Source organism: Harpegnathos saltator, unplaced genomic scaffold (genome assembly GCF_003227715.2).
Source record: "Harpegnathos saltator strain DR-91 unplaced genomic scaffold, Hsal_v8.6 scaffold425, whole genome shotgun sequence".
NCBI classification, from domain to species: domain Eukaryota; kingdom Metazoa; phylum Arthropoda; class Insecta; order Hymenoptera; family Formicidae; genus Harpegnathos; species Harpegnathos saltator.
In genome coordinates this window covers 391,192-671,845 of record NW_020230234.1, presented here as the reverse complement: position 1 = coordinate 671,845, position 280,654 = coordinate 391,192, and the positions used below count along the sequence as shown (strand labels likewise).

The 280,654-nt window shown below is 38.0% G+C and overlaps 32 protein-coding genes and 2 long non-coding RNA genes across 65 annotated transcripts in view; 19 read left to right on the top strand and 15 right to left on the bottom strand.

Moving 5' to 3' along the window:
* Positions 1 to 4,239, top strand: part of LOC112589188 (uncharacterized) — an 8,997-nt gene extending 4,758 nt beyond the window's left edge. The window contains exons 2-3 of the long non-coding RNA XR_003113351.1: positions 658 to 1,006; positions 1,953 to 4,239. This is a non-coding gene — a long non-coding RNA (uncharacterized LOC112589188). The remainder of the gene's footprint in view (positions 1 to 657; positions 1,007 to 1,952) is intronic.
* Positions 4,240 to 5,864: 1,625 nt separating this feature from the next.
* LOC105184258 (G kinase-anchoring protein 1) lies at positions 5,865 to 8,410 on the bottom strand. 2 transcript variants are annotated; one of them, XM_011142951.3, is made up of 6 exons: positions 7,893 to 8,410; positions 7,668 to 7,733; positions 7,069 to 7,279; positions 6,695 to 6,952; positions 6,467 to 6,621; positions 5,865 to 6,381 (listed from the first exon to the last, which is right to left on the bottom strand). In XM_011142951.3, the coding sequence occupies exons 1-6, from the start codon at positions 8,106 to 8,108 to the stop codon at positions 6,349 to 6,351; spliced, it is 939 nt and encodes a 312-aa protein (XP_011141253.2). In that variant the 5' UTR covers positions 8,109 to 8,410; the 3' UTR covers positions 5,865 to 6,348. The 2 variants fall into 2 exon arrangements, with proteins under 2 accessions (XP_011141253.2, XP_011141252.2); XM_011142950.3 differs by having other exon boundaries at positions 5,866 to 6,381; positions 7,069 to 7,333.
* A 1,047-nt stretch (positions 8,411 to 9,457) lies between these two features.
* Positions 9,458 to 23,077, top strand: LOC105184259 (mucin-17). 3 transcript variants are annotated; one of them, XM_025301514.1, is made up of 5 exons: positions 9,459 to 10,517; positions 10,934 to 11,184; positions 11,273 to 11,349; positions 11,445 to 19,225; positions 19,361 to 23,077. In XM_025301514.1, the coding sequence occupies exons 2-5, from the start codon at positions 11,009 to 11,011 to the stop codon at positions 21,020 to 21,022; spliced, it is 9,696 nt and encodes a 3,231-aa protein (XP_025157299.1). In that variant the 5' UTR covers positions 9,459 to 10,517; positions 10,934 to 11,008; the 3' UTR covers positions 21,023 to 23,077. The 3 variants fall into 3 exon arrangements, with proteins under 3 accessions (XP_019697477.1, XP_025157299.1, XP_025157300.1); XM_025301515.1 differs by having other exon boundaries at positions 9,460 to 10,517; positions 11,040 to 11,184; XM_019841918.2 differs by having other exon boundaries at positions 9,458 to 11,184; positions 19,364 to 23,077.
* A 598-nt stretch (positions 23,078 to 23,675) lies between these two features.
* On the bottom strand, positions 23,676 to 27,844 carry Pi3K59F (phosphatidylinositol 3-kinase 59F). 2 transcript variants are annotated; one of them, XM_011142954.3, is made up of 10 exons: positions 27,605 to 27,844; positions 27,083 to 27,277; positions 26,584 to 27,013; positions 26,407 to 26,502; positions 25,699 to 26,274; positions 25,158 to 25,627; positions 24,878 to 25,066; positions 24,623 to 24,798; positions 24,480 to 24,554; positions 23,676 to 24,390 (listed from the first exon to the last, which is right to left on the bottom strand). In XM_011142954.3, the coding sequence occupies exons 1-10, from the start codon at positions 27,673 to 27,675 to the stop codon at positions 23,990 to 23,992; spliced, it is 2,679 nt and encodes an 892-aa protein (XP_011141256.1). In that variant the 5' UTR covers positions 27,676 to 27,844; the 3' UTR covers positions 23,676 to 23,989. The 2 variants fall into 2 exon arrangements, with proteins under 2 accessions (XP_011141256.1, XP_025157281.1); XM_025301496.1 differs by lacking the exon at positions 27,605 to 27,844 and adding an exon at positions 27,404 to 27,596.
* A 235-nt stretch (positions 27,845 to 28,079) lies between these two features.
* CCT3 (chaperonin containing TCP1 subunit 3) lies at positions 28,080 to 30,423 on the top strand. The gene is made up of 4 exons (XM_011142956.3): positions 28,080 to 28,320; positions 28,427 to 28,488; positions 28,741 to 29,878; positions 29,959 to 30,423. Exons 1-4 carry the CDS (start codon positions 28,284 to 28,286, stop codon positions 30,372 to 30,374), a joined length of 1,653 nt encoding a protein of 550 aa, XP_011141258.1. The 5' UTR covers positions 28,080 to 28,283; the 3' UTR covers positions 30,375 to 30,423.
* Positions 30,424 to 30,554: 131 nt separating this feature from the next.
* Positions 30,555 to 33,204, bottom strand: Cog8 (conserved oligomeric Golgi complex subunit 8). The gene is made up of 10 exons (XM_011142955.3): positions 33,078 to 33,204; positions 32,879 to 32,950; positions 32,672 to 32,796; positions 32,316 to 32,591; positions 32,033 to 32,246; positions 31,806 to 31,963; positions 31,459 to 31,734; positions 31,198 to 31,386; positions 30,962 to 31,117; positions 30,555 to 30,898 (listed from the first exon to the last, which is right to left on the bottom strand). Exons 1-10 carry the CDS (start codon positions 33,130 to 33,132, stop codon positions 30,695 to 30,697), a joined length of 1,725 nt encoding a protein of 574 aa, XP_011141257.1. The 5' UTR covers positions 33,133 to 33,204; the 3' UTR covers positions 30,555 to 30,694.
* A 6,393-nt stretch (positions 33,205 to 39,597) lies between these two features.
* Positions 39,598 to 42,900, top strand: LOC105184264 (uncharacterized). Of its 3 annotated transcripts, none has more exons than XR_003113352.1 (5): positions 39,598 to 39,770; positions 40,209 to 40,268; positions 40,376 to 40,715; positions 40,838 to 42,341; positions 42,485 to 42,900. It is a non-coding gene; the product is annotated as an uncharacterized LOC105184264 (long non-coding RNA). The 3 variants fall into 3 exon arrangements; XR_003113353.1 differs by having other exon boundaries at positions 40,358 to 40,715; XR_849838.2 differs by having other exon boundaries at positions 40,209 to 40,715.
* A 2,720-nt stretch (positions 42,901 to 45,620) lies between these two features.
* On the top strand, positions 45,621 to 50,802 carry Gat-1B (GABA neurotransmitter transporter-1B). Of its 3 annotated transcripts, XM_025301457.1 has the most exons (15): positions 45,621 to 45,982; positions 46,885 to 47,057; positions 47,121 to 47,339; positions 47,521 to 47,740; positions 47,845 to 47,946; positions 48,078 to 48,252; positions 48,353 to 48,485; positions 48,548 to 48,682; positions 49,181 to 49,284; positions 49,379 to 49,503; positions 49,608 to 49,720; positions 49,801 to 49,932; positions 50,001 to 50,204; positions 50,300 to 50,467; positions 50,536 to 50,721. In XM_025301457.1, the coding sequence occupies exons 2-15, from the start codon at positions 47,025 to 47,027 to the stop codon at positions 50,635 to 50,637; spliced, it is 1,965 nt and encodes a 654-aa protein (XP_025157242.1). In that variant the 5' UTR covers positions 45,621 to 45,982; positions 46,885 to 47,024; the 3' UTR covers positions 50,638 to 50,721. The 3 variants fall into 3 exon arrangements, with proteins under 3 accessions (XP_025157242.1, XP_011141262.1, XP_011141263.1); XM_011142960.3 differs by having other exon boundaries at positions 46,885 to 47,339; positions 50,536 to 50,802; XM_011142961.3 differs by having other exon boundaries at positions 45,621 to 45,893; positions 46,885 to 47,339.
* A 59-nt stretch (positions 50,803 to 50,861) lies between these two features.
* On the bottom strand, positions 50,862 to 52,522 carry LOC105184265 (male-enhanced antigen 1). Of its 3 annotated transcripts, none has more exons than XM_011142957.3 (4): positions 52,349 to 52,522; positions 51,890 to 52,089; positions 51,699 to 51,773; positions 50,862 to 51,568 (listed from the first exon to the last, which is right to left on the bottom strand). In XM_011142957.3, the coding sequence occupies exons 2-4, from the start codon at positions 52,064 to 52,066 to the stop codon at positions 51,353 to 51,355; spliced, it is 468 nt and encodes a 155-aa protein (XP_011141259.1). In that variant the 5' UTR covers positions 52,067 to 52,089; positions 52,349 to 52,522; the 3' UTR covers positions 50,862 to 51,352. The 3 variants fall into 3 exon arrangements, with proteins under 3 accessions (XP_011141259.1, XP_011141260.1, XP_019697497.1); XM_011142958.3 differs by having other exon boundaries at positions 52,337 to 52,484; XM_019841938.2 differs by having other exon boundaries at positions 52,263 to 52,471.
* A 960-nt stretch (positions 52,523 to 53,482) lies between these two features.
* On the top strand, positions 53,483 to 57,107 carry LOC105184267 (pancreatic lipase-related protein 2). Its single transcript, XM_011142962.3, has 7 exons — positions 53,483 to 53,829; positions 53,992 to 54,094; positions 55,293 to 55,441; positions 55,816 to 56,061; positions 56,142 to 56,348; positions 56,548 to 56,704; positions 56,783 to 57,107. The coding sequence occupies exons 1-7, from the start codon at positions 53,778 to 53,780 to the stop codon at positions 56,838 to 56,840; spliced, it is 972 nt and encodes a 323-aa protein (XP_011141264.1). The 5' UTR covers positions 53,483 to 53,777; the 3' UTR covers positions 56,841 to 57,107.
* Positions 57,108 to 57,415: 308 nt separating this feature from the next.
* Positions 57,416 to 60,880, top strand: LOC105184268 (uncharacterized). Its single transcript, XM_011142963.3, has 10 exons — positions 57,416 to 57,663; positions 57,745 to 57,929; positions 58,108 to 58,416; positions 58,499 to 58,629; positions 58,858 to 59,019; positions 59,089 to 59,303; positions 59,398 to 59,612; positions 59,719 to 59,987; positions 60,269 to 60,478; positions 60,548 to 60,880. The coding sequence occupies exons 1-10, from the start codon at positions 57,522 to 57,524 to the stop codon at positions 60,573 to 60,575; spliced, it is 1,866 nt and encodes a 621-aa protein (XP_011141265.2). The 5' UTR covers positions 57,416 to 57,521; the 3' UTR covers positions 60,576 to 60,880.
* Positions 60,881 to 60,989: 109 nt separating this feature from the next.
* Positions 60,990 to 65,094, top strand: LOC105184270 (uncharacterized). Of its 2 annotated transcripts, none has more exons than XM_025301458.1 (10): positions 60,990 to 61,240; positions 61,412 to 61,584; positions 61,690 to 61,998; positions 62,084 to 62,211; positions 63,196 to 63,357; positions 63,465 to 63,676; positions 63,776 to 63,990; positions 64,091 to 64,362; positions 64,584 to 64,729; positions 64,854 to 65,094. In XM_025301458.1, the coding sequence occupies exons 1-10, from the start codon at positions 61,075 to 61,077 to the stop codon at positions 65,090 to 65,092; spliced, it is 2,022 nt and encodes a 673-aa protein (XP_025157243.1). In that variant the 5' UTR covers positions 60,990 to 61,074; the 3' UTR covers positions 65,093 to 65,094. The 2 variants fall into 2 exon arrangements, with proteins under 2 accessions (XP_025157243.1, XP_011141267.1); XM_011142965.3 differs by having other exon boundaries at positions 60,994 to 61,240; positions 64,584 to 64,790; positions 64,854 to 65,084.
* Positions 65,095 to 65,100: 6 nt separating this feature from the next.
* LOC105184269 (uncharacterized) lies at positions 65,101 to 69,785 on the top strand. Its single transcript, XM_011142964.3, has 9 exons — positions 65,101 to 65,798; positions 65,862 to 66,028; positions 66,268 to 66,579; positions 67,090 to 67,217; positions 67,311 to 67,472; positions 67,555 to 67,763; positions 67,848 to 68,062; positions 68,143 to 68,411; positions 68,667 to 69,785. The coding sequence occupies exons 1-9, from the start codon at positions 65,468 to 65,470 to the stop codon at positions 69,058 to 69,060; spliced, it is 2,187 nt and encodes a 728-aa protein (XP_011141266.1). The 5' UTR covers positions 65,101 to 65,467; the 3' UTR covers positions 69,061 to 69,785.
* A 2,114-nt stretch (positions 69,786 to 71,899) lies between these two features.
* MetRS (methionyl-tRNA synthetase 1) lies at positions 71,900 to 75,984 on the bottom strand. Its single transcript, XM_011142966.3, has 14 exons — positions 75,779 to 75,984; positions 75,409 to 75,560; positions 75,233 to 75,337; positions 75,004 to 75,150; positions 74,800 to 74,922; positions 74,593 to 74,708; positions 74,405 to 74,521; positions 74,290 to 74,328; positions 74,051 to 74,215; positions 73,703 to 73,979; positions 73,236 to 73,617; positions 72,687 to 72,900; positions 72,365 to 72,601; positions 71,900 to 72,263 (listed from the first exon to the last, which is right to left on the bottom strand). Exons 1-14 carry the CDS (start codon positions 75,879 to 75,881, stop codon positions 71,945 to 71,947), a joined length of 2,496 nt encoding a protein of 831 aa, XP_011141268.1. The 5' UTR covers positions 75,882 to 75,984; the 3' UTR covers positions 71,900 to 71,944.
* Positions 75,985 to 76,771: 787 nt separating this feature from the next.
* On the bottom strand, positions 76,772 to 78,542 carry LOC105184272 (hypothetical protein). The gene is made up of 5 exons (XM_011142968.3): positions 78,280 to 78,542; positions 78,019 to 78,208; positions 77,397 to 77,874; positions 77,237 to 77,332; positions 76,772 to 77,091 (listed from the first exon to the last, which is right to left on the bottom strand). The coding sequence occupies exons 2-5, from the start codon at positions 78,095 to 78,097 to the stop codon at positions 76,794 to 76,796; spliced, it is 951 nt and encodes a 316-aa protein (XP_011141270.1). The 5' UTR covers positions 78,098 to 78,208; positions 78,280 to 78,542; the 3' UTR covers positions 76,772 to 76,793.
* Positions 78,543 to 79,176: 634 nt separating this feature from the next.
* rb (adaptor related protein complex 3 subunit ruby) lies at positions 79,177 to 83,977 on the top strand. 2 transcript variants are annotated; one of them, XM_011142970.3, is made up of 10 exons: positions 79,177 to 79,480; positions 79,688 to 79,763; positions 79,832 to 80,413; positions 80,511 to 80,807; positions 80,923 to 81,190; positions 81,508 to 82,221; positions 82,285 to 82,572; positions 82,664 to 82,935; positions 83,027 to 83,391; positions 83,531 to 83,977. In XM_011142970.3, exons 1-10 carry the CDS (start codon positions 79,350 to 79,352, stop codon positions 83,679 to 83,681), a joined length of 3,144 nt encoding a protein of 1,047 aa, XP_011141272.1. In that variant the 5' UTR covers positions 79,177 to 79,349; the 3' UTR covers positions 83,682 to 83,977. The 2 variants fall into 2 exon arrangements, with proteins under 2 accessions (XP_011141272.1, XP_025157278.1); XM_025301493.1 differs by lacking the exon at positions 79,177 to 79,480 and having other exon boundaries at positions 79,688 to 79,771.
* Positions 83,978 to 84,188: 211 nt separating this feature from the next.
* On the bottom strand, positions 84,189 to 85,680 carry LOC105184275 (soluble lamin-associated protein of 75 kDa). The gene is made up of 4 exons (XM_011142972.3): positions 85,354 to 85,680; positions 84,736 to 85,091; positions 84,471 to 84,647; positions 84,189 to 84,396 (listed from the first exon to the last, which is right to left on the bottom strand). The coding sequence occupies exons 1-4, from the start codon at positions 85,365 to 85,367 to the stop codon at positions 84,272 to 84,274; spliced, it is 672 nt and encodes a 223-aa protein (XP_011141274.1). The 5' UTR covers positions 85,368 to 85,680; the 3' UTR covers positions 84,189 to 84,271.
* Positions 85,681 to 88,592: 2,912 nt separating this feature from the next.
* Tpcn1 (two pore segment channel 1) lies at positions 88,593 to 94,426 on the top strand. 3 transcript variants are annotated; one of them, XM_019841919.2, is made up of 12 exons: positions 88,593 to 89,134; positions 89,246 to 89,411; positions 89,717 to 89,934; positions 90,287 to 90,451; positions 90,535 to 90,660; positions 91,160 to 91,467; positions 91,547 to 91,827; positions 92,064 to 92,282; positions 92,358 to 92,477; positions 92,694 to 93,033; positions 93,181 to 93,482; positions 93,554 to 94,426. In XM_019841919.2, the coding sequence occupies exons 3-12, from the start codon at positions 89,728 to 89,730 to the stop codon at positions 93,898 to 93,900; spliced, it is 2,415 nt and encodes an 804-aa protein (XP_019697478.1). In that variant the 5' UTR covers positions 88,593 to 89,134; positions 89,246 to 89,411; positions 89,717 to 89,727; the 3' UTR covers positions 93,901 to 94,426. The 3 variants fall into 3 exon arrangements, with proteins under 3 accessions (XP_019697478.1, XP_019697479.1, XP_011141279.1); XM_019841920.2 differs by having other exon boundaries at positions 89,246 to 89,414; XM_011142977.3 differs by lacking the exon at positions 89,246 to 89,411 and having other exon boundaries at positions 88,594 to 89,134.
* A 367-nt stretch (positions 94,427 to 94,793) lies between these two features.
* On the bottom strand, positions 94,794 to 100,057 carry gny (ALG6 alpha-1,3-glucosyltransferase garnysstan). Of its 5 annotated transcripts, XM_025301511.1 has the most exons (6): positions 99,606 to 100,030; positions 96,851 to 96,931; positions 96,365 to 96,766; positions 95,627 to 96,283; positions 95,001 to 95,326; positions 94,794 to 94,863 (listed from the first exon to the last, which is right to left on the bottom strand). In XM_025301511.1, the coding sequence occupies exons 3-5, from the start codon at positions 96,524 to 96,526 to the stop codon at positions 95,063 to 95,065; spliced, it is 1,083 nt and encodes a 360-aa protein (XP_025157296.1). In that variant the 5' UTR covers positions 96,527 to 96,766; positions 96,851 to 96,931; positions 99,606 to 100,030; the 3' UTR covers positions 94,794 to 94,863; positions 95,001 to 95,062. The 5 variants fall into 5 exon arrangements, with proteins under 5 accessions (XP_025157296.1, XP_019697483.1, XP_019697481.1 ...); XM_019841924.2 differs by having other exon boundaries at positions 95,627 to 96,766; positions 96,843 to 96,931; XM_019841922.2 differs by having other exon boundaries at positions 95,627 to 96,766.
* Positions 100,058 to 108,974: 8,917 nt separating this feature from the next.
* On the top strand, positions 108,975 to 111,888 carry Cndp2 (Cytosolic non-specific dipeptidase 2). Of its 2 annotated transcripts, none has more exons than XM_011143952.3 (6): positions 108,975 to 109,210; positions 109,697 to 109,819; positions 109,992 to 110,442; positions 110,517 to 110,945; positions 111,091 to 111,564; positions 111,719 to 111,888. In XM_011143952.3, the coding sequence occupies exons 2-6, from the start codon at positions 109,779 to 109,781 to the stop codon at positions 111,761 to 111,763; spliced, it is 1,440 nt and encodes a 479-aa protein (XP_011142254.1). In that variant the 5' UTR covers positions 108,975 to 109,210; positions 109,697 to 109,778; the 3' UTR covers positions 111,764 to 111,888. The 2 variants fall into 2 exon arrangements, with proteins under 2 accessions (XP_011142254.1, XP_025157247.1); XM_025301462.1 differs by lacking the exon at positions 108,975 to 109,210 and adding an exon at positions 109,307 to 109,543.
* A 245-nt stretch (positions 111,889 to 112,133) lies between these two features.
* On the bottom strand, positions 112,134 to 114,314 carry Fuca (alpha-L-fucosidase). The gene is made up of 6 exons (XM_011143939.2): positions 113,846 to 114,314; positions 113,507 to 113,758; positions 113,079 to 113,441; positions 112,724 to 112,942; positions 112,360 to 112,583; positions 112,134 to 112,285 (listed from the first exon to the last, which is right to left on the bottom strand). Exons 1-6 carry the CDS (start codon positions 114,105 to 114,107, stop codon positions 112,196 to 112,198), a joined length of 1,410 nt encoding a protein of 469 aa, XP_011142241.1. The 5' UTR covers positions 114,108 to 114,314; the 3' UTR covers positions 112,134 to 112,195.
* A 168-nt stretch (positions 114,315 to 114,482) lies between these two features.
* Positions 114,483 to 116,110, top strand: Uch (Ubiquitin carboxyl-terminal hydrolase). The gene is made up of 7 exons (XM_011143925.3): positions 114,483 to 114,678; positions 114,750 to 114,761; positions 114,942 to 115,070; positions 115,151 to 115,290; positions 115,396 to 115,537; positions 115,628 to 115,703; positions 115,781 to 116,110. The coding sequence occupies exons 1-7, from the start codon at positions 114,646 to 114,648 to the stop codon at positions 115,924 to 115,926; spliced, it is 678 nt and encodes a 225-aa protein (XP_011142227.1). The 5' UTR covers positions 114,483 to 114,645; the 3' UTR covers positions 115,927 to 116,110.
* Positions 116,111 to 123,987: 7,877 nt separating this feature from the next.
* Positions 123,988 to 144,950, top strand: LOC105184816 (proton-coupled amino acid transporter 2). Of its 4 annotated transcripts, none has more exons than XM_011143869.3 (11): positions 123,988 to 124,179; positions 134,441 to 134,523; positions 135,759 to 135,878; positions 138,252 to 138,402; positions 139,579 to 139,706; positions 140,324 to 140,408; positions 140,971 to 141,243; positions 141,928 to 142,106; positions 142,340 to 142,372; positions 142,814 to 142,986; positions 143,102 to 143,343. In XM_011143869.3, the coding sequence occupies exons 2-11, from the start codon at positions 134,441 to 134,443 to the stop codon at positions 143,341 to 143,343; spliced, it is 1,467 nt and encodes a 488-aa protein (XP_011142171.1). In that variant the 5' UTR covers positions 123,988 to 124,179. The 4 variants fall into 4 exon arrangements, with proteins under 4 accessions (XP_011142171.1, XP_011142215.2, XP_019697664.1 ...); XM_011143913.3 differs by lacking the exon at positions 123,988 to 124,179 and adding an exon at positions 127,719 to 128,855 and having other exon boundaries at positions 143,102 to 144,950; XM_019842111.2 differs by lacking the exon at positions 123,988 to 124,179 and adding an exon at positions 132,735 to 132,757.
* A 6,700-nt stretch (positions 144,951 to 151,650) lies between these two features.
* Positions 151,651 to 160,342, top strand: LOC105184810 (4-coumarate--CoA ligase 1). The gene is made up of 8 exons (XM_025301470.1): positions 151,651 to 151,972; positions 152,201 to 152,332; positions 152,893 to 153,100; positions 155,654 to 156,141; positions 156,322 to 156,499; positions 156,602 to 156,820; positions 159,275 to 159,504; positions 159,592 to 160,342. The coding sequence occupies exons 1-8, from the start codon at positions 151,961 to 151,963 to the stop codon at positions 159,751 to 159,753; spliced, it is 1,629 nt and encodes a 542-aa protein (XP_025157255.1). The 5' UTR covers positions 151,651 to 151,960; the 3' UTR covers positions 159,754 to 160,342.
* A 210-nt stretch (positions 160,343 to 160,552) lies between these two features.
* Positions 160,553 to 169,798, top strand: LOC105184869 (luciferin 4-monooxygenase). The gene is made up of 8 exons (XM_019842127.2): positions 160,553 to 160,718; positions 161,034 to 161,162; positions 161,284 to 161,491; positions 161,816 to 162,297; positions 167,764 to 167,941; positions 168,167 to 168,388; positions 168,843 to 169,072; positions 169,336 to 169,798. Exons 1-8 carry the CDS (start codon positions 160,674 to 160,676, stop codon positions 169,519 to 169,521), a joined length of 1,680 nt encoding a protein of 559 aa, XP_019697686.2. The 5' UTR covers positions 160,553 to 160,673; the 3' UTR covers positions 169,522 to 169,798.
* Positions 169,799 to 172,250: 2,452 nt separating this feature from the next.
* LOC105180504 (4-coumarate--CoA ligase 1) lies at positions 172,251 to 182,345 on the top strand. Of its 4 annotated transcripts, none has more exons than XM_025301473.1 (9): positions 172,251 to 172,444; positions 174,883 to 174,907; positions 175,062 to 175,184; positions 176,754 to 176,961; positions 179,397 to 179,872; positions 180,423 to 180,600; positions 180,781 to 181,002; positions 181,177 to 181,406; positions 182,064 to 182,345. In XM_025301473.1, exons 2-9 carry the CDS (start codon positions 174,887 to 174,889, stop codon positions 182,223 to 182,225), a joined length of 1,620 nt encoding a protein of 539 aa, XP_025157258.1. In that variant the 5' UTR covers positions 172,251 to 172,444; positions 174,883 to 174,886; the 3' UTR covers positions 182,226 to 182,345. The 4 variants fall into 4 exon arrangements, with proteins under 4 accessions (XP_025157258.1, XP_025157257.1, XP_025157256.1 ...); XM_025301472.1 differs by having other exon boundaries at positions 174,767 to 174,907; XM_025301471.1 differs by having other exon boundaries at positions 172,251 to 172,446; positions 174,756 to 174,907.
* Positions 182,346 to 189,014: 6,669 nt separating this feature from the next.
* On the top strand, positions 189,015 to 204,367 carry LOC112589189 (4-coumarate--CoA ligase 1-like). 3 transcript variants are annotated; one of them, XM_025301469.1, is made up of 9 exons: positions 189,164 to 189,224; positions 194,578 to 194,718; positions 194,875 to 194,997; positions 197,160 to 197,367; positions 200,551 to 201,026; positions 201,577 to 201,754; positions 201,935 to 202,156; positions 202,331 to 202,560; positions 203,219 to 204,367. In XM_025301469.1, the coding sequence occupies exons 2-9, from the start codon at positions 194,698 to 194,700 to the stop codon at positions 203,378 to 203,380; spliced, it is 1,620 nt and encodes a 539-aa protein (XP_025157254.1). In that variant the 5' UTR covers positions 189,164 to 189,224; positions 194,578 to 194,697; the 3' UTR covers positions 203,381 to 204,367. The 3 variants fall into 3 exon arrangements, with proteins under 3 accessions (XP_025157252.1, XP_025157254.1, XP_025157253.1); XM_025301468.1 differs by lacking the exon at positions 189,164 to 189,224 and adding an exon at positions 193,363 to 193,504; XM_025301467.1 differs by lacking the exon at positions 194,578 to 194,718 and having other exon boundaries at positions 189,015 to 189,224.
* A 1,476-nt stretch (positions 204,368 to 205,843) lies between these two features.
* On the bottom strand, positions 205,844 to 206,245 carry LOC112588066 (zinc carboxypeptidase-like). Its single transcript, XM_025301478.1, has one exon. The coding sequence runs from the start codon at positions 206,128 to 206,130 to the stop codon at positions 205,870 to 205,872; it is 261 nt and encodes an 86-aa protein (XP_025157263.1). The 5' UTR covers positions 206,131 to 206,245; the 3' UTR covers positions 205,844 to 205,869.
* A 265-nt stretch (positions 206,246 to 206,510) lies between these two features.
* LOC105187944 (uncharacterized) lies at positions 206,511 to 209,310 on the bottom strand. 3 transcript variants are annotated; one of them, XM_025301477.1, is made up of 3 exons: positions 208,819 to 209,310; positions 208,196 to 208,386; positions 206,511 to 206,708 (listed from the first exon to the last, which is right to left on the bottom strand). In XM_025301477.1, exons 2-3 carry the CDS (start codon positions 208,341 to 208,343, stop codon positions 206,632 to 206,634), a joined length of 225 nt encoding a protein of 74 aa, XP_025157262.1. In that variant the 5' UTR covers positions 208,344 to 208,386; positions 208,819 to 209,310; the 3' UTR covers positions 206,511 to 206,631. The 3 variants fall into 3 exon arrangements, with proteins under 3 accessions (XP_025157262.1, XP_025157261.1, XP_025157260.1); XM_025301476.1 differs by lacking the exon at positions 206,511 to 206,708 and adding an exon at positions 207,472 to 207,698; XM_025301475.1 differs by lacking the exons at positions 206,511 to 206,708; positions 208,819 to 209,310 and adding an exon at positions 207,472 to 208,051 and having other exon boundaries at positions 208,196 to 208,521.
* Positions 209,311 to 212,127: 2,817 nt separating this feature from the next.
* LOC105185702 (4-coumarate--CoA ligase 1) lies at positions 212,128 to 227,430 on the top strand. 2 transcript variants are annotated; one of them, XM_025301499.1, is made up of 9 exons: positions 212,128 to 212,315; positions 218,706 to 218,846; positions 219,003 to 219,125; positions 220,769 to 220,976; positions 223,045 to 223,520; positions 225,143 to 225,320; positions 225,501 to 225,722; positions 225,897 to 226,126; positions 226,785 to 227,430. In XM_025301499.1, the coding sequence occupies exons 2-9, from the start codon at positions 218,826 to 218,828 to the stop codon at positions 226,944 to 226,946; spliced, it is 1,620 nt and encodes a 539-aa protein (XP_025157284.1). In that variant the 5' UTR covers positions 212,128 to 212,315; positions 218,706 to 218,825; the 3' UTR covers positions 226,947 to 227,430. The 2 variants fall into 2 exon arrangements, with proteins under 2 accessions (XP_025157284.1, XP_025157283.1); XM_025301498.1 differs by lacking the exon at positions 212,128 to 212,315 and adding an exon at positions 215,876 to 216,269.
* Positions 227,205 to 234,823, bottom strand: LOC105184358 (zinc carboxypeptidase). Its single transcript, XM_011143084.3, has 7 exons — positions 234,769 to 234,823; positions 234,204 to 234,351; positions 231,395 to 231,916; positions 230,880 to 230,973; positions 229,580 to 229,776; positions 229,102 to 229,186; positions 227,205 to 228,376 (listed from the first exon to the last, which is right to left on the bottom strand). Exons 2-7 carry the CDS (start codon positions 234,342 to 234,344, stop codon positions 228,183 to 228,185), a joined length of 1,233 nt encoding a protein of 410 aa, XP_011141386.1. The 5' UTR covers positions 234,345 to 234,351; positions 234,769 to 234,823; the 3' UTR covers positions 227,205 to 228,182.
* Positions 234,824 to 241,732: 6,909 nt separating this feature from the next.
* Positions 241,733 to 246,847, bottom strand: LOC105184359 (zinc carboxypeptidase). The gene is made up of 7 exons (XM_011143085.2): positions 246,748 to 246,847; positions 245,935 to 246,082; positions 245,134 to 245,655; positions 244,615 to 244,708; positions 243,270 to 243,466; positions 242,767 to 242,851; positions 241,733 to 242,302 (listed from the first exon to the last, which is right to left on the bottom strand). Exons 2-7 carry the CDS (start codon positions 246,073 to 246,075, stop codon positions 242,103 to 242,105), a joined length of 1,239 nt encoding a protein of 412 aa, XP_011141387.1. The 5' UTR covers positions 246,076 to 246,082; positions 246,748 to 246,847; the 3' UTR covers positions 241,733 to 242,102.
* Positions 246,848 to 247,385: 538 nt separating this feature from the next.
* LOC105184355 (zinc carboxypeptidase) lies at positions 247,386 to 253,883 on the bottom strand. 2 transcript variants are annotated; one of them, XM_011143080.3, is made up of 7 exons: positions 253,846 to 253,883; positions 251,255 to 251,408; positions 250,403 to 250,921; positions 249,139 to 249,226; positions 248,692 to 248,900; positions 248,084 to 248,168; positions 247,386 to 247,922 (listed from the first exon to the last, which is right to left on the bottom strand). In XM_011143080.3, the coding sequence occupies exons 1-7, from the start codon at positions 253,863 to 253,865 to the stop codon at positions 247,720 to 247,722; spliced, it is 1,278 nt and encodes a 425-aa protein (XP_011141382.1). In that variant the 5' UTR covers positions 253,866 to 253,883; the 3' UTR covers positions 247,386 to 247,719. The 2 variants fall into 2 exon arrangements, with proteins under 2 accessions (XP_011141382.1, XP_011141383.1); XM_011143081.3 differs by lacking the exon at positions 253,846 to 253,883 and adding an exon at positions 251,930 to 252,096 and having other exon boundaries at positions 247,387 to 247,922.
* Positions 253,884 to 263,075: 9,192 nt separating this feature from the next.
* The window catches only part of Pdk (pyruvate dehydrogenase kinase), a 23,341-nt gene continuing 5,762 nt past the window's right edge, over positions 263,076 to 280,654 (bottom strand). The window contains exons 2-7 of the mRNA XM_011143079.3: positions 264,805 to 265,012; positions 264,556 to 264,740; positions 264,306 to 264,467; positions 263,847 to 264,025; positions 263,405 to 263,629; positions 263,076 to 263,299 (exon numbers count right to left, since the gene is read on the bottom strand). Of these exons, the coding sequence (XP_011141381.1) occupies positions 263,111 to 263,299; positions 263,405 to 263,629; positions 263,847 to 264,025; positions 264,306 to 264,467; positions 264,556 to 264,740; positions 264,805 to 265,012 (1,148 nt within the window). The 3' untranslated portion in view covers positions 263,076 to 263,110. The remainder of the gene's footprint in view (positions 263,300 to 263,404; positions 263,630 to 263,846; positions 264,026 to 264,305; positions 264,468 to 264,555; positions 264,741 to 264,804; positions 265,013 to 280,654) is intronic.

Below are 280,654 nucleotides of genomic sequence, written 5' to 3'. Positions count from 1 at the left end.
ATTTGTATATTTATAAGTTTATATATAAGTTTTATAAATTTGTATATTTCTAAATTTCCAAATTTGTATATTTACATGTTTTTAAATTTTTATATTTGCATTTTATTAAAACTTTTATTTCCATTTTTATTTCGTTATATTTTTATTTCGAAAATTGTAAATTTTCAAGTTTGTGAATTAAAAATTTTTTTTAATTTTCTGTTTTGTAGATTTTCAAATTTACATGTTTTCAAATTTCTATATCTGCAAATTTTGAAAGTTTCCAAATTTGTATATTTGCAAATTTGAAAATTTTCGAATCTGTATGCGTCACGTTATCACACGTCATGTGTATTATTAAAGTATGTATATATTTATTTATTTACACGCGTGCGTTGCACATAGACATACACACATACATACATCCGATCTATATATGTATATACAGCAACATTTCCTGACTATGCTGCAAATATACGAAAACCCCAACTTTGACAACCGCTGTATTTCGGAAACTGTTCATTACCGAATTTTGGACTCACTGACATTTTTCTAATCTACATATCAAGAACTATCATATAGCAAATTTTGAAAAAATTTAGCCGAAAACCATTTCTCATAAAGATTCTACAGGGTTCTTTATTCATTGGTTTACACGAGAGCTCTCTTGTTTCTCAGATAACCCCGAGACGCCTGCAGCGTGCCTGCATCTCCTCCGCAACGCTTTTCAACGTGCAAGAAAGGTCCTCTCGCGAAATGCAGCAATGACGACGACGACGACGACGACGACGACGACGACAACGATGACGACGATCTCGCGTTTGTACGGAAGCCTCGGATCAATTACATAATGGCGCGATTGAAACGGATGCTCTCCAACCGCGAACGACCCCTTCCGTCCCCACGGACTTCTCTCATCCTACTACCCTCCGGCGGGGGTGAGGCGGCAACCCCCACGTGCGCACACGGCCCCTTTTCGTAAAATGACTATAGAACAAAGGGTTGAGCCTCTTCTCTGCGGGCCGCAGTAATTATTATGCTCTTTGACGATCCCTCGCTCTGTCTGTCAACGCTAACGCCGTGGAATCGATACTTCTAAAACTTTAATCGTTCCACGTGCGCGTACACACATACATTCACGCATACGGGCAAGTCGACGCTGGCGGGCGGTGGCGGGCAAGGGTGCGAACGACACGACGATCGCGCGACCTCGACGTGTAAAAATACTGTGCGATCTCGAATTCTCGCGCGGTAATCAAAGTCGCGAGTACGATTTCGCGCAGCGAGATCACGCGACTCTCCTCGTCCCTCCCCTTTCTCTTTTCGGGCTTTTTCACAGTTATAACGAGGCGGAATCGTAGAGAGAGAGAGAGAGAGAGAGAGAGAGAGAGAGAGAACGGGGGGGGAGGAGGGATTGAGAGAGAGTGGAAGACGAAAGAGTGACGAAACTTCGCGTCGAATGCGCCGTGTCGCACCGAATTGCGTACGACGTGAAATAACGCTGGCGAACGGCATTCGAAATACCGGCGAACGGTATTCGAGTACTTATTTTAAAGTAACTTCGGATCGGGCGCGATGAGAAGAAGCGAGAAGAAATCACGATATACCCTGTAATGCCGTGTCAGCACTGACATCGTTCCCGAAATCATCATAATTGAAAGTAATTGTAATAATATCGTACATTTTTTATCAGGGCGGGGAGAGAATCTGTCTTCTCTCTCTCTCTCTCTCTCTCTGTCTCTCTAGAGCTGCGCGCGATGAAATTTGGTGTCAACACGCGCGGCGCTCGGAAGGCCACGCAGCTTATGATAATGATGGATCGAGCGAGATGATATCGCGGAATATATCTTACGGGACAATTTGCCGAACAGCGCGCTGAATATGGATGGGCGACTGATCGTCTGATACATTGTAGCTGAATCTACTTGATCTTGGCGATGTAATCTGACTCGTGACATATTACGCATTCAAAGGTATACAACAAGATACGGTGACGCGGCTTCTAATCGCCCGACGATTCGGGACAATTGCTGAAGACGCATTCACCGCGCCGCCGGTTGTATCGAGCGACGTCTCGCATCTGCAAAATCGGCGGGCGAAAAGGAGACGAAAAAGAAGAAGAAGAAGAAGAAGAAGAAGAAGAAGAAGAAGAACGAGAAGAAGAAGAAGAAGAAGAAGAAAACAGAAGTGGAAGAAGCGGAACGTGTTCCGTCGTTGAGCCGCGCGAAAAAATTCAAGAGAATAACCTGCCGCGGACGGAGCGCGCGACTCGCGCGAACACCGCCGGGACGAGAACTTATTCTCAAAGCCGCGAGAATCCGCATTTTCGGGAGGAGAGAGAAGCGAAAATAAGACATTCGCGCGTTTATTATTATCGCGAGAGCCTGCCTCGCGGCTTTGTAGCCGAGGATCTCCGCCATTGATCGCGTGTCTGTGTGTTTAGCATAACGACGCGAATTCGCGTCGCTTTTGCAAAACAAATGTGGAGTCTGACATCTTAGCGTTGTCACGGGTACACACTCAGACTCACGGACAATGAGCGAGAGGTATCCCCCCGGTATATCCTCCTCCGCTCGATTGTATCGGATTATACGAAGCCAAGCGGATGGACGGGAGGAGCGAGTGACGTTTCATTTGACGATTCATCCTTCCGGATATCGTCCCGATCCATCGAATCGCGGAGGAATCGTCGCGACCGAGAAGTCGTTCTCCTCGCGATCTCATTATCCCGACGACGGCGGAGACGCTTCGTCCTTGCTTGCCTGCGCTTCCTTCCTTCCTTCCTTCCTTCCTTCTTCCCTTCCTCCCTCCCTCCCTCCCTCCCTCCCTCCCTTCCCACTTATATCCATCTTCCCTCTCGGGCGTCGGCGAGGACGCTCAACGAGGCTCGCGACTCGCCGAAATACTTTCCTCGTTAGTCTTAATTTCGCACGCCCGGCGCGATACAGGGAACAGGCGAGACGCACTTCGCGCGACGAGGCACATCCTCTCTCGCCAGGAGAGCGTTAATGACACCGCGGGTACACGGGATGAATAACACCGTGACAACGGGGCTCGTCCCGTCCCGTCCCGTCCCGTCGCGTGGCGCGAGCTCCTTAATTTTCCTGCCTAATGTTCGAATTAATTTTCCGTTCGCTTTTCACTCAGTTCCATCGCGACTGGCTGCTCCTCCTCCTCCCTCCTCACCCCCTGCCCTCCGCCGAGAGACGACGCGCTCGTATAGATACGCGTATCCAATAAATAGTGTCCTCGCTCGATTGTGTATTCTCCATCTTTTTTGTTTCTCTTTCTTTCATCCTTTTTTATTCTATTTTAACATTGACTCGTCACGTGGCCGCGAGTAAAACCGCGCGGTGTAGCTCCTCGTTAAATAAAAGAGCTGGAGCTTTTACGAGCGGTCGCTCGGGGGATTCCCTACCTTTCACCGGCGTTTTCTTCCGGTAATTATCCCCGTGACTGGCGACAGTCCAGATTCGAAAAAAGCGGTCCGTCCGAAAATTTCCCGGACAAATCCTTCGGCTATCGTCTCGGCGAGCAATAACCCTGCAAAAAAGACAGAACACAAGCTTGTCAGATTTTGTTCTTCTTAATTCCAGGCAGACTCGACGCTGAGAAGACGAGAATGCCGCTGATCGGACGATACCGTTGTGGTTTTACTCTGTAAGAATCGACGATTCGTTAAAAGGGCAAGGCTCTCGAAGGGATATTTCGGACGGAGCCGCGCGAAGGAACCAATACGGATAAATTCGACGACGCCGGATAAATTCGAAGCCGAAAGCGGCGCCGCGTCGCGTCGCGTCGTCGTCCGTAAAAGAAAACGCAGCCGCGACTGAAAACCGCGACTTTTCAAACGTGTTTTTGAAAAGGGAATATCGTGTTTCATCATATAGATATATATATATATATATATATATACATACACATATGCATATACACATGTACGTATCTAGCGAGTAATGCCTCGGTACTCTCGGCCCGAGCGAAATCTCAGCCCGCAGGAATGACAATAGACTGTCAGATAATGAATCCCCACTGTCACCCCCTGTACCGCCGCGCGTCCTAAAACCCTCAATCTACCGTGTTCCCTTTCGACGTCTCCCCCCCCTCTCGCACACTCTCTCACCTACCTTCCTACCCGCCTACGCTCGTACGCCCTCCTGCCGCAGCGATGGACTCGAGAAAGTCGCGTTTCATCCCGAAAAACAACGTCCTATGGCCGCAGGAGTCAAAGCGCGCCGCGGGATTACTCCCTCCTCCCGTCGAGGCGATCGCGGGGCGATAATCGTGGAAGGAAATGGATCTTTCGATGTAATCGTCACCGTGGATCTTCCAAAATGCGTCCAACGATCTTGTCGAGATCGTCGGGCGACCGATGGATCGCGCTGGTAATTGCAAAATTCCGGACTCTCGCGAATGTGAATGAAAGAAAAGTAACATGTCCGAAAGGGAGAAGAATGTGAAAGCGACACGATGATGTAATTTTCGGGAACGCGACGCGTCGGGACAGCCGAAAATGAAGCGGCAGTTATATCTGTCGCTAAACGCGCCCCTTGTACTTTCCACCCTACGCTCTCGTGGCAAACAGGACTATGACCGAGTAGGCGAGGCGTCCACTTAGCGCTAATGCCCCTTTTATTGGTCAAGATCTCAGTCAGAAGATGAGTAGATGCCTGCCTGGGTCGTACGGCACACGTCAATCTCCGGACGAAATTAAACCGTCGTATTAAGCGCCGCTCGTCCCGACGCGACGCAGCCGTCGCGACTTTCGCGATTGACACCGTTAAACGGCGCGAGTAAAACCCGACGATCCGTTGCTTCTGAATTAAGTTCACACGAATTCGCGACACTCGCCGAGCCGTGATACAGGTGCTTTTGCGTTTGAAAAAGCGAGGGACCCGAATTAAATATCACGCGGTTTACACTTCATGAATCGTTCACCATCGCGCGGGCGTTTTCATTTCTTTTTTTAATATGAGATCCGTGTGTGTTTCTCGCGTTGTTCGTTCAGGGCTAAGACACAATAGCTCTTTTTGCTTTTCCTGTACGTAGCATAATTTTTTGTATCCAAAGCCACCGCGAGATACGCGAAATCCTCTTTTTTTCACGCGCACGCAACGGGGGAACGAACGGAGCAAAGCCGTGTAAAAAAGAGAAAAAGGCAAGGAAGAATCGGAACGTGAGGTGTAACGTATCGAACTGCATGTTGAAGTCGCCGGGAGCGGGCTGTGGAAAAAAAATTCACGTGGAATAACTCGAGGCAGAAAAAGCGGACAAAAAAATTTCCATAAAAATGCGCACCCGCACGTATAATCCGGATGAAGCTTAGTATCGCGCGAATGGGCGTAGGTAGGTGGTGTCCAATGGGAATCGTTGAAAGGACTGAAAATTGGCAGATAGAGATGATGATGATCGTAGAGCGGGAATAAAATCAACTGAATTCGGTAATCACGGTATTAACTACAAATCGCATCACGCTCGTTAATAAAAATTGCATTTCCGTATGCGTTATCGTTTTTCGTGCGAGCCTTTCGTCTGAATTGAACTGTATCGAAATGAAAATATATCTCGATGATATTTAAACAGAAAAAAATACACACACACATACCGTGTGTGTGTATACGGATTAGAAAATTAATCATCGCGGTTGGACATGTAATCAGACGGACACGATCGGATAAAGAGATGCGGCAGTGATGAATTCTGCAGAATTAACTAATTAATTTTTTTTCATTAATTGGATTACGTGAGACCTGTTGATTAAATCACATAATTACGTATTAATGTCATGAACAGTAAACATGAAAGGAGCAAATAAGCGATCAATAATCAACGGAATTGTGCAGAATATGTTTATTACAAAATATTTTAAATTATATATATATATATATAATTCTTTAAGTATACATATTTTTTGTTTACGAATGTATGTTGGTACGTAATTCGGAAGATGGTACGATGCATATTGTGAAATCCGCCCTTTTTGGAAGAACTTTTCGTAAATATCATTTCGGAAGTTTTTGTTTCACAACGTAGTTAATATTCCGCTAAGTTCCCAACAAAATCATCCAACTTATTAAAAAAAAGGTAAACCAAGAAAGATAAAATACATTGTGTTCGTTTTCAAAACTGCATTTGTAAAATTAAAAAAAAAATGGAAAATTATATACATGCTAATGCACATAATTGATAAAAACTGGTACCACGACCAGTATTTCTTAAACCTACACTTAACAAGCAAGTACAAAATATGTTATAAGAGATCGAAATTTCGTTTCACAATCGAGATATTCGTTCTTCTCAGACTGCTGTTTCTTCAGTGTTATTAAGATTAATAGATCACAATAGTACAGTCCTTCGCGAATAAGCGAATTAGGCATTTTCACTGGCCGGCCTTTTTTTATTCTGAAAGACGCAATATACGATTAATGTAAAATCATTCAATATATTTAAGAGAAATTATTCCAACAAAACTCGGAATTACTCTTACAGTTTGTTTAGATGTCTTCACGTCTGCACTACAGGTACGTGTTTTAGATCTTTCTTGTTCTAACTGAGCATGCAACGAAGCTACTTCGGATGTTAGTTCATCACGGATTTCTTGCAATTTTGCAACCTCAGCCAATACCGATGCTTTATCCTTCACTAAAATGTGATTGTAAATAGTAAATTTATACATATATTTGCGTTATGAGCGTTTGTCCCTCGTGATACTTACTTTCGCCATGTGATAAAATCTGATAAAGCTTTTTATTCCTCTCTTTGACTTGTGTTAACTCTTCCTTTAGCGTATGCACCTCTGTTCTCAATTGGCTGATTATCTCGTCTCGTTTCTCAATCTCTACTCTTAATTGCACGGACGTTATGTCGTCATCAATTTTATTTAATCTTGCTTTCAACATATCCTTCTCTTTGCCCTTTGTTATCTCTTCTTTTGTTTCCTTCTCCACCCTGTCAAAGAACTCTGCATCTACTTCTGCAAAAGTCAAAATACTTATCAATAGAATAATAGACCTTTTTTTACTATGAACATATACTCAGGAAAAAGCTTATTAAATGCTTCCATATGTTTCAAATTTATTTAAACTATACCTTTTGATTTATTATCTACAGGATCAGTTGTTAATACTACTACTGGTGTTGTGTTTGTTCCTGTGCTATGAGGTGCTTTATGTTTTGACAGGATGCTATTAAATTCTTCTAGGGACATAGTTGCCTTCTTTGACTTTTTACCAGACTTCTTATTCTGTTCCTGTTCTTTCTCCGTCTTTGCCGCACTGACTAATTCCTCTTCGTAAGCCAACTTTGACAGCAAAATAGCTTGATGTAATTCTTGCTCAAATGTTTCCTCGATAGCCTTAGGGGAATCACGGACGCATTAGCGTTTTATGTGATAACACAAAAGACATAGACATTGGGTACTGAACATTCTATATATACTGAAACAAAACCTTAAATTTAACATCTATCTTCATAGATCTTTAAAATGTTACTTGACACACAGAATATGTTTATCATCTTATAATAAACTTTGTAGTACACCCACAAGTATTCGGAATAATGTTTCTTAAAAGGGCATAAAACATTTCATTAATTGAAACATTCGAAATATTCACAATTAAATTGACAAAAATAGTTTACAGGAAAACTTTACATAATCCCAAACAATATTCAATTTATCAGATTTTTACCATTGTATCCTTTTGTTTCCACTGTTCCCACTGCTGATCGTCACTATTTGTTTTCTTCTTCTTTCCCTGAAAGAACAGAAAAATAAAGATACACAATTACATCGTATCAACAATGTGGACAAGAAAAATTTGAAACGTCCTGGTTTCCCGCCGCAACATTCGTATCCGACTCGTGACGTTCCGCCGGCTGATCGAAAACAAAAAATACAGTAATGGACGCCGTACCTTGTTCTGTTTCTTCTTGTTTGCATGTTGCTGCTGCTGCTGCTGTTGCTGCTGCGGCTGTTGCTGCTGCTGCTGCTGCTGCTGCTGCTTCGACTTGTCATTTTTGCTCTTTGCGTTCGTCTTACTCGCGGTCGCGCTCTTCTGTGTCTTCTTCGGCTTGTAATCGTCGTCCTCGATACTAAGGACGGCGAATCGCGATGGCACAGCGGTCGCCATTTTTCCGTCTGACGGTACAGAGAGAGCACGTTGACACTAATATAACGACGACGACGACGACCGATACTTCCGGTCTGATTGCAAGTCACGAATGATCCGAAAAAAAAAAAATCAGCAGCGGCGTGTCGAATGTAGCCAATCGCGTCGAATTTCACGATAATGACGAGCTTGTCGATGTCGAAGTCGGCGTCGGAGTGCGTAACAGCGCATGCGACCGGAAAACAGAGCGCACGCCAAAAAAAAATTGAACGACGCCGTTCGACGACGACAACGGCGTACACACCGGAAGTAAGCAGCGCATGAGCTCAGCGCCGCGTCGCGGCGGCCAGTGTCTACTTCACGGCTCGCCTGGCGACACAGACGTGCCAACTGCAGCGCGATGATGCGATTTCGCGCCATTGCAACGAGAAAATTAACGACACGTCGTTATCACCGCGCGAGATAAAAGAAATATATGGAAGCCGGCTTCCGTAACGAAAAAAGCGTCACATGCAGAAACGCAATGGGAGATGAAGGAAATCGTGGACGAAAATCATAGGTCTTTCTATCGAGAGAAAAGGCGGTCAAGTTTTATGACGCCACCGATTATCGACACGAATATCGATACTCACGGAAAGTGGATGACCTCGTTGAATGTGTATTGTTGAGAGATCACAGGAAGATCCATTTGGTCATCCAAGGATCCATAATGTATAGAATCATAATTTACATCATAAATTTGCTGGTTTTAACGATCTCACAGGTGAGGTAGTTTTTGCGTAAAATTTAAAATGTCGCGGGCACGAAAATATGGCGCGAAGGTTAACAAACGCACTTACCTCTCTGTCCCTGATCTCACGAGAACCGACGTGCTTCTCGTCGACACTATCATTTCTTTCTCTGTTCCCCTACTTTCCAAAAATTCCATTCTACTTCAAGACCCGCGCGTGCCTCGATTTCGAACGAGCACGGGGATACAACGCACGCGCGACTTATTGCCTTGCGACCGAACCGTTGTCTGGTCTGACTTGTACTTTCTTAATTGCTAAAAAAAGCTACATTAAAAATTGAATATACGCGAATATTTAGATTTCGAGCGCAAGCACACAAGAGACGGCGAGGAGAGATTGTAAAAGTGCGCGGAAAGTGCAAGTGAAATGAACGGAGAGCCGCGGCGAGCCAATCGTTGCAGCGGACGTCGGCCAATGAAAATCTCTGTACGAATCGACGCGCTTACCTGGCGATTAATCCGCATATTTTCCATATTTCTCGCTCGTTCAAACGAGAGACTTCCCGGACGCTTCGAATTATTCCGGCGAGAGAGTCCGGTCGCATCGCGATGTAAAAAGTCGGATGAGTGAGGCGAGCGCGCGCGCGCGCGCCGCATACAGTCGCGTCCGTTGGCAGTCCTGCCGCCGGAATATGGCAACACGAAGTACCGAGACAGAGAGGTCTACACATCCATCCATCCATCCATACACTGTGCGGTGCCCCGTTGCACGTCGGGTAACCGAACATGTACGTATGTGCTATACGAGCGACGTAGCGTGTTTCTCAAAGTGTGTCGCGGTGTTTGGCCCAACTCGGCTCGGCTTGGCTCAGCGTGCCTCAACTTGTCTCGGCTCGATTCACGGGTTTGTGTTTCTGCTTGGCGATAGTACGCGCGCGAAATCGCGCAGTGGTCGAGGCGTTCTTGGCGGCCTCCTGGTGGTGCGCTCTAAGGCGGGCTAGAAACGAAGCGAGTAGCCGCGAAAGAGAGCGAGAGAGTGAGTGATAGTGTGAAAGTGAGAGAGACGGACAAAGCGAGTGATAAGGACAGGCGTAGCGAAGGGAGAGAGAGAGAGAGAGAAAGAGAGACATAAGAGGGAAGGAAAGAGAGGGATAGAGATAGGCAGAGAGAGAGAGAGAGAGAGGGACAGAGCGCGCGCGCGCGCGCGCGTTCATGCTCGCGCTCGCGCTTTCCATCTTTCACGTTCCTGGGACGCTCGCTGGTTCCTTACGCGCCATATATATATACGTGTGCACATGTATTCGTACGTATATACGCACACCGTATCGTCGCACGAGACTCCATCAGCCGGGTCCATCCGGAGCGGATCTGAGAAGGTGCACGTTGGAGGTGCATTGAAAGTTGCACGAAAACTGCGAAAACGGTTCTCTATGCGATCCTACGTGAGCTAAAATGCCCGACGTAACTGGTATCAACGACGTCAGCATCGAAGCAGTTAGATCTCGCAGCCAATTGTGTACCTGCTGTCTCGTGAATACATTTTGGAGCTACTCCCGCCGCCAATTACGTCGTTGAAATTACCACCGCTCTTTAAACTACTAATTTTCTCATGGTTGTTGTGACAGAGTATGCTCGGGATTCCGGAGGGAGACTCGCTTGAGAGCCAGTTGCGACGACGTGTTTCACAGACACTGAGAAAGGTTCTGATAAATGTGCAATAACACTCTTGATGGTGACATGTATCTAGGGATTGTGCGCTGACTGATGATTCATATGGATGTAGCTTATAGAGATACGCTTGTATAATATATTTGACAATTTTAGTAGCACAAGAGTAATAAGTTACCGAAGCAAAGGGAACCGTTAGTAATAATAGCAGGATTCATATATGCTATCGTGCCATCTAGTGTTGCGATTCTACATTTGTTTACATACACATATCTGTATGTAATTGTGAAGATAACCCTTCTACATACGAATTATGTGAAATATCTTAAATCTTTGCCAAGACCACATAGTGTAACTTCTAAAAATATTCTTTGTTATATAGCCGTATCTCCAATATTGTATCAGGAAATAATCTTTATTGATACTGCTGATATTTCTCTAAGAGTAGACTTAAGAGAAATCCCTTGATATCCACCAATGTTGATTTTATAAAAAAATTGGATCGAATCCGAACTTTGCCAAGATGTGTGAGCAAACAGAAATCAACTACTTAGATGGAGATGTAGTCTGGGTTAAACTGGGAGCGTGTTGGTGGCCTGGACAAGTTACTGGATTTCATAATTTGCCAGAAGACATACAGGCCGAATTGCAGAAAAAACCGTTGATTGCTGCTGTAAAGTTTTTTCAAGAAGATACCTAGTAAGTTAAGAAATGTCAACTCTATTACGTAAGATTTCTAAGTATTTATACTCAATTATTTATAATGATAATTTCAATAATCTTTCAGCGAATATGTGAAAAATTACCAGCAGATCTACAAATACAATTGCACACTCAAAGATGATTTTATCAGAAAAGGTTTAGGTAAGTAATTTTTTTAAATACTTAACCCCACAAAGAAAGATATTTCCTTAACGAGGCTTAAGGTGGATTAATTTTTGTTTTATGTTACCCAATAGATAAATATAGGAGTAAGAGTAAGGACGGCGCTAGTTACATGGACAAATTTCCGGGCGATGTAGAGATGGCGGAAAAATTAACGGGCGGAGACCCCGATATATTGAATCAGGAGAAATTCTGCCCAGAGGAGAAACCAGACATCTCCGGTTTGTTCGGCGAGAAGAAGATCCCGAAGAAGAAACGCGATCGCGACGACATGAATAGGCGAAGTGAAGGCTCGGATATTATGAAGAAGATCACACATCCGCGCTTCTTACGAGGAGAGAGCGATCACGAAGTTCGCATTCGCCAGCAACCCAGCAATTTACCGTCGACTCCGACTAGTACAGGTTCTCCGCAATATCCTTGTCACGTTTGTGGCTTTACTTCTTCGCGTGTTAACGTTATCATCTGTCACTTGAAGATTCACCGATCTGGCGGCTCACCATCACCGCGATCGAAGGTTAAAACGTATTCTCAATCGCACAGTAGAATATCCGACACGAGTACACCGAAACGCAAGTATGTCAGGAAGGACAAGAGTCAGTCGAGTAAGAAGAACGACAACGAAGTTGAACCACGCAAACGAAAGCACGTCAAGCAGAACGAAAAGGCCAGTAAGAAAAAGAAGACTGATCCGGAATTGCGCGAGAAGTTATTGGCCGATTGGGACGATGAATCAGACGAAGAATTAACTGTTAGTGTAAATAACTCTCTGAACAGCAGTTTAACCAGCAGCAGTTCGCCCACAAAGGATCAGTCGAGCATCCACATTAGTCCAGAATTTAACGAGGAGAGCGACACTACAACGGACAATAACGAAATTATAGCGGAGACTGAGAAATTACTTAAGGAAACTGAAGAATTATCGTCGATGCACATGACACGGGAGCCATTCGACAAACTGCACGCCTCAACGAGTCTGCGATTGAGTAGTTTCGACAAGAAATTCGATTCTGAGAAGGACCTCAAGATTGGTACGGCGTCCAACGAAGTGGTCAACAAGTCTCCAAAAAAGGATACTTTGACTTCCGACAGTGACAATAAAAATTTATCCGGTAAAGATGACAAAAAGTCAAGACTATCGTGCTTCGATTTTGACGAAGACGACTTGAACGAACCGTCTCTGCCCGTACGAAAAATTCCCCGAGTGTTTGGCGAAAAAAGTTTATCCTTGAAGAAGGAGATTATCAAGGAGTTCGAAATGAGTCAAGCTCTGAAAAATGAAGTAAAAAAGAAAGACGTTGAAAAGGTACCCAGTCTCCGTGGCAACATGGAATTAAATAATGACGAAATAATAGCAATAATACAAGGTAGCCAGCCTCTACCGGAGAAAAAAGAAACCAAAGCAATTGAAAAACCCGACGAAGATGTACAGGATAAAACGGAGGTCAAGCAAGCAGAAGATAAAATAGAGAAGAAGGTTCCACCGTTGGATGAGAACGATCAGCGAAAGCCCAATGTTAGCACTATCGAATTTCGAATCGAGGCGAAAGTTACAGAAATACATGACGTTGAAACAGAAAACGATCAGAACGATCATTCTCCGAGTACTAAGAAGAATATTGAAAAGCTAACTAAGTCTACCGTGTCTGAAGTATCAGATAAGGTCGACGAAGCTCCTGAGAAGAAAGACGATACATCTATGGATGCGACTACAGCTAACGACGACTTGTCCTTTCAGCCGGAAAAGACCGATTCGGAAAACGTGATCGCGGAACCTACTGAGGATGTATCCATAAAGGAGGCTGACGATACCCTATCGGAACGTTTTACCACGGAAACTGAGGATGAGACCGTGTCCGAATCCGCGGAGACTATACCTGAGCAGAGCGAAAATTCGGATATCGACATGGATCGAGATCAAAGTGCCGACGACAGCCTTTCGGGAAGCCGTATAGATCAGACGATAATCAAACGGGGAAGGGGACGACCTCGCAAGAACGCGAAGTCAACTAATAGAGGCGGCAGCGTAGACAAAAGTCCAAAGGTGAGGGACGGTAGAAGCAACAAGCGATTCCGCACCAGTGAGAAGATCGAGATCGAGCGAAAGACTTCTGACTCTGACACAGATCGCTCATACAGCGGCAGAAAGCGTAAGCCGAACAAGAAATACTTGGAGTCCAACATTTACGTTCAAGATCCCGACTATAAAGCAATCAAAACCGACGAGAGTCAGTCGGAAAGCGACGACAAGGTTTCCGAGAGAATCACGAGCAAATCCAGAAGAGGCAGGCGTTTCAGAGGCGTCGAGAGCAGGACTACCGAGCTCGTCACCCAAATGAATAAACAAGAAATAGAGATAGCTGATCAAACGCCAACCATAACCGAAAATAGCATTAATCTCTTGTCGATCGACACGAAACCTGAGACACTTGAGAGCAACGTTTCTAAGGAGAGCCCGCTCGCTGAAAAATCCGAGGAAAAATCTGAAGAGATAAAACGCGATGAACCTGAAGAGTCGCTTGAGAAACCTGCAGTCGATGAAATCTCCACTCTATCGAACGAAGCAGCCATTGTACAAGTTGACACGGACGTACCATTGGAAGATGTAGAAATGTCAATGATGATGAAAGCTACGAGCGAAACGCCTAAAGTAGAACTCGACGTAGATAAAACTGTCGACGAGCCATCGAATGTACCGAAGGAGGGAAATTTGGTTGAAGAGAAGAAAAGTACTGAGGAGAACGTTAAAGATGAAGATAAATCACCAGTCGTACAGACAGTCGAAAATAAGTTGGAAACGCAGCAGGATTCCCCGAAAACCAGCGTGGACATGTTGCCACCAAAAAAATCTCAGATCAAAAAGTTTGAGTTATCACAAATCGATTTTTTCGACACAGACATGGTACCGAGTAACAAAACTGTGCAGCCTGAACCGAAGACCGAGCCTGAACCGAAAATTGAACCTGAACCGAAAATCGAGCCTGAACCGAAAATCGAGCTTGAACAGAAAATCGAGTCTGAACCGATGATCGAGACTGAACCTATAATCGAGATCGAACCTGCATCTAAAAATGAACCTGAGTCCAAGATCGAGTCCGATTCAAAGATGGAACCGGAGCCTCAGAGTCAAGTTCGCGAGACTCAGCCTCAGCCTGAGTTGAAAAATGATATTGGAAAGATCAACAAAGAAGACGAGATGGAAATAAAATTAACGATGGGCAAGATAACCGACGAGATCGTGAAGTCTTTGGACATCGAGCATGAAGAGCAAGTCCTCGCGAAGACTTCCGAAGTCGAGTCGCCGGAGAAATCGAAGAAACCCAAGAAATCGAATGAGAAAGAGGAGAAAGCACAAGTGGAAGAAGCACCGCAAAAGACGGAGGATATTGTTGCGCCGGAGCTAAACACGCCGGAAAAGTTGCTCTCGGCAGAGAAGTCGAACAACACGGAGGACACACTGAAGAGCGCTATGAAAGCCACGATCGAGCCGCCACTGACACCCAAGAGGTCTTCCATACAAACGAGATATAAAGGAAAATTCACTCCGGAAACGGGCGTCAAGGGAAAGAAGGATAAGGATTTCGTGGACGAAGGCACGAAACCGGCAAATACATTTCAAGAAGCTTTCCTGAAGACTCTGCACATGGACAAGAAGAAGATCGAAGAACTTGAAGTGCCTAAGGCGAAGAAAGGGAAGAAGACCACCAAGAAGAAAGCCGAGGAAATCGATGTGAATGTCGCCATGACAATCATATCAAGCCCAAAAGCCAATGAGCCGAACAAAGACGCACGAGTCCTCGAGAATTTTCAAGCCGATGCGAACGTGATGTCCGACATATCGGTCGTGAGTAACTTCGAGAACGTCGAAATGGTCGTCGAGGAGAAGTTGGAAGTCGACAACAAGATCAGGGAGAACATATTCGGAGCTGGTGATCAGCTCGGAACCTCGACTAGCGAGTTCCTTATCGTGACCAAGCCACCTCTCCAATCGGCCGTTTCCGAAGGCCAGGCCCCGAAGAATATCCCGAACGTGAAGAAAGAAGAGATCCTGAAAGTGCCTGTGCCTACATCTTCGTTATCGCCGTCCGACATCAGTGTGCCGGTGAAGAAACGCGAGATGCCGCGTATAATAGAAAATGTAACCTTGACCGAACCCATGCAAATATTGAAGACGAAGCTGCTGGACAAACTACCGCAGAAAGGAATGAAGCACAAACTTGACTCGGACGTGTCAAAGAAGGGAGACTCGAAGAGCAGCCCTAAAGCCAAGATCATGAAGATAGAAACTCTCCCTTCGAACAGCAAGGCGAAGGGCAGTGTAAAGTCGAGCTCGAGTCCGCACATATCCCTGACGAAAAAGCTTCAGGTCTTGAAGACGGAGGAGACTGACGCGCTGTTGGAAGCTCAGAAAGAAAAGCAGAACGTGTCAGCGGCGCAGGACAAATACGTGCAACAGAGCTCGCAGAGTCTCGCCGACATAGAACTGGACATTAACTCGATGCCGTTCGTCCTCAGCGATGACGTCCTCACGCCAGAGAGCATCGAGCAAATGCCCGTTGTTATATCCTCTATTATCCCGGCGTCTAGCTCGATACCAGCTACCCTGTCTTTCACCCCGACCACGCAAATCGTGTCGCCCACCGCGCAGACTGCGCAATTCAAGATCGCGAACGAGACCGTGAGCGAGGCCGTGTCGTCCTCGACGAAGAAGAAGAGCGGCGTGCCGGCGATACTGAAGAACAAGAAAGCGAGGCCGACCATCACGAGCGTCAAGACCCTGGTGCCGCCGCTCACCGGTGGCGTGAAGGGCTTGAAGTTTCAGACCGCTCAGCCTGCGAGCAATACAACGCCACCGCTCTTGACGCAGAAGGGCGCCACCCCGGGGAAGTACGTGGTGGTGCAAACGGCGGGAGGACAACAACTGCGCTACAGTGTTCAGGGTAAGGCCGGCACTCCGCAGAAGATCGCTATTCCGACCGGCAAACAGACTGCCGGCAACGCTCAAGTGGTTCAACAAGGCAGCAAGGTTGTCATACTGACGTCCGCGCAGTCTTGCCAGGCCAAGATGGTGCCGTTGAACATCTCCAAGACCCTGAGCGGCAAAGTGCAGAGAATCGTGACGAGCAAAGGCCAAGTGTTGTGCCCGATCAGCCCGCAGGGTGGTATAATCACCTCCAAGACGATCCTCGCACCGAAGGCCGATGTAACTGGCTCGCCCACGACGTCCAAACTAGCCGGCGCTGGTCACAAGATCATCAACACACAGGGCATCATCACGTCCAAGGCCGTGCTCACTCCGATCACCGGCAAGACTACATTACTCGGCACATTGGCGCAGGGGATCCTCACGAAGAACATCTACACCCCGATCAGCGGTTCGCCCTTAAGCGGGAAGACCCTGATCGGCCCGAAAGTCGTTACCAAGGGCGCGACTCTCTTGTCTCCGCAGAACTTGAGCGGCACGAAAGCGATTCTGACTCCGGTGACTCAAACCATCGCCGGTAAGACTATCCTGAACACGCAAGCCATCATGAGCAGCAAAGGTACCGTCCTCACGCCGATAACCGGGCAGCAGGTGAAGGCTATCGCCGCCAAGAGTCCGACCAAGGCCAACAAGGCCCTGCAGTATCAGCAGGTGCAGCACAAGATGCAGTTGCAGCCGTTACTGCAGAAGTCGCCCAAGGTGCCGATATCGTCTGTGTCTTCGCAAGTGAGGGCGTCGGCGACGGTGAAATCGCCGGGCAGCAGCACCTTGGTGCTGCAGAACACGGTCGCTGCTGCCGCAGCCACGCAGAAGATGAGCCATGGCAAGAAGATAAAACAGACGATGGTGCAGCCGGCTGCTACCATCCAGAGCATCGCCTCGCCGAGTGGCGCGCAGCAGACGGTAGCTGTGATGACGCAGCAGGTGCAGCCGAAAACTGGGAAGACTGCCGCGAACATGCAGAAAGTCATCATCCCGCGAAACACCAGTCGCCAGTCGAAGGCGCAGCAGAAGATCGTGATGCAGAAGATGCAGGAGCCGGTCGTGTCCACGGTGCAGGGTCTCCACGGGAAGCAAGTGATCGCCGCGACTTCGGCACCGATGCCGATCACCGCCAAGACTGTCGTCCAGTCGAAGCAAGCGACTCCCACGAAAGCATCAAGCAAGTCCCATTCCTCGAGCAAGTCGCAGAAGAATCTACTGAACGTCGCCATGAACTCGATAGGTACCGCTACGACGAACACGAGTATCATCACGACCTTGACTCTACCGTCGCTCGAGTCGATCGACACGGAGAAGAAGGTGAAGACGGAGCCGCCGCAGCACGTCGACGCTGGTCAGAAGGAGCCAGGCAAGCTCGAGAAACTGCAAACCGAGAAAAACGTCGATGCGACCGACAAAACGGAGGAGCCGAAAGTCGCCGCGCAACCGCAGATCATGGCTTTGCCGACGGAAAGCAGCGACGGCACACAAACCTACGTCTTGGTGACGATCGACGAGCAAGGGCAGATACAGCCTTTGGATAACAATACTTTAATGTCGTTGGAAGGAACCACGCAGAACCAAGACGGCACGAGGACTCTGTACATAGACCCTAGCTCGTTGGGAGAGACTGGCACCTTGGACAACATCGTTCTCCAATTCGACAACGGTATCTTGCCGAACATTCAAACCAACGCGACGACGGAACCTAGTCAGACGATCATATCGGAGAGCTTCCCGGCGTCGGAGGTGATTCAGACGTCCAACCAAGACATCCTCGCAGCTGCACTCGCCAACACCGACTTCCAGCAGGAGATCAGTCTACCGGAGAACCAAACGGGCAGCGTCATGACCACCGGTCTCACTCAGGCGAGCCTCATCAATCAAACTATTCTGCAATCGACGATTATACCACCTACGCAGCCGATATCCTCGCCGTCGGTGCTCGAGACCTCGTTGACGTTGAACCAGCCGATCATGACTCCTCTCGAAGTACCGAGCAACTTGCCCATCCAGTCGGACTCGACCCCCACGTCGTCGACGGTGGTCTCCACGATACCGTCCTCCCTTGAGTTACCGATCACCATCACGAACCCCAACATCTCTTATATATCAGCGAATGAGGCGCAGATACAGATCCCCGGCAACTCGATGCCGGATATCGGAGAGATCATGGAGAGCCCGGTGGGTGGTAGTGCGGAGATAGACCGCACGGAGGATATCTCTGTGAGCACCCAGTATCTGGTGATCCCCAATCTGGAGGACAACATCGCGGTAGCGGCGGCCGCAGAGACGCGGAACACCGAAATCGCGTTACCGTCCGCCTCGTACTCGGTCACGATGCCGAACAGCATCGTCTTGGAGAGCTCACAGGTGCAGACAACCCCGTCGATGCCGATCATCGACGACACATATACAACCGACAACAGCCAGTTCGCCGGCACATCGATCGTCGCCGACCAGACATTCGTGGACGTGCCGGTCTCGGAGATGTTGGTCTCGAAAGCACCGGTCTCCGTGGAGAGCGCGCAGTCGCAGGACATCACGGTAACATCGGAGATGATCGTCTCTTCGCACCAGGTGCCGGCGTCTTCCCCGCAGAAGTCGATTGTATCGACCAACGAGTCCAAGAGCTTAGACACTGAGCAGACGATGACGGTGCAGGAAGTCTACTCGTCGCACGAAGTTCCCATCACGTCCGAGGAACTGATTCTGCAGCAGCCGGTCAAAGAGGTCGGCGCTTCTTCCTCGAGCGCGATGGAAGTGACACAGGAGGCGGAAGCGGCGGATAAAGAGAGCGACCCATCGATGACGACCGGTTGCTCGCCGATGATAGACGAGACCCTAGTGACATCCGAGTCTACTTCCAGGGTGGAACCTATGGAACAGGTAAGTCCTTGAGGTGGTCCACTCAAGTGAACGTCAATGAAGAAGAGCACTGCCAACTCGCACGAGATGGACCAGTCAAAGCACTGCTAACGTTTTAACCAGATTTGACGTAGATAAAGTTGATTTAACGATTAGCAGGTAGTGGCTACATCGAACGAGGTGGAGACGACTCCGCAAGTTCTACCAGCCGAGTCGCTGAATCCGTCCAACGACACAGCGATGGAGGTGGACGAAGAAGCGGTGCAGTCGGGGGGAGAGCTTTACGCCGGTAGTAGCACAACCACGCGTCCGGCGGACTGTCAGAGGGACGAACCATCGTCGCAGGAGGAGACGTCGTCCGCGCGTCGTCTACACGAGAACGTGAAGCTGCACTTCGAGGAGGAGACGGGTACGGAGGCTGTTAGTCAAGAAACGCCGACGCAGTCGCAGTACGAGCAGTTCAGCTCGGCGTCGGTAACCAGCGACTCCGCGGATCTACCTAGTCAGTCGGCCGCCAAGAGCTCTGAAAGCACGGCCGAGGCCACTCAATCGAGCATCATCACGTATGAGCCGATGGAAACAGATGAGGAGGAAGCCGTCGTGGCGGAGCCGCCGACTCAATCATTCGAACACTCGAAAGTCAACGAAGCGTCGCAGTCGTACGAGACGTCGGCGGAGGCGAATGTGAACGCACCGACGCAATCGTTCAACGAGATCATGCAGAGCCAGGAGGATCGTCCGAGCGCCGACGAGACGGTCGACGACCAGAGCTTTCCCACGCAGAGCTACGAAGTCGACAAGGGTGAGAACGCGCCGGAAAACTTGGAGACTGACGCAGAAATCAGTCAGGAGGGCAACGTGCCGTCGCAGTCGAACGACATCGGCGTCGACGGTATCGGCACGTCGTCCGTGTCGACGAACAATTCTGGACTGAACGAGGACGAGACCGCGAGCTCGTCCTATGTGCCGGAGACTCCTGAGAACCAGGAGAGAGACCAGGAGGATCAGGAGAGCGCGATTAGCACTTCGTCGTATGAGATACCACCGTGCGAAGAGCTCAACATCGCCTCGTCCAGCGTGATACCGGACACATCAGTCAGTGCAGAACACAGTAACATACATGACAACGGCGTGCCGGAGATACCCACCTCGTCGTACAATCTGAATCCAGATATCACGTCGACTCACGTGGATTCCGGACCGACGTCCAGTTATGAGGATCAGGTGATAGTCGAGCAGAACGTATCTACGTCATATGAGCCAATTTCGATGCCTGGTTTGGACGAGACCTGTTCACAGAACTTCGTCACCGAGAGCACCGATCACAGGAACGAGCCGTCCAGCTATTACGCCCATCACCAGGAAGTGACGGCGAGTTACTACGAGTCCGTCGACCAAGACGCGAACTCCCGGCTGGAGGGAAGCGACCCGCACGAGGAGGTGACGCCTGGCTACTACGAGGGCAATCCGCAGGAGGTGAGCCAGAGCTACTTCGCACCGGCCGAAGAGACGCCGAACTACACCAGTCACAGCATCTCGCCCAGTTATTACGATCCCAGACCCGAGAGTGAGGCGAGCCAAAGTTACTACTCCACGGACGAGCTGGACAAGACGGAGCAGTCATCCTCGCCGAATATCGAGGCGTCGCAGAGCTTCTATCAGGAGAGATCGGGCGAGCTGAGACTGAGACAGCAAGGCGAGGCCACTCCGACCTATTCGGAGGGCTACCCGGTGGATTACACGTTGGAGAATTCACCGATCGAGAGGCATGACCTCGTGGAGAGCTCAGTGCCGGCCACCAGGTCTATGGAAAGGTAATATATTGTGAGGGTCGATGGCGTCGAGGAGAGAAGAGTCCTATAAGACATGGCCGCCACCGCGGCTACCATCGACAGCATACAAACTCCTCCACGCTCTACCCTTTGCCCCCCCCCCCTCCCCCAAGTCTATTTTCAACTGTAAATATTACGTTAAGATATACACAGTTAAGCGCTTAGATTTTAAGACGAAATCTAGACCTCTTTCAGGCTCCGACGCACAAGACAAACGCACTCCTTAGCGCGCGCGTGTGTCTGTGTACGTTGAAATAAAGGGAAAAGGAAGTAAAGTAACGGGTGTAATTGTGCGGATGTTGTGTAATTTGCTATTAGAATCTACGTACGTAAGAGTTATATATTAGGATTACATACACAACACACACACATACATATACAAACACACACAATATACACACACACGCATATTGTGGTTTTATTTGCATTATTCGTTACGATTTTTATTTCATCGAAACGTTTGACATAACGAAGATACAGGAGGAGTGTCCATACAATCGCTAGAATAAAAGCAGCGAGCTATTTATACAAATGAATAATACATTACTATTCCTTTTTTTTTTCTTTTTTTGGAAATATAAAGATTTGTATCATGCGGCCAATTTTTGGTTTCCGCCAATATCGCTGTATGTCCACGAGATGAGGTAGCGTGGGTAAAATTACAGAGGACGATCGCTCTCCCCTGAGAAAATCCTTTTTCTTCTTGCAATAGAATGATAGTCGAAACAATGCTCGATGATAAAGGAAGATACAAAAGACAAAGAGAATCGTCCGATACATCGGACATCCCTGGATTTTACTGCTACTTCACGGTGTCAAATCATAGTGAGTTGTTTGTTTACGAGTTGTAAGAGATGAGAGTTCATGTGATTGTATAAAGCAAAGAGCACAATATTTCTGATAATATGCCAATAATAGTGTGCGCTCTACAAATCAATGGAAACCTGAGGAATGGAAAGTTTTTCTTTATCTCTCTCTTTCTCTATCTTTCTGTCTCCTCTCTTTCTCTCTCTCTCTCTCTCTCTCTCTCTCTCTCTCTCTCTCTCGGGCTATATTGTTTGAAGACTTAACTTTCGCATATAAGTTGCGTCGTGCCCTCGATTTGCTCAATGTGGAAGTGTTTCTTTTTTTTCAATGGTTGTGCGAATCGCGATGAGATAAGGTGCGTGCTGTGCGAGGCTTTGAGCGAAACGAGGATCGTGCTATATTTAGACTTACAGTTTAGTTCATAGACGAAATAATATACATGAAAAATAAAAAATTGCCTATTATTTCACTTATATATATATCGTGTATCTTGCATGTGAGAAGAGGGTGATTGTGCGAAAAGACGGTGTAAAAGAATGAGCAAAGGGTTCTGTTTGAAAATCTGTCGTGTCTGAGATAATATGCCTAAAATTAGTGCGGGATTTACTGTAATTTGTACAAGGGAACGGTTTCTTATGCCGAACACGTGGTGCACGCTTTTAACGAGAAGATCAAGTAGCATGATGCGCGAGGAATTTTAATTGCCTGGGACGAATTAAGAACCGATCCAAGATTTTTGTTGTGTGCAATCCTCTCAAGCAAGGCAGATTTACCAAAATGTCATAAGAAAAATTATATTATATTCTTTATAGTCTCATGTTATATATATATAGATATATAATCAAGAATAAATCTATGTTTTTATTTCTCGTGGCGTTTTAATTACGATCACGTATGTATATATACATATTGCGTTGATAAAGATCAGGGGAAAATGAAGATGTGAATATAATCACGTTGTCGCGCTAAATAACAAGAAATCGATATATTATCGTGGAGCATCGAGAAGAATCTGAAAACTTTTTCAACAACCGACTGAATTGTTAGGATTCTTTAATTATCCACAAATTTTAATATAATTTGTTAGAATGGTAGGTAAATGTATTTTCCATTGTAAAGAATTATATTAAAGTTCGTATACTTCTCTACGGATAACACGACGAAAACTATTATTACGTTTTCTATTAAAGAAAAAAAAAGGGAAATAAACTTTATGATATAGTCATAGGAAGCATATGTATTTGTTCTGTTTGACTTTATTGAATTTACCTGGCATAGAACGATACTAAAAAGAGTGAAGTATCACTCATCTGCGTTTCATGTATCAATGGTATCAATAACAATTTGATATTTTTAACACTAACAGTACTACCTATTTACATTTATTTCTATTGTGTGCACTACATACACGATTGTAATTAAGAATAAAATAAATATATAAATATTTATATAACAGATTACATGTACAATGAATACATATACACACACACACACACATATATATGTATGTGTATATATATATATATATATATATATATTTTGTGTGTGCAGTTCTTTTGCCAATAATATATCCCGTTATAACAGAAACTGTACTATTCTTTACATAACAATGAAATAAAAAGAAAAATAGTATTTTCACGATTAGGCATGCTTGTTGAATTTTGATAAAAATGAACTGTTTGTAAAACTTCTTGGTAAATAAATTATGTATGGTTGCAACACAGCTATTGCATGTACATATACATATATGTCAGTATAGTACTAGTCACGATTATTGATATATTCATATCAAATCAACATCAGACTTGGCTATGAAAGAGTACCACGCAAAGTTATATAATTATTATCAAAGGTTTATTAGCTAAAATACAATAAGTTATATTACATTCGTGAAATACGCCATGTGGTCATTTTCTTTATATATATACATATATATACATATACGTCCAACATATATATATATATGTGTGTGTGTGTGTATCTAACACACACATATATATATGTGTGTGTGTGTGTGTGTGGGTGTGTATATATATATATATGTATGTATATATAAAACTATATGTACACATAATATAACAATAATTCTGGCATTTAGAATGGAACACAGTTTGCGTGATTTCGCTATACCTTTCGGCATTCACCTTTACTTCCGCCAATACTGCGCGAATTTGTGGAGCTGCTCTACCAGCGCCGCCATGACTGCGGTGACTGACAAGTCTAAGAGATTGTGCACATAATGTACGGCCTCCTCATCGCTCAGGTCTAATCGCAACTTATCCTGTACTTTCTTCACGGCCTTATCCGGCTCCAAAGCGATGTCAGGCACGCTCGCATCCACCATCAGTGAGAATAGATTCAGTATTAGATTCGCGTGCCTGCGCAGATGGAGGAATGCCGTGTAACACTGTTTCCGGAACTCATGGTAATGCTCGGAACCGACACCGCCCATGGCCTCGACCATCTCTTTGCTGAGCTTCATCGGAGGCGGCAGAGGTTTCGGATCTCTGCCCAAGATATATCCGAAGTCGATGTGGAAAAGTTTCCCTGCGAAGCAAGACAGAAGATAATTAGCAACTCGCTCAACATACACTTGTATTTGTACATTTATTCGTGCAGCTTCTTGGACCGTTTACCTGACGCTGTAAGCAGCAGATTGTCCAAGTGACGATCGCCGACTCCCAGTACATACGTGATTATGCAATAGCCAGCTACAATTTGGTATCAACCATTAGTATCGCGATCGCAATATTCGATAGATCACATCACACGTGCTTACCGCAACTGCGAACGTAAGTATCCATGACTTCTGGCACTACGCCGTAAGGTCCAGTCTCGGAGGGATGATGTTTTCGGAAGAAACTCAATATCGAGCCTTCGCTAGCCAACACCTCCGCGACCGTCGTGGATTCGATGAATTGTAAGAAACCGTGTCTGGTACTTGTCGCGAGTACCCTGGTGTAATTATCGAGCTATGAAACGATGATCTGAACGCGATATTGGAGCGTCACGCTATATGCGTAGAGTTCCTCACCTATATGGCGTCAGTTTCAAGTCTAAATTTTCTCTCCTTAATAATTTATCCATGAGCGCAATCGTTTGTAGAATCAACTGGTCTTGCCGCAGATCGTCTCCGTGTTTAAAGATAGCGATGTACTCGCTGTTATCTGTCGTTAAAAATGTGAGTTTCGACGGCATGAGCGCGGACTTGAATAGGCTTGCCCTGCAAAAATCGATCGAACAGAGTCAAGTGTTTGTATTACTCAAGTATCGGACAGAATATACAGCGAGGAATGATTCGCGCGGGCACATACTTTTCCGGGATAATCCCTTTGATACAAATCTCCGGGTCCAAGGGGAACGGGATCGGCTCGAAATTCGAGAAGTTGATCTTGAACGCCGGATCCGGGTCCGCCAACAACGCCCGCAGCCTGTCAGTCTTCTTCTTGCGATTGCCGCTCTCTCGCGCCACTGCCTTCACTAGGGATACCAATTGGTCGATAAACACCTTCTGCCGCAGCAAGAACGCCCTTCTCTTTTGCCAGACAACGTTCCCTTGCGCCAACATCATGGAAAACATCTTCATTACGATGACGTACATCTCCCGGACTCGCATGTCTTGCTTGGCGCTGATCGCGGGATCAGTCTGATCCTCGCACTCGATGGAGAGATACCAATAGAAATAGTTAGCCAGCATGGAATTCTGGCAGGCACGCGTGATCAGGAACGACGCCAGGTCCATGAGCGGTTCCTGGCTCGCCGACAGCTGGCTGGATTCACTGGACTGCAAATCGAACGCATAGTCGCGTGAGAAAGCGATAATACGCATGGACAAGTGTCATAGGTTGAACTCACAGTCGTGATCGGCGTAGACGTTGAATCGCAGCTTCTTACGTCTCTGTCCAGTTTCTCGTTCTTCTCTGGTCGCTCGCTTCTCTCCACCTTGTCCTCCTTCTCTTTCACCATCGCTTGGTAAGCTGCCTTGATGCTCTCAAAGTCCTCGTACTTCAACGCCTGCACCAGCTGCAACAGGTACAGCATTAGATCGTCGTCAGGGGCTTGATTGAGCCTGCTGATCGCGTATCTCCTGATGTCCGGATGAGTGAACGCGGGTCCTAGCAGCTCCAGCGCGTCCTCCGGATCCGGTGGCGCCCATAGTACCAACATGTCCAAGGCCTGGCGCACCTCACCAGCGAGTCTCCAGTTAACGCATTTGACGAATTTCGTTAACGCTTTCTTCTGGCTAGACAAATAGAACCTGTACTTCCAAATCAAATCTTGTTCCTCGGTGGAAAGCGCAGTTGTCGGCGGATAGCTCAATATAGTGTTGAGTGCGTCTCGCACGGTCGAAGTGGGCTTCAATTCGCGAGTGTTACCGCCGCTACGTAAGCTACGGGCCAGTTTATGGTGTTTCGCCTCCACGAGATTTTCCTAAAAGAACAATCAACAACGTCTCTCTTCCTGCGACATACGTAATTCTCGGTCGGCTTAACGTCGGTAGTCTAAAATGCAGATATCAGTAGTCTAAATGTAGATGCTCTTTTTCTGAAAGCTCATATTTACTTGTAGAATTTCGTAGTCGGGAAGCGTCACTACGTCCGACTGTAGCCTATGCTGAAACACCTCATCGCCGTCTTTCTCGTAGTACACGACCGAGTACTGCAACAAGGTAACGTTAAATGCGCCGAATTATCCTCTTGTTCTATGTATGTAAAAGACCGCCATTTCAATGCTTCGTACCGGTACACCATCCATCGTTACTTCCGGGAATTCTACCATCAAGTACAAATAGTCCGACGCCCTCTTCTCCTTCTCGTTAATCAACTCGATCTCTCTGAACGTTAATCTGTCCAGCCAGTCGACTTTGTTCATCTGCCCGTTTCTGTGTTTCTTGGCAAGTTTCGCGAGCCTCTGCATCTGCTCCTTCCCATGATCCCTCGCTTTTCCTGGTGTGCTGGTCAGAACACTGCCGTCTGCCTCTATTCCAGGCCACACTCTCAAATCCAGCATGCCTTGTCGAAATACCCCATGCTTGCCGAACAGCGGTATGGTCGTACCACCTACTGGAAGCTGTCTGCCAGGCCCGGCACAGTCGTACAATGTTATACACAGCTGTGCGTCACGTGGCAGATCCGCATATGAGATTGGCAGAGTGACCCACTGGTTCCAGCTACGAGCGTCATAGGAACTTAATAGAAAGTAAATGAAGCCTTAATGGATGATTAGAGGCGCAACATACTTCCAACGGGAAGTGAAATGCTTGTAAGCTGTGTGCACAGGCAGAGCCAATGGCCTGCCACCGGTCCACACTTGCAAAGACGCAGCCAAGTCCCCGCGGATCCCTCCGGCTCCATACAGGCCCGAGTACTTGAGTAAAGGATCTACTAGTAGCTTGTCGTACTCTGGTCTCTGTCTTTTGCCCTCCAAAGTGCCTCTGCAATAAAAGAATGAAGCAATGACTCATACAGGATGGGAGAGTAAAGAGCGAGGAGCCACAGAGTACGTCACATCTGAAGACTCCGAATTGCGAGTGCAATCTCTATTGGTGATAAAACCGTACTAGAGATAAAGAGCAGATGGTCCGACACACACACTCCATCGCATTAATTAAGACTGATCCGATTATACTCAGGCTGGTGTGAATTAACGTGCGTGTCCGTGCGTATCACACACGGAGAGGCGATATCGAAGTGCTCTTATTGTGCGGGTAACCTGACGTCGGCCGAAACAGTGACGCAAGAATGCGCGTAATAAATCTTACATCTTAATCTGTATCCTGGCATCTAAAGAAGAACTGTACACGTAGAAAAACTTGTCACTTGTGCTCTCCATTGCGGTGGTGCCGATCAGTTAAGGGTGGTATACGTATACCTTCGCATCCCCTGTCACCGTCATAACGCTACATTACTTAACAATATTGTAATTCTCGCGTTGGTTACAAACGATTCAACCGTGCACATCAGGGTGCATCGGAGGAGTTGTTTGAAACGTGATATGTGCACGAGCGCGCCATCTGTAGGCTCCTTTCGGTGGCTTCAACCGCAGCTGTCGGCAGCACCACCAACCGACGAAAATTCTAGAATGGTCGTTCTCAATGTATTTCTCGCAAGTTGGCACAGGAACTTTTGGTCTGTTCTTTATAGCTGCATTGTTGAACTGGTGCAATAAGCTAAAGTGAGACAAATATAGCTTTTCTCACTCTAGCTTATTGCACCAGTTCAGCAATGCAGCTACAAAGAACAGACCGTTTGTCTCTCGAAGGATAAATGGAGGTGGGACCCGAAGTGTAACCTACACTGCAATGGAGTGTCCCATCACTGGTCTCTAACGACTTCTCCTCGCCCCTCGTGGAAGAATCGCGGACGTACGTGCTCGTGCTCGTGCTTCTACTGATCGGCATTAGTGTTGATAATAAACGAAGAAAGAAATTGATAAACACGATGTTCGCCCCGGGCGCGGCACCTATTGTTGTCTTGAGTGAGTTGAAGGCAATCGCTGACTGTCGTTTATTATTATTTGCTAGTACACGCGACGCGAAACTGATCATCTTTAACCACAATGTCGAACGTTCTGATTATTGCAGGTCAAAATACAAAACGAGATACCGGTAGAAAGGTGCAGAAGGAGAACATCCAAGCAGGAAAGGTAAGCGGCCCGTCGCGTTGTTGAGCGCCCAACTATCGCCTTATAAGGCGATTTCTCGTGATTCGCCGGCATGTCGCGTACGATTATCAGAATGGACTTCGTAATCATTCTGTCATTCATTATCCTCTCATACGCGAGTATACATTGCTTGATTCGGTAAGAACGGATTTTCTCGCGTATGCTGTGTCAAATTAATTATCATGGCAACTTGGCTCTAGCAAAATTTCTCTCTATTTTCATTGTTGTATCAAGGCGATCGCTGACGTCATCAGGACATGTTTGGGACCACAAGCCATGCTAAAGATGCTGATGGATCCGATGGGTGGCATCGTGATGACAAACGACGGGAACGCGATCCTACGCGAGATCACCGTGCAACATCCTGCTGGCAAGTCCATGATAGAGATCGCTAGGACTCAGGATGAGGAAGTAGGCGATGGTACTACATCTGTTATTGTCTTGGCGGGAGAAATCTTGGCCACTGCTGAACCGTTTTTGGAGCAGAACATGCATCCTACAGTCATCATAAGAGCTTATCGTCAGGCTTTGGAAGACATGGTCACAATTCTCAATGAGCAAGTCAGCATCGATCTGGACTGCAATGACAAAGATAAATTGGTGCAGGTGATAAACTCCTGTATAGGTACTAAATTCATCAGACGCTGGTCAGAATTAGCATGTCAGATCGCCTTGGATGCTGTCTATACAGTGATGATGGAGGAGAATGGCAGACGAGAGATTGACATCAAACGTTACGCCAAGGTAGAGAAGATACCAGGTGGTACAGTGGAGGATAGTATCGTTTTGAAAGGTGTAATGATCAACAAGGATGTGACACATCCAAAGATGAAACGTTATATCAAAGAACCCAGAATAGTCTTGCTGGACTGTCCATTGGAGTATAAGAAAGGCGAGTCACAGACGAACATAGAGATAATGAAAGACACTGATTTCACAAAAATTCTGGAATTGGAGGAACAACATGTGAAGAAGATCTGTGAGGACGTGATCTCGGTGAAACCAGACGTCGTTATCACAGAGAAGGGTATATCCGATCTTGCGCAACATTATCTCGTCAAGGCCGGTATTTCGGCGATACGCAGATTACGGAAGAGCGACATCAACAGGATTGCTCGCGCCTGCGGCGCTACTGTCGTGAATCGCACCGAGGAGCTGAGGGAGGAGGACGTCGGCACTAGGGCTGGTCTCTTCGAAATCAAGAAGCTCGGCGACGATTACTTCTGCTTTATTACGGAGTGCAAGGACCCAAAAGCTTGCACCATCATTCTGAGAGGAGCCAGCAAAGATATTCTGAACGAGACCGAGAGGAATTTGCAGGATGCGCTGCATGTCGCTAGGAATCTGCTCATAGATCCAAAACTAGTGCCAGGTAAGACTATTTGGTTTGGTATCGGAGATCGCTGACTCGTGTATCGCATTGCCTTACATTTCTCCTTTTTATGTTCATAGGTGGTGGAGCAGTGGAGATGGCGGTGTCACGGCTTCTGTCGGAGAAGGCTGCTGGTCTCGCTGGAGTGGAGCAGTGGCCGTACAAGGCGATCGCTCAGGCCTTAGAGATCATTCCCAGGACGTTGGCGCAGAATTGCGGCGCCAATACCATCAGAACGTTGACAGCGTTGCGCGCGAAGCATGCGACCGAGGGAACTACCTGGGGTATTGACGGAGAAACCGGTAAATTGGTCGACATGAAGGAACGCGGTATTTGGGAGCCACTGTCGGTGAAGCTGCAAACGTACAAGACGGCGATCGAGACTGCTATTTTGTTGCTGAGAATCGACGACATTGTCTCTGGCAGCAAGAAAAAGAAGAATGACAACGAGACCGCGCAGCCGAGCTCAGTCACGGAGGAGTCTATGAAAGAATAAAAGTATTTTCGATATCAGTTGCAGCCTAAAAAATCGCTTTGCGCCTCGATCTTTAAGATTTTATTTCTTTGCAAAACTCGCGTTTCCATCTGTCGAAGGGAATTTTCATCTTCTCCTCTATATTGTATTTTTCACAATATAACACTGCATTTTTCACAATAAAACTAAGTTTCTGCGAAATTTGTGAAAAGCAATTTCTTCTCCTTATTAACATAGTCTACAGTACAATATCAATGAGCCGTGAATGATCGTGTCCTGAAATTTACAACCGGATATTTCATCGGTTTGTATTGTCGCTGGAATTTTGCGAATTTTGTTCATCATGTTTCGGTATTGTCGCGTGTGGCGACAGTTGCTCGTTCCTTCGACTCTTCCGAAGAGACTATTGATGGTACAGATGCTGTGGTGAGAGAAGGAGCCGGTTGTACGTTGGGCGTCACCAGTTTGGAGACCAGGAAATCCTTGATGGGTAACAATACAGCCACGGGTTCCAATATGGCTTGCTTGTTTAAGTATGTGATCTCCTGTAAATCATCTCACGTTACCGGATTTGTTCTTTTACGTATTGCTACTTTACGATCACGTACCTCTTTCTGGAGCATACCGACGGATATTCCTAAGTGCGTCGCGATCTGAGTGGGCGGGAAGATCGCGTGTATGCAGTACTGTATATAGGGAATCAACTGTTCGCTCAAACATTCCGTGAACTTCACCATGTTCTCCCGTTCCGCAATCGCAAAAGCCTGCAACCGTGCACATTCGTAAACTACATGGAATTCATTCGCGCGTGCATTAAGCGAGCTACATGATTACGAAGTCTCACTTGCTGCTCTTGCTTGTAGAATAGCAGCATAGCTCTGGCTACGTTGTGCAGGGACTCTTGCAGTAGTTTCGTGCACAAGGTGGAGAGTGCCACTGGCGCGCAGAGTCGCAGTTCGTTGAATGCTGATACTATTCCGTTGCAATACTCGGCCAAAGGGTAGAACTCCACCAGCTGCTCGGGCGGATTTTCCTGTGAGACAATGTGAGCACAATCATAAACCTATATAAAAATTTATGAGAAGCGAGCAGTTCTTACACATACAGAGTTAATGGAAATCTCGGTCTTGATGTCGAACCGCTGCGTCTTGTTGATTAACGTGAACGTCTCCATGTCCTTCTCGAATTTCCTGGTCGTCCTACGAACGTTCTGCTCGAATTTCTCGCCGATAACTCGCACGAATATATCGGACATTCGGCCAGTGAAATCGACACCCACTCGACCGAACGACAATCCGAAGTATGTGCATTGGCCGAGAATGGAATCTATAGACGCCACACCCGGTAGATCTTGCTCCAATGTGGCGAGAAATTGCGATATCTAAAATGAGAAGCATCATGATCATATTTCCTGTATCTCCAATATTACGTTTCCCCATCTTGAACTTATACCTTCTCCTCTAGCCAATGGTAAAATATCGCAGATTCATTTAGCGTCAAATCGTGGCCAGGAACGATTTCATCGTCATTGAACATGGCTTTGTACTGAGTGATGATGTTGAACAGATGTATCCTGGATAGCTCTATCGTTTTGGCGATATGAAGGTTGGCTGCAAAAGCGACATTGATGAGATTCTTTTGATCATGTTTCACAGTGCAGTTCAACAAGAAGTTCTTACGATCTTCCTTCGGTATCGCGTTTAGCAAGCCTTGAAGCCAACTGTCTCGCGCTTGCAGAAACTTAATACGAAGCTCCGGCTCCGTGAACGCGTCCATAGAACGTAGCAATCCCACGAGCTGAAGACACCTCGGAAGCGGTAGATCGCCTCTCAAAGACCCGACCACTTGTCCTACCATTCCCGACCAGCTGCTTTCAATCTCTGCCACTATAGACTAGAAACAACGACACGATAAAATTAACAGTACAAAGAAATATTAAAAAGAATCTCGCCAAGGTCATACCGAGATAATAGGGATGTCTCCGTGTTTCATGCCTAACTGACGTGCATACTGAGATAATTCCAATGCCTCGTTGTATTGATTGCTCCTTAAGCATGACTCCATCAATTGTGGCATCTCTAGGATCTCGAGTAGCTCCGCATTGCGTGTTAGAGTCAAACTATTTAATCTTCTGTGCGCATTAATGTCTTTTGAGGTGTCGCAAAATGATTGACATTTTTCCACAAATTCGGGTATCTTTTGCACAAGCTTATCGAGTCGACTTTCAGTCTCATTAAACTAGAAATGGAGCAATATAATGTGTTAGTGAAAGCATCATGAAGGTTCCCAAATTCTTTAAGTTTCTTTCTTGAGATTACATGATTTAATATTTCCCGTGAGCTTTCTGCTGTCTGGATGAAGGTTTTGTAGTTAGCAAAAACCAACTCCTGCGTAGTATGCAATACTGCATTCTTTTCATCCGATAAATGACCAGGTTCTTTGCCTGCAAAATTGTTATATGATAATGTATACTTTGTACATATATAATACAAAAATTATATTGATATATGGGAAACTTTACTTACTTAGTTGATCTATATCAAAGCCACCAAGCTTTGAGAGATATTGGTAGAAATCAGGATTTTCTTTCCACGATTCTGATAGAAAGGTTTCATGAAATATAATAAATGACATTAAGTTTTAAGTAATATGTATTAATAATCAAGGGAAAATTATAATTTATTTAAATTTATATTAGAGAAGTAGACATTTATTTTATCTTACCTGGAATACCTTTCGGAAACACTAGATTTATAACATTTTCTGTTTCAATATCCATGTTTTCACTTTTTTAGCAAATTATATAATATCAATCAACTTATAGTATAGATTATTATCATCCTGTGCTGATAAGTGTCAAAAGTAACAAAAATTCCTTCAGTATGCTAGATAATTAATCCAGGAAATTAATAGAGGAATTAATAGAGGAAAAGAGATAGAAAATATAGACCATTTAATTATTTTGTATCATAACTTTCATCCATTAAGATTATAAAATAATTACTTTACTTTACAGTTAAAAGTTACACATAAGACTATTTGAAAGACACTTGGATAGGTTAAATATTCCGATACATGATTCGTTCTTTAAAAATGACACTGCTTTTGATCCTTCAAAGCAAACAAAAACATTAATGTATGACATTCGCTGAGTAATGAATAAACAGCTTAAGGGTAAGAGCACAGGCTTTTGCATAACACGTAATACATAACGCATAAGAGAATAAACCAATTAATTTTCTTCATTTCCCTCCTCAGGATAGAAATGAAGAACTCTGATTGGTTGATTCTCTTATGTGTTTTATATTATGCGTTATGCAGAAGTCTGTGCTCTGGCCCTAAAGTTCCCTTTTTAAAATAAAAATGTCATATTTCTGACAAAAATAAACTTTCAATGTATAAACTACTGAAAGATGAGGTAATAAATTGTTATCTAGGTGAGATAATAAGTCGTTATTTCTCATTTAACTTGATATATCATAATAATAAAAAAAGAGTATCATTATGCATTTATTATGATCAAAATGTAGAAATTTCAAGTTTTAAGGTACTTCTAGAAGTACTTTGTTATCGTTATTTGTGTCAGAACTATAGCCTGTTAAATTTGGAATATGTAAAAAGTGAGGCTGACATTCTGTTGAATTATATTACTTAAACCAGAGCGAACCTAAGAAAACCTAAGAGCGGCTACTAGGCCGGTTACGCCGGGACGCTTTTTCCGACGCGCCTCCTGAGAAAATGTGTACGCACTACGCCCGACAATGACTACGTTTACACAGCCCAATTTACGCCAAAGTTATAACATCGATGTTATAACTACTGACGTTAGATGCCGTGTAAACACTCCTTTACGACGAAGTTATTACATTGATGTAGTAACTCATCATAAATACATTTAATGTTTATTGATATTTTCATTCTTAGTAGTTCATCACATTTTACATCTTAATCGCATTTTATTAACCCATTAACCCCCCCTAAACGAAATGTTACGTTCAATCCGAAAGCATCGGTTTTTCAACGAGTCCGCTCGCAGTCTGTCTCTACGATTCTTAGAACTCACCGCCCGTGTAAATACCTCGTCGATTCCTGGAACTCGTGTTTACCCAGACGACCGTAGCGAATCATATTTAGTTCCCCAAATTTTTATTTACTCTCTACGCTATCCAAAAAGCTGTATCCCAGCAAACACAATATATTACATGTAATGTGTATGTTAATTGTAATTTCCTACTCAACAATATAACACATGTGTTATATAACAGTTTTATTGATGAATAGGAAATTACAACTAACATGCACGTTACATATAATATTGTGTTTGTTGGGATTAATCTAGATTTTAGGAAAATTAGTCATACTGCCTTAAAATTAAATAGCATCATTTCTTTCAATTAACATAAATATTTCCATGACGTATATATTGATCTATCATTTTTCTCTATTAATTATTAATTTCAACATTTCGGACTTCATAATTCTGTAACATTGGACTGATTTAGTATCTACGGATCATCGTTATTTCCAATTTAGATTAGCTTCTTATTGCACACAATTTATTAATTTATACTTGGTAACCCATCATTCTCGTATCGATCAATCTAGACATATCGGCTTCAAATTTTCTATAACGCGTAGGCGCACGTTGTTGCAATTTGTGAGGATTTTAGTTATTTTGGACCTAGATTAAAACCTTATCACTCATATTTCGTTAATTAATATATCGTAACCTGTCATTTCCGTACCTGTCACTTTTCAATATTTCGTGGCCTCTAACTCCGAAACGCGTACTCGCAGCTCGATGCGGTTTACGAGGATCATAGTTATTTTGGGCATAGATTAAAACCTTATCATCCATATTTCGATAATTAATATTTCGTGACAGGTCATTTCCGAGCCTGTCATTTTTCCATCTTTCGTGGCCTCTAATTCCGAAACGCGTAATCGTATTTCGACACATCAGTTGGCTCGGATCATCTTTATTTTGAACCTATAGATTAATATCTTATCGCAAATAATTTTGCAGCTTATATCCGGTGACTTGTCTTTTTTCGCATCGGATGATCTTGATCTATCAGCTTCAATTTCTCGATAACGCGTAGGCGTACGTCGTTGCAATTTAGTTATTTTGGATCTAGATTAAAATCTTTTTACTCAAATTTTGTTAATTAATATTTGATGACTCGTAATTTCTGGGCCTGTCACTTTTCAAATTTTCGAACTGAATTCTAACTTTAAAACGATCACAACTCGATACGATTTGTTCGGATCATATCCTTATTTCGAATCTAGATCAACGTCTTATCATAAATAATTATCACAAATAATTAACTCATAGTCGATGACCCTTCATTTTCGCATTGATTTCGGAAAAAAATGAAAAAAATTTAATAAAAATATGAAAAAATTGAATATAAAAATTATAAAAATGGCCACCCCTATTAGCGTCATTTTGTGTCCTTGCTAGAAGTTTTCCGCGCGAAATATTTCTTCCCGAATTGCAGGCAGTGCGTTGCGTGAAAGATGAGAAGGCGAAGAGGCAAAACGAGAGAGATTTTGGCTTAGTGATAAGATCTGCTGCTGACTCGCCTCGTGTCTCCTCCTGCCGCCATACGCTTGTCGGTAGTGCGACAAAGACAGAGAGCAATTGATCGTCTGTGCTTGTCTAACTTACTATCTCTTGTAAGGGAAAGTAAAGTGAACAAGAACCGTGCACGCTTTGCCGTTACAAGTTTGCCACTTTTGTTCGCCTCCGTGGCGGCTCCGATAAGGTTCCTGTAACTACAGATATTTATTTCTCGTGGGGACTGCGTACGCGTTGTCTCTGTTTTTCTTTTACCTCTATACTACTGGAAAATAGCCTTACAGAATTTCATTTATCTATACCGTGAGAGTGGCGTTGGAGCAGTACCCTATTTTGCCCAGAGCCATTTATTGAATTGAATTGAATTGAATTGCTTTGTCGTTACCGTCAGGATGGATGTAGTATACACACATTTTCTCAGGGGGCGCGTCAGAAAAAACGTCCCGGCGTAATCGGCCCGGTGGTTGCTCTCAGGTTTTTCTGCTTAAACAATAAAGAGGTGGCTGACCCACTATTGAGCTATATCCATGGACCTAAAGAATCTATGGACAGAGCGCAAAGCATATGGGCAAGAGTACAGGCTTTTGCATAACATATAATACATAACACATAAGAGAATAAACCAATTAGTTTTCTTGATTTCCCTCCTCAGGACAGAAATGAAGAACTCTAATTTAATAATGATTGGTTGATTCTCTTATGCGTTGTGTATTATGCGTTGTATATAATATATAATATTCATTGTTAATCTCTTCTCTGCTTCGCATTTATTTTCGAGCTTTTTGCATTATGTTTCAAATCAGCATGTTAATCTTTGATTTGTGAAAGGAATTGTTCAATTAACAATTGAAACTTAGAGAATGTAATGAAAGGCCATATATCATTGATAATTGATATGAGCAATTTCAATCGGTTCAATCGAAGAGCGTTCCATTGTGTAGGTTACAATTGGTTATATAGATAATATTTATAATCATAACATCGTGAAAGATGCCGATGATTCAAAAACACTAAGATTTAGTTTCATAATTAATTTTAACCGGAGTTTAAGACTTATTGAGACAAACTTGCATAGTCGTATTGTTCATATGCATAACTGAAGTAGAACTAATAATTATATAAAAGTGAAGATGATGTCAAAATTAAGTCAAAATAATTTTGACGTTATCTTGATGATTACTTGTTCTAGAGAAGGAAACAGATTAATTAAATGTAAAATATGTCTAATATAAAAGGCACGCTTGTATGGATTATGATTGGTTGATTTTCTTGCGCATATCAATGAAGCGATTATGTAATTTCGTTTAGATAGGCTTTTAAAAAGTTGTCTTATTCAACCAGACAAAAAATACGTATATTTCGTTAATTTTTTTGCGGAAGCGAAAAAGATCACATGATTAAAAGATTACGGGTTTTGACAGTTTGCTTAATGATGTTTAAAGAATATATATACATTTTTCTACAAGTATGTAAGGTTAAAAATATATAAAATATTGCAGTAAAAGCAAAGAGGTTGCAAATAGACGATTCCAAGGAATTTCTAAATGTGTGTGATTTAATTTTTCACAATTATTTTAAGTAGCTTTTTATTTTCTATAAGTATAGCTATCGTCTGAACTACAATCGGAACACAAATAATAAAATGGTAGCATTTAGAACAAAAATCGTCTATTTCTGGCCTCTCGGTAAAGTTTAATAAAAAATAATAATTATTAATGAATTTGGTTAATTGTAATTAAAATGGTAAAGAGAAGTCTATTTTATAATGCTGCCAAGTTGCAAGTCGATTGGTCAAATAGTTATTGAGATATCGTGCGCACCGTGGAACCTCCTTGCTTTCACTGCAATATTTTTCATATTTTTAATCTTATATGTAGAAATTTATATACATTCTTTACAAACATCACATTAAACAAACCCTCAAAACAAAAATCCTGTAATCTTAAAGAAACAGGATATTAATCTAAAAAATAGAAACGATCAGAAATAACCGCTCGGTACTTCCAATATTAACGAATTATATTCCGGTTAAAATAATATAAATCGTATAATATATTCCGATTAATATAATATAAGTCGTATAATATATTCCGGTTAATATAATATAAGTCGTGAAACTGGACCTAAGTAAGACTTACGTTTAAGCGAATGTTCTCTTGAAACTGAAAACATTAATAATAATAATAATGATAATTACATTTCTATTTATCTTTTTTTCTATACTATCTAACTATCTATCTATCTATTTCTCTATATCTATCTATCCATCTATCTATCTATCTATCTGTCTATCTATTTATCCATCTATATCTATCTCTATATCTATCTATCTATCTATCTATTTATCCATCTATCTTTTTTCTTCCTATATACCATTGCAACCTATCCTGTTCTATCCATATTTCTTGCAAATGCAAACAATGAATATTACATTAATTTTTATATTAAAATATATTTTTTATACTATAACATGCTGAATTAATAATTAATAAAATTCAACAGATTATATTATAAAAACAAATACTTACGTAAAAAAATTATTATATTATTAAAAAGTTTGCATTTATTTTTTGACGGAGATCACCATTTTCTCGCGGTTTCCGTTGAGCAACAATATGCACGTTATCTATTCTTATCTATTATCTATTCGTAAAATTAAATAATAAAGTCGTAATTGAAATATGATAATAAAACTAATTTCTTTTTTTACTAGACTAAATTTATTTTTGCTACAAAAAGAAAAATGTAACAATGGAATATCTTTTACAAAACAAATAACATTTCATTTAATTTTTAATTTAAATTTATTAGCATAAATAAATTATTCTGTCATATACTTTAATAACAAATCATTTTTAAAAGATGTATATATTGGCTAAGAGTGGATTTCTATTAACTTTTCGTCTCTCATTATAATTCTCTCTTCTTTATTTGGGCATTAATACTAAATATTCTTTATATACATATACACTATATATGTGTCATTTATTTATATATATATTGTCATGTAATTAATATATTTAATCAAGCCATAAGAACACGAGAAGAGAGGAAGAGCGAGCAAGTGCGCGAGAGAGAGAAAGAACGAGCGAGAGAGAAAAAGAGCGAGGTATAGGAATAGCGAAAAAAATCTCGCGGCTCAAGCAGTCAATAAGCTAGACGAGCGGGAAAGAAACAAATAATATGTCGACGCTCGTCTAGTCTCCCATATGCTACCTCGCGTGCGTGAAAAATAATTCCTCGCTTCGCACGTTCCCTTGACACGAGACGCTACCGCGTCTTTTGACGTCTCTGGAGCGTGAAAGATGAAAGAAAAGCGGAGAGATGTTCGCTTAGCGATAAGATCGCCGCTACCTCGCCTCGTGCTTACTGCCGCACGCCGCTCAGTAGTGAGACAAAGACGGAACGATTGTCTGTCGTTTGTCTTTTTCTAATCTACTATCCATTGAATGGAAGTAGTACGGACACGAACCTAGGCGCATTTTATTTTTATCACCGCGAAAGTGCGCCTAGCGGACGTAGTTTAGGTGCATTTTGGTCAGATGGCGTATCTAAAATGCGCCTAGCCGTATCCCCCGAAATACGGCCGGTGGCCGCTCTCATTCTTCTCTCTGATTTGTCTCATTTTAACTTATTGCACCAGTGCAGCGGTGCAGAAGAAAAGAACAGACCATTGGTCTGTTTTTTTTAGCTGCACTACTGAACTGGTGCAATAAGTTAAAGTGAGAAAAAATATAGTTGTCTCATTCTAACTTATTGCACTAATTCCGCAGTGCAGCTAAAAAGAACAGACCACATATGTCGCACATGCCTTACCGGATTATTTTTCAAAGGTAATTCTTCTTTTTCTTTCTTACATTATATTATATTTCCTATATTATATTGTATTAAATAAGGTTTAAGATTGTTTGATAGCTGTTTTTTATAGTTTTTTTAAATGTGTTAAATAACACATTTAAAAAAACTATATAAATGTCACAAAAAACCATGTCATAGATTTTGAAATTGTATTCTTAGATAGTTGCACAAAAAATGTAAAAACATTATTAATTCTCAATTCCACCATTTTAAAACATGCACATTCATTTCGATTTATCATCAATTTAGCAAACGGATAAATCAGAATATTTGTATTTCTAATATAATGTTAACCTCAAAATTGTTAATTTTTCTATTCTGACATTGTAATATTTCTATTCTATTTTAATGTGAATGCTTTATATTTTATGCATGTAAAATGTTATTTTTATTGTAATTCTTGTTTTTTACAGTGATATAAAAAGAACGAAACTGTGTACAAAGAGGATACAGAGCAAAGTTGCTCGGTTCAGGTATGGTCCTGGAGCTACAGTTCCTTTGTCCTCTTCCAGAACACAGAGCAAAATAAGTATAAAAATCAATCAAATATTTGTATTCCCAGTAAACAATTTGTGTGCAGATTGACATCAGATTGGCGAAAGGATCTGTGAAATTGATGCAGGACCTGCCGATAGATTCATAGACATCTGCATCCCCAGACTGCTGTTGCCTTTCTGTTGACAGTTTAATACAATGATTGACAAATGACAATACAAATAATATATTTCCAAAATTGCACAGAAAATTTAACAGCCCAATTAACATTAATTTCAAATACGATAAATTACCTTTCTACAAGTGTACAAATTCAATTCGTGAAGTATACAGCATGAGTGGGCTAAATTCACCAGAAAATAATATAAACAATAAAGAAAATTTAGAAAAGCAATCGATAGATTCAGAGCACACATCTTGTTGTGGTAAATTTTATTTTATTTACATCAGTAATAAATATAATGTAGAACAAAAGATTATTATGAATTATTGTAATAGTTTAATTCAATAATGTTAATCGCTTAATTCTTTTATCTCTGTTGTTTAGAAAAATGTCGGCGAGGATATTCTTCAAAATTTATGACACTTGAACGTAAACTCAACCGGATTATTCATTTACTGGAAAATTCGAAAGAAGTACAACATAATGTATTAGGTTGTTGCAGATGAAATGGCCGTTTTTCAAAATTCAAATTTCTCGGCTGAGTAGTTCAGCTCTTTTCATGCAGCTGTCGTTGCATGCGTGATATTTGAAAAGTATATGCTCCACACGTAAATTCGCACGCATAACCTTACTTTTATCACATTGTTTATATCGTTGAAAATTGCTGTCTCTTCGACATGGAAAGTAAGGAAATGCGGATAATATTCTTGTACGAATACAAACTTGGTCATTGTGCGGCCGAGGCAACGCGAAACATAAACGCTGCTTTTGGGGAAGGTTCTGTAAGTGATCGAACCATTAGACGTTGGTTTGAAAAGTTTCGGTCTGGTGATACAAATTCGACAATTTGCCTCGCAGCCATGCACCATTAGTGATTGATGACAATGTTTTGAAAGACATGGTTGAAGCAGACTCGCGTTTATCAGTTCGAGATATTGCACACAGCATCAACGTTCACTATTCCACTGTTTCCCGACACCTAAAGGCCATGGGGAAAATGAAAAAGCTTGACAAATGGGTACCACATGAACTGACTGAGAGAGACAAGCTTCGCCGTATGAAAATCAGCTCATCTTTGCTCTCCCGACACAATAATGAAGGAATATTGAATCGAATAGTAATGTGTGATGAAAAGTGGGTTCTTTATGACAATCGTCGACGTTCTACCCAGTGGTTAGATGATGATCAAGCTCCGAAACACATGTCAAAACCGAGCCTTCATCCACGTAAAGTTATGGTGGTATCTGTATGGTGATCTGCCAAGGGTATTATGCATTTTTCGTTTTTAAAAAAAGGTGAAACTATAAATGCTGACAAATATTGCCAAGAAATTGACATTGTGATGAAAAAACTGCATATTGAACAACCGGCGTTATTAAATAGACGCGGTATGTTATTGCTCCATGATAATGCAAGACCGCATATTGAAAAAGAAAACTGTAAAAACATTAACAGAATACAAATGCGAAGTTCTCCCTCACCCTCCTTATTCTCCTGATCTTTCTCCAACTGATTACCATTTGTTTAAGCATCTGGATAACTTTTTAAGTGAAAAGGTATTCCAAACAGAAAGCGACGTGAAAAATGCGTTCAACGAATTTCTTGCATCTTGCTCTTCTAATTTCTACGTGAAAGGCATTGATGCGCTTGTATCACGTTGGGGGAAGTGTATTGAGGTGGAGGGAAACTATTTCGATTAACGAGATGTATATAAAGTGTATCGAATAAAAATTTAAATTAAAAATTAAAAAATGGCCATTTCATCTACAACAACCTAATACAGCGACAGATTGATTTTTCTTTATTACCGAATTTTCCTCTCACTACAGTGGAAGAAGTAAAAAATTTCAATAACCTTTTGAAGGATGATAACGTTCGGCGACAATTTGTACGTATATTAGTTATTTGCTAATTATTAACACAAATATGCATTATAATTGCTGTACATGAACTGAAAGCTTTTGAATATATTGTACATATATTGAATATATTGTACAATACATCATATGATTTGAAATATATTTGTTACAGATGGAGAAAATGTCACTATAGGCGGAGAAACTGTAGCCAATAATGTAAGACATATGTCGCAAACTATTGGCTACGAAGTTGTGCAGGCATACGTGGACAGGACAAAAAAAGTTATCTTTAAAAAAATCAAAATTTTCGGAGTCAATAATTGGTATTAAATATTGCTCAATATTACCAGACAGCACCAATGTCCAAAAGCGGGACATTAAAGGCGTCTTATGTCCCAGTTTCAGACATTGTGCTGTCTGGAATTTTTTGCCATTATGTTCTTTGTCGTAGAACTGTATTAATGACTCCTGCTCACAGGACGCGGCAACACTTGCCGCGCGGCGGAAGTTCGTGCGATAGCCAAACAATGTGCTACTTTCCGTAATAACTTTCTAGCTCTTACGGAAAAGCGGCACGTTGAGTGGCTATCACACGAATTTCCGCGCGGCAAGCGTTGCCACGTCTTTGTAGGCAGGAGCCACTAGAACAGGACATTTACTACCTTCAAAAATGTAGGAAGCTGAATTTCTAAAACGTAGTCTACAATGACAGTAAACAGTAAGAAGTAAGCGTAAGCGGTAAGAAATAAACCAATTACAGTCGATTGTGACAAAAATAATCAACTGTAGTTGGTCCATTTCTTACTGTTCACGCTTACTTCTTACTGTTTACGGCCATTGTAGACCACGCTTAAGAGATTTTCTTTTGAAAATTCAGTCTACCCTGGCTGCATCAGAGGGTGCTAGGACTGTTGCTCTTAAATGACAGAGTCCGCTCTAGTGATATTTTTTGAAAATGTGTAATGAATGCTCGAACTCTTTTGTAAATAAAAAGAGGAAATACCTGCAAAATCTATAAATTTTTATGGGGTTTTATAAAATTTTGATAAGCATTTTATAAAATTTTCTTTAAATAAATTTCAAATATATCTCTGTTTCATTTCAATGTAACAAATTACTAGTTTAGCTATAAAGAACAAATCTATGTATGTAACATATGTATGTAATGTACTGAATGTATATAATATCAAAATATTATAGGAGAAAGATGAATTTTTTTACAATATATTCAGATTGTTTTGGGAACTACGAGTACGTTTACACAACAACTTAAAACTGGTTTAGTAACAATCGTAATTTGCAAATTTTCTATCTAATTGGTATATTTTTTTAGATCTAAAAATATTTTCCAATTAAATGCAAAAATTCATTAACTACGGTTGTTACTAAACCGGCTTTAGGCTGCCGTGTAAACTTATTCTACGTTTTCTGCTATTAATTTAGATGTAGATGAGCAATTTCATGTCATAAAATGTTTGTATATAGACTATATTATTATCTTTGTAGCTGTTATTTTAATGATGCATAATACAACAATCAACGATGTAGAAATATGCATACAAGAATGGTTGCGACGGTCTGGTGACAGGATAAGAGCTTTATTAAAAAAATAAATATACTGTATCCTGTAAATTGTTTTATTATTATATATATAATTACCCCTTATAATTATTATTCAAATTAAATGTTATTAAATGATATTTCAAAAGACTTAATTTAATTTTATTATTCTTTAATTACATTATATATATAACAATATATGCAATTAAGGTGTAATAGAATTAAATTGATAGTCTTGAGAAATATCACAATTAAAATTAAAATTTAGTAATATAGATGACGTCAAATTGACTAAATGTCAACTTATAATCGTCATAACATTGTCTGAAAGTTGATTTATAGTCACCTAAAAGTCGACTTATTGGTTTTATACGGTTGACTTATTGGACTTATGGCCGATTATAGTCGAGTCATTTATTGACTGTTAGTCAACTACAAGTTGACATTCAGTGTGACTTTAAAGTCGACTTTAAACTTCTTCTGCCGACTGACAGTCAACTAATAGTCGACTTGGTGCTGTGTGGGTATATACACTCAAATTTGAGTGTATACACTTACATTTTAGAGAATTCGAATAATTGAGTGTAGATACTCAATATTTGAGTATTTTTTCCGTAAAGGCTGGAAAATAATTTGGTAAATATACATAACGTCTATGAGTTCAAATATCTTTTGATTATCGAAAATGATACAAATATGATGTTTCAATAGACTTTTTATATACAGGTTGGTGCGTCACAGGGTGGTTTTATATACAGGAACAATTTCTTGTCTTTAATATATTATATTCTTGAACAAATTGAAAGATTTTTTTTTCTTGTTATCCGATGCTTAATTACTATGTTATTAACATAAATAGTCCATTTCAAGCCGAATATAGAAGGTAGGCAGGGAACTTTTGACGATTAACGCACGTGCCACGTAGGCACTGACATTGGGCGTTTGGTGCAATGTGCTGATCGACGCGTGATAATAAACGCGGGTGTAATAGCAAATAGAATATTACAAATTAGTAGGATGTGATATCATAACGTAACGTTTGAGAGTAAAATATTACGCGTTTTTTTTTAACTGCAAAATAAACTATGAAAATATGAACAAGAACGGAATGTTAATTACGTTTGGAAAGCATAAGATATTCTTACTTTTAAGTGAATCTACGAACTTATATTCTTTTGTAGATGAACAGTTTTTATCATTTATTAGCGCACCTTCGTTCCCGTAAGATTAACGAGTTTTATTTTTAATTTTACACCCGATTTGATCGTGAGAGAGAGAGAGAGAGAGAGAGAGAGAGAGAGAGAGAGAGAGAGAGAGAGAGAGAGAAGGAGAGAGAAGAGAGAAGAGAGAGAAAAGAGAGAGAGAGAGAGAGAGAGAGAGAGAGAGAGAGAGAGAGAGAGAGAGAGAGAGACAAAAATCAACAACTTTATAATATATTCTTTTAGCGACGCTTAGTGTTTCCGGTTTCGCTACCTCGCCTTTAATCGCAACCTCGATCATCCGTCCGTCATCGTTTTCCAAATTGCATTGTTCCCTCGGGAAAGCAATGAGACGCCACCGCAGCCGATGAGCAACGAAAGAAGAAAGAAAATATTGCATTGCGTCCTCGGCCGGCGCGATTCGCGCAAGTACGCTCGATCTCTCCGTTGCCGCAAGCAGCCTAAATATAGAGTGACACTGTGGCATTAATTTGTTGAATGGAAAGATAGGTGCGTTCATGCTCGAGGGGGACCGCACGTCAGTCATTGTGGGGTAAATCACGACGGGGCACGGCGGCAGAAATCTTTGCATCCGCGCGAACGCGCCTCACGGCTCCCTCCTTCGAAGTCGTGCTCCGCTCAAAACGGTTTGGTCAAACGTTCTCCGGCTGGCACGCGTTCTCGAGCCGGGGGTGGCGGGGAAGGATTCATCTCCCGAATTTCCCGAGAGGATCACGGAATTGTGTGAGCTGAAACAGCAAATAACGATATCGCAGAAGGAGAGCACGATCATTCAGTTTGCGGCGCATCGACGATGCGGAGGTAAGGACGACGCAGGGATATCGAGAGGAGGATACCGAGGATCTTTCCACTGGTTGTGGGAGAGACGCACGCTGGACCGCGATATTTGCGTATGTATTGCTTGCGATTGCCCTGAACGATCGTGTCCGTCGTTCTCTCATGCGCTCTCATCTTCAGCCTCCGCCGAAGAGGAAGTTCTGCGTTTCTACGATAAAAAAGAAATATTTAGAACAATACCGTTCGCGCGAACGCGTTATCACCGTTCGTTGGTGTTATGTTGACGGTTATCGTCGTGCGATTACGATCGTCGGTAGCCGCTACCGGTCAATTATCGTTAATCATTAATGCTTAATTACCGTTAATCATTGTCGCAACGCACGATGGCGCACGCACGACGGTGAAGTTAACGAACGACACGATGCGCACAGCATCCACCATGTAAGTTAAATAATCTAAAATAGGACAAGGTTGAGCCCGATGAGAACGCGTTTGACGAACGCTGCGATTCCCGGAAGTGGCTCGTTGTCCGTCGTCCGTCATCATCAAGACCCTTTTACGTCGACTACATGCGATATCTTGCACGCGCACCTAGCGCGCTCGTGAGCGGTGACGATGATGACAACAGTGCGATGACGGATAATCTCCTCCAGCGAGAATACGGATATATTATTTATTCTTTATATTAGGGACTCACATTATATTGTGGTGTATATATATATACATATACATATATATATACACATACATACACACACACATATATACATACACTGCCTCCCTTCGGTGTTCCGGACGTTCCGACGTACCGCCGCTCACTCGTCCGCTCGCTCGAAGGGCTTCCTGTTAAGGTCCGATAGAGAACGAGAAACGCGCGTGTTGCGCAAGCCGCTTTTTATAGACGGCAATTGTCAATCAGCCCTTCGCTTAGCCATCCTGCGCGCGCTCTTTCCTCTTCTCTGCCGATTCATGATGATCCACTCGGTGGTACAAGTACGCGGTGTCGCGGTTCCAGCGTTCTAGTCGAAAAGCAGAGCGTGCGTCGCGCTGGCACGCCAGCCGGTTGGCGTAGCTTCCCCTCGGCTCTCCGTCAGTCGGCCGATTGGTAGGATGAGATGAGTTCCTGAAGTCCCGCTCTCGTCCCGCAAACGAATAATGCCTTCGAGGGGAACGACCGGCCGTCCCAAGGTAGACAGATCCACCAGCCCTCTGTCACGTAAACCACAGACGGTCCCTGTGAATCCGGTGCAGGAGCTGAAGGCTCTCCTCGCCGAGCCGACGGCGAAGACCGCCACCGCCACAGCCACCGCCGTCGCCGCCGTAGCTGTCGCCGCCACCACCACCACCACCATCTCCAATGGGGGCGAGAAGGAGTCGGACTTCCGATTCGAAGCCATACAGTGCCTACGATCGTCCGTCATGAAGAGGCCCAGAAAACAGCTGCCGGAACGAGGAAATTGGAGCAGCAAGGTAAGACAACGGTCGTCTAGAAGAACAGCCGGACGATCGTCTGATCGCCGATAATCACCGTTCTCGTGATCTCTCTCCCTCTCCCTCTCTCTCTCTCTCTCTCTCTCTCTCTCTCTCTCTCTCTCTCTCTCTCTCTCTCTCTCTCTCTCTCTCTCTCTCTCTCTCTCTCTCTTTTTCGAAGATCGAGTTTATCCTGTCCGTCGTGGGACTGGCCATAGGCCTGGGAAACCTATGGCGGTTTCCTTACCTCTGCTACAAGAACGGCGGCGGCGCTTTCATGGTGCCTTACTTCATCGCTCTCGGCCTGGCGGGTATACCCATGTTCCTGATGGAGCTGTCCCTGGGACAGATGATGACGATTGGCGGCCTTGGTGTCTTCCAGATAGCGCCGCTCTTCAAAGGTAACGTGTTACACTCGATCTTATTCTCTTGCCTGAGTCTCGTTGAGGCTCTCATCTCGCGATGGGCTACATGTCGATGATAACGCGTTTTTTTCTTCCCACAGGCATCGGATACGCCACCTGCGTGCTCTCTTGCTGGACCAACGTGTACTATATCATCATCCTCGCTTGGGCTCTCTTCTACTTCCTCGTTTCCTTGCGAGCCGGTGAGCTTATGCGTCAATGATTCATTTCGTTGTTATATGAGACGTATTATCCGATTGCTGAAAGACGAACACGGGGGAAATCGTCAAGTAGTGAGAAGGGAAGTCGTCACAATGAGATCTTATTTACGCAGACGTACCTTGGCGAGGCTGCGACAACTCGTGGAACACGCGCTACTGCATCACAGCGGAGGAACTTCTAAGCGCGGTGTGCTGGCCGGACGAGTTCACAGGCGACACCGTGTGTGCCACGTCCATCGGGAACTTGAGCACCACGTTGCTGAAAGACCCGGTCAAGGAGTTTTGGGAGTAAGTTAACGCGGATTGCGTCGATGGCATGTGTTGTAACAGATTAGGACTAGCAACCTCGTGGAACACCGCGAATTTACTTCTCCTCTGCCATGAAAAGGAGGCGAACCCTGCAGATCTCCGCGGGCGTTGAAGTGGTGGGTACCATAAGGTGGGAATTGGCCGGGACACTGGCGGCCGTGTGGATCATGTGTTACTTCTGCATCTGGAAAGGCGTCAAGTGGACTGGCAAGGTAAACGGCCACCTTAAATCGAATCCTCCTACTTCATTCCGCACTCAATGCGCCATGTACAGGTCGTCTACTTCACATCGCTCTTCCCGTATGCGCTGCTGGCGGTGTTACTGGTGCGGGGCCTGACACTTCCCGGCGCCTCGGAAGGCTTGAAGTATTACGCTACGCCGAATCTCTCGAAACTCGGCGATCCTGAGGTAAAAAGAACTATCTTGGAAACAAATGTCGGTTTCTCATCACCAACAGATAGTAAAGGCTCTTGTGTACATTCTCGATCAACCGTGGAAGAGGCCAATGAAAGCTTGAATCATCGTCTGTATGGACAATAAATAGTCACTAAATAAACGTCAAACATGTTTCCTTAATTTCAAGTTCCGTATTTCTTAAGAATCCGGTGTATTTAGCGTTCGATGTGCGTCCAGAATAAATCCCAGAATCTATTTTGGACGCTAAATTTCCAAGCTGGAACAACGTTATGTGGCATGACGCTCATCCGAGAGACATGGAACTTGTAATTAAGAGAACTTGAACATACTTGACGTTCACCATACATCCGGAACAAGGCCCTTGAAACTTGACGCTATTCAGATTCAGGCTGTCAGGTTGGATCCTTCCACGCTTGATTGATTATTAGTTTCTCGCAGTTGTGCAGTTCGAGGGAACTAAAACGTAACATCATCATATTGTGCATGCAGGTGTGGATAGACGCGGTGACGCAGATATTCTTTACTTACGCTCTCGGTCTAGGCGCGCTGGTAGCACTAGGCAGTTACAATAAGTTCAACAATAACGTTTACAAGTGAGTATCATCTCACACCTCACATCCGTATATTTTCCTGCTTTTCTCTTCGTGCGCAATCACGATATCCTCACGCGCGAATGTCGCCTTCCAGAGACGCTCTCATCGTATGCGGAGTCAACACTTGCACCAGCCTACTGAGCGGCGTCGTCATCTTCTCCGTGGTCGGTTTCATGGCACACGAGCAACAGAAGCCGGTAGCCGACGTAGCTGCTTCTGGTAATTTGCACGCGTTTTATCGTTAGCATGATCATTCCTGCTGGATTCATAGCGTGGATGACACTAAGATACCTAATTATCGCGTCGATTGTCGCACCAACTAGGACCCGGCCTGGCCTTCTTAGTTTATCCCTCAGCGGTGTTGCAGTTGCCCGGAGCTTCGATTTGGTCCTGTCTCTTCTTCTTCATGCTTCTTCTCATAGGCTTGGACAGTCAGGTAAACGCACCGCCAACGTCTATCGTCCTGAAATTACACCGGCGGATTAGATTAATTTAACAGCAAGTCGCGCGTTTCAGTTCTGCACGATGGAAGGCTTCGTCACTGCTGCCGTGGACGAGTGGCCGCGACTGCTCCGCAAGCGGAAGGAACTTTTCATCGCAATTGTATGCTTCATCTCTTACCTGATCGGGCTGCTGTGTGTCACGGAGGTAAGTGCGCACGTGGAGGTTCACGCTTGATCAAGACGAGTAATCCGAACTAACGAATAAATTTCCAGGGCGGGATGTACGTGTTTCAATTGTTGGATACATACGCCGTCAGCGGGTTCTGCCTGCTCTTCTTGATGTTCTTCGAGTGCATTTCCGTGTCGTGGGCGTTCGGTGTGAACCGGTTTTACGACGGCATACGAGACATGATAGGCTACTACCCATGCTTCTGGTGGAAGATCTGTTGGACGATCACCACACCCGCCATCTGCGTGGTAAGGTCGCCGATGACTGGTTCTCGTTAATGATTTCGCGTGGACGATGTTCCTTTTTCTCTCTTTTCGTGAACGTCTGCTCGCGTTCTTCGCAGGGCGTCTTTATCTTCAACATCATCAAGTTCGTCCCCGTGAAATACCTCTCTTATGAATTTCCGTGGTGGAGTCACTTATTGGGTTGGATCGCGGGTCTCTCCTCGATGATGTGCATTCCAGGCTACATGATTTACATCTGGTACGTTACACCGGGAACTACCTCAGAGGTATGTAAGATGTGCACTTAAGATCAAAGTGCAGGGCTTGACGACTGACCCTCGGTATGTCTCCCCAGAAATACCGGAAGTTGATCAAGATAGACGACGACGTAGCCGCACTGCGGAAGAAACTCAATCCATCCAAAGCTGCTGCCATCAACGCCGAGTTCGAACTATAGACTCGCATACGCCTTACTTACGGTCGCGTATGCGAGGATGCGGGTCGCGCGATTGACGAATTCACGACGGAGGGCTCCGCAGAGCGCCCGTGAGAAACGTGAGAACGTGGGGATCAGGGCGCAATTGGGGGATGCAAATGCGGATTGGAAGTAAATCAGGTTTCGCTCTCGAGTAGAGACCGAGAGAGATAAGGTACATCGCGTTTGTCTCAGTCACTTCGGCGTAACATCGAGCGACGTTTATTAATTAAACTAATATATCATATACCTCTTATAATCCGCCTTCGAACATATCGTATAAAAAGGGAAACAAAAACAATAATAATACGCTTCGCAATAATAATATTTACGAGTTACCTAGTTCGGCCAGTCTTTCCTTTAGATTTCCCTCCCGCTATTTGCCCTCGATCGTTGCAGTCGCGCGCGTACCATGCTAACGAGGTAATGCTAAAATTCTATTCGAAAGCCCCTTAGCCTAATATAAAAATCAAGCGCCATCGTTTCATGTGTCGAACGTGTTAGACAAAATGTATATGCACGTATGTGTACACTTGGCGATGCGCGACCTCTCGGTCACAACGTTCTCGCATGTTCCTCTTCTTTCTTTTTATTCGACGTCGTAGTAAATTATCTCCAATAACGCGGAATACGCTACGCGCAGCTGCTAAAATATCAAACCTCGGCTGCGACCGGCGACTACGTCGCGACTTAAGCTCTACGGATCTTTGCTCTGCATCTCTTTAATACGGACGAGCAGCTGTTCCTTCCACTGATCTTCAGAGATCGTGCTCGCCCACTGCGGGATGGAAGTCTCGGGAAGCGTGATAGACGCCATCACGGACTTCACCTGCTTGATTTTGGCCGCGTCCAAATCGATGTTGGAGCGATTGTACGGACACGACCAGACTTCTAGCACCTCCGAGGCGCAGCTCTGAAACGTGCAGCAGATAATACAATCATATAATCGTGGTTCAACTATTATTATTATTATTATTATTATGGTACATTGACATTATGCTTAAACGATCACAATTAAAATATTACATTTGAATAATGCTTACCTGATGAGCCTCAACTGTTGGGGTGGTTGGTGCTGTTTGATTTGATTCACCAATTTCAGACAGCCACTCATCGTTCTGAGAGTAAAAGAGAAATGAAAAAAACATTCAGCTGCAGTTATAGTTTGCTTCTGGTTTTCTTCGATGTAACTTACACTATGTAAAAGTAAATATTATTTCATTTTTCACCTTACCTCGTCCTCATCTAATATAGGATCAGCATCAGTAGACACTTGAGACAGTGGAATGTATCCTGTCATTCCCATATCCTCGTCCTCACTATCAGAGTCATTGGCTACTCTTGCATCCAGGGGTACATTGGAAGCCGTTAGACTCTCCTGAATGGGTTCTTGCGTGGGTTCAGGCGACATGGTGCATCGATAAATCTGATTAACTGTAATCAACAGGAACTTACACCAACACTCCAACACTAATGCAAAAGTCTGTTTTTCTTATATAAAGGTACAAAATGAATGTCAAGGTTATTGGGAAGAAAAATAGAGAAAGGAAGGTTATAGAGAAATGCTAGAGCAGCTACAAAAGTAAATCTCCAGGTATCATCCTAACCTTGATGTTACTTTTAATTTTGCAATAACGGACATGTATGTTCGATTGCGGGGAAACTGAACACATAACATTACTTCGATACTAACGGTGCAAAACAGAGCATCTCCTAGGACGTGCAGCAAATAAACTCGAAATCGACTACGCAAGACTAATGTTTAACAACTCGACACCGATCGTCAGGTCATCCCAGCCTCTTCTACGACTCCAGCTGATCCAGCTCCATCCGGTCGATAACTGCAGCAACAAACGATGCACTTGCTTGGAATGACATAAAGTTAGTTATCGATTCCCCTCGAGATAAAGAAGGAACCTTCCTCTGTCGACAGCGCACTTCGCAAAGTAAGTCCTCTTAACTTCATATAGAGCACACTATTCCAATGTTCTTCAATGGTTCCTCATAAATTTCCGTGAGAGAACTTGAAGGAGGAAAAGTATTGGCATCAACTGACTGGCTTTAAACGTCGGAAAACATATCATATCCCGGCTTGCCCTTTGCGAGGAAAATACAGCGGTACGTGTTTTTTTCCTAGTTTTAATGTTTGAATCAAGAACTATTTCTTTCAGGGATATTCGGGGAGAGACTCGGTTCTCTCGCAAAGTCAACCAAACCTCTAAATGCAAAAAAAGTGCAGCGTTTATTGAGGACTCAGCAAAAACTCGTAAAAGATGTGCTTGATTTGGCTTCCGGGTTGTCGTCGGTTCGTCACGATTTTGTTTCCGACGTTTCGTGAACATTCCAGTTCATTTCTTCAAGAAAAAGAACGACCAGAAATTCTGATCCTGTGGAGAGATTCCCTTTATATAGACGTTTTTAAGGACAATTAAGTATACGTATCGGATAACCAATCAGAACCGTAACATTGATTCGACGTTGATTTGACGTTGAAGTGGTCGATAAACCGTTGAATCGACGTTAATTCAACCCTCATCGACGTCGAATCAATATTGTGGTTCTGACTGGATAGTTAATTAGTGAAGAGGGTCTGATTAGGTAAGAAAAGGGGAAAGAAACGAGAAGGAAGGGATTATTCTGGATTTTTATATTCAATCAAAAGTATGAAAGGCACTTTTAAGAGATATCTTAAAGACATCTTAAGGATACTTAAAAAATATCTAAAAGACGTCTGAAAGAATAGAATTAAGATGTGTCTTTCAGTACTTCCAATTACCTGAGGAAGATCTATGAGATTTTACGATACTTGTTTTTATCTTATGACAAGAATAATCGCGTGACGGATGTTTAAGTTCCACAATGGTAACGAACATGTTAACGAAATATAGCAACGATCATTAGGCGCTCTTATCGTAGCTCGAGAGAGCAATCAAGAGAGAGAGAGAGAGAGAGAGAGAGAGAGAGAGAGAGAGAGAGAGAGAAAGAGAGAAGTTCGAGGAGCAAAAAGAAAGCGCGCGAGATGAATGACGGACTGGCCGACGTTAAGCCGACGAGTTAAGTTAAAGTAGTAATCCGGTGCATCTCGCAGAGGCGACTGGTGTCGCAAAGCATCCTCAGGAGACATGTCACTCATCGATCTTCTCGTATTCCCGGCCATCCTCCTCGCCTGGTCAGGTAATCACCAGCTGTAGATTCTTAGATCATTTGATCGAGCGATTAAACGCAATTTGTACATTTTTTTCTTTTTTTTTTTCTTTCATTTTTTCGTCTTTCCCACATATGCACTCGATTGAGCGAGTCGGTCGATCCTTACTGATTGTACGCTTGGGATTCCAGCGTGTGCGTATTCGGAAAGTACGCTGCTGAACGACGAAGCGCAGACGTTGATCATCGAGTCTATGCTGCAACGCGAGCCAGCGACGTTCAAATTGTACACCAGGTGCGTTGACGATTTCTTCAATATTCGGAGAGGTGATGAGAAGCGAGGTACGTTAGGTAGAATATATAAAGCAGAGATGCAATACTTTCGAGACACGACAGGATGCTCAGGATCGTAGGAAGAAGTGAATTTGGAGGCGCGGCGGACGAGGATAGCAAAGAATCGTTCTCTGCGTCGATTGACCGAGACGGCCTCGCAAATCGAATCCAAACCGGTGTCGGTCAATGTGCGAATTTTGCGTGTCGGTGTTAGCATTTACCGTATTAGTTGGTCGATTGCATTACAATCGCAATTAGTTGAGTATCTTAGCGCCGATCGGGAATCAGTCACGCACGTCGGCGCTAATTCCCAAGCATCGTGACCGTTATCACGGTTTGCCCCGCAGCGGAGGATGCATCAGTTTTTTAATGATACGTGCAATCAGCCAGCACATTCTATTCTCAGCGCTGACGTTCTTCGATCGATTTTATCGAGCATCGAGGCGCCGTGCCGCGCGCCTTGTCGCGTCGCGTTGACGCGTGAATATCGCGCCCCCGGATTGACCGGCCCCCCCAGCCCCCTCCTTATACGTCTCTTTTCTTCTCTTTCTGACGGACGGACGGAGCCGGCCGTGGAGGGGACGCCTTTTGGACGTTGACGTCTTAATTCTTTCTTCCCGAGGGAAGCGAAAAAATTTCACAACACGCGTCCGCGATAGAAAATGTCATGACATTTGACACGGACGGATTGGCAACTTTTTTTTCGCTCGCTCTAATCCGCAATAGGCGATTGCGCCGACTTCTTGACGCAAATCCGATTCTATTGTAATGTCCTTCTTCCTTCTCTCAATAGTAGTTTCTGGATATTTGCGTTGTGGCGATTTTGATCTTTTTCCTTTTCCTTAGCTGGAAGCTATGCTAAATGATTCATCCCTTTTGTAGTCTTGTAAATTAATTTGTTTATTTAAATATCTCCAGAGTCAGTAATATTTATTATATTATTTTTATTATAGTTATATATATATATATTTATTTTATTATATATTTTTTATTATATATATATATATATTTATTTATTATATAATTTCTAATATTTAGTCAAAAGTTGATCACAATTTTTGTTGGATTCTCCCAAGGCTAAGTTTGCTTCCAACTTTGTTTCACCTCTGCCGTGTGCATACTCAGTCCAAATTGATAGTTATCTGAATCACTTTGCGCAGGGAGAACCCATTCGGCGAGGAACAGTTGTTTCTGAATGATACCGAGGTGTTGTACGCGTCGCACTTCAACGAGAGCAGGCCGACCAAGTTTATCGTGCACGGATTCAGCGATACCGGAAAAGAGGCTTGGGTGCGGGGCCTGATAGACGGTGGGTGGTATTAGACATATTACATGCGGCTCGGTTGCGCGTACTTGTGCAGCGCTTGGCAAGCGAGGCGCGAGAAAAACGTAAGGACAATCAGGCTCGGCCTTAGCATTTCGGTAAACACGGAATCGATGTCGCTTGTCGGTTCAAGGGTCGTCGCGATAGCGGCTTAATTAATCGTCGGCGAGTTTTTGCTCTCGCTCGCGCAGTCAGAAATAAACTTCGGAAGAGAGTCCCGCTACTTTTTATGTCGCTTTCGCGATATGCGCGAAAGCGACGACTCTTTCGTCCTCCAGCGCCGCGGCTCGTTTCTCAGCGCAAACTAGCGAATAATCCAACGGGGGTGGAACAGGGATAACGTCTAAATGCGTTTTCAGCGTATCTGCTCTACGAGGATGTGAACGTGATAGTCGTCAGTTGGGGCATCCTGGCGGCCGACGTGTACCCGGCGGCGGCCAAGAACACGCGCGTCGTCGGTGAGTTCTTGGCCCACTTCTTGGAGTTCTTAAACCGAGAATCGAACCTGGAGTACAAGGACGTCCACATCAGCGGTCATAGTCTGGGCTCCTACGTGGCCGGCTTCGCCGGGGCGTATCTCGACGGCCGCATCGGTAGAATAACAGGTACAGGTCGCGATCGCGTCCCATCCAAAGAGAACGCTTCTGTCAAAGAGTGGCCGTTAATATCAGCAATATTCCTCAAGGTCTGGATCCGGCAAGTCCTTTATTCGAAACGATCTCCGGCATCGTCGATCCGGAATACCGACTGGACCCGACCGACGCTCAATTCGTAGATGTGATCCACACGAGCGGGCCGGCATTCGGCTTCTTAGCGCCGTTGGGCCACGCGGATTTTTACCCCAACAACGGAAAGTTCCCTCAACCCGGGTGTTCCTACATGCCGACGATAAGTACGTGTCGTCAGGTATCGCAAGGAGATGCGGTGCACATTGTTTATGTCAACGTCGCCCAATCAGAATCACAACGTTGATTCGACGTCGATGAGGGTTGAATTAACGTTGATTCAACGTTTCATCGACCATTCCAACGTCAAATTAACGTCGAATCAACGTTATGGTTTTGACTGGGCGCTTCTACTTTGTGTTACAGCTTATTGCAGCCACTCACGGGCGCATCAGCTCATGACTGAGAGCATCGGCAGCACGGTGGGCTTCAAGGCGAGGATGTGCGACAGCTGGGAGAAGTACAAAAAAGGACACTGCAATTACAATCCTATCGTTTTGATGGGCGAGTACGCCTCTACATCGTAAGACCACTTCGTATTTCTCACTGTACACCGTCGCTCTGTGAGCGTCCGACTGCAAATTGTATCTGTCTCGTTCAGGTTACGCGGCAAGTTCTACCTGACGACCAACGACGCACCGCCGTTCGCGTTGAAGTGATGCGCGACCTGGATATTCGATCTCGATGGATGTCGACTTAAGAGAACTTGCGAGCTACACAACAATTACTAGCGACGATCGCGTAACAAAAAATCCGTACTAGTCATTCGTAAATTACTTTATTTATGAAACTCGTTTCTCCGAGGACATATCGAAGGCACGCATGTGCCGCATCAGAATGTATCCTTACACGTATAATGCTATATACTTAGAAAAAGTACAAATTACATTAACTAAGCCTGCAATCTCAGATCGATATTTTTTTTCTAACGCGCATAACGCTCACTTTTTCTTCCATCTTGTCACACATTCCTTGACTTTTCCAGCGAGAAAGAAAATCCCTGAGCGCACTACCGCCACTCCCAATTTCCCATCAGCGAGATAAACCTGAGAAACAGTGATGCTGAAGAGCGAGGGGAGGTAAAAAGCGCAATAACTATGAATTATAGAAGAGACCACGCATTAATATGCTATGAAGACGTGGGTAGACGGATAGACGGGGGGATTATAGTTTCATACCGCGAGAATGCTCGGAATGAAACATTTATGAGGAGATTCGAGCGTTAAATATTCGACAATATGCTGGCGAACGCAGCTCAAAGGCTTTTCCCTGCCTTTGTGCTTCTTTAAACTCCTCGTATCAGCGTGTTCGACGATCTTCACGTCCCTGCAATCTGAAAAATGTGTCGCAGCGGTTGGGTGTTGTTGTTGCTGTCACGTTTGCTATATGTCTGTTGCGTCAGCGACAACATTATGGTGCGGGACTACTTCACGAATAAAGGCGTATCCAGCGTCGTGGGCTTCACTTGCGGCTCTATCGAGCGTATGTAAAAAAGTATCTGACCGACGAACGACACGTGTATCTTTTGTTGCTACAAAGGCTGGGCCGTTTCTCTTGATGTAGACACCGCGAAATTCGCAAGGACGTTCAACAAGATCTACACGCTCTCGTCAATGTGGAATCTCGACTCCGTGAATAAACTGTCGTCGCGCGCCTTGAGGAGGCTTTTGTACGGCAACTACCACAATTTAGGCGTTTACGTGGACACACGATGCAACGGTTATAATTACACGATAGTCTACTCCGAGGTAAGGCAGATCACTCTCAGGATCTTAATTAAGAACGAGGGAGCGGTACACGCGACGTGTCTTGAGAAAGCAGATAGATAAAGCGAGGAAAAATCAGAAGGGAGGAAACGGAGTTAGGAGTGTGTTCAGTCTACAAAAGTGTATATTGAATTCTCGTGATGCACTGCTTCGATTTAAGGCGACGAAGTACCTGTTTTACGACGAGACACACAAGTGGCTGATAATGGGAAACAACTTGAAAGACACCGTGAATTTGCTGAACGACGACACCTTCAGCGTGATGACCGACGTCACGATCGCTATACCGTCCCTCACCGGTTACGACCTGTACGAAGTTTACAACCCCTGCAAAGAACGCGGTGGCTCCTTGAACGTGACCGTTTTGGGTTATTGGACCGAGAAATCCGGCGTAGTGATCAAGCTGAAGCAGTCCAAGTTCGTGAGGCGTTCCAATCTGCACGGTATGAGGCTCAAAGTCGGAATCCTGGTAAGCAATCGATTGCTCAGCAAATTTCACGTAGATCGCTGAGGTTTGAATAATGTGATTCATATCGGGCGGGCATATTCAGCAGGTGTCATACAAAGCCCACAATTTGTCGGTGGAAGATATCATATTGGATCACAACTTGAAGGTGAAGTACGGCCGGTCTCAGTTTCTCTTCACGCTCTTGTCGTACATGGCCGATCTCTTTAACTTCACGTAAGGGTCTGTTCCCAATAAACAGCAACGAATGGTAACATTATGTCGATGTTACAATTTTCTACTCAACAATCTAAGTATTTTATGCAACATGTTGCGCTTGCATTGCTGAGTGAGAAACTGTAACCATCGATGTAATGTAAACCACTGCTTGCTGCTTATTAGGGCTTATGGGGGCTTCCAATGAAATTCTCTCCGGCCGTTTTCTACATATCTTTTCTTTTTCAGAATAGACATCGTGGAAGTGAATTCAAAGAAGCGGCAAGACAATACAGCGCCGATATTCGCCGCCTTTCAAAAAAAAACGATAGACATCTCTGCCAGCCCGATCGTGATGAAGAAGGAAAAATTAAGGATGGGAGACATCATTGGACCAGTGTGGCCGATGAGGTGAATGATTCTGCGACCTGCTATAACGCGTTAAATCCGCTTCACGACTCGTCATATTCCACGTTGCAGAACATGCTTTCTATTTCGCACGATATCCTCGGCAAACTTGAAGACGAAGCAATTCCTGCGGCCGTTGAATATCAAAGTATGGTACCTGATACTCTGCACAGTAGTGGTCAGCGCGTTGATCCTGGCGATATTGTTGAGGCGAGAAGGCATTTACAACGTGAAGGAAGGCTATGACATCTCCATCCTCCTCATTATAGGCGCTCTGTCTCAGCAAGGTGTGCATCAATCTCTCCGATTAAATACTCATCGGCTGTTCACATAACGATGAATTAAGGATTCTTGATAGATGGATTGAACCTTTCCGCGCAGGTGCCGTAGTGGTTCCTTATCATTACGCCGGTCGTATAGCGTTCCTGCAGATTATGCTGTTTAGCCTGCTGATTCTAAACTACTATTCCGCGAGCGTCGTGTCGGATCGAATGAGGAACAGAGCGCAGAAGATGAACGACTCGTTGATCAATCTGGCAAACAGTAATCTGAGAATAGCGGCTGAGCCTGTCCCTTATCTTCGTACTTTTCTGCAGGTAATCCATATCTCTCCGCGCTCCATCGTGTTTACTACTACTAATGATATTTTTGAGACGAAGATTCATTATTAATTATCAATTTCTCATCGTCATCACGTACAAGTCGTCGGAGAAGGAGGTGCAGTATTTCATGGAGAAACGATGGGACAGAGTACCGGAATCCAAGCGATACATGTCTCTAACGGAGGGTCTGAGTAACGTGGCCAAAGGCGGCATCGCCTTTCACACAAACATCGATTCTGCGTACCCGTACATCGAGCGGAATTTTGAGCCGCGGATGATATGCGAGCTGACGGAGGTCCATCTTTTTCGCGCGATGTTGGCTCTCTGGAGCAGCCACAGGAGCCCATTCACACCGCTGTTTAAAGTGGGGTAGGCGAAATTTTTGCCACGATCAATCCATGATATATCATTGAACCCAAAATCAAGTTTTGAACGGTTGCAACTGCTCGTAAGATTTATGTCTCATTAGATTTTTATCAGAGATATTTCAGAGCTTTTTCCGATATTTTCTTCAAAATGTTCCAAAGAACAAGAAGAACATTTACTTTCTTCGAACAGAGTAAACATTTAATTAAGTCAATATCATGAGAAAGACGGTATACTGAGGGTTAAGGTCAACGGCTGTTGAAATAACATGGCGATTGTCGCAGTCTCATCAAGATTTACGAGATCGGCATACGGAAGCGTCAATTAAAGCGCTGGGTGCCGAGGAAGCCCTTCTGCCCGAAGAACATGCTAATCGCCGAGCCGCTGTCGATTCACGAAGCCGCGCCCGTTTTTGCGTTTCTCAGCACCTCCGCCGCGTTCGCCATCGTAATCTGCATCACGGAGAACTTCGTTTACTGGATGCGACCTATGCGGTAACACGCGATTAAAGCGCGAGAAGGAGCGCGGGGGCACAGAGCGATAATTCTCGCCGTTTTTCGCAGATTATCAACACCCGCCAGCGAGGAGTGACTCGTCAACGCCGAAAAATCAGCACCTTTCGAGACTGATCGGCCGTATATCCGTCGCGCGGGGTGAAGTACCTCTCCGCCCCAACGATAAATTGTTGTTATACAAGCCGAATTTTTCGCGGATACAGCACGCCCCGATAAAGCATTATCGCCAATTTGTTGTTCGCTCGTCGGAAATCACGCGCGCAAATAATTAATTGCGGCGTAACAATGTATCCGACAGTGACATGTTACCTAGTTCCCATTTCTTGGCAGGACTCAGTGTCGCAGTAGCATGAAATTATTCATTTATTCAGTAACGTGAATAAACGATGAGACACCACGACGATCCGATGTCACGTTGAATTAATATTACTCCGGCCACTGCATTATTAATCGCCAGCCGTACTCCGTCTCCGTTACCTGTTCCGTTCACTCGTATCCACTCGTGCTTCGCTGCAGCGTCTCGACGCTGCGCGAAATATCGTTGTTTATCGTTTAATTCTTCGCCGCTAGTCGATATGCATAATCTGAGAGTGAAACACGCCAGGACGTACGCAGTGGCGCTTTTCGCGCTACTACGATTCGCTTCTAACGCCGACGCGGATGACAGCGACTTCATCCGCGACTACTTCGTGCACAAGGCGGTGCGGAGTGTCGTCGGATTCTCCTGTGGAAACTCCACAAGTACGTCCGAGCCGGTGGCCGAGACGTCGGGGGACTTTCCGTCGTCCAGCGTCCGCTTTCTAGATTAGAAGATTCACACGCACACATGTCTTCCACTACTTTTTTTCCTTCGAGTTCTGCACATGTCTTTCGTAACTTTTCTCTATCTTTCCTTGTTTCCCCTCATCGCAGGCGATTTTCATCTCATGAAGAAATTAAGCCGCGCCGGCATATTCACGATCGTCCGGAATCCCGACGCGAGACTCAACATACGGCGCTTCCTCAACACGGAGACTTGGACCTTGGGCGTCATCGTGGATCTACGATGCTACGAGAACAACAGCACCGTGGCTATTTTCTCCGAGGTGAGGAAACTTGCACGGTCGACAAGCCGTTTGATTCTATCGCGTTTATGCGGAGAAAACTGAACCAAAAGAAATCTGAAGACTAATACATTTCGCTTTCGTCAGAGCTCGAGGTATCGCATGTACGATTACTCATATAACTGGCTGGTCCTGGGATCGAAGCTGAACAAGAGCGTGTCGCTTCTGAACGACAGCGCATACAGCATGACCACCGATCTCGCGCTCGCGATCACGAACGGCAGCAATTATGATCTCTACGATGTCTTCAATCACTGCAAGTATCGAGGAGGTATTCTAAACGTGACGAGGCTGGGTTTCTGGCGGCTCGGAATCGGCCTCATCATCACTCTGACTCAACCTTTGGTCCAGAGGAGGGCCAATATGCATGGCATGATGCTGAAGATATCCGGTGTGGTATATATCGCCGTCTGTATGACTATAAAGAAAAGTAAAATATCTTTAACTTTTTCGTATTACTGACATGTGTTAACCGCCATAGATACAATATAGACCGAAGAATATGCGACTGGAGGATTACATGTACGACATCAACACTAGATCTTTAGACAGCATGCACAAGTTTGTGTACGCGATGATATCTCACACCGCTGACCTCTTCAACTTCAGGTGCTTTTAATTTTCTTTTCGACAAATTTATATGCCTGAGCAAAAAGTGTTATATACAGAATATCTGGAGTATCTTTTGGAAACGAAAAATTGTAAAGATTAATTAGATTAAACTAAAAAGAAAAGAATTGCAATAGTTATTAAGTTAATAATGATTGAAAATGACCATATCTAGAGGCTCTTTTAATCGATAACTTGAAAATTTGCATACTTATTTGCAATATGGTAAATGACTTTATTGTTCAGAATGACCTAATCTACAATTATATGACGGCTATTGTGTCTAGCGATAAATATAAATATATTGAACTTTGAACCCTGAATCTTGAACCTGTCGCTAGGCACAATAGCCGTTATATAATTGTAGATTAAGTTATTCTGAACAAAAAAGTCCTTAACCATTTTTGCAACTAAGTGCGCAGATCTTCGTTATTAATTAAAAAAGCTTCTAGATGTGTGTGTCAATCATTAATAACTTAATAACTATTACGATTTTTACAAAATGGTACTTAACTTTTCTTCTCAGTTTGATCTGATTAATCTTCATAATTTCTCGTTTCCAAAAGATCCCGAACACCCTGTATAATTATATACAGAAAGTTGGGTAAGTTGATATATTTTTCTAAAACCAAGTTAAGTTTGAAGTTAAGGACCTATATAATTAATCTAGTTGAATTAAAAGTCATTAATTTTTTATCCTTTCAATTTAACTTTTAACTGATAAATTTAGTTATTACCCAACCCTAATTGTATATAATTATATATAATCATTCATAATTATAATATATATTATGTATATAATTATGTTTATGTTTATTATGTATATAATTATAATATATATTATATATATAATTATGTTATAATAACATAAATTATATATATGTTCATACAGAGACAAAATTCACACATATAATTGTATCTTTACGGGTGCTCAACCGAATGTGTGAGACAAACAATAAAGTCTCGTAAAATTTTTATTTCAAGTGTACATGCCTCGGAGATCATTTACTGGGATCGTCACAGCGTGCACGGCTTGATATTCGAGATCTTGAATGCGAATTACATCGACTTCGGCAGTAACCCCAGGATTATGGTATCCGAGAGATTAGATTATGCCACTCTCATCGGTGCGGCATGGCCAATTCGGTATCAGCGAATAACCGTCGAGAGAGAGAGAGAGAGAGAGAGAGAGAGAGAGAGAGAGACCAATCGTTCAATGAATAATTTCTTTTTTCCCCTCTTTTGTCGTGCAGACCCTGTTTCATGCTGTTGTCCACCACGGGAAACAAGATCAAGCTCGAAATCTTCTTGAAACCTTTCTCGCGAGAGGTCTGGTATGTGAACAGCGTGTTCATCGTATTCTGCATCTTCATAATGAGGATAATAATGAGACGCGAGGAAGCGAGCAGGAGCGAGAAGTATTCCGGCGCAATGGTTCTTACCATCGGCGTAGTCGCTCAGCAGGGTGAGATACACGACAGCGAAATACAGCTTGAGTGAATCACGCACACGCGAATCGTGATCGCTTCGACAGTCTGACGGCCGTCGCTCGTCCGAATCGCAGGTGCGGACTTCTCTCCCGTGCGCACTGCGAGCCGCATCGCTCTCCTGCAGATCCTCGTGTTCAACTGGATCATGTTCAACTACTATTCGGGCAGCATAGTATCGGCTCGTCTGAGCGAACCGCTCGACATGATGGAAGACTCCGTGACGGTGCTCGCGGACAGCGACCTGAAGATCGCTGCGGAGGCTGTGCCATACCTGAACTACTTCTTATACGTATGTATATTCTTGGACGTATCAAGATTATGCATGAGAAGCAACGACGACAACGTGTCAGGTTGTTATACCGTACCTTATATCCGCGTCGAATTTACAGAAACTCAACTGGGAGTCGAATTACTTCAGGAAGAAACGCTGGGACCCTCTGCCAGAGTCGAAAAGGTATTTGCCGTTAGAGGAGGGAATGAAGCAGGTGAGCGAAGGCACTTTGGCGTATCACACGGACCCCAATACAGCGTATCCATACATCGAGAAGATGTTCGACGCGAACAAGATTTGCGCACTGACGGAGATCCATCTGTTCAAGCAGTCCGTCATGGGTATGTACGCCAGTCGCAACGGTCAGTTCACCGAGATAGCAAAGATCGGGTAAGTGAGCTCTTCTTTTTTCTCTCTTTGTTTCTTTCTCTCTCTCTCTCTCTCTCTCTCTCTCTCTCTCTCTCTCTCTCTCTCTCTCTCTCTCTCTCTCTCTCTCTCTCTCTCTCTCTCCCCCTCTCTCTCTCTGTCTCTCTTCCTTCTCTCTTCCTTCTCTCTTTTTTTCGGCTTGATTCTTGTCTGTCATAAGAGCCCTGACAAATTTCTCCTTCCAGATTGTCTAAGATGTTTAATACTGGATTGCGCGACCGTCAGATAAAATTTTGGTCGAGTAGGAAACCTCAGTGCCAGCTCGACACATTGTCCACGAGAAGCATAAGCATATACGAGACCGCCCCGGCTTTGATTCTGCTAGTCTCTGGTATGTTCGTCGCGTGTGTAATGTGCGTCATCGAGAACATTGTCTACAATCGATCCATGAGGTATAATAAGCTTTCGCGTATTTGAGCGAGTAGTTCGGCCGAAACTTTCGATTTTGTTCGCAGGAGGAAGAGGCGAGGGCAAGCGAGCAGCGACGATGTGGAGAAGGTGGCTAGTACGAGCGAGCACAGGACGTCCAAATGAGATACCTCGAGGAAGTGAAACCTCCACGCGTCCGTCGTGTGTTACAAATCATGAATTCGTTAATATCTCGTTGTCGCACGTTGGACAAGCGCGTATAATAGCTGTAATTTTCCTCAGTCACTGTAATCGTTCGAATAAAAGCGAGGATCGCTTTGCATGACAGCTGGCTCGCCGGCGAACTTTCTTATAAATACTTTCTCAGGGGTAACAGCCGGACAAGAAGGCAAATCGATCGTAATGGATTCGACTTCGGGGTAATTGATAAGGAAGAGGGATAAAGTAGCAACAGAGCTGAACGTCGTATCGGTATACAGGGTGTCCCCGAGCTACCGTGAGATTTTTCAGCCGCTGACTGTAACGTAAATCGCATAGACGTAACAATGCATCAGGTGAAACTCGGAGTCACCGACTGAAAAAATGTCTCGAACAATGTCTCGTTAACGAGAGATTATTTGGACGAAGAATCTGACGGCATACTAAGAAGAGAGTGTCAGGACACCTTGTATGCTTACGAATCGTAGTAGCCGCCGTGATTATGCTGTCACGTCGAGTTATGGACGAAGCCGAACCTCGTGATGTTTCTGAAATTGCTTCTGCCATCTTCTCCGAGATTGTCCTGTCGTTTCGTTCCGAACGAAAGCGAAATCACGCAGGCTTAGTCTCCAGCACAGCACGTTGCACCGTTGTCATAGCTTCTCATAGTTCATGCACAACTAAACAAGGAATGCGGTCTTTGTCGGGCTTGGTCTGTTCGCTTCACACGTTCATTGTCGCCGTGTGGGCTCAGAGCAGTTTCATCATCCGAGACTACTTCGTCCACAAGAATGTAACCAGGGTCGTGGGCTTCTCCTGCGGAGATGTGGAAGGTGAGTGGCAGGTCGCGGCTCTTGTTGGTGTTCGATCTTCACATCGTGATTCCCTTTTCACAGATGACCTGCTCACGATGAAGTTGCTGAACGCCGTCGGAGTCTCCGCCGCCATCAAACCAGCTGGATTCCAACTCGATGTTCTCCGGTATCTCGAATCTGATTACACTTTAGGCGTATTCCTGGATATACGATGTCCGGGTCAGAATATCAGCGGCATTTACGATAAAGTAAGCGTCTCCTTCGCACATCAGGAAGATTTCTGCTGACTGGGAAAAAAAAATACGAATAAATCGAAAAAATTACATTACAGTGTGGCGTTTTGCAATTTTCACGTTCCTACCAATGCCGTTTGAATCTTAATCCAAGTTTGAATCTTTATCCGAATAAAGTTTAATTTAAATTAAGGTTTAAACGACGTCGGTAGAAACTGGCATAAGTCAGATAAAAAGATTATATCTCCTCGCAGGGCTTGGAACATCGTCTTTTCGACCACTCGTACAACTGGTTGATCCTGGGGACCAACTTAAGTTACAGTGTGCAGAGCTTGAACGATAGCGGCTTCAGCATCATTACAGACTTCGTAATATTGGTGCCGGACGGGGAGTCTGATTATGTTCTCTACGACGTGTACAACCACTTCAAGCTGCGCGGCGGATTGCTGAACATCACGAGACTCGGTACTTGGAACGAGAAGGACGGTCTGAGTATTATCTTGACCGAGTCGAAAATCATCAGAAGACGAAATTTCCACGGGATACGAATCAAGGCGGCCGGGATTGTAAGCTCTTCTTCTTCGTCGAAACGCGCGAAAGCATGCAAGTCCGAAAGACGTCGGTAGAGCAACGGTGCTCTCTGGTAGTCTATTGGACTCGCTTGTTTGCGACTGTCTGTCACAGGGTTATTAATGTACCTTCGTACCCCCTACAAAAGAAAATTACTCGTATGTTTTATGGTAAAAATTAGTTGTTAGTGTTTTAACGTAAGAAGTTAATTTATAATAATTTATTATTACATGGTATTGTTTTATAGAAATTAACTATCATTTTAATATTATAAAATTATTATCCATGGTATCAAGCTTCGCATAGTGATACGTAATGAATATATACGTACAGATGCGTAAAAAATATATAATTTCAATAATATTTTTTTTTAATTTGATGGTAAAAATGCCGGATTATTTCAAAATTCATCTTAATCATTATTAATTACAATCACTTTTCCTCGCATTCTCAAGAATATTTTTCCGCACCCCCGACTGGGAACCCCTGGTCTATCATATCCGTAGGTGCTGCACAGACCGGAAACAGTGAGTCTGTTGGAGTACCTGGAGAGAGATAAACTCGAGATCATGGATAACTGGCCGAAATTCGGATATACCCTCGTCTCATACATTTCTGAAATATTTAATTTCAGGTATTGTTGCGATAATATCTTGTTAATATTATCTCAGTATCATTCTCTGTCTATGTTGCATATCGATGGCTTATCGGGGCCGTGTTTTTATAGCATAGATCTCATCGAAATCGACCATTGGCAAAAGAATGACACCGTCGGTCCTTTAATGGAAGCTTTTAAGAGGGGAGAGGCCGACCTGGGCTATTATCCGTCGATCTTGACGATAGAACGATACGGATACGCGCGTGTGATTGTTCAGCAATGGCCAACACGGTAAACGTACACAGAGTGAAAGAAGAAAGCTTGTTCAATTACGCGGGCAATTTATTCTTTCTTTTCTGGTTTTTCATCTCAGGACTTGCTTCATGTTTCGCACCATCCCGGCGATGAAGATGAAGCCCTGGGTAATATTGAAACCGTTCGCTGTGGACACCTGGTGCACGATCCTCGCGCTCGTGGTGATCATCGTGTTCGTATTGTCCTTCATATTGAAGTTGGAACGCGCCGGCGATTATAGTTACAGCATCTCGGTATTGGTCGCCATTGCCGCCTTGTGCCAGCAAGGTACGTCTCAGTAAAGTATATGATTCCTTTATCGTATTAACGATAATATTAAGCCAATGTGTATTTGCTTGATTTCGATGTCAGGTTTTCCTTCTCTCTCGGAACAATCAGCCAGTCGTGTCGCTTTGATCCAGATCACGGTGTTCGGTTTACTGGTATACAACTATTATTCGGCGGCGATAGTGTCGGCTAGGTTGAACGAGCCTCTCCAGAAGATGAACGACTCGTTATATTCATTGGTGCATAACAAGATGACGCTCGGAGCCGAGCAGAACGTTTTCTTCAACTTTCTGTTGCGGGTAATGGCGTGCACCACCGACACAGAAGCGAGGATGCTGTATTTCTCTTGTTTTAATGAAACTCTCATCAATCTTGCTAGAATACCAGACCGGATGTGCAGTACTTCAAGAACTACTGGAACAGCCTACCGAATTCGAAAAAGTTTATTCCTATCGAGGAGGGCGTACAGAAGATGATGAAGGGTGGCTTCGCCTACCACGCCGATCCGGACGATATCTATCCGTCCATCGACGTGGAGTTTGACAAGCAGATGATCTGCCAACTCACGGAAGTCCACTTGTTACAGCCGTCCGAGTTGGGTATATGGAGTAATCTCCATAGCCACCTCCACGAGATCTCCAAACTAGCGTAAGTGATGGTGACGATTGGTGGTGTCGGAAGCGGCGATTTTTTTACCGTATGAACTAGAAATGAATCAAGTCAGATGCATTTAGGCGCAGTCTGCTCTTGATTACTTCTTGTCATTATTTAAATTTATACACGCATCATTAGGTGATTTTATAATTTAATTTATTCAATCAGATTTCTGTAGACATCTATTTCTGTTTATCTATATATATCAGAGGGTGTTTTTTCCGTATATTAATAAATATATCTCGACAGGTTGATCAGAATGTCCACCTCGGGAATTCAGCGACGAGAGGTACGTCGGCGACAGGCCAGGAAACCCTACTGCCCGAGCGAAGAGATCTTTGTCTCCAGCGTGACGATCTACGAGGTGGCACCGATGCTGATCCTCTTACTCATCGGTATGACACTCGCGCTGATTGTATTCGGTATCGAGAACCTCATGTTTCGCTTGATGCACTCGAAACAAACAGGCATTCTACCTCTTAAGCGAAGCAAATTACTACCGAAAAGTAAAGCGCCAAGCGTTATGGCTCTCAAGAGAGACAAGCCACCAATGAAAAGTAAAGCACCGTCTAAGAAAAACGTCACCATGGCTCTCCCAAAGAAAAATACTCTCCCCAAAAACGTGCTGACAATGAAACGATGAGTCTCAGGATAGATAGATGGCATGATAGGCAGGTACAGAGAAAATTATTAATGTTCGGAAATGTGCAAGCAACGACATTCAATCACATTAGTTCACATAATCTGTGGTTTCGTAATATGTTTTCTACTCTCTATTATGAACAGATTTATCCGCATAAATTCAGGAATAATTAGATCTCGAATTATTCTATAATAACTTGATATATCTTGTAGCATCAACGTGAATGTGATACTACATGCATATTATTATAATCGTCGAGCCGGTGCTGCGTGGCGGACGGCCTGGTTCCCGTCGGTTTCTCGCAGGTGAGCACGCGGTGCTCCCGCCGACGCTCCGCGCGTAGCTACTAATGCCGATCGCGACCGCTGCGCAGCGCGCTCACCGATTCTGCAGCTAAGATTCGGCTGTCCGGGTGATATAACCGAGCGCGACAGCGAGCGCGTGCCTTCGCATGATCCAACGCCGATTGTGGCAATCTCTGGTGTTTGGTCTGTGCGATTTGTAGCGCCTATCTTTATCGACCTGCTCTAGGCTTTCTTAGTGCAGTTTTGGCGTGTAGTAGGGATTTTTTTTTCAAACAGATCGATTTAAGGATCGATTTGAATCACGAAAAAAAAATCGATCTTTAAAGAATCGATTTCAGAAAATCGATTTGAATCGGTATGCATGTAAAGTGAATCACTCATTAAAGTATACTATCTGTCAAATTTTTACACTCTAAAGTAGACCTCGTGTAATTCATATAGTTTAATATGAATTAAAGAAATTAAACAGATGGTACTCTTTTGGTTGTGTTGTGTGTGGTCACAAGATAGAAAAAGATCTTTAAATCTTTATGCTAAGGATTTAATTAGTTTGATTAAACATCAATCAAGGGTTTTTAAACGTTATTAAATAAGAAATTACGTTTACTATTATATGTATATACATATGTATATAATATATACTATTATATGGAGTGGCTGTGATTGGCGCGTTCCGTTCCGCTGAAAATTTTCGCCCACGGGACATCGGCCTAAAGGCAACGTAATGTGCATCGTACAGCCATTAAGTGAGTTCAAATATTATAACTAAAAAGAATTAAAAAAAAGCTATATTACTAGTAGAAACTGAAAAATCGTGTTGGCGATTTTCAAGATTTACAGATCGATCCTTGAATCGATTCAGTTCCAGAAAATCGATTTGAAATCGATCTTTTAGGCTCTGATTAATCGATCTTCGATTAAATTGATTTAAAATCGGCATTCCTAGCGTGTAGTATAGATTCGAACTACCGCACTATACACTCTGCTGAGTTGTGAGGGCGGCGCCGATATACCCTGCTGGGTTGAGGTTAATGGTAGAGATGCCGATTTTTTTTCAAACATTGATTTAAATACTAATTTTTAGACTTTCGCAGCCATTGATGCAATCAAGGTATGTTCTTCCGGATGGATACCGCGTTATAATTCAGCTTTGTGTCGACGTTTCGCAAACATTCCAGCTTGCATCCGTCTTAAATGCTTCAGAATTAAATATACTTTTACACGACGAAAATACGTACAAAAATTAATTGGAACATCACTCAATATATGACGAAAGCGATAAAAAATTTTTAAAGTAAAATTTCGAACTGACAGCGTAATATTTATCTAATACAAAAGTTTTGCAGCTTGTATGTACCGAAACTCTGGATGCTCCAATAAGGAAAAATTTACAAATCATTTCTAATAATTTAAAATTTAGGTAGGAGACCTAAAACAATACGAAAACTTTGCAGAAAAATTTTAATATATGCGGTTAGGTTTTCCGATAAATATGATAAAGCAGAGCAGAAAAATAGTTCACGACTGTTCTTTCAGCCAGCGCTGCAATTTTCCCGCAGATGTGATAACGAATAATCCGAATGTATCCATAAGTATATAAAAAGATATAAACTATTATTATTATTACTATTATTTATTATTATATATAAACTATTGCGAATAGGGCACCGACACCACCATTCTTCTTCTCCTTCCCCTTACATTAGTTATTTTCTTGCCGTTTACACACACACGCACACAAGAGGCGTAAGTTGAGCGCGGAGCGGTGCAAGGGGGACAGTAGGCGTCACCTACTGAATTTCGTCCGAAATGTGCAGATCATGGCCAGCTCTACTTTAAATACTTATTCACACAAGCAAGCTCTTCCACAAACAGTTTTTAACGCCATCAAGCTCATCTACGAAGAGTTGAGCAGCGATGACCTTCTTACATGTTATTTGGATGACTTCACACAGAACAGCAATGAAAGCTACGTTTCTTTATATCCTTAGTATTATATGCCAGCGTTATTGATTCACGGAAGTACAATAATAAAATATGCTATTGTATCAATAGGCCGGAAGATGCTCGAGAAGCTAATGATAAGTATTTTCGAAAATACAGGGAAAATTATTCTAGAAGAATATCCTGAAAATCTAACAATGAAGACATTCAGAAATTTGTTAATCGCTTCAGATGCTATTGTTTCCAGTTCGATGCAAAGAATTACACACGAGAAGAAAGAAATGTGCGATGAGGAGAAGAATCTGTTTGAATCAGTACATTGTACATAATATATGTGTGTAATATAAGAAATATATATATATATATATATGTGTAAGATAATACTCTCTCCCCTTCTCTTTCTATTTTTGCTGCTCAACATAAATCTGTTAATCAAATTTATTATCACATCTTTCACAATAAAAAAAAACTCAGGTAAAATATGGTATGCACACACAGTAATCATTATTATTCTATTTTTTTTTAATTATCACGTTATAACCAAATTTGGACAATAAATTCATGTTCAATAGACAAAAATACATTGGAAATGAGTAGTCGTACTACAATGACCGAATTGTTTTATTAATTTTACATCAATGACCGGAAAAAGAGGTGTTCGCCCCAATGTGCGCCGGCGCGTGGCCATTGATCTCTTGCTGTCCTGCATACTTCTTCCGCAATGCCTCCACTTGCTGATCCTTGATTTTCGTGAACAACGGGCTGGGTTTGCCAATTTTGTGCCAAGTGGGCAACATGTTGGTTATCATCTCAGGAATGTAACCATAATTCTTGTTACTCAAACCCAATTGAGATCGCAGTTGTTTAGCTGTGGCGGGCATAAAAGGTGCCAGAAGAGCCGACAGGAGGCAGGCTAGATTACAGCAAATCGCGACAACGGTACCAGCTCTATTCCTACCGATTTTAAACAAAAGTATCTCTCGTTAGAAAAGTAGGAAGAAACTTTTGAGGTGGTGTTGACTGGAAAATGTCGAAGAGGAATTAACAATCATTACTTATCGTCGTCGGTCCCCTTGATTTTCACCCACGGTTGCTGGAATTGCATGTACTGATTGCCGTGCTTCGAGATCGCCAGTATGTGCTTCAGACCATCTCTCAACTTGGCTTGCTCCATAGCGTTTATGTAAGACGTTAGTTCGCGCTGTGCCAACGCTAACACGGTCCAATCGGCCTCTTCCAGTTTCGTCGGCGGTACATTGCAGTCGAAGAATTTCTCGGAAAACATTAGAGCTCTGGTATCATAATAAGATGTAACAGATTATCGCGGTGTCAGTTATTCATGATTAACAGAGAAGGAAGAACGGGAAGGATACAAACCTATTGACGAAATTGCCAAGATTATTCAGTAACTCGCTATTATTTTTCGTGGCTAAATCTATCCAATTGAAATTGGAATCTTGAGTTTCCGGCCTAATGTAGGCTAAATAAAATCGCCACACGTCTGCTGGGATACCAGTGTCTCTGGCATCGGTTCCGAATACCCCAACACTCCTAGACTTAGAGAATTTTTTATCCTCATAGTTTAGATATTCTGAAATACAGGGCAAACATCAAACCGGTGGTAAGAAAGTTATCTTTCGAGAACGACGCGAATAATAAACCAAGCATAAAGAAAGATAAAAGCAAAATATACCCCACACAGTAGAAATATTCAAAATATATCACGGGGATATTCTGAAGATGTGATATTCTTAGAATATCTCTGTGATGCATTTTGAACATTTCTGCTGTATGAGACAAACTCACATAAGAGAGAACAAAGTGTTAGATAAAATACAGAGAAAGAGAAAAGTATGTAGAGTTATAGAAGAGAAATGCAGAGTTATAAAATAAATGCGTTCAACAGACTCTTCGCAGATATCGTACCAGTTGCCATTAAATACTTGATCAACGTATTATTTTGATTAGCCGCTAGCAAGCAAGCGGGGAACATTATCGCGTGGAATGGAACGTTATCCTTCGCCATAAATTGGCACAAATCGACTTTCGTATCCTGAGGTTTCCACCATTTCTCATATTCTTTCGTATACCTCTTTGTAATACTGATATATCCAAAAGGGGCGTCAAACCAGACGTAAAACACTTTATTTTCAAACCCGTTTACGGGCACCGGTATACCCCACTTCAAGTCTCTGGTTATGCAACGTGGCTTAAGACCGTCGCGTAACCACGACTTTGAGACGACTTTCGCAACGCTGGACCACCCTTTGCTCACGGTATCGGACCATTGTTTCAATCTATCTTCTATCTGTAACACGAGACAGTTATGCATATCAATTGGCCAATATTTGAATGATCGAGAAACAAAATGGAAGGGAGATAGCAACAATTACCTTGGGTAAATCCAGAAAGAACTGTACCGAATTCTTAACGACGGGCTTAGTGTTACATATCTTGCATCGTGGTTCAACCAGTTCGACCGCGTTCATCAGATGACCACAGCCGTCACACTGATCACCGCGCGCGTCCTCGTATTTACATCCGGGACACGTGCCTTCCACGAATCTATCGGCGAGAAAGCGATCACAGAGCTCGCAATGCAGCTGCTCTACGGTCTCGTTCAATATGTAACCTTGCGATTTGATCTTCAGGAAAAACGATTGGACAATTCTGAAAGAAATCGTGACGATATACGATGGAAGTCAAAAGATGAGAATAAAATAGCTCGAGAATGTTCTTACTCTGTCTGCTCGGGTGTAGTAGTGCGACCGAAATAGTCGAACCCGATACCAAACCAGCGATAAACATCGTTGTGTATGTCGAAAAACTTGTCGCAGATAGCTTGGGGAGTCGTTTTCTCTTGCAAAGCTTTCGCTTCGGTCGCAGTGCCGTATTCGTCGGTGCCGCTGAAAATCAGAATTATTTTCATTATAGGATTTTATATATTTTTATATGCTTTTAAAGAAGTGAGATTGATTACCATATGTAGAGAGTGTTGTAATTCCTTTGTCTGCAATATCTGCGCAAAACAGCAAATCGATACTTTATGTTTAAGTTAGAAATAATGTGAGATATATATGTATATCCATACGAACCTTGCAAAGATGTCGGCTGAGAGAACACATCCGATAATATTTCCCAAATGTGGGACATTATTTACGTAAGGAAGAGCTGATGTTATCAATACATTCCTCTCACCTTTTTTAGGTAATCTGAAAAAGTAAGATGAGCTTTATTTGATCTATTTATGCTCACATAAATATGTTTAAGATGTTCAACTTACATTGGGTATGAACCTTCCTTGACTTCTAGATATTGTCCAGTGAACCAACTATTTGTCACATTACGGAGTTCTTCTTGACTAACAGCTTCCACTTCCTTTTCCCTGGTCGGGCTAATCTGGAATAAAACATTTGTTTATACATGAAATGAGAAATACAAAAATAATAAATAATAAAAAATAATAGATTTATATTCAAGATACACTTACATCATTTGATACTGACTCGTGAGCATGAGTGTTTAAGACTGTATTGACAGGGAACCAAGAAGTAGCTTCTATACTTGCAATTGCCTTTGGACCTCTCACCGAATTAAACTCTTTGATGGACTCCTATATATTTCATACATATTACTTATGTAAAAATCTTATAACATATATTTATATCATAATAACAGTATGATGACACTTTACCTGAATAACTGGCTGCTGTTCCATATTAGTTAACCAGTTAATGATATTTGGCAAGTGTGCAGAAATATCTTTGCATTCTGCAAGTAATAGAGTACTCCATAGACTAACCCAAATTGAAATATCTGCTGGAGATAAATAATTATTTGTCTGAAAATAAAAAATTTGAATAGAGATGGATGAAAAAAAAGATGATGAAAATATATTTGTCAAAATATTAATTATCATTTACTTCAATTAAGTACTGTTTATCTTTTAATTCACTATTGAGATCTTGGAGTAAAGACAGTAAGTCCTTGGAAGAAATTTTCCCACTTGCAAGACTCAATATTGCTGGCTGTAAAAAACATATTATCTGCTTTAAGATGTTTTAGGTACTTCCTGTATTAGATATCGGTAATATTATACCTGTAATTGAGAAATTTCCCATTCCAACCACCTATTATTGAGAATTTCCAATTCTGCAGCTATAGGTAATAAGAAGCGCAATGCTGAGGAAACACTGAATAAGGACAATCCGGAAGGCGTAATTAACATCGGCAAGCGTCCCAGGAAAGCATCTACATATCATGTAACATACATTAGTATTGCATGATACTCATGTAAGGAAATTATCAAAAACATATACATCGTTTAACTTAACCGATAATAATATTCAAAAGAAAAATACACGTAATCTGTCTTTATACAACTGTGGAAAGTATCTTTCCTGATTCTATCAAAAGTTTACTCGATTATACGAGCTACTGGATGAAGAGGAAAAGGTTAATAAACTCACCTTTAGGCTTCACGATTTTAATGGTGACAGTCTCTTGGGCTAACTTTGCCGCGATAATTAACTTTAACGCATTAGGATTGCCCTGGTTCGTTGAAACAATCATTATTATCAATAAATTAATAAATATGATAATAAATACGAAAATATGTTAGCGCACAACCGCGAGACATGTGAGCGACAGGAAGCGAAACGCTCATGGACGTAAAGCCCGCTTTCCACGTGTGCGTTAAAATATTTTACGTCATATCGCACGTGTAACAAACGCCAATCGAATGCGGTACAACGTACGTTTTTACACGATCGAAGAAATCAGAACCTAAATAGGAGGGGAGGTTGCAAGATTCTACATTCATTTTTCTTACATCTATATAAAGAAGAAAATCGTACAGCAGCATGTGTTGTGCATCTTGATATAGCGTATAAGTATAAATATGGAAGCTTAAAATAATTGAAATAACCTATCTAGAAGTAGTGTAAAGTTAAAATTGTTTAAAGTGATGTATAAAGTTGAAGATATTAGAATATTAATGATATATAGCTTATATATATATATATATATATATACAGAGCTTATGACAATATTCTAAAATCATATATAGAACAGCGTGTGTGAGAAAAATAGATTAATTTTTAATTGAAGTAAAATTACCTAGTGGCTCACATATGCAAATTATTGTAAGTCTTTTTTACTTCTTTGAATATAATTAAAAATTTCCCATTTCTTTCTAGCACCTTTGAATTATGGGATAATGGATAAGTTTCTAATTATTTTTTATATCAACATATATATCTTTATTTTTCTTAAAAATATAGGGCAAATGAATGTTAATTAGTTTTATTTGAAAATTATATACGATAATTGCTGTTGAAATTTTATATTTCAATGTCGGATATAGAATAGAGGTATCAATATATATATATAATATATATGTAACAAAATAAATAAGTTTTGCAACCTTATAACTATTTAAGGTAAGAACAAAACATTCTGCATGCTTATCTGACATTGACTGTATTATGCTTCTTTTTTAATTTGTAGCAGTTTTATAATTTGTCCAAGTAATCTATTTGTTTCTTCTCTCTGTTGATTAGCTTGCAATCTATCCTCTTCTACTCGTGCATAAACTTCTTTATGCATATCTCGCATCTCTATGAATACATTCAAGAGTTTGTGTTGCATATCATTGGAGTTCTTGGTTCTGTTTTCCATTTTGGAGGTTAAAGTTTTTAATGCACGCTGACAATTCTGTAGATTATCAATCATTCTTTTAAACTGAGCTTCTAATCTGACACTCTCAGTAATACCAAGTTTGCTGAAATAATACAAGGATTTAATAATTAGTATATAATTTTTAATAAAAGCCTCTTAAATTTTTCTTTGAATATCCTTGAGAAGATATTTGTGATCATTTTATAAGATCTTTGTATAATTCTGAAAATATAAGGGAAGGAACTTACTCTGTGCCTTCTGCATTGTCTTCTCCATTGGCTTCTACATCCGATCCATGCATCTCAGGCACAAGATGTCTGGCAGAGAAAATTTCATCTAGATCCCTATAAAAATAATTATATTAATCAACTAAATTACCTTGTAAGAATTTTTTCAACAAAAACTTACTGTTCATAACTGCAAATATATCTTCCTCTTCCAGTTCGTCTGTTACTTATTATCATATTCTTATAAGCCCGTTTGAGTGTTTTAAATCTGTTTTCTACTTGCAAAGGAGTTACATTGAAACCATTTTCTTGTAAATTTTTGGATATTTCTTGATATGCCAGTTTCATGTTCTTTAGTTTACGATTCTTCACAAGTTCTTTCTTAAGTTTGTATTCTCTTAAGAAGATTTTTGTTGAGGCATCGCACCAAGGAAATACTGCATTTCCACTTTTACTTGTAGATGGTGTATTAGCTTTATAATTGTCATTCTCATTTTCATTATCATTATCATTTTCAGTTTCAACGATAGGATCGATTTCACTTGTTTCCCATCCTGGATATATATCAATATATATATCCTTGCCATTGACATTGAAACACATTTGTTCTGCCTTTTCATCTATTTCCGAGAGATGTAGTTGGAACGCTATACTTTCATCTACAAATATATATATATATATTTGCTTTTGATTGTTAATACCGCATTATTCTTAACTTATCAGTACATTAATTAGAAGAGCAATGAGTACAGCAGAATAGTAGGACATAGTATCATGACATATTACATATTGTTGGTGATTACCTTCACATGTTATTGTAATAAAGCCATTGCTATCAATAAGTATTTTGCCTTCTTCGTCACGTTTAACATAGCCCTTCATATTAGCTGGATAGATGATTCTAGATATATCGATGTATCGACGCAGTCCAAGATACGTTGCAATATTCGTCAGTATAGTCGACGCGACACGCTCGACTCCGTTTTTCTCGCCCTGTTAAATTGCAAGTTTTGTTTTGATCCAAAATCACGGTGTGTCTTATTTCGCGCTTTATTCCATTGCACCTTTTGCACCTCTGATATTTCGGCCGCAGAAAGTGTAAGAAGGTGCAGCCGTTGCAAATATATGTATGATGATGGAGGTTACTCTGTACTGCTCAGAACGTACGTCGTACTTTAACGGCAAAGGAATGACCGGGTAAGAGAGAGAGTCGAGTGGGAGAGAAATATTCTTGATATCAGACCTTTTACCTCCAACATGATCCGTGTCTCGTCGCTTAGGAACGATTGTGGCGCCATCGAATGTTATTTATTGACAAATCTGTCGATTGACGCAATTGGTAAAACAGATTTTTAATTTTTTAAATTTTCAATCGTATTTTCACATGGTTATTGTTGCAAGTATAACACATATAAAATTCAAACAAAAAGAATGAACGACAGAACCCGTATGAAGCTGTAATTGCAAAAAACCGGAGTAAAAAATTTGGCTGCATTCTGTTCAGACGCGTGATTGGTGGACTTATTCATGCGTATGCGTTTGCACTATCCATATGGATAGGGCAAGAGCACAGGCTTTTACATAACACATAATACATAACACATAAGAGAATTAAAGGTCATTCTACAATACGTATCGTAAATTGTAAGCCGTAAGAATTGGCGAATCACAGTCGATTATTACAAAAATAATCGGCTATAATTAGTCAGTTCTTACGGCTTACAACTTACGACACGTATTGTAGAATGACCTTAAATCAATTAGGCCCAGTTCCACAACTTGCTTTAAACGGTGTTTAAAGCTAAACCGATGGTTAAAAGCAATAGTATATGCGCATATACTATTTAAAGCAAGTTGTGGAACTGGGCCATAGTTTTCTTCATTTCCCTCCTCAAGATAGAAATGAAGAACTCTGATTGGTTGATTCTCTTATGCGTTATGCAGAAGTCTGTGCTCTAGCCCTAAGCTTTAAAATTCCGTCACAATGGAAGTATCCAAAACGGCATGGCTGCTCGCTGAAGACAGCTGTCAAAAGTTCGGATATCGAGTATCGTGGCGTGCGGATAACGATAGGATATTCAAGTATCCTCGTAAAAAAGCTAACTGACTGTTCCGTAGAAGATCGAGGAGAAAGATGCTGACGGCGGCTGCGAATACTTTATCGAATAATGGCTCCTACAGTAATGAGAGACCGTCGAGTGCGGGTGACGCAGATCTCGCAACGGATCCCGCCTCCGGTGGATTTTTCCATTCTGATTATAAGAAGTAATTAATCTTTGTTTATCGGCGATGATATGGTAGACGACTCACAAAAACATGAAATAATAATTCTGAATACGTTGAACTTTCTCTACTGCAAACACACATTTTGACAATGAGATTTTTATTCTTTATTATCTTTTACGAATGCAGCCAGAATTGATGTAACAGTTTAAGATGGATAAACTAATAGAAATATATTGCACGTTTTAGACACGAAGACCTAAAAGAGATGTTAGACAGTAACAAAGATGGGCTCAAATTGGAAGCTATGAAACGTATAATTGGGGTAATTGTGTATGTTTTCAATGCTATCATTAGTAATGCTACATAGTGGTAATTCGTTCTTTTTTTTAGATGGTGGCTAAAGGAAGAGATGCATCAGAACTGTTTCCAGCTGTTGTAAAAAATGTAGTATCCAAGAACATTGAAGTAAAGAAGCTAGTATATGTTTATCTAGTTCGTTATGCAGAAGGTCAGCAAGATCTAGCTCTTCTTTCCATATCGACGTTTCAAAGAGCTTTGAAGGATCCTAATCAACTGATAAGAGCAAGTGCTTTAAGAGTATTATCTAGTATACGAGTCCCTATGATAGTACCCATTGTGATGCTTGCCATTAAAGACTCAGCTAGCGACATGTCTCCATATGTCCGCAAGACTGCTGCTCATGCGATTCCTAAGTTGTACTCGTTAGAACCTGAGCAGAAGGAAGAATTAATAAGTGTGTTGGAGAAACTGCTATCTGATAAAACTACTCTCGTTGTTGGTTCGGCGGTGATGGCCTTTGAAGAAGTATGCCCAGAAAGGATAGACCTCATACACAAAAATTACAGGAAATTGTGTAATTTATTGGTGGACGTTGACGAATGGGGTCAAGTAGTTATCGTCAACATGCTCACCCGATATGCCAGAACGCAATTCATCAATCCAAATACAGATGTAAGTCGTCCCCGCGAATCGTTTTCGATAAAGGCGATAAAAGCACTCTTCTAATTAATAGGAGTAATGATTAAGAAGAAAAGGGATGACTTTACAGAATTTAGATGATGACGAGAACCGGCCGTTTTACGACTCCGATTCCGATTCTTCTAACACCAAGAAACCAAAGTTCACATTAGATCCCGATCATCGTTTGCTATTGAGAAACACCAAACCCTTGTTGCAAAGCCGTAATGCGTCTGTCGTAATGGCGGTTTCTCAATTGTATCACCACGCAGCGCCTAGAAGCGAAGTTATGACTGCTGCAAAGGCACTCATCAGGTTGCTGAGAGGACACAGAGAAGTGCAAAGCGTTGTACTGCACTGTATCGCTAGCATTTCAATTACGAGAAAGGTAATGTAAGTATGGCGCTAAAACGCAATACGAATGGGCCTGTGGTAATCGATCTCACATGACGAACATCATACCCCTGACTCGCTCACATTTCTCGCTCGCGTACGTTCAACAGGGTATGTTCGAGCCCTTCCTGAAATCGTTCTTCGTGCGTACCTCCGACCCAACGCACATCAAACTCCTGAAACTCGACATACTGACGAATCTGGCGACCGAGACCAGCATCAGCGTGATACTCCGAGAATTTCAGACGTACATCTCGAGCAGCGACAAGGAATTCGTGGGCGCCAGTATACAGGCCATTGGCAGATGCGCGAGTAACATCAAGGAAGTAACTGACACGTGTCTCAATGGATTGGTTTCATTATTGAGCAATAGAGACGGTAAACGTCCGTTACATAATTTATATATCTATTACTTTTTATTTATTCTTAACCCTCGGGTTTGGATTACCTTCAATTTACATTTCTCTGCCGTTTCCATTATTCATATCTCTTATGTTTTTGCACCTCTTTTATAATTTCTTTCCACGTCCTACTCTCCTTGCATGTCAATCCAATCAATCCAATCAAACATGGCCTCGAAATTACGTTGAGATAACTTGTATAGGTCGTCATTACGGACTTACGGCCTTGTAAATCCACATTTGATGCTACACGATCTACTGTATTAAACACAACACGCTCCTTAATCCATACAGAGGCCATTGTAGCGGAGAGTGTAGTGGTGATAAAGAAGCTTCTGCAAACACAGCCGAACGAGCACAAGGACATAATTGCTCACATGGCCAAGTTGATGGATTTCATCACGGTGCCGCAGGCCAGAGCCTCCATCCTGTGGCTCTTGGGCGAATACTCCGACAGGGTTCCCAAAATAGCGCCTGATGTGCTGCGGAAGATGGCCAAGAGCTTCGTGAACGAGCAGGACATAGTGAAACTGCAGACTCTGAATCTGGCGGTGAAACTGTGCCTGAATAACCCCGCGCAGACGAAACCGTTCTGCCAATACGTCTTCCAGCTCGCCAAGTATGATCAGAACTACGACATCAGAGACCGCGCGCGTTTTCTACGGCACTTTATCTTCGACGACGAGACCGGCACGAAGAAACTACCGCAGTTTGCCAAGAGGATCTTCCTCGCTCCGAAACCAGCGCCGACTTTGACGTCCCGGTTCAAGGACTCGGAGTATCAACTAGGCACTCTATCCCATTACCTGGACATGCCGTGCGCTGGCTACCGTCCGCTGCCGCCTTTCCCAGAGGTCACGCAAGACCCGTCCGTGCGAGACGTCGCGCCAGCGATCGTGCAAGAGCACAATAGAGAAGAAAGATACGGTAGGAAGGAGAAGAAGGAGAAGAAGAGTAAAGAGAAGGAGAAACCATTCTACAGCGACGAGGAGAGCACTCCTGCTGAAGGTACTGTTCTATAATGCTTGAATCCGTATATACACTCTTCAACGTTCCGTCTTTATCTTTCAGAATCAGAAAATCAATCGTCAGACTCGTCGTCCAGTGAGTCGTCGGACGAAGACAGTGATTCCTCGGAATATTCGAGCGAATCGGACAAGTCTGAGACGGGCAGCGCGAAGAAGAACGAAACCAAGTCCGACGAATCCGAGAGCGAGTCGTCGAGCAGCGAGGAGTCGGACTCGGAAGAGGAGAGCGATACTCAGGAGAGCGAAGAGGAAAAGCCGAAGGTCGAGAAAAATGAGGAAGTGAGGGAGAAGCCGAAAAGCAACTTTGACTTGCTGTTGGATTTGGATGACGGTTAGTTTAATGGTTAATTGAGGAAGAAGAAGAAGAAGAGGAATAGTCTAAGCAAATTCTCATTAAAGCATGTGTCTTTTTCAATGCCCAGTCGTTCCAATGACTCCAGTGATGACGCCTAGCTTGGGTGGTTTCCTCACTCCGATCAATCCAACAATCACGGACAATGCGCGTGAGGTGTCAACATCCTACGTTCCGTTGAAGAATACCACTCTGTTGAACAGTATCACCGGGCACGGCTTAAAAGTTGAATATAGATTCACGAGATCGCAGCATTTAGTTAGCTCGAATCTGGTCAGTATCGAATTGACATTCCTGAACGAGAGTAACAACGTCATCAAAGAGATTCAGGCGGGGAGCAAGGTATACGCGCGATTCCAGCATTTTTACTTGCGACATTCGTGATCATTATTGACCGACGAGATGATATTTCGTATTTTTCACTTTTCCACAGAACCTGCAGAAGGGAATGTTCATTCAAGATTTTACGCAGATACCGTCGCTAGACGCGAACGCCACGCTGTCTTCTACGTTAGGTGTCAATTTCAACGATTCTACGCAACCGGCGAACTTCAACATCGACTTCGCGATCAACGACGAGAGGTACTCGTGTCCGGTCAGCATCAAGGCGCCGATCGGGGAGATAATAAGATCCGTAGTCTTGCCTGAGGGCATGTTCAACGCGGAGAAAGGCAAATTGAAGGGCATGAACGAGCACATGGCGAAAGTACCGTATTCCGGGGACAAAAGCGCTCTCCCCCAAAAAGTCTTCGAGGCTGCGAACGTCGCGAGGATAGCCAACGAGAACGAGGTCATACGGTAAGCGCACACACGCGTACATTACGATGTAATCGTAAATCTCACATAATCGCACATCTCATTAGTGCGTCTTCTAGCCGAGCAATTTGAGAGAAAGTTAATTTCTCGTGAGAAGCTAAGTTATTGTGCATATTCACAGGTTCGCCGCTCACACCTTGGCGTCGAAGTCGTTGGTGCTGGTGACGATAAGATTCATCGAAGCCGAACAGCAGCTGGAAATCTGCGTGAACTGTGAAAAAATGGTGATAGGATCGATCTTATTGAATGAACTGAAAAGTCACTTGAAGTGAAGCGGATAACGTGTACCACTTGTGGAATTAGTGTGATACAGAAAGCGCGCGTGCGTCGTGGCGCTTACAACACGCGAAAAAGTTCGAATACTCTCTCTTTCTTCGTCGCGCGAAAGGTAAACTCGCAGACATACACCGCATTTAACATTTCTACGCACTCGTGCATAATACAATCGGAAGAAATATATATATATATATATATATCATTCCGAGTAAGAGTGTGCGCGCGTACATACACATGTGCGTACACATGTAAGCGAATTATGTAAAATTGATAATATATAAATATCCTGTTACACTCTCTCTCTCTCTCTCTCTCTCTCTCTCTCTCTCTCTCTCTTTCTCTCTCTCTCTGTCTCTCTCTCTCTCTCTCTCTCTCTCTCTCTCTCTCTCTCTCTCTCTCTCTCTCTCTCTCTCTCTCTCTCTCTCTGTCTCTCTCTCTCTCTCTCTCTCTCTCTCTCTCTCTCTCTCTCTCTCTCTCTGTCTCTCTCTCTCTCTCTCTCTCTCTCTTTCTTTCTTTCTCTCTCTCTCTCTCTCTCTCTCTCTCTCTCGTTTCATGCTTCTATAATGAATTCTAGCTATTTTCTTCGTCATAAGACTGCTTTCTTGACACGGCACCATATCAGTTGCTGCGACCCGACGATATCTACGCAGTCCGATATCTCCCAGAAATGTAGACGGTACTCCCTCCGACTCGTCAGGAATCTCTTCAAGACTAGGGCAAAGAAACCGCGCAGATGTTACTATTATTAGATGTAGGAGACAATAGCTGGAATCAGGAATACCCACTTCTCAACATGCCGTTCGAGATTGGTTTGGAGAAACCGATGTCTTCGTTGGGGAAGCGCGCGATCACGTCGGACAAGATCTCCGTGCCGAAGCCTCGGTTTCTGTATTCCGATCGAACATACGCCGTGTCCACTACGGGCATTCTATATCTCTCCCTCATCGAGGGTACTTCTGCACCTGAAGGAATCGATATCATCGTCAGAAGATATAAAAGCTTTCCACTTGTTTTTCAATCATTCAGACTGCTTCTGACATTCAAGATCACCTGCGAACTTGACGGTGTAGAACCCAACGGCCTTGCCCTCTTGCCATCTGAGCAACATGACGTCAAGCTCACCCGCCAAGGCATATAGCGACTCGAATCTTTCCGGACGAGGCGCGTCCATGTCCGGGTAAACGACCTGGCTGAGCACATAGTAGAGCACCTTGTCACGATCCGTCCGGACTTCCCGCCATCCGTCCTCCGCATCGTAGCTATCGTTAACATCGATTATTTGGCCGTTCAATGTTACGCCTATGAAGTGATCGCCGTCGACGCAATCTATGCGCTGAACGTCGCTTTGTACGAGCAAAGTTCGCAGATCAAGCCGGGTCACCGCAGTCCGGACGCACCATGCGCACCTATGCAAATGAACGACGCGACGATGAACACAAGCCCGAAGGCGGAGAGAAGCTCGCGGAATAACAATATGCGGTTTGTCTTTTATAGACGAGGCAGGTTCGAGGTGAATCGAACGCGTCGCAGTCGCTACGTCGAGATGTTACGTAAGCGCGCAACCTCGACTAGTTTCGGCGATTAACAGCGCGCCGGCAGAGAAAATACAGGAAACACACAGTTCCGGCCGAACTCGCGCCGCTCGTAGGAAACGAGCTGAATCATCACCTTGGGCATAACATCCTGCGCAACGGCAGACTGGATGAAAATGCGGACAATGGTATCGCGATAAGCGAGAAATACCCGACTAGATATCGCCCGGCCGAAGAAAGCGAGGCTTGTTCACTGATAAGCGACGCGCAAGGTCTTATCGATGACGCGGTCTCTCATGCATCGCGTCGCGATAAACGTAGACTTCCGTAAATTTTCAATTGCGATACGCATACGAATTATATAGGGGTCCACACGTACTTTCTCGATTAAACGGAGACCTAAGACAGTCTTGAGATTCTTTTCAATCGTCTGTTACACACTTTGTGTGTATTCCAGGGTTGGGAAGTAACTCGTTACTTGTAACGAAGTTACAGTTAGTTTTTTTTTTTTTTTTTTATAACATAACTTCTTTTGATAGCTTTTGATATCTTTTGATAGCTTAACTTCGTTCCGTTTTTTCCATCTTTGACTACGTTTACACAGCTTCTAACTTCGACTTAGTAATTACCGTAGTTAGTGCAGTCTCGAATCCGATTAGAGTATATTTTTAGATCTAAAAGAATATACCAATCGAATCAAAGAATTCACTAACTACAGTTGTTACTAACCCGGATTAACCTTGCCGTGTAAACGTAGTTTATAACTGTAACTTAACTTAGTTACATTTGTTTGATAACTAGTAACTAATTTAATAGTTACTTTAATAGTTACTTTATATATCTCAAACTTAAGTTTCTGGCAGACCAGTACGATAACATGACGCTTGATATCCAATGCAGCATACAGTTATTCAGGCTGCATTTGGAAAACGCGCTATTACGTTGTCTTTATCTTTATCGTTCATTAAGTATAAAACAAGGATAAAATGACACAATAGCGCTGATAGTCTCCTCTTCGAACGTAACCTGTATTTCTTTCAAAAAATTGTACGCCTATTGGACATTTTTGTCGCGCGTCGCCAGTCCTAATTTGTTAATATGATCTGTGTTCAGCGTGAAGTGTGTTGCGTGGTTTCAGTTATATAAAAAATTCAAGCAATGGATAAAACATTTCAATCTTCGGAGAAGGATTGTAAAATGCCATGGCCAGCATATGTAGAAATATTCGAGCTACAGCAAAAATTTGGAAACGTGAGCAACTGGGCATTTCTCTGCAAAATTTGCACTGGCAAAAAAGTTATTTTCGCAAGTAGAACTTCAATTAGAAATTTAAGAAAACATATGAGTGTAAGTCTTTATTTATGAAATATCAATATATTTTTTAGTGAAAAAATCTAATTTTTGACATTAAGATTACTTTTTAGTATTTATTATCCTCACCAAATTTAATCACTTTCTTAAAATTGTTATTAATAGTCTTAAAGAATAAATATGAATTGCTCATTTAAATTAATGAATCTAATTTGCAAAAATTATATACAATATGAGGAATATATAAATATAAAAATAATATAATCAACGAACTACTTTTATATAAAATTGAAGGAATTTACATAATTGCAAAATTTAAAACAATAGCACAATTATTGTAAAAAAAGTAACTGAAAAGTAACAACTCGTTACTTTCTAAATAACTATAACTGTAACATGTTATTTTTAAAGGTCAATAACCTGTAACTGTAACTAGTTACTTTTTCAGTAAAAAAAACTAATTAGATACTTTTACGAAATAACTTTCCCAATCCTGGTATATTCCTACAACTATCTGACCTGCCCGATAATTTCACATTCGTTTGATTTAAACGACGCGTTCTCTTAAAAGAGAGAGAGGGGGGAGGAGGAAAAGAATACAAAAAGAGAACGAGCGGTAAGAGCTTTTGACTTTGGTCTCGTTCGCATTGAAGATACGATCTTGCAGAGATCGTAATCCGTTGAGGCTTTTCGATACACCCGAAAGCTCAGAGCAACTCGAGATGCTCGAGTTCTCGCAGAGTGTTCGAGACGGTGATGATATCTAATAGTGTACAAATGGTGTCAATAAGTGCAGATATACAGGATTCCCTGATAAGGAGCATTGTTTCTAATTACCCGCGGTACCAGCCGGTGCGGGCGCCGATAAGACGCAATGAGTGCACGATTGCGCGTAATCGTACACGTAAGTTTCCGTGCGGAATGCAGCGATTTCTGTATCTTTCATCATGTTAGGAGTCGAAAGTTCGCGGCTTTTGTAGTTCTCATTGCGCCGCGAGAAACACTGAACCCTCTGTGCTCACCGCGTGCTTCTTGTCCAGAGGGAAAGATTAACGACTGTTGTCGGCTTTTCGCAATTACGACGCCCTAATTGACCGTGATGACTCTTTCTTCTTGTTCGTCGAAATGATCGCCCGAGCTTCCTTTCACTTGTCAACACATTAATGTAACGGCTCGGAGAGTCGATTTTTAATTCGAGTCTCGATTCTTCTGGGACAGCTATATTTACTCAGATCCATAAGGTGCTTCGTGTGAATCACCGCCGATTTTGTCCTTCTTAACTAGATTTTCCATTAATCTTCCGTTATAAAAATCACATTATAATATACGAGACTCTCGATCGCGTAGAAATAGTCATCGCACATACTGGCTCAATACAATAACAGATAGGAATCTATTTCGCTGAGAATCTGTAATTATCATGATTTAAAAAAGAGCTCGTAATTCATACGTCAACACCGATACGCGCGGCGAATGAACCAGTGCCGTGACCACGGTTGCCACCTGTGGGTCTGTTCTTTATTGCTGCACTGCTGAACTAGTGCAATAAATTAAAATGAGACACCTATTTTTTTTCTCACTCTAACTTATTGCACTAGTTCAACAGTGCAGTTATAAAGCACAGACCCTCTATGCCAAGCTTTGCTCGGAGATCTAAAAAGAGTGGGACGGGGTGGGGAAGGCAGGAACAAATAAGAATACGTCAAAAATAAAAAATATTAAATATTCGAATACATTAACATATTAAGTTCAAATTAAACATCGTGCGATACTAATAATCATTATAAAATTAAACATTATTTATATTTTTACGAACATACGCATATTGCACTAGTATCACATCGTTATAAAAAAAATGTTACGAAAAAATTTATCCAATAAAATATTTTAATATATTAACATAAGATTATATTTAAATTAAACGTATAATTTTAAACATATATTTTTTTTTTACTCCGGGCAAAAACCGGAGAGGTGGCGACCGTGATTAGCCGCGAGGGCACTTGGAGTCTACGCATGCGCGCGGGGAAGCGCGCGCTCCATTCAACGACGGAGAGTGCAGCAAAGTGCACGAGGAGTGCAGTGGAACCAGCCGTGTTCCGTTATCCGTTGTCGCACGGTACAGAAAGTATCGCGGTCCCCGGTACCTGGCGGTGAGAAGCATCGCGTCGCGTCACGTCGCATTGTTGCAGCCTGGCATGTCGCGCGGGTGTCAGTGCGAGTACAACGCGCACATCATGCGCCCGCACTTGCGTATATACGCCCCCGCACGCGTCGCGTCGTTCAGTCAGCCGTCGTCGCGGTGGAGTCGTCTTTCGGCGTGCTGAGGGAGCGAGAGGATATCTGACAGGACACTGCGCCGATGACGTAGTGATAGTCCGTTGACTATCGTTACGCTGGACTGTCACGCGGGTCGGGTGTGTGTGTGTGTGTGTTGTGCCCTGCTGCTGTTGCTGTTGCTGTGATCCAGTGTGACGCGCGTCACGACGCTACCACGCGCTCCCCAATGTCCTCGTCGTCGCGGCCCGGCGAGCACGATTACCAGCGATTCGACAATGACACGAGCCTACCGCTCGAACAGGAGATTACCAACGGCTCAAGCCGACGTGAGTTCCCCGGTCTCGATAGTCCTCGTCTAGAAGCCGACTGATGCTGCGAATGTTTTGAAGCGTCCTGCAGACTACAGTTTTTCATTAAGCGCTCCGAAATGTTTGTAGCTTCAGATGGGTCTCTGGATCGTTGCCTGCTGGATCCTATCCGAGATTGTTGTCTCGGTTCCACCTACTGACCTGAACCCTCTGGACCAACTCTGATAACGCGAGATTACGAAACACGGCCTCTCGCGACTGGAGCGACGTGTATTCTAACGAGAGGAATATAATTGTAGTAAACGCGCTCTTTTTTTCTAGCGTTGCCAGTCCGTGGCTAATTGTCATTCGCGGCTTCTCGAGCCGACGTGCGCGAATCGAGTTGATGAATTGTGCGAAATAGTTGTTCAGTCGGAAAATGCTTCAAATTGCATCCAGAATATTTACAAGGAGAGATTATTGATTTGTAGAAATATCCATTCATGTATATTTTTGTATTTGTACATTTGGTATATTTAAATGTATTACTTTCTACAGAAATATGTTTATGAGGATTTATTGATATATTGGAGGGATACGAAGCTTCATATTTTCTTGCAGAATACGGCTCAATGCTGTCTTCACCTTCCACTGAAAGTCATGTCAGGTCGTCGTTTGACACCGCTAACAATACTAATGAGCTGAATAATAAATATGAAAGGACAGATACAGGAACCGGAAGTATGACTGAGAATATAATGTTTACCGCACGTGATATGTCCGTGGACATAGATATGCACTGGGAAATGAATTATCATGAAGCTGCGATATTCCTAGAGGTAATTTGTGTATTGACTATATATATCAAACATGTTTCAATCGATAGCACTTAGTCATTAGTATACAGAAACATGTGCATATGTATGAATAAAAGATTGCATTCAATTCATCGCGTTATTCCTTCAAGGATGTTTATTATGTTCCCCACTGCTGGATATATATGTAATACGTGTTACATAATATACAGAGAGTTGCCTCATGTTTCTCTACACACTGAACAAATATCAAACTATCAAATAATATTGTGTTGTGTAAGACCTTAACTTACAATAAGCTTAATAAACAATTTTAATTGAATTGTAATACTCTCTAATGTTATAATACTAATGGAGCACTTGCAAACCCTTTCAGGAAGGCAGGAATAATGAGAAATTCGATTCTCATCCAAGGCATCCCGAGGATTTGCCAGCATACCTCTTAGTTCACAACAGATGGTACAATGGATTGGATTTACTGACTTCATTGATCCTTCTGTCTCTGGCATTCGTTGAAGCACCTGCTTTACCATTATTTAGAGTACATGTTGTTCATTTGTAATGTAAAATATATGTCATACGTGCCTTCATTCATTAAGATTTCGTCGTTTGTACGCGTCTTAGGTGCCAGTGTGGATGCACGGTTCGATAGAATTGCTCACCTTGATTATCATCGGTGTGCAACTGGCTTTGAAGCTGAGATGGACTGGCTGGGCAACGCTGTTAAAACACAAACGTACAACGCTAAAAGTAAGAGGAATGTTTATTTAGGTGCTACTATACTGCCGAGGAAGCAGAACACAGTGATCTCAGCTGGAAATATTTATTGTTGAGCGAGAAACAGAATATTTGCATGATCAGATCCGAATTGTTGCTCGTCCCGACAGTTGTCACCGATAATTATTCACGCTTATTACACAACGGTACAAGAGTATCAGACAGTAATCACCCATTCATTACCGATCAACGACCGCATCATCGAGATGAGTAATGAGTACTGCAATGAATATGCAATGACTTATTAGCTTACTTATATAATAAGCTATAGAGAGTTACGAATACAATGTCAGACGCATCGCGATGTGAAAACTCATCGTGAATTCAATTCGGACGAATAGAAAGAAGATAATACACGATTTTGACGTGCGAGAAAGGGGAACTAACACGGGCCCGACGTCAATCGGATTTGATTGATTTCCTAAGGTATTTCATATATGTCCACACGTGCGCGAATTTCACTTTGTTTCAGTGCGTCACACTGGCTATCATGTTTCTCGAAGCCTTGACTGTCCTGGTGCGGCAATCCTCGCATTTCCGCGTGACGCGCGCGCTAAGACCCATTTTTCTGATAGACACCAAGTACTGCGGAGGTGTGAGGAGATTCGTGAGGCAGATACTTCTCACGCTACCGCCCATCTTGGACATGCTAGGCCTTCTGTTCTTCTTGATCACCGTGTACACGGTCTTGGGCTACTTCATGTTCAGTGAAATGAACAGAAACTTCTCCACGTTGCAAGATAGCTTCGTGAGTCTATTCGTTCTGCTCACCACTGCCAAGTGAGTATGGTCCTGATACGCGAGGGCAATCTTCATCGCCGATACGAATTTTGTCGCTAATGTCTTCGCAACCCCGTAGCTTCCCAGACGTGATGATGCCGTCGTATTCGCGCAATAAATGGTACGCTATATACTTCGTCTCTTATTTGTGTACCATGCTGTACGTGATGATGAACCTGATGCTGGCCGTGGTGAACGAAACATTCACATTCCGCGAACGTGACAAATTCAAGAAGCTGTTCTTGCACAAGAGGAAAGCGTGTCAGCATGCTTTCAAGCTCCTGGTTTCCCGGCAGAATCCCGACAAGATGCGATTCCGTCAGTTCGAAGGTCTGATGCGGTACTACGCGCCGAACAAATGTGTGTATACTTAGGATTACCACTGTCCATTCTTCCAGTAGAATATACAATAGCTCGCGTTTCGTCGAACATGTGCTATAAGGACGTTCATGCGGCCGATTCTCACACGATACGGCGTGATACATTTAACAAGTGAAAGCCGGGTTCGACGTTACGCGGACGGAAACAAGTGATGTAACTTTACGATGACACTATAGCAGTCGAATGTCTGCAACGACTGTGTATGCATGTTACAGCCACGAGAGACATTGTATTAATATTTTGTCACATGAACGTGTCGGGCAGTGGCGCTTTGAGTTGCGAGGAATTCCTGTCGATTTACGACACCACGACACTCCAGTGGGAGCTGCAGTACTCCAATATACCGTGGTATCGCAACGCCTGGTGGCCTCTGCAAGTGTTATGCATGGGCGCCCACACCGCTATTAAGTGGCCGTACTTCGAGACGCTAGTGTGTAAGTATACGCGTGACGCACGCGTGAATTTATCGCAAGCCCGATGTGTGTCTCATCGCCTGTGATCTCTCGCAGATGTGATCATTATCGGCAACTGTATCGCCATGATTGCAAGGATAATAGAGCCGAGCGATAGCCTCGAGGAGTCGTCTCACGGGTTCGCCGCTTGTTGGGACACTCTGTTATTCGGTGCAAGTGAGTAAAGCCCGATCTACAATATGCTCTTGCTTCCTGTTTCCTATATTCTTTATCTTTTTCTTTCTTCAGTTATAAGGTTTATGTCAAAAAGAGATAAAAAGAAGGAAACAGAAAGTAAAGAGCATAAGGCTTAAACGTTCCCAGCCAGGTAGTGGAATACACGTCGTGTCTCTTCCACGTTGCCAAGTGTGCTAAAATGTATGCCATTTGCAGTATTCATAGCCGAGGCATTGTCGAAGATACTGGCTCTCGGTGTGAGACATTACTTGAGCTCCGGCTGGAATCTCTTCGACTTGGGCACGACGGTGATGATGGTCGTCGCCGCGTGCGCTCTCAATTTGTTCCCGTCAGCCACGTTTCTGGTTCTGTTCCGACCTCTCAGAACGCTGAGACTGTTCAAGATAAAGAAACGCTACCGAGACGTCTTCGGTACCCTCGTCATTTTGTCGCCTCAGATGTGCTCGACGGCGATTGTCATGCTAGTGCTATATTATTTCTTCGCGATTATCGGTATGGAGATGTTCGCGGGATACGATATGCGCAATTGCTGCAAGTAAGTTTTAAGCCTCGAGCTCGCGAGATCCCGCGTAAGTGGCTTTTGTTCATGGCGGCGTTTGTTCGTTTGAACGAACTCGATTCAATTGTTGAAAATGACAGCCGATATGCTTTAAAATGCTTCCTCCTTTCTTGCCCCCGACAGAAACACGACCGTTGAAGACTTCTATGAGTACTCAGCTAACGGCAGCACGGCATTGGGATATTACTATCTCAATACGTTCGACAATCTCATAGCCAGCGGTATGACGCTGTTCGAATTGACGGTCGTTAACAATTGGTTCATACTGATGAACGCGTATGCGTTTACCACGGGGATGTACACGCGGATATACTTCATGATATTTTACTTGGTAACCATGATCGTGCTGACCATCGTGGTGTCCAGCTTCTTGGAAGGCTTCCGATTCAGGATACAGTATAAGAAGTCGACTTCGAAACACGACGGTAAGCGCGCTTAGTGTTGGTGATTTCTCGCGACGCGCCTATATATGCACTCTATCATGATCCCTTTTCAGAGGAAAAGATGCTTCACGAGGAAGTGGAACTGAAGTGGGACGAGCTGCAGTGTATAATCGAGGACTTCCAGACTTTGGAGAGTTTGCGCAGCACTTTGGTCGTTGGCGGTAGCACCATGTTTGTGGGCTCGCGACCGCGAACGCGGGAGGTCCTGCAGCGGAAGATGTACACGCAGGAGATAAACAAGTGGCTGGCGGAGGCGAAGCTGGAGGAGAGGCAACTCGTATCCGACGTGACGCGCGGCACCGCCGAAGACGGATGCGGCGACGATATCACCGACACCGATCATCTAATGTTGAACGGCAACTTGCGGCATCAAGCAAGTAATAATATATCTACACGGTAAAGATACTAATACCGACACACGTAATTTAGATTGTAAATTTAATTTATAATCGTCGCTTGAGCATTATAACGGACGAACACGAATGCATCTGTGACGATGCATTTGTCGCACGGTATATGTGAGCGCGGTTCATTTAGATATTAATTATTTAAAATTATATACATTATTACAGTTGATGTTATTACAATAATGTATATAGATCTTGAGAATTAGCGGAAAAATCGATGCACCACACATTAGGTGGCTGATCTCTCTCTCTCTCTCTCTCTTTTTTAGCGATGACACAGTACTCTTAAATGACCCACAGAGCGCGCGATAGCTAATAGTCTTCAGGTTTTTGATCCAAGTAGTACCGGTAATTTTCTTTGCATATTTTATACTGTAAATTAGCTTGCGTCCAATTGTAGTAAAAAGGAAAATCTCGTCTTGCGAGATAGCAATATTAATCTCGCTGATATCACGCGATATCACACGTCGACTTCCAAGTGTAACAGCTGCACTGCGGCAGATATTAACGTTAGCCTAACGCGTACACAGTTGAACACTATGCGATTACGATAGTGTATCGAAGCGCGCGCTGCATCTCATGCATTTTATATGATTTTGACGATAAAACTTAACCCCGTAGAAAGTTCGTTTTAGGTCGTGGATTTAGGAGCGGCTTTACTTTAGGCATTCGATCGAGGCATATCAAAATATCGGTCGGTTCGACGGAAGCGCGGTTTCTCAGCCAGTTTGGGATTTCGCTCTCACTCGTCAGTTCTCTTTGCAAACGGCAGTTTCCTCTCACTTTGCGAGATTCGGAAGACGTGACGAGAAATCGGGCGGAAATCCTCACCTCCCTCGAGTCGACTCGGCATATCACGCGTATTCCTGCGCCAGTGTTATTTATACCGTAATCGACATATCTAACGTCGTTGCGTATTTTACTAGCAAGAGATTGTTTTATCGTTAACTTCCCATCTGCAATGTGATATATTCTACGTATTTATTTAACAGAAAATGTACTTTATATTTTACCGTCGTTAATTTATGGAATGTAATGTTAGTCATATATATATATATATATTATAATTTATAGAATATACGTTGTATAGTACCATCGGTTTTCTTCCATTTTCCCCCGATGCGCAAAAACTGACGATTTAAGAAAAATATCGCCTTACACGTCTTCGACCCTCACTCCGTTGCCGCCTAGTTCAGCTGGCGTGACCTTGAAGCCCTCCGCTGTCAGTTTTTGCGAGAGATTCGAGATGGTTTCGTCCGAGGTGTCCGGCGGAATCAAGACGTACGCGTGTCCACCCCCGCCAGCGCCGGTCAGTTTCGCCGCAAGTCCGTGTTTCTGGGCCTCGTCACAAATCTTGTCCAATGCCGGGTGCGACACTTCCAGCATAGACAGTATGTTCTGGTTCATGTTGATGAGTTTCTGCAAGAGAACGCGCGCACAACGTGAGTCTCGGAGGAAAAAGGCAAGAGGCGACACAAGTCTGTATCTCGAAAAAGAAGAAACTTGTTCAGAGTTTTCACTGATAAGAAAACCTTCGAGCTCTCAAAAGGCAACATTTACGCTGCTCATGTTCTCTCTAAAGATTTCCGAATCCTAGAAGGATTCACGAAGTAATTCAAATTCGTAAACTTGTGCGCTTCTTCTGACAAGAGAAGCGAAGGAACGTGCATCGAGGTACTTCTTCTTTCGAGATATGTCACACTCACTGTCGAAACTTACCATCAATTCTTTGTATTTCAAGAGAATTTCACAATTGTCCGAGAGACGGAAAATCGGGACGAGAGCTTGGAAGGCAGCGTCAGATATCCCGTCGATGGACGCTATGAAGGGTTCGTAGATCGTAGGATGCTTGGCCTGCAGCTCCTTTACCTTCTGCACCATCGTCTTCGTGCTACGTTGGACTTGCGTATCGACCAGCAGGATCTTCAGCTTCGGTGCTTTCGCCATCGGCTCCATAATATACGGGTTGCTCCTGAATTTCACTATCGAGCCGAACGTGCAGACGCTCGTGTCGATGCCGGACGGATTGCCGTGCATGACCTTCTCACACATCTGGGACATATCTGCGATGTGTCTCAAGTCGTATGGGATGAATTTCCTGGCCTCACCTTTCCGCAACTTCCACCAGTAATAGAAACACGTCACGAAGCACACTACGAACGATGCCGAGCTACCAAGGCCTGAGCCGATAGGAAACTCCGTATCCAAGTGCACACGAAAGGGCTTCAAGACCGTCCGATTCCGGTTGACAAAGACCATCGTAAAGAAAAACGCCTCCAAGCTCTGAATCTGCTCAGTCGTGGCGCGATTGATTATCGTGGGGACGAACTCTCGCACCAAACGGTACAGATTGTCGTAATCATATGGCTCGTGGTACTGATCAAGAGAGATGAAGTCTTTGATTTTCTTAATATGCACGCTTAGATACAAGTCGATATTTGGCAATGATATTTCTACCATTTGCCTCGACTCCGCTACCTCGTCAGGCAGTTCGGCAAACTCAAGTGTCATGCGTTGGTCCAAGCTAGCTGCCACTGCGAGTTTATTATACACTACCGCGTGTTCACCAAACAAGATCACCTTGCCCGGCGCCGACACTTTGAACTGATGTATCCTCATCACGGCTAATGAGATTCCGTCGAGCGAATCCTTCGCAAACCGCCGCGTCTATCTACTTGACGGAAGAATCAATGTTATATGAGATTCACGCAACCAGTCGAATTTCTCTCAATGTGGCTACTTATCAGCACTTCTTGGCTGTCTCTCGCCCCTTCTTCCCGCTGTTGCGGCTTTACTGTGTGCCTCGCGAAAGCTTTAGTGGTCTCCACTAGCTCTTCCTTCTGGGCCGCATGCACCAGGCTGAATTACATGATATTCAACTATTTAGAAGATTCATGCTGAAACTTCCAGAGGGAAAATATCGTCTGCTATACACAATGTTACCTGTTACATTAATCCAAGGCTATCTTCCAACTCGTCACTACGCATACCTGAGCCGCTACCACTGGGGTGACCTAGCGTTTCCTGCAATGCAATGCAAACGATGCTGTCTGTATTTGGAAGATATGTCAGAAAGGCGACATAAAATGACGCTCGACTGGAAAACGTAAAGTCACGTGAGCAGTTATATCACTGATGCAAATTCGGATGAGAGACGCGAAGCTCCGGAGCATAGTTCAAGGTCCCGACGCGAATGCGTTTTTTTTCTTTCTCTTTTTTTAATACAAACATGCGTATACCCAGATAGACAAATTTCGGCGTATTGGTCTGTTCTTTGTAGCTGCACTGCTGAACCAGTGCAATAAGTTAAAAACTTATTGCGCTAGTTCAGCAGTGTAGCTATAAGGAACAGACCCATTGTCTGCATAGAGACTGAATTCGAGAATTAAAATAGTAGCATAAGTACATAAAGATCCGTCTTTATACAAGAAGCATTGTAGCAGCATGTAAAAGAAGCAATCTGATGTCATGAAAATTGCGCCACATGTCATGTATTGTGTGGGCAAGAGGACGCAATTAATCAGCAATGCAAACTGATATTTTGTTGCAAAGTGGAATTATAAAAACGTATTTCTTACAGCGAGTATATTACAAACATGTTATGCTACTTCAATGGTATCATAAAATATACAATAAATATATGTATATTATTGCCAACATGTCTATCTGCGTATACAACGGTGGTAAAAATAGGCTTTCGATAACGTGCTGTAGGGCATGATACGTTTTTTGTAACGTTATAAAATAGCAGGCGACACGTATTGTTTCGTACACATTCTTGTTTTATTTACAATGGCTTTCTTTAATTCTATTTTAATTATTCTTCATCCTCAACACTTCAATGTGTTAACGCATGGCACAGCCTTTCTATTCATACTTCACACACTTTCCGCAGTTCCCCCTTGACGCGGTGAATTGGGCATAATTGAAATACACAAAGAAGAGGAGAAAATGACCGCACGAGTACACCGATACCAAAAGCGGAAACAGATCGGGATACCTCTCGGGTGGCTTCACGTACTTGCTGGCGACAGAGAGAAGCAACACTCCCGAGAGGGATAGGTAAAATGTAACGAGGAAGCAAGTCTTCTTGTTGTAACCCAAGTACGAGGAAAATCCATGTTCCTTCTTTCGCGCCAGGAGTCTCCGCTTCGAATTAGAAGATTCGCGTCTGCTCGAGCGGTCATTTGCTTTATCGTCATGAAACATGCCAGGCCACATCCAAGAAATAGTTATGAAATAAATAGCCATGGTAAGGATGTATACCAAGTATAGTCCGTCTTTAATGAGCAACGGCAACATACTAAAACACGAGATGACCAAGAACCAGAAACAAGGAAGCGGATCATTATGGAAGTGCAGCAGGACTGGCACCGCGGCCAGGAGAATCGACTTTTCGTGAACTTGGAACGAGAATAGGAAGAATGCCAGCGCGGAATTGATCAACGAAACTACAAACGCGTTTCTCCCAGGCGAGCGATATAAATGCACACAGCTCGGCGCGACTCCGCACGTCGTCACCACCAGGCAGATTTTGGCTAAAGTCGTGTTCGTGAAGGTCTTGCGCAACTTGTACACGACATTGATCGCGCACCAAACGTTAGCGACCTTGTCCTCGAATACACCCCTGGCGAATGGGAATAATCTGAGCACCACGTTGACAAGTAGATCTCTACTTTGTAGAAATGGCATCCAGATGATGTAGAACGTTGCCAGTACCGTGAACGAAACACCCATCAGTTTCATTAGACTGTGAGAATTCCAAGACCTTCCTTTATAGCTACCGAGCGTGTAGAAGAAAAACGGCAGAGCGTGGTACAATTCCATTTGCTTGTAGTTCAACGCCAAAACAAACAAGACTGAGCTGAGTGCGAACCAGTCACGAGTTATAGCGGCTACAGCGGCAATGAAGAGACCCAACGACACGCAGTTGTACTGAAAGTGCCCGTGGTCTATCATTATCAGTCCTGGATATATCAGCGCCGTCATGAGGAGGAAATACCTTAGTTTTGACTTGCCACATATATTCAACTTTTTTATTTGAGAACACTCGCATAAGCACAGCTTCATCACAAAGTAAGCAACTGCTGGTATGAAAGTCAAAACATCTGCGATCAAGACTGTCAGTCTCATAAAATGCTTATGCGTCACAGTCTCAATTCCCCTGGATTCATGCAGTCTCACAAAGGAGGGGTCGATGGTATTCGCAATGTGACCTAAGAGTAGGCTGTGGTATGCCGTCAACGGCGGATAATCTAATCCCCAGTACTGCAGGTCATTATCGGTGGTATTGATGTACCATTGGTTCACGGGCAGATTCAGTGCGATCTCTTGCCAGTGCCGCTGCGCCTCATAATCCCCGTACATCGGTGGCTTGCCTTCTCCACTGTGAGGGTGGAAAGTAACGCAGCATCTCAACAGAATGGCGCAAAAGAGGATCAGAGTGACCTTGAGCTCTCCCTGCATGTTGTGTACCCTACAGCACGATCGATCCTCGTTGGAGTATTTGTGTGTACATTCTTCACACATCATCTCATAAATTATTTGTATATACGCATCTATTGCTCAGAGATTTATCCTCGAATCGATATTAATGGTCAATATTGTTCCTTGGCGAAATTATTAATTTTATCATGAGTGACGCTACGCACATGCAAGAAAAAACGGAGAAGGCGTAAAAGAAATGCGTTCTACGTACCACTTTCCAAGCTCTCAATGCATCTATTAATTTTTCGTCGATATGTTTTTCGGTATACGGCATTCATTCGTGATAACCGTTATGAACGGATGTTATGAACCACTGTTTACCACGTTGACACTCGATGCTGCTGCTACTATCCTGGGTGTCAGTGGCCGCGTTCAGCAGAAACTGCTTAACGACTATTATCTACGGCTGCGTCCCGAAATCTACTGCCATAGGCGGCGCCAGAACGATTCATGCGGGTGGGCTATAGATGGGCCAGCGTTTATATGGGTGTGTCATGATAAGCCTGAAAACTTGGACAGAATAGGACAGCATAATTATACTAAAATTTTCTACAGTCTTCTTAGGATGGGCCAAAGGGCGAACCAGACTATTTTTAGGTGAGCCAGCGCCCACCCAGACACGCCCTTGGCGCCGCCGCTGTCCACCAGCGTTACCAGATCGTAAGATTTTTTCGCACATGCGTAATAAGCGCAACTCCGCTCAGTCCCAGTCGCGTACGTATTTCGCTGGAATATAAGGTATCGCTAAGGCTTCGAAGAAAAGAATGAGATATATTGAAAAATGAGTATAGGATAATGAAAGATGTATAACAAAAGTATATAAAAAAACCTTATTACAGGTTTCTTATGCATCGTTTTTTAAGTTCGTGCTGTCTAGTTACAATACAAACTATTTTACTTCATTACCATATAATAAATAATAGTTTTACGTTCAGCGATGATGAAGACCTTTAAAAATCGACTATTGATATTACAATGCTTGTGTATCATTTGTAAGTGTTTCTTGTTTTAATATATAATATGATAATATCAGAGAGGAAGCTGAGAGCGGTCAACACGGCGTTTTCGGCGATACCGATTTTTCGCACTGGAAATGGGCGCCATCTGCATCCATTTTGAGAGGAGAACTACGATGTTACATCCACTTTTAGGTCTTGGTAGTAAAATCTGCATGTGGTGGAAGTCCGTGCTACATCCACTTTCAGACGGTGTATGTCCATGCTACAACCATAGTTACTATCTTTGTGCCAGACTATGCCCGAAAGTCTAAAAAGAGCGGGAGGGGGGAGCAAGAAAAATAAAAGTATATATTAAATAATAAATCCTCTACATACATGTTGCCGTATCAAAGTCTCCTGTATAATAAACGATTTGATACGTCTGGAGACGCATAATGTATCGTTGCCCGCGTCCCGTTCCCTTCGTCCTGCTTCTCAATTCAGCATCCCGTCCGCTCCGGACATTCGCTCGTGGCACTGACAGTGGCTGTCGGTGAGCATTCGATCCACTCGGAGGAGCACATGTTAATTAACGCGACGAGACTCCGATTATAAATATCCCGCGAGTCGACGAAATATTTGAACTTTTAAATAAAGCATCAAAGAAAATCACGTTAATGTTGTCATGGGTGAAATCTCACCCTGATATATATTTTTTTATTTTCGAAATAAAAAAACCAAACGAATGCAATTAAATGTTATTTATTATCATTGAATATTAGATTAAAAGTAGAAGAATTATTGTACTGTAGAATATACATATCGAATGTATATATATTCTACATATTTTGATATTTTTTTATTCAGAGATGTTATTCTTATTATAATTGACGAAATGTCAATGATATCTAATTTGACTTTAAGAAACTATATCGAACTAAAATTTGGTTAATACATACATGACAGCATTTTTATTATAATAAAATGTTCTTGTAAATTCTCTTTATATATATACGGTATAATGTTTTATTTAAGTTTATATAGTATTACAATAAATAAATTATAAACCTTCATTATAGAATATATTATAATAAAAATGCTGTCATATATGTATCAAATAAGTTTTAGTTCGATATAGTTTTTGGTGCAGCCGCGCCAAGATTTTTTATATTTAATATTTTTATTGCATTGTTATAATAATTAATTTGTTACAATAACAAGTAAAATAACCATATAACTCAGTGTTCTAATAAATAATGATAAATTTTACTTGTAAAAATTTATATTATGGACATTTTTTGTAGCTAGGTTTTCTTGAATATTTTGAATAACATAACCTTTAAAAAGATATATTTTTTTTAAATATTGGACACTATTAACAAACGTGTTAAATTTTTGTAACACGATATAATTTTTACTTTTAAAAGTTTATATACATATATATCTTACAAAAAAAATAATTTGATAAGTTTTACTTATAAAATCTTATGTTATGTACATAATATTTAAAAATATATTTTTTTAAAATATTGGACACTATTAACAAACGTGTTAAATTTTTATAACACGATATAATTTTTACTTTTAAAAGTTTATGTACATATATTATAAAAATTTATGTTATGTACATAATATATATCTTAAAAAAGAAAATAATTTGAATTTGAGATTTCTAAAAATATTAAGTTAAATATACAATAATCATATATATATATTAGGTTTCTCAGTTGGCGCTACTGTTCTAATATATCACTTCTTTTGTGCAATAGAAAAGTGTTGCAGAGTTTTATTATAGTTATAAGTTTTACTTGTAAAAACTTATGTACATATATATACAATAAAAAAAATAATTTGAGGTTGATACTTCTAAAAATAACACATTACGCTTGTACTTGGCGTCTTTTTTTTACCTTTTTGTTTAAAAAGGTAAGTTTTATATAATATTAAATATACGTATTGACTTGGAGTACTCCGTGCCCACACGTGTTATTCATAGCGACGCATTCATACTTTCCCTGATCTGTTACATCAGATTCGATAATTTGCAAGGCACCTGAAATATAAAATGTGATATTCTCGAACAGCGTTCCTCTCAGGATTTTCTTGTCCAAAGAAAGATCAATGATGCGATCGCAGATCTCGTGTATGTCATGTCAATAGGGACAGTTTGAATTCGGTGTAATATGATTCTTGGAACAGACGTAAATAAGTATTGTGAAGTTTGAAGCGAGTCTCTCACAGGCATGCTTTGAAAACAAGAGTTGTTTTCATTTTCAGCTAACGGACGACGCAGGCATCAACACTGATCGGCAAGATGGGGAGTAACCGTGCTTTCCCGATTGTTTGGTTTCGTACGCTTATATATGACTCCATGATTGCGGAAAGGACATTTGCGCCTCGACGAACGACGCGCATACCGCGACATAGAGTAGTACGAGTGTCGGTAGTCGTATCGGTTAATACGCGTTTCTTTGTCCGAATCTTACTTGCGCGAGTGTTAAAGCTAGAATCAGTGTCGTCGCCAGTGCTACGACGGAGTATCCGGGGGTGCTGCGACGGAGTAACCAGAAGGAGGACGTCGGATCGAGAAGTCAGGATGGAGAGAGGACTTGGGGCGCACCGAAAGACGTGGACAGCAATACATCATGTATGGTATTCGAGGTATGGTATTCGAGTCATTATTATTACGCAGGATTTTTCTGATTTTAACGGACCTTACTCGAAGTAAGGACATACCCGAGTCGAAATTAGATCAGCATTCATAGTTTATCATCTGAAAAATGATAAAATAGCTTGAGATTTGATTATTCGGTAACCTAATTTCACGTAACATGAGTTCTACTTTTCTTTTCTCATAAAATATGAATGTCTATTTAAGCAAGGTTGCTGAGGCAAGCTAAGGTTTATGAATACAAATTTTTAATTATGTTCTCAATAAAAAGTTGCACATAATTTAGAAAACTATGAATAATGATCTTAGAATCTGATATAAATTTTACAAGTGTTGATTTTTATTCGTCTAATAATGCTCAGATTGCTGTTTTCGTTTAGAATCTGCTAGAATGTCCGTTTCTCATTCTTGTTTATCTTTCTTATTGTATATATACCGAATCTGAATTAAAATCTCTATTAGTGAAACAGCATTATTAGACATAACCGTTGTCTTTGCCTTTGCAGTTTCAGCTCTTTTGAGAGCTACAATTCTCATCATTCTCATTAGAAAAAAGAAAAGAAAAAAAAGAGAAGAAAAAAGGAAAAAAGAACTTTAAGAATGATGAGAATAAAAAGTGTTTTTCATCTCCCATTTCCTCTAATTCTTATATGATTATTTAATCCTTATATATTTATCTCACGCGCAGTTCTAACAAAGGCAGTTCTATTTACGTTTTTATCTTTGGTCTCTTTCTTGCGCTGTTAAGCGAATATATAATCAACATCAACAAAAATTGCTCATTTAAATTAAGAATATAGGGATTAAGTACATATACATTATCGAGATAGAGTATTAAATAACTGCGGAATACGTCGCTGTTGAAGATTCATCATGGGCGAGACTGCGAGAGTAGCCAGATGTAACGTTCAGGTAGGACAAAGCTTGTTCACTATTGCGCATCTAGATATTCTGCATTGATTTTTCAAATTGGATGCAATTTGCAGGATCAATGTAGAATTAATATTTCGACTCGGGAAAGACTTTTTTTTGTCAAATCCTAACTTGCAGAAAACTATCGATTTGAATGTCGGCAAGAAAAAAACGGAGATACTTTTGTTAGATATTTGACAAAACGCCGGATCCGTATTTATCCAACGTTTAAAAAATAACACGGAGAACGTTTTAGTTGAATGAATAAATTTTCGTTACTTTCCGCTTGCGGTTTTCGATCGTTAGCGGCGATTCAGAGACGAAGAGAGAGGAGAGCGAGAAAGAAAGAGAAACGTTTTGCCAGGAATTCTGCAGACCGGTTCATTTCGACAGATTCGGTATTAAAATATTAGACGTGGAAAAAATAAGAATGAAAAAGTTTTTTATATTAGTTAGTACAGAAAGTCCGACGTACTTTTGTCAAATAGAGATGAGTACCAAATTTTCTATAAGTTAGGACTAGGATAGAGAAAACGTCAAATCTTTTGCGACGATGGAGTTAAACAGCAATATAAATTTTGATTTACGATATTAATCGATATTCGATTTCCGGTACTGATTTATTTTCTCATTTCTCTATAAGAGAGAAAAAAATTAATACGAATCGTTCGTTTATACATCCGAGTTAATTTGTTGAATAAATTAGAGGGGTAAGTACCTGAAAAATGAGAACGAACTGTCATTGCACTTGGACAATCTTCTGACACTGATTTATAGTATTAATCGATATTCGATTTTCGGTACTGATTTACTCTTTCATTTCTCAATAAGAAAAAAGTATTCATACGAATCGTTCATTTATCCGCGTTAATTTGATGAATAAATTAAATATTGATCGGTCTTCAATTTTCGGTACTGACTGATTTTCTAATTTCTTTATAAGAGAATAAAATTTGATACGAATCGTTCTTTTATCCGACTTAATATGTTGAGTAAATTAGAGGGATAAATACCTGAAAAATGAGAACAAATTGTCATTGTACTTGGACAATTTTCTGACACTGATTTACGGTATTGATCGATATTCGATTTTCGGTACTGATTTACTCTTTCATTTCTCAATAAGAAAAAATTATTCATACGAATCGTTCATTTATCCGCGTTAATTTGATGAATAAATTAAATACTGATCGGTCTTCAATTTTCGGTACTGACTGATTCTCTAATTTCTTTATAAGAGAATAAAAATTGATACGAATCTTTCTTTTATCCGACTTAATATGTTGAATAAATTAGTGGGGTAAGTACCTACAAGATGAAAACAACTTGTCATTGCACTTGGACAATTTTCTTGACATTGATTTATGGTATTGATCAGTCTTCATCTTTCGGTACTGATTTATTTTCTCATTTTTTTATAAGACAAAAAAAATTATACGATACGAAACGTTCGTTTATTTTCTCATTGTTTTATAAGACAAAAAAAAATTGATACGAATTGTTCGTTTATCCGAGTTAATTTGTTGAATAAGATTAGAGGGGTAAGTATTGTAGTAATACCTGCAGTAATACCTGAAAAATGAGAACAAATTGTCATTGCACTTGGACAATTTTTTGACACTGATTTATAGTATTAATCGATATTCGATTTTTGGTACTGATTTACTCTTTCATTTCTCAATAAGAAAAAAAATTCATACTAATCGTTCATTTATCCGCGTTTATTTGATGAATAAATTAAATATTGATCGGTCTTCAATTTTCGGTACTGACTGATTCTTTAATTTCTTTATAACAGAATAAAAATTGATACGAATCGTTCTTTTATCCGACTTAATTTGTTGAGTAAATTAGTGGGGTAAATACCTGCAACATGAAAACAACTTGTCATTGCACTTGGACAATTTTCTTGACATTGATTTATGGTATTGATCAGTCTTTGGTTTTCGATACTGATTTATTTTCTCACTTTTTTATAAGACAAAAAAAATTGATACGAATCGTTCGTTTATCCGAGTTAATTTGTTGAATAAGATTAGAGGGGTAAGTACCTGAAAAATAAGAACAAATTGTCATTGCACGTGGGCAATTTTTTGACACTGATTTATGGTATTAATCGATATTCGATTTTCGGTACTGATTTATTCTTTCATTTCTCTATAAGAAAACAGAAAATTAATACGAATCGTTGATTTATCCGCGCTAATTTGATGAAAAAATTAGGTATTGATCGGTCTTCGGTTTTCGGTACTGATTTATTCTCTCATTTCTTTATAAGAGAAGAGAAATTGGTACGAATCGTTCGTTTAACCGAGTTAATTTGTTGTGTAAATTACAGCGGTAACTACCTGAAAAATGAGAACAAATTGTCATTGGACAATTTTCTGACACTGATTTATGGTATTAATCGGTATTCGATTTTCGATACTGATTTACTCTTTCATTGTTCCATAAGAAAAGGAAATATTGATACAAATCGTTCATTTATCCGCGTTAATTTTTTTTTATTATATATAAGTGGTCCATGGGACGATTAAATATTCAAATACATGTTGCCGTATCAAAGTCTCCTCTATAATAAACGATTTGACATGTCTGGAGATGCATGATGTATCGTTGCCCGCATCCCATTCCCTTCGTCCTGCTTCCCTGTATAAAATGTCGAATTGAAACGTATTAAAAAGTATTGACATTTTGAATATGTCTGAATTCTGAATCTTTTTGATCCGAAGAAAAGGATTGAAAAGTATTAGTTCCCATTAAATTTTATTGCGCTAAATGAGAGACGGTCTCTTTCGCCCGGGTGCCTCAGCAGGGAAATTTCTCTGGTACGCTAGATCCCATAAGGCCATCAGTCTTTGTAGTATATCTCGTCGGTGCATAAGGTTTATATTACCTGTATATACATATTTTGAAACATTTTCTTTGGATATTATATCAAACGGGTTTTGCGTGTTACGTAATATCCTTCGGACTACACGGACATTATTATTTTGATCATTTTGATTTCTTTGGTATTCATTGAATTATCCAGAACGCGCAACTGCCATGTTGAACGACTCAATTGTCGTGTGAAATGTTTCGATTTTCAAAAATTCATATAAAATTTTTCATTTTTCACTGATTCACAGAAGTCTTTCACTTTTTATTAGTTCACGCTAGGGAAAAGCAATACTTGCTGTTCAGGTTTTCGTATAGGCCCCACATAAGCGCCTATTGCTGCATCTAAAGACGATGCTTGATCTGTTCTTTATAGTTGCACTGCTGAACTACTGCAATAAGTTAGAATGAGAAAAAATATGTTGTCTCATTTTAACTTATTGCACTAATTCAGTAGTTCAACTATAAAGAACAGACCCACTGACAAGCTGCCCATGTGGGGATTGTGACGTACTGGCGCATGCGCTGTTAAATATCAGCTGACCAAAAATCTCACGATCTGGTAATGCTGTGGTGGTACTACGTAATTTTATAGACATAGGGCAAGAGCACAGGCTTTGGGCCAGAGCACAGACTTCTGCGCAAGAGCACAGGCTTTTGCATAACACATAATACATAACACATAAGAGAATAAACCAATTAGTTTTCTTCATTTCCCTTTTCAGGATAGAAATGAAGAACTCTGATTGGTTTATTCTCTTATGCGTTGTGTATTATGCGTTATGCAGAAGTCTGTGCTCTTAAGGCTTATCCAGACAAACTTGCATAAGCGCGTAACGCATATGCATAAAAAAATTGACCAATTATGATCCGTGTAGTAAAAAAATATTTTTTGTATTAAACATACGATTAGTCAATTTCCTTATGCATATGCGTTATGCGCTTATGCAAGTTTGTCTGGATAGGCCTTTAGACCCGGTTCCACAACTTACTGTAAACGAAGTTTAACTCGTTAACCTTAGTTTAGACGAAAAATTGCGTTCCACAACTGCCTTAAACCATGATTAACTTTGATTTCTCACAGTTAAAGTTAAACCCAAAACTTTGGGCGTTTAATGAATTTAAACGAAGTTTAACACTGCAGTACCATCAATATGAGAAAAAAATTTATGACTATCCCGGTTTTGGAGTTCAGTTAACAAATATTTTGAACGTTTGAACACCAAAGAGATATGGCTTTAGAATACATATTATCTTCATCTAAAGATGAAGATTTTGAAAACTTACTTTATCGATGGACAAGAAATATAAGAATAAGACAACCATCATATTTGGAAGAATTTGATAATGTCGATTTTCATGCACGATTTAGATTATCAAAAGAATCTGTTATTGCAGTTCTAGCAGAAATCGAGCATGAAATTTTTCATAAATTTTTCATAAGAACAGTAAATATATAAATTTAATTTAAAATATTGGGTTTTTTGCTTCGATAGATTATATTCTAAAACAGAGTATAAAACTATATATAAAAGTCAATTATTATATGATAAATGCAATCAAATCAATAATATAAACTAATTGATTATTATTAACACTGGACTTCCACCTTTTAATAAATTAATACTTATATACAAATACAGCAAATGTTAATGTTGATTAGTGTTTACTTCATACGAAACAGATATATTGTTCTCTACTAGATGTCATAGCATCCAACTTATTTCAATTTTCCCTCTTTTCACTATTAGCAACAACCAATCATACTCTACGTTTGAAAAGAAAGAGAAGTCTTTGACAGTTTCTTCATACAGACTATAGGTTTAAGTAAGCTACAGTTAAAAACATGATGTGGAACGCGATATAAGTTTAATCATGCCGTTAAATGTAACGTCAGTTCAGATAATCACGGTTTAAACTTGATTTTGTGGAACTGGGCCTTACTGCTTATTGCCATTGTAGACCACGCTGTAGAATGACCTTTACTGCTTACTGCTTGTAGACGCTTTAAAGAAGCACATTTTTCATTCCGTATTATTTACGAATGAACAGTTTCATTTTAACTACAGAACGTGTAGTTTATGTAATATTTTCTTCAATGCTGCGTTCCGATATTCTCTGTCAGCATTATTGAAAATCTATAGTGTAAGATATGACGCGGATTCCGACCTCTATGGGAATTATATTGTGCTAAAAAGACATCCGCCTCATCTACTACAGTGACACCTATACGAGTATATATTATTCCTGGGCGGCGATTCAAAGCTCTCTCTTCTCTCTTCGCTTGGCTTTGCTTTGCTTCTTCGTTTTGCTGCTTTTTTCTCGTGCGTGAGCTTGCCTAGCTATATACAAAACTGTGTCGGAAGCGAAATATTCTTGCGGTGGTTAAAACGGAGCTTTTCGTCCGGTTCGATGGTACGTTATTATCAGGCCAGTCGTAAGAATCTATTATTTCTTATATTACCGTAGTGTTTCTTTGAGAAGCAAGATTATCGAAATTTATTCGTTGTGAATCCAAGACGATATACGGGTTATCTTTACTGTCACCGTTATACTTGTGAAAAGCGAATCATTAAGATACTGTTAGTGGTTCGGTGCTTGAAGCAGAAATATAGAAACTGTGTCATGTGTGTATTAATCAAGACTTTGATTTATTGAATCCTGATGAGAAGATCCATATAGTTATCGTAAACAGAATTCATAATTCTTCATAGCCGCTCAACAATCCTTTTTACTGACAATCGCAAGGTCATTCCTTACAATAGTATATGTGATACAGCTATATATTTTCAATATTGGTAGTGCATATTGAAATTGCAACTTATAGTATGTGTTGTTCAATATGTCATGTGAAAGATAAGATAATTTGTTGATAACTGCTGGTAATACTGACATTTCTAGATCTATCTGCACAAAGGCAAGAGTATATTGTGAGCTATACAGTGGTTAGAATTCCAAATTGGTTATTGTTTAATAATTAACCATGTCATCACAACTACCATCAACATTGGATAATTTATTCAAGTATGTTCTTTGTCATTTTTCAATATATTTTTATATCATTTTACATATATATATATATATATATTCATAGAAGTATGGATATGCTTAAATGAACAAATATTTCTAAATAACCTTTATATTTATCTTTTACCGTTTTAGCTTAATTTTTTTCTTCTATATTGGATATTTACAGGTATATAGATGATCATGCACAGGAATATATAAATAATTTGCGAGAAGCAATTGCTATTAAATCGGTATCAGCATGGTCAGATCATAGGAATGAAGTAGTAAAAATGATGAAATGGGCAGAAGTAAAGTTGAAGAATCTTGGAGTAATTACTGAATTGGTTGACATTGGTAAACAATCTCTGCCTGATGGTACTGAAATTCCACTTCCACCTGTACTATTGGGAACTCTTATATCTGATCCAAAAAAGAAAACTGTTCTCTTATATGGACATTTGGATGTACAACCTGCACTAAAGGAAGATGGCTGGGATACTGATCCTTTTGTCCTTGTTGAGAAAGATGGAAAATTGTTTGGTCGAGGTAGTACAGATGACAAAGGACCAGTTCTTTGTTGGATGCATACCTTGGAAGCTTATAAAGCAACTGGAGAAGATATTCCTGTCAATCTTAAGGTATCTTTTAATGAGATAATGATATTTTTGTGCTAAAGCATTGAACATTTTTTAATTAAATTGAAATATTGTAGTTTGTTTTTGAGGGAATGGAAGAAAGTGGAAGCGAAGGTTTGGATAATCTACTCTGGGCAAGAAAGGATACCTTTTTACAAGATATAGACTATGTCTGCATATCAGACAACTATTGGCTAGGTACTAAGAAGCCCTGCATTACTTATGGCCTACGAGGTATCTGCTATTTCCAGCTAGAAGTAACTTGTGCTGCAAAGGATTTGCACAGTGGTACTTTTGGTGGAACTGTACATGAAGCCATGGCTGATTTAATTTACTTAATGAATAGCCTGGTTGATGTTAATGGGCATATTTTAGTAGATGATATCTATGACAATGTAGTCAAATTGACTGAAACTGAATTAACCTCTTACAAGAGTATAGATTTTGATGTAAATGAATTCAGAGAGACTGTTGGAACTAAAAAACTGGCTCATAAAGAAGATAAGGTACATATGTAACTATTGTAATATTTTTTTAGAATTCAGTTTAAAGCTAGAAAGTTATTGTGAGAAATTACTTTAACTTATTGTTTTTTTTGTTTTAGAAATACATATCAGTATTAAATTGTTCCTTTGTATTGTTTCTTTATAGATTCAGCTTCTACTCCACCGCTGGCGACAGCCCTCTTTGTCTCTTCATGGGATCGAGGGTGCTTTCAGTGAGCCGGGAGAGAAAACTGTTATCCCAAAAAAGGTTATTGGTAAATTTTCGATTAGAATAGTTCCCAACATGACTCCGGATGAAACAGTCGAAAAAGTAGTTGCCTACATGAATAAGATATGGCAAGCTAGAGGTAGTCCAAATGTCATGAATGTGAGTATGTGTCATGGCTGCAAAGCCTGGTCTGAGAATCCTGACCACCCACATTATCTGGCTGGACGGAAAGCTACTCAACATGTTTATCATGTGGAGCCTGATCTTTCTCGTGAAGGTGGCTCGATTCCTGTTACTTTAACATTCCAAGAAGTTACTGGCAAAAATGTATTACTCTTACCAGTTGGTACAGGCGACGACGGAGCACATTCACAAAACGAAAAGTTAAATGTATACAACTATATCCAAGGAGTAAGTATAATTTTTATTTAATTTATATTTAAAGTATTAAATTATATAAAGTATAAATTCAAGAATGTTACAAATAATACCTTTGATATAATCATTAAAAAATGGATTGATTCTATCGTTTTCGTTATGTAATATAATTTGGTATTATTTGCAGACAAAATTGCTTGGAGCTTATCTGTATGAGGTAGCTCAATTATAATGCTTCGTTAATGTTATTCATTAATCCCAAGCTCAAGTAATATGGTATATCGGATATGTTATGGTATGTTGGATTTCTTATTGTCATATGTTTATTTTATGGTGTATAATTAATTATACGTGAACATTGCATTTCAATTTTTATTTGACATTTTCATTTCCCTTTAAACATTTAAAATTTCCCAATATTTATATGAATAATATGTGATATAATATCCCAGTCAAAGAAGGCTTTTGTAAGTATAAAATATTTTCACAGCAGAATATGATTTATTCTCAATTTTATATTCAATATTACAATATTACAAGAAAAATTTACACTTATGTATGTATTTACATAAAAGTAAAATATGAAATATATTTTTTTGTAAAGTAGACAAATATTCTTTTAAAAACTGATTCGTGTATGTAAAATATTATCTTTTACATATATTTATTTTTCGAACTTCAATACCCAAGCTGGCTGATTTCTGTGCGCTTTAGCAGGTAAATCTATTGTTAATATACCATCAGTTTGTTTCCACTAAAAAAATGTAAATATGAAGTTATCTTCACAATCTTTGGCATATAACTTGATAAGAGCAACAAAACACTCACATCAATTGCCGACGGATAGCCAAGTAAAAATATTTGAGAATTTTCTGATATTTTAAATGAGCCCAAATGCAATATGTCATCATTTGGCCATTGTAGAATCGAAGCATAAAGTTGTTTTTCATCTTTACTTTGTGTATACCAAACGCCCTCCGTTAAGGTATCATTTTGCACAGACCAAGGTTTAGTATCATAAATAGCCTCTCCATTGACCATTAACCAAGCACCTGAAAACATGTTTATCTATATATTATCAACATTATCGAGAAATCAAATTATCTATACTAATCTAATAAAAAATATAAGATATGGCAGATATATATGGGCGTGTGTGATGTGCGCGCGCGCATGTTATATATGTATGTACCCATTCCACGTAATCTTTCTTCAAATATTGGTGAAATAATTCCATCTTTTGTTGGCCCAACATTCATCAGTAAGTTTCCACCGCAACTTACTGTGGTTACCAATTCTTTTATCAATTCCTCTAATGTAAAATATTCTGTTAGAACTGCATTTCTACGAAATCCCCAAGACTTTCTATCGATAGTCATACAATTTTCCCACTTGTGTTTTTGAAGGATTCCTAGAACATAGAATTATTAATTTAAAAGGCAGGACTTAAAAAATCTATACTTATTAACAATATCCATTTTCTATGTTCAGTTATATCTATTATTAATGATATCTACTGCATGCGGTAATAATTTTCCATTACCTACCAGGATTAAAACGATCTGTACATGTAAAGAAACCACCATGATGACATGGTATATTGCTGCCCCATCGGTCATTTACCACAACTGTATCTTTCACTGGACTTTCATTGTACAACCATGCTAGAAACTCCTTTGATTTCCAATAGGTATCTGATGCTTCCCAATCACCATCTGACCACACTATTTCAGGTTTATATGTTTCTACTAACTCATGTAATTCTGGCATTATTTTTTGAGTTACAAATGTATCTGTCGTAAAATGGTTTTTCTTATCCGCCAGATAAAGAGGATTATACCATTCATACATGGAATGATACAGGCCAAATGTCATACTAGTTTTGTTTCTAATAGCACCTGCCAGTTCACCTAAATTCATTCAGACAAATGTATAATTTTTATGCTTAATATTATTATATGTATTTCTGTATTACCAATAAGATCTCTTCGAGGCCCCACATCCATAGCATTCCAACTAAATGAATACTTTGATGGCCACAAGGTATATCCTTCATGATGTTTGCTAGTTAATACAACATACTTTGCACCTGATGCTTGGAATATCTCACTCCACTGAGTTGCATTGAAGAATTCGGCAGTAAAGTCACGTCCAAAGTCTTGATAAGTAAAGTTTGGAGGATATCTTTCTTTCATAAAATCACGATACTTTGTAGTTCCAGTCTCCTCTGCAATGTCATGCAGTTACATCTTATTGATGTGATATTTAATTTATTGATCTAATATTTAATATAAAAATTATAATAATAATCAACCTTTCCAATTGTTCCAAAACCATTCAGAGCCAAAGCTAGGCACACTGAACACACCCCAGTGAATGAAAATTCCTAATTTTGCTTCATCGAACCAAGGTGGTAGTGGTCGACTATCTAGGCTAGTCCAAGTTGGCAAGTACTTCTCGTTCGTCGAAGACAGCAGAAAATTGCTTTCATCATTTTTTGTTATCACTTGATACGAATTATCCGCCGACACGCAGAAGATTAACGCAATGCACAAAATGTGTGCAAACAGTATCATTTTGTCAGAATGCAGATACAGAGTTGTACTGAAAGCAATATCCGTCGGATGTATCTTTTATTCTCATCAGCTGCATCAAACCCCGCCAACGAGGCTCTTGTTTTCGTGTGTTCAAATCATTATGTTTTTAGATTAGATTAAATCGATGCCGCGCATTTTTGTAATGACGGCCGACATCGATGATTTAAATGAAGGTGTGTTCAATTTGCGGACGTTGGCCTTGCAAACGTAGTTCCTCCACCAGGTTAGAGATGGCATGTCCAACCACATCCATCTTCATTCGAAATCAGAACATTTTATTGGCTACAGAGTATCTTCGATAAATTTCAAAACGATTTCAAATAAGAGTCGCACGTCTTCGTTACTCGGTTTTTGTCACCATAAAAACAAGATCATACGAATTTTAAATAAGGGAAGAATAGAAGACTGCTCGTTATTAGGCGGACATTTACCGGCGTTTTCGAGTAGGATCTTAACAGCCACGCATATAAGAGAAAAAGTAGGATCTTGAACTGTCAAAGGATAATTCGATTTCAACATGGCTTGGGTACCTTTAGAATCAAATCCAGAGGTGAGCAATTTTCCTGTTAAGTCGCAACACGTATCATTTGATCGTCGATTGAATCATGGTTTCTGTTTCAGGTTATGACGAAGGTGAGTGGTCACAATGTTCGATCAACGAATCTCATTGTCTCGACATTTACACCGTTGTACACGATTACCTATTGATTAACGATATATTCACGAAGAATAATACATAAGAATTATACGAGCAAATTTTTTCGCAAAAATTCCAGTATGAAAAGATCTAACGTTTAATGTGTATTTTTATAGTTTCTCCACAAACTAGGTGTTCCAAAAAAATGGTCGGTTATAGATGTGTATGGTTTGGACCCGGAATTATTGGCGCTCGTCCCTAAGCCAGTTCTTTCAGTTATTTTGCTTTATCCTGTTGCTATAAAAGTATGTATATTTTACAGCTGAATACCGGAGAATTTGGTAAATATACAATTGCAAATAATATTTATCATTTTTGTTTTCAGAATGAAAAGACCGAAGAAGAGGAAGAAGTAGCTAAAGATAAAAGTGACACTCCAGATTCTGTTTATCATATGAAGCAATGTATCTCGAATGCTTGCGGAACAATTGCATTAGTTCATAGTGTAGCCAATAATTTGGATGTGTAAGTATTTATCATTGTGCATAATAATAAATCCTGATTACAACATATTGATAATTGTACAAGAAATACAACACAATTATTCTTATTTTTTCTTTAATAATGCAGCTTGCAATTAGATGATGGTTTCCTCAAGACATTTTTGGATGAGACCAAAGGACTCTCATCTGCTGAGCGTGGAGACCGATTAATAAATGCACAAGGCATCATTGATATTCACATGGAGTCAGCCCAAGAAGGACAGACTGAGGTATTTTGGTACTTTATATTTGACAATTATTTTTTAGAATTCATGATTTAGAAGCTTAATTAATTTAGAAAAAAATTATTCTCTCTACAGGCACCTGCTGAAGATATGGAAGTATATCACCACTTTATTGCATTTGTACATAAGGACGGCTCCCTTTACGAACTAGGTATGTATATACAATATACATGTATTTCATACAAAAAGAAATTCAGTCGTTATAATGAAAATCTTATGATTTTGTAGATGGTCGGAAACCTAGCCCAATCAACCATGGCTCAACTTCACCGGAAACACTCCTAGAGGACGCTGCTCGTGTTTGCAAGGATTACATGGCGCGTGATCCCGAGGAAGTGCGTTTCACGGTAGTCGCGCTGGCTGCCAATGAATAAATGACGCTCGTATACCAAGTGCATTTGCCTTTAAGCTAACTTAAGTTTGATTAATTTATTTTGCACGTGCCTCGTACATTATATGCTTTGGCAACGCATTTATCTTATTCAATTGTAGCTTTTCCATGCGATATATGGCATATTAAGAGATTGATATTCAAAAAAGAAAAAAAGAACATTCAAAGAAAATTTACATGCGTAATTGTTCATTACATAAATTTACTTCTGTCGAATGAATTCCACCACTTACCGGATCCTTAATCTATCTCACGGACCGTGCGTAAAGTTTAATAACGCCAAAAATACAAATGCAGTTAGCAACGTGCTGGCAACTTGGCAACAGACTTGCCTCAGACTGTCATCATCGATTGCAAACTGCATCACGACTCGGATTTTACCAGCGAAAATTTGTCGACATACCATGTCTGCAAATTTGCGACGAGAATGGAACAAATCGGCCTTGCTGACGTCGAAAATACGACATGTATCTCGCATCTCGAATTAAATCCATTGTTGCTGATAAGACCAAGCTGGATGATTTATGAAATCCGATTTCGACGAACTCGCCTACATAAGGATGTTTTTGATCACTGAAAGAGGCAGGAAAATAGAACTAAACGACGTGAAATACTGTAGAGAAATAACAACAAACTACAGGTACTATGTGTCGATCAAGGTCCCTGTGCTTTACATAACCAGACGAGCGTGTGCCAGAGCAAGTCTCAAAGCGTGCTAGTCGAAATCGATGATAAATTAGGTACGATACGTTCTCCGATTCGACACGGTAACCAGATCGCTGTTTGGTAACATTCGTTTTTAACATTCACTTTGTATATATAGGTAGAACGAATGCAATTTTATATCGTAAGACTTTCGCCAGTGAATATTTGCGGCCTCTAATCGAGCGACTTCGAAAGTCGAGTCGGAACGACAATGAACGCGATGGTAGAGAAAGAGTGAGGGAGGGGGGAGAGAAACATACAGGGAAATTTATTTTAATTTAATTTAATTTATTATCGTATCATATCCTTTGTTGGAATGCAATTCAACAAGCTCTTTTATCCCCATAGAAGAGCATAATTATGTAACTATTCGTTATGCGTGTACATATGTACATGTATACATACATAAGGAATACGCGGTTATGCGTATTATCAGAAACTGCAAAACGTGCTGGTCACTGACCAGCCAGCGCGTGCGTTCAGCTATTTTGGATCCTTTTCCGAGATTATACGTATCTTGGCACGGTTCTCCAAATAGTACGGCTTTAAAATATAAAATTAAATTAAATTCCAGAGCAGAGAGAAGTGCGCGCGTGCAGTTAGTTGTTTGCTACATCTGACGCGTTACATAATACCGTCTCGTTTCAAAGCGAGAGTACATTGCACGGAACATTGTCCAAAAAGCGGAATTACAGTTTTCAGCAAGATGTAGAAATCTTGCTCACTATTGCATAGTAAAATGGTTTATGCGGATTTGAGTTTTTTGAGTATTTTGTCTCATATAGCACAGAAACTTCCACTTACATTGCAAGAATGTTGCAACATCGCAAGATACAATATTATATTGTAGAGACATTAAATAGACATGCAATATTTCGCCGAAATAATCCAGCAACACGTTGCAAGAATAAAATATTAAATCTAAAATAAGCGTAAATGTTAGGGACAACTTATATATATTTTTTAAATTACTTTTCTTATTTATATCCCGAATTTTGAATTTTATAATAGTATTTTTTTAATATACAGAATGTTCTTGACTTTTGCAAATAAACTCCACAACGATATATATGCATAAAGGTAAACAATTGAAATTAAGGTAAACATAGATCCATAATACGAAAGTGTTGAGCTACTTTCAACTAATTTGTAACAATTATGTATAAATATATAATTATATATGATTATAATTACAGTGAAAAACTCAGTAAACACTATTTATCATCAGTACAACACAACATCAGTGTTATAATTTCCCACTCGACAATGTAAATGCGATGTAACGCGTGTGTTGTGTAACAATTGCATTGTTGAATGAGAAATTACAGCACTGATGTAATGTCAAGCAGCGCAAAATATCGGGCCAATATTATATCTGTGACGACCAAATAACTTGTGCTGCACGATGTGTGCTATTGTTGGTTAGTGTTTACTATAAGGAGATAATAATTTCACACATTCCCACATACATGTTAAATCTCGAATACTTCAGATTTTAATGAATAAATATCGCGAGTACATGTAGGCTTTATAGATAAAAAGTAACCCTTATAATCATTAGTCCATATGCCACTAGTCATTTTTTATCCAGGTGGTGTCCAGGTAACTCGTGATATTTATTCGTTGGAATCTCTATCCAATAAAATTATCCAGTAAACTCCAACTAACAATAACGTTACGTCGATGTTATAATTTTCCCAACAATGTAATGCAACTGTTACATAACAAACGTATTATATTGCATTTATTTATTATCGAATGAGAAATTATAACATATTACTTGACGTTATACTATATATGATAGTTATAGTATTTGTTGGATAGTATAAGATATGCTTATATTGTGGCGATATGTGGAATTACTATATTTCATTGTAACGTCGATATAATGTCGATGTAATGTCGATATAATGTTTTATTCGAACGTTTCTGAGGATGCACATTTTAATTGTTGCAATGTTTTATCGTTTCTGAAGATGAACATTTCAACGTCGTCACAATCTTGCAAGAATGTTGCAGAAATATTTCGCAACCTCGGTGCAACACAACAATGTTACAGCGTAATGTTTATGCAATGTTCTTGTAATTATCTGTGCTGTACGAAGTATATTATTTTTATATGTATTTTTACGCGCGGATTCACGATATGATCTCACGACAACGTCGCTCCGAACATGGAATATTTCACGTTTATTCCACAATAGTGTCGTTCTTCGTAGCATCAGTTAACGAAAAAGACGATCTCGAACTCCCGCTTGTAGATAGTTCCATTCGGACGGAAAAGTTTCGGACGGAAAAGATCCAAGTGGAAAAATTAGGGAGAAAAATTAGTGAAGGAATGACATCCTCTCTGCCATTAGCGATAAGCCCGTCGCTTTTAATGTTTTAGAACTTCCACCGCTCAATCGTTACTTTTTATCAAAGACACCACAACACATGAGTCATCTTAGCGGAAAATTTTATGTGTCTCACAGCCCATTGCTGCGTGGAATACGTAGACTGCGTCGCGTTATTAGCCTTGTCGTATCACGGTTATCGCGTCCTAACAAATAAGTTGCGGTATGCGATAAATCGTGCCGTCGCGCGAGTCTCGCCCCTATTAAAATAGCGCACGGCATAAATTGTATCTCGCGTACGTGACATGTCGCAAACTTATCGAGAGAGAATATCGATCCAGCGCGTGTCGTCGTCGATGTCGACTGATTATGACGAAGTTTGATGTCGCTCAGCGGCGATTGTAAACTCGCCGCGCGATCTAATCGGTTGCTTTATTTTTTATCCGAACAATCATTTCTCGCGTATTATCACGAGCCACTTGACGCGAGGTGACTCGTGATCGACCGAGATAAGAGCAGAAAATATGCAAATTCGATCGGATCGTCGGGAACTCGAGGTGCCGCTCGAACGCTCAAACCTGTCATCCTTATCGCGACGAACGATTCGAAAGAAAGGACCGCTCGCCCTTCGAGACGCAACTCGAAGCGCCTTTTCGCGAAAGACTTCTCCGTGTGCGAAAGACTTTTGCGCGGCTCCCTGATAGTGCGCTGTCAGCGCCTGATAAGCAGACGAATGCAAAGCAAATTTACTGATCGTATTGCTTTAATTGATGAAACCGTTTATGATAGGTAATTCTGCAAAGCTATGTGATTAATTTGCGAACGAGCACGTTCATGCGCCATCGCGGTTCTGCGTTTCGCAAGAAATTCGCCGGTTTCGCAACGCGAACCAGTCACAATCATGTGAGTCAAGTGAGTCGCCGAAAGAGGAATTTCATCTATTCGCACACGATGCGAATTTCTCGTCTCTCTTCTTCTTTCTCTCTCTCTCTCTCTCTCTCTCTCTCTCTCTCTCTCTCTCTCTCTCTCTCTCATGTTAAGACGAGACACGTTAAAAAGAAAAAATCAAAAGAAGAAGGAGAGAATCTCGTCGAAATCTCGTCAGACATAAATTCGCGTACAGGTGCGTAAGGCGGCCAATCGCGTCATTTTGAGAGCGTTCGAGAGCGTCTCGCGTTTATATGAAATTACATGCGCGACCTCGTTTCCATTTCTGGTGTGCACATTGTCCAATTTTCGTGGTTGCGGGCGTGTATCGCGCTTGCCGGTGTACCCAAGTAGAAAAATTAATAGGGCCCTGGTAAGGGCCTGATTATTTTTCCATAACATTAATCGAGCCTTTTAGTAGGGATAGAAAGACAAGGGCCGTATAAGATGTGTAACAAATGATTTAACGGGTCCTTATAAGGCAATATTATGAGGGCCTTATAAGGGAATATTTTTATTATTGCTTGAATAAAAATATTCGTTCTTTTCATTCCAAGAAATTTAGACTGTAATTTCTTTATTTCTTTATAACCTTGTTGGTATACGACAAGAATTTTTTATTTTAAAAATATAATATGCTTTACAGTAAAATGTAGCATTCTTTACACCCTGCTACTGTTTTTATTAAAGTTTGCTGCGTTTCAAAGCGAAGGGAATACTAGAAAAATCCTTGAGATTAATAAATAAGGCAACTAATAAAACTAGTAAAATTTGTTTTTAATTATACAATTGAATAATGTAAAAATTGTATAATGGTATAATCAAAAAATCTTTAAAAGAACCAGATAGAGAGAGCGTACTTATTAAAACAATACTAAACTATGACAATTTTATCACACGCTTCAGATCTTGTTAATTTTCTATAACAAAACTTGATTTTATATTATTATTTTATCTAAAGCATCCTTAAAAGATCCTTCTAAGACCCACGTCAGTTTTCCATGTTAAAGCGTTATTTCGTAAAACCTAAGGCATCTCTGAAAAATCTTTCCAAGGCCCTCATTAGTTTTCTTTATCAAAGCCTTATTTCGTAAAATTTAAGGTATCCCTAAAAGACCCATCTCGCGGCCTGATGCGGTAATAATGAGGCATCCCTTTTTAGAGCATCCTTTCAGCCTTATCGGGGCCTTACGCTTCATCAGGATAGCTCTAATAATTTTTTGCTCGGGTAGCGAATTGATCGTCACGCCGCCGCCGCCGCCGCCGCCGCCGCCGCACAGTGGGAAATTTCGCTCACTTTTTGAACAAAAATCTTGTTAGAGCTCAATTCTTCATGAAATTGAATGATTTTTTTTTTTAAATATTCGTAAAGACTTATACTTTAAGCTGGTACTGCGGAAATTTAGTTATCGTTAAACCTACATTAAAGAAAGATGATCAAATGCGAGTAAACCTAAAACTCATATATCAACCATATACTCTTAAATATTTAAAACGTAGAACCTTTAGCCTTAACTCTTAGAAGTCTTCTACAATAAGCAATTAGTCAAAAACCGTAAGCAAATTGATCAACCACAGTCGATAATTTAAAAAATAATCGAATATGATTCGTCAATTTGCTTACGGCTTTTGACTAATTGCTTATTGTATAAGGTCTCTTAAACCCTCAAAACGCTTTAACCCTAAGCCCTTAAACTTAAATTCTTCAACCCTAAAGGCTAAAGGTTCCTACGTTTTAAATATTTAAGAGTATATGGTTGATATATGAGGTTGATATATGATATTTAGGTTTACTCGCATTTGATCATCTTTCTTTAATGTAGGTTTAACGATAACTAAATTTCCGCAGTACCAGCTTAAAGTATAAGTCTTTACGAATATTTAAAAAAAAAATCATTCAATTTCATAAAGAATTGAGCTCTAACAAGATTTTTGTCCAAAAAGTGAGCGAAATTTCCCACTGTGCGCCGGTGCGTACGCCGATGCAAATGTGTTTCGACGTAGAGTCCAGACATTATTTATTGCACTCCTTGCACAGCTCCCACGTCGGTTTCCTGCGTCTACTCGTCTCGGCTGCGGTTTACACACACACACACACACACACGCCTGCACCTTCGTGTTCGACCTTGGCGCACGCGCTGTTCCAGCGAGAAGTGCATTCTTACTCCGGCTGGCGGAAACCTTCACTATTTTTCAGCGAACCGAAAGCGAAACCTCCGCGCGGCCGGTCAAGGACGAAAGCGCGTCGTCGTCGTCGACGGCGAAGTTGGACTTTCCGTCGACGATGATGCGCGAGAGATCCTCGGCGGGGGAGTGTGAGGCTCGGGCTATCAATACGTCGACGTCGATTACGACGAAGAAGTTCGACGTCCTTTCGACGCGAACAGCCGGTCTCGGGGAAGAGGTCAAGGAAAGCTAATTGCTCAATTCTTCGTTAATTTATCGTGGCATATTCCTATGCGCGTGAACTTTACTTTCGATCGGCCGAGCGAGCGAGCGGGTGCGTCGACCCGCGTCGAGCCGCTGTATCAGTCCTCGCACGTTGCACTCTCGCCATTTAAGGACTCCTTTATATGTACTTCAGGCGCAAAACGAGACAGATATCTAGACTCGTTATTTCGACTCGTTAATCTGCCATTGCGATCGCGAGAAAGTAGAGAGGCCCGTCCGCTCGTATGCACTTTGATGCAACGTTTAATTCGGTCGATTATGACGCCTCTTCTTAGCCCGCTCTTTGAGCGAGGCTCTAACTAACTACGTGGTTCAATCGGCGGAGATTCTATTAACGTTCGCTGTCGAAATTAAGGTCTCGGCCAACTTTGTCAATTTGTAAACATTGCGTTTTATTTATTCTGGCGACTCCGATCGTTCTCTCGGCAAACTTCGCAGGCTACAACCGTAGATTGACCGCAGGCGCGTTTAGCGTCGAGATGATTTTTCAATCAAAGTAATTTGAGCTCAGGATCAGAAGAAGTCGCGTAAGCCGATGTTGTTGATTGGCAGCAATATTAACATTTAATGTTATTAACGGATACAAGTTTACGGATCGCGCACAGTATCCAGAGTATTTGCACGCAAATCACCGCAAGACCTAAATTTCACTCGGGCGACCATCGATCAGGATGTCACTCCGGACTTGTATAATCTGAAGTAAAATCAAGTCGACGGTAAATTTAACCGTAAGCGAGAGCAAGTAGCATCTGCGGAAGTTCGAGATTCTGATTTGAATTTCTAGCGTCAAATTCGTCGAAATTATATCAGGGCTTCCCGAAAAATTCTTCTCGTTTCTATTATAAAACTTTGCACGAAAATAATAAAATAAGTTCGATCTTGGTCTTCTCGATGAAGGTTGATGCACACAATAAAGAAATGTCGTTAACTAACCTGGAATTTAAATTAATTCTGGATTAAAATGAAGAACCCGTACTGTAACCACGGAAATTAAAGGCATTGAAATACGAAAAGACATCCTTTCCGCTATCTCTAATATTTACCTGTACCCACGGTTCAACATGTCGTCGCTTCTTCCGGAGAATGCCGCCTCTCCCAGAGTATACAAACTTAAAGTGATATCAGTTGCTCATTAATTAATTAATTCTCAGGTTCGCACGTTACGTGTTACATTTGCTGCCACGAGCAGAACGCCCTTATTGCGACTCTCAGACCGAGATAACGCCGGCCGGGATTTTCAGGTGAGACGGAGAGTTCGCGGACTCAGTCGGTCGTGAGAGTGCAATCCCGTGTCATCGGGTGTGTGTGTGTGTGTGTGTGGTGTCACGTGAGCCTGCCATTATCAAAAAGCCGCGGCCGATGAATTCGCTCGACGCACGGGGAATCGCCGTCGGCTCTTCCCGCGGGAAGAGACGCGACCGTCTCTCCTCCTCGGGATTCGGGTCGACTTCTCGCGCGCGCGTTCGGCCGTGCACTCGGTGACGAAACCGACACGGTCTCTGCCCTGGGCCGCGGTGATGGTGTAGTACAAGCGGTGCCAAGAATAAAGGAGAGACACGTGGCATGGCATCCCGCCGGCTCGCCAACGGCATCGCCAGCGAGAGCGAATTGCAGAAGGAAGCGGACAGTCTTAAAGCGTGAACGTTAAGCGAGTTCTCCTCGGCGTATCGCGGTATCGCTTCAGTCGCGCGTAAGCGAGCGAGCGTAGCACGTGTTCGACGAACCGACGACCACGGCGATCGACGACGCCATCCATGGGTTACCAGTACCCGAGTTTCTCTCTGTGGATAAGCTGAAACCGAATCGACTGCGACGAGGTATGCGACAAAGTGCGCGCGCGCGCGCGCCCGGGTCGATTTTATTAATATGCATTTTTTTTAATGTGCATTTTTTTCCGTTTTCTGCGAATACGGAGAAAACGTCGCGTCGCGTCGCGTGTCCTCGAGCGCTCGCCGACGCGACGCGGCCGTTCTCGCAGGCCTTCACGCTCGACCTTCCCTCGACGTCCTGTACGCCGCGGAATCGATAATTCGTGATTTGCAATCGATTTGCCATCCGGCGGTCTACTCTCGCGATCGGAAAGAGTGCGAAAAGCCGTACGCGCTCGCGTTCGCCTTGCTGCTCGCCTTGGGGTCGCCTTGGGGCTCGCCTTCGAGTGGACCTCGACGAGAGCGCCGACGTGAGCGAAATTTTGATGGGCGAACGCAGCAGTCGGTGAAAAATGAATTCTGACGCGTAATGCTGACGCGTGCAAATTTCGCGGAGGACACGGCGCTGCGTCAAAGTTAGGGAACAACAAAGCTGTTGAATTCGCACACGCAGCTTGTGAGCTCTCCTCATCGGCGGACAGCATTGCGGCGCGACGCTCTCAGAGGCGAGGTTTTCAGCCAGGAGAATGCCGAGGTCGCGATAGTTTTTCGGTCCTAAAGCGACCAAACCTGGTCAGTGACATCACGTGGATTTTGCGCGCTCAGGCCCGTAACTATGCGTTGGCGTCGGCGTCGGTCTATATCTATCTGATCGCTGTTGATTTTGGCGAGTCGCGGGAGACGCCGATTTTTGCGGGCCGGCCAGCAACTCGATCGCGTCCGCGGCGCCGTTTCCTCCTACGTGCGGCGCGCGACAATTTTCGTGTGTTGCCCCCGAAGCGAAAACAGAATCGCGCCGATGTGTGTGTGTGTGTGTGTGTGTGTGTGTGTGTGTGTGTGTATTTGCGGGAGCGACGCGCGTTTGCGAAATTCACGCGCGTCGCTTTGTATAAACTGCCGTGTTTTGATACAAACAAACACACGATATAGAAAGCTGGAAAACATGATAAGAGGCGCGGGTTTAACGGGCGACATTTGACAAAACTCGGAACAATCAACTCGCGCACGCCGAGAGTTTATCTATCGGTATAGCGCGTGTACGCCGTGTTATCAGCGAGCAGGTTCGTGACACGTTATCTTGACAGTTCGTGACATTACATCATAAAATTCGAGTGCGAGGATTGCCTTATCCCGCCGGTGTGTCACAGGGGGGATTTGCAGGACTTTCGTTTTGTTTGCGAGATTGTCGGAAATCGGAGCTCTCGTGCCTGAGTTAGAAATCACCACGGGGAAATTATTCACTCTCGCCCCGGGTCGGCTCTCCTCGCCGTCTACGGTTCTTATCGCCTCGCGTCTCGTCTCGGCGAGGTTTTCGCGTGTTTTATGCCTGCCGGCGGCAATGCGTTTCGGCAAAGTTACGATCGACTCGTTTGTCGATCTCAAGTATGCGCGACTCGCGCGGCTCGCCGAGAGAAGCGCGCGTTACATCTCACGATAATATTTGCCCTACCTCGTTTTTATGCAGATAAGTTTTTTGCGCGTGCACAAACACAGTGGCGACGAGAGCGGCTGAGGCAGCAGGAAGAGACGCAAGATTCCTTCCTGTCCGCGAAACGTCCTCCTCGTCTCTCCCCTCTGACGTGTTCCGCCGCGCGAGTTCCCGGTCGGAATCGTAACGTCGATTCGACATTGATTCGACGTTGGAATGGCCGATGAACCGTTGAATCAACGTTAACGCAAGTCTCATCGACGTCGAGTCAACGTTGCGGTTTTCCGCGCCCATCGAAGGAACAACGCATTAGGTCCTATAGGTCCGTCGAAATAATATTGTTTACCGGCCCGATGTATAAAAGCGCATTTTTCGTTTGCATCTCGCGAGCCGAGGCTCGGCGCTCGCCAATTGCACATTTCGCGTGAAAGTCAAGAATTCCACGCTGGTGGAAGGCGAAGGAAGTTGTCCTTTGGCGCGCGAGAGGTACCGGCTCTCGGGGACATCATACGCCTATCACGTGATACAATTACAAACTCTGCCGTTCATTATGGCTCTGTGGATGTCGATACACGAGGAAAAAGTAAGTTTCCTCGTACGCACGAGCGCCGGTCTCTCAAGGATAGCGCGAATGCCGTACGCGCCGCCGCGTCGCTCCGTTTCGTCGCTCCCGGCGAATAATGAGAATCAGGAACAATGAAGGAAATTTCCACCGAACGGCAGGATTCGGGCACGTTTCCGCGTTCTCGCTGCTCTACCCGCGGGGAACAGCGCGAAGAAACGCATTTCTCTCTCTCTCTCTCTCTCTCTCTCTCTCTCTCTCTCTCTCTCTCTCTCGTCTATTTATACTTGCACAAGCGTGCATTCGATAGCGACTATCGCCCGCGCTGTCGAACCTGCACTTTCGCATGTATCTCGCGATTCAGATAACGATAACGAAGTATACGGAGGATGTCGGTTTATCGTATGATGACACTGCGCCATGATTACTGTGTATGCACATGTTGCCGCGGTTTTGTCGTCAGCTCGTCCTTTATGCGCGGAGTGTCTCGAAAACGGCGCGCATTATCGTGGAGATGCGGCATGAGTCGAGTTTAGCCCTTTAACGCCTACTGGTAACTATAATTACCAGAAACGCATTTAAGAATCCATGACCTAGTCAAAAAAGGAGATATTTTCGTTTTCTTTGCACCTGCACTGTAAAGGTGAATTCTTCTTCTAAAAAATGGTATATAGATTGTATGTAGATTCGGTTTAGTCTGTTTTCAGCTCAGTTTTAATGATAACACGTTTTGTCAACTTCCAAGTAGGCATAGTTAGCATTGTTACTGACATCTAGAAGTGCACTGTAAATGAATAGATTGGTATCTGTTATAATTTTATACATTTGGAAGCTTTCTCAAATGCAAAATGTGAAATTAAAAGAATACAGAAATTCAAAATGGTGAATCCAATATGATGGACACGAAAATCAAGAAATCACGCTATTTTCGTGAAACCTGGTGATCTACAGTTTTTTATGCGGCGAAAAATGAAGGGACGATTGACTATCTAAATGGTGATCTATATAAGATATTCTTCTGAAATAGTAAGCTTGACGCTCTGAATGATAAACTTCACTCACAAATATAGTAAAGTTTCAGCTCAAAAATGTCAAGCTGACTATCAGATCGTATAGATTACCCTTTATTTTTCTCTATATAGGTTGTTCATTTCATATATGCTTTTAGGATCTAAGTCATATTTACCAATAAACAAAAAACGAACGATAAAAAAATCAAACTAACGAAATCAACAAACGAAAAGCGGAAACTTCATGTACTCATTTATTATATTCCATTCCGGGTAAATAAAGATCAAGTTCTGAATATGAGTTTTATGCTTCGAGGAATTTTTTCAACCATTAGGTATGATAAATTATTAAAACTAAAAAAAAAATTTTACCGATCAGACATATTTTTCGCTTCTAGGAATAGTTTCTGCTTGGAAAGGTAGTTTTTCGTAGATATAAAATTCTGATATTTTTTTTGGTTATCACTATTTATAGTCTCAGTTCAAAAAAACTCAAATTTTATTCTTAAGACACCTATAAAAATGTCGGGCGTTAAAGAGTTAAAAAAAACGTCCGCCATTTTTCAACGTCGGCGCAGCGACGTGTCGCAAGGACGCGCAAGAAGTCACGAAGGTAACGCGATTTTTTTTGTGCATCGGCTCTCCGAAAGCGAAATGTCCTCAGAATATTTCGGTCCGTAAAAAAAAGAGAAGAAAAAAGAAATAAGGAGAAGAGAAACGAACGCTCGAGTGTCGGAAGCCGCAGTTCTGACGTGACGCAAAAATGGCGCAAAAATTTCACTCAGCACATCCGACTTCCCCGCGAAATTTCTTTTCCATGATAAAAAAATCTCTGTTCGTGCAGATGGACGAAAATTCGTTGACGGGAAACGACGTCTCTGTCGACGTGACCGGAAAAAATTCTTCTGAACATTCAGCCGCATTGAAATTTCATCGGGATAACTGAGAACAATTGACTGATGAGAAACTTCCATGCGACGCGGGAATCTCTTTTTGTGAATTAAATTTTGCAATTTGCGATTAAATTTTCGTTTGCTCTCCGTTCTCCCCGGACACTCGAAAAATTGAGTTACGTTAACGGAGTTATCATCTTCGCGCGCGCGCGTGTTTACATTTTCATATGTCGTTTTAATTAATTACCATATTGCTTAATTGAACTCAAATGAATTCGATTACACTCGCTTACTACGGCTCCGATATCGCATTTTTTAATTGCCCGCGTTCGATAAATCGCGACGAGCGTCGGCCGACGGGAAAGCGATTAAATTTTTCTTCCATCTGCGCGCTCTTTCTCAAAATTATCTCTCCCCCCTCGCTCCCCCGCCGTTCCTCGATCGTTTGCGAAAACAGGAATGTCGCGGGCATTATTGGCGCTTTGACGCAATTGTGCCTTGCGTCTGATAAAAGTACACGTGACCGGCTCGAGAAGCAGCGGACACGCTTCTATTTTGGTGGTGTCGCCGGCAGAGCGGTGACACTGCCAAAAGTGAATCGGTGTCGGTCAAAGCAGACGCTGCACTTCTTCGTGAAACACGTGACAGTGACTTCGACGGCTGCCTTGGAGAGCTCCAACGGCTTTTGCTTGGTGCCGTTCGCGTCGGTATCAGGATCGCGCCGAACGATTGTGAGTCTCCCCTGTGACGACTGTAATTAACGTGAATTAACGAAAAATTGCCGGCAAGTTCGAGCGTACGTCAAAGAAAAATAGTATTCACTAAAATCCCTAAAATTGAAGTTACATTTTCGGCCACAACTCGCTGCTCTAACGAAAAAAAGAACAGCGGAAGCAGCGAAAATAGTAGCGATCGCATGCAAGGCTGTTGTTCGCAACATTGTAGTAGTAGCACGTGTTACTACGAGAATAGCTTTCTTGCAAAAACTAAATTTTTTTTTTTCGCAGTGCAGTCGGCGTATCGAGCCGAATGCAAATCTCGATCAGCTGATGTCTGTCGTCAAACGTGAACTTGACGTTGACTTCGTATCGCGACGACTTCGAGCGAGGCCGCGTGCCTGTTAAATGGCTATTGTCCGAATTCATATTTCGAGCGATTGAACGTTATCGTTCCGACGCTCGACGCTACTTTGCTTTGTTACGACCGAGACAGATCAGTCGGCGCTTACGACACGGCAAAGAGAAAGAAAGGAAATAGATTGCCGACGAGTCGCGAGAGAGCAATTACTGCGATTGCGTTAAGTCGATTAACTGGATAAACACGCGTTGTCATCGACATGCTTATCATGCGATTATGTACGATCGAGTTACGAGACAAATTTTCGATCGTCACGTGGCGGTCCCTTCGCGGCGTTGTCGCAATTGTTGCTTCCACGAAGTCGATCTTTCGATTTGGGGAACGAAATTACGCTTTTGTCGCCGGCCGGGCGTGTTTTGTAATTAAACGGACACGTTGATTTATCGTGCCGAACATTACGCGTGTGACGCAAATGTCATTCCTCGACGTATAATTTAATCTTTGTGGAAGCACTCGATGCATCGCACTGTTGCGATCTGTTGTCCGTCCCCGCGCGGCGCAATTGGAACCGCTAACGCATTACAAAATATTAACTGGCTCAAGTACACAATAAACACAGAGTCACAGTTCCGAGAAGAATAAACGGTCTATTAACTCTCAGAGAAATTGTGTTGCACGCGTCGTGGAGCGGTTTTTCTCCTCTCGCGGTCGCGCAGTTGAACCTTTTTCCTGCGCGCGCGAATCGCAGCTAGTTGATCGTGAAAAATCTTCGCGGAGAGGTGAATCATTCCGCGAACGCACGCAAAATCAAATCGGCCGTTTGGGTAATAATCGTGGAAATTTGTCGCATACGAACGCAGTAGCATCGCGACGTCTCGAAGATATCGTCTGGCTGAGGCGTCTGCATTATGCATTAAGTGGCTTTCGTGTGTATACACACGCGGTTGTGTGTGCGCGTGTACATACGGCTGTATTTTATCTTCTATCGCACTCACACACACTCGCAGCGCAATTTGCAGTCTACATTTGTGTCACTGCTTTGAGATATTTTTATCCACCTTTTTCTACAATTTTCTTCTTTTATGCACGCTAAATTATTATTAAATTATTATTATAAATTATTATTAATAGCCTAGTATTCGTAGTACGATTCTTCAATTTAATTTCGCGTGGCTACTGTGTGTGTGTGTGTGTGTGTATATGTATGCACTCGTTCGCATTTTCATTTGTGACGTATTTGAAAAATATTCGCAGCGCGACCTTTGCGATCCATCTTGTCGCTCTTGCGGTGAGAACTTTTATTTGCTCTCTAGAACTTCGCGGAGTTCTAAAGAGCAAATAAAAATGGAGTCTTACGTGACACTTTTGATCGCTAATTTTCTGTCTTTCGTGAGGCACGCTGCTCACACTAATTATCCGTTCAACTAACGATAAACTATCTCGAAGAATGGAACTTCAATCCGGTTCGAGGACGCGATCTGTTGACACGAGGAGCGATGATAGCCTCCGTACAAAAGCGCGTTATCTAACGCAGATGGCATTTTTTCCTACACTTTTGCGACGACATTCCAGCGGGCCGTTTCATTGTCAGTCGATAATGACGCGGCACAATCGTAATCGGCGAGAATTGACAGAATCGCGAGTTATTTCTGTCGGTATTGAATAACATTCGTTATGTAAGTTTCGCAACGGCGAAATAACGTCGGTGATATCTGTAAATTTTGCATTTTGCTTGCGCTTATCTTTTCTTGCTGGTACCTATCGTCCACAATAGCCGCGTAATTAAGGTTGCCTGCAACTAACTAGTACCGTCCGCGACCGATCGAGTGCTGTCTGATGACTGCGTTTTGCGATATATTTTACCTTGTGATTCCTTGAACAATCAGTTGATCAATAGCTGTCCGACCAATTACACATGGTAATCACAGGACGTTTGTACGTCGCGAGTGTCGAGTTGCGTTTTGCGTTTTGTTCCACCGACGCTCCTCGAAAGAACACATGATAAGATATATTTCGCGTCTCTCGCGATCGTAACCTGAAGGATATCTTGATTAGGTCATCCGTTTAAATCCACTAAAAGTAAGTGGCGCAGGAAGTGATTACCGCCGCGTTTTGCATGACAATTAATTTATAAGGTCGTCCCTTTTTATGCTACTCATGGAAGCGCCACCCGGCAAGATTGTGCTCTTCCGCGTTACGAAATTCATTCGCCCGATCTCTCCTGCTCGCCCACTCGGTGTTAATTTTGATATCTTGTTGTCACAATTCCAGACGGCATTCACGGCACGTCATCGAATGAGGTAACGAGAAAAGCGTCAAAATCAACACCGACAGTATCGTCGACATCTCCGCGATACCGATTTTCGTATATCGATCGAGTAAATCAAATAACTTCTTAAGACAGCGTGTATGCGCTGAACCTTCGTCGCCTCGCCCTTATCTTTCCATGTTATGTCATGTTCAGCTGGGGCGCGCGTTGAAGATTAGATATGACAAAGGTTTCTTCCACTTATGCTCTTAAAATTTCCCATGCTGAGACATGCGCGTCCTCTTATCGTAAGGACAGACGGAGTAGGAAAACTACCGCGAGCACGGTTTAATGGAAAGTTTTTATTGAATTACATAAAGCTCGTGCCGTAATCGCGTGCGAATCGGCGACGAACGGCGGAAAACTTGATTAAAGAGCGATATTCGGCCGAGAGTATTTCGATGATAAGGCTAATTCACTCGCCACGATTACGATCCGACAGCTGCGACATGTATTAAACGACCAAGTGGCAGGGAAGGAATGAAACAATAATCGCGATAGCTTGTGCAAAGTGCACGAGCGTGACAGTGTTGACAGGTTAGAGAATCGGGCTGCAGATAATCAGAATTGGGAAGTAACTCGTTACTTGTAACGAAGTTACAGTTACAGTTATTTCTTTTTCTTTTGCGCCTTTAACTATAACTTAACTTCGTTCCGTTTTTTCCATCTATAACTGTAACTTAACTTAGTCACATTTGTTTGATAATTAGTAGCTAATTTAATAGTTGCTTTAATAGTTATTTTGTATGTTTGAAACTTAAGTTTCTGGCAGATCAGCACGATAATGTGACGCTTGATATCCGATAAGCATACAATTATTCTAGTTGCATGTGGAAAACGCGCCACTGCGCCATCTATCTTTATCGTTTATTAGATATAAAACAAGAATAAAACGGCGCAATAAGAATAAAAGCACTGATAGTCTTCTCTCTGAATGCAACCTGTCTTTCAAAAAAATTGTACGCCTATTGGATATTTCTGTCACGCGTCGTCAATCCTTATTTGTTAACATAACTTGAGTTCAGCGTGAAGTGCGTTGCGTAGTTTCAATTGTATAAAAATTCAAGTGATAGATAAAATATCCCAATTTTCGGAAAAGGATTGTAAAATGCTACGGCCAGCATATGCAAAAATATTTGAGTTATAGTAAAAACTTGGAAACGAGAACAACTAGGCAAAATTTACGCTGGCAAAAAAATTATTTATGCAAGTAGAACTTCAACTGCAAATTTAAGAAAACATATGAGGGTAAGTCTTTATTTATAAAATATTAATACATTTTTTATTAAAAAATTTTATTTTTGATATTAAAGGGATCCTGGAGTCGCGTCGCTCTAGGATCCTCTTAAGAGCATGTTTAGTATTTTTAGTATTTATTATTTTCATCAAATTCATTCACCTTCTTATAATTGTTATTAATAGTCTTAAAGAATAAATATGAATTGCTAATGTAAATTAATGAGTCTAATTTGTAAAAATTATATGTAATATGAGGAATATAATAATCAACAAACTACTTTTATATAAAATTGAAGGAATTTACACAATTACGAAATTTGAAATAATAGCACAATTATTGTAAAAAAGTAACTGAAAAGTAACGACTCGTTATTTTCTAAATAACTATAACTATAATATGTTACTTTTGAAGATCGGTAACTTGTAACTGTAACTAGTTACTTTTTCAGCGAAAAAAGCTATAATTATAATTAAATAATTTTACAAAGTGACTTCCCCAACCCTGCAAATAATTTATATAATAACTTAATGATGTAGCAAGTATATCCAAGTTTTTATATAATTTTTATTTTACAATTGCTTTACATGTGCGCGAACGCGCTTCCTCCGTGTATTTATTTGTTACTTCAATGCGACGCTCTTTCTTTTCTTCCACCGCAAGATTAAATACGTTACACGCTACAACACGGTTTCATTAAGAAGCCAATCGGTCGAAAGACTACGTATAAAGCAACTCGCGTGCTCAATTGATGACGGTTTTGCTCTCGCACAACGGAGCCAATCGTTTTCATCCACTCGAAGGGCACCGTGCCGGCGTCTTTGAAAGTTTCTCCTTGTCGTCCTTCGTGTAATGATATTATTGCGATCTTAACGCGATTAATAACAGCTGGGGATTGAGCGGATATCCATCATTACGTTCATAAATGAGTCGAGACACAAACGATTAATAGAAAACTTTGTTGGAGGATACGCGTTGTTCCGCAAAATGACGCTCTGAAATTTGAGAAACGGGAAAACAATTTTCTGAAAAGTCACGAGTTGTTTCTCAATTTTCAAATTCCCGGATTCGGATTCTTCGGGACAAGGCGTGCCCACGGTTTCATCGAACACTTTGTTAATTATGAAAGTATATCTGATTGTTAAATTTATTAAATTAGTATATAAAAATATACTAAAAAAAAAAAGATATAAAAAGTTACAGTAAAAGTACAAAAGTGTCGATTGTGAAATGACACCAAAGTAAAAGTATTTAAGAGCGAGGCCCTCTTCGGCGCGCGTTTCGATGCTGTCGTGATTGCCCGGCGGACGAGGAAGACGACGTGTCGTCGGTGACGATGCTCTAAGCGCAAATATGCAGGATATGTCTCTTGAGCTCAGATTGATGTTTCGCGTGCTCTCGCTCGCCGAGCGATTATAGGTACTTCATTCATCTTGTCACGCGATGTGTCTGGTCTCGTTTGAACAAAAGACCCGACGTCGATGATGAACGCCGTGACGCCCAATAGCGCGCGTGTCATTACGAAACACGCGCGTCAGAGGGAACGGGAATAGTGCCGAGGGTGAGAATGAGAGAGTTTCGAATCTCTCGGGCATCGAGACGCGCGCGTCACACACGCGTATTTCGGTATGGGTCGCGACACGTTCGCCTTAATCGAGATGCGCCTCGACTGTCATCCTTGCAATATGTTACAGATGGAACTGAACAGCTGCCCGATCGCGACTTCGCCAAAGAATTCCGTCCACGGCGATGAGACCGCTTTCAAGCAGCCGCTCGGGTGAGTTTATCTCTCGGCGTGTAGATCAGCCGCCGATCGTTGTTCTGATAATTCGATGTGTATCAGGCATTGTTCGAATATTTTTATCTCATTCGAGTGTTTATTAATTCTTCGATCTCATTTAATCACGACTCGCTATTGAGACCCGGAATCTCGGTATGCCGTATCTCTTTCTTATCCTATCGTAATTGATAGAACCGCGCAAATTGGCAAGATAAAATCGCAAAATCGCATTTTTAAGATCACGATGAGATTGCCCGGTTGAAGAATGAATTCAATGCATAATAAAAGTTGTCGAGCACGGATTACTTTATAACGAGTGCGTCGCACAGTCTTGATCCTGCTTAAGTGCGCCACTGCGATTAATTACCTCGTTGTGGCATTTCGCACACGTGAGCGCGTGTGTATACACACGCGCTCGCGCGCGCGTGTGCGTGTGTGTGAGAGGGGGGAGGTATGTTGTTGTTTAACTTAATAACTCATTGAGTTATCTGATTATGCGGCTGATTGTAGACACAATCTACGTTACGCGACTTGCGATAAGCGACCTCAATAATAAGTTCTAGTGTTTTGGTAGCACTCGACCGATCATCATCATTGTTTATTGATTGAGCTGTAATTTTAATCGCTCGAGCTCCCTCCAGCTACCCGCGTCCCGATTTCGTTTCACCGATTCCTCCGATTTCTTCACTTCTGAAAAAATGATGAAACTTCGGACCGCGCGGTGTAAAGTCCCTTATAATGTGTTCGTGTTCGAGTAAAATATGTGCTAAAACCGGAAACGATCGATACATGTCACCGCGAATTCTCGCCTTGAATTTACAGACATCGGACTATTTTAAACAGCAGGACGTTGCCAAGAACGACGTATCGTTCCTATCGATACGATCGCTGCTTTGCTCTCGAGCTGCTGAAGGGATATACTCGTATCGTCCTTCGCCGTTAATTTCCTTCGTTCACACACGGCCGTGCTTATCGCAGCGCAATGTTAATTTGGTGGAAACTCAATTATCTCGCCTAACAATCGCCAAGAATGCACCTGCATATCCGGCGATTACTGCTATTTTACGCGAGATTACAATCGTGGAAATCGTCGTCATCATGGGGAATATCATTAAGTCATCGTTGTTTTAGTACCTATATGCTTTGACTTCAATATACAGCTCTAAATGGCAAAATGACAAAGTAGGTTACATTGCACGCAGTTATATCAAACTGTATGAAACTGGTTTCAGAAATGGCGGAACATACGGGGCCTTTCAGTCGAAGGACCCCATTTTGGCGATGGAGAAGGGCGACGGCTCCAAAGGCGGAGGGAGTAACGAGCACGGCATTACCGTACACCATCCCACCTCGTAAGTTAAATCAGCATCCCGTAAAAACAGAGCAACATTCTCACTGGTGACAAAATTATTTAGTGCAGAGCGCGCGCATGAAGCACTAGCGAGCGCGGCGTTCGCGGACAACGAAGAAACATTTAGAGCCGGTTTTTCAATAATGATTTGAACTTAGATCGAGATTTAAAGTCTGTTCAAAAGCATTAGACTGTTTTTCAATGGATAGATCAGAATAAAATGTAATTTAAAGTATAGTTTAACTAAACTGTGGATGATAACCGTTTAAACGTCATTTAATGGATTAATAAATGTCGTTACACACACACACACATACACACACACACACACACACACACACACACACACACACACACACAATATCTCTATTATTATAGTTAAAATCATATTGTTAAATATTTGTGAAGGTATAAAATATTTGTTACGATGTTTGACGAAGAATATTATGAAGAGAGTAGTGAAGACGAGGATATTTTAGAATATATAAAACATACCAACATGAGAAAAAATCATGTTTTAAAGCGAAGAGTAAATCATTTTGAAACTTGGGATGAAAAAAATTTCTTCAAAGATTTCGCTTATCCAAAGCTACAGTTCGTGTGTTAATAGAAAAAATTCAAGACACTGTTTAATTACCAACCGAATGGTATCAATATACATATGTCATATAAATTAAATGATACATGTAGAATATTTTTCAATTATATTAGTTTTAACTAATTAACTAGTTGTAAAATATGATGTTTACTAATATATGAATATTATATGAATAGTATAAAATTTATTTATATTGTATATTTTTTTAATTTTTTTCAGAAATCAAACTCTTTCAGTATATATTAAATGATATTATTAACATTAAGATTTTATACTAGTGGATTTTTTTTGATAAGCGGAGGAGATTTTGTTGGTGTTCATAAAAGTGCAGCAAGTAAAGTAATTAATAAAGTTTCAAGGGCAATAGCTCAACTTAGACCTGCAAATGTAAAATTTCTGAATACAGAAGATATTCAAAGCCTTCATGAAAAGTTTTACAATATTGCACGATTTCCATGTTATGTGAATGCCCTAGACTGCATTCATATTAGAATTGAATTTCTACATGTATAAAAGTGACCCGCACAGCGATGACTTGTCGTTGCCAACTTAAGAATAACAAAGGTTTATCTAAACTGTGTTTAGCATATGCTTGAAAAACACACAAGATATAAAACTAGTAGAGATGTGCGAACTATTCGAATTCGAATCCCTATGATTTAAATCCGAATAATTCGAATAGGAATCAAATACATTATCGTTTGTGTGATTCAGCTACAAAACGAGCCATCTGAGCCTGTATATTTGAACCCTTAACTTGTAATTAACTTAACTTATAATTAATAATTTAATTATAAATTACTTTAAATATTTAAATATATATTTTATTTTAAGATGATATTCCACAATATCAATATTCCCTTTCATATTAAAATCTTCCATTATTATTTGCAAGTTAAATAGTCATATTAAATTTTTTAATGATTCGATTCGATTTCACTTGATTCGATTCGAATTCGAGTGAAATTTCATAGATTCGATTTGATTTGAATTTGAATTTAAAAAATGAGATTCGATTCGATTCGATTCGACATAAAAATTCTTGATTCGCACATCTATAAAAATTAGGTTTCACGGATCAAGGAAGGATCAGATAATTTCTAGTTTAAAGCACGATTGAAAAACCAGCCCTTAATGTACACATGCCGTTTCGTAACGAGAGAACGATGTTGTATGCATTGAGCGAAAAGAAAGAAGAAAAACAAAAACAGGAAAATGATCACAAGAACGTGGATACTCAAATTCGAACGATGAGAAATATACAGCTGCTACTTTAAACAGTATCGTGAAACGTACAATTTGAACAGACGGAAGCGAGTAGTTGCCTCTCTCGCTATGATATCTTGATAAAACTATTAAATGATGTATTTCCGTTCCCGAGAACGTAACAATTTTTTCTCCGGGAAGGACCGCCTACTCGGCATTGGCGGTTTTTGCGGTCGCGCGTCGCAAAATATCCTTACACGATGTAAACGACATTTTCAAACTTCTGCTGAACGTTTTGGTGTTTATGTTTCTTCTTTTTCTTTTTCTTTTTCTTCTTCTTCTTCTTCTTCTTCTTCTTCTTCTTCTTCTTCTTCTCCTTCGTTTTCTTTCTTTGTCGTTGACGAGCGTAGTTTTGTAACGTCTGAAATTCCTCTTTGCATCTGATAATTCGCGTGTGCGCGCGCGCGCATACACATATGCTGACGCACCTTGCTATTTTTTCCGTAACACGGAATTTCGCGTCGAGCGATGAAAATAGAACGAATGCACTAATGGACGATTGGACTGCAGGTACCTGGAAACCATGATGCATCTGTTCAAGGGTAACGTCGGCTCGGGGATCTTCGCGTTAGGAGACGCTTTTAAGAACGCCGGGCTGCTGTTGGCACCTCCGCTTACGATCTTCCTCGGTATCATCTGCGTGCATGCCCAACATATCCTCGTATGTATATAATTTAGAATAATTAAAAAAAGAAAACAAATACGGAGGGAGCCTGACGATAACACATAAATCTCTCGTATAAATTAGAACAATAAAATTAAATAAAAAATTCTTCTACCATCTTGCGAACAACTGCGCAAAATTTTGAGTTATTACTTGAAGAAGATCGGCGAATGATTATGCACGATGAGCTATATTGCGATTCTCGCCGTCGTGTGCGCTTGCAGATTATTAAACTGAACAAAAAATACCATTTTGCACAAAACTATATAAATATTTAGTTACTATTATTATTTAGCTATTTCATTAATAAATCAGAAAGATTGATGGATGTTTACGTGCGATGTGCACCCCAATGTTCTTTAATGAATAATAATTTATATTAATAAATAAAAATCTACATTATTATTTGCAAAGTGATGTAGAACTTTTTGGTTTAGTTTGACCTAATTTACACACACACACACGACAGATTTACATGCGTCGTCAGACACCCTGTGTATGGATGTATATATGTGTGTGTATATATTGTACATGTAAAGTGAAGTAATAAATATTATTTTACCATTTTGAAATCTTGGAAATATAAGAGTAGAAGACTAATTAATTTATTAGAAGTTGTAAAAATAGTCATCTTATGGCGATAAGATCTCTTTTTGTGCTCTCCATCGAAGGAAATTCAATAGCGAGATATTCAGAGTGCTAGTAGTCATTGTCTCATCATTGCCTCGTGCGTGCACTTATCAATTTGCTTCCGGTTTGTCATATAAAATCTAATTCACCAGACACACTGAGTCATCAAGATGAAATAAAAGACGGGATCTTTTTTCCTTTGTGTCTCATGGGCTTTACGGCGATTGTCCTGTCGCGTTTCGTTGTATTATCTTGCACTCTTTGTTTGCACTCTATTATCTCTCTTCGCTCATTCTCAGTACCCTTATTGTCCGACATTAAGTCATCTGTTAATTGCCGCAACTCTCCTTGGGATTCGCCATGCTGATCGTAACCGAGCAGCGATTCACTCGAGGAAGAATTTAGCGGAATATATCATCGACTATTTATCGCCGCCAATTGAGTTAGCACGCGCCAAGTAGAATTCCGGAATTCTCAGAGTTAGCCAAGTTTGAGCATGCAACGCGCAAAGTATTAACGCTGACGGGATGCTCGCTCTTTCAGATCAAATGCAACGAGGAGGTGACACGTCGCGTCGGCGACGGCGGCGACGCGAGCGGATTCGCCGGCACCGTGGAAATGTGTTTCGCCACTGGACCCCTCGGCCTCCGTAAATATTCGTCTATGATGAGGTACGTAATGAGCAAGAGAGCGAGATTCAACAGCGAAATAACAAAGAAACATCATTTCATGCTCGTTTCAGTCCTTCGCCCACTTGTACTTGAGAGTAATTGAAGCGAATGGGCCACTTTTTAGGAGCGTATTCTCGTCTTAGGGATGAGGAAGGAAAATTCTCATATTTTAACGCTTTAAAACTATCGACAATTAGCGTGAGTTGTTTTTGTCAAAGCGGTCGAAGTGACGGGTTTCTGAAAAAGATTTTTTCAAACTTTACGCAAGGACAAAAAATTTGTTTGTTTATTCTTTCTAATCTTATTCGATCGGTCAATCAGTTCGTTAAAAAAAAGAAAGTAAGATTCATCGTTGTGCGAAAATTTGAGTAATTTCGATGAGAAATTATATATCATCGTAAGTTTCGACCCTTGGATGGTTCTATTTTTAAGACGAGTGGAACACGCTCTCGTTAAAATCGGCCGTCTGTTTCATTTATATCCTGTACAAACGCTCCTTAATAGATGCTGTTTACGCGCGCGCGAATCCAGTTTGAATTATATTTTATTTTACTCATGATTTTTTGCACATTAGCGCGTCGCCATTTATGTTGCCGTCTCTTGTGGTTTTGTTGCAGAAAGTTGGTTAATGTGTTTTTGTGCGTCACGCAACTCGGATTCTGCTGCGTGTATTTCGTTTTCATTTCCACAAATATGAAGCAGGTGAGATATCTCCTTCTAGCTTGTTCCACGGCGTCTTCTTTCTTTTGCGGCGTCTGCGTTGCCTTTAGCGCCTGTCGTTTATTCGTCGCACGGAACGAAGATAAATTATTACATCTATCTTTAACTGTTGAGGTCACAAGTGAATAAGTGTTAATCGTTCGTACGATCTTCCTTTCGATCGCAACGAGTATGACAACAAGTATGAGTAACAGATCGCTAAAAGTTGCTTGCACGAATAACATCCGCATTTAACAAAAATAACAACAACAATAATAACACTTTTATTGGACATAGCAGCAGGCGTCACATACATGTCGTGTATGTAATATATGTACAATAGCAAAAACTGGATACGATCAGAAGGAGAGACCGATAGTATTGTGGCTGCGCTATATTACTGCGTCTTTGATTTACTTATTTGATTTATAGTCGATAATAATAGTTTCTTATTGGAAAAGATACGTATTGAAGTATTTCACACAGTTAGTTTAATAGATAAGAATCTTTTAAGGAAGAAAACCTCGTTGTCAATATCGATGGTGAAGTGTCTGGTTTTTTCCAGGTGTTGGACGTGCATGGAATTAATATGGACGTTCATCAGCACATGGCAGTCGTTTTGATCCCCATACTGCTTAGCACCTGGATCAGAAATCTTAAGTACCTAGTGCCGCTGTCTTCGGTGGCGAATTTCCTCGTGATGTCGGGTTATATCGCTACCATGTACATCATGAGCCACAATGTGCCGTCTATAAATGAGAGAAGATACGTCTCAGACTGGCATGAAATACCTCTGTTCTTTGGTACTGTGATATATTCCTTCGAAGGTATTACTCTAGTGAGTACAGAGACATATACATTCTATCCCAAAATTAATATATTAATATCTGAATCCAGTTGATACATATACAGGGACTTATACTATACTAGACTATACAGGGGATACATGTCTGGGATCTTTTGAAAATGAAAAATTGTGAAGACTAACCAGATCAAACTGAGAAGAGAAGTCATTGTCATTTGGCAAAAATCGCAATAGTTATTAAGCTATTAATGATTGAAAAGGCTCTTCTAATTGATAACTTGAATATTTGTCTACTTATTTGTAAAATGGTAAAGGACTTTTTTATTCAAAATAACCTGATCTACAATTATATGACGATAGATATGAGTATATTGAACTTTGAATCCTGAATCTTGAATCTGTCGCTAGGCACAACAGACGTCATATAATTGTATAGATTAGGTCATTCTGAACAAACAAGTCCTTCACCATTTTGCGCATAAGTATGCAAATTTTCAAGTTATCAATGAAAAGAGTCTCTATACGTGATGATTTTCAATTATTAATAACTATTGAGATTTTTGCAAAATAGTACTTGACTTTTCTTCTCAGTTTGATCTGATTAAGCTTCACAATTTTTCGTTTCCAAAAGATCCCGAACATCCTATATACACACACACACACACACACACACACACATATATATACATGTTTCTAATAATGCGGGTTCATTTGCAGGTACTGCCACTGAAGAATGAAATGAAGAAACCTAGCAATTTTAACAAGCCATTAGGCGTTCTAAACGTCGGTATGGTGATAGTCGGCTCTATGTTCGTCGCGATAGGTTTCCTGTCTTACTTGAAATACGGTGACGAGGTCGCCGGTTCCGTCACGCTTAATCTCGATCCGACCAAGATGTAAGTAAATGCAATTGAATCTATATTGCTGCAGTAAGAAGAGTTTGCGGAGATAAAGTTCACCATTGTGTCTACAGGCGAATATCGCTATATTGATTCGACGACCGATTATTTTAGAGCCAATGCATAATGCATAATAATGTCAGTAGAATTTGATCATGATCAAATTGCGATATTAAGATTAAATAATGATAACAAAACCGTTGTAATATACTTTTCTCTTGTATTCCAAGGGTGGACGGGAAAGTCGTCTACGGCCACTCAAGGTTTATACATGAACATTTTCTAGAATTGCTGTGACTGATAGAAATTAGCTAGGATAGAGCTTAATTATGCGAGTTTGATCGAGTAGTAAATAACTTCCAACGAAGATGGCAAAATTTTCTTTTTCTAATATCCGCAGCGTGAAAAATAAAAAGATGAGAGAGAAGGAAAGTTATTTGCTATTCGCTGCAACGCATTATTAGAGATCACGAAAGTGAACTCGGCGGAGATTTTGCGCATGTTTTCACCCGCCCGCGCATGCGTCCTTTTTCTTTCTTTTTCTTTTTTTTTATCAATTACAGAATGTGGGAGAACTTTTAATTGACTTTAACTTTTTTTTCTACCTGCCTACCTATGCCAGTTCACCCATAATTTTCTGTAGTCATGTCAGAACGAATGTGACGAAGGATTTTTGCATCAACGATTTTCGGATTTTCTTGCAGTTTATCGCAGTGCATCAAGACCGCCATCTCTCTGAGCATATTGCTCACGTACGCGCTGCAATTTTATGTTCCGATCGCGATAATGTGGCCCGGCATCGTCAAACAATTCGGTCCTTTCAAGTGGCCGGTGTTCGCGGAAATCGTTTTCCGTTCCGCCATGTGCCTTGTCACGTGTAAGTATCGTGAAGGCTTATCAAGTCATTACTGTTATTATGTCGTTCACATATTTTATACGTATATATTAGTGGCAAGTTTCTATCTCGGCTCAATAACATATTGATATTTCAGTTATCCTGGCGGAGGCGATACCAGAACTGGGTCTCTTCATATCTCTGGTCGGCGCAGTCAGCAGCACCGCGCTCGCCCTCATATTCCCACCGATTATCGAGATAGTCGTTTGTTGGCACAACGCTAATCTCGGTGTATTTACGGTCGCGAAGGACTTGACGATAATACTAATCGGCGTATTAGGCTTCGCCACAGGAACATATGAAAGCGTGACGTCGATCATCAAGGCATTCAGCAAGTGAACGTCTTATCCGGACGGTATTATATTTTAATAAATAAGGGACACCGCGATCGCGGATCGCGCAAGAGGGCAAAAGTTAGACTTTGTAATACTTTACTAATTTATATCATATTTATCGTCGAGAGGATATTATATTTACCAAACAAAGAAAGAAGATTATATATTATTATATAAAATCGTTTGTAATTATATATAAATTATATATAGTTGTATATAAATTATATATAATTATATATGTGTGACTCCTTTATATATAAATTGTGTCTCTGTGTTGTCACGTATGTAATTATACAGAATTAGATATGTCCACGCTGGAAGAAACTGTTAAGTTGTTTAGCTGCTAAACAAAGGAAAAATGATCAATTTTAATTGTACATCTACATCACGAGCCGCTATGATCGATAAATCATTTTTATGATCGATAGATCGATTTTAATTGCATTTATACAACAGCATCTTTTCCGTGTGAATAATTTTTCCAAATAGAATCTTTTCTGTGTGTATATAATTATGTGTGATTATATATGGCTAAATAGAGATAGAATTCATATATAATCATATATAATTATTTTTTTTATCAGATTAATGTTTATAAACAACAACATAAACAACAAAATAAACAAACGATTAGAAATGAGCTAAATAATTCCCAACTAACTAGGACGAAATTCCTTCAAATGATTAGCCAATTAAAATAAATTCAATTGATATGCAATAAAATAATTTCTAATGATGAGGAAAAGGATGAGACACAAAATATATGGGGAACGGGAGAAAAGGAGATTAATTTTAATTATGCTCCTCTCGATGATGATTATCTGGTTGACAACCACATGCTTGACTCTTAACACTTTTGAAATATAAGTTTATAGTTGCTTTCGCTTATTCTGATCGCTCCATTTAGCGCTAAAAATGCAACCCGCTTTGTAAACTTTTTACATGTTTTACATGCGATATGAATAAACCGTGGCATCATTGTTGCCATGTTTAATAGTAAATATGACGTTCGGAATATAGCTCGGTTTTACTTGTAAAGGTGCGCGGGTTTAATATACCATGACATCTACAATATTTTCCGCGTGAATCAAAAGAGAAAAAGAGAAAAACCAAGAAATTATTCCTGTCACTTCGCACTTTCAAATCGTATGCGATTGTAGGTGTCGACAGATCCTAAGAAGACACGATCGAAATGTTAGCTGTTCTATGATGATATAATTTATGTGTGATACCAATAGTCGTAGCGATAAGGCGTAACGCAGGTTGTGGACGCAGTGTGATTGTTACCGATATCGAGTTGATATTAATAGTAAGTCTCTCGGGCAGCGTAAACACGCTCACGCGCTCGAAACAGATTCTGCAAGATATTTTGTGTTGTTCGAGTGCGTCATGCTTTATTTATGTGTTTAATAAGTCTTGTTACGTAAGTGGGAAAAGGTAAACGCGTTTTAGCTTTTATGCGTGATAATAACTCAAGGTACAATACATAGTATGTACATAAAGTAAAGGAGGAAAGAGGAAGAACAAAAATAAAAATGAAACAAGAGAACGCATCGATACTTTCTGTAATTATACAATACGCAGTTTCTGTAGTGGCGACGTGACTAAAAAGATAGGAACTGTAGTCTTGATGTAGTATTCGTCATTCTTGCGTTAGAACGATTAGCGAATTCTATGTCTTTCTATTCTAATTTCTCGGGAGCAGAATATGGGTTGTTAAGTAGTCAGATTAGTCTAACGCGATAACGATTGATTGATTGTGACTTGTGAATTAACGAACGTAGATCACGATACCGAAAAGTGTTTGAACACTAATCGCTATTAAAAACTGTATTGAAAATTGTCGATGATGAAAATGGTATTGGAAATTGCGCGTTGCGCTCACAAGGATAACCACGTGTTCAGAGCATATTATTAACGAATAATAAAGCACTTTGCAATTCTTTTTATTTGTGACGCTTATAAGTCGAAGGACAATGACTCGTTTCGCTTAAGCGGTTTTGTTTTTACTTTCAACGAATTATAGTAACCAATTGATTTACGTCAAAACAATTTTCGAAGACTCCATCAGCTACATTTTACTCGGAGGAAAATGTAAATTTATGCAATTGTAAATTGTTCCGTACAATTGTCGTGAACTACAATGTTGTTTTTCGAAAGACACTTCTCTTAATCACGTTAACAATCTTTTTAACATCCTTCATATGGGTACTATATTAATATATGATTATTATATTATATGTATGATTTTATATATATATATATATATATATATGCATACACACACACACACACATACACGCACGTCTGAATATATTATACTTTGGCATATATTATATTATATTTAAATTATATAATATTTGTTAGTAGTGTGAGTCTGATATTTTCTGTCACCAAGTATACACGTGTATTAAACATCTTAACAAATTAACAAAAATTAACAAAAAAGTTTTACAAATTTTGTGACAAGGCTTTAGACTCATACTATATAAACGTTGTCCATAAAATGAATAATTGATGAACCGTCAAATTTTAGGTCGCTTGGACATATTAGTATTTGACTGATAGTTGAAGTGACACGTGTACACGAGTAATAACCGAGAATATTCGCGTGTAATAATTATTCGATGGATATTGACGTTGCACTGATTGTGCTACAGCGACTATTAATTGTAATTGTATGTTTTATTTATTTACATGTGTCCAGGGTTAGTTTCATTCATATTGATTGTAATTAGAATCAGAGGGAAGAAAGATGATGAAAAGATGATTAAATTAAACAGCTACTGAGAACAAAAGAATTGATGAAACTAGCTCTTACAGCGTAATCGATATTTATAAAAGGAAATAGGAATAAGAAGTGAGCAATTTTTGATTGTATGTTCTACCGTAGATTAACACGCTTTATTGTTACATTTTTTTATATATCTAGCGACACTTTATGATAAGAAACAAAAAGAAAACTGCAAACACAGCATCTTGAGAAAGAAATTAATCATTGACTATGTACAATTTCGTTACCCAAAATTATTAACCGACGTATATTATACAGCATTTTTGCAGATTCGCAGAAACGAGGATTATCCGCGAATTTCAAATATTGTCGCGACGATAGGCAATTAATCAACGCGTTATAAGCGAATTTTATCTAGTGGCAAAATAATATTATCAAAAAATGAGTCTTTCTCCAAGAAATGTTTCCGCAGATTTTTTATACCGAGATAAACACGAGACGTTTTTGTATCTCGTGATGGGATTTGATCGATTGAATGAGCGTTTGTTAATCGTTTATTATTATTAATCGTTCTGGGACAGTCGCCTAGGAACGTACGGGAGTGATATAGTATTAGTGAAACCTATGTAGTATTAATTAAATTTAGGACAAGAACAGTACATTCGTTAATTAACGATAGATAAGAAGTTCTGATTACCGCTTGGATCTAGCGGTACGTTCGTTATCGCACACGGATAATACCGGAGTACAAATCCACTCAGGGAAGCCTATCGTAAAAATATCCGTGTTTTCTCTCTTCGTATCTCGTCTTTTTTCACGTTTAGTTCCCGCTTTATATTTTTTCCTTTTCAGCAGAAAATACAAATATTTGTAATACCACTGAAAAAATATTACAACAGACATATATTGACTTTGTAGCGGAAGCTAGATACGATCTGTAAAAAAGAAAAAAAACGAACTATTTTATTTAGTTTATTAAAAGTTTCTATTTGAATTATATTTTATCCTTTTAAAATCGGATCCAAAATCCTCTAAAAAATAAACATCAATCAAGTTCCGGAAAAATATTGCAATATTTTATGCATTGTGACGTGGCAGCCGCCGGGCGCCCGTCACTAGTAGGCGAAATCTCGGTCCCGACGCGGGGGGGGGGGCAATTAACGCAGGGATAATTAACGCGCAATAAATGGGAGTGCTAGCGGGTCCCCCCCCCTCTGAGAAATTGTAATAATGTGGAAACCAGTCATTAGACCTCTGTGAAGTTGGCCCCACCTTTTCAAAATTTGAAAAAAATGAGCAGAGTTCTGATTGCCCCCCAAAGAGTTCTAGAGTTCTCTATCAATAAAAAAAAGAGTTCCGTTGATTAAAGTGGTCAAAACACGAAATAAAGTTATGGGGGGGCCAACTTCACAATTGCGTAAATTTTAAAAGGCCATAACTTTTTTACCTTAAACTTTAGCGCTTTGATGCTTAAAGAAAATCAATAGAATTCTTCGGTGGGCTACCAGAACTCTCAAGAAATTGACCGATTTCCGAAAAAAATTTTTCTCCTAGTTGGACTTAGAAAATTAAGTTTAAGAGTTTTAAAAGTTTAAGAGTTCTGGTAGTCCTCCGAAGAGTTCTATTGGTTTTTCTTATGACTCGAATCGTTTCGAGCAGAAATGAAAAAGTTGTAGCTCTCTGTTCATTTTTTTCAAATTTTGAAAAGGTGGGGCCAACTTCACAGAAGTAGTCACAGAGGTAGTGTTAAGAGTGTGCAGGTGAGACGGTCTCGCGTCCCTCAATTTTGTGCCCCCGGACTTCCCGAGCCGACCAGCAGGACCGGAGGACCGAAGGATTCAACGGACGTCGCTCATTGTCAGGCACGGCACTATCAGGTGATTGCTGCTCTCGTTTCTCTTTTCGCCTTAGGAAATTTTATGCCGTCCCGAAAGCGAACGTAAGAAACGTGTACCGTCCCGCGGGGTTTTGGAGCGTGCCGATTTCCGAAATAATAAACTGGTGATTCAAATAGTAAGAACGCCGCTCTTTATTCTCTGCCCGCCTTCTCGATTTCCGGCCTGACTCATCTCGTCTACCGACCGATAAATTTCACAGAGCTACCGATCCCGTCGGAGTCTCGCATCGCGGTCACCCGTGGTATTAATTAGCGTTGGTGAGTGGTGCGGCTATCCGCACCTGGCGCCCAACTTAACATTTTGTTTTGTGTGAAAGACCGTGACGCGTGGACCGACGGCAATTTGCCGGCGCTTAGAAAATAGCGTCACAACATTTTAAAGTAGGTTATGTTAATGTAGATAAATTATGACTTTATCTGTAAATTTATACTATTATCTTACCGGCTGTTTATCGCTGTCATCTAATTCACGAAGATATAACGTTATATATAATCAGAATATAGTTATCACGTATCAACTATTTATTAAGAATAAAAGTTCTTTAGTAGGACAGAATTTAATATTTACGAAACAAAACAATCAGTTAAAATTCAATACTATCATTAATATTCCATATTCAAAATAATTATGCATCAATAATAATTGTGCGTCATATGTTTGTTGCTCATCATATTAATGCATAATAAATAACAAATTTATATGTATACATTTTTTTCCTAGTTTTATATTTTTTATATTTAAATGTGTAAATGAGTAATCTATCTGTTCAGAAAATCCGCTTTATTGTGCATTTTCTAGATTGTGTTTCTCGAGATTAGATGCCTGTGAAATATTATTCTCAATCACTTTTTAGCTTTACTTATTTATTTTTACTTAGCTTTACTAATTAGTTTGTGAAATTAAATTATCAATAACAATCAATAATACTAAAGGTCGCTCCAAACTTCAATAATATTGGTATACAGAACATAGAACAAGACATAGAATTATTCAACTCTTATGGGAATAAACGTAAGTTTCCAACGAAAATTTATTGAAGAATTTCTATTTGCTAGAATTATCCGAGTAAATTGGGAATTGTAATAAAAATTGCATAGAAAATTGATCGGGTTAATATTTTAAGATTCATATCGAATCATTTATGTGAACCAGACTCTGTATAGCAGATGTTATACGTTAAAACCAAAAAGTCTGTGTGTTGTGTAATAATGAATGTAATTATGTAATATAATTATGTAATTATGTAATATAATTATGTAATTATGTAATAATGTAATTAAGTAATTATGTAATGAATGTAATAATGAATGTAATGTAATGTAATAATGAATGTAATAATGAATGTTTTTGTCGAGGAGTAATTCGTGCGAAAAACAATTGACAGAGAAACTACGACTTCTGATAATTTATTTACGGTTATACTGATTACGGTTATACGTCGTGCATACAATGATTTTTTGTTAAAATATACGCATCTGCTATCTGCATGAAGTCATTTGTGTCATGTATATTTATGTCGGTATTGTCTCTTTCGTATTACGATTTGTTATGCGGATGATATAGATTTCTACGGCAGGAAAAGATGAAGAAAAGAGAAAGTTTTAACAATTAATTAAAATCATGCGAAACTAAATAATGAATAGTAAATAATAAATAAGTAGGAACGATACAGAACATTTTCGAGAATTGTCTCAGTTATAACCGACATAAATTGTCATTTTACCGTGGAGGTAAAATGCACGATAATAGCCGTAATTTTTTTTCAAGCAGATTTTTCAAGCAGTAAACATATTCTAGTTCTCATTAATTTCATATAACATTATTTTCGTTTCTTCTTTCCTTCTTGTACTTTCCTCTAAAATATTTTTTCATTATTTTCACGTTCAGCTCGTGAAATTTGTATTATTATCATTATATAAATATTCCGGGCAAAGAATTCAGTTCCAATAATCTTGAAATATGTTGTTAAAGTCATCGCTCTGAATATCTTTTAAAAGGTTTCAATTGGAGTTTATTGTTCGTTGAAAAGTTATCATAATGAAAGAAATTTAATAGAACAAATTTTTGACAACATATACGTATAAAAAAATATGTATAAAAGCATTATCCTTGTACACAAGGAAGATGTTTAATTCGTTTCTTTGTACTTCCAATAAGATTAAACTGCTGCATTTTGTTTTAAAATAATGTTCAAAAATTTTTTACCTTAATTGACGAGTTTCATGCTTAAATTTATTTTATTATATAGTAGACTCATCAATTTAGTAAGACGAAGAATTTCACACACATATAAAAAATAGACTCGATCCGCTCCTGTAAGTAAATACTCAGTATGTGACAGGTGAAACATTAATCAAATTCACGGATTTGATTATTCCGTATGTGCTCGTGTATAACGCAGGTTCTATGTACGATCACATAGATGACTTGTACATTCTGTCGAATGCCTTGAGTTAACATTCTAAGGTGGAAGAAAAAAGAAAAGCAGTAATAGGCAGGGAATGGGAGTTGACCTTCGATAAAACTAGAATTGAAACACGTTTTCTGAAGAGTTCCGAGTAGTAACTTCTTCGCTTGAATCAGTTGCCATCTGAGCCGCGTTAGTTTTTACTCTGTGCTCTATCGTTGTCTCAATCTCAGCACTCATTCTTCATTCGTGCAAGTTTTTGTAAATCTCCGAAAGGTTGCATTTGCATACTCCGCATAAATTGATTATTGTGGTTTAAATAAAACGTGCAGAGCTACAGCTCATATGCAGCTCGTGTTTTGTTTTGTTTTGACACCTAAGGAGTATCTTCCTGAGCAATGAGCTACCGAACATAAGGAGAGTAAAATAAATATAGAGTTTGGAGCACTGGCGGATTCTAGAGGGAGGGGTGGCGGGTTTGGGATTAAATCCCCCTCTTCCAAATAAAAAAGAATCAGTCTTACTAGACCGTTTAAAAAATTTAGGTAAAATGATATAGGCCTATTAACACAGACGCCCGTGAATCAAATTCTTATGTCTAGGATTCATTGCATCCTAGACATCCAAACAGGCCGATTTCTGATATGTTCGCTGTTGTTTGCTGAGAGTCTATTAATGATTATAAAAAACCTCAAAGCTACAGCATTATTGTATTTACAATTTTATTAAATCAATCCCCCCTTGCCCCATTATCGACATCAGAATCCGCTAGTGGTTTGGAAGTGATAGTCTTTTGGAATATCGTCTAACAGGAATCTTGGAAAGAATCATAAGTATAACTATATCGAGTTAAACATTTTACACACGTATACTATTTCCTCATGCGTATTAACTGACGTTAACTGGTACGTTTTCGAAACTTCTTTTGTTAATAATTCTTTAATAAATTATGAGCGTCGATTAAAATCGAATATTTGAGGCAACATATTTCGAGATCAGAGTGATTAGAAGTGAACTCTTATAAAGAATTATTAAAATAGATTTTAATTTTTATCGAAATTAGAAAATTTTTATCGAGATATCAAGTATGTTGTGAAACTCACAAAATAAGCATATTCATAACTTGTTATTCCCGTTTATTACATATATGTGTGTATTTTGGATTTCTTAATCTGCGGTTATTTTATATCTTTCTCTTTTTTTAATCACTTTATTTCTTTTTAGTTTCTTTAATTTCTTCTTAGTTTTTTTTTTTTCAGCACGGTTACTACATTTATGACAACATTTTACTATTAGTGATATTTGTAAAATGTAATATAAAAATAATGATATTTTAACGTGAAGATAAAACACTATCGGACGATACGAGCATATTCACACACACGAATGCATGTGTATACATAAATGAGGATGATATAAAATCTTGCTTGCTAGAGATTCTGCAGTAGCAACTGAGACGTATATCTGCGATAATTATTATTTGTTTTGTGGAATAGAGATAAGTCAGTTAGGAAAACGCGCAACTTCTTAGTTGGTGAAGTTCTCTTGAAGAAGTTGATTCATTACAGTGAAAGCATACAACATGACGTATCAGGTATGATGCATAAAAATAAATGAAAATTTCAACAAATAAGTTCGTCAACTGGTACAGCTAACAATAATAATGATAAAATAAATGCAATAATAATATATATGGCTAACAATTAGAAGTTACTTAATTCTTGTTTCACAAATTCTTCGCACAAGTGATTCAAAAGAAAGATACAAGTATTAGAAGTAATCTCGTTAATAAACAATAATAAATGGTCTTGTTTATTTTTAGGAAACTAAATCTTCCTTTAAAATCGAAAATAACATCTTGATAAACGACGAGGATGCAATTGAAAGTGAATGTACAAGTATTGGGGAATTAATCCTGAACGCATTTAAAGCGAAGTCGGATTTTATCGGACAGGTAGCACATATTAACGACGAAATTCGCTTAACTTATATCTACGACATATTAGATGAGTGCAAAAGTTTTGATGGGTTTTGTCATAAAATAATATAAACTAAATAATTTTATTAAAAAACGATTTATTCATTCTAACAAGCAATCGCGCGCTGTTTTTCTCTATTATCTTTGGCATATTAAACATCTACAGATTTGTGAATCACGTTGTCATAAAACTGATTAATCATATTTTTGAGGAACTTACTAAAACTTTTACACTCGTTTGATATTTACATTTACCAACGTTAAATGCTTGACAAAGACAACATATGGATATATTTTCTATCTCCTAGAGAGAGAAAGAGAGAGAGAGAGAGAGAGAGAGAGAGAGGGAGAGAGAGAGAGAGAGAGAGAGAGAGAGAGAGAGAGAGAGAGAGAGAGAGACAACTAATAAATAATGTATTTGTTCAATATATAAACCGAATCCACTAAGCATTAATTGTCTCGATAAACGCAATAATAATAACAACCAATATATTTATTATTTGATAATGAAAGATATCGATTAATACGTTCCACAGATAGATGCGCTGACGGGAAAACAAAATACGTTCCAGCAAATGAGAGAAAGGAGCGTAAAATGCGCATTATGGCTAAGGAAGCAGAATGTTAAGCCAGGCGACATAATTGTGACATGTACGCATAATCAATTGGAATCTTACGTACCGTTCGTAGCTTCCATGTATATCGATGTTTGCATAAATCCGTGGAACGAACATTCCAGCTCAGGTAAATCGATCATACGTTAAATTTTTATGCGATATACGCAGTATTTTTTGGTATCTAGATAAAATTTGAATAATGATCTGAATAAAGCTATCGACGTATCTTTATCTAGATAACATAAATATATACAGTCGTGGGGACAAAATTAAGTAGACACTGCATAAATTTTGGCAAACCTCTGTTACATTCCAATGTTGTAAATAAATTTTAAATTTTGAACGTAAAATATTCTTGTTGACATGAAGAAATATTAATTTAGTATATATAGGGTGTCCGGAAGGTGATCATTAATATTTTGTGTACTGGTAGAACTCGTTAAAACAATTAAAAAAGTCCTGTGCCATTTTACAATTTTTTCAATATTTATTCCGTAATTAATTAAAATGTGTAAGCGAATGAGCGCACGAGAAAACGACAGGACGGGCTCTATATATAAGAAGATGGCTTATCTCGCGCGGCGAGAGACAACCGTAAGCGACAAGAGGCAGCCGCCCAACGTTCTCTACGCACTCATTGGCTCACATGTTTCAATTAATAACTCGATAACTATTGCCAATTTGACATTATGGTACATGACTTTTCTTCTCGGCTACACCCAATCTACCAGTACACAAAATATTAATGATCACATTCCGGACACCCTGTATAATTGTAAAAACAGTGTGTTTCTGTAACTCTTTACATATATTTATTCATATGGTTAGCATTTAGACCTTGGACAAAATTAAGTGGACAAACAGAAAATTTTATATTCAAAGTGAAACAATATAAATAAACATTGAGCTTTATCTAATATGTGATGTTATTGCGTCCTGAGTGTACGTTGATCCTTGTACCAGTACAATCAAAGTAATAATAAACAGACATGTCTAAGCAAAGAAACGAGTTTTCCGTTCATCTGCGAAATCTAATTATTTCAGACTGCAAAAATAAGCTAAGTTATCGTAAAATAGCCGAAAAATATAAAATTTCGAAAAGCGCAGTTCATAAAATTTATACAAAATATTCACAACATGATACTATCGAAAATGTACATGGTCGGGGACGGAGACGTAACACAAGTGCATACGATGACAGAAGAATTGTGAGAGAAGCTCGAAGTAACCTATCGACAACGTCACGAAACATTGTTGAACAACAATTAAATATATTTTCATAATTAAACATATTTTCAAGAACTGTGAGACGAAGATTAAAAGAGATGGGTTTAAAGAGTTGTGTAAGTAGACGTAAACCATACATTAATAAAGTGCATAAAAAGAAACGTTTAGCTTTTGCAAAAAAATATGTAAATATATGTATATATGTATATATATGTATATATATAAATAAATAAGCTATTATCATTTTGGAAATAAATAATATGGAGCGATGAAAATAAATTTGAATTATTGAATAAAAAAAAGAGAGCACACGTGTGGAGGAAATCGAATGAAGCTCTAAAGAAGCAATATGTTGTACCAACAGTCAACTATGGAGGAGGTGCAATAATGAATATGGGTTTGTTTTTCGTGGTATAAGATTGGAAATTCAGTAGCTATAGATGGAATTATGAATGCTGATACATATATTGATATTTTAAATGAAAACTTAGAAGAATCAATTTTAAAAATGGATTTCGATTAGGAAATGGATGTTTCAGCAAGACAATGATCCGAAGCACACAGCAAAGAAAACGAAACAATTTTTCTAGAATTGTACGTAAAATAGAAGCTCTTGAATGGCCTCCACAAAGTCCGAACCTTAATCCAATCGAAAATTTATGGAGTTTACTAAATGCAGAGATTCCATTAAAAAAACGCAATAATAAAGAAGAGTTTTTAAATGAACTGCAACTACAATTTCAAAGAATTGATAAACATTATCTGAAAAAACTTGTTAAAAATATGCCACGACGTTTACAAGCAGTAATAAAAGCAAAAGGCTACAATACAAAGTATTAATTTACTTTGTATAAAGTGTCCACTTAATTTTGACCATGTGCAGTTTTATGTTATTATCATTAATAAATAAAAATTCTAATATATTATTTGTTATAATTGGTTTTTTTTATATTTTGTCAAATTATACTTCGTTAATTTAAATAAGCAATATAGGTTTGATTTTTTGACTTTATTAGTTAAATTAAATTAACCTTTTGTTATTTATGATACCTATCCACTTAATTTTGTCCACGACTGTATATTGTTCTCGTCTGCTTGTCCTTAAATTGGAAAAGACGTTTACAAAATCTTTACAAAATTGCTTAAAACGGCATTCACAGGTAATTTAGTCTACATTGCTGCAAATATTGTAAAATATTGAGGTATTTGATTTGTAGACGTTGCGTAGAACTATATATGTATCAGACGACATTAAAAGTGAAATTGCATTGGCATTCATGAAAAATCAGAACAAGTAGACTAAGAGAAATTTACATATTTCTTTCTTATTTATATTTAGCTAATTATAAAATCATTTGAACATATATACTAATTAACTTTATTTAGTGTCCATAATTAATTGTTCTTTGTTTGTCATCTAAGTTGATTTATTAACAAAAAGAAATATTTCCAGGCAGTATAGAGCATTTCTTCAAGATCGTCAAGCCGAAAGTGATCTTCGTCAATGGCAACAAAGCCGCGACGATCCTTGAGGTCGCAACGAAGCTGGGCGTTTCTCCGAAGATCGTGGTTTTCGACGAGACTGAAGGTTTCGAATCACTCGAGTCGATTTTGAACGGACATTTTGATGAGGCCGAAGTCGACGGATTCTCCTGTACGACGTTAAAGAAGAACAATATACGAGAGACCACGGTGGTATTATTTTCTTCCGGCACGACCGGCCTCCCTAAAGCCATAGAGATCCCTCATACATTGTTCACCAGTTTATCAAGGATGGAAGTGCCTCCCATGTCACCTAGTGACGTTGGTCTGTGGTTCGGATCCTTAAGTTGGATCACCAGTGTATTATTGACCATTCATACTATACTCTCGTACGCGACAGCGATTAAGTGTTCTGGATTTGACTGTGAGAAGGTGTACCAGATGATAGGGAAGTACAAGGTATCGTAAAATAATTGAAATGCAAAAATGATTGAGTCGCAGAAAAATTTAATGTTTATACGGAATAATAGGAAGAACGCATTTTACGATATCGTTCTAATTAGTCCGTAATTAAGTAATAACTACCACTGCTCTTGACGAACTTAGTGAAGATGAGATCTCGTTATTATCCCACTTTAGGTGACTTGGATGTTAATCGAGACCGGTATGTGCAACCGATTAGTGAAATCTGGTGTCTTGACGAGATACAATATTTCTTCCTTGAAGATAATCATATATGGCGGTTCGGTAAACAAAGCTGAACTTCACGAGAATCTCGTTAAATCTCTGCCGGATGTTCTTATCATGCCGATTTACGGTACGCACAGTTGTTACCAATTGCACGATATTTAATAAACGACAATGACGATGACAAGATCCAAGGTTTAAAATTATTACGACGGTTTATGAATTGTTCTAGGCATGACTGAAACAGGATCAATTTCTTACTCAACAAGCACCGGAAAGTTCGGATCCAGCGGTCGTATATGCAAGAACAACCGTTTAATGATCGCCGATCTTAACACCGGGAAACCGTTAGGCCCCAATATGCATGGTGAAATCTGCACCAAGTCTCTGACTATGATGAACGGTTATTACAGAGATCCTGAAAATACCAAGAACATTTTCGATAAGGATGGTTAGTTACAAATGATTTCTCTTTCAATTGACCTCACTCTGTGTTATCTACAGCGCGGCGCCTATGGCACGACATCATCTCGTTTTTCTAAAAATTAATCATGACCATATTGTTTTATTATATATCGATGAAATCGACATCAAATGCTCTTTGATTTTTGTCCTCATGAAATTTTTTAATTTTGCAAAATTAAAGGGATAGGGGGAGAGAGGTTGAATATTCTGACACTTTTGAAAAATCTAAATGTACCGTTACAAACAGTATAAAGTATTGTAAAACTTTTGTAGGAAACATTTCTTCATATACCTCGTACTTTAGAAGATATTCGCAAAAAATGAAAATGTTAGTTCTTTTTGAGGGGTTGTTTCACTTCCTAAATCTTGAGATATGCCGATAAAAAAAATATGTATCTAATATTTTTTGTTGCTCTACAACATATCCAAAGCCCATCGAAATCGAGGCGAGGGATAATTCCGACGGTTTCCTTGTAAGATTACACAGGCACACAAAAAAAAGTGGTCGATCCCAGAGACCAGACTACCCTATTCTTATGTATTTTGGCTCGCTGAACACGAATCCGAGGTCAGTTTTTTCCCATCATATCTTGTTTTTTTAAACTTTAAAAAAAGCTAAAAAATGTCCAAAATCGCTTATTTGCTGCCTAAAAGATAGACACGGAACAGGCAACTAGTGCTAAAGCTATATTCCATTCTACCATAATGTATTTTGAGACGCTGAAAAAATATTGTGATTGATTTATAAATCTAGAATTTTTTTTAACATAATAAAATCGTCCAAAATCGTTAAAATGGCATTCATTAGTTCAGATCTTATTCACAGAGTGAGTCTTTGAAAAGCAAATAAACAAGCAGGTGAATCAAACTCGATCCTTTTTGTATATTTGCAAAAAAAGAACATTTTTATTAATTTTTTTATGATAACGTACTCTCTTATTTTCAAAAAATCTGTGAAGTGGGTTTCTTTTACTCCTTTCCGTTCATACTCTCTTTTTAACATCCAACAGAAGTAAGCCATCGTCCTTGATATCTTCGCTCCATTTCTTTAATATCTTGGTGGAAACGTTCACCCTGCTCTTCACTGTAATCTCCTAAAATCTCTGGGAATTGATCTACATGAGAATGCAAGAAGTGCAACTTCAGGTTCATCAGGCATCCCAATTTGCTGAAGTTTTCAACCATATCAGAGACTACTTATTTGTAGTTCTTGGGGAAACAATTCCCACAGATGACCGATGCAAAATTGAAGGAAGGCATTTTTGATGGACCGCAAATTAGAAAAATGTTAAGAGACCAGATCTTTGTTGAACAATTTTGAACCAACTTTGTTGAACCTTGTTGAACCAACATTGAAAAGTCGGTGTAGCTTGGTTTTCAGGAAGTTATTGAGAACTTGTTAGGTAACCATAAGAGCGAGAAACAAATACAAACTACAAACAAGTAATCTCTGATATGGTTGAAAACTTCAGCAAGTTGGGATGCCTGATGAACCTAAAGTTGCACTTCTTGCATTCTCATGTAAATCAATTTCCAGAGATTTTAGGAGATTACAGTGAAGAGCAGGATGAACGTTTCCACCAAAATATTAAAGAAATGGAGCGAAGATATCAAGGACAATGGGATGTGAACATGATGGCTGACTTTTGTTGGATGTTGAAAAGAGAGTATGAACGGAAAGTAATAAAACGTAAAAGAAACCCACTTCACAGATCTTTTGAAAATAAAAGAGTACGTTATCATAAACAAATTAATAAAAATGTTATTTTTCTTGTAAATATACAAAAAGGATCGAGTTTGATTCACCTGCTTGTTTATTTGCTTTTCAAAGACTCACTCTGTGAATAAGATCTGAATTAATGAATGCCATTTTAACAATTTTTGGGCGATTTTATTATGTTAAAAAAAATTCTAGATTTATAAATCAATCACAATATTTTTTCAGCGTCCCAAAATACATTACGATAGGATGGAATATAGCTTTAGCACTCGTTGCCAGTGTCCCGTGTCTATCTTTTAGGCAGCAAATAGGCGATTTTGGATATTTTTTGGCTTTTTTTAAAGTTTAAAAAAACAAGATATGATGGAGAAAAACTGACCTCGGATTCGTGTTCAGCGTGCCAAAATACATAAGAATAGGGTAGTCTAGTCTCTGGGATCGACCACTTTTTTTTGTGTGTGCCTGTATTATCATTTTCTTTGCTCCTATTAGTTGAGCAATTTTTATCTGAAATGTTTCTGTGTTAAACTTAAAAACTTTTAAATATCCCAGTGAATTGATTAAAATGAGCCATCCTGTATATCTTACAATATTAAGCTAAAGTTTAAAGTTTAAAGTTAAGCTAGTTCAAAAGATATATAAGATATTTAGTAACTTCAACGAAAACAATAAATATATGCGTATGTATGTACGTTTACGATACAAATCGATGTTTGTTAGGATGGTTCCACACTGGAGATCTGGGCTACTATGACGAGGACGGCTATATTTTCATCGTTGATAGGATCAAGCAGCTCATTAAATGCAAAGGCCATCAAGTTTCGCCAACGGAAATTGAAATACTGTTACAGAGTCATCCGTCTGTATACGAAAGCGCCGTAGTTCCTGTGCCTCATCTTTTCGACGGACAGCATCCGACTGCGTTCGTCCAGAAAATGTCGGGGGCAGAAGTAATAAGATTTCTTCGGTTACTTCGCTTTTATATTTGATCGAGTCTTTTGTAAAAGTCTTTTGAGATAACATCCTATTCTTTTTAGGTGACGGCAGAGGAGCTAGAACAATTAGTGGCCATGAACATGGAGGATTACAAAAAACTTCGTGGAGGTGTGGTGTTCCTAGAGAACATACCGCATGTTCCCAACGGAAAAATCGACCGGAAGCAACTTCGTAACATGGCGGAGATTTTCAAGAAAAAATAAAGTCGCCCAGATCAGCCATTCCACATTCTAATTAATGTTGCAATCACCATTTATAGTTCGCGGGTTATAAGATTGAAAAAGTAGATATGATAGTAATCAGGTGGTGCTGAAATATTGGGCGTGTGTGAAAGTTTTGAAGGGTTTCTCAAATATATACTGACTAATCTAGTTTTATTGCACTATTTGCAAATATGTAAGAATATAATATATCAAAGATAATAGAAAATAATAATAACGCGATTATATATGAATAAATCAGTCTTATTAGTTGATCTTACCTTTTAACATATATATAACACAGTGTCAAAGTATTGTCAAAATCATATTACTTACAACGGATATCTATAATGGGAAATACGATGAATTGTCGATGATCCATAAAAATATGCATAATTAATAAATAATTATTGCATATACTAGTATATATTCCGTAATTTACAATGAAATGCTTCTTACTGAAAATATGTGCTTGTCAATAAAACATGTTTTACCCAAGCACGTGCATTGTACGTTTCATAATACTATGTATTTGGGAATACTGTCCTGTATCTAGAATAAAAATGTTATTTCACACATGTTATCTCGTGTAAATGATTGCGTAAAATACGAATCTTCAAAATATGGGAAATGCGAAGTAACGTGCGAGCGGAAGAAGTAGAGAAAATAATAAAATAGGAAGTGTTTCGAACAAAAACATATTACTTTATCTTGCGATAATTACAGCTGTGTTTGTTCCTTCATACAACTCGAATTTGAATAATTCGCAACAACTGCATAACCATTAAAATTTTCAGATGATGCTCTCGACAACTAGAACGAGCAGACGTTTCTTGCGACTCGGTTCGAACTGATTGCGAAGTAACTCCCGAATTTGTCTCGTTTAATAGAGGATCCTTTGAAAAGAAGAACAATTGATCTTCATGGAATTCGTAACGTCACTTTTAAACGAAAAGAAAATGACTAAGGTAAAAACGACGATGTTAAGTCTCGCCTCATAAATTTCGTTTTCAACATTCTCGTGAAGACATTGTGATAATGCTTCAACATTATAATAACTGTATTTGCATTGTGAAACATATCTTCCAAGTTTCTAGTGGAACAAGTTATTGTGGAGTGGATGTTCATACTCATATTCATTACAATTTACTGCGCTAACGATTTATCTTTAATTAATAATAAGCTACCTTGCGTGTAAAGCTGGTTGTTCACCGTCAATATTTGTTACCATGAAAAATTGGGTATAACTTCAAACTTACATAGTCATATTCTTCGGGCTACAGTACCCACCGCCGTGCAAAATCGTGGACAAGGTAGTGATCGGCGAAGAAGCGCCGGTTTACCGGGAATGCGTCGGTATCGGCGAGTTGATTTACGAGCAGCTGTCCGGTAGTCCGGAGATAATCGGCCAGGTGAGTCGAAGTTATGCGGATTGATTGATACGACAATGTTGCTTTTTGCGAGATTGTCGATCTTCATGCCCGTATCGTCTCATGTTCCAATCAAACCACGAATTATTTATGTACGATGCAGATAGACGCGGTTGACGACAGACGTGCGACATTCGCCGACATCAAGGACCGAAGCGTCCGGTGTGCACTATGGCTGAAGAGTCGAGGTGTTCAACCCGGAGATGTAGTTGCTGTTTCTACCCACAACCACCTCGACTCCATTATGCCCTTACTCGGATGCCTCTACATCGGCGCGCTCTTCTATCCCATGCATTTCAAACTGAACATCCGTACGTTTATTATTGTATAAATCCCATTTAGTTATCACATTATCCAGACGGAGACAAGTGTTCGGTTGAATTAATGTGACAATAAACCAAATGCGAATTTCGGTCAAAGGGAACAGAACTTCTCGTTCTTATGAACTAAATTCGACTCTAAGAACCAGACATTTTGTTTCTCTTTTTCAACGCGTTTGGCTCCTTCATTCTCACGTTAACTCATCCAATCGGTCTTCTCTGTGTATAGAAAATCTAAATTAAATAGTTTAATAAATATTTTTAAGCAACATTCCAATTTGACGTCGTTCTCGCGCTTGTTCGTTAATTCTTCAGACGACAGCCGGTATTTCCTTTCTCTGGCGAAGCCGAAAATTATTTTCGCGAATGTCGACATGGCGGACACCCTGGTGCAAGCTGCGACGGAGGAAGACCTGAAGATCGAACTGGTGATTTTTGGCGAAGCATTCGGCTATGAGAGCTTCAGCAAAATCATCAGTGATCAGGATGCCGAGGCGGTCGATAACTTCCGTTGCAGACCGATCACCAGCCCGAACGAGATCGGGTTGATCGTCTGCTCGTCCGGCAGTACTGGGCCGTGCAAAGCAACGATGCTCTCGCATTTTGCGCTGATCAATAACATGCTGCACGACAACTCCTTCGCCGGGAAAGACGACAAGGTGGTAATGTGGTTTAGCAGCTTCCGTTGGATTTCCGGTGCGGTGCTGCCGCTCCGGTCGATTTATTTCCGCAAGACGTGGATCATTTATCCGGAATACAAGGAGGAATTGGTGTGCCAGTTGATTGAGAAGTATAACGTACGTAAGCATATACAGCGTGTAACATCACATACAAGTCAGTATGACGGATTACCTACTCCCATTAATGATAATGCAGAGGTTGCCGAAAAAGTCGTTTGTCATTTGTTGATCTCATCGATAATGATATTTGCAGTGCTCCCAGTTATGATGAATGCAACTCATTTTGTATCGTAATCATTTATGATAGCAGCCGAGCTTCATCAAATAAAAAAAAAAATATTTGAAAAAGTGAAACTGAGAAATAAATATTATACGAATTGAAGCAGAGTAAATAAGAGTAATAGTTAAGGGGACAAATAATGTAACATATTTTCTTGTTTCGCATAATTTCTTAATTTTTCTCTTGCATTGGAAAGTTCGGTTGAAATTGGAGATTAGAAAAAATGGTACAGAAATATTTAGAAGTCTTATATATTATCTTTCATCGTTTTTGGAATAGATCGCTCCTGTAAAAATATGAATCGACCGGAAACGCAAAATAAATTATTGATCGCAACTTAATCGATAATAACTATTAAGCGAGATATTTCTGGTATATAATCTTTTTTTGTTTTGACATCTCTTTTATCAAAAATAGCATTTGTTTTTCGAAGTGTTTGCAGCTTATAAGTAAATCAGAACATTCAAGCCACTTCTTTCGATAAAAAGAGTCCAGAATTTGAGCATTTTACACTATAATAAGAAATTTTCAATGAGGCTTGCCTTCTGTCATAAACAAATCCGATGCAAAATTAGTTGCATTCATTATAACTGGGAACACTGCAACTATCATTATCGACGAAATCAACGAGTGACTTTTTCTATAACTTCTGCATTTCGGACGATAACGTCCGAATGGTGGCAGGCAATCCGTCGTACTGATCTGTATGTTGATGTTATATGCTATACATTAGACATAAAAAGATATTTCTATGCATAAACATTTTTTTTTATTTTAGCAAATATATTACTAGATCGAAATAAAATTTAACTTACAATTTGAACAAAATTTACTAAAATATTTTGTTAAAAATAAAATTTTCAAATTCAGAGAATTTTATAAATTCATTTGCTAGATTTCAATAAACATTAATTATAATGCACTAAGCCAGAATTAGATTAAAATAAATATTTCAAGAAAAAAAAGTCATTTTCTAATTTTCGTGCTTTAATTTACTAGGCAATTAAATGAGGAAAATTTATTAATATAAACATTAATTACTTAAATTAAATAAATATAATTTTATTTCTTTAATCAAATGTAAATTTTTGCTATTTACTATTTGTTAAAAAAGTATGTTAAAAAATAACTGATTTTTACTCTCAAATCAAGTGATAAACGATTTCTTTATCAAATGAAATATAAATAATGTTGATTAAATAATACGTAATGTAGATAAATTTCAACCCTTTCGCTACGGCACAGTGTGGCGACTAATGTAAATCACGGGACAAAACGAGTAAAAATGAAAGTTTGATTTTTAACACATTACCATTAAAGATATTTAGTAAAATACTTATAGTTTCTTTTCCTATGTCGCAATTTCCATAATAACTAACAGAATATATATACAACGCAAAATCAACAGTTCAAACTGTTACATCTTAATATGATGCTAGCAAGATGCATCATCCGAGTTAATTTCATGTTGCATATACAATCTTGTTTAGTTTCAAAAATGTATTATTTCATCAGCTTTGTGTTACTGTATCAAATTATTTTCTTGTATGTTTCTCCAAAAAATATCTATTTTTCAACTTTATATATTGTTAATTTTCAGTGGAAATTTTAAGTATTAGGAGTACAAATAGTTTCCGCCGTTTTCTATCAAAAATTAGGAATTTATTGTGAAAGAACGGTACATTACGTTTTATTCAAAGTATTGTCCATCACTAGCCACTACTTTTTCCCATCTTTCTGGCAGCATTCGGATACCACGTCGGAAGAACTCTTCATCTTTTGAGGCTATCCACGAATCGATCCAATTTTTAGTATCTTCATACGATGTAAAGCGCTTCTTAGACAGGCCATGTGCTATCGACCGGAACAAGTGATAATCGGAAGAGGCAATGTCTGGTGAATACGGCGGGTGGGGTAGGACTTCCCAATTAAGTATTTCCAAATTCCAAAAGTTTTGACCGGTTTTGCAACATGTGGCCGAGCGTTTTGTCATGTAGGAGAATAATTTTGTCGTGTCAGGAGTAGTAATGGGCGCGTTTTTCCTTGAGTGCTCGGCTCAATCTCATTAACTGTGTTCGGTAGAGAGCTCCAGTAATGGTTTGAGCAACTCATAATACACGACACCAAGCTGATCCCACCAAATGCACAGCATGAGTTTTTTTCCATGAATATTCGGTTTGGTTGTCGATGTTGAAGTCGATATTGGCCAGGTGGTCCCCATGATTTTTTCTTCTTTGGGTTATCGTAGTGGATCCATTTTTCATCACCAGTGACTATACGATGTAAAAAACCCTTCCTTTTATGCCTGGCAAGCAGGATTTCATACGTGCAAAATCGGCGTTCAACGTCTCTCGGCTTCAGTTCATATGGAACTCAATTTCCTTGTTTTTGAATCATTCCCAACGATTTTAAACGATGTGAAATTGCTTGTTGAGTCAGTTCTAATGTAAGTGCAAGTTCTTCTTGCGTTTGGCACGAATCTTTCTCCAACAATGCTTCCAATTCCGTGTCTTCGTACACTTTCGGCCTTCCACTACGTTCTTTGTCTTCCACGTCAAACTCACCATTTTTAAACTTTTGAAACCACTCATGACAACTTCTCTCACTTAAAGCAGTTTCACCATATACTTCTACAAGCAATCAATGCGCCTCAGCTGCAGATTTCTTCAAATTAAAGAAGTAAATCAAAAGTTCCCGCAAATGACGCTTATTCGACACAAAACTTGACATTTTCGCACGAAAAAAATTATGTGATGCTGATACAGAGTCACTAATACTTCAAGGTTATGTTGTTACCACATGTCCAAACTTACGATATTACGTTTTACATCTGACAATTTCAACATAACCTTCTGGTGGGGTCATCTTTTGTCAAACGGCGGAAACTTATTTGTACTTCTAATATATTGAAATATATTATAAATTGTTGATTATAACAAAACTCCTGTAACATCCCGTTTCATACTAAAAATTTTATGAAACAATATACCTAAGACTACATAAATCTGTTTACATCACGTGCGCCTAAGTGCGCCTTTACGAAATATTTGTTGTTAAAGATGCACAAACGTATATCACGAAAGAAGGAGAAATTTCAAGCATTCGACAAAACAAATATTATATAAAAATGAGAATCAAAAATAAAATATATCTATTAAAAAAAAAAAACAAGTTTTTTTGTTTTATTTTTGTAATTTTGCTTATAACTTATTGTGTTGATTTTTTGTGACTAAATCAGAAAATTATTCATATCGTTAGGTCTTTAGAACTACACTATATATAAAATAAGTCATGGATGAAAATTACTTATGAAGGAACTTTCTTATTCATTGTATAAAATATATAATATGTAATAACTGTGGAGCCCATGTGTTAAAGAGGACACCCTATATATAAAGTAAAAAATTTTATGTTAACCTATTAGAGCCCATAGCTAACTCTGCTGGGATATCATCTAAATAACATATGGAATCCTCTAGTATGATAAAAATAACAAATTCGACGGAAAAAAGTTGCAAAAAGAATTTATTTATAACAAAATTGTTTAAACAATTTATTTAAAAAATGATTGTGTTGAAAATCTGATGCTGCCAAGCGATTTCGCTTTGAAAATTAGGTAAAAAACAATCATTTTTTAAAATAAGTTGTTTAAACAATTTTGTTATAAACAAATTATATTTGCAATTTTTTCCGCCGAATTTGTTATTTTTATCATACTAGAGGACTCCATATGTCATTTAAGTAATATTCCAGCTAAGTTAGCCATAGCCTTTAACGGGTTAGAAAAGAAGATGATTAATATCGAAAGAATATTTTCAAGTTAGAGTTAACTCCAAAGAGAAGAATTGTATGATTTTCATGCATACTTTTATTTTCGCTGAAATATTTATATTGAGTTCCACTTAACGCTTGCAACAATCGCGGCGTCATTCTTGTTTAATATCTAGCAAAAAACAATGGTAGAATGACGCTTCGATCGTTGCAAGCGCTAAGTGGAACGCACTGTTAGTATGAGACACTAACACTTCCAACGGGATAGAGCTCTTGTCTTTTGTTTCGTGCCTGATATGCTTTTTCAATCATCGACCACTGTTGCGACGCGCATTAAGAGGCACGATAGTCAATCGCACAATATATTACACATCTTCGCGCTCAGGCATTCACGTGATTTGACACACGAAAAGAACACAGTCTTTTCATCGAAGCCTCGACAAAGCAAAAAGGAATATATAAAAGCAAAAAAAAGAATAATAAAATAAAAAAACATAAAAAGATATAAAATATATAATAATAAATAAAAATAAACTTAATAACATATTATAAATATATAATAACAACGTATTTTAACAGTATATATATTATATAAAGAAAAACGGCTCAATGTCCGAGAATCGCTATATTTCACCACACTGTGGCGGCAGTTCGCTTCGCAGTAGCGCTGAACGGTCAAGGTGTATACATTGTGCATGGACAGTCTTTTGCATTCGGGTTCATATTTTACGCCTGAACAACGCCGCTTTAACGTGCTTTTGGAAGAAAAGGGAAGATACTCCTTCCGTCAAATAATTTGTGTGGCGGTCACAATTGGTGCTACTATCCACAAACTATTATAGTTCGCGAATGCCGCTAGCTGTAACTGCCGATCGTTTTTGCGGATTACATCATGGATGTTGACTATAATCGGCGTTAGGAGCGAAAAGGTTAAATAGATTCATTGACAAAGTCTTAAGAACGACGCAAGGAATAAGAAGTAATAAAATAAATATAATTCCGACCAAAAGAAGGCGATTAAAAGAAGTGAAAGAATGATGCTACCTAGTAATAAATATTTTTGTAAATTATAGAAAATATTTTTATTTTATAGAAAATACATTTTAACACTTAATAAATTATTTATTTAGTAAAAAGAAATATTTTTTTTAAATAAATAAACTAATTTATATTAAAACACAAATGCGCTCACAATTGCATGCAAACGAATGGAAGAAGAGGAGTTATTAAAATTTAACAAAATTTTCTTTTTTTGATACATTTTTTCTCACTGTATAAATGGTTTCAAAACAACTCAGACACTTTCTTTGCGATGCAGTTCGCAACGCAGCTATCTGTTCGAAAAAAATTATTTATTAATTCCCACGAGTTAAGTTCTTTTATTAAACTATCGGCTATGTTTCAAGCAAAGTATCGACAGCAAAGTTCAATTTATTCAGTTATTAAATATACATGTACAAGTTTGCAAATGAGTTTCATAGAAACTGCTTATAAAAAGGAAAGAATTAAAATAATTGAAATATGACTTGCAGGTAGCATGGATATTATTGCAATCTGCGCTGACTGTGGGAGTGTTAAAAAACGGATTTTTCCACAAGTATCAATTGCCCTCGCTGAAAAAATTAATTATAGGCGGCGCATTCATGAGACCACAGTTGCACGAGGCAGTGATCAAGGCCTTACCGCAGACAGAAGTCTTATTCACTTACGGTGAGAGTAAAAGGCCAAATGCGTATTATTTGTAATTGAAATACAAAGATAAATAAGCACATATCAAGATAACAATTAAAGAATATAAATATTCAAGCGAACGAGAAAACATTAGTCACGCATATGTTTAATAAGTAAGGCATGCGGATGTTGTGAATAATGTTTCTTACGCGATGGTTCTAATATCTTGTATCGATTTTCATTACGGATTGCCGATAATTGCAGGCACGAGTGAGGTCGGCGGAGTTTGCACTCTCCAAAGACAGGGTGATAAGATAGGCTCCAGCGGCTACGTGCTGAGAAACGGCCGATTGAAAGTGATCGCTGTTGATACCGAACGACCTCTGGGCCCCTATGAAGTTGGCGAACTGCTGTGGAAGTCGCCGTACACAATGACAGGATATTACAATAATCCTCAAGCCTCGAGAGAAACTTTGGATAAAGACGGTGTGTTTTTGCGCGATTATGCGCTGAGAGAAACGACGACAGTTCGTTTTGCACGAACCGGTTTTATTTATTTACATCGGAATCAGATATACATTCGTAATTTTCATTTTGCCTGATCATTAACTTAGAAGCGGAGCGCATTAAAATGCATTTAAGGCTAGCATGAGATATAAAACTTGTATTTTGTAATATCTGTTTTGTGATACTTAACATGAATTTAAAGAAAAATCGACAACACGAACATTTTTCTCAAATTTTTTATTGATGTAAATAAATCAATGTCACTGCTTTTAATATATATAATGAAATTTATATAATAAAATTTCTCTCTGTAATAACAAACTTTCTGAATCATATAGTAATGACGCGTATGATGATATGGAATGTTTAATATAAATATTTAATATAACATTTAATATAAATATTAATATATATTTACATGTGTTTTTCTCAGGTTGGGTACACAGCGGCGATCTCGGCTATTACGACAAAGATGGTGAAATATATATATGTGATCGCATTAAGGAAGTGATCAAAGTCCGAGGATGCTTCGTGTTTCCTACCGAGATTGAAAACATCTTACAGAGTCATCCAGCGGTATACGAGGTAGCCGTAGTACGTTTGCACAGCGACATCGACGACGAACACCCATTGGCTTTCGTAACGAAAGTCCCCGGTAAGGAGGTACGTGTTCCTATGCTACTATTACTAATATCTTTCAGAGGGAAACATTATATCGATATACACTCGAATGGAAGCAAGCGTAGGGCAAGTAACGCGATTGTGTGTAACAGCAATTTTTCTTCTTAATCTTTTTATTGATCATATTTCATTGAGAAGATAAGAAAGTTTAACGAGTGTATAAATAAAAGAAGGTGAGCTATATGAAAAATTATAGTTTGCGGATTTAGATTTCTTAAACAGAGTTGATAAAGTTTGCCTTGCAGGTGACAGCGGATGAACTGATTAAATTAGTGGCGAACAATTTGGAGGATCACAAGCATCTTCGTGGTGGTGTGCAGTTTTTAGACGAGCTTCCGCATACGGATACCGGTAAGATCGCAAGAAAACAACTGTTAGAATTGGCCAAACGCTTCGTGCTCGATGACGTATCAACAGAATATACCAAATAATTAAAAAGACGTAAAAGTAAAGAAAAGAAGCATCTAATATACTTGTAAGTAAAATTAAGATATCAAAATAAAATATCGTTGTTTAAACTTATATTTTTTACAAAAAGAATCATATCGCGAAATTAGATCATGCGCCAATAATTTTTGCAAAAACAACAGTATTGCACTAATATGCATCAATATAAAATATTGCATCAGTTAGAAGTAAAAAAGCTACGTATTAGAAATAATATTTTATGTACAAACATAAAAAACTTGTGAACGTGTATCAAATGTTTTGACTCATTTTTAAACTTTAATAATCAAAAGTTTTGAGAAAATATTTATTCAATAGTAGAAGCATCTATATGTAACATCTTGTCTATACTCATAGCAATTTTTATTCATTATTGATATTTAATTTAGATATTATATATAAGTTATTAATAATTATTATAAAATATGATACAAATATATAATATTTATTATTGAATATAATACGAGTATCATAAACTTTATAATCCGTAAGATTATTTTGTGTTATAAAGCCTTAATCTCTATTTTCATTAACATTGTAAATTCAATAATATTTGTGAAAATAAATAAAAATAAACTTATTTTAGTCGGGTACTTAATTGGGCATATAAAAACGTTCAACGAGGTTTATTTGCAGATACAAATCTTAGATCACATGAGCAGCTTCCTTTCTCTCCCGTCCACCGACTACTTCCTTCCTCTCTTCCCCTCTACACTCCTTCTACACTCCCTCTACCCTGACACCATTTACCGCTTCTAGGTTTCTAATACAATCCCTCTTACTACATTATGATATAAATAGAACGCATTAACATCATTAATATCTTTAAATTTATATTATAGTTATAATATAATATAATATGTAATATAATATAATATAATATATTATTATATTAATAAAAATACAACTTTTTTAACAATTCCATCACTTTTATCAATAGAATGGTAGTTATTGTCTTCAACATTTTTTAATAAATTATTGTTTCGCACCGTCTGTAATCTACGTCTTTAGACATATAATGTATGCGACAGTAATGAGAGAAATTAAAACCTTACAAGGGAATGGTCACAACTGTCTAATTCTGACTTTGTTCTCCTTGAAATATGTTGTTGAACATAAAAAATTAAGATTTACGATTTTTTTATATAACATATATGTCCAAATTTACTTCTAAAAAGTAAAACACTTGACAGATAATTTAATACATCTTATTTTGAAGGAATTACTTCGAAACCGTGAAAAACAGAAAACAAGTATTTTAAATGAAAATTTAAATAATTAGCGTTTTTGAAAAAAGTAAAATCAAATCTTGCAATAATTTAATATTTAAAACAATATCCTCCCATTATCATAAACTTAACAAATCTTAATAAAAATAATTTATGTGTGTATATTTATAAAGCAATTTTAATATTAAATATATCGTTATAATACCGTTATAATATATCCTAATTTAATAATATCTCAAATATTATTAAAGTGCGCTATATTACAATGATATAATATATTCTATCTGCTGTAATATATCATGATTTTATATTGTTCTAAGTATTATTAAAGCATACATCATAACGAGAAAGAGTACAGCATTATAATAAAAAAGTACATTGTGATAAATATACCGCTATGATTTAATAATAATTTGAGATGTTACAAAAGCACAGCATATGTATGCTTTGATTTGCCTTTACAATACTATTGATTGTGATCTGTAAAGTATTAATAATTTATTTTTAGTATTTTTATATTTTTATAGTCCAACATAAATTATACAATTATGTATGATCCATAATTTCTGTATGATTACGTAATCCATCATTACATAATGTTGTAATTACTTGAATGTTTCGTCTGTTGATGCATTTTATTATTCGTTTGCGTTGTAGTAATTACTTTTTCTCGATATCTTAGTTCACGCAATTCACGTAGTTTACGACTTCGTGCTGTAAGTCTATTAAAAAACTTGCGAGTCGTGAATAACATAACTGTAAGGCCGGGATTACAATGAACTTCACGTAATGGGACGCGACGGGACGTGAAGTTCATCGTAACCCCGGCCTTAGTTATATATGATATAACTGCATTAAGCAATTATTAAGAGTTTAAAAGTATAAAAGTCTAAAATAGAGAAATGAATTATCGATATTCTAACTAGTAATTGTAACTGCAGTGACGTTATAAGCGACGAACAATTCGAGAAAAACGTTTATCTAGAAGAGAGGAGATTTTTACGATCGTGATCTTTTTTCGAACCTTCGGATTGATAAATGTTCTTTGATCTTTCCCATTCGAAAATTTGAATTGAATATAGCATGGCAAATAACTGATCTTATCGTGATTATAATCACAAGAGAGATAAATAACTGTATTTATACAATTTAACATATTTATGTCATAAATGTCAAATTATAAATTTCTCCTAAACATTGAGTTACTATCGCAGAAATGTAGAAGCTGAAAACAAAATAAAAATCTGAAGGATTTAAAAGTGTAACTATAGTACTAAGGCGATCATTATAACGTCAGAAATTGGACAGTTACAACATTTGAGTCACAAGGGAAATTCGTCAACAAAATTTTGGCCGGAAAGAGAGAAACTTCTATATATATATATTGCTGCTATAAATATTGAACGTATCAAACGTAAATAGTAACAAGCGCTATAGAGAGAGAGGTGGTAGTCTAAGTCTTTTCCTTAGGTCAACTACGCTTCATACGTTAGTCGTGGATTGGTGTTCAAAGAATCCACAACTCGTCTCTTCCACTCGCGAAAATTTATTTCTCGTCGCAAATCTTTATTTAAATTTTGAGAGATTCTCTTATTTGTACAGTGTCACAGACCAATCACGGTTCGATAATTCAGTCTCGATCAGTAATATTGTATAAACGAGAGTTTCAATTATACAGGTGAATATACTTTTATTTTATATTATTGACATACACTAGAATTTCGTTATTTTATTTTATTTGGTAGCTTACGAGAACCAATAGTACTCACAAATATTTATCAATGACCTGTTGACGGGAACACATTCGAGGGCAGAAGTTCATTATGCGTAAAATTTCTCAAACAGTGTTTATAATATATTCAGATGATTTAAAATACGAGAAAAGCTCAAATTTTATCGATCTAATCTGTAATTAATAGTCTTAATGACGAGATAACTATGTATATATGCGCTTATTTGAAATATTACATATATAATCATATTAATATTCTTAAGTTGAAAGAACTAGAGACGTTAGATCTCTGGTCGATCAGTTAGCCGACACAAAAAATTCTCTTTAAAGACTGAAGGCCCTAACAACATAATTAATTTTGATTGCGACAAAACTTTTCCAGCATGTTACATTTCATTGTTATAATATGTCAAAGTATACGAAAACAGCCCTTTTTTGTTTTAACTTTAACTGCAAATTTCTCAAAATTGTGACATGATAGAATTTGAAAACCGTATTCGTATTCGTATTCAGAATACTACAAAAAATAACTAAACTCGTTCTTATGTTCGAAAAAGAGTAATTTTTGTCAAACTATACATTGTTACAATATGATAACAAGTTGTAAGTATATTTAACTAGGTTATCGCTTATCTATGACTTTTATCTTTTTCCACTTTTTGAAATTATTGGATGTGTGAATATGACTCCGCTCTTTCCCAACAGATGTTGCTTTTAGTATCGTTAACGTGTACTAATAACTGGCAACACTTGTATTCGATAGTACTTCATGTCAACTTTCAAACGCACTACGTGAAATTTGGTTTAAGTGTAAGCAATAAGTGTTTTACCCTACTTGGAAATGTCGGTTTTCGTTCCAAACAAACATTATTTGCGGGAAGTATTATTACACTATTTTATTGCAAAGAAAAGTGCAGCGGAAACTTATCGTTTGCTTGTGGAGATTTACGGTGATCATGCTCCATCTAATACAACTTGTAAGGAATGGTTTCGACGATTTCAAAATAATGATTTTGGAACTGAGGACAGAGAACATGGGAAACCACCAAAAAAATTCGAAGATGCTGAATTGGAAGCATTATTGACAGAGGATTGTTGCCAAACTATTAAGGGAGAAGTTTACCGACGACAACTAATGCGTTTGAAGCGAGCCATAGAAGAAAAACGGCCAGAATGGGTGAATAGGCACAGCAAATTAATTCTTCAGCATGATAATGCCAAACCGCATACCGCAGAAGTCGTGAAAAGATATTTAGATGGACAGGACTGGGAAGTGCTACGCCACCCGCCATATTCGCCAGACATAGCTCCTTCAGATTACTACTTATTCTGGACGATGCAGTCAGATCTTACAGGAGAACGGTTCACTTCATACGAAAATATCAAAATTTGGCTTGATAATTAGATCAGCTCAAAAGACCAGGACTTCTTCAGGCAAGGAATACATAAATTACCTGAAAGATGGGCGAAGGTTGTAGTTGCAGATGGAGCATACTTTCAAAAAACTTTTCTTTAATTTTCTAAACAAGCAAATGTGTTTTATTTTAACAAAAAAGGGCGGAGTTATATTTACACACCCAATAATATGCATATATTCAGGCGAAGCAATTCGGAAGTGGGCGACATAAATTTCTTTGTTTACAAAGGAGATAAGTTTTTTTTAGATTTTCTTCTATGTCCGAATTATTCAAGCAGTTGATTCTGGAAATTGAACGAATCGGTCGACCTTATCAAAATTAATTGAATTCGAAGCTCTTCAAACAAGCTCAAATGCATCTGAAGAAGCCTCGAATTTCTCCAACAATTTATCGATCTCTCATGGTCGACCGACCATAAAAGAAGGAGGGCGTACTAGGTGGCGACGGGAAGCCGCCGTGCATTCGGAACTTGCACCTTATTTTCGTTCCGAAGAGAGAAAAATATCGAGAGTGCGGTAGTTTCGCTAGACCGGGAATAGAACCAGGGTCTTTCGCTTGCCAAGCGACTGCTCTATCTAGACAACTGAGCTACTTGACGCTCCACGCTCCACGCTCACGACGCTCTCCTCTCCCTAGATAACGTTAACAGATGTCATTCGGAAGCGACATCTCTAGTGCTATTCCGAACGCACGGCGACTACAGAGAGAGAATTTGATAAAACAAATAAATATTTCGTCTATCTTGTACTTTCTTTCATTTCATCCATACTTCGTAAACAAATGATCAATATCAATTTAATAAATCAGAAATTAATATATTCGTTTAATTTTCAAAACGTTCTTTTAATAGAGTGATATTTTCGAATAACGGCACACTATTTGGACGATTGTCTTTTACTCTATTCTATTACATTTACTGATTTACTGAAAACGTTTATCGAAACTTAAAAGCAAGTGAATTCACAGTGAAATGGTAACGGACAAACCAGAGGTAAGAATGTCCTTGACACCGTATTCCCGACAAGATAATTTAGAAAGACTTTTAAATAGAGATATCGTAAATATTGAAACGTAGTAAGCAGAGAGCAAACTTTTTTTTGTATTACGAAATTAATGGTATATTAAATGTTTAATTGAATGGACAGCCCGACTTCACGGTGGAAAATAATATTTACATAGGACAAAAAAGGGCGTATTCCGACACTTGTAAAAGCATCGGAGAACTAATTTGGAAAAGAATTGACAGCTTTAGTGATAAAGATGCACAGGTTAGTTCATATTTATTCAATGTATCACTACATACCCTCGCACATCTAACGTCACGTTGCGTATGATAATTTCCAACTGTGACCTTTTCGGGCTATTAAAACTTAAGATCTCTTCAGAAGAACAGTTTTCGAATAGAAAAGATTCAAATTTCGGACCTTTGTTATTTTAAATTAAAAATTGCATATTGGTAACCTACAGAACGTTGTACGAAAAATGACGAAGTAAAATGATTATATTATGTTGTTACATCACACGCGCGATCCTCGACGATTTGAGAAAAATGTTAGGCATTTCAAAAAACAAATCTACCTGTCGCCATACCCATTTATTACTATATTATGGTGAAAGTGGAAGAATATCTTGTAGTCATCATTATTAGTGAATTTCCGGCAATGCGTGTTTTATTAGAGAGAGAAGTCTATGTATCTAGAGACAGAATTGATTTAAATAGAATAATTGAAGAAGTGACATGTCGAAGATGTAACTGTAAAATTTTTCGAAAATTAAGGGGACTTTCTTTTCAAAATTTTACATAAAAATACGACAATTTCTCATTAATAAGGAAAATAATTTTACAGATATCGCGTTGATTATGTCATAAAACATTATCAGAAAATACTAATTATACAGATTATACAATGTTACCTAATAAAGCTATCAAAAATCGTTTTATAATTGTACATTTATTAACATATATATTCAGATTCTTTGACCGTCACTGTGCTTAATTTCTTATTTATCTCTTATTTATCTCTATCTGATGATTGCTTCTTCTAAATTATATATGTGATAAACACGTGTTTGAAATTCATCTTTCTTACGCTTCGTATATTCAAATTTTTCCGGTGAGATAATAACATTATTTTTGCCTATTTGGTTTCGATTCCACAAAAGCACACGATGTTAAATCGTGTATAGTTATTTACATTTCCAAGTGAATGAAATTTGTAATTTTCGTAGGCAAAAGCATTAAGTTCGACATTTTGACATAGAAATTTGATGTGGAATCTCTCAAATATCTGTATTCAGTATTTAATAAATATTTCCAAACTATTATTGGATAATAATTTTTCAAATATAGAAAGAAAATATGTCTCGAAAATTAAAGGAGATTCTTTTTCAAAATTTCACAGAAAATTCGATGCGTTTCAAATATCGTACATATGTTTAAGAAACATTGTTTTGAATTATTAACTAACGGAATTCCGAATTTTGTATCAAATTTATTTTTAATAACATTGTAACCGAGAGAACTATAAGAATTTAAGAGAAATACATATGGTCGCATCGATGTTGCATAAACATCGACGTAATGACATATTTCCCGTTTTACGACACGTGATCGTTTATGTTTCTTTCTTTACTACCGAAAATGATTTGAGTTTCAGCTCGTGACAGAGAAACGCTCTCTCGAGACTGCAAAGAAATTCAACAAATGACAATCGACAATTAAAAAATTATTCCAAAATCACAAGCATGTTATTACAACCGGAAAATCCGCGATGGAGCGAACATATCCAGCAGCCTGGAGACATTCGTGACACAACTGATAATTTTTTGCTTTGCAGATCGATGCATGCACAGAAGAACTGGTTACGTATAAGGAACTCCAGAGAAAAATTACAAAGTGCGCCATTTGGCTGCAGGAACAGGAAATTAAACCAGACGATATAATTAGTGTGTGCACGCATAACCAGATAAATGCTTTCGTGCCGTGTCTCGCAGCGAGTTATATCAATGCTATCTTCAACTCATGGGATGAGAACATGAATTTGCGTGAGTCTTCCTGCAATTCTCAGAAAAAAAAACAATTCGATTCTGGTGATGGAACGCGAATAATGTCATCATTGTTACATGCCGCTTCGTTCAATTTTATTTCGTTGTTTGATCAAGTGTTATTCACATATCACAGGTCACAAGACGTTAATAGTAATGTTATAAATATTTTTGTTTGTCAAAATTCAAATTTACGTGCAGCCACATTCGTATTTTACTTCTACTTTAAAACCGGAGCCCTTATATTTTTGACTGCTAAACTATATTCTTCTTTTTTATATTCCTTGCGTTTTAAAATGCAAGTCACTCAATGCAGAGAATATGGCACATGACGATAAAATAATACAGCTAACATTTACCTCTGATCTCTGATCTCTGATCTGACATCTGTCTGATCTCTGATCGCATTGCTATCAATCTACTGCTATTTTTCGGCAGATATGATTACAAACGAGCAATCCTCTTCAGAAGCATATTAGTTTTCTTTGGACTTTTTTTCTGTCTTTCTCTATTTCGCTTCTTTTTGTCTAAAATCTTTTCTATATATCGTGATAAAAATTAAATGTTCGTAGCTTTTGAAATTTTGGGACACCGTTATGATTTTAAATAGCTTTGTCCCGTTAGAATAACTCAGGTAGAATTACACTTTTTGGCCGATTTCCTTATTACTATTGCTATTCCTTTTGTTTCGCAGGAACTAGGCTACTCGTGGAGATATAAAACGTTATTAAAACGATATTGGTTGAAAATCGTACGGGGCTTTGATGTATATTACCCCACGTATTGTGTTCATTGTTTACAAAGTAAACAGAATTAATATTATTATTGCCGTTATTGCTGTTATTATTGCAGTTAGTAATAGTAGTAGTATGTTATAAAATTGAGAAACAATACTATAATGGAACACATAATAGTATGTTAATTTATATATATATATATGTTTTTTATATAAATTTCAAAATTTTTCCCTTTCCCTTTCAAGGGTTGTGTATAAACAATTATTATATTTTATTATATAATTATATATTTTACGTTATAACATACTATATAATAATAATAACTCTGTACATATTTTGCAAATACATGGCGTGCGAAATGTTACACCCATCGTCGATGGGTTGTGATATTTCTTATTAAGTGAGGGTTGAATAGATTCAAGTTAAGTGATCGAAATTGAATTCTATGAGGGGGGCTGGGCGAGAAGTTCATCTTTCCAATATGATAGCTGAGCAAGATTTGCCAACGCTGTAATAACTCCTTTGTTGTATCGGTATGATTCATACAAACTTTATAGAATACAAACTTTGTGGAATAGCGTCTAAAGTTTTATAACGTTTTATATGTTTTATAACGTCTTAATCTTAATTTAAGGTGGATAATTCCGAACGGTCATATGTATATCCGCCATGGTGTGTCTGTTATTTATTTAAATGCATATCCCGATCTGTCTTTTGGAACCGAATTATAAGAAGGTAAACAGTGGGGTTAAAATTTACGAATTTATCGAGGAATACAATATAGCTCCAAACATCTCAGAAAGGAATACGTTACGTTGCGGTACGTAATAGGACCGACGTGCATCAAATCCTCGTGTGATTTTCTAAGCTAATATTATCCCTGTGGTGTGATTCTGTAATTCGTTATTGGAGTTAACGAAACTGTCATTAACTCCAATAACGAGTTAAAGAATCGCACTGCTGAGCTCTTACGTATCCCTGAGTTCAAACGTCTACAAGCAAACTAGATATTACGAAACGAGAGGAATGGCGATGGTAATAAAAGAAACCGACCCGAATATTTAAGTCAAATGGAAGTCGCAAGCAGAATCTTGCGTGACTATTTCAGATCATACGCCTTTGTATTCAAATCGCTTCTTCTCTCTCATTTCCTTTGTATCCCTCTCAAAATTTCATAGAGACATTCTTACATATAATATATATATATGTAAAATATAATTATAAATATAATATGTATAATACATATAATATATATAAATAAAAATATATACATAATATAAAAAAAAATATATATATTTTTTTAGAATATTAAAATTAGGAAAATTAAAAGAATTGTAAAACATTTTTAAAATTATTCTTTCTTTAATTGAATTTCGCTTAAAATTATTTTATACATGTAGTCAGCAATTAATTGATATCACTGAAGTATTGTGTTATGTTATTTAATTGAATCATCATTACAATCATTCGTAGCCTGCGTATGTTCTCTACGATAAATTTCCGATTACATTTAAACTCTTAAATTACCTGAAATCTCAAGCTTAATCATTAACTCGCCAACTTATTAACTCCAAAAGCAACTTTCGAATTTAATTAGCTTCGAAAACCCAATTTGCTTAATGGAAGTTTATCGTGGAGGAAAATGAATTTGAGTCAACTCGAAGCGTTTGTCCGATCTAACGTTTCGTCATTCCACAGAAACTGCGCTGCATGTGATGCAAATGACTATGCCGAAGGTGATCTTCTGCAACGAGAAATCCGTAGGCGTGGTGCTGCAGGCAGTGCGCGAAAAGAATTACAAGCCCAAGGTGGTGGTCTTCGGCAACCACCCCGACGCAGTTTCGTTCGCGAGGATTTTGAGCAGCTACAGCGATGCGCAAGCGGCGCGCTTCCGTTACGTCGAGAATGACAATATCAGGAAAACGTCGTGCATCTTGCATTCATCCGGTACCACGGGAATACCGAAGGCCATCGAGTTGTCCAATTACTCTATGCTGTCATTGAATGAAGAGAGCAAGATCAATATGAACGAGACGGTAACGCTTTGGTTCTCCTCGATTTACTGGGTCAGTGGTATATTGTTGAACCTGAAGGCGATTAGTCAAGGTGCCAAGGTGATCGTCTATCCGAAATTTGACGAAGAGATGACGTGTATCTTAATCGAGAAGTATAAGGTAAGACGAATGTGAGGAAACTCACCGAGACCGTTCGTATCGCGATGTAGACGCGTTAACTATCCACTAATAACTAACCATTAATAATAATCAACTGTTAATAATGACCAAGTATATAACGTTAATAATAACCAAATATTAATGATAACCAACAAGTTCCGCGGGCAAATTTGTTTCTTCGTTTGTTTTCCACAATTGTCGTGCAATTGCTGTTCTTCTTATGAATTTTGTTTCGAACCTTACGTAAATCACATGTCGACTTATCTAAGCGCTCCTACGACTTAATCGAAATTGAAATTAGTTCATTATGCAAATTATATTCTCGGATAAAATGTTGCTATTCATGATGTATATAAATGTGATGTACGATGTAATAACAAATCGCGATAATAGGCAACTAAGTTGCGACTTGCATCTTCGATGAATTTTTTATTATACACTTACAGACACGTTATGCTCGGTCCACGAGTTTTATATCCAATAAATCGGTAATCTCAACGTGAAATTACATTTGTAATAAAATACATTGAAAACCCATCTTGCTATTCAGGTGACGTGGCTGTTCATAGGAACTAGCATGACAAATCGATTCCTCAAAGCCGGTTACGTAAAGAATTATTCTTTATCTACCTTGAAAATTATCTTCTGTAGCGGTGCTATCCTCAAGCCGGAATCACAGAAGGAACTGAAAAGACTTCTGCCGCACGTCGACATACTGCAGGCTTACGGTAGATATCGTACCGACGATACGTACGATGGATTGTCACAAACGCGACATCAAAATTTCAAAATGATTTATCGTCATTTATCAAAATATCAAAATATCAAAATTTCAAAATTTATCAAAATATCAAAATTATTTATTATCGGAAGAGAAGTTTGACCGCTATTTTATCTCGCGTTTTTAGGAATGACGGAACTGGGTGGAATAGCAACGTGCCAGATGCCGCACCACAAGCTCGGTTCTTGTGGATCTGTAGTGCCGAATATGCAAATAAAGATCGTAGATCCAGAGAGCGGAAAGACTCTCGGCTCGAACGAAATGGGAGAGCTGTGGGCGAAATCGGAAAATATAATGACTGGTTATTACAGAAATCCCGAGGCGACAAAAAGCACGATTGACAAGGAAGGTAGTGAAAAGTTTTATTTCTTGTGTGACTTGTGACGTCATATAAATTGACAAATATGAACGAAGCGGAAGAATTATCTACACCTAATATATAAACTAGATGGATTTGCCAAATTACAAATTAACTCTGTTTCTCTCCATGAAAATGATTGAAATAAATTCGAATTTCTTCCAGGATGGTTGCACTCGGGTGATCTTTGCTACATCGATGAGAATGGCGAGGTATTCGTGGTCGACAGGCTGAAAGAGCTCATAAAATACAGAGGATATCAAATCTCACCTGCGGAGATAGAAGATTTTCTACTAACACATCCAGCAGTGTTAGAAATTGCGGTGGTAGCAGTGCCTCATTCGACGGACGATGAACATCCTATAGCTTACGTCACCAAGAAACACGGAGCTACGGTATTATCCAAATTTTTCAATGTGCTCACAAAAATTATTTTGCAAAATATGAAATTTGATATATAAACTCTCGTTGGTTGGCTTTAACACATACGCAGAGAGAGAAAAGAATGTTTGGTTGAACGAAGCAATTTTTATGATAAAATATGAACAATACAGAAGTTCCGGTTGAAGTTATAAGAATTCAGGATAAATTATCAAGATTTCTGATTAAATTTAGACAGAATTCTAATATTTCCAATTGTGATTTCTGAATTGCTGATATTTTATGGAAAATTAGTTTACTCTACTAAACACTTCTCTCCGTGTGTACAGGATGATTCATATAAAGTGACCTATTTAATTATTTACAAAAGTGGAAGACATGAAAAATAGTTCATACCAACTTGTTCAGTATAAAAGAAAACGTCGTATGATGAAAATGATTATGTTATAGGCAGAAACCTTGAAGACATTTCAACGTCAACTTTATTTTTTTAATGGTGAATTTGATATTTCTTTTTATTTTTTTTACTTTTTAACATATGATGGCCCTTTTTAAGACAAGTTCAATGATATATTATTATAATATGATTATTCAACTTCGTTACTCTGATTACTTTATATAAGACAGACCGTGGTGCGGCATACAGTAATCAAATTGCGTCTCTCCTGCAGGTAACAGAGCAAGAACTGATCGACTATGTGGCGAATAATATGATGGACCATTTTAAACTTCGTGCCGGAGTAGTGTTCTTGGATAGTTTACCTTATACAGAATCAGGGAAAATTGCGAAAAAGGAATTAAGAGCATTGGCTAAGAAATTAGCGATTGAATGAAATATATTGAGGACATGAACTCTTGTTCATGTCATCAAAATTACAGATATTTATGCGATTAAAAAGGGGACAAATGTGACAGATAATTGTTTTATAATTTAAGAAATTATGATTTATGTATATATATATATATGTATATATATATAGGTGTACAAATGAATAATCCAAATTATTTTAAGCAGTTATGACATCAATTTTAAATTGAATAGATTTTCCCGCTCTTTTGTGATTATGCAATGTTGACATATAGCTGTTGAAAAGAACATATTGTTTGGCGAAAGGCCCAACATAACCTTCAAAAGTATTCAGTTCAGTACAGTCGAAAATGGCAACAGATAAGGTGCATATCCGACACTGCATTCTTTACGAATTCCAATAAGAAAAAAATGCTGCAAGAGCGTGCGAATCGATTTGTTCCTTTCTCGGCGAAGGTGTTATATCGTACGATGTGTGCGCATTTTGGTTTAAGCGGTTTAAAAGCGGTAATTTCAGTCTAATCGACAAATAACGCCCTGGAGGCCCTCCGAAGTGCGATAATGATGATTTGGAACAACTGCTCGCTGAGAATGCGGCACAAACATAAAAAGAGCTTGCAGAACAGTTGGGAGTAACGTAGCAAATGATTTCCAAACGCCTACATGAGATGGGAAAGATCCAGAAAGAAGGAAAATGGGTGCCTAACTGCATGAACTTACTGAAACCAATAAAAATCAACGAGTGGCAGCGTATCTTTCTCTTCTCAATAAGCAGCGTCGAAAGTCTTTCTTGTAGAAAATCGTTACGGACGATGAGAAATGGATACTCTATAACAATCCGAAACGCAGAAAGTCATGGGTAAATCTCGGCGAATCATCAAAATCGGTCGCAAAACCCAATCGCTTCTGAAAGAAGGTTCTTTTCTGCATTTGGTGGGATATCAAGAGCGTGCTTTATTATAAGTTGTTGGAACCGGGTGAAACAGTTACTGCGGACTGCTACCAACGTCAATTAATCTGCTTGAGTCAAGAATTGGAACGAAAACGCCCGTATATTGGCAAGGGAGAACGTCCAGTGAAATTGTTGCATGACAACGCCAAGCCACACATTGCTTCCAGTACAAAAGACACCATAATGAGTCTTGGCTGGGACGTCTTGCAGCACGGCCGGCGTATTCACCAGACATTGCTCCATCCGATTATCACTTGTTCCGGTCGATGCAACACGCCTTGTCCGATATGCACTTTCAATCAGTGGATGAGATCCGAAAATGGCTTGACGACTTTATTGTGTCCAAAGACGTAACATTTTTCCGAGATGGAATTCATCAGCTGAAAGATGGCTTAAAGTTATAGAAAGCAACGGCGAATACTTTGATTGAACAATTTAATTTACTTTCTTTTAAAATAAACCTTGAATGTAGCTGAAAAAATTGGATTATTCATTTGTACACCTAATATATATATATATATATATATGTGAATATTCTATTTTCTTATTTTTAATATTTAGACATTAATACGGACAAAAAAAAGTTGGAAATTATTCTCGTTGATTTCTGTGCATTTCATGCATTGTAGAGTAGCAAAAACTAAAATATGCGCATTTCTATAATTATCTTTTTGTACTTTTGGGAGTTAAGCAACACTTAAAAATTAATTCTATATATTGATATATTGATATATTGATGATAAATATCCTAGTGAAAATAATAAGTTTCATGAGCGTTTGTTTAACGTCTATGTGAGCGTTTGCAAGAGAAGCAGTTCGTTAGAAGTTTAGAAACAGTCAGTAGGGAGTTTCTAGAGCGGAAATTGCAATGCTGCAGCGTTTGAAGGTGTGTTCTTCAGCATTGCAAAACTTTCATGAAACGTTATATACAGCATTTGATCGAAGCGTTCCGAAAGCGTTTGAAACCCAATGGCATTCTTATAAAGTTTAAAAGCGTATAAACTCTCAAGAAACTCTCATCGAACGATTGTCAACGCTTTATAAAGCTCCTTATTTTTGTCAGGATAAGCGTGCAGTGAGTTCTCTCTCCTCCTAAAACTCCAGCAACAGTTTTTCAATTTGACAATGTACAAGAAATCGCGTTTCCGAGTGATGAGTGAGTAATTTGATTTGAGTCACTTCTTCACAAGAAAGGTGCAGGGTTCTTTGTCAAAATGTTACACATATTAAAATTTTATTTCTTGTTGTCTTTGTTGGATTGCCTTTAAAATTCTTTTAAATTCTTCTTTGTTCATACCAGATAAGTGTCGATAAAATATATAATCCAAAAAACGTAATTTTTCACGACTGCGGAAAAAAAGAAGATCTCAATAAAACTGATCATGGGCATTAGTTGTGGATTAGAATATACACGATACTTTATTTCCTAATTCTCCTTTTCCATCTTTCAGCGGTAATTATCGAAAACATGAAGCGTGTCACTCTCCCGTTGCAAAATGTAATTTTATGCATATTTTTAACATATTAGCTCAAAATTACACATTTTCCAGCTGTGTCATTTTTCCATATGACGTGCGACATATTGCAGTGATATTAATTAGTGTCGCGAGTTTTATTATTAGGGAATATTAAGTTCTTTTGTCTTACTTGGAACAGCCATTAGAAAGTCTACGATCTTTTCCCCAGTAGGAACCATTTCTTCCGTTGGATGCAGGAAACCATATTTGTCACTATCGTCTATTTAGTAGCCTAAGACTAGCGACTTCTGGTACGTGTCCATGATATTGTGTCCAATACAATATAAGGGAATTACAAAACTACTATCTCTACACACACATATATATATATATATACATATATATACATATATATATATATATATGTATATATACAGTGTCCGGAATTTTTTGGAAATGAAAATTTGTGAAGATTAATCAGATCGAACTATAAGGAAAAGTCAAGTATTATTTTGCAAAAATCGCAATAGTTATTAAGTTATTAATGATTGAAATTTTGCGTACTTATTTGTAAAATGGTAAAGGGCACTTTTGTTCTGAATAACCTATTCTAAATTTATATGACGGCCATTGTGCCTAGCGACAGGTTTAAAATTCAGGGTTCAAAGTTCAATATATTTGTACCTATCACTAGACAGCCGTCATATGATTGTAGATCAAGTCATTCTGAACAAAAAATCCTTTGTCATTTTGTTTCTCGCGGTTCGACAACCGCCCTTTGGTTGTCACCGCCCAGTTGAACGAGAGAACATTGTTGACTTACCCTCTTGCGAAACAGGAGCATTCTAATCGTCACCACTGCTTCGTTCAATTTAAGTGCATCTGTGCATACGGCACCAACGATATGCATCCGGCAAGTTAATTGAGAAAAATCACTCATCGTGATAGATCAAGCGGAGAACGATCGTTTCGGATTTACTGTCTATCTATCTATTATTAGCTCCGAAAAATTAGTTCGAAAAAATCGCGTTATCACGCCGATTAATTTCTGCACTAGGCTTAATGTGGTGAAACCTGTTAACAATACCTATTCAATCTGGGTTTCGCAAACTGTATTTATGATAAATATCATAAATCGAATATCATAAGTCGAAGATATATCGAATATTTTGTGGATATTCCGAGTATTGCTGTATGCGCGCGAAATATTTTCAAAATATAGAAAAATATGAAACTTACCTTTATTTACCTTATTTTTTTTAAACAAAAAGCTAAAACTAAGCACACGCGCAATACGTATTGTGTTATTTTTAGAAATCTCAAACTCAAATTATTTTTCTTTTTCAAGATATATATGTACGTAACTTAAGTTTTTATAAGCGAAACTTATAACTATAATAAAACTCTACAAAACACTGTTCTATTGTACAAAAGAAGTGACATATTAAAACAGTAGCGCCAACTGAGAAACTCTACTCAACATCAACTCTGCAAATGAGAGCGATTTGCAATCTAAAGACAATAGTATCCAAAACACCTAATGACACATAGTCTTCGGATACTTCGGAAACAGTATCTTTATTATTTACTGGAACACTGAGTCATAGCCCGTGATGGTTATTTTATTTATTATTATAACAAATTAGTTGTACAATGCAATAAAACATATTTAATGCAAAAGATCTTGGCGCGGTATATTTTGGAAAGAAAAATAATTTGAATTTGGTATACATGAATCATGAAAAAAATAATTTGAGTTTGGAATTTCTAAAAGTAACACAATATGTGTTGCGCGTGTACTTAGCATTATTGTTTTTACCTTTTTGTTTAAAAAGGTAAGTTTTATATTTTTCTATATTATATGACTTTTCCACAGAGATGATGTAAAAAATCAAAAAGTGTTTATTTACAATGGCGTAATGAAAATAATCGTAAAACATAAGGCCAATGAGCAAAGAGATATAAGAGAAATATTAATATTGAAAGAAATTTTAAACATAGCGAGATATACGTACAAGCTTAATAGCAGTCACATTAGCAGCAGTGCATATTAGTGCAAAAATAACAGTATTGCACTAATATGTATCAATATAAAATATTGCATCAGTTAGAAGTAAAAAAGCTACGTATTAGAAATAATATTTTATGTACAAACATAAAAAACTTGTGAACGTGTATCAAATGTTTTGACTCATTTTGAAACTTTAATAATGAGAAGTTTCGAAAAAATATTTATTCAATAGTAGAAGCATCTATATGTAACATCTTGTCTATACTCATAGCAATTTTTATTCATTATTGATTTCATTTAGATATTATATATAAGTTATTAATAATTATTATTAAATATGAATTTATGAATAAGAGTATAATATTTATTATTGAGTATAATATAAGTATCATAAACTTTATAATCCGTAAGATTATTTTGCGCTATAAAGCCTTAATCTCTATTTTCATTAACATTGTAAATTCAATAATATTTGTAAAAATAAGTAAAAATAAATCTATGATATAAATAGAACACATTAATATCATTAACATCTTTAAATTTATATTATAGTTCTAATATAATATAATATAATGTAATATATTATAATATAATATAATATAATATAATATAATATAATGTAATATAATATAATATAATATAATATATTATTATATTAATAGAAACACAATTTTTTCAACAATTTCATCACTTTTATAAGAATAGAATGTTAGTTATAGTCTTCAACATAAATTATTGTTTCGCACCGTCCGTAATCTTATGTCTTCAGACATATAATGTATGCGACAATAATAAGAAAAATTAAAACCTTACAAGGGAATGGTCACAACTGTCTAATTCTGACTTTGTTCTCCTTGAAATATGTTGTTGAACATAAAAAATTAAGATTTACGTATTTTTTATATACGTATCCAAACTCACTTCTAAAAAGTAAAACACTTGACAGATAATTTAATACATCTTATTTTGAAGGAATAACTTCGAAACCGTGAAAAACATAAGACAAGTATTTTAAATGAAAATTTAAATAATTAGCGTTCATGAAAAAAGTAAAATCAAATCTTGCAATAATTTAATATTTAAAACAATATCCTCCCATTATCATAAACTTAACAAATCTTAATAAAAATAATTTATGTGTGTATATTTATAAAGCAATTTTAATATTAAATGTATTGTTATAATACCGTTATAATATATCCTAATTTAATAATATCTCAAATATTATTAAAGTGCGCTACATTACAATGATATAATATATTCTATCTGCTGTAATATATCATGATTTTATATTGTTCTAAGTATTATTAAAGCATACATCATAACGAGAAAGAGTACAGCATTATAATGAAAGAGTACATTGTGATAAACACACCGCTATGATTTAATAATAATTTGAGATGTTACAAAAGCACAGCATATGTATGCTTTGATTTGCCTTTACAATACTATTGATTGTGATCTGTAAAGTATTAATAATTTATTTTTAGTATTTTTATATTTTTATAGTCCAACATAAATTATACAATTATGTATGATCCATAATTTCTGTATGATTACGTAATCCATCATTACATAATGTTGTAATTACTTGAATGTTTCGTCTGTTGATGCATTTCATTATTCGTTTGCGTTGTAGTAATTACTTTTTCTCGATATCTTAGTTCACGTAATTCACGTAGTTTACGACTTCGTTCGTGCTGTAAGTCTATTAAAAAATTTGCAAGTCGTGAATGACATAACTGTAAGGCCGGGATTACAATGAACTTCACGTAATGGGACGCAACGTGAAGTTCATCGTAACCCCGGCCTTAGTTATGTATGATATAATTGCATTAAGCAATTATTAAGAGTTTAAAAGTCTAAAATACGTTGCCAAAATATGGATTTGATTTTCATAATATTGTTATGTCCGAGCCACAAGGTTTGTGATAACGTCCGTTGTCCACGAGCCTTAGGCATCTGATGCTGATTTTAATAACTGAACGAAGATTGTCTGGACGACGGAAAATCGAAAAGAAAAAAACAATAACAGCTGACAGAGAGTCTCCGGCAAGCTGTTATCGAGAACAAACGCAAGAATTGAAGAATAGAGAATTATTCCTGTAAGAAGCTTGAGCGAGCTGCGCTGTGTATAGCAAAGCTTCATATTTGTTACGCGAGTGTTTTCATTTGCCTGAGTACAAGTGTGAGTGCGAGAGTGAGCCTAACAATATGTATCTCGATAGACTCGTCATCGCACGTTATGTGAGTCTGATATTATATCAGATAACTAAAATAGCTCTGCTACTTGCGTATATATAATAACTAGTCATCTACTGTGTAATAAATATCATACCTTTGTTTTTATTTATTCGTAGTGTTTCGAGCCGTTAACATCAATTTAAAGTCATATTTCAATCTTTTAAAATGTTTATATCAGATAATGTTATTCGTTCGTGTCTGCTTTATGAACTCGAACTTGGAATCGACGTCGCCAAGGCTTCTAGGAAGATTTTTATCATATTTGGAGAAGATGCAATAAGAATCGCTCAAAGATGGTTTAAAAAATTTGCTTCGGGAGATGAACTAGAAGACAAAGCCAGATCAGGAAAACCATCAAATGTAGGTACTGATAAATTTTAAAGACAATGATTGAAATGAATTAAATTGACGTGTCAGATACTTGTTAAGAAGTTCCGAGTAAGCGATGAAACAATTAGATTTTATTTACACAAAATAGAAAAGAAGTGGTAGATTATTTTTATACACCTCAAAAGAAGAAAATAAAGCGACAGAAATTTTTTACTATTTAATATTTATTTGACGAAGTACTTGTTCAGTGTACAATCCGTATTCATCCGTGCCGGTGGGTCTTATTAATTATTAATAATTAGATTTTAAAATTGCCAATATACTTTATGATAAAGTGATTGTAATGATACATTTATTAGAACGCGAACGAACAGAATAAACTGCGCTTGAATTTTAAATAAAAATTCATTTTACCAGAGATAATTGATAGGAAAATTTTCGTAATATTTATTCATATGTGGTCAATAAGACTGACGAGTAATATTACGAATATAATATTATGAATATAACACGATTAAACAGCAATTAAACTTCGGGAGAGTAGAATTGCATAACTTTGCGACGCGATATACCTGATGTATATCGTTCAACTCAGTAATTATACAAATATAAATATTAATTATGCATTCAATTTCTCGAATGATAACGAAGCACATGCATAGGATTGAATCAATGGTAATTTTCGTTGAAACATAATTCAGCGTGTTGCATTGTCTATTAATGCGCATCGATTTTAATCTCTATATAACCGTTCGGCTATAGCGTTTTATGGAACGCTATCCACCAGCGTCAACAGTCAATTTAGCTCGCTTTGCACAGTCATCATTAAGCAATTGCTTTCCATGTACCGTCCGTGCTATTGGATTTTCGCTGAATGTCCTTCATTTTTTCCATCTTCTCTCTCTGTGTAGAAATTTCAAAACAAGATGTTAAAATGCGAGTAGTGTGATTAACGTAAATAAGTTACAGACTCGAAATGCGTAGCATCTTTTTTAACGAAAAAAAGAAAAAAGCAGATATTGATGTAGCGTTTATTTTTTAATGTAGTTTTATTTTTGTGCATATTTATTTCCAATGCTTTGTTGTGTCATTCGAGAATGCTATATTTGCATAATCGCATTGCGTTGAACAGTACATCACATATGCATCACATGCGAGGGTATGCAATTTAATTGTCCCGATAAATTTAACCGTTGTTTAACCACGGTCATTCGTTGAATACTGCTCATTAGTCTTATTAACCCCATATAAATAAATATTATAAACAGTTTTCATTAAAATATAAGCGATTGGTTTTCGTTGTCCAATATAGATTGAGTTGGCAAATTTGACAAATGATAAAAATCTGCACAGTTATCAGGGAAAGAAATACTAAAAATCCGACTATCTTTTGCAAGCTGGCAATATACAGGGTGCACGATTTATCTGAAGACATTGAAATATCTCGAGAAATATGCATTGGATAAAAGAAAGTGGTTAATGAAAGTTGTTAGTCTCGAAGGGGGACATCCAATGATACCAAACTCGTCCTCCCACCCCACTCCCTGGGGATGGGGGTTGGGGGCAACTTTGAAATCTTAAATGGAAACCCCCATTTTTTATTGCAGATGCAGATTCTACGCCACAAAATACGTAAATTTTGTCCGAAACTTTTCTTTTATTCGTGATAGATGGCGCTGTAATCGCAAAAAATTATATTTTCCGCAATTCTCCAGAAATGATCATTGGATTGAGAAATAAAAAATACCTGTTCAATATTTTTAAAGAACATAATAAAAGTTATTCCCCCCCCCCATCCTCTCGGGGTAGGGTGGGTGGTAACGTTCAAATCTGCATGACGGTTGCCCAGCGCATAACTCAATAGCAGCACAGGAAGTATTAGACCGTAATTACAATGGTCGGTGGATTGGCAGAGGTGACCCGATTAATTGGCCTGCTAGGTCGCCTGATTTGACATCGCCGGATTTCTTTCTGTAGGGTTACCTAAAAGATAAGGTTTATCAACAAGTGCCAACAACTCGTGAAAACATGGTAGAACGCATAAGAAACGCTTGCGCTGAAACTCCCGCAGATATGCTTCTATCCTGTGTACAGTCATTTGAAAAAAGGATCAATAAGTGTATTGAAGTTGAAGGTAAAAATTTCGAACACTTACTCTAATTAATTGAACAGTGAGAGGCAAGGGGACTCACATTAAAAAAGCACCCCGATCTGTGAGAGGCAAGGGGACTCACATTAAAAAAGCACCCGAAGGGAACATAAAACTATTACGTCCTCGTCGTTGTTCCTGTGTAACGCTAAAAGTAGTTTCTCGGAAAAATTCAACGCTATCTATCACGAATGAAAAAAATTGTTTCAATAAAAATTTCACGTACAATCTAATTCTGCAATGAAAAATGTGGGTCCCCATTTGAGATTTTAACGTTACTTCTTTTAGCTTTTAGCTTTTAGGGAAACTACTTTTAGCGTTACACAGGAACAACGATGAAGACGTAGTAGTTTTATGTTCCCTTCGGGTGCTTTTTTAATGTGAGTCCCCTTGCCTCTCACAGATCGGGGTGCTTTTTTAATGTGAGTCCCCTTGCCTCTCACTGTTCAATTAATTAGAGTAAGTGTTCGAAATTTTTACCTTCAACTTCAATACACTTATTGATCCTTTTTTCAAATGACTGTACACAGGATAGAAGCATATCTGCGGGAGTTTCAGCGCAAGCGTTTCTTATGCGTTCTACCATGTTTTCACGAGTTGTTGGCACTTGTTGATAAACCTTATCTTTTAGGTAACCTTACAGAAAGAAATCCGGCGATGTCAAATCAGGCGACCTAGCAGGCCAATTAATCGGGTCACCTCTGCCAATCCACCGACCATTGTAATTACGGTCTAATACTTCCTGTGCTGCTATTGAGTTATGCGCTGGGCAACCGTCATGCAGATTTGAACGTTACCACCCACCCTACCCCGAGAGGATGGGGGGGGGAATAACTTTTATTATGTTCTTTAAAAATATTGAACAGGTATTTTTTATTTCTCAATCCAATGATCATTTCTGGAGAATTGCGGAAAATATAATTTTTTGCGATTACAGCGCCATCTATCACGAATAAAAAAAAAGTTTCAGACAAAATTTACGTATTTTGTGGCGTAGAATCTGTATCTGCAATAAAAAATGGGGGTTTCCATTTAAGATTTCAAAGTTGCCCCCAACCCCCATCCCCAGGGAGTGGGGTGGGTGGACGAGTTTGGTATCATTGGATGTCCCCCTCGAGACTAACAACTTTCATTAACCACTTTCTTTTATCCAATGCATATTTCTCGAGATATTTCAATGTCTTCAGATAAATCGTGCACCCTATATACAACAAATTTTCGTATTTTGTTGGCATTGCCATTCGCCTTCTGTGATGACGAGCCGTTTTACTTGAGAATGAAATAAGAATGAAATAAGAAATAGAAAAGTAATGAACATGTTTTCTTTTTTTCTATTATTATAATCATCATTTTTAATCGTGAGAGCGAAATAGTAAAATTATGGATGTGATGATTTTAACCATTATTTTGAAAGACCAAACGATAATGTACAGAGCTCAGAAATGAATTATCGATATTCTAACTAGTAATTGTAACTGCAGTGACGTTATAAGCGACGAACAATTCGAGAAAAATGTTTATCTAGAAGAGAGGAGATTTTTACGATCGTGGTCTTTTTTCGAACTTTTGGATTGATAAGTGTTCTTTGATCTTTCCCATTCGAAAATTTGAGTTGAATATAGCATGGCAAATAACTGATCTTATCGTGATTATAATCACAAAAGAGATAAACAACTGTATTTATACAATTTAGCATATTTATGTCATAAATGTCTAGTTATAAATTACTCCTAAACATTGAGCTACTATCGCAGAAATGTAGAAGCTGAAAACAAAATAAAAATCTGAAGGATTTAAAAGTGTAACTATGGTACTAAGGCGATCATTATAACGTCAGAAATTGGACGGTTACAACATTTGAGTCACAAGGGAAATTCGTCAGCAAAACTTTGGCTGGAGAGAGAAGCTTCTATAGATATTGCTGCTATCAATATTGAACGTATCAATAGTAAATAGAAACAAGCGCTGTAAGGAGAGAGGTGGTAGTCTAAGTCTCTTCTTTAGGTTAACTAAGCTTCATACGTTAGTCATGGAGTAGTGTTTAAAGAATCCACAACTCGTCTCTTCCACTCGCGAAAATTTATTTCTCGTCGCAAATTTTTATTTAAATTTTGAGAGATTCTTTCATCCGCACCAAGTGTCACGGACTAATCACGTTTCGGTAATTCAGTCGCAATCAGTAATATTGTATAAACGAGAGTTACAATTATACAGATGAATATACCTTTATTTTATATTATTGACATACATTAGAATTTCATTATTTTATTTTATTTGGTAGCTTACCAGAACCAATAGTACTCACAATTATTTATCAGTGACCTATTGACGGGAACAAATTCGAGGGCAGAAGTTCATTAAGCGTTTCTCAAACAGTGTTTATAATATATTCAGATGATTTAAAATACGAGAAAAGCTCAAATTTTATCGATCTAATCTGTAATTAATAGTCTTAATGACGAGATAACTATGTATATATGCGCTTATTTGAAATATTACATATATAATCATATTAATATTCTTAGGTTGAAAGAACTAGAGACGTTAGATCTCTGGTCGATCAGTTAGCCGACACAAAAAATTCTCTTTAAAGACTGAAGGTCCTAACAACATAGTTAATTTTGATTGCGACAAAACTTTTTCAGCACGTTATATTTCATTGTTATAATATGTTAAATTATACGAAAATAGCCCTTTTTTGTTTTAACTTTAACTGCAAATTTCTCAAAATTGTGACATGATAGAATTTGAAAACCGTATTCGTATTCGTATTCAGAATACTACAGAAAATAACTAAACTCGTTCTGATGTTCGAAAAAGAGTAATTTTTGTCAAACTATACATTGTTACAATATGATAATAAGTTCTGTTTCTTTGTAAGTATTTTTAATTCGGCTATCGCTTATTTATGACTTCTGCCTTTTTCCCACTTTTTGAAATTAATATGCATATATTCAGGCGAAACAATTCGGAAGTGGGCGACATAAATTTCTTTGTTTACAACGGAGATAAGTTTTTTTTAGATTTTCTTCTATGTCCGAATTATTCAAGCAGTTCATTCTGCAAATTGAACGAGTCGGTCGATTATCGATGAATTTGATAAAACAAATAAATCTTTCGTCTATCTTGTACTTTCTTTTGTTTCATCCATACTTCGTAAACAAATGATCAATATCAATCTAATAAATCAGAAATTAATATGTTTGTTTAATTTTCAAAACGTTCTTTTAACAGAGTGATATTCTCGAACGACGACACACTAGTTGGACGATTGTCTTTTACTTTATTCTATTACATTTACTGATTTACTGATAACGTTTACCGAAACTTAAAAGCAAGTGAATTCATAGTGAAATGGTTGCGGACAAACCAGTGGTAAGAATGTCCTTGACATCGCATTCCCGATAAGATAATTTAGATAACCTTTTAAATATAGATGTCGTAAACATTGAAACGTAGTAGGCAGAAAGCAAAATATTTTTTTTATATTACGAAACTAATGGTATATTAAATCTTTAATTGAATGAATAGCCCGATTTCACGGTGGAGAATGATATTTACAAAGGACAAAAGAGGCCATATTCCGACACTTGTAAAAGCATCGGAGAATTGATTTGGAAAAGAATTGACAGCTTTAGTGATAAAGATGCACAGGTTAGTTCATATTTATTCAATGTATCACTACATACCCTCGCACATCTAACGTCACGTTGCGTATGATAATTTCCAACTGTGACCTTTTCGGGCTATTAAAACTTAAGATCTCTTCTTCAGAAGAACAGTTTTCGAATAGAAAAGATTCAAATTTCGGACCTTTGTTATTTCAAATTAAAAATTGCATATTGGTAACCTACAGAACGTTGTACGAAAAATGACGAAGTAAAATGGTTATATTATGTTGTTACATCACAAGCGCGATCCTCGATGATTTGAGAAAAATGTTAGGCATTTCAAAAAACAAATCTACCTGTCGCCATATCCATTTATTACTATATTATGGTGAAAGTGGAAGAATATCTTGTAGCCATCATTATTAGTGAATTTCCGGCAATGCGTGTTTTATTAGAGAGAGAAGTCTATGTATCTAGAGACAGAATTGATTTAAATAGAATAATTGAAAAAGTGACATGTCGAAGATGTAACTGTAAAATTTTTCGAAAATTAAGGGGACTTTCTTTTCAAAATTTTACATAAAAATACGACAATTTCTCATTAATAAGGAAAATAATTTTACAGATATCGCGTTGATTATGTCATAAAACATTATCAGAAAATACTAATTATACAGATTATATTGGGTTGGCAACACAGTGATTGCGGATTTTGTCGACAGATGGATTTTACACTTTCTTTTGTTTCGTTAACGTGTTCAAAGTACCTAACCTATATTTTTTTCTTATTGTTTGGACTTCTACCTTTCATTTAGTACAAAAATTATATCGATTAGTTCTTTAATTTTGTTTTTATCCCAATTTAAATATGGAAGAGCAAGACGTGCACTTCAGACATATTTTATTGTATTATTTCCGAAAAGGCAAGAACGCATCGCAAGCACATAAAATGGGAATGAAGCCTTGAAAGAAAGGCAGTGTCAAAATTGGTTTGCCAGATTTCGTTCTGATGATTTTTCATTGAAAAATGCTCCACGATCTGGCCGTCCAGTTGAAGTCGATGAGACCCATATCAAGGCCATTATCGATTCAGATCGTCATAGCACAACACGTGATATTGCAGAGAAGCTCAATATATCGCATACATGCATTGAAAAAAATTTAAAAAAGCAAATTTAAAATTTTGAATTTTCATTCTTATTTAAAATCCGCAATCACTTAGTTGCCAACCCAATACAATGTTACCTAATAAAGCTATCAAAAATCGTTTTATAATTGCACATTTATTAACATATATATTCAGATTCTTTGACCGTCACTGTGCTTAATTTCTTATTTATCTCTTATTTATCTGTATCTGATGATTACTTCTTCTAAATTATGCATGTTTAATATCTTATTTATCTCTCTGTGATAGTTTCTTCATAAATGTATAGTCGAAAGATAAACACGTATTTGAAGTTCGTCTTTCTTGCGCTTCGTATATTCAAATTTTCCGGTTTTTGCATATTTGGTTTTGCTCCCACAAAAGCACACGATGTTAAATCGTGCATAGTTATTTACATTTCCAAATGAATGAAATTTGTAATTTTCGTAGACAAAAGCATTAAGTTCGACATTTTGACATAGAAATTTGATGTGGAATCTCTCAAACATCTGTATTCAGTATTTAATAAATATTTCCAAACTATTATTGGATAATAATTTTTCAAATATAGAAAGAAAATATGTCTCGAAAATTAAAGGAGATTCTTTTTCAAAATTTCACAGAAAAATCGATGCGTTTCAAATATCGTACACATGTTTAAGAAACATTGTTTTGAATTATTAATTAACGGAATCCCGAATTTGCTATCAAGTGTATTTTTAATAACATTGTATACGAGAGAACTATAAAAATTTAAGAGAAATACATATCGTCGCATCGATGTTGCATAAACATCGACGTAATGACATATTTCACGTTTTATGACACTGGATCGTTTATATTTCTTTCTTTACTACCGAAAGTGATTTGAGTTTCAGCTCGTGACAGAGCAACGTTCTCTCGAGACTGCAAAGAAAATCAACAATTGACAATCGATAATTAAAAAAATATTCCAAAATCACAAGAATATTATTACAACCGGCAAATCCGCGATGGAGCGAACATATCCAGCGACCTGGAGACATTCGTGACACTACTGATAATTTTTTGCTTTGCAGATCGACGCACGCACAGAAGAACTGGTTACGTATAAGGAACTCCAGAAAAAAATTACGAAATGCGCCATTTGGCTGCAGGAACAGGAAATTAAACCAGACGATATAATCAGTGTGTGCACGCACAACCAGATAAATGCTTTCGTGTCGTGTCTCGCAGCGAGTTATATCAATGCTATCTTCAACCCATGGGATGAGAACATGAATTTGCGTGAGTCTTCCTGCAATTCTCAGAAAAAAAAAACAATTCGATTCTGGTGATGGAACGCGAATAATGTCATCATTGTTACATGCCGCTTCGTTCAATTTTATTTCGTTGTTTGATCAAGTGTTATTCACATATCACAGGTCACAAGACGTTAATAGTAATGTTATAAATATTTTTGTTTGTCAAAATTCAAATTTACGTGCAGCCACATTCGTATTTTACTTCTACTTTAAAACCGGAGCCCTTATATTTTTGACTGCTAAACTATATTCTTCTTTTTTATATTCCTTGCGTTTTAAAATGCAAGTCACTCAATGCAGAGAATATGGCACATGACGATAAAATAATACAGCTAACATTTACCTCTGATCTCTGATCTCTGATCTGACATCTGTCTGATCTCTGATCGCATTGCCATCAATCTACTGCAATTTTTCGGCAAATATGATTACAAACTAGCAATCCTCTTCAGAAGCATATTAGTTTTCTTTGGACTTTTATTCTGTCTTTCTCTATTTCGCTTCTTTTTGTCTAAAATCTTTTCTATATATCGTGATAAAAATTAAATGTTCGTAGCGTTTGAAATTTCGGGACAACGTTATGATTTTAAATAGTTTTATCCTGTTAGAATAACTCAGGTAGGATTACACTTTTCGGCCGATTTCCTTATTGCTATTGCTATTCCTTTTGTTTCGCAGGAACTAGGCTTCTCGTGGAGACATAAAACGTTATTAAAACGATATTGGTTGAAAATCGTACAGGGCTTTGACATATATTACCCAACGCATTGTGTTCACTGTTTACAAAGTAAACAGAATTAATAATATTATTGTTGTTATTATTGCAGTTAGTAATAACAGTAGTATGTTATAAAGTTGAAAAACAATACTATAATAGAACACATAATAGTATGTTAATTTATATATATACAGGGTGAGTCAATTAAAGTGTACAGACTTATATCTTGGAAATTAATAATTTTAGAGAAAAATGTTTCAGACAAAAGTTGTATGGTGTCAAATGGGATATAAGAAGGTATCATTGATCAGACCTTGATTAGCTATTTGAAGTTTACGTGAAGGTCACCAACAATTTTTCAAATGGAATGCCCTACTTTTCTTGGCACATTCTTATAACGTATTTCAAGCGCTTTCCAAAACACTACAACAAAGTATATTTTTGTTAAGTACATCCCGAGTTATGAAGCTTCAAAGTTGCAGTACCGCCGGCATTTGCATTATCCAAGGTGTACCGCGTGGGGGTTGCATGGTCGGATTTACACCTCTTTGTATATGTGTGTGTGTGTGTGTGTGTACGTATGTATGTGTGTGTACCTGCGTGTGTATGTGTATGTATGCGCGCGTGCGTGTGTGTGTGCGTGCGAACACGCGCGCGCGCGCACACACCCACACACACACATATGCAAAGAGGTGTAAATCCGACCATGCAACCTCCACACGGTACACCTTGGATAATGCAAATGCCGGCAGTACTGCAACTTTGAAGCTTCATAATTCGGGATGTACTTAACAAAAAAATACTTTGTGTAGTGTTTTGGAAAGCTCTTGAATATTATAAGAATGTGCCAAGAAAAGTAGTTCCATTTCAAAAATTGTTGGTGACCTTCACGTAACCTTCAAATAGCTAATCAAGGTCTAATCAATGATACCTTCTTATATCCCATTTGACACCATATAACTTTTGTCTGAAACATTTTTCTAAAAAATTATTAATTTCCAAGATATAAGTCTGTAACACTTTAATTGACTCACCCTGTATATGTTTTTTATATAAATTTCAAAATTTTTCTCTTTCCGTTTCAAGGATTGTGTATAAACAATTATTATATATTTTATTATATAATTATATATTTAACGTTATATCATACTATATAATAATAATAACTCTGTACATATTTTGCCAATATATGGCATGCGAAATGTTACACCCACCGTCGATGGGTTGTGATATTTCTTATTAAGTGAGGGTTGAATAGATTCAAATTGAGTGATCGAAATTTAATTCTATGAGGGGGACTGGGCGAGAACTTCGTCTTTTCAATATGATAGCTGAGCAAGATTTGCCAACGCTGTAATAACCCCTTTGTTGCATCGGTATGATTCATATAAACTTTACAGAATACAAACTTTGTGGGATAGCGTCTAAAGTTTTATAACGTTTAGATCTTAATCTTAATTTAAGGTAGGTAATTCCGAACGGTCATATGTATATCCGCCATGGTGTGTCTGTTATTTATTTAAATGCATATCCCGATCTGTCTTTTGGGACCGAATTATAAGAAGGTAAACAGTGGGGTTAAAATTTACGAATTTATCGAGGAATACAATATAGCTCCAAACATCTCAGAAAAGAATACGTTACGTTGCGGTACGTAATAGGAGCGACATGCATCAAAGCCTCGTATGATTTTCTAAGCTAATTGTCCCTGAGCTCTTACATATCCCTGAGTTCAAACGTCTACGAGCAAACTAGATATTACGAAACGAGAGGAATGGCGATGGTAATAAAAAAAACCGACCCGAATATTTAAGTCAAATGGAAGTCGCAAGCAGAATCTTGCGTGACTATTTCAGATCATACGCCTTTGTATTCAAATCGCTTCTTCTCTCTCATTTCCTTTGTATCCCTCTCAAAATTTCATAGAGACATTCTTACATATAATTATATATATATGTAAAATATAATTATAAATATAATATGTATAATACATATAATATATATAAATAAAGAATATATACATAATATAAAAAAAAATATATATATTTTTTTAGAATATTAAAATTAGGAAAATTAAAAGAATTGTAAAACATTTTTAAAATTATTCTTTCTTTAATTGAATTTCGCTTAAAATTATTTTATACATGTAGTCAGCAATTAATTGATATCACTGAAGTATTGTGTTATGTTATTTAATTGAATCATCATTACAATCATTCGTAGCCTGCGTATGTTCTCTACGATAAATTTCCGATTACATTTAAACTCTTAAATTACCTGAAATCTCAAGCTTAATCATTAACTCGCCAACTTATTAACTCCAAAAGCAACTTTCGAATTTAATTAGCTTCGAAAACCCAATTTGCTTAATGGAAGTTTATCGTGGAGGAAAATGAATTTGAGTCAACTCGAAGAGTTTGTCCGATCTAACGTTTCGTCATTCCACAGAAACTGCGCTGCGTGTGATGCAAATGACTATGCCGAAGGTGATCTTCTGCAACGAGAAATCCGTAAGCGTGGTGCTGCAGGCAGTGCGCGAAAAGAATTACAAGCCCAAGGTGGTGGTCTTCGGCAACCACCCCGACGCAGTTTCGTTCGCGAGGATTTTGAGCAGCTACAGCGATGCGCAAGCGGCGCGCTTCCGTTACGTCGAGAATGACAATATCAGGAAAACGTCGTGCATCTTGCATTCATCCGGTACCACGGGAATACCGAAGGCCGTCGAGTTGTCCAATTATTCTATGCTGTCATTGAATGAAGAGAGCAAGATCAATATGAACGAGACGGTACCGCTTTGGTTCTCCTCGATTTACTGGGTCAGTGGTATAATGTTGAACCTGAAGGCGATTAGTCAAGGTGCCAAGGTGATCGTCTATCCGAAATTTGACGAAGAGATGACGTGTATCTTAATCGAGAAGTATAAGGTAAGACGAATGTGAGGAAACTCACCGAGACCGTTCGTATCGCGATGTAGACGCGTTAACTATCCACTAATAACTAACCATTAATAATAATCAACTGTTAATAATGACCAAGTATATAACGTTAATAATAACCAAATATTAATGATAACCAACAAGTTCCGCGGGCAAATTTGTTTCTTCGTTTGTTTTCCACAATTGTCGTGCAATTGCTGTTCTTCTTATGAATTTTGTTTCGAACCTTACGTAAATCACATGTCGACTTATCTAAGCGCTCCTACGACTTAATCGAAATTGAAATTAGTTCATTATGCAAATTATATTCTCGGATAAAATGTTGCTATTCATGATGTATATAAATGTGATGTACGATGTAATAACAAATCGCGATAATAGGCAACTAAGTTGCGACTTGCATCTTCGATGAATTTTTTATTATACACTTACAGACACGTTATGCTCGGTCCACGAGTTTTATATCCAATAAATCGGTAATCCCAACGTGAAATTACATTTGTAATAAAATACATTGAAAACCCATCTTGCTATTCAGGTGACGTGGCTGTTCACAGGAACTAGCATGACAAATCGATTCCTCAAAGCCGGTTACGTAAAGAATTATTCTTTATCTACCTTGAAAATTATCTTCTGTGGCGGTGCTATCCTCAAGCCGGAATCGCAAAAGGAACTGAAAAGACTTCTGCCGCACGTCGACATACTGCAGGCTTACGGTAGATATCGTACCGACGATACGTACGATGGATTGTCACAAACGCGACATCAAAATTTCAAAATGATTTATCGTCATTTATCAAAATATCAAAATAGCAAAATTTCAAAATTTATCAAAATATCAAAATTATTTATTATCTGAAGAGAAGTTTGACCGCTATTTTATCTCGCGTTTTTAGGAATGACGGAACTGGGTGGAATGGCAACGTGCCAGATGCCGCACCACAAGCTCGGTTCTTGTGGATCTGTAGTGCCGAATATGCAAATAAAGATCGTAGATCCAGAGAGCGGAAAGACTCTCGGCTCGAACGAAATGGGAGAGCTGTGGGCGAAATCGGAAAATATAATGACTGGTTATTACAGAAATCCCGAGGCGACAAAAAGCACGATTGACGAGGGAGGTAGTGAAAAGTTTTATTTCTTGTGTGACTTGTGACGTCATATAAATTGACAAATATGAACGAAGCGGAAGAATTATCTACACCTAATATATAAACTAGATGGATTTGCCAAATTACAAATTAACTCTGTTTCTCTCCATGAAAATGATTGAAATAAATTCGAATTTCTTCCAGGATGGTTGCACTCGGGTGATCTTTGCTACATCGATGAGAATGGCGAGGTATTCGTGGTCGACAGGCTGAAAGAGCTCATAAAATACAGAGGATATCAAATCTCACCCGCGGAGATAGAAGATCTTCTACTAACACATCCAGCAGTGTTAGAAATTGCGGTGGTAGCAGTGCCTCATTCGACGGACGATGAACATCCTATAGCTTACGTCACCAAGAAACACGGAGCTACGGTATTATCCAAATTTTTCAATGTGCTCACAAAAATTATTTTGCAAAATATGAAATTTGATATATAAACTCTCGTTGGTTGGCTTTAACACATACGCAGAGAGAGAAAAGAATGTTTGGTTGAACGAAGCAATTTTTATGATAAAATATGAACAATACAGAAGTTCCGGTTGAAGTTATAAGAATTCAGGATAAATTATCAAGATTTCTGATTAAATTTAGACAGAATTCTAATATTTCCAATTGTGATTTCTGAATTGCTGATATTTTATGGAAAATTAGTTTACTCTACTAAACACTTCTCTCCGTGTGTACAGGATGATTCATATAAAGTGACCTATTTAATTATTAACAAAAGTGGAAGACATGAAAAAATAGTTCATACTAACTTGTTCAGTATAAAAGAAAACGTCGTATGATGAAAATGATTATTTTATAGGCAGAAACCTTGAAGACATTTCAACGTCAACTTTATTTTTTTAATGGTGAATTTGATATTTCTTTTTATTTTTTTTACTTTTTAAAATATGATGGCCCTTTTTAAGACAAATTCAATGATATATTATTATAATATGATTGTTCAACTTCGTTACTCTGATTACTTTATATAAGACAGACCGTGGTGCGGCATACAGTAATCAAATTGCGTCTCTCCTGCAGGTAACAGAGCAAGAACTGATCGACTATGTAGCGAATAATATGATGGACCATTTTAAACTTCGTGCCGGAGTAGTGTTCTTGGATAGTTTTCCTTATACAGGATCTGGGAAAATTGCGAAAAAGGAATTAAGAGCATTGGCTAAGAAATTAGCGATTGAGTAAAATGTATTGAGGACATGAATCTTGTTCATGTCATTAAAATTACAGATATTTGCACGATTAGAAAGGGGACAAATGTGACAGATAATTATTTTATAATTGAAGAAACCATAATTTTATTTATGTAATTATATATGTGTATATTCTATTTTCTTAGTTTTAATATTTAGACATTAATACGGACAAAAGAAAAGGTGGAAATTATTCTCGATGATTTCCTGCATTTCATGCAATGTAGAGTAGCAAAAACTAAAAATATGCGCACTTCTATAATTGTCTTTTTGCACTTTTAAGAGTTAAGCAACACGTAAAAATTAATTCTATATATTGATGATAAATATCCCAGCAAAAATAAAAAGTTTCATGAGCGTTTGTTTAGCGTCTATGTGAGCGTTTATAAGAGTCGTTAGGAGTTTAAAAACAGTCAGTAGAGAATTTGTAGAGTGGAATTTGCAATGCTGCAGCGTTTGAAGGTGTTTTTCTCAGCAAAACTTTGACGAAACGTTATGTACAGCGTTTGATCGAAGCGTTCCGAAAGCGTTTGAAACCCAATGGCATTCTTATAAGGTTTAAGAGCGTATAAACTCTCAAAAAACTCTCATCAAACGATTGTCAACGCTTTACAAAACTTCTTATTTTTGCCAGGATAAGCGTTCAGTGAGTTCTCCCTCCTCCTAAAACTCCAGCAACAGTTTTTCAATTTGACAATGTGCAGGAAATCGCACTTCTGAGTGATGAGCGAGAAATTTGATTTGAGTCACTTCTTCACAAGAAACGTGCAGGGTTCTTTGTCAAAATGTTACATATATTAAAATTTCATTTCTTGTTGTCTTTGTTGGATTGCCTTTAAAATTCTTTTAAATTCTTCTTTGTTCATACCAGATAAGTGTCGGCAAAACATATAATCCAAAAAACGTAATTTTTCACGACTGCTGGAGAAAAGAAGATCTCAATAAAACTGATTATGGGCATTAGTTGTGGATTAGAATATACACGATACTTTATTTCCTAATTCTCCTTTTCCATCTTTCAGCGGTAATTATCGAAAATATGAAGCGTGTCACTCTCCCGTTGCAAAATGTAATTTTATGCATATTTTTAACGTATTAGCTCAAAATTATACATTTTCCAGCTGTGTCATTTTTCCATACGACGTGCGACATATTGCAGTGATATTAATTAGTGTCGCGAGTTTTATTATTAGGGAATATTAAGTTCCTTCGCCTTGCTTAGACCAGCCATTAGAAAGTCAACGATCTTTTCCAGTAGGAACCATTTCTTCGGTTGAATGCAGGAAACCATATTTGTCACTATCGTCTATTTAGTAGCCTAAGACTAGCGACTTCTGGTACGTGTCCATGATATTGTGTCCGATACAATATAAGGGAATTACAAAACTACTATCTCTACATATATATATATATATATATATATATATATATATATATACATACATATATATACATATATATATACATATGTATATATATAATGTCCGGAATTTTTTGGAAATGAATAATTATGAAGATTAATCAGATCGAACTATGAGGAAAAGTCAAGTATTATTTTGCAAAAATAGCAATAGTTATTAAGTTATTAATGATTGAAATTTTGCGTACTTATTTGTAAAATGGTAAAGGTCATATTTGTTCTGAATGACCTATTCTAAATTTATATGACGGCTACTGTGCCTAGCGACAGGTTTAAAATTCAGGGTTCAAAGTTCAATATATTTGTATCTATCACTAGACAGCCGTCATATGATTGTAGATCAAGTCATTCTGGACAAAAAAATCCTTTATCATTTTGCAAATAAGTAAGCAAATTTTCAAGTTATCAGCTTATAGAGCCACTAGATGTGGTCATTTTCAACTAGTAATAACTTAATAATTGTTGCGATTTTTGCAAAATGGTGCTTGACTTTTCTTTTTAGTTTAATCCGATTAATCTTCATAATTTTTTGTTTCCAAAAGATTCTGGACACCCTATATATACATAATGTCACAAATCACCAGAATTTTTTGTAAACGTGACATTTCAGAGAAAAATGTTGAAATAAAAGTTGTTTGATTTAAAGGTTAGCAAGATATCGTAAGTTAAATGTTGAAAACGTTACTAAGTTTTCCTTAAATATCTCAAAAAATATTAGGCAAATAAAACATTGTTTTAGACAAAAGTTGCTCGAATCAATTGGTAGAAAAAAATGATATAATAAAAAACTGATGAGATTTCAATTTAAGAATATTGATGATCAGTGAATATTACGAAAATTGCGCAATCTGTAAACAAAATGCTATCTTATGTTCTTCTTTAAGCCAAACAACCTTCGTCTGAGACATTTTTTTCTAAAATGTCGCGTTTATAAAAAAATTGAATGGAACGTGTGGTCTGTAACACCTTGCATAGGAAGGTAATAACATGTCTCAAAAAGACAACGACGCGACGCCAGTGATTATCTCGGTCAATATTCTTTTTCCTGGATTTAGAAATCTCTAGCTAAAATGTGGATGGTTCAAACATGAATGCGAAATCGAACAGCGCGCACTTACCGTGGTATGCGTGTATACATATCCGTCCGGGTTGAACGAGGGGAAGATGTACCAGTCGTAGTTCTCGGCTATGTTTCTGACGTCCAGGTCCTTGCTGGTCAGTAATTGGTGCAGTATGTACATGACAACGGTCGGCGAGATCCATTCTCTGGCGTGAATACCACCCTTGACGAACATACCGTTTTTATTCAGCTTGAAGAACATTTTCACACCCTTGATTGGCCGACTCTCTTATGTCGTGCCGCTCACGATGCACAGTGGGCCAGAATTCCAGATAAGTGTCAAAAAATACATTTTTCGACTGTTTCTGGACTGTTTAAATAAATACATATTTATTTGATAATATTAATGTCAAACTGATGAAATGTAAAATGATTTTTCTGTCAGACATATATTAAGACCGCAAGATATTCATAAAGTTGACGTCTTTTACAAATGTCATCGATTGTAATATTTAACTGATACAAATTATATCTTTATCGAATAAAACAAGCTATAAAATAGACATGAATAAAAATCGTTATTATATAAAGAAATTCTATGACTCTTCCTCTTTCTAATAGTATATAATAAATTATAAAAAAATAATTCTATTACTATATAATAACGCATCAAAACTTAGTTCACTTGCACGAAAATATCAATGCTGTCTTTCAGAGCATATCGATTTTTGGAAACGTACTCGTCGTGACTCGTCGATTGGACTTAATCGGTTTTGTAACTGATGCTTCGTACTTTAATATCCAGAAAAGATCGTCTGCTTTTATTTGCTTTTACGACAGCTAGAACAAAATAATTATTGCAATGTTGGTAGACAAGCAATGTCCCAAAAAATCAAAATATTGAAATATTGAAATAGGATTATTGATCGACAAGTCATAATATTAAGTACGAATATTGAGACAAATTATCGATGCATACACATATATACATATATGTATGTATATATATATATATATATATATATATATATATAATGAAAACAGGGTTTTTTTAAATACTTCGAATACGACTCACACTAACGACTGGTAGTACAAGAATTATGACAATCTCTTTAAGCCATGTAAAATTCTTATCCTTAAACTGTATTATATTTCTTTGAGAAGATTACTAACGCTCATTATATTCAAAAGCAAACTTGCAAACATAATTGAAAATTTTCTTTTGACATTGTTTTCTGTATCATTCACCTGCATCTTGTCTTTTGGATAATTAAACAAAAATTCTTGACCGCAAAACATGTTTGACATTTTTTATAATATAATCTATTGAACCGATTAGTGCAGATGTCCATAAAATACTTTGTGAGCCAAAAATTCCTACATGCTTAACTCTAGATAGCGATAATAGTTCTGATAGCAATTAATATCAAATGCCAAAAAAATGTTAAATATATTATGAAAAAATGTTAAATATATTATTACTAGATATAGTTATGTAATAAAACACACACATACATACATAATAAAAAAGATTATAAAATATAATAAATGAATTAATAATTAAATGTTTATTTAATACTTATTTAATTCTATAATATTTAATTCTATAATAAAATTAACGATATTCAATGATTACATGATATTAATGACACATATTTGTTTAAATCCGGAAACGGTCGAAAAATATATTTTTTGACACTTTTCTGGAATTCTGGCCCACTGTGCGATGATCTGCACTTTGTCGGGATGCTGCTTGGCCAAGTCGTCCAGATTCTTATAGATCGCCGCAAGATTGTAGTAGTCGGTGAAGTCGAAGGACAGCGTTCGGTTCTAAAACGTCGTCCTGTCGATTAGCGCTTGCACGTTGTCGATATAGACATTATACAGTATATCGGCTTCCTTCATCATCTCGTGGAATTCGGGTAGTTTGTGCGGAGGCACCATCAGGTCCATGGATCTCTTTATGTAGCTTGGCGATTTCCAGAAGGAGAACCGCGAAGGCATGTTGCATTTCATTTTTATTTCGCATACATTTAGAAGAGAAATCAAATGAGGAGAAACATGTCTCAGGATTAATGAAACATCGAAATTTCAGGACCCAGAAATTAGATTTACAGATCCAGAAACATACGACGTCCTGGACATGAATAGAACAAAGGGCTTCAGGCTTTAGAAACATCGAGCTGAAAAGTCGATTCAGCGATATGAAGAAGTATGAGAGGTTGTTCGTAACAACGCGACGTTAGAAATTGAAACTTTCACATGTACACTCGAAAAAATATTCTATTGTTGATTTACTGAAATTGCTGCTCAGTATTTGCACTCACCCCATCGATGGACTCTTCGAGGTGGCGCAATACTTTCAGATGCTTCTCCGTGATTGGCATAAGCCATGAAGACCTTGTAATTGTAGAAGGTAGCCTTCTTGGTGGCCGCTAACCTCAAGAACGCGCACAGCAATATCGCCTTCCACATAGTGATCTTGTGCAAACGCAAAGTGCCATTATCCTTCGATATCCTAACGCACAAGATTTATTCTCGTTAATTCGTTAATCGAGCAGAATTATTGCGAATATGTAAAAACCCATGGGACAACTGATTAACCCTACGATTTCGATCAACTAATTAAAAATTGATAGAATTTATCGGGCATTTTGACATATATCAATTAATATAAATTAAAAGAAAATATGTAAAATTATGTCGTTATGTGCGCATCTTAATAATATTCGAAGAGAATCCATGAGAACGTTTTCTGAACGTCGTATGATATATCTGTAGTAAAAATGTTGTTTTATTTGTTCATCTGTTTGTCTGTTGTTATTAATGAATTACTTCCCCGTTACTATTCTTATCTGTTATTAATAAATCTCCGAATTGTTTCTCGCGGTTCGACAACCGCCGTTTGATTGTCACCGCCCAGTTGAATGAGAGAACATTGTTGACTTACCCTCTTGCGAAACAGGAGCATTCTAATCGTCACCACTGCTTCGTTCAATTTAAGTGCATCTGTGCATACGGCACCAACGATATGCATCCGGCAAGTTAATTGAGAAAAATCACTCATCGTGATCGATCAAGCGGAGAACGATCGTTTCGGATTTACTGTCTATCTATCTATTATTAGCTCCGAAAAATTAGTTCGAAAAAATCGCGTTATCACGCCGATTAATTTCTGCACTAGGCTTAATGTGGTGAAACCTGTTAACAATACCTATTCAATCTGGGTTTCGCAAACTGTATTTATGATAAATATCATAAATCGAATATCATAAGTCGAAGATATATCGAATATTTTGTGGATATTCCGAGTATTGCTGTATGCGCGCGAAATATTTTCAAAATATAGAAAAATATGAAACTTACCTTTATTTACCTTATTTTTTTTAAACAAAAAGCTAAAACTAAGCACACGCGCAATACGTATTGTGTTATTTTTAGAAATCTCAAACTCAAATTATTTTTCTTTTTCAAGATATATATGTACGTAACTTAAGTTTTTATAAGCGAAACTTATAATTATAATAAAACTCTACAAAACACTGTTCTATTGTACAAAAGAAGTGACATATTAAAACAGTAGCGCCAACTGAGAAACTCTACTCAACATCAACTCTGCAAATGAGAGCGATTTGCAATCTAAAGACAATAGTATCCAAAACACCTAATGACACATAGTCTTCGGATACTTCGGAAACAGTATCTTTATTATTTACTGGAACACTGAGTCATAGCCCGTGATGGTTATTTTACTTATTATTATAACAAATTAGTTGTACAATGCAATAAAACGTATTTAATGCAAAAGATCTTGGCGCGGTATATTTTGGAAAGAAAAATAATTTGAATTTGGTATACATGAATCATGAAAAAAATAATTTGAGTTTGGAATTTCTAAAAGTAACACAATATGTGTTGCGCGTGTACTTAGCATTATTGTTTTTACCTTTTTGTTTAAAAAGGTAAGTTTTATATTTTTCTATATTATATGACTTTTCCACAGAGATGATGTAAAAAATCAAAAAGTGTTTATTTACAATGGCGTAATGAAAATAATCGTAAAACATAAGGCCAATGAGCAAAGAGATATAAGAGAAATATTAATATTGAAGCTGGATGCTTCATCCATAAGCATCTGAAATGTATTGCACTATATGTATCTATATTCATCGTTGATAAAGCACTTTGAATTTTTTTTACCTACTGCGGTATCAAATGTTTTACCTTTGAAACTTTATAAAGCAATATACATGCCGTAAATGCACCTTATCGATACTCATTTTTAAAGTGATATTTTCGAAACAGTTTGTATGAAAAAAAATATTTTTTTTTTTAATAACAGCTAAGACGTCACCTTTCCAACGTATTATAATATGTAATGAAATAATTATGATAAATAGAACACTTAATATCATTAACTCTTAAATTTATATAGCTAATATAATATAATGAAAAAATTAATTATAAATATTATTAAATAAATTTTATAAATATTATATTAATAGAAACACAATTTTTTCAACAATTTCATCACTTTTATAAGAATAGAATGTTAGTTATAGTCTTCAACATAAATTATTGTTTCGCACCGTCCGTAATCTTATGTCTTCAGACATATAATGTATGCGACAATAATAAGAAAAATTAAAACCTTACAAGGGAATGGTCACAACTGTCTAATTCTGACTTTGTTCTCCTTGAAATATGTTGTTGAACATAAAAAATTAAGATTTACGTATTTTTTATATACGTATCCAAACTCACTTCTAAAAAGTAAAACACTTGACAGATAATTTAATACATCTTATTTTGAAGGAATAACTTCGAAACCGTGAAAAACATAAGACAAGTATTTTAAATGAAAATTTAAATAATTAGCGTTCATGAAAAAAGTAAAATCAAATCTTGCAATAATTTAATATTTAAAACAATATCCTCCCATTATCATAAACTTAACAAATCTTAATAAAAATAATTTATGTGTGTATATTTATAAAGCAATTTTAATATTAAATGTATTGTTATAATACCGTTATAATATATCCTAATTTAATAATATCTCAAATATTATTAAAGTGCGCTACATTACAATGATATAATATATTCTATCTGCTGTAATATATCATGATTTTATATTGTTCTAAGTATTATTAAAGCATACATCATAACGAGAAAGAGTACAGCATTATAATGAAAGAGTACATTGTGATAAACACACCGCTATGATTTAATAATAATTTGAGATGTTACAAAAGCACAGCATATGTATGCTTTGATTTACCTTTACAATACTATTGATTGTGATCTGTAAAGTATTAATAATTTATTTTTAGTATTTTTATATTTTTATAGTCCAACATAAATTATACAATTATGTATGATCCATAATTTCTGTATGATTACGTAATCCATCATTACATAATGTTGTAATTACTTGAATGTTTCGTCTGTTGATGCATTTCATTATTCGTTTGCGTTGTAGTAATTACTTTTTCTCGATATCTTAGTTCACGCAATTCACGTAGTTTACGACTTCGTTCGTGCTGTAAGTCTATTAAAAAATTTGCAAGTCGTGAATGACATAACTGTAAGGCCGGGATTACAATGAACTTCACGTAATGGGACGCAACGTGAAGTTCATCGTAACCCCGGCCTTAGTTATGTATGATATAATTGCATTAAGCAATTATTAAGAGTTTAAAAGTCTAAAATACGTTGCCAAAATATGGATTTGATTTTCATAATATTGTTATGTCCGAACCACAAGGTTTGTGATAACGTCCGTTGTCCACGAGCCTTAGGCATCTGATACTGATTTTAATAACTGAACGAAGATTGTCTGGACGACGGAAAATCGAAAAGAAAAAAACAATAACAGCTGACAGAGAGTCTCCGGCAAGCTGTTATCGAGAACAAACGCAAGAATTGAAGAATAGAGAATTATTCCTGTAAGAAGCTTGAGCGAGCTGTGCTGTGTATAGCAAAGCTTCATATTTGTTACGCGAGTGTTTTCATTTGCCTGAGCACAAGTGTGAGTGCGAGAGTGAGCCTAACAATATGTATCTCGATAGACTCGTCATCACACGTTATGTGAGTCTGATATTATATCAGATAACTAAAATAGCTCTGCTACTTGCGTATATATAATAACTAGTCATCTACTGTGTAATAAATATCATACCTTTGTTTTTATTTATTCGTAGTGTTTCGAGCCGTTAACATCAATTTAAAGTAATATTTCAATCTTTTAAAATGTTTATATCAGATAATGTTATTCGTTCGTGTCTGCTTTATGAACTCGAACTTGGAATCGACGTCGCCAAGGCTTCTAGGAAGATTTTTATCATATTTGGAGAAGATGCAATAAGAATCGCTCAAAGATGGTTTAAAAAATTTGCTTCGGGAGATGAACTAGAAGACAAAGCCAGATCAGGAAAACCATCAAATGTAGGTACTGATAAATTTAAAGACAATGATTGAAATGAATTAAATTGACGTGTCAGATACTTGTTAAGAAGTTCCGAGTAAGCGATGAAACAATTAGATTTTATTTACACAAAATAGAAAAGAAGTGGTAGATTATTTTTATACACCTCAAAAGAAGAAAATAAAGCGACAGAAATTTTTTACTATTTAATATTTATTTGACGAAGTACTTGTTCAGTGTACAATCCGTATTCATCCGTGCCAGTGGGTCTTATTAATTATTAATAATTAGATTTTAAAATCGCCAATACACTTTATGATAAAGTGATTGTAATGATACATTTATTAGAACGCGAACGAACAGAATAAACTGCGCTTGAATTTTAAATAAAAATTCATTTTACCAGAGATAATTGATAGGAAAATTTTCGTAATATTTATTCATATGTGGTCAATAAGACTGACGAGTAGTATTACGAGTATAATATTATGAATATAACGCGATCAAACAGCAATTAAACTTCGGGAGAGTAGAATTGCATAACCTTGCGACGCGATGTACCTGATGTATATCGTTCAACTCAGTAATTATACAAATATAAATATTAATTATGCATTCAATTTCTCGAATGATATAACGAAGCACATGCATAGGATTGAATCAATGGTAATTTTCGTTGAAAGATAATTCAACGTGTTGCATTGTCTATTGATGCTGTTTGCGATCCGCCGTCTCATCGTAGCTCTTTATTTCGATGACATCGCGGAATCTCGACGTCACGAAATATCCTACGTGATCACGCCATGCTTGTTCGGCGACGGGACACACCGTTGTTATTGTCACGGTTTGTCAGCATATGACCGCCAATAACCTGGCAAAGTTTTAAATCGACAACGGGTAACGTCCCATCTCTGAGCAAAGAAAAACAAAAATAATAAATGTAAGACCGAAGTTACGAACCGCTCTCGGTTCCTCACTCGAATCAGATCTCAAATTCGCACGAGACCGACTGCAAGTATCAATTTCGCTTCGTTCCGCACCGTTTTTCTCTAATCAGTTGCTCGACCGCTCTGGTCGAACCTTCGCGTACAAACTTAATTTTCGTCCAAATTGTCAACGTTTCAATTTGCATTTGTTGGTAACAAAATTAGGATTGCGGGTTCGGGAGGTGCTCGCGCTCCGACCAGCGAGTATCGTCCTTCCAGAATCTCGATGAACATCGCCCAAGAGGAGGAAATAAAAGGGAACGCGAAACTCAAAAAGGCTGTGTCTTCCTTTCTGTCGAACCCCGCGCTCATTGCTGGGCGGTCCCGGCCTCGTGTTGACTTAGCCAAAAGGCGAACAAATGCGCATCGATTTTAATCTCTATATAACCGTTCGGCTATAGCGTTTTATGGAACGTTATCCACCAGCGTCAACAGTCAATTTAGCTCGCTTTGCACAGTCATCATTAAGCAATTGCTTTCCATGTATCGTCCGTACTATTAGGTTTTTGCTGAACGTCCTTCATTTTTTTCATCTTCTCTCTCTGTGTAGAAATTTCAAAACAAGATGTTAAAATGCGAGTAGTGTGATTAACGTAAATAAATTACAGACTCGAAATGCATAGCATCTTTTTTAACGAAAAAAAAGAAAAAAGTAGATATTGATGTGACGTTTATTTTTTAATGTAGTTTTATTTTTGTGCATATTTATTTCCAATACTTAGTTGTGTCATTCGAGAATGCTATATTTGCATAATCATTGCGTTGAACAATACATCACATATGCATCACACGCGAAGTTATGCAATTTAATTGTCCCGATAAATTTAACCGTTGTTAACCGAGGTCATTCGTTGAATACTGCTCATTAGGCTTATTAGCCGTATATAAATAAATATTATGAACATTTTTCATTAAAATATAAGCGATTAGCTTTAGTTGTCCAGTATAGATTGAATTGGCAAATTTGATAAATGATAAAAATCTACACAGTAATCAGGGATATTGAAAGCAGATGGAGAACGTACATCGTTAATGCTCGTTAATGCTCGCGTAAAACGTGAGAAAGTTGCAGCCACCTAATCAATAAATTAGTACTTTATGTTAGCTGAGGTGAAATGTTGATGTGTCGATGTAATTTATATTGCGTACTTTATACGGGACTCTTTGAAAGTTAGAAAGTTGGAAAGGAATAAAGTTGTTAGCTGATCATGAACTTTAATACCTAAACAGTCATTAGCATAATTAATATGTGAGTTCTTTATTGCCATCTACTGATCGATATTCGACACATTAGACATAGAAACTACGGAAAGAACAATCGTCTAACTCTTCAAATATTTTATCTATCATTTGTCTTATGTGTTAACACAATCTAAATAATATACAATTAATAACACATGGAGTTATATTGTTGCAATTGCAATAGTAGTTGTTTTGAAGGAAAGAAACAATAATATAAACAATATTCCTCTTTAAGTATACAACAAATTTTTTTGTCTTTCTTTTATTCTTATCTGCTAAATGACTAATTAAGTGACTCTTCAAAAGATAAGATTTCTGGTCGACTAAAATATAAATATTTTCTACGCCAGTTTCATAGCTTTATTACGTGTTGAATAATATTCTTCTCGATGGAGGTATAGTTATGTATGGGCTAAAATAGAATTTTATTGTTAACGTTAATTTTAAAATTAAATTAAATTAGATTAAATTAGATTAAAATAGAATAATTAGAAGCTTATAAACGATTAGTTCATTTTACAAAACAGAATAATTTATAAAACGGTGAGTAACAATAGTAGTTATTATGATATTGCATATGTTTGGCATACATGCGGTTACATAACTATTAATAAGAAATACTGAAAATCCGACTATCTTTTGCAAGCTCGCAATATATAACAACAAATTTTCGTCATTTGTTGGCATTGCCATTCGCCTTCTATGATGATGAGCCGTTTTACTTGAGAATGAAATAAGAAAAAATAAGAAATAGGAAAGTAATGAATATGTACCTTTTTTTCTATTATTATAATCATCATTTTTAATCGTGAGAGCGAAATAGTAAAATCATGGTTGTGATTTTAGCCATTATTTTGAAAGACCATAACGATAACGTAACGATACGTAACGTAATGTAACGAAACGATAACGTAAAGATCTCAGAAATGAATTATCGATATTCTAACTAGTAATTGTAACTGCAGTGACGTTATAAGCGACGATAACAATCTGACAAAAACGTTTATCTAGAAGAGAGGAGATTTTTACGATCGTGGTCTTTTTTCGAACCTTTGGATTGATAAGTGTTCTTTGATCTTTCCCATTCGAAAATCTGAGTTGAATACAGCATGGCAAATAACTGATCTTATCGTGACTATAATCACAAAAGAGATAAACAACTGTATTTATACAATTTAGCATATATTTATCATAAATATCTAATTATAAATTATAAATTTAGCACATATTTATGTCATAAATATCTAATTATAAATTTCTCCTAAACATTGAGCTACTATCTACAGAAATGTAGAAGCTGAAAACAAAATAAAAATCTGAAGGATTTGAAAGTATAACTATGGTATTAAGGTGATCATTATAACGTCAGAAATTGAACGGTTACAACATTTGAGTCAAGGGAAATTCGTCAGCAAAACTTTGGCCGGAAAGAGAGAAGCTTCTATGGATATTGCTGCTATAAATATTGAACATATCAATCATAAATGGTAACAAGCGTTATAAAGAGAGAGGTGGTAGTCTGAGTCTCTTCTTTAGGTCAACTAAGCTTCATACGTTAGTCGTGGAGTAGTGGTCAAAGAATCCACAACTCGTCTCTTCCACTCGCGAAAATTTATTTCTAGTCGCAAATCTTTATGTAAATTTTGAGAGATTCTCTTATTCGCACCAAGTGTCACGGACCAATCACGGTTCGGTAATTCAGTCGCAATCAGTAATATTGTATAAACGAGAGTTGCAATTATACAGGTGAATATACCTTTATTTTATATTATTGACATACACTAGAATTTCGTTATTTTATTTTATTTGGTAGCTTACGAGAACCAATAGTACTCACAATTATTTATCAGTGACCTGTTGACGGGAACACATTCGAGGGCAGAAGTTCATTACGCGTAAAATTTCTCAAACAGTGTTTATAATATATTCAGATGATTTAAAATACGAGAAAAGCTCAAATTTTATCGATCTAATCTGTAATTAATAGTCTTAATGACGAGATAACTATGTATATATGCGCTTATTCGAAATATTACATATATAACCATATTAATATTCTTAGGTTGAAAGAACTAGAGACGTCAGATTTCTGACGTGTGTGAAGTTGGCCCCGCACTTTTCGAATTTTGTATTTTTTCGAATTGTGCTGCATTGTGCTACGTTTGTGCCGTATTGTATCGCAATCCGCAATTCTATAACTCAAAGCATACTCAAGAAGATTTAAAAAAACTAAATTTTTGGTAGCCTCGCACTTTTCGAATTTTGAGTTTTTCTTTATTGTGTCGTATTGTACTATGTTTGTGCTGATTTGTGCCGCAAACGCGAGACCGATAACTTCAATAACATTTGAAAAAAAAGTAAAAACGAAACTTTGCCAGTCCCGCACTTTTGTTCGAATAAACCCAATTTTTGTTTGTGAATTCCTAATTCCTGAGTTGTGCGGTGTTGTGCCGTTTGAAGAGACTGGATATCTCCTTTCGTTCAGTAGAAAAAAAATGTTAAAGTTAAAATACAAATTAACAAATAACTTTCTCTACAATGCATTTATCGCAAGTCTGCAAGTTGTACTGAATTGTACTAATCGAGTACAATAAGAAACCACTTAGAGATGTAACGAAAACTATTCAGATTGTAAAAAAATTAGCAAAAATTGGTGACGTAAAAAAAATTGTTCACATTTTCGAAATTTCGAAAACTGTGCCAGATTGTTCTAGTCAAATCCGACAACTTTTTCTAATTGCAAAATGTCTTCAAATGGCTGGTTTTCGAGCAGTACGAGCATTCGAAGAATGTAATTTTTAGGAATAATTTTAGGAATAATTTGCAGGTCACTATATACACGGCTCAAAAGAATTATAGCATAGATAACTTATTGCCGAAAATTGGCCAACTTTAACTGGCGATTACTTCGCGAAAAATTAGACTAATTATTTTTTTTTCAAAATGAAACTTGAAGTCTCTACTTTAAGAATGTATCTCCATTTTTTGCATGCGATGCAACTCTACCCTTGTAAGCCTTGACATCTGAGGGCATGTTTGAACGAAAGGAGATATCCAGTCTCTTCAAACGGCATAACACGGCACAAATTAGTAGGAATTCACAAACAAAAATTGGGTTCTTCGGACGAAAGTGCGGAGCTGGCAAAGTTTCGTTTTTACTTTTTTTCTCAAATGTTATTGAAGTTATCGGTCTCGCGTTTGCGGCACAAATCAGCACAAACATAGCACAATACGACACAATAAAGAAAACTCAAAATTCGAAAAGTGCGAGGCTACCAAAAATTTAGTTTTTCTTAATCTTCTTGAGTACGCTTTGAGTTATAGAGCTGCGGATTACGATATAATACGGCACAAACACACAATACAGCACAATTCGAAAAAATACAAAATTCGAAAAGTGCGGGGCCAACTTCACACACGTAGATCCCCTGTCGATCAGTTAACCGACACAAAAAATTCTTTTTAAAGACTGAAGGCTCTAACAACATAATTAATTTTGATTGCGATAAAACTTTTTTAGCACGTTACATTTCATTGTTATACTATGTTAAAGTATACGAAAATAGCCCTTTTTTGCTTTAACTTTAATTGCAAATTTCTCAAAATTGTGACATGATAGAATTTGAAAACCATATTAGTATTCGTATTCAGAATACTAGAGAAAATAACTAAACTCGTTCTGATGTTCGAAAAAGAGTAATTTTTGTCAAACTGTACATTGTTACAATATGATAAAAAGTTCTGTTTCTTTATAAATGTTTTTAATTCGGCTATCGCTTATTTATAACTTCTGTCTTTTTCCCACTTTTTGAAATTAATATGCATATATTCAGGCGAAACAATTCGGAAGTGGGCGACATAAATTTCTTTGTTTACAACGGAGATAAGTTTTTTTTAGATTTTCTTCTATATCTGAATTATTCAAGCAGTTGATTCTGCAAATTGACGAATCGGTCGGCCTTGTCAAAATTGTTTAAATCCGAAGCTCAAATAAGCTCAAATGTATCTGAAGCCTCGAATCTCTCCAACAGTTTATCGATGAATTTGATAAAACAAATAAATCTCTCGTCTATCTTGTACTTTCTTTTGTTTCATCCATACTTCGTAAACAAATGATCAATATCAATCTAATAAATCAGAAATTAATATGTTTGCTTAATTTTCAAAACGTTCTTTTAACAGAGTGATATCCTCGAACGACGACACACTAGTTGGATGACTGTCTTTTACTCTATTCTATTACATTTACTGATTTACTGATAACGTTTGTCGAAACTTAAAAGCAAGTGAATTCATAGTGAAATGGTTGCGGACAAACCAGTGGTAAGAATATCCTTGACATCACATTCCCGACAAGATAATTTAGATAGACTTTTAAATAGAGACGTCGTAAACATTGAAACGTAGTAGGCAGAAAGCAAAATATTTTTTTTATATTACGAAACTAATGGTATATTAAATGTTTAATTGAATGAATAGCCCGATTTCACGGTGGAGAATAATATTTACAAAGGACAAAAGAGACCGTATTCCGACACTTGTAAAAGCATCGGAGAACTTATTTGGAAAAGAATTGACAGCTTTAGTGACAAAGATGCACAGGTTAGTTCATATTTATTTAATGTATCACTACATACCTTCGCACATCTAACGTCGCGTTGCGTATGATAATTTCCAACTGTGACTTTTTCGGGCTATTAAAACTTAAGATCTCTTCAGAAAAACAGTTTTCGAACAGAAAAGATTCAAATTTCGGACCTTTGTTATTTCAAATTAAAAATTGCATATTGGTAAGCTACAGAACGTTGTACGAAAAATGACGAAGTAAAATGGTTATATTATGTTGTTACACCACACGCGCGATCCTCGACGATTTGAGAAAAATGTTAGGCATTTTAAAAAACAAATCTACCTGTCGCCATACCCATTTATTACTATATTATGGTGAAAGTGGAAGAATATCTTGTAGCCATCATTATTAGTGAGTTTCCGGCAATGAACGTTTTATTAGAGAGAGAAATCTATGTGTCTAGAGATAAAATTGATTTAAATAGAATAATTGAAGAAGTGACGTGTCGAAGATGTAACTGTAAAATTTTTCGAAAATTAAGGGGACTTTCTTTTCAAAATTTTACATAAAAATACGACAATTTTTCGTTAATAAGGAAAATAATTTTACAGATATCGCGTTGATTATGTCATAAAACATTATCAGAAAATATTAATTATACAGATTATACAATGTTACCTAATAAAGTTATCAAAAATCGTTTTATAATTGTACATTTATTAACATATATATTCAGATTTTTGACCGTCACTGTGCTTAATTTCTTATTTATCTCTTATTTATCTCTATCTGATGATTACTTCTTCTAAATTATATATGCTTAATATCTTATTTATCTCTCTGTGGTAGTTTCTTCATAAATGTATAACCGGAAGATAAACATGTATTTGAAGTTCGTTTTTCTTGCGTTTCGTATATTCAAATTCTTCCGGTGAGATAATGACATTATTTTTGCCTATTTGGTTTCGATCCCACAAAAGCACACGATGTTAAATCGTGTATAGTTATTTACATTTCCAAGTGAATGTAAATTTGTAATTTTCGTAGACAAAAACATTAAGTTTGACATTCTGACATAGAAATTTTGTGAAGAAATTTTGTGAGAAATGTGGAATCTCTCAAACATCTGTATTCAGTATTTAATAAATATTTCCAAACTATTATTGGATAATAACTTTTCAAATATAGAAAGAAAATATGTCTCGAAAATTAAAGGAGATTCTTTTTCAAAATTTCACAGAAAAATCGATGCGTTTCAAATATCGTACACATGTTTAAGAAACATTGTTTTGAATTATTAATTAACGGAATCCCGAATTTGCTATCAAGTGTATTTTTAATAACATTGTATACGAGAGAACTATAAAAATTTAAGAGAAATACATATCGTCGCATCGATGTTGCATAAACATCGACGTAATGACATATTTCACGTTTTATGACACTGGATCGTTTATATTTCTTTCTTTACTACCGAAAGTGATTTGAGTTTCAGCTCGTGACAGAGCAACGTTCTCTCGAGACTGCAAAGAAAATCAACAATTGACAATCGATAATTAAAAAAATATCCCAAAATCACAAGAATATTATTACAACCGGAAAATCCGCGATGGAGCGAACATATCCAGCGACCTGGAGACATTCGTGACACTACTGATAATTTTTTGCTTTGCAGATCGACGCACGCACAGAAGAACTGGTTACGTATAAGGAACTCCAGAGAAAAATTACGAAATGCGCCATTTGGCTGCAGGAACAGGAAATTAAACCAGACGATATAATCAGTGTGTGCACGCACAACCAGATAAATGCTTTCGTGCCGTGTCTCGCAGCGAGTTATATCAATGCTATCTTTAACCCATGGGATGAGAACATGAATTTGCGTGAGTCTTCCTGCAATTTTCAGAAAAAAAACAATTCGATCCTGGTGATAGAACGCTAATAATGTCATCATCATTGTTACATGCCGCTTTGTTCAATTTTATTTCGTTGTTTGATCAAATATTATTCATATACAGGTCACAAAACGTTTCCAGTAATGTCATTAATATTTTTGTTTGTCAGATTTCAAATTTACATGCAGTTACACTCGTATTCTACTTCTACTTTAAAACCCGTTACAAAGCCCTTGTACTTTTGATCGCTAAACTACATTCTTTTTTTCATATTCCTTACGTTTTAAAATATAATTCAATGCAGAGAAAATGGCACATGACGATAAAATAATACAGCTAACATTTATCTGTCTCTGTGATCGCATTGCCATCAATCTACTGCAATTTTTCGGTAAATATGATTACAAACGAGCAATCCTCTTCAGAAGTATATTAGTTTTTTTTGGACTTTTTTCTGTCTTTCTCTATCTCGCTTCTTTTTGTCTAAAATCTTTTTTATATGTCGTAATAAAAATTAAATATATCGTAATAAAAATTAAATATTCGTAATGTTTGAAATTTCGGGTTTGAATTTTATATTTTACTATATAATTATATATTTAACGTTATAACATACTATATAATAATAATAACTCTGTACATATTTTGCAAATACATGGCGTGCGAAATGTTACACCTACCGTCGATGGGTTGTGATATTTCTTATTAAGTGAGGGTTGAATAGATTCAAGTTGAGTGATCGAAATTGAATTCTATGAGGGGGGCTGGGCGAGAAGTTCTTCTTTCCAATATGATAGCTGAGCAAGATTTGCCAACGCTGTAATAACCCCTTTGTTGCATCAGTATGATTCATACAAACTTTATGGAATACAAACTTTGTGGGATAGCATTTAAAGTTTTATAATGCTTAGATCTTAATTTAAGGTAGATAATTCCGAACGGTCATATGTATATTCGCCATGGTGTGTCTGTTATTTATTTGAATGCATATCCTGGTCAGTCTTTTGAAATCGAATTATAAGAAGGTAAACAGTGGGAGTTAGAATTTACAAATTTATCGAGGAATATAATATAGCTCCAAACATTTTAGAAAGGAATACGTTACGTTGCGATACGTAATAGGACCGACATGCATCAAATCCTTGTATGATTTTCTAAGCTAATATTATCCCTGTGGTGTGATTCTGTAATTCGTTATTGGAGTTAACGAAACTGTCGTTAACTCCAATAACGAGTTAAAGAATCGCACTACTGAGCTTTTATGTATCCATGAGTTCAAACGTCTACGAGCAAACTAGATATTACGAAACGAGTGAAATGGTGATGGTAATAAGAGAATTCGACCCGAATATTTAAGTCAAAAATGGAAGACGCAAGCAGAATCTTGCGTGACTACTTGAGATCATACGCCTTTGTATTCAAATCGCTACTTCTCCCTCATTTTCTTTGTATCTCTTTCAAAATTTCATAGAGATATTCTTAAATATAAATATATATATATGGTGTATATATATATATATATATATATATATATGTAAAATATAATTATAAATATAATATATATAATATATTATAATATAATATATATAAATAAAAAATATATATATAATATAAAAAAATATATATAATAAAAAAAATATATATATATATTTTTAGAATATTAAAATTAGAAAAGTAAAAAGGATTGTAAAACATTTTTAAAATTATTCTTTCTTTAATTGAGTTTCGCTTAAAATTATTTTATACATGTAGTCAGCAATTAATTAATATCAATGAAGTATAATGTTATGTTATTTAATTGAATCATCATTACAATCATTCGTAGCCTGCGTAATCTTCTCTACGATAAACTTCCGACCACTTTTGAACTCTTAAATTACCTGAAATCTCAAGCTTAATCATTAACTCGTCAACTAATTAACTCCAAAAGCAACCTTCGAATTTAATTAGCTTCGAAAACCCAATTTGCTTAATGAAAATTTATCGTGAAGGAAAATGAATTTGGAGTCAACTCGAAGCGTTCGTCCGATAAGTCTAACGTATCATCATTCCACAGAAACTGCGCTGCATGTAATGCAAATGACTAAGCCGAAGGTGATCTTCTGCAACGAGAAATCCGTAGGCGTGGTGCTGCAAGCAGCGCGCGAAAAGAATTACAAGCCCAAGGTGGTGGTCTTCGGCAGCCACCCCGACGCAGTTTCGTTCGCGAGGATTTTGAGCAGCTACAGCGACGCGCAAGCGGCGCGCTTCCGTTACGTCGAGAATGACAATATCAGGAAAACGTCGTGCATCCTGCACTCATCCGGTACCACGGGAATGCCGAAGGGCGTCGAGTTGTCCAATTACTCTATGCTATCATTGAATGAAGAGAGCAAGATCAATATGAACGAGACGGTGCCGCTTTGGTTCTCCTCGATTTACTGGATCAGTGGTATAATATTGAACCTGAAGGCGATTAGTCAAGGTGCCAAGGTGATCGTCTATCCGAAATTTGACGAAGAGATGACGTGTATCTTAATCGAGAAATATAAGGTAAGACGAATGTAAGGAAAGTCACCGAGACCACTCGTACCGTGACATAGACGCGTTAACCATCCACTAATAGCTACCCATTAATAATAACCAACTAATAATAACGACCAAGTATATAACGTTAATAATAATGATAACCAACCAAATAATAATGATAACAAGAACCGAGGGCAAAGAGAAAAAGGCTCGATTTTTGCCCGTTTTTCGGTCCTCGATTTTGGAATCGAATTTTATGCTAAAAGATAGTTCATGATGAGACATTAATTACAGAAAAGTTTTACGTTGAGCATACGATTGGTTTCAAAGATGTAGAGGGTCAAAGTGGTCACTACCTACTAAGAAAATATGACACTAATAACGCTTTATCGTGCGAATTTTTGTAAAATTCGGTATCTATTGGTTCTTTGAGTTGCTGATTATAAATCTGATGTCAGATTTTAAAAATTCAAGATGCCAGGTGCAACATGGTGGATACACATAATGAAACAATCATTTACTTTTATTGGAACTGTTATGTTGTGGTCTTTTTGGCTAGCTCATTGCAAATTTTCTATTAGGTTTTCGAAAGTAATTTTTTCAACGACAATTTTTGAGTGGAAAAAGTATTTTTTCATTGTTTTTTCATAAAAAAATGTCATATTCAAATTGATACGTTACATGACGCATAAAGGATAACGTGATAGTTTTATTTATTATATTTAGAAGCTTATCTTGCCTTCATTGGCTGGATAACTTTTCATCTCGCCTTCAGTGGCTGGATAACACTTTTATCTTGCCTTCATTGGCTGGATAACTTTTTCATGTTGTCTTCTGTGGCTGGATAACATTTTTATCTTGCCTTCATTGGCTGGATAACTTTTTCATCTTGCCTACGCTGAAGGTAAATGTAAATCTGATAGAAATTCCCAATCAGCTAGCCGAGAAAACCACAACATAACAATTCTAATAAAAGTAAATAATTGTTTCACTATTTACGTATGCTATATTATATCCGCCATTTTGAATTTTTTAAATCTGACATCGAATTCGTAATAAACAATTCAAAAAAACCATAGATACTGAATTTCGCAAAAATTCGTGCAATAAAACGTTATTAATGTCAAACTTCCCCAGTAGGTAGTGACCACTTTGGCCCTCTGAAACTAATCGTATGTTCAACGTAAAACTTTTTTGTGATTAATGTCTTATCATGAGCTGTCATTGCGCATAAAATTTAATTTAAAAATCGGAGACTGAAAAACGGACACTTTTTGCGGAGGTTCTTTGTTTGTTCGTTTGTTTTTCACAATTGTCGCGCAATTGCTGTTCTCCGTGTGAACTTTGTTTCGAACGTTACGTAAATCACATGTTGGCTTACATAAGCGCTTCTACGACTTAATCGAAATTAGTTCATTATGCAAATTATGTTTGTGGATAAAATGTTGCTATTCATGATGTACGATGTAATAACAAATCGCGATAATAGGCAACTAAGTTGCGACTTGCATCTTCGATGAATTTTTTATTATACACTTACAGACACGTTATGCTCGGTCCACGAGTTTTATATCCAATAAATCGGTAATCCCAACGTGAAATTACATTTGTAATAAAATACATTGAAAACCCATCTTGCTATTCAGGTGACGTGGCTGTTCACAGGAACTAGCATGACAAATCGATTCCTCAAAGCCGGTTACGTAAAGAATTATTCTTTATCTACCTTGAAAATTATCTTCTGTGGCGGTGCTATCCTCAAGCCGGAATCACAGAAGGAACTGAAAAGACTTCTGCCGCACGTCGACATACTGCAGGCTTACGGTAGATATCGTACCGACGATACGTACGATGGATTGTCACAAACGCGACATCAAAATTTCAAAATGATTTATCGTCATTTATCAAAATATCAAAATAGCAAAATTTCAAAATTTATCAAAATATCAAAATTATTTATTATCAGAAGAGAAGTTTGACCGCTATTTTATCTCGCGTTTTTAGGAATGACGGAACTGGGTGGAATAATAACGTGTCAGATGCCGCACCACAAGCTCGGTTCTTGTGGATCTGTAGTGCCGAATGTGCAAATAAAGATCGTAGATCCAGAGAGCGGAAAGACTATCGGCTCGAACGAAATGGGAGAGCTGTGGGCGAAATCGGAAAATATAATGACTGGTTATTACAGAAATCCCGAGGCGACAAAAAGCACGATTGACAAGGAAGGTAGTGAAAAGTTTTATTTCTTGTGTGACTTGTGACGTCATATAAATTGACAAATATGAACGAAGCGGAAGAATTATCTACACCTAATATATAAACTAGATGGATTTGCCAAATTACAAATTAACTCTGTTTCTCTCCATGAAAATGATTGAAATAAATTCGAATTTCTTCCAGGATGGTTGCACTCGGGTGATCTTTGCTACATCGATGAGAATGGCGAGGTGTTCGTGGTCGACAGGCTGAAAGAGCTCATAAAATACAGAGGATATCAAATCTCACCTGCGGAGATAGAAGATCTTCTACTAACACATCCAGCAGTGTTAGAAATTGCGGTGGTAGCAGTGCCTCATTCGACGGACGATGAACATCCTATAGCTTACGTCACCAAGAAACACGGAGCTACGGTATTATCCAAATTTTTCAATGTGCTCACAAAAATTATTTTGCAGAATATGAAATTTGATATATAAACTCTCGTTGGTTGGCTTTAACACATACGCAGAGAGAGAAAAGAATGTTTGGTTGAACGAAGCAATTTTTATGATAAAATATGAACAATACAGAAGTTCCGGTTGAAGTTATAAGAATTCAGGATAAATTATCAAGATTTCTGATTAAATTTAGACAGAATTCTAATATTTCCAATTGTGATTTCTGAATTGCTGATATTTTATGGAAAATTAGTTTACTCTACTAAACACTTCTCTCCGTGTGTACAGGATGATTCATATAAAGTGACCTATTTAATTATTAACAAAAGTGGAAGACATGAAAAAATAGTTCATACCAACTTGTTCAATATAAAAGAAAACGTCGTATGATGAAAATGATTATTTTATAGGCAGAAACCATGAAGACATTTCAAAGTCAATTTTATTTTTTTAATGGTGAATTTGATATTTCTTTTTATTTTTTTTACTTTTTAAAATATGATGGCCCTTTTTAAGACAAGTTGAATGATATATTATTATAATATGATTGTTCAACTTTGTTACTTTGATTACTTTATATAAGACAGACCGTGGTGCGGCATACAGTAATCAAATTGCGTCTCTCCTGCAGGTAACAGAGCAAGAACTGATCGACTATGTGGCGAATAATATGATGGACCATTTTAAACTTCGTGCCGGAGTGGTGTTCTTGGATAGTTTTCCTTATACAGGATCTGGGAAAATTGCGAAAAAGGAATTAAGAGCATTGGCTAAGAAATTAGCGATTGAGTAAAATGTATTGAGAACATGAATCTTGTTCATGTCATTAAAATTACAGATATTTATACGATTAGAAAGGGGACAAATGTGACAGATTATTGTTTTATAATTGAAGGAATCATGATTTTATTTATATAATTACATATGTGTGTATTCTATTTTCTTAGTTTTAATATTTAGACATTAATACGGACAAAAGAAAAGGTGGAAATTATTCTCGATAATTTTCTGCATTTCATGCATTATAGAGTAGCAAAAACTAAAAATATCCGCACTTCTATAATTGTCTTTTTGCACTTTTAAGAGTTAAGCAACACGTAAAAATTAATTCTATATATTGATGATAAATATCCCAGCAAAAATAAAAAGTTTCATGAGCGTTTGTTTAGCGTCTATATGAGCATTTGTAGGAGTCGTTAGGAGTTTAAAAACAGTTAATAGAGAATTTGTACTATGTTAATAGTATTATGTTAATAGAGAAGTTGTTAATAGTGGAATTTGCAATGCTGCAGCGTTTGAAGGTGTTTTTCTCAGCAAAACTTTGACGAAACGTTATATACAGCGTTTGATCGAAGCGTTTCGAAAGCGTTTGAAATATAACTTTCTTATAAAGTTTAAAAGCATAGAAACTCTCAAAAAACTCTCATTGAACGATTGTCAACGCTTTATAAAGCTTCTTCTTTTTACCAGAATAAGCATGCAGTGAGTTCTCTTTTTTCCTAAATTTCCAGCAACAGTTTTTCAATTTGACAATGTGCAGGAAATCGCGTTTTCGAGTGATGAGTGAGTAATTTGATTTGAGTCACTTCTTGAGTCACAAGAAACGTGCGGGGTTCTTTGTCAAAATGTTACACATATTAAAATTTCATTTCTTGTTGTCTTTGTTGGATTGCCTTTAAAATTCTTTTAAATTCTTCTTTGTTCATACCAGATAAGTGTCGGCAAAATATATAATCCAAAAAACGTAATTTTTCACCACTGCGGAAGAAAAGAAGATCTCAATAAAACTGATTATGGGCATTAGTTGTGGATTAGAATATACACGATACTTTATTTCCTAATTCTCCTTTTCCATCTTTCAGCGGTAATTATCGAAAACATGAAGCGTGTTACTCTCCCGTTGCAAAATGTAATTTTATGCATATTTTTAACGTATTAGCTCAAAATTACACATTTTCCAGCTGTGTCATTTTTCCATACGACGTGCGACATATTGCAGTGATATTAATTAGTGTCGAGAGTTTTATTATTAGGGAATATTAAGTTCCTTCGCCTTGCTTAGAACAGCCATTAGAAAGTCAACGATCTTTTCCCCAGTAGGAACAATTTCTTCGGGTGGATGCAAGAAACCATATTTGCCACTATCGTCTATTTGGTAGCCTAAGACAAGCGGTTTCTGGTACGTGCCCATGATGTAATCCAAGGTGCTTCCAGTGGTTATGTCTAGAAACAGATTTCACTTTGTTAAAGTGTTCAATATTTCACTCCACTCTTCGCGGTTAAAGGCTGAGCTGCACATAGTCGAGGTACAGCATACAAGAATATGATTCAACGTTTGAACGACCGTAGAGAATCAAATGCGACAATAAAACGGCTTGCGACGCTAATGGCTAAGAAAAATATGAAAAAGTGTTGAATAAGTATGTTTGAAAATAGATGAAAATAGAAAAGAGATGTGCGAATCAAGAATTTCATATCGAATCAAATCGAATTTATGAAATTTCATTCGAATTCGAATCGAATCGAATGAAATCGAATCGAATCATTAAAAAATTTAATATGACTATTAAATTGCAAATAATGATGGAAGATTTTAATACGAAAGGGAATATTGATATAGTAATATCATCTTAAAATAAAATATATACTTTAAATACTTAAAGTAATTTATAATTAAGTTATTAATTATAAGTTAAGTTAATTACAAGTTAAGGATTCAAGCATACACAGGCCCATATAGCCCGTTTTGTAGCTGATGCGCGTAAACGCTAATGTATTTTGATTCGTACTCGAATCGTACTTCGCAATTCGAAATTTTCGAATTATTCGGATTCGAATCATAGGGATTCGGATTCGAATTGAATCAAACTACATTAGATTCGATTCAATTCGATTCGAATTCGAATAGTTCGCACATCTCTAATAAAAGACATTTTTCGAATACTTACTGTACACATCGGCAATACTTGAGGCCGAATAGGAAATGTTATGTTTCTGTATGAGGACTTTGATTCCATCAAAGATGATGTCATACTGAAATTATTAACATATTATTGAGCATTGCGACACTGACTGAAATGAACTAATCGCGCTAACGAGGTAAGATATGATACATTGAAATCCATGTAATTCGTTGTCGGAACATTCTTCATCCAAGAAAGATATACAAAAGAAACGTGACAATATGCGTTGTTTTGACTTGTCAAAATGTTGGATGACTCATTAACTTAAATTACATAAGTATGACATAAGTATGTAAAAGGGAGTACAATCGTTAAACACTCCGCATATGCATCACGATGCATGACACGATAATCTGCATTACGATGATTGCTCTATATACTGAAGAATATGTTTTGTCTGAACCTCATGCAAATTCTGAAGGAAAATACATCGACCACGTAGCTTATTTTTGGAATTCCTCACCTGACCATTTGTTAAATTCATATAATCATGAGTGTAGCCGTAAGGTAACAGCAGAATAGGTGAATAGGTGGTGAACGAGAAGTATGCGAAAAATTTGTCTTTGATCTCTCTGATGTAATTGGACATGGTACTCGTCTCTAATTCGGAAAACGCCTTTCTTCCATTATATGAATCAGCACATGGGTCTTTCCCATTATCTGACAGTCAAATTAAGGTACAATAATGTTAAGAAATGTCGGACATCGATAAAAACCAATGAATAAAAATTGGAACATAAAACTGTTATTGCGCACGTCACGATTTCTTAGCATCGTCATTTTTGCACGATTTTTAACGATTCGAAGAAAATGCACGAAAAATTTAGTCGAGCATGTCGCACGTGTATAACATCTTTAGTGAAAATTATCAATTAACATGTTAAGCTCTACGCCGATTTTGTCAACTTTTCGTTCATGCGGCGCGTGAGCGTACAAGGTATAAACAAGAAATAAGTCGATCACGCGCGACAACTTTATTTTCAGGAACGTTTGCACATGAAAAATATGCTGGGATTGTATTTTCCGTCGAATCGTCATTAGAATAGAGTCATATGTTATTTTTATAAATTTTGAGTAGAATAAGCCTACTGGGGAAACAACTTAAAAAAAAACGCATTAACAATAGGATTTCACGAATAATATGGAAATCTATTGTCAACATTCTAATGACGGTTTAGCAGAAAATATGATCCCAGCGCATTTTTCATATGCAAACGCTCCTGAAAACAAAGCTGTCGCGCGCGACTTATTCCCTGAGCACTAAGTTGGGCAAAAGCCACAATAAATTTACATTCTATAAAGCATGTTGATTTATCGATTATTTTATAAAGTATTTGTTGTCCATAAAACTTGAAGTGACCGCTTCGGAAAAGTTATTTTTGCCATTTAAAAATCAACATCGTCGAGTATATGGCGATTATCTGAAGATAATAGTTAGACAGTATAGATATAAACAATAATGTCGGTGATTATCAAGATTTAGAATGGTTCGATCCAAAAAAGGCAACCAACCAAATATTATAATACTATGACAAAACTGTATTAATTTAAACTGTTTCAATAAAATCCTTTAATGAATGAGAAGGTATTGTTTTCTAAATTTGGTGCTGTTGGTCCTTAAGGACCAACGCTGCTGAGATGAAAAGTCCAGTGCCAGACCGCAGGGACTGGGGTAACCTAAATGAAAAGTCTAGTTCCGCTAGTAGCGCTTAACGTGTTAATAATTCGCATTCACAGTTTACATAGAACATCAAGGTACTCACTGGCCCACTTGTAACCCCAGTTGCCGTTCAGGTCGATGCTATGGCACCTACCATATATCGTACGCTCATGACGATTCTTTTTCCATATTCGATTCTATAAAAAAATTCGATTTATACACTTAACTAAGGGAGGAGAGGAGGCTATATAACTTATAAATAGAGCTGCCACTTATAAATGATTTCCAAAGAGACTATCGCTAATACTGATTTCGACTCTCGTGAAAAGAACCGATGAGTTGTCCATTGATCACAAACAAGTAGCAATCTCCAGTAAAATTTTATCAATACGAATGACACATTGATGACATATAAACGACAGTGAGACAATTGCAGATTATGTTCCACTCTAAAACGTTTCGATATCAGGGAATGTAACAATCTGTGTTGTCTCAAAGAGACAACGACGCAATGCTAGTAATTATTTCGTACATTCTTTTTCCTGGACTTAGGAAGCTCCAGTTAAAAATTGGACGATTTAAACACGAATGCGAAATTATCGAACAGCGCGCACTCACCGTGGTCTGTGTGTACTCATATCCGTCCGGATTGAACGAGGGGAAGATGTACCAGTCATAGTTCTCAGCCATGTTCCTGACATCCGCGTTTGTGCTGTTCAGCAATTGGTGCAGCAAGTACATGACAGCGGCCGGCGAGATCCACTCTCTGCCGTAAATACCACCCTCGATGAACACGCCGGGGTTGTTCGGCTTGTAGGACACTTTCACGCCCTTGATTCGCCAACCCTCGTGTGTCTGGCCGCCTATGATGGCCTGCACTTTGTCGGGATTCTGCTTCGCCAAGTCATCCAGATTCTTATAAATCGCCACAAGGGTGTGGTAGCTGGTGAAGTCGAAGGAATACGATAAGTTCTTAGGTGTCGACCTATCGATTAGCTCCTGCACGTTATCGATGTAAGTTTTGTAAGATATGCCGTATTTGTCTAGTCTATTTATAACGAGGTGCAGTATTTCTGGGTCTACCATAAGGTGGATAGGGCTACCTATCTTGCTCGGCGGTTTCCAATAGGAGAGTTTGATCTGTGAAGGGACGTCACATTCCACATTTATTTCGCACATGTGAAAAGAGATTCGGCTGAGGAGAAGTTTTCATTGTTGATGCGACGTTTCGAATATAGAAACATCGAGGTTTCAGAGCTCAGAATGATCGGAGTTGTCCGTAACGACATCGTTACGACATTAAAAATTGAATATGTATGTTATACAATATTAAGGTAAAACTCCTGTTTAGGGGAGGGAGCTACAATGATACTCACCTTGACATATGTTGTCAAGGACATTATTCTGAATAATATGCAAAAGATTTTAACCGTCACTCATTTTTTCTTAAAAAGTTATTAATAAAAGAAGTTTCATTAATCGAGCGGAATTTTTCAATACTGTGTATTTACATACGGTAAACTTTACACATATGTGAATAAGGAAGAGGCTTCGCATTCTTAGAGACAGGTACTGTTTATAAACAAAAATGTACACAATGTTTCTTGTGTACATTTTAACTTCAGTACATCTCGAACTTTGAAATGGTTAAAATGTTACTTCTCGAGTTTCTGCATTTAACGTACAATTAAGATCAACTATTAGAATATTTATATAACCATGTGATTCGCTTATATTTCATTGCATAAATAACTATTATAAAATTAGCCGTGATCAAAAGAGGAAAAAAATGAAATGCAACTTCTCGTATATTCAGTATAATACATTTCGAGCATATATTAAATCTCAAATGTATATTAAAAAATACTAAATAGTACATACAAACAAGGGAGGAGCTCCCCTCACCCCCTCTCCAAGAAAATCCTAATTTAACTTAACTTAATCTAACTTATTGCATCTTTATATATTGTTTGGCGCGAGTTTTAAATCTTTTCAAATAATATATAAAATCCAATAATATACAGAGTATCTGTAAAGTCCGACTCCACCCCTAGATCTCGGAAACAGCTTTAAATATGGAAAAATGTTTCAGACAAAAGTTGTAGGATATTGAGTGGGACACATGATAAAAATGTGGACTTGACCTTGAGTGACATTGACTTTATCAAGGCCAGGTCAATGTAATCGATGTTTTCTTAAATGGAACCTCCTACTTTTTATTACATATTCTTGTAGCCCTTGTCGAGACATTTTCAAAACACTACCTATTTTTGTTTTTTGCGCAAGCCATTCCCAAGATATGAAGCTTCAAAGTTGACATACCGCCGGCATTCGCATTACCCAAAGTATACTCAAGTGGAGGTTACACGGTTGGATTTACGCCTCTTGTGTGTGCGTGTGTGTGTGTGTGTGTAACGGCAAGAAAATAACTAATGTAAGGGGAAAGAGAAGAAGAATGGTGGAGAGAGACACTGTGAGAGAGAAAGATGGGGGGGAATTTTGACTGAAGAAAACACATACATACAAAATTGGTCCTTTTTAGGGCCACAATACACGCACACACACAGTGGAGAGGGTTTGAAGTCAAAAAATACTACGGAAGTGACGAACCGTAGGGTCCTTATTTCTACTGTGACACACACACACACATACACACACACACACACGCACACACAAGAGGCGTAAATCCGACCGTGTAACCTCCACGCGGTACACTTTGGGTAATGCGAATGCCGGCGGTATGTCAACTTTGAAGCTTCATATCTCGAGAATGACTTGCGCGAAAAACAAAAATAGGTAGTATTTTGAAAACACCTCTACAAGAGCTACAAGAATATGCAATAAAAAGTAGGAGGTACCATTTAAGAAAACGTCGATTACATTGACCTGGCCTTGATAAAGTCTTGATAAAGGACTTGATAAAGTCACTCAAGGTCAAGTATATATTTTTATCATGTGTCCCTCTCAATATCCTACAATTTTTGTCTGAAACATTTTTCCATATTTAAAGCCGTTCCCGAAATCCAGGGGTGGTGTCGGACTTTACAGATACCCTGTATAAAGATGCAATAAGTTAGGTTAAATTAGGATTTTCTTAGATTGGGAGGGGCGGAGCTCCTCCCCCGCTTATATATATTGTGTTTCAAAGTAACCTCCTGCAAGTTTTAAGTGCTAAATGTACACAGTGTCGAAAAATGACGTTTTATTAGTGAAACTTCTTTTATTAATTACTTTTTAATAAACAACGAACGATGGCTAAAACCTCCTGCATATTACTTAAAATAATGTCCTTGACAACATATGTCAAAGTCAATGTCATTGCAGCTGTCTCCCCTAAACAGAAGTTTTACCAATATTAAATATACCGACAATAACTATCTATGATCGTTTGCTCTCCGGGATATTTGCTATCGAGGTGACCACTCACTCCGTCACATGTGAAATCATACAGGTATTGCAACTGCTCGGGCCGGTTCGGTAAAAGCTCGAGGACCACGTATTTGTTGAAAGATATGTTGTAAGCGGTCGCCAGACCCACGAGGGTACACAGCGGTATTAACTTCCACATGATGAATCTGTGCAAACGCAAAATGTGTTAGCCTTCGATCTTGGCACGCGAAGTCACTTCTTGTTAATTATTGCCGACGCGTAGAATCGCATTTATCGTGAATATTTAAACCAAGGTCCAAGATGGCAATTGATTAACCGTGTGCTCTCGATTATTCGCCGAAATTAGCGCTATCGGTGCTAATCTTCGAATTATTTCTCGTTTTCGCTTTTTCGTTCAATCATCGCAAGTTAATTGTCTTATAAAATATTTCTAGCTTATACCTTCCCTTTTGCAAAACGAAAGCACTCGAATTACCATCGCCGTTTCATTTAATGCTTTTAATTTCGTGTCGTGAATCTGAATATTCGATTTCTTGAAAATAGATTCGTGAATTTTTACAATGAGAATCGTCCATACGCGCTTAAATCTATACGATACTCACCCGAATGACGATTCAGATGTCAAGTGTCTCTTGTTCCGACTTCGAAGGGTGTATTTCTAGAAATGTGTACCTCGAGGAACAACCTTTCAGCTTTATATACTCGCTTTTTTCCCCAACGTTATCATGCACTTTAGATACATGTAAGTTGAAAAGGTATCAGAGAGTAATAATGTGACTAGAGTGACGTCACCAAAACTCGTCATGAAACCGTCAACGCATTCTGCTTCCAACCGTAAAATGTATGATAAAAACATTTTTTTAGTAAACTGCTATAAATGCATTGATACTTTGCTGTTTATTGCTAGTAAAGATTTTGGGACTATTTAGTTAAATAAATATCAATTCCTTATGAAAATCAATATAGATTTTTATTAATATAGACATAGTCTCAATGTATAACATTTAAATTTGTAAAAATGTTATACATGATAAAAATTCATTTCTGTCATTTTCGTTTTCATTGTTCGCTGTTTATCAAATTAATTGTTTAATCAAGTTAATTGTAGAAACGGATATAAAACAGTTGACGAGCGCACAGAGGAGACAGGAATCTTGAAAGAACGTACGCAGTGTTATATGGAAATCGATATATTAAAATTTATTAATTACAAAACCAAATAGAAAATTTTATAAAAAAAAGGGAGTACATCATACGTCACATGGATAAACGATACAACTCGAGAAGAGTCCCTCTTAGAACTGAACAACATTTGTCTGACATTTTTTTCTGGAAAATATCGTCGAATTTTATTCAGCCGGCCAGATTAAAATGGGACACCCTGTATATATATATATTAGAGATGTGCGAATCAAGAATTCTTATGTCGAATCAAATCGAATCGAAACTCACTTTTTAAATTCGAATTCGAATTGAATCGAATCTATGAAATTTCATTCGAATTCGAATCGAATCGAATGAAATCGAATCGAGTCATTAAAAAATGTAACATGACTATTAAACATGCAAATAATGATGGAAGATTTTAATATAAAAGGAAATATTGATATTGTAATATCATCTTAAAGTAAGACATATATTTAAATATTTAGAGTAATTTATAATTAAGTTATTAATTATAAGTTAAGTTAATTACAAGTTAAGGGTTCAAATATACAGATGGCTCGTTTTGTAGCTGATGCGCGCAAACGTTAATGTATTTTAACGTTTTAATTAAACGTTAATATATGTAAAAGAAGTACATTGTTTTGGAACGACTTCTCTATCGAAAGGTTAGATGATTTATACGGTTTGATAAATTTGCAAAGAAAACAGAGAAAGTAGCGTTTGCCATACTCATTAGTTTCATGACGTGATACTTTCTTACTGTTTTAAAAACGTATTTCTTTCGAATTTGTCGCATCCTGAAAAAGGAATGCATGTGGCCCATTTATGGAAAGCTTATCAGTTCTTCATAGTTTTCCACATGTTCCTTGGTGTAACCATAAAGGAACATTAGTAGCTGAACGAAAGATAAACGTATATTTTATCCCAAATGGATTTGATAAACATGGACATGCTCTTTGTCTCCACCTCGGAGAACGGCTCGCTTCCAGCGTATGTCTCCATATAAGGAAGGCCACTGGCCCCTCGCTCTGAAAATCAAATTAAGGCACGGTAATGTTAACAAACGTCTAATGTTGATAAAAATTAATTGATAGAAATTGAAACATAAAATCATCGCCGTGCGTCGCGATTTTTGGATGATATTCAAATAAGCTACGAGAGCATTTTATCGAATATGTAATATCTATAGCGAAAACGTTGTTAAACTAGCAATTAATAATTCGCATTTATAAGTTTATACGGGACTTCCAAGTACTCACGCATTCACTTGTAGTCCCAGTTTCTGTTTGGGTCAGCACCGACACAAAAACCGTACGACTTACGGGTGTTTTTTCAGAATCGATTGCAAGAAATGCGATTCATGTATATGTGCTATGATTTGTAAATAATTTTCAACAAAGATGGTAAATATCAACTTCGTCCGAACTGTCGTGAGAATAATCGATAAGCTATCTATTGATCACGCGAGTTGGATCGGTATTATTAAGTACAAAAGATACACATTAGAGGTGACAGAGATTAAAAAAAAATTTTTGATATGTTATATGTATAAGGTGCAGGTTATTTTAAATGTTCTTTTATATTTTCATGTGCATTGCACAAAGATGTGAGCTCATGTTTAGTTTTGGTATATATACATGTGTATACATTTCAACACTCAGGGCACGCCGAGTTTTTGATCTCGATGTTAAGTTTTTCCTCAGTATCTTATTTGGATATTTCACCGTTTAATAAATATATAATAAATTACGGTATACTTCATAAACACATATTATGTAGCACATATCGTTCAGAAACGTTGGCGAGACTTTGGTAATAAACAAAATTATGTACTTGTTAATTATGTACTTGGTTAATTATATTGGTTAATTATATCGATCGCATTTTTTTTAACAAAATGAATGAAACATTTGCGTTTTTTTAAATCCACATATATTATTTATTTTGATACTTTTTGTTGGAGCATGTGCAGGAACGAGTGAATGACTGCGATGATCCCAACCTGCAAATGCATACATCCCAAAATTTAAAGTCATTAATATCCTTTTTGATATTTTTTGGTTTGGTACTTCTTTTCATATGCACTCGGCGTTTTTTTTTTGTAAAGACTTTTTGTTATGATTTCACTGCTTTTTGTGTAAATTATTTATGTACAAATCTTATTATATTATTCTTTTTCAACAAAGAAAATGTATGCATTTTTGGAATTTCGAGACCAGCTATATTTTTTATTTTGGAATTATTAATTAAAATCCCTTCTGTGCACTTAACACGCACAACGTTTGTATAATGTTCATCAGTTATGCTTTCACCATTGTGGAAAATTGCACTAATGATTTTATATATATCCGTGCCTAAATTATATTTAACTATTACCTAAAATGAAAATAATCGGTTCCGCGAGAGAAAATTTGACTGAAAGAAACGTGATTTGATTCTAGATCAATCGGTCCTTCAAGAAACTTCCTTCCGCATATAATGAGCAATAAAGAATAGAATGACGCTTACATAAGTAATGCGTAAGCGTCTAAAGCGAACGCAGAGATATATGGATAATGATATATGGTCCGTGCGTATACGTGTAATCTACAGCTGACATCGCGTGGCAATGCAAACGCAGCTTGATGGACAAACTCGCTTTGCTTGTGTACGTATATGTGAGATCTGAATCTGAAGTTATTAGCGAAAAAAAAGGACCTTTTTGCAGGTGAGATTTCGAGATCTCTGTACTTCCTGCACAAATCTCGATCGGGCTTGTTGCAAATTACGCGCGAGGTAGACATTGTATAAGAAAAATGTCGTCAGATTTTTTATTATAATTTCCATGCTTGAGATATTTGACTCGGAAAACCAATCGATCCTGAAATTCCGGAAAAGCTACCACGGTCGCTTTTGTTTCATATGTACTCGGCGTCGCGCCGCGACCGCGGTGCTTGATCCAAAACACTCAATGACACACAGCCCGGTACTTCGGAAACAATGTCTTCATTATTTACTGGAACACTGAGTCATATGGTTATTTTACTTGTTATTATAACAAATTAGTTGTACAATGCAATAAAAAAATATTTAATGCAAAAAGTCTTGGCGCGGTATATCTTGAAAAAAAAATAATTTGAATTTGGTATACGTGAATCTTGAAAAAAATAATTTGAGTTTGGGATTTCTAAAATTAACACAATATGTGTTGCGCGTGTACTTAGCATCATTTTTCTTTACCGTTTTGTTTAAAAAGGTAAGTTTTATATTTTTCTGTATTACATGACTTTTCCACGAAGATGATGCAAAAGATCAAAAGATGTTTATTCACAATGGCGTAATCAAAATAATGGTTAAGCATGAGGCCAATGAACAAAGAGATATGAGAGAAATATTAATATTGAAAGAAGTTTTAAACATAGCGAGATATACGTACAAACTTAGTAGCAGTCACGTCGTGAAACAATGGAACGTACTGAACCACGTACTGAAGCACGTTCTTATACTATTACTTATCGCAGCTCGTATATTATTGCTTATAACTGCTTATAACATGTACTCCTCTGTGTGTATCATGTTATGATTTTCGTTTCACAAACGTGGCTGACACAATATATTTTCCTGCACGTTGAACACACTTCAAATAATAAATCTAACCTCAATGCAACTTATTATTAAGCTTTTATTAGACTTATAAATAAACAGAACAGAAATAAGATAAGACGAAAACAAGGATCACGATGAATCGTTATATTGAGCTTTATGGTTGATGATATGTGTATATGAATATTTATTTATTTAGATATTTGCAGTTAGGAGAAACATTATATTATCAATTTATATTATTATTATTATTACTTTTATTATTTAATTTATATATATTATCAATTTTACTACAATATTACTAAAAGTACATCAAACATCATTGAATCAATATATAAAATATTGAATAAAATGTTCTTTAATAAAGTGTTTGTTTTGTTGCGCAAATAAGAATATTTTTTTATAGTAACGCAGGCAAAAGGACAATTAGGAATTATAACCATTTGATAACATACAAACAAGCATTCACTCTCGACGCGAGACTAATCGAATGTAATTCTTATTTTTGTCTTCTTATTGGTAACCGTACTTTGGTTTTAGGGTGATTCTGGTACATCTTTGGTGGCCAATAACACTCAATTCGGAATCGCCTCCTTCGATGTATCATGCGGATACCTAGGTCATCCTGATATATTTGCACGAGTAATTTCTTTCGTAGATTGGATCATAGAAAGTATGAAGAAGTAGGAAATTAAGGACTAAGGACCAATGACACTCGTAATGATGAGGATATCACGAAATTGGTTTTCGCAATTGATCGGTATGAGAAAACAAATTGATTTGACTTTTATCTGAATTTCATGGATTTAATTAGATGATAAGTAGTTTCGGCAACGAGATTTCTACAATTTCTAAAAAAAGAATACACTTTAATATATCTTTAGTAAATATAACTCCAATAAATACATTGTTGGATCTTAATTTTATATACTATAATTTTATATACTTTTATATATTTTACTTGCTCGATCTCTAATAAAGGAAAAGCACATGCTCATCATCAATGCCATGCTATAAGTACCATACCGAATGTATGTAATAATTCTGCATATATACAGATGTCATATTGCTCGAAAAATAAAAATTATAATTTCGTCTGTAAATATAACTATCTTATTTTATGTTTTGTTTAAAACCAGATAAAATTGTTAGAAAATATTTTGATTTCATTTCACCATAGTTGAAAATTCATCTTGCAATTTTTCCGTTAAATCGTCAGAAGTATCTGAAAAATTGTGCGAACCGCCAAACGGCGTATGTTTACACGCTTTCCGAAAGTGATATTTTATTTAGAAGAGAAGTTTGTATGTCTATTTAGACGTAGAGTGTGATGTAACAATTACGACGAAAGCAATACACATAATTGCAAAATCGGTCATGTTTTTTAACGTGAAATTACCACTGAATCCATGACATGTACTGAAAACGTCGTATAATTATGTGTAATATAATGTTGCTCCTAACTGCAAATATTTAAATAAATAAATATTCATATATACTTATCACTAACCTTAACATAAACCTCGAAATGACGATTCGTCGTCGTCCTTGTTTTCGTCTTATTTTATTTCTCTTCTGTTTATTTATATATCTAATAAAACCGTAATAACAAGTTGAAGTTAGATTTATTATTTGTCATGTTTTATAACGTTTTCTAAAAATTGCCACTGAACCCATGATATGTATTGAAAGACGTCGTATAATCATATAAAAAAAGTCACCAAGTACACGTGCAACATGCATTCTTTTAAATGCATGTTCTTTTTAAAATTCCCAAACTCAAATTATTTTTTTCAATATTCATGTATATCAAACTCAAATTTTTTTTTTTTTCAAAATATATATGTACGTAACATAAGTTTTTACAAGTAAAACTTATAACTATAATTAAATATTAAATATTTAAATATCAATATTAATATTAATATTAATATCATATATTAACGTCACATATTGGCGCGAGGCACTACTGTGTCTCTTGATAATATTATAATGTGTGTTTCCCAGAGTTTTTTATGTGAGTCGGAAGATGCAAAAATGGTTGAGGGCACGAAGGAAAGGCCGATATTTGTAAAAATTATTATGTTTTATTTACAAAAACGCACTGAGAATCGTCGGACTTGTTGCCGATGAACACCGATCTACTTCTCTAACAAAATTTACTATTGGCTATAATAAATTGGCTAATGATTACTCTCATGAATAATAAAATTACTCGTATGAATATTTATCACAGCCTGTAATAAATTTCTGTAAGGGTTTCAAATATTTCTATGTGAAATATTCTGGTAACGATTCCGAATATTCGAATTTCATTTCAGCTTGGAATAAAATGTAGCGACATTTTTGGACACTATCGTGTATATATTGTATGTTTGCGAATAATCTGTTTTTCTGTAGTTATTTGATATCCTGCAGTCGCATTATCGATCACGTAGTTTTATCAATCAGCGAATCTTACGTTGGCAGTCTTTGCATAATCAACGACTTCATTTTTAATCACATCGCGATACTCGAGGAAGGTGAATGTTAATAGTAAGTACACTTATTTATTTTGACAATTCTTTTATTTTACTGACACAGTTTATGTGACATTTTGAGACGTTGCGCTAATAATAGTATTGTTATATTTTTTTATGTTTTTAATCGTCATATAAACAATTTCTTTATATCTCTTATAAAAATTACTTTCTATTTTATCTTCAAATTGATGAAGTCTATTCATAAGATAATTTTACCACAAAAAGTATCTCGCAATAATATTTTTATAAAATATTTATAAAATATTATTTATAAAATAATATAAAAAAATGGGTCAGAAACATTTCTAAAATATTCGTCTAATGTTTCGCCTAATGCTCATCTATTGGGTGTAATTTTATTACCAATATTATTTAATGGTTTTTCCATTGATGATTGTTGTCTAGAACTTTTTTTCTTCTCCCACTTTTTCTAAATTATAAACATGATTGTTTTGTCACAATAAAGATTTTAATTTTTGTCTTAACTAATAGTGATTTACTGAATTCTTACAACATTTGATAAAAAGCGATCGGTCATTATCGCGTCAGTCAACAAGGAAGTCCGCCAAGTTCATATTAGCTCGAAACTATACATTTTCGAGGTGTGCCATTCTTTCGTACGACGTGCTACATATATCAGTGATATTAGTTACTGATCGAGAGTTTTATTGTCTGTGAATACCAAGTTCCTTCGTCTTGCTTAGAACTGCCACTAGAAAATCAACGATCTTTTCTCCAATAGGAATAATTTCTTCGGGCGGATGCAAGAAACCATATTTGCCACTATCGTCTATTTGGTAGCCTAAGACAAGTGGCTTCTGATACGTGCCCTTGATATAATCCAAAGTACTTCCAGTGGTTATATCTAGAAATAGATTCACCTTGTCAAAGTATTCAATATTTCACTCCACTCTTCGCGGTTAAAAGCTGGGCTATACATAGTCGAGATACAGCACACTGAGGAAAAATTGTATTAAAATTAAACAAATATTTGTTTGAATATTACTGTGAATACATTTATTCAAATTAAGCGACTAATTTCTAAAATGAAATACAGAGGTTCTCTGAATATAAACTTTCTTCTTGAATTTTAGAAAATGATTGCTTAATTTAAATAAATGTATTCACAGTCGTATTCGAACAAATATTTGTTTAATTTTAATACAATTTTAATACAATTTTTCTCAGTGCTTAGAAGAGTGTGATTCGATGTTTGAACGACCGTAGAGAACGCGACAGTAAAACAGCCTACGATGCTATTGGCTAAGAAAGATACGAGAAAGTGTTGACAAGTATTTCTGAAATAAAGAGAATTTTTTGAATACTTACTGTACGCATCGGCAATAGTTGAGATCCAATAGAAAGTGTTGTGTTTGTGTATGAGGACTTTGATTGCGTCAAAGATGATGTCATACTGAAATTATTAACGGATTATTAAGCATTGCGACACTGACTGAAATGAACAGTGACTAATTCGCGCCAACGAGGTGAGATATGATACATTGAAATTCATTTAATTCATTATCGGAATATTCTTCGTTCAAAAGATATACAATAAAAAAACAGACAGACAGTGTGCATCGTTTTGAACTTTCAAAATATCGGATGATTTATTAATTAGCGGTTATAAGTAAATAAAAGAGAGCTGCCCAGTCGTTAAATGAAAATATTTCGTATATATATCACGATAGATGACACGATATTAATCTGCACAATTAATCTTACGATGATTGTTCTGTTATATTGAAGAATATACAATATTTTCTTTCAACCTGATACAAATTCTGAAGAAAAATGCATCAACCACGTAGCCTATTTTCGGGATTCCTTACCTGATCACTTTCTAAATTCATATGATTATGAGTGTAGCCATAAGGTAATAGCAGAAACCGTGAATAGGTGGTGAACGAGAAGTATGCGAAGAATTTGTCTTTGATATGTTTGATGTAATCGGACATGGTACTCGTCTCCAATTCGGAAAACGCATTTTCTCCACTGTATGATTCGGTACATAGGTTTTTCTCACTACCTGAGAGTCAAATGAAGGTGTAATAATATTAAAAAATGTCGGACATCGATAAAAACCGAACATACGTAAATAAAAACTGAAACATAAAACTGTCACTGCGCACGTCGAGATATCTTGGCGTCGCCATTTTTTGGGCGATTTTTAACGATTCGAAGAAAACACATGGAAAATTTAGTCGAGCATGTCGCACGTGTGTGACATCTTTAGTGAAAATTATCAATTAACACGTTAAGTGCTACGCCGATTTTGTCGACTTTTCGTTCACGCGGCGCGTGAACATACAAGATATAAACAAGAGATAAGCCGAAACGCGCGCGATAACTTTGTTTTCAGGAACGTTTGCATATGAAAAATATGCTGGGATCGTACTTTCCGCCAAACCGTCATGAGAATAGAGTCATATGTTTCATTTTTATCAATTTTTAGTGGAATAAGCCTACTGGGGAAACAACTTAAAAAAAAAACGCATCAACGATAGTATCTCACGGGTGGTGGGAAAATCTATTGTCAAAATTCTAATGACGGTTTGACGGAAAGTATGATCCAAGCATATTTTTCATATGCAAACGCTCCTGAAAACAAAGCTGTCGTGCGCGTTTTATCCCCCAGTATTGGGTTAGACAAAAGCCACAATAAATTTACTTTCTATAAAGCATGTTGATCTATTGATTATTTTATAAAGTATTTGTTGTCCATAAAACTTGAAGTGACCGCTTTGGAAAAGTTATTTTTGCCATTTAAAAATCGACGTCGACGAGTATCGCGATCATCTGAAGATAATAGTTAGACAGTATAGATGTAAACAATAATGGCGGTGACTTCCAAGATTTAGAATGGTTCTATCGAAAAAAAGGCAACCAACCAAATACTATAATATTATGACAAAACTGTATTATTGTTTAAACTGTTTCAATAAAATCCTTTAATGAATGAATATCTTCTCATTTTTGTTCATCAATCAATTTAGAAAACTTCTAAATTTGGTGCTGTTGGTCTTTAAGGATCAACGCTGCCGAGATAAAAGTCCACTGCCAGTCCGCAGGGACCAGCGTAGCCTAACCTAAAAATCTAGTGTCGCTATTAGCGTAGCGCTTAACGTTAATTAATAATTCGCATTCACAAATTACATAGGACACCAAAATACTCACCGGTCCACTTGTAACCCCAGTTCCTGTTTAGGTCGGTGCTAAAGCAACTACCATATAACTTATGCTCATGACGATTCTTTTTCCACATTCGATTCTATAAAATAATTCGATTTACACACTTGACTAGGGGAGGAGAGGAGGCTATATAACTTATAAATAGAGCTGCCACTTATATAAATGATTTCCAAAGAGACTATCTAATACTGATTTCGATTCTCGCGAAAAGAACCGATGAGTTGTCCATTGATCACAAACAAGTAGCAATCTCCAGTAAAATTTTATCAATACGAATGACACATTGATGACATATAAATGACAGTGAGACAACAATTGCAGATTATGTTCCACCCTAAAACGTTTCGATATCAGGGAATATAACAATCTGTGTTGTCTCAAAGAGACAACGACGCGACGCTAATGATTATTTCGTACATTCTTTTTTCCTGGACTTAGGAACCTCCAGCTAAAAGCTGGATGATTTAAACACAAACTCGAAATTATCAGACAGCGCGCACTCACCGTGGTCTGTGTGTACACATATCCGTCCGGGTTGAACGAGGGGAAGATGTACCAGTCATAGTTCTCAGCCATGTTCCTGACATCCGCGTTTGTGCTGTTCAGCAATTGGTGCAGCAAGTACATGACAGCGGCCGGCGAGATCCACTCTCTGCCGTGAATACCACCCTCAATGAACACGCCGGGGTTGTTCGGCTTGTAGGATACTTTCACGCCTTTGATTCGCCAACCCTCGTGTGTCTGGCCGCCTATGATGGTCTGCACATTGTCGGGATACTGCTCGACCAAATCGTGCAGATTCTCATAGATCGCCGCAAGGGTGTGATAGCCGGTGAAGTCGAAGGAATGCGATAGGTTCTTGGGTGTCGACCTGTCGATTAGCTCCTGCACGTTGTCGATGTAGGTTTTGTAAGGTATGCCGTATTTGTGCAGCTTATTTAGAATATAGTCCAATAAATCTGGGGCTACCATAAGGTGGGCAGTATTATCTATGCTGCTCGGCGGTTTCCAGAAGGAGAAGTTGATCTGTGAAGGAACGTGTATCACACTCCACATTTATTTCGCACATGTGAGAAAGAAATTCGGCTGAGGAGAACGGAGCTTTCATTGTTGAGGCGACGTTTCAAGTACAGAAACATCTAGGTTTCAGAGCTCAGAATGATCGGAGTACCGTAGTTGTTCGTAACGATGTCGTTGGGATAAAAGTTGTATATTGAAGCGAATGTTACACGATATTAATAATACCGACAATAACCATCTATGATCTTTTGCACTCCGATATTTGCTATCGGGGTGACTACTTACTCCGTCGCTTTTGATACTGTGCAGGTATTCCAACTGTTCCTGCTGCAACGGTAAAAGCTCGAGCACCACGTATTTGTTGAAAGACATGTTGTAAGCGGTCGCCAGACCCACGAGGGTACACAGCGGTATTAACTTCCACATGGTAAATCTGTGCAAACGCAAAATGCGTTATCTTCCGATCTTGGAACGCGAGATCGCCTCTCGTTAATTATTGCCGGCGCGTAGAATCGCAACATCGTGAATATTTAAACCGGTCCAAGTGGTAATTGATTAACCGTGTGCTCTCAATTATTCGCCGAAATTCGCGCTAAGCTTCGAATTATTCCTCGTTCTTGTTTTTTCGTCCAATCATCGCGGGTTAATTGGCTTAACGAATATTTATGGCTTATACTTTTCTTTTTGTAAAATGAAAGCACTATGATTATTATCATTGCCGTTTCGTCCAATGCTTTTAATTTCGTGATCGTGGATCTGGATATTCGATTTCCTGAGGAATTCGTGAATTTTTACGAGAATCGTTCATACACTGAGAAAAAATTGTATTAAAATTAAACAAATCTTTGTTCGAATACGACTGTGAATAAATTTATTCAAATTAAGCGACTAATTTCTAAAATGAAATACAGAGGTTCTCTCTCTCTCTCTCTCTCTCTCTCTCTCTCTCTCTCTCTCTGAATGTAAACTTTTTTCTTGAATTTTAGAAAATAATTGCTTAATTTAAATAAATGTATTCACAGTCGTATTCGAACAAAGATTTGTTTAATTTTAATACAACTTTTTCTCAGTGTACACGTTTAAGTCTACGATACTCACTCGAATGATGATTCAGATTCAAATGTCGAGTGTCCCTTATTCCAACTTCGAAGGGTGTATTCTAGAAATGTGTATCCCGAGGAACTATCTTTCGGCTTTATATACTCGCCCTTTTCCCCAACGTCACCGTGCACTTTAGATATATGTAAGTTGAAATGGTATCAAAGGATGAAATAATTTGACGGGAGTGATGTCACCAGAACTCGTCATAGAACTGTCAGCGCATTCTGGTTCCGAACAGGTATGTGATAAAAACATGTTTTTTAGTAAACTGTTGTAAATGCTTCGATACTCTGCTGTTTATTGCTAATAAGGATTTTGGGGCTGTTTAGTTAAATAAATGTCAATCCCTTATGGAAATCAATATAGATTTTTATTAATATAGAAATAATGTCAACGTTTAAATTTGTAAAAATATTATACATGATAAAAATTCATTTCCGTCGTTTTCGTTTTTATTATTCGCTGTTTACCAAATTAATTGTTTAACCATACCAGGTTAATTGTTTTGTAGGAACGGATATAAAAAAGTTGACGAGCGCACAGAGGAAACAGGAATCTTGAAAGAACGTATGCAATGTTATATAGAAATCGATATATTAAAATTTACTAATTACAAAACCAAATAGAAAATTAAAATTTTATCAAAAAAGAGAATACGTCACACGTCACATGGATAAACGATACAACTCGAGAAATATACTTCGTTGCAGAACAATCAAACAAATAATGACAACTGAATAAAGTCAATTATAAATTAATGATTGCGGATTGGCACGATACTTTGTCCCCTAATTTTTCTCATTATCCAGTCGTAATTGTTGAAAATACAAGCGTGTCGTTTCTCCAATGCAAAGTATAACCTTCTTAAGTTGTAGACAAGCTGTAGTAATTAAAAATCACACATTTTTTAAAGGTGCCACTTTCTCATGCAACGTGCTACCTGGTGGTATTATTCACTAATCGCGGGGCTTAAACTTCGTTGACAAAACGGCACGCTATCACCTCCTTCATCATGGCTACGACGGAGTCCATGGTCTCCTCCCCAGTCGGAATAATTTGCTCAGGAGGTAGCAGGAAGCCATGTTTACCTTGGTCGCGTAATTCGTAGGTGTATGAATAACGCACCTTGTGAATACCCTTCATATAATCTATAGTACTTCCGGTGGCTACGTCTGAAAAGAAGTTTCACATCATGTTTGTAACGGTTCAGCACTTCATTGCAGCGATTACAAATTGCAGAGAATTAAATTTGACTGAATAAAATCATGCAAAAAGAACGTTAAATATGACAAATAAATCTGGATAGAAATTGATAGAAATTACGAATACTTACAAATCGTTTCGGCAATATTTCCAACTCTGTATTTAGTCCCATATCTCTTTGTGAGGGCTTCCGTTGCCTTCATGGCGACATTGTACTGAAATTGTTAGCAACATGTTAAAGATTGCGACAATAACTAAGCACCAATACTGTAAAATACACCACACTCGAATCAGCTTCATCGATCAAAAGTCGTTGACTTTTCAAATCGGATAAGAACACGTTTAATATTCCTGCTACTAGATTCAAATTCTAACTCATCTAATGTCTAACAACTCTATTTTTAATTAACCTTCTTTTATACTGGTTGTTTAATCTCAGAATCTTTGCAAATATTTTCACTAACGTAATATTCTTTTAATTAAAAAAAGATATATATTAAGATATATGGCAAAAAAAATATATTGTTTTGGAACGACTTCCACCGTCGAGAGGTCGGACGATTTATCACATGGTTTGATAAATTTGCAAAAGAAACAGAGAAAGCAGCGTTTGTCATACGAACCAGTTTCATGACGTGCTACTTTTTTTTACTGTTTTAAGAACATATTTTTTTCGAATTTATCGCACTCCGGAAAAGGAATGCATTGACAATGTAACCCATTTATGGGGACCTTTACCTGTTCTTTATAGTTTTCTAAATGGTCCTTAGTGTGACCGTAAGGGAACATTAGTAGCTGTGAGAAGCTGTGGAACGAAAGATAAACGGCTATTTTTTTTGCTTCTGCAATGGGTTTGATAAACTCGGACATGCTCTTTGTCTCCACCTCGGAGAACGGCTTGTTTCCAGCGTATGTCTCCATACAAGGAAGGTCACTGGCGCCTCCCTCTGAAAATCAAATCAAAGCAAGGTAATGTTAATAAAAGGTCAGGTATTAATAAAAATTAGTTAATAGAAATGAAAACAAAATATCGTCGCTGTGCGCCGTGATTTTTGAATGATATTCAAAGATAAGCTATGAGAGAATTTTGTCGAATGTGTAATATCTAGTAGCAAAAATGTTGTTTAATTAGCAATTAAGAATTTGCATTCATGGCTTATATACAGGACTTCCAAGTCCACTCACTCATCCACTTGTAGTCCCAGTTCCTGTTTGGATCAGCGCCGTAACAAAATAAGCCGTACGGCTTACGGGTCTTTCTCCATATTCGATTCTGCAAGAAATACGACTTATGCACATGTGCTACAATTTGTAAATAATTTCCAACGAAGACGGTGAATATCTATTTCGTTCGAACTGTCGCAAGAATAATCGATAAGCTATCTACCGATTACGCGAATCGGATCGTTATTATTAAACATGAAGAGTACACATCAAAGGTGATAGAGATTACAAGATTACGAAAACATTTTTCGGTCTTATATATATATATATAAAAAAATATATATATATATATATATATATATTAGAGATGTGAGAATCAAGAATTTTTATGTCGAATCAAATCGAATCGAATTTCACTTTTTAAATTCGAATTCGAATCGAATCGAATGAAATCGAATCGAATCATTAAAAAATGTAACATGACTATTAAACATGCAAATACTAATGGAAGATTTTAATATGAAAGGAAAATATTGATATTGTAATATCATCTTAAAGTAAGACATATATTTAAATATTTAGAGTAATTTATAATTAAGTTATTAATTATAAATTAAAAGTTAAGTTAATTACAAGTTAAGAGTTCAAATATACAGATGGCTCGTTTTATAGCTGATGCGCGCAAACGTTAATGTATTTAATTCGTATTCGGATCTTCGCGATTCGAAATTTTCGAATTATTTGAATTCGAATCATAGGGATTTAGATTTGAATTTGAATAGTTCGCACATCTCAAACGTTTTCTCAAACGCAAAGAAGCTTTCGAACGTTTGAGAAAACCACGTTTACGCTTTGTGATAAATATATATCTAATCCTAGAGCCATTTGTTTTTCGTTTCCCGATCTACGATCCTTATAATTCTTTCTTTCCTTTTCCCTTTACTCGCCGTTCATCGGAAACCCGCCTTCAGCTTTGACTTTATACGCCCTCGCTTACACACACACACATATATATATATATATATATAGGGTGCCCGAGAGTTTTTGCAAAATGACACTTGACTTTTCTTTTCAGCTTGATCTGATTAATTTTCACAATTTTTCATTTCCAAAAAATCTCAGACACCTTATATATATATATGGAATGCGATAACACGTGCTCAAAGAGACAACGACGCCAGTGATTATCTCGAGCAACATTCTTTTTTCCTGGATTTAGAAATCTTTAGCTAAAAGCTGGATGATTTAAACACGATTGCGACATTATCGAACAGCGCGCACTCACCGTCGTGTGCGTGTACACATATCCGTCCGGGTTGAACGAGGGGAAGATGTACCAGTCGTAGCTCTCGGCTATGTTTCTGACGTCCACGTCTTTGCTGGTCAGCAATTGGTGCAGTATATACATGACAGTGGCCGGCGAGATCCACTCTCTGGCGTGAATGCCACCCTCGATGAACACGGCGGTATTATTCGGCTTGAAGGACACTTTCACGCCCTTGATTTGCCTACCCTCGTATGTTTTGCCACCTATGATGGTCTGCACTTTGTTGGGATACTGCTTGGCCAAGTCGTCCAAGTTCTCATAGATTTCGTCGAGAGTGTGATAGCTGGTGAAGTCGAAGGAAAGCGTTCGGCTTTGAGTCGACGTTGTCCTGTCGATTAGCTCCTGTACGTTCTCGATGTGGACGTTATAGGGTATATCGAAATTCTTCATCATCTCGTAGAATTCAGGTAGTTTGTGCGGAGCTACCATCAGGTCCGCGGGTGCATTCACGTAGCTCGGCGATCTCCAGAAGGAGAACTGCGAAGGGACGTTGCATTTCATTTTTCTTTCGCATACATTTAGAAGGGGGTTCATATAGGAAGAAGCATGTCTCGAGATTAATAAAACATGGAAATTTCAGGACTCAGAAATTGGATTTAGGTCCAGAAACACACGATGTTCTGGACATGAAAAGAATAAAGGGCTTCAGGCTTTAGAAACATCGAGCCGAAGAGTCGACTCGGCGATATGAAGAAGTATGAGAGGTTGTTCGTAACAACGCGACGTTAAAAATTGAAACTTTCACATGTACACTCGAGAAAATATTTTATTGTTGATTTACTGAAATCGCTGCTCAGTATTTGCACTCACCACATCGACGGACTCTTCAAGGTGGCGCAATACTTCCAGATGCTCCTCCGTGATCGGCACGAGCCTGAAGACCTTGTAATTGTAGAAGGTAGCCTTCTCGGCGGCCGCCAGCCCCAAGAACGCGCATAGCAGTATTGTCTTCCACATAGTGATCCTGTGCAAACGCAAAGTGCCATTATCCTTCGATGTCCTAACGCGCAAGATTTATTCTCGTTCATTCGTTAATCAAGCAGAATTGTCGCGAATATGTAAAAGCCCTTGGGACAACTGATTAACCCTACGATTTCGATCAACTAATTGTTAAAAATGTTGGCGGAATTTATCGGGCATTGTGACATATATCAATTAATACAAATTAAAAAAATATATATATAAATTTGTGTCGTTGCGCGCGCATTATGAATTTTGACGGCATTCGAGGAGAATCTATGAGAACGTTTTGTGAATGTTGTGTGATATACCTGTGGTGAAAATTTCGTTTTATCTGTTGTTAATGAATTACCTTCTCGTTATTATTCTGATCCATCATTAATAATTAAAATATTATTAAAATATTAATAATTAAAAATTAAATCATTGTCTGTTACTAACAAATCTCCGAATTGTCTCTCGCGGTTCAGCAATTATCACTTGATCACCACCGTTCAGTTGAACGAGGGAATATTGTTGACTTACCCTTTTGCGAAACAGGAGCACTTTAATCGTCACCACTGTTTCGTTCAATGTATTTAAGCGCATCGGTGCGCACGGCACCAACGATCTGCACGCATCCGACAGGTTAATTGAGAAAAATCACTCATCGTGATCGATCAAGCGGAGAACGATCGCCTCGGATTTATTGTCTATCTATTATTAGTTCCGAAAGAATCGCGTTATCACGCCGATTGATTTCATACACTCGGCTTATCGGTGAAACGATACCAATTCAATCTGGGTTTCCCGAGCTGATAAGTATCATAAATATTATCGAAGATATTTCGTGGATATTCCGAGTGTCACTATACTCGCGCGAAGTATTTTCAATAATAAAACGTGTTTCCCTGTATGTCTTTTACGCAAGTCGGAAGATACAGAAGTGGTTGGGGGTACGAAGGAGAGGCCGACGTTCGTAAAAACTGTTATGTTTTATTTACAAAAATGTACTAGTAGAGAGTCGTCAGATTTGTTATCAACGAGTGCCGATCTATTTTCCTAACAGAAATTTACTACTAGCTATAATAAATTGACTAGTAATAATGATTCATATAAGTAATGAAATTACTTATTATCACTGACCAATTTATCACGGCCAGTAATAAATTTCCGTAAGAGTTGCAAATATTTTCATGTGAAATATTCTGGTGACGATTCCGAATATCCGAATTTCAACTTCGGCTTGGAATAAAAAGTAGCGACATTTCGAAATATTATCGTGCATATATCGTATCTTTGCGAATAATCTGTTTTCCTGTAATTATTTGATATCCTGAAGACGCATTATCGATCACGTAGTTTTATCAATCAGCGAATCTCACGTTGGCAGTCTTTGCACAATCAACGACTTCATTTTTAATTACATCGCAACACTCGAGAAAGGCGGATGTTGACAGTAAGTAAATTTATCCATCATGCCAATTTTTTCATTTCACCGACACAGTTTATGTGACTTTCTGTGACATCCCGCTAGCAGTATTGTTACATTTTTTTTGTTTCTAATCGTCATATGAACAATTCCTTTATATCTCTCACAAAGATCATTCTGTCTTTTATCTTCAAGTCGAAAGTTGCTGAGGTCTATTCATAAATTAATTTTATCAAAAAAAAATATATCACCCAATAATATTTTTGTAAAATATTTATAAAGTATTATTTATAAAATGATATAAAATGATATAAAATGATATAAAATGATATAAAAATGAACGAAAAATCGAAATTTTTGAAATATTCATCTAATATTTCTTGCTTATCTATTGAGTATAATTTTATTATCAATTAATCAATATTATTTAATGATTTTTTCACCGATGATTGTTTATTGTCTATATAGAACTTCTTTCTTTTCTCAGTTTTTTTTAATTATAAACCTGATCGTCTTATCACAATAGAGATTTTAATTTTTGTCCTGACTGATAATGATTTACTGAGTTCTTACATTTTTGATAAAAAACGGCATTTGATAAAAAACGATCATCCATCGTCGCGTGAGTCAACAAAGAAATTCGCCGAGTACATTCGCGAGTAACTCGTCTATTTTCGATAGCCTCTTGCTGATATTTCATTCATTGTCAGTGTTTTACAAGGTCTCATCGAAAGTTGAATCACTCCTGATAGAATTTTTCGTTCGTGTTTCAATATTAGCATAATTAAAAATTGCGAAATATTTATAATTCCGATATATCGAATATTTTTTTTAGAAATAAACTTTCCATAAAAAAAATATACATAACTTTCCAACAGTTTTACAGAAAATTCGCAGAAAAGAACAAAGGAATAACGTTCTCAAGTAGAGAATCGACAGGATAATTTTGTGTCGAGAAGTTCGCCGCTAAATTTCCTGAAGACAAACTCGCGCATCTTCACGACGAAGATCTTAAGTTCGTGGTACTCACCCGAATGACAATCCAAACATCGGGTGTCACTGGCTCCGTCTATGTAGTGTGCATTTGTGGACCACGAAGAAGCTTTATATTAGATGCGTGAATTAACTCGGTCCATCTGGCGGTCAATTGCTGTACTATGTAATTTTTTAACCTCTAATGTCTGCAAAAGGCTTTATTTTTTAGTTTTTATATCTGACAATAATATTCAGTTGATAAACATTTGGGTTTGTAACAATAACATCGTGTTTATCTGATTCGAAAATGTCGAAATTCGAGCCAAAAAAGTATAATTTCCGGGAAGTTCTCATTTTCTGTTTTCATTTGAAGAAAACAGCCGCTGAAGCTCATCGAAGGCTCGTAGAAGCTTATGGTGAAAGTGCTCCCACTGATAAATCATGCAGAGAATAGCTTCGACATATCAAAAGTGATGATTTCAGTGTCGATGACAAACCTCGTCCAGGTCAGCCGAAGAAGTTCGAGGACGAGGAATTGCAGGCGCTAATCGATGAAGATCCATGTAAATCGCAACATGAGTTCGCGCAAGTATTGAATGTTGATCGATCAACAATTTCTGTGCGTTTGGCAACCATGGGAAAGATTTACAAAGGAGGAAGATGGATGCCATACGGAAGAACTGAAAGAAAGAGACATCGAGAGGCGAAAAGCCATGTCTGAAATCTTGCTTACCAGGCAAAAAAGAAAAGATTTTTTGCATCGTATTGGAGACGAGAAGTGCATATATTTCGATAATCCCAAACGAAGGAAATCTATTAGCGACCCAGGAAAACCATCCACATCGACACCAAAGCGGAATATTCACGGCAAGAAAGTAATACTCTGTATATGGTGGGACCAGAAGGGTGTAGTGTATCATGAACTATTAAAGCAGAGCCAAACCATCACTGCCGAACTTTACCAACAACAATCGATCCGTATAAACGCATTGAAGAATAAGCGGCCGGAATATGCAAAGAGACACGACAAAGTGATCTTCCAGCACCATAACGCTCGGCCACATGTTGGAAAGATTGTGAAGGCCATCTTGGAAGCACTTGGCTGGGACGTTTTATTTCACCCGCCGTATTCACCAGACATTGTTCCATCCGATTATCACTTGTTCAGATCGATGGCACACGGGCTTTCGGACCAGCACTTTAACAATTATGAAGAAATAGAGAAATGGCTCAATGAATGGATCGCTTTGAAAGACGAGTCGTTTTTCCGTCACGGAATGCAACAACTGCCAGACAGATGGAAAAAAATAATAGCAAGCGGATAGTAAATACTTTGATTAGCGTACTTTTTCATATTTTTGCATAAGTCTAAAGTCTTTTGGAAGAAAAAACGGACCGAATTAATTCACACACCTAATATAAGCGTCGTTTTTCCGACGTCACAATGCACGTACGTGAGATATGTACAAATTAAAGAGATCATGGGATGATAATCGAACATAATGAATCACGAGACTCGCCATGGTCGTAAAGACTTAGATTCCTCATTTATCTTGATAAGATGTAGGTCTTATCTTTGTTAAACACACACGGACGCACACACAGGAACGTACACCATACATACCATACCATACATACACAGTCTGTCCCAGATACGATGAGACTGGTTTTATCAAAGTTCTTAGCGCAGCGATATCTATGAGTGAATGATGGTAGGTGAATGTTCTACCCTTCATCTACTTAACCTCAAAATTTGAGCGAATTCGGTTGATATTTCACTGTGGTTTGACATTTTATGTAAAGTCACTTTGTGTACGTCGGTCGAAAAACCAACTTTTAAATTGGGTAAAAGTGGTGCAGAAACGTACGAAACGCTAAAAAATGTGTACGGGGATGAATGCATGTCCCGTGCACAGGTTTTCCGTTGGTTTGGCCGATTCCGTGACGATCGTGAGGACCTTGCAGACGATGACCGAGCACCGCCGCCAAAAACCACTCGCAATGAAGAAAACATCGAGAAAGTCAAAGAAATTCTTCGAAGCGACCGCTGTGTGTCTGCGAGACTCATCGAAGAGGAAACTGAGATACCGAAAAGCACAGTCTATCGAATTTTGACCGAAGATTTGGGCAAACGGAAGGTTGCACGATAATATACCATCGCACAAAGCCATCATGGTACGTGAATTCTTGACCAAAAAAGGCATCATTGTTATCGATCATCCATCGTATTCACCTGATTTGGCTCTGTGCGACTTCTGGCTATTTCCCAAACTGAAATTGCCGATGAAAGGAAATCGTTTCGATACCATCCCGGTCATCCAAAAGACTTCGACCGCCATACTAAAGGCCATTCCAGCCGATGAGTATAAAAAATGTTTCGAAAAATTTGTTGAACGTTTCCAGCGCTGTATTGACTCAGAAGGAGACTATTTTGAATAAACAAGAGTAAAAAATCAAAATAATGAACGCTTTGTATTTTTTTTAGACCAGTCTCATTGGATCTGGGACAGACTGTGTACTATCATACATTCGGTAAGAATTACCGAAGGACTCACAATTAATTTTGTTAACAGCGTGGAGGCAAGTTACAGCAAGTTGTACAAACTAAGAAAACTTTTGAATGCTTAGTAAATAATAATAACGAATATTCTCTCGTCTGTTACGGTAATGAGCAATTTTGTTCTTATACATTCACTTTGTTTCTATCATTTTTATTCTAGTTCAAAAAGAGTACAATTGTATCACTTTAATTCTATTAGAGATCCTAACAGAAATTTATTACTGGTTGTAATAAATTGGCCGGTGATAATAAATAATTTTATTATTCATACGAATAATTTTATTACTCGTACAAGCAATAAAATTACTTATTATCATTGGCCAATTTATTACAGCCAGTAATAAATGTTAATGAGGGGACTGCAAGCATATCTCTTTAGATGCTCTTGGATCTTTTCTTCGGAGAAACGCTATTAAGAAATGCTTTTAACGCAAACGCTACAAAAACTGTTCATAAAACCAATAGGGGACTGCGATAGGAAATAGCGATAGCATAGTATTAACGTTACTACGTTATGCTGTTGTATCATCTCAACATCCAGTTTCAGCGTTCTGAAGCTATTTACTTACTTCCATCGAATTGTTTATTACATGCGTAAATAGTAAAATAAACGTACATGTGACGTAGGTATGATTAAAATGCAGTGGCATGCAGTGATGTGCACTTCACAGTGTTTCGAACGTTCACTAAGTTTACAAACGTTAACGCTATCAATGCGCTATCTTGGAAGGAATAGCGTTTTATCATGTAATTATGGTGTACGCTATGATTAAGACGATCAGAGCGTTCGATAACGCTATCATCTAGTTGCGTAAGTAGTTTGCAGTGTTAGACAGCGTTAATAGCGTTTCCTCGAACGTATTCCCTCTATCGAACATATTTTTTAGACCAAATCAATTTTTTAGACGCGATTAATCATATAATTCTCATCAGCGATAACATCACAATATTCATCAAAGAATCAAGGACGCTCTACAGATTGTGCGGATTGTGCCGGAGGCGAAATGACCTGTTTTACATTTTACGTTTGTTACGATGTTATTTATTAACAATGCTTTATAAGATCTTACTCGTGTCGTGCATGCACGAACACGTCTACAATCTGTAGTAACATGACTAAAAGTTTATATGAACTTTTTTGTCGGTTACGTTACGCTATATGTACATATATGTATGTATTGTATATATATATATATATATATGATATATAATATATATATAAATATAAATATTATATATAAATATAAATAAATATATATATATGTATGAATCGTTAATCGATAAAATCATCAATGGGTAAAAAATATTAATGAAAAAGAAAAACTGCGTGGCAATTCGTAATGATTAGTTTCAAGTTGACGATATATGAGACATCCGATGCCGCAACAATTGCAGTAAAGAATTTAGAAGAAATGTAACTATCCTTATTATCTATTCTTATCTATCAAATTAAAGTATAATAAAAAGTTAATATTATTATTTCTTGATTCATGCTAGAACCAATTACTGTGCAAATCCATAAATAATGGCACACAATTGCAAGCATTTAATACGTTTCCAACTTCCAACGGAAAAATGTGCTCGATCCGTTCCACAAACGAGTGATATATGTGTATACACATGACCTACATGCACGCACGTACACGCATACGCACACGCACAAATATACAAACACACGGAATATCCCAAAATATATGAGAGTTATAATCCGAGCGATGTGATACGTCCCAAACAAAGGAATTAAGAACTTCAAATCTCAAGCATAATAAAAAAAGATATAAAAATTATGGCAAGAAGTATGTTAGATATACCAGGTCTGTAAATATGAAACCGGAATTTGCCCATAGATGGCCCTAGCTGTCAATGTAGTTATCGTCAAACCGCGCCATTTCCATTTGTTGACATCTGACAAAGATTTTCAACTCGCAACAATACAAATTTCATACAACAGTATAGTTTGTAATAGCGTTGAACATGTCGAATTTTGTGCCTGGAAGCTACAATTTGCGGACAGCATTGATTTTCTGCTACCATTTGAAGAAAACTGCTGCAGAATCGCATCGAATGCTTGTCGAAGCTTACGGTGAGCATGCTCTTGGTAAATCACAGTGCTTTCAGTGGTTTAAAAAATTCAAACGTGGCGATTTTGACGTGAAAAACGAAGAACGTGGAAGACCACCGAGAAAGTTTGAAGACAGCGAATTGCAAGCATTGTTGGATGAGGATGACGCTCAAACGCAACAACAACTCGCGGATCAATTAAATGTGACAAGAGAAGCCGTCCCCATACGTTTGGAAGCCATGGGAAAGATCCAGAAGATGAGAAAATGGGTTCCACATGAGCCGAATGAAAGACAGCAGGGAAACCGAAAAACCACTTGCGAAATGCTGCTCGTCAGGTACAAAAGAAAATCATTTCTCCATCAAATTGTGACTGGCGATGAAAAGTGGATATATTTTGAGAATCCTAAGCGTAAAAGATCATGGGTAATTCCAGGCGAAACATCAACATCGACTGCAAGGCCAAATCGCTATGGACGGAAGACAATGCTCTGTGTTTGGTGGGATCAGAAGGGTGTGATCTATTATGAGCTGCTAAAACCTGGCGAAACCGTTAATACTGAACGCTACCGACAACAAATGATTGATTTGAATCAAGCTTTGCGTGAAAAACGATCAGAATATCAAAAAAGGCAACACAAAGTGATTTTGCTTCATAATAATGCACCATCACACACAGCAAAACTGGTCAAGGAAATGATTGAGGCGTTTAGTTGGGAAATACTTTCGCATGCGGCTTACTTACCAGACTTGGTTCCGTCCGATTACCATTTATTTGCATCGATGGGACACGCACTTGCTGAGCAGCGCTTCACTTCTTACGAAAATGGCTCGATGGCCGGTTTGCCTCAAAAGAACAACCGTTTTTTCACGTGGCATCCACAAATTGTCAGACAGGTGGGAAAAATGTATAGCTAGCAATGGGCAATACTTCGAATAAAATATTTTTTATCATTTTCATACAATAAACGTGTATTTTCTATACAAAAATTCCGGTTTCATATTTACATACCTGGTATATACCCAATAGCCTGCTTACAGAATCACCGAAACAAGGAAAGGATACGCAGAGATTTAAAAGATATAAGCTGTTAAAGTTCGATACAAGATTTAATTTATTCGCTAATTAACTTGGACAAGTCACATGTAACGCTACATGATTAAATTTTATCAATATTAATCCGCATAACTGCACGTAAACCACCGTGTATCAATTTGCCGTTATTGATTTCCTTCAATAATCTTTTTTAATTCCAGAATATTTACCATCTGTCTCGTGTTTTGAATAATAATCAATGTTATAAATAATATTTTAAACAACTACTTATACTATATTTGCAGTGTAGAGAATTTAGTATACGACAGTAGCAATCAGTAGATCTACATGTCTAATATTACGCTGATGTATTTTAATATTTAAAAAAATACTTATTTATAACACTTGCTTGTTCAAAAATGCTTATTTATAACACTCGCTTATCCAAAAAGAGGCAGAATGTAAATATCTTGGGATTAAAAGAAAATATCTGGGAAAATCAATAACGGCCGTTCATGCGCAGTTATACGGACTTACGAAATCTGCGTGTAACATTGATAAAATTTAACTTATGCTTATAATTGAAAGATCGATGTTAGGATCTTCAGCTCTAATTCATTCTCAGACTAAGCTATTAAACTTTTTAAAGTATCGTACAATAGTCTTTTGGGATATCTTTTATGTACACACACGCACACCGGCAGGCAATATACAAATCATCTCGCCTCACTCAACATATTTATAATCTTTGAAATATAACGAAATATAAATACCGCATGATACATACGTGAACGCGCAATGCTCTAGTAAGATTAGGAACAGTTTCAAGCTTGTATGCTTGAAATACCGCGACGTATCGTAAAAAATGTGCATAATAATCACGAGTGATTCGTTTATCTTCGCGCTATTAACATTCTTATCTCAACATTATGCACTATACAAATTTATAAGATAACATTATCGCCCCAAGATATTTGCGCAACGAAAGTTCTCCCTGTGTGGAAACAATCGACGATTTTAAAATAGATGCAAACAATACGCCGCTGATATTTGTAAGACCATTTAAAAAGAATTATTTCTTGCGACATTCTCATGTGATATTCTTGAGATTAATAGTCGGACAAAGAGATATCATGAGAATATTACGCCACTGAAATATATTCAAAATTTATGTTAAAATGTGCATCTATGCAAGAAGAAGAAAATATGAAAGTATAATTGAAACACAATCGAAAAAAATGATAACGCAGATATTTTAGAGCACATGATGGTACTAAGAGATTGATTTCTGTGTAAAATCTTCGACCCGTATAAAGTTAATTCGCTTGTAAAAAATGCAATGAAAAAACGCGTTGTAAACAACGCGACAGTCGGCCATAAATTTTTGTATACTACAAAATATTTTTGTCGGATATATAAAATACGTCATTCTTTCTTCGGTCTCTCTTTGGTTATCCTGGATGAGCGGTGTGGTTATAAAATTATAATTTATGTACTATATGCACGTATACAGTTGAATAGACATAATTATTTAATGGCAAAATCAAGATTTCACGTTTGCCATGTTTTCAAACAATCCATTGAATGTTGACACTTAGCTTTTCCGTGGTTTCAAAATTGCATCAGGTTGTTGCTTCTGATCGAATCCTCGCTGGAAAAAAAAAAATAGCGAGGAAGCAGACAGTAGAAAGTTTGATATATTTATCAAATTCGGAGAACATTGTGTTGAAAATATAACAAATACCGAGCTAGTACATACATCGGTATTAGAAAATTCGTTAAATCTGAATAAGAACCAAAAAGAAAACACTTACTATGTTGATATAAAAGATTTTAATATTTAAATTTTTTTGCAAGATCAAATCTAATTATACAAATGAATAATTGTATAACCAAATGTACAATTAATTTTCTAATGTGGTCACATCAGAAAACTTTCCTTAAGGTAGATCCGGAACTAGTCTAGAATGCTTCGTCGAACATTCCGTTATTGCCTCTTAACATAATGAAAACAGTTTCCTAAATTCATTTTCATTTTAAAAAATGCTTATGTGATTTATACGATATAATTATTAAGATAAGGCCAAATGCACTCAAATATACAACTTTGATATCAATTTGATAATATAAGTCTTAATATTAAGTCTCAATATTAGTTTTGCATTAAGGCTTATTATTAAGTCTTGATATTATTTTTAATATTATAAACAGCCATAGTCCAATTTTTCTCGCTCATTTAGATATTTCTGCGTTATATAACAAATTAGCACTCATCAAAGTTTATCATAAGACTCTCTTTTTTCCTTCTTTTTTGGGATCAATTATAAACCCCATGATAATATCATTAACCTCTCGAGATATATATACATACATATATATGTGTGTGTGTGTGTGTGTGTGTATATATATATCAGAATCTGAATATATCCTGAAGAGATTAATGATATCTACAAAAAATGGTTAAATATGTTTTAAATACGGCTCATATTTAGACCAAGTTAAACTCAAATAAAAACCAAATATTAAATTAAAGAGTAATTTAATCTAAATATGTTCTTAATATGCATCTAATTAAATTTAAATATAATCCTGCTATTAGATTAACTTTGTTTAACGCATGTATAAATCATATTAATATTTAATATGCATCTAAAACTGAGTCCAAATTTGATTTTATATTTGAAACAAATAAGATTTTAATTAATACTTGGTTTTTATTCGAATTTAACTTGGCCCATATAAAGGACAAGTATGACGCCATATTTAAAATATATTTAATTAACATTTTTTGCGAGTATTAATTTCTTCAGGATATACTCAGGTGTCTGTATTTAATCTTTCTTTTTTATCTATTGTTAACAAAGATATTAACAAAGACGCTAAAAAATCATTATTGTGAATAAATATTCATCATGACATCTTTCAGCAAGGAAATGAAATTTCATCGCATAGTAACAATAGACAGATGTCATATTTATATGTGTAATCACATTATACCAACTTTAGTAAAAATTTATCTCCAAAGAGGTTAAAGTTACATATATAATTTGATGTTCTATGGTTGTGCCAAAAGTCTATGCTATATTTTTACTATATACATACATACATATACATGTGTGTATATGTGTATAGGAATGTATGACAGAATCATATGTATGTATATAATTCTGCTGTACATACATTCATAATACATGTACATATTTACATATTTACATGTACGTATATAGACGTAAATATATACATACATACACACACACGTATATAAAATACGATAGAAATAAAAAATTTAATATATCAAATTCAAATAACTGATTTGATATGTAATGTAATTACAGCACAAACAAAATTATGAATATTATTTTCGGCCAATATAATATAATATCTGATTAGTTTAACGGCTAATTGTCTCTCATGTGTGTAGAGCAGTCCTATATTCTCCTGTTTACTTCGTATATAAATTTATCTCCTCCCTGTGAATAGTCGAGGAAATGTAAGCATCGTTTCTTGCGATCCTACGAAGTCAGAAGATTTTTCGAATTTCTCTGTAAGAAGAAAGGAAACGTATTTAGCCGCTTTGAAGCGAACATGCTAACGAGTGTTTTCGTTTGCCATATTATGAATTACTCACTCTATCGTCTCCTGGTCCGTATCGATCGCGCTCTGCTAGCTGTGACTACCTTGCATCCCGTGAGGGAGTCTGTGGCTTTGAACGTGACTCATACTGAGTTGCCTAGTGGCCATTCCTCCACCGCACTGACTGCTCCAATCCGCAATAGGTATCGGTGTGCGATAGAATTTCGACGAAGTTTTGTTGAATATTGGTAACAACTCGTTCGCCTCAGTGGACAAGGCCTGAAAATATAAAGATTCGATTAGCCTTTCTCCTTTACATTTTCAAGAACCTCTCCTCTACTTTCCGCATTCATATTCTTCACGACGAAATCTATGACGCTGTACCTTTAAATAAATAATAGCGTCTGTTCCGTAGCCTTCACAACTGAGTAAAACAATATCGCCGTGCAAATACCTAGCGTACAGTCTCGACAATGGAAGTCCGTAACCGTAACCTGCAAGCGGCACTGTATGCGCGTCCGATCTACTCGGTTGTGGAGCGGTGCTGTACATGTACTTAAATAAATGGTCCGTTTGCGAGCGAGGTATCCCGCCACCCCTGTCTGATATCTGGAACAAGCCGGAAAATTGACTAACTGCTTCATTTCTAATTTATATTTACTGCATTATATTTGTGCATTGTTAATTCTTCAATATTTCTCCACGCGTGCCCGTACGTTTGAAAAATTAAGTATCTTTCCAATTAGATGAAAACGTTATATATTTAAGAAAGAAAAAAAAGTTTCTGGTGCAATTGGTGCGCGTGAAACCGCCGCTCTTGCCGCACCTTCACACAAATATCCTCTTTACCGCGCACCAACATGACCTCCACCGCTGGATAATTGTCCGAGTCCTCTCCATGGTGCTCCATCACAGCTCGCATGCTATTCTTGAACAGCTCGAATAGCATATGATATAAATGACTCGGCACATAAATTATCCTAATTTCACTACTGCGTTCAAGCTCTGGAAAACGGAACGGATAACAATTAGAGAGAGATCCAAAACTAATTCTGTCGCTATTATCTCTTTTGAGATTTTCGAGCCCTTTAATATCATACATTTTATTTTAATGCGTATTACGTATAGTATGCATCTTGTCATAATAGGACATGTAGGAATAACAACGACGCCGGTTACGACTATGCGATACATATAGAAGGAATCTACCTCTACAGAAAATCGTTTATACCAAACTACTTACTAGCGTGTAACACTTAGTACAATCAACATAGTTCACACTTGCCATTATATTGCTTGATTATCAGTTCCGGGCTAGCCATATAATATTGATCGCATAAAAATCGTGCGTTCTCATAGGCGTCTTTAATGACGCCTATCACGTCACAGGACGGGTCTATACATCCTACGTGTCTATTATGCCCATTTATTCCACCGAAAAGGAGCGCTGAAACATAGCAGGAGTCGAAAACGTGAGTTATAGAATACCGATACAATTTTGATTCGATTTTCCAACATAGCGCGTGTCTACTCACTATGCTGATTGATCAGCATACGAATGGAAATGCGCGACATGAAAAATCTATCGAGGAAATATTGAATGCTATTCTCGGTCTGAACATCCACGTCGTGGGATTCCTTTAGCTCCAAGACGCCTTGTGCCATCGTTTGAACGACGTCGGTGTGTCTATTCCGAATCTTTATCAGAGCCTGACAGAACCTACAAAGGAAAAGACGGCTTTAAAGATGTCTATCCGAAAGTATGGCTCAACTTGCATACTCACTTGTACAAATTATCGTCGTTGATCTCTACTTTTTCAAAGTGTATAATCTCCTCAAAAGATGTGGCGTACAAATTATTCACGATACCCACGCTAGGCATCTTCAGTAGATTATCCGGCAGCAAGTGAATTTCCTTCATAATGTTGGCGAGTCTAACCGGCAACTCCTTCCTCAGAAATATAAAGGACTTCCTTTCGCAGGCACTTATACCTGAAAAGCACATATAGTATAATTATAATCATAAGTTACATTAGCTAGTTAATTGCAAAAGTTGTTCAAACTGGATGTCTCTTAATAGACAGTGCTGCATTAGAAAGATGGCGATTCTCTACGGGAAAAGATAAGAGAAAGCACAGAATATTTTCTTTAAAAAAGAGAAAGCTTTATTACTCCAATTTAACAATATATTCTAAATATCTGAATTTGATCAATTCGATCAAAACGAATTATGTATTCTAATGTATCTAGACAACATAAAGACTAAAAAGAAGTCTTTAAAATATCCTGTGGTAACATACACGTATTTTTTCTAACACGGACATTGCTTATTTGTTATTCTCTCTCTCTCTCTCTCTCTACTTTTTTTTTCTTTATCGGTCTACTTTATTGGTTTTTTACATAATATGCTGAAACGTTTAATAGTCATCGTTAAAACAGGTTTCGTCTTTCCGTATCGTATATTCACGCGAACGCCAGACATTAAAATACATATTTGTTATCGGAATTAGGAGTGTATTGCGGAAAGAATACATAATTCATTATTGCGATAAAGCGGCGTGAAAGTCTGCGAGGACAAATTCGACGAGTGTTCATACACTGTTTTGACAAATGACTCGAGATAATTGCATACAAGTCGTCGGAAGGCCCGTCGAAAGAAGGAACAACAAGTTTATCTTGGAACAAAGCAATATTTGAAGTTTTTATGTGTAATTTTTAGAAACTATGTCGCTGATGATATCTGTATTCCCTTAGTAAATCGAATGATTATCAAAAATAATTTTGTCTTGGAGATTATTTTACTTAAATATCGGCAAACCTTTATTGTTCTGATACTTACATGCTTTATGTTTTCGTTTTCCACAACTTTATATATCATCGATAAGAAATATCTATCTAGTTAAACAATGAGCCCCATATATATATCTTTATCTTCTATTAATATCTATTAAACTCATCAGTTTGAATTTATGATAAGATTGCTCAAACAACTAGTATAACAAACGTTATTTCCAAGAATGCTTCGCGATAACTTGAGATATTCTATGACCCTAACTAGAACTATATATATATAAATAGTTCCGTCATGAAGAAGTTTGGAAAAAGAGCAGGTAGCTAGTTATCAATCTTTGTCTAATTTTCAAGGAAAGAAATTAAATGAATCTATTTTTCTCAGATAATAACTTATGATTCAAACCAATAAATTTCACAAGATAACTCGAATTCTTTGATACGTTTAAACGTAATTTCATCGTTATGTCTAATAATTCTCGAATTCTCGCTCATCATTATCCAGCTTGAAAACGTCCCGACTTGAATGCTCCAATTAAGGATTACGACGGGTGGTCTCTCTCATTACGCGAACATATTACTCATGTAATATAATTTCGTTGAAAAGGACGCAACTATTTATCTTTTCTTTTTTTCTTATTCAGAGATATGTGCGAACCAATTAATGCATGAATAAATTTTATAATATATGTATTTTTACAACTGAAGCCGATTAAAATAAATTGCAGAATAATAATGGTGACGATGACGTAAAGTGTGAAATGATTACAAGCCAGATTTTAACAGTCTAGAAAAATTAATTTGGATAATGATTGATTGAATTATTTTAACGCGCGATACACATCTTACGCGATCTGTTCAAATTTACGCAACGAAAATTTCACGTAAACGTGATTTCATAAATAATCTCATTATCTGCAGAATGCCGAAAAATCGGTGCCAACTTCCCGTGAGCTTAACTTCCGATAACCACAATAACACGTTGACCTACTCTGGCATGTCGTTGTCATTATTGACAAATATGAACTATAGCTATAGTCTTCGACACGTGGTCATTCGTGCTTTTCGAGATGCTCCTTCGCTAAATATTTACTCGATACAATTATTCGGAGTAATTAGCGGGGGCTCTTCGTTATTAAGATTCTACCGCATTTTTCACCGTCTGTCAGTCCTTTCGCCGAAATTTAATTCGCACTTTTATCCCGCATTTTCTGTCGAGCAACGTGAACCATACGTGACCGTAAATAACGAAGAACAAAACAACGCAAAAACTGAAATTACACGCCGAACGGCTTGTTGGTGTAGTCGAGCTCATTGCGCAAAATTGTTGCCAACCACACGGTCGATTGCCCGTAAATTATTTGTTATCGGTACGCGCGGTCGTACGCCGATAAATCGATTGTAAGGTCTTCACTTATCATCCAGAATGAAAATGCGCTTATTTACAGACATACGTGAGAGAAGCTCGACGGCTGCGTAACGACGTCGTGCTCTGAAAATAAACCTCGACCTCGTCGAGAATGCAACGAGGCCGGATTACCGCGGGTTGGGACCGCGAATTTGAAAAATCGCGGCTCTGCTCGGTCCGTAATAAGCTGCGCAAAGAAAGAAGGAACAAAAAAGGGGAACCCCCTGCGAAGTGAAAACTACTCACGAGCGCATATTGCGCGCGTGATGAAACTTCGCTCGGGATTTCCTCAGAGCGCGTCGAATCTCGGCGACCGTCAACGATCACAACATACTGCTTTGTGGAGAAAGATTCGGTGTACACGGCAGGAAGTTGCGCGAAAACAGCCTACATTTGTTTTGCAACAAATGGCCGCGTTCAGCAGACAAAGCTGCTTATTAAGCGCTTAGTGATTATTAATTATGATTGGAGTACTCTTTTAGATCTTTAACGAATCCAAGGGAATGAAGCAATCAGGAGCGATAATCACTAAGCGCTTAGTAAGCAGCTATTTCTGCTGAACGCGGCCAATGCTTTACAACAAATGATCTTGCAGGACTGGCCGATGTGTAAGTGTAACAATAAAGAAAAGACCGCTAACTAACGGAAGAATGAGGAAAAATGCTTAATCCCGCTAGAATTATACGTCCCTTTCGACGTTGACTGCATCTTTCTGTGCTTCTGACAAAGGGATAGTAATACCCTGAAGAGACGATTCCGTTAGTGTAAGTGAATCTTCCATTATCTGGAAGAAATAGAGAATAGACCAAATGGAAAACTCGGTTCGGAACAGAGAGAAATTTCCGCGGGGGATTTCTAGTCAATCAATTGTTTTCAGCTACCTCGACCGAGCTTTAAATTGAATGTTCAGAGGGATTTTCTCGGTAACAGTCGCGGCATCGTTGACATCTTTTTTTCCGTGTAACAATATGCATGTAAAATTGTTACTACTGACATTACGGTAACACTTGCTGGAAAAATGGGACTTTCTTGACAATATATATTTATGTTTCTTTCGCTATGTAGTTATAGTTACAAATGCTAAATTTTTTTCTTTAGTCTATTTAACGAGAATAACCAATTTAATTGAATTTCGATTAATTAAGTTCGATTAATAAAGTCGAGAGAAAGCTTCGACGATAAGTGCCGCAAAAACTTCCTTCAACGAAAGACGTTTTTTTCCTTGATCTGAGTATTTCTTATCACACGGTAGATCAGACGATACATTTACTCATTTCGTAAATGAAAGTGACTGATAACGACGCTGCTTATCGTGCGACGCATAAACGGCGAGGAGGAGGGCTGAATACAGGTCGAATGGTCGACGATGATGATTGCACATTCGCGTGCAATGTTAATCGGCCTTAATAAAGACGGTGCTTACGTCACTGCATTAATTCGCCGGCGAGACTCGATTTTCCCAGGCGTTTAACTGGATTTAAGTATTCGCGCAAAACGCAGTTGTGATGAAGTGTCCTGCGTAGTCGCTAAAAAAAAAAAAAAAAAAAAAGAACGCAATGGATATCCAGAAGCGAAACGATGTATCATCGCGAGATAATTTTGCCGAATTTCATGCGTCGTCAATCTCGAAACGCGTCACGTGTCGAGAAAGAAATCTTTAGTATATTATATTAGCGAGTGTAATCGTGCGATAATATAATTATAGCCAGAATAAACACATTGTTGGTATTATCGGTAACTTTTGTGTGCATGTTCCATCAATAACTTGATTAACGCAAATTGCTATTAAATAACCACGTCGAGTAACGATCCTTGCGGTTATCAGTTTCGAGTATTAACGAATGAAACGATGAGAAAGAAGAAGAGAGAAAAAGAAAGAGAGGAAGACCATATCTCTACATGAATCCGCCGCCTTCGGCTTCCCTGCCGATTTGATTCCGAGAGCGACCAGCTGAGAAATCGCCGGGAAACTGAACACCCTTATCTGCCCTTGCCAGACGCAGGTCAAGCGGAGAACCTTCGACGTGCGGACAGGCTTTTATCTAAAATTCCGTTTGACACACTGCGAGAATGGATAAGCGGGATTCTGTGCCAGCAGCTGTTCGCCGTCGCGAGTACCGTTGTCGTGTGTGTGTGTGTGTGTGTGTGTGTGTGTGTGTGTGTGTGTGTGTGTGTGTGTGTGTGTGTGTGTGTGTGTGTGTGTGTGTGTGAGTGTATCAATAGGCATCATGTGCTGATCGATTGTAATGAAACTGCCCGACTATGTAATGTACCTTTCCTCGATTGAACAATGTACAATGTATCGCTATATATAGTCTAACTACATGCTAGTTCAAGGCTAAATTCCACTTGAATCGCGAGTAAGAAATCGAATATAAAAGTGCGTAATATATAAATATAATTGTATACGCAGAATGCCCCGGAATCATCGTAAGGTATTTGATATAAAATAACAAAATAACAAAAACATTTACATGTAAAACAATTATATATAAAGAATATTATATATAAAAAATATATAAAATACTATATAATATATTAAAAAATCGTACAGAGAACTACGAAAGCCACGAGTTTCGGCGAAATTCTTTATGAAAAAAAAAAACAAAAAAAAAAGAAAAAGCTCAATGACTTTATAAGTAACAACTTGATCTTGCTTAATTAAGTCTACAGACGTATGCGACATCAGTTGCTCTCGGCGCATGATTTCTGATCGATCGCTGAAATGAATTAGATGTTTGACATGTCCGAGCTTCGTGGAAACTCTGTGGAAAATTCAAACGAGCACACGCGGAAGAGAGTCACGTAAGGATATTACCCTCGCGGCAATTAGCATATCGATCTACGTTTCACATCGCACGCCGATAAGTACGTGCGTCGTGCGGTCGCGCTCTGTCATTGTTATTGTAGTGGTCCGCCTCGCGGGAAAAAACACTGTTCTCATACTCGGCGAGTGAGACAAGGCGCTTACGAAGAACGAAAGAGAGATACCTCATGGCTCACGATTCTGAGTCACGACGCGACGTGCCAAACGGCACGAGTGGAATATTATATGTTTCACGCGAAGCGAGATAGCGATCGCTCGCAAAGGCGTAAGATATATATCTTTTTTATACCGCGCCTCTGTATAATCGTTTATCATTATCCAATTTGAAAACGTCTCGACTTGAATGCTCCAATTAAGGATTTACGACGAGTGGTCTCTCATTACGCAAACATATTACTCATGTAATATAATTTCGTTGAAAAGGACGCATTTATCTTTTTTTTTTTTTTTTATTCAGAGATATGTATGTGAACTAATTAATATATCAAATAAGTTTTATAATATATATGTTTTTTTATAGCTGAACTCGATTAAAATAAATTGCATAATAATGATGATGATGATGATCGCAAGCCGGATTTTAATAGTCTAGAAAGTTAAACTTGGACAAAGATTAATTGGTTTATTTTAACGATGTCTCTCTGTAGTCACTTTTAAAAATGGCAATTTCCTTGAAAATAATGATGTACAATTCTTGGAATTCTTCAACCGTCAAATTATTCTCGATAGTAGAATATCACTGATCTTACACAAGTTGCCGAGAGAGAAAAAACACTGCGAGTTCTCTTTTTCTCTGTGCCTTCTGATATTTGGCAACAAGTTCTGTTTGCGTCACAGATAATCACGGAGTTGAGCAAGATGAGGAAAAAAGAAAACGACACATCGGAATTCCGCCGAAAGACGCGTAATGTCGCTATAAAATGTTTATCGTGTCCCGCCCACAAAAAATAAAAACAGACTTCTGTCCTTTGGACTTTGTTTCTGACACTTACAGCTATATACGGTGATACGTATTGTCGCTGCCAAACCTACAAATAATCTCTTCCTTTTCCATCGCACAGCAAGATGTAAAATGCACATCGACTGTGCCAAATGAGTTGCAACGAGTGCACAAGAAATTAAACATTATCTTTCTATTTCTCTTTTACTCCGTGTCTCTTGATTTTTCTCTCTTCTCTTTGTTCTTTTTCAAAGCTTGAGAAACCTACATGTACCTGCTTCACATTTTGAGATGAAGTACAGTAAGAGAAAGAGAGAAAGAAAGAAAGAACTATTTCATATAATATAAAAAAACGTTTAAAAATAAACGTTATCTCAGAAACTCGTAAAATTGTGAGATAAATTCATGTTAGAAAAATTTTAACTCAACGACCTCAATTCCGGCAAAAAATATACTTTGTAAAAGTATATTGTTTAAAATTATGAATGATCTTAATTTAAAAAATTAGATGTGTGTAAAACGCGAAGATGTAAAAACATACGTAAAATGTACATTATATTTTACATAAAATGCACACTGAAAATGTATATTTCGGGAAAATATGTTAGGTTCATGTTAGGCAATTTTAATCACGCAAATTAGATGTTTTTACTGAAGTCGTTACAAGTGCAACTTATTATACTTGCATAAAAAAAGAATCAAGACCGATTATAGGACCGAGGACGCATACGAAATATTTTTACTTTTTATAATAGATTAAGTTTAAATCATTGACACACACACACACACACATGTAAGATACGATATTGTCGAAGTTATTATTATTATTATTATCATTATTGTCGCGGTTATTATATTATCCGAACGAATGTTCATCCAACTAGTTGGTTCTTCGCGCTAATAAATAATAGCAAGAGCCGGTCTATGTAGTTTTCGCATCTTCATATTAGCATTCAGATACGAATGACGCACGGAGTTAGAGCCCCAAGTGTGCATACGTTAGCATAGCATTCAGCAAAGATAAAAGCTACTCACTATCTTTCTATTAGAGGTTCACAGTCTAAAGCTCATAGATCTCCGAAACTACCGTGGATGGATTTTAGAGAACCCGCCAACTCTCATGATTTAGTCATCTTTAGAGAAGCCGCAAAGAGAACTTCTATGCCTACTCTTGCAAATATCTCCGATTGAAATTCAATCGTAGCATCAAAGAAATAAATTTAGCGGATGTACTTTTCTTCTTTCCTTTGTTTCGGTGAGCCTAAATTTGTTTCCTCTTTTTATACTCTCTTAACAACTGCGTCTCAACATAATCGGTCTTCTTTGTGGTCTCCCGTGGTTTTATCTTATACGCGTTTAGAATTAAACAAAGTGACATTGCCTATGTGGTTTCACGGCACACAAGAAACGTTAAGAATCCCTGCTCCCTATCGTTAGAGGCTTCATATCACACTGTACGCTTATATTTATTTATGACTCTGTTTGCACGTAGTTGCGCTAGTGTGCGTTATGCAACGACTGTTCGCAGAAGTATGCCAGCAGCTAACAAACTCCGCGTAGCGTATTGTTATTTGGGCGAAACTTCCGAAAGCGGACATACTCCGATTTCAACCAAACTTCGTGAAAAGCTATGTTATCGGTTAAAATGGAAGGTTACAAAAGGATTTTTGGCGACTCAAACGTTAAATGGTTTTTTAAACAATTTTAAGTTGATCAGTAGTTTTATCATATTATATGTCCACGCATTAAAACTTAAACATTAACGCAATCGGCGTTAACAAATAAAAAAAATACCAAAAAGATTTTTTACAACTCAATATATTGGCGGAGGCAGAAAGGAGACATTGGAAGTAAGAGGGGTGTAGCGCGCCGTGCTAAACGCACTTGCAATTTACGCATTTACAAAACTTTTTTGGTCAGTGCAGCACGCATCTGATCTAACACGTAAGTTCCAAGTACGTTTAGCAGGGCGCGCTACGCGCGCCCCCCACCCCGCCCGCCCACCCTCGTCACAAGTGTGCACAGTGCACGAATGCACATACTAGTATACACTGATAGAAATATATAGTTGAATTCACTATAATCTCACTATATTTTATAGTTCATTTTGGCGTCAACTATATTTTTATAGTTGGTGGAACCTGCAAAATATAGTAGAATAAACACAAATATACAGTCAATGATTGTCTGAAATAATTGTTTAGTTACTTTTACCACATATATAGTAATTTCTCATTCACAAATATAGTGAGATTTAATATTCATATAGTTACATCTGTCATTTAGCAAATATTCTGGTAATATTGACTATATAAAAGAGTTATTTTACCTACCATTTTATATGTGTATCCATATAATAATTTTAGTTTAACTTACTATAATTCTTAGTAAAAATATTACATGGTTGGTTATACTATGCCTATATCGTAATTATTATTACCGATGTTATGGTAATACTTACTATAAATATGATATTTCGGACTATAATTTAGTTACTATATCATTATAGTTCCAAATATCATATACTTTTCTCTCAGTGTAGTGAATAGCACTATGCACGCGATTGTTGACTACGCTTTGTTAACTTTGAATCGTAGACACAAAATAGATATAAGATGTGACATAAAATAGATATAAAATATGATAAAAATATTGCTCAACTTAAAATTGTTAAAAAAAATCACTTAACGTTTGAGTCGCCAAAAACCCTTTTATAACCTTCCATTCTAACCTATAACCTATAACATAGTTTTTCACCAAGTTTGGTTGAAATCGGAGGATGACCGCTTTCGGAATAACAGCCGTTATTTGTTATCGGTCTACAATTGTCAAGAGTGTTATCATTAGATGTTCCAGATGCATCACTGTGGAAAACACGGTGTAACACACCAGACACAATGCTTATTTCGATATTTCGCGGATTACGCAACGCTGACGCTACGAGCGTGTAAATTTTGTAATGATACTGCAGTTATACGACACACAATGCATTTTTCATTCGAAACAGAATGAGATCTTGTTTTTCCGACAGATATAGCCCTAGCAGGAATTTATTGCAAAGTGAGGACAAGTTTCCATAAATCTATCGCTGCAAGAGCGTAGCAAAGATTTTTCGGAAGGTTGAATGACGTGATTTGATAAGAGAGAGTCTATTTGCTCTCGCAGCAGTGATAAACAAAATCGTAATATCTTCGAACGATCGATTATTGCGCGTTGTAGCCATGTAGGTCGATCGAAGTACATCTCGTAATTAACGAGATAAATCGCTTACGTGACGACTCAAGGTTACGTCGCAAGGTAACGCGAGATGAGATCGGAACAGGCCCTAACCGCCTGCGTTTCCACCGAGTTATAAACCGGACTAGCATCGCTCGAACAAAGACTAACGCGGCCGGCGAGCGGTTGCAAAATGCGTGTTTCTTTCGCACTGACATATAAGGCGATATACAAGGTGTGCCGGAAAAAGTCCCGAGAATTTAACGAAATTAAGAGAAAAATTACATGCAGGCCATTTTGAAAGCTGTTCTTACAAATTTTTTTAACGGAAACGGTAGGATCAATGGACTTGAAATTTTCACAGTGTATATATATTCATTAATGTCCAATAAAAAAAATAAGATATATATATATATATATAAGATATATATATATATAAGATAAGATAATTCAATATAACAAATAAAGTAAATGTGTTACTATCTATGTAGAAAGTACACACAAAACTTTCAACGCGTTTATCTGGAAACATTTTCTTAAATTGTCGATACGATTATGCAAAAACTACTGAACCGTATAACTTGGAATTTTTACACGATATACAGTAAGCACGTAGTTTTCGTCTCGAATACAATTATATTTTATCTTATTCATTTTCTTAAACATGATTATAAGTTGAAAAAAGTTTCATTTTCGATACTTTTTTTTGTACAGTCATTATTCTTCCAAACTTGGCTTTACTGCCTCCATTTTGGTACGGGCTATAATGGCAACCGTATATTTTTAAAATCTTTCTCATTTTTTGGTTTCAGAGTAGTGAGAGGCCCGGAATTATGTCGACAGCAAACATAGAACTCGCAAACGGATGACTGCATTTTTATCTGTAATTACGAATTGGATCGGTTCTTGTGATTCAATAAAATTTATTTTATACCTTGGACATTAATGAATACTTGAACATTAATGAACTGTGAAAATTTCAAGTCCATTGATTTTACCATTTCTGTTAAAGAAATTCGTAAAAATAGTTTTGAAAACGGCCTTCCGCATGTAATTCTCCCTTAATCGTCGACAGAAAGCGATCAATTTCTTAAAAATCAAATTTAGAAATTCTTCACAGATTTTTCACTCAATACACCTCGCGTGGGCGTTTTGAGAGGGGAAGAAAAAAATTCAAACTGCGTCGCTGGTTATCACGGAATTCCGGTGATACCGGAAATTAACTCTTTAACTGCTACGGTCGAGATAACTCGAGTGTGGAAAAAAATGGCGGCCTTGCTACGATCGAGTTTACTCGATTTGGACTTTTAATGTATGTGGTATTTTTTTTTAATTTAAAAATGTGAATTTGTGAAAATCTGGATCATCAGCAAATTATAAAATATTTTATAATTGTAAAAATAACTTAACAAAGAGGGTCATTTAATCTCAGCAGTTAAAGGCTTAAAACGCGCGACGTTGTCCGATCATCGCTCGCAATCTTGCCTATTTAATCCGCATAAATCGCATGCGAATACTAGCTATCATAGACTGTACATTGTTTACGCTTTAAAGCCTCAAGATAAGCACGCAAATATCGGAAGATAGCGAATGTAAGCAGCAAAGTATATCGAGACTTTGAGTGGAAATTGCGCATCGCGATTGATAAAAGACATGCACGAGTCGTCCGAGCCGGACGAGTCGGGCGTGCAAGTTTAATAGCTGCTGTTATCCTGCTATTATCCTGCTGATCCGCCGCAGCACGAGGAAGAATCCATTCCATACATGGGTATTCTCAATCTGCAGCGAGAGACGTGTTTTTCTCTCACGTGCCGCGCGCACGTGACTCGACCGCGATTCCGAAGGACGGCTCTTTAATTATCGCCAAAGTAAAAACGCCGTAGTTTTTCAACCGCGCGGCGTGGTTTCTCCTCGCTAAAACGAAGACAGGACGACAGTTTACGACTGTTCTCTCCCGGCGTCGAAATATATGTAACGAGTAGCGATATTTTTGCCGGCGCGGAAAATAAAAAATATAAAAGACACACGTGTCTCGAAGGTGTTTCGAGGAAACGCGAGAGCAAAAGAGCGGCTCGCTTAGCAATAAATTCGTTAATTCCGACGTCAAGCGATTTCGAGGCGGCTCCAATTTCGAAACAGATCGCCGTTTACGATTACGAAAGTGATCGTAACAGTCACACGAGCGTGGCTGTTCTCAACGAAAAACTGTCCGCAACGGTTCCTCGCTGTTGCGTCCATCGATCTCGCGCAATGTTTTCTAATGAAGTTTACTTCGCGACGCGATTAATACCACAGCTCTTTATTCAGCGACGCACACTTCGGCTTGTTTGAATAAATTAAGATTAACGTTCACACGAGGAGAATCATCTATATCCTGGGAATTCTAATGCCTAATTTCTTCTCCCCCCTAGATAAGTTGTCGATAACTTTTTATCTATGAGATATCTCCCAGAATCTCTTCCATTTCTTCACCTTCGTACAGTTTATATCCAGCAGATAAACTTATTCTCTATCTGAAGTAGCGGATATCTGCAGATATTGATATCTAGCAGATATTGATTTCAGTGTCCTGACATAATCTAAAAATTACAAGAATACGTAATCGTTGCTGTTTTTATGAAAACACAAACATAATAATGGATTTGTGGAATATTTTTGAATCTGATGATAATGATGATGATGATGAATTGCGGAAAGAAAACGCAGGAAATTTCCCAAAGCAGCAAATTTTCAATTCGTCGCAAATTTTTTCCCAAGCTTCGTTTTATCTTTCCGTGTTGCTGTATCGGTTCTTTTATTTTCCACAATATGTTTATATTTTAATGTAATGTCGATTAACAAATCAATTTCAGTTTTTGTAAAATTTGCTCCTCTTTTTTCCTTCTCCATTGAACCGGATAATTGTTTTTCCGACACTTTTCAAAACAGTTAACCGGAAATAGGCTAAAAAATATTTATGTTCGCAAAATATAATCTCGCTTGAGAAGAATATATTGCTTGGTTGGTCGTAGAACTGGCCCGGAGAAGAATATGTTGCTGGCAAAATATGGTAATTTATAGCAAATTTCTAGCACATTTTGTGTCGAAAGTTAGTAGTATGAAGAATAGCTATCTGTTAGATACGTAACCTGCGATTTTATTGAGAAAAACGAATTTTCAGTCATCTGAGAGATATCTTTATCTGGAAGATAGTTATTGGGAGGTGTGAAGAAACCGGGCGTAAGTCACACAATGTACGTTAATGCGTTAAAGCGACACGAAAATGATTCGGTATAATCGTACAGATAAAATTAAGCATTCGCTCTTCGTTATGCCAAGTGCATTTAAATGCTTAAACAGTGTTTATACTTGCTTATCGACTTTTTTTCTCGCAGATACCGATGGTGTGCGAGGGAAATTTGCGAATTTTCACCTGAAATTACACACGTCCCGTGTGGCAGAAAATAAATAAAGTAACACAAGACTTCCTGCGCGCGCATCGCCGTGCGATGTCGGAATTGATCAGCCGGTTATGTTTATCACCTTGACCTGATTAGCACGAGAACGGTCGTGCTGTCGAAATCGTCGACGTTTCGAATCGAATTAGCTGGAATTTTTCTCCTCGGTTCTATGACTATACAGCACGCAGGACGCGTATACGAGTGTATCTTCTCGCGAACGTAAATCGCAAGAACAAATGAAATTGATTTCAGGATGATGCAGGACCCTGCAAGAATGAGACCATAATCGCTCAAAGCGTATGGAGTACTCAATTACGGGAACCATTCACTCTCGTAGAGTATAATTTTCATCAACGCGCATTCATCTCCGGCGGCCTTGGTCGCGCCATTAGAACGCATCGAATGTCGCGCCTCGCCGTTTGCCGAAGACGCAGTAGCGCGACGAATGAAAAACCATCGTCATTCTCGTCAAAAGTCTAACACGAGTCCGATAACGCCAACGCAAATACGCAAATAGAATATATACGCGCGAAGCCTGTGCATGCATGAGCGTTAGATCACGATTTCTAGGTCTAATCCAGATAGGATAACGTTAACCGCGAGATGTCGACGAAATTAGTCTGAATTTATCGTGACATCGAGAAAGCCGGGAGGAGACGTTTCGCAAAAGTGAAGCGTGACTGAAACTGCTCTGCCCGGGTAAAAGTATCGTGATTTTTAAACAGCAGTCATACGAGCACGGGCGATCGGCAGGTGTTTCGTACTCGGAACTTGAAGTAAATCGTCGACTCTGATTCCAAACAAAAATTTGCGCAATCCTCCTCAACAGAAAACTTTCCTGATACGCGCAAAAATCCCGATATCTTTAGAACAAATAAATACAATTTAAATCCATCTTCAGCGCTTTGTTTTTTAGTTAACCCGTAACTACTGTTCTCCGGTCAATTTGACCATTGCACTATTTGAAATTTAAATAACGCGGTTAATTTTCTAGTTGCGTATTCATCCGTCAGTGTATTTTCTTACATTCTGAATGTCAGTCGACTGATATACGCGCAGTTGTGTGGTTGTGTTATTTGTCAAGATATTCATCAATTCCGTTTCCTACCGGTCAATTTGACCGGTGAACAGTGTGCGCGTACTTAAAATGGCTTCACAGCAGTTACGGGTTAATAAGGAACATCCGATGTGCATGATTTTTTTTAGTCACATTATCAGAGGATTATCAGATGATTAATTTTAGCTATCAGAGTGCTGAAGAGAGATTTAATCCTTAAGTAGGCAAAATCATGCAAGTGGACGCATGGGGTCAGCAATGACGCCATTTTCTTTTTGGAAATTTAGGTAAACCAAGAGATATTCAAAAACAAAAAAAAGTCCTCTTTATGTTAACAAAAAAATAAACATTTCCTGTATATAATGAGGAACTATTTAAAGTCAGTCCATGATCCCCAATGCGTCTACTTAAGGGTTGAACAACATGCATGATAAGTAAGGCAAGCAAAAGCGACGCGAGATAATTCGACAGAAAAATATCAGAGTGACAAATTTATTTCTCGATAAGATATCGGGAGTCCTTCGATACTGTAGTGCAATTTATGCGTTGACCTGTATTCACGATCTGCATAAAATTCTCGAGTCGCTTGTCTCGGCTTGTCATCGGAGTCACGAAGAAGAGACGACAGGGCAGGACCTTTCTACTTTCGCGAAGCAGGTACGCATCTCCGTCTGTCGTCCTTCGAAATGTATCCATTTCGCGTACGTATTATTGGCCAAACGCGCATCCTCGCTCAAGGTGAGCGTGTGGGCGCAAGCGAGCGCGATTTCAGACTGCGACGCGCGACCGAAAGCCGGGGTACAAATTCCACGATGCATATCTCCGCTGTCGCCTTTCCACGCGGTTTTCTCGCGGAAACTCGCCAAAAGAATTTGCGGCAGCGCTCCAAGACCCCCGCGACCCGGCAATAATAATACCCGCGCGCGCGCGCGCGGTACTTCTATTTTCGCCCCGCGTGTATATCTTCGTGAGTACCAATGGCAGTGACCGGAGCCGATGCCGCTTTCTCCAAATGCCGATCCGCCGATCCGACCTTGACCCACTGCAAGGCGAAGGACGCACGTGCGCCGGAGTCCTCCGAAGCGTGAATCCTATCTCCGCGTGCCTACGATGCGGCTGTTATACAATTTAATTATTGTTTGTGCCGTTACCTCCTCGAATGGAAATCCAATCGCACGTTCGAACTCACGATCCCGACTCGGGAAACTCGATGGATACTCGGGACCCGCGCATCCTCGGGACAATTTCGGGAGTTCCGAGAACTCCCACGTACGTCGGCTGATCGCGAACAAGTAGCACAGAAGAAATGAAAATTCGCGGGGCGAAGGTGAAACAGGACGCCGCCAGCGCGTCGGACTTGCATAATTAGCCGCATAATCGAGAGAACGAATGGACGATTTTTGCGAACTATCGACTAACAACGCGATTTTTTTTTACTGGACAGGTTAAAATGACAGATTTTTCGGAGAAAAACACATTGTGCGGGAACAAAAATATTTATCCATTCCTTTCAGTCTTGTATGCAAGACTGAACTTATATATATATATATATGTATATGCATATACGTTATATGTATATTTAACGTTCATAAAAAATATACAAAGCATCGTTATATTTTCTTGATAAAACTCCTGTTTAGGGGACCCACCTTCGATGACCTTGTCTGTTAGATATATTATCAAGGAGACCCTCCTGAGTCACAATCAGAAGGTTTTAGCCGTCGCTCATTGTTTATTAAAAAATAATTAACAAAAGAAATTTCATAAATAGAATGTAATTTTCCGACACTGTGTACATACTTAAGGAATGAGCACATGCTATACATGTCCTATACATGAATATATTCATCGTGACCTACTGACCTACAACTTCATCTGTTCTTTTTAGTCGCAAAAAATTTTTTTTGGTAATTATAAGAATTTGGTAATTTGGCAGAAATAGGAACCACCTCCCGA

Bases quoted from the DNA above. Each gene is read 5' to 3' on its own strand.
- LOC105184359 (XM_011143085.2), bottom strand. From the start codon at position 246,075: ATGTGGAAGTTAATACCGCTGTGTACCCTCGTGGGTCTGGCGACCGCT. The intron at 244,709-245,133 runs GTGAGTGCGCGC...ATTATTTTATAG, and splicing joins ATGTGTACACACAGACCACG to AATCGAATGTGGAAAAAGAA. The intron at 243,467-244,614 runs GTGAGTATTTTG...TTTGACTCTCAG, and splicing joins CTGGGGTTACAAGTGGACCG to GTAGTGAGAAAAACCTATGT.
- LOC105184269 (XM_011142964.3), top strand. From the start codon at position 65,468: ATGCTGTCACGTCGAGTTATGGACGAAGCCGAACCTCGTGATGTTTCT. The intron at 66,580-67,089 runs GTAAGCTCTTCT...TCATATCCGTAG, and splicing joins GAATCAAGGCGGCCGGGATT to GTGCTGCACAGACCGGAAAC. The intron at 68,412-68,666 runs GTAAGTGATGGT...ATATCTCGACAG, and splicing joins CACGAGATCTCCAAACTAGC to GTTGATCAGAATGTCCACCT.
- LOC105184355 (XM_011143080.3), bottom strand. From the start codon at position 253,865: ATGTTTGGATTGTCATTCGG. The intron at 249,227-250,402 runs GTGAGTGCGCGC...TATTTCTTGCAG, and splicing joins ATGTGTACACGCACACGACG to AATCGAATATGGAGAAAGAC. The intron at 247,923-248,083 runs GTAAGTATTCGT...ACTTCTTTTCAG, and splicing joins AAATATTGCCGAAACGATTT to ACGTAGCCACCGGAAGTACT.
- LOC105180504 (XM_025301473.1), top strand. From the start codon at position 174,887: ATGGTAACGGACAAACCAGAG. The intron at 174,908-175,061 runs GTAAGAATGTCC...TTGAATGGACAG, and splicing joins TGGTAACGGACAAACCAGAG to CCCGACTTCACGGTGGAAAA. The intron at 181,407-182,063 runs GTATTATCCAAA...TCTCTCCTGCAG, and splicing joins CCAAGAAACACGGAGCTACG to GTAACAGAGCAAGAACTGAT.
- LOC105184259 (XM_025301514.1), top strand. From the start codon at position 11,009: ATGTGTGAGCAAACAGAAATCAACTACTTAGATGGAGATGTAGTCTGG. The intron at 11,350-11,444 runs GTAAGTAATTTT...GTTACCCAATAG, and splicing joins TTTTATCAGAAAAGGTTTAG to ATAAATATAGGAGTAAGAGT. The intron at 19,226-19,360 runs GTAAGTCCTTGA...TTTAACGATTAG, and splicing joins GGGTGGAACCTATGGAACAG to CAGGTAGTGGCTACATCGAA.
- Fuca (XM_011143939.2), bottom strand. From the start codon at position 114,107: ATGATACTGTTTGCACACATTTTGTGCATTGCGTTAATCTTCTGCGTG. The intron at 113,759-113,845 runs GTTGATTATTAT...ATGACATTGCAG, and splicing joins GTTTTGGAACAATTGGAAAG to AGGAGACTGGAACTACAAAG. The intron at 112,286-112,359 runs GTGAGTGTTTTG...ACATTTTTTTAG, and splicing joins GCTATCCGTCGGCAATTGAT to TGGAAACAAACTGATGGTAT.
- LOC105184869 (XM_019842127.2), top strand. From the start codon at position 160,674: ATGGAATTCGTAACGTCACTTTTAAACGAAAAGAAAATGACTAAG. The intron at 161,492-161,815 runs GTACGTTTATTA...TTAATTCTTCAG, and splicing joins GCATTTCAAACTGAACATCC to ACGACAGCCGGTATTTCCTT. The intron at 162,298-167,763 runs GTACGTAAGCAT...TATGACTTGCAG, and splicing joins AGTTGATTGAGAAGTATAAC to GTAGCATGGATATTATTGCA.
- Pi3K59F (XM_011142954.3), bottom strand. From the start codon at position 27,675: ATGGAGAGCACAAGTGACAAGTTTTTCTACGTGTACAGTTCTTCTTTA. The intron at 26,503-26,583 runs GTACGAAGCATT...ACCTTGTTGCAG, and splicing joins TAACGATGGATGGTGTACCG to TACTCGGTCGTGTACTACGA. The intron at 24,391-24,479 runs GTAAACGGTCCA...CTTGCTTCGCAG, and splicing joins TCTGCTGCTTACAGCGTCAG to GGAAACTTTTCCACATCGAC.
- rb (XM_011142970.3), top strand. From the start codon at position 79,350: ATGCTGACGGCGGCTGCGAATACTTTATCGAATAATGGCTCCTACAGT. The intron at 82,573-82,663 runs GTTAGTTTAATG...TTCAATGCCCAG, and splicing joins GCTGTTGGATTTGGATGACG to TCGTTCCAATGACTCCAGTG. The intron at 83,392-83,530 runs GTAAGCGCACAC...GCATATTCACAG, and splicing joins AACGAGAACGAGGTCATACG to GTTCGCCGCTCACACCTTGG.
- LOC105184258 (XM_011142950.3), bottom strand. From the start codon at position 8,108: ATGGCGACCGCTGTGCCATCGCGATTCGCCGTCCTTAGTATCGAGGAC. The intron at 6,953-7,068 runs GTATAGTTTAAA...TGACTTTTGCAG, and splicing joins TGTAGATAATAAATCAAAAG to AAGTAGATGCAGAGTTCTTT. The intron at 6,382-6,466 runs GTAAGAGTAATT...TGCGTCTTTCAG, and splicing joins TGAAGACATCTAAACAAACT to AATAAAAAAAGGCCGGCCAG.
- Cog8 (XM_011142955.3), bottom strand. From the start codon at position 33,132: ATGGATATTGAAACAGAAAATGTTATAAATCTAGTGTTTCCGAAAGGT. The intron at 32,592-32,671 runs GTAATCTCAAGA...CTCCATTTCTAG, and splicing joins CACGGGAAATATTAAATCAT to TTTAATGAGACTGAAAGTCG. The intron at 31,118-31,197 runs GTGAGACTTCGT...GCACGGTTGCAG, and splicing joins TCTACAAGCAAGAGCAGCAA to GCTTTTGCGATTGCGGAACG.
- Uch (XM_011143925.3), top strand. From the start codon at position 114,646: ATGGCTTGGGTACCTTTAGAATCAAATCCAGAG. The intron at 115,291-115,395 runs GTAAGTATTTAT...TTAATAATGCAG, and splicing joins GTAGCCAATAATTTGGATGT to CTTGCAATTAGATGATGGTT. The intron at 115,704-115,780 runs GTATGTATATAC...ATGATTTTGTAG, and splicing joins CGGCTCCCTTTACGAACTAG to ATGGTCGGAAACCTAGCCCA.
- LOC105185702 (XM_025301499.1), top strand. From the start codon at position 218,826: ATGGTTGCGGACAAACCAGTG. The intron at 225,321-225,500 runs GTAGATATCGTA...TCGCGTTTTTAG, and splicing joins CGACATACTGCAGGCTTACG to GAATGACGGAACTGGGTGGA. The intron at 226,127-226,784 runs GTATTATCCAAA...TCTCTCCTGCAG, and splicing joins CCAAGAAACACGGAGCTACG to GTAACAGAGCAAGAACTGAT.
- LOC105184270 (XM_025301458.1), top strand. From the start codon at position 61,075: ATGCATAATCTGAGAGTGAAACACGCCAGGACGTACGCAGTGGCGCTT. The intron at 63,677-63,775 runs GTGAGATACACG...TCCGAATCGCAG, and splicing joins CGGCGTAGTCGCTCAGCAGG to GTGCGGACTTCTCTCCCGTG. The intron at 64,363-64,583 runs GTAAGTGAGCTC...TTCTCCTTCCAG, and splicing joins ACCGAGATAGCAAAGATCGG to ATTGTCTAAGATGTTTAATA.
- LOC105184810 (XM_025301470.1), top strand. The intron at 153,101-155,653 runs GTAAATCGATCA...AAATATTTCCAG, and splicing joins GAACGAACATTCCAGCTCAG to GCAGTATAGAGCATTTCTTC. The intron at 159,505-159,591 runs GTAATAAGATTT...TATTCTTTTTAG, and splicing joins AGAAAATGTCGGGGGCAGAA to GTGACGGCAGAGGAGCTAGA.
- CCT3 (XM_011142956.3), top strand. From the start codon at position 28,284: ATGTTCGCCCCGGGCGCGGCACCTATTGTTGTCTTGA. The intron at 28,489-28,740 runs GTAAGCGGCCCG...TGTTGTATCAAG, and splicing joins AGAACATCCAAGCAGGAAAG to GCGATCGCTGACGTCATCAG. The intron at 29,879-29,958 runs GTAAGACTATTT...TTATGTTCATAG, and splicing joins AGATCCAAAACTAGTGCCAG to GTGGTGGAGCAGTGGAGATG.
- Tpcn1 (XM_011142977.3), top strand. From the start codon at position 89,035: ATGTCCTCGTCGTCGCGGCCCGGCGAGCACGATTACCAGCGATTCGAC. The intron at 89,935-90,286 runs GTAATTTGTGTA...AAACCCTTTCAG, and splicing joins AAGCTGCGATATTCCTAGAG to GAAGGCAGGAATAATGAGAA. The intron at 90,452-90,534 runs GTACATGTTGTT...TACGCGTCTTAG, and splicing joins CTGCTTTACCATTATTTAGA to GTGCCAGTGTGGATGCACGG.
- LOC105184816 (XM_011143913.3), top strand. From the start codon at position 128,394: ATGAATTCGATTACACTCGCTTACTACGGCTCCGATATCGCATTTTTT. The intron at 140,409-140,970 runs GTGAGATATCTC...GGTTTTTTCCAG, and splicing joins TTTCCACAAATATGAAGCAG to GTGTTGGACGTGCATGGAAT. The intron at 142,987-143,101 runs GTAAGTATCGTG...TTGATATTTCAG, and splicing joins CGCCATGTGCCTTGTCACGT to TTATCCTGGCGGAGGCGATA.
- LOC105184268 (XM_011142963.3), top strand. From the start codon at position 57,522: ATGTGTCGCAGCGGTTGGGTGTTGTTGTTGCTGTCACGTTTGCTATAT. The intron at 59,020-59,088 runs GTGAATGATTCT...TCCACGTTGCAG, and splicing joins GGACCAGTGTGGCCGATGAG to AACATGCTTTCTATTTCGCA. The intron at 60,479-60,547 runs GTAACACGCGAT...CGTTTTTCGCAG, and splicing joins TACTGGATGCGACCTATGCG to ATTATCAACACCCGCCAGCG.
- Cndp2 (XM_011143952.3), top strand. From the start codon at position 109,779: ATGTCATCACAACTACCATCAACATTGGATAATTTATTCAA. The intron at 110,946-111,090 runs GTACATATGTAA...GTTTCTTTATAG, and splicing joins TGGCTCATAAAGAAGATAAG to ATTCAGCTTCTACTCCACCG. The intron at 111,565-111,718 runs GTAAGTATAATT...TATTATTTGCAG, and splicing joins TATACAACTATATCCAAGGA to ACAAAATTGCTTGGAGCTTA.
- LOC105184358 (XM_011143084.3), bottom strand. From the start codon at position 234,344: ATGTGGAAGTTAATACCGCTGTGTACCCTCGTGGGTCTGGCGACCGCT. The intron at 231,917-234,203 runs GTGAGTGGTCAC...GTCCCTTCACAG, and splicing joins ATGATTTCACATGTGACGGA to ATCAAACTCTCCTATTGGAA. The intron at 229,187-229,579 runs GTGAGGAATTCC...TAATAATTTCAG, and splicing joins TGAATTTAACAAATGGTCAG to TATGACATCATCTTTGATGG.
- LOC112589189 (XM_025301467.1), top strand. From the start codon at position 189,030: ATGTTTATATCAGATAATGTTATTCGTTCGTGTCTGCTTTATGAACTC. The intron at 197,368-200,550 runs GTGAGTCTTCCT...GTCATTCCACAG, and splicing joins GGATGAGAACATGAATTTGC to AAACTGCGCTGCGTGTGATG. The intron at 201,027-201,576 runs GTAAGACGAATG...CTTGCTATTCAG, and splicing joins TCTTAATCGAGAAGTATAAG to GTGACGTGGCTGTTCACAGG.
- LOC105184275 (XM_011142972.3), bottom strand. The intron at 84,648-84,735 runs GTGATCTTGAAT...CGATTCCTTCAG, and splicing joins CTACACCGTCAAGTTCGCAG to GTGCAGAAGTACCCTCGATG. The intron at 84,397-84,470 runs GTGGGTATTCCT...TCTTTGCCCTAG, and splicing joins CTCGAACGGCATGTTGAGAA to TCTTGAAGAGATTCCTGACG.
- gny (XM_011142973.3), bottom strand. From the start codon at position 99,373: ATGCAGGGAGAGCTCAAGGTCACTCTGATCCTCTTTTGCGCCATTCTG.
- LOC112588066 (XM_025301478.1), bottom strand. From the start codon at position 206,130: ATGTTCTTCAAGCTGAATAAAAACGGTATGTTCGTCAAGGGTGGTATT.
- LOC105184272 (XM_011142968.3), bottom strand. From the start codon at position 78,097: ATGAAGGGCTATGTTAAACGTGACGAAGAAGGCAAAATACTTATTGAT. The intron at 77,875-78,018 runs GTAATCACCAAC...ATATATTTGTAG, and splicing joins TATTACAATAACATGTGAAG to ATGAAAGTATAGCGTTCCAA. The intron at 77,092-77,236 runs GTAAGTTCCTTC...GTATTATTTCAG, and splicing joins GACAATGCAGAAGGCACAGA to CAAACTTGGTATTACTGAGA.
- MetRS (XM_011142966.3), bottom strand. From the start codon at position 75,881: ATGATTGTTTCAACGAACCAGGGCAATCCTAATGCGTTAAAGTTAATT. The intron at 75,151-75,232 runs GTAAATGATAAT...TTTTATTTTCAG, and splicing joins ATAAACAGTACTTAATTGAA to ACAAATAATTATTTATCTCC. The intron at 72,901-73,235 runs GTACGATATCTG...CCTGTATTTCAG, and splicing joins CAAGTATTTAATGGCAACTG to AATATCTAAACTATGAGGAT.
- LOC105184267 (XM_011142962.3), top strand. From the start codon at position 53,778: ATGTCACTCATCGATCTTCTCGTATTCCCGGCCATCCTCCTCGCCTGG. The intron at 55,442-55,815 runs GTGGGTGGTATT...ATGCGTTTTCAG, and splicing joins GGTGCGGGGCCTGATAGACG to CGTATCTGCTCTACGAGGAT. The intron at 56,349-56,547 runs GTACGTGTCGTC...TTTGTGTTACAG, and splicing joins TTCCTACATGCCGACGATAA to CTTATTGCAGCCACTCACGG.
- Gat-1B (XM_011142960.3), top strand. From the start codon at position 47,025: ATGCCTTCGAGGGGAACGACCGGCCGTCCCAAGGTAGACAGATCCACC. The intron at 48,683-49,180 runs GTAAAAAGAACT...TTGTGCATGCAG, and splicing joins CGAAACTCGGCGATCCTGAG to GTGTGGATAGACGCGGTGAC. The intron at 50,468-50,535 runs GTATGTAAGATG...ATGTCTCCCCAG, and splicing joins CACCGGGAACTACCTCAGAG to AAATACCGGAAGTTGATCAA.
- LOC105184265 (XM_011142957.3), bottom strand. From the start codon at position 52,066: ATGTCGCCTGAACCCACGCAAGAACCCATTCAGGAGAGTCTAACGGCT. The intron at 51,774-51,889 runs GTAAGGTGAAAA...TTTTACTCTCAG, and splicing joins CTATATTAGATGAGGACGAG to AACGATGAGTGGCTGTCTGA. The intron at 51,569-51,698 runs GTAAGCATTATT...TGCACGTTTCAG, and splicing joins CAACAGTTGAGGCTCATCAG to AGCTGCGCCTCGGAGGTGCT.